We start from the raw sequence: 261,519 nt of genomic DNA on the forward strand, positions 1-261,519 counted from the left end.
TAAATGACTTCTTCATTTAGAAACCGAGTGTCAGCGCTTATCCTTATAGTTATGTTTAAAGATCTTATAAGAACTACACTCTCGTCAACGGGATTTTTTAAACTAGAGTTCCAAGTAGACGTCATATTTTTACATAAATTCAACAGCAGCTCTGACAATGAGGCGAATAGCAAATGGTGGACTTTTAATTCTTTAAAATATAAATATATTTTAGCTGGGTTTGGTGGCACATGCCTTTAGTCTTAACACATGTGAGAGGCACAGACAGGATCCCTGGGACTTCAAGGCCAGCCTGGTCTACAAAACCAGTTTTAGGCTAGCTAGAGATACATAGCAAGAGCCTGTACCAAGATGACGACTGGGGTGGGGGTGGGGGGAGGAAGGGGGAGGAGGAGGAGGAAGAGGAGGAGGAGGGGAAGGAAAAAGGAGTAGTAGTAGTTGTTTTTTCTACCTACAAGTTGTTTTGAAAAACCTATCAAAATTGGAGTGAAGTGATTATATACCTTTGGGTCTCCCTACTTTTTTTTTAAGTGGACATTATTTAGGTCGGTTTTTATTTGAAAGCTTTCACGGGGGCACTAATATGTGGGAAATACAGGGACATCAAAGTCACTATTATGTTTTGTACACAGAGTTAAACAATGCAGATAGAAATAAAATTGACTGTCAGTCAAAGCTGTTTGTTTCTCACTCAGAACACCAAAGGAGACAGTTACATGTTGGTTTTAAGTACTTAAACTCCTAAGTCAGGACAGTGTTTTCCGTGTTGGGCCGCGATCAGAACCATAGCACCGTTCAAGCCGTGGAACTCCCAGGATCTCCTGTTCCTCGGTTTTACCTTTTAACGTTGTCCAGGGAAATCGAGTGCTGTGCTTTCTCTTTCTTAAAAACAACAAATTAATAAAGGAGAACGATATGTTAACCTCTTTTGAATATGCAATACTTCAAAGAATTGACAGTACAGTCTACAGATACATGTGCCAGGGACTATGAGAAAGGAGACAATTTGGGGGGGATCACATTACAAAAAGTATTATACAAATAAATTATACAGCATATGCCCACAGACCTGAAAACTTTGTAAAGGGAAGAAAACTTTCTCTGGGCACAAAGATTCAACTGGGTTTGCCACATATGTTCATGCCATCCACAATATGTTTTTTTAACTGCTAAGTTGTATCCTCAAAAAAAAAGAGAGAGCAAGAAAGAGAAAGAAAGGAAGGAAGGAAGGAAGGAAGGAAGGAAGGAAGGAAGGAAAGGAAAGGAAGGAAGGAGGAAGGAAGGAAGGAAGGAAGGAAGGAAGGAAGGAAGGAAGGAAGGAAGGAAGGAAGGAAAGGAAGGAAGGAAGGAAGGAAGGAAGGAAGGAAGGAAGAAAAGATCACTGGAGGTCCTAAGGTGTTTCCAGTCAACATCAGTAGCATGGTGACTTTAGCGATGACTGTGGGCTGTGCTTGGTAATCTCATCTGGAGCTCACTCGCAACTGGTGAATGATGACGCTTTCTACAAAGAGAAGAAAGATACAGCATTTTCAATTAAACTCAAGTAAGTAGTTGACATGAAAACCAGTACCACACCATTTCAATAAGACTGTAAATGTTAAAGGACAAAACAAAAACAGGGACATGGGGCCAGTAACCACAGCTATGCAGACTTTGCTGGGGGTGGGGTTGGGGCGGGTAAGTTCTTTATCTTTGCAGGTGTGCTCTACTTCCAAAATCATTAAATCCCTTCAGAAACTATGTCTAATATTTGTGTAATATTAGGTAGATATTGCTCGATGAACGAACTGAACACAACTCTGATAATTGCTATATACAAGTCACGTGATGGGAATCCTGAAGCTGTTCTCCAGCCAAACGCTCTCGGTTCTGAACCATGTCCGCACACCTGTTGCTTCTTTCCGGGCATGTGCATTGGACCGCTAGTAAGGACTTGGTCCCTTTGCCTTCCGAAGAAGTTGAGAAAGAGTTTGCTCTTTGACTACTGCTTTTTGCATGACTGGTTAATGTTCTTACACCCAGACTCATTCTTTTGGGTTAATTACATTTATCTATTTGAGTGTGTGCTGTGCGGTATGCATGTTCTGCAGCACATCTGTAGGGTTCAGAGGACAATTTGTAAGACTTGGCTACCTCCCTTCACCAAGTAGGTCCCTTGTTGTCAGGCTAGGCAGCAGACATCCCTCCTCACTGAGCCACTTCCCTGGCTCTATAAATTATAAATTCATTCATGGTTTTCTTTTCCTTTTTTTTTTTTTTTTTTTTTTTGGTTTTTCGAGACAGGGTTTCTCTGTATAGCTCTGGCTGTCCCGCAATTCACTCTGTAGACCAGGCTGGCCTCGAACTCAGAAATCCACCTGCCTCTGCCTCCCGAGTGTTGGGATTAAAGGCGTGTGCCACCACGCCGGGCCATTCATGTTTTTCTTAAACATTTTTTTTTTTTACATTCGTTTATTTTGTGTGTGTAGGCAGGTGTGCATGTTGAGGTCGGAAGACAGCTTGTGGGCATTGGTTCTCACCTTACACTATGTGGATCCCAGGGATGGCCCTCAGGCTTGGCAACACGCGCACGTTGACCCACTCAGCCATCCCACCTGCCTCCTAACCCAGCCTTATAATAAATTTCAAAGCCGACTCAGTAATTAAAGCAATCCAGCCACATTTGAACATTTAGTATCACTGTTTGATTAGTTTTCCTTTTATATGAGCCTTTATGCCCTCATGAACTTGGAGCATCACATTTTTCATCCAGTCATTTAGAAACCAAAGTAAGGAGGTGGTATCCTGTGGCTTCATACCCTGCAGCGAGCAGAGAGCTAGCTTGGTGAGAAAACAAAGTTCTATAGTCACTGAGCGTATGCAAAGCAGAAGAAAGAAACTCATGTCAGTGTCTGTAAAAACACGAAGGTCAGCTGTTGGGTAGCTAGGCTGTAGCGCGCTTGTCTAGCACTGGAAAGACTCTGAGCTCCTTCCTCAATAAATCTCCCCCAGCCCAGCACGCCCCCTACACCCGCAAAAAATAAATAGCATTTCCACGTGTTATTTTGACTTTAATTACAAGTGCATACTATCTGAACTTTATTTTTCTCATGTCATTATCAACTAAATTGCATCTCACCATAGACACACAGTTCATGCTAACTGCATGGTATGATCCTCTACAGAAAACGCGTTTGGATTTTGGTTCTATTAATTACCACATGGAGCCACTAGGTGGAGATGTTTTCATTCCCTTTCTCATCCTTTTGGCTTGAGTTTGGCTTTAGACGAAACAGTTTTTATAAAGAACAACAACAAAATCTTATACTTAAGACTGTTTACCAATGAAGGTTTCCCACAGCTTAAATAATATAGGTACTAAAAAGTAAAAAAACTATGTATACAATTTTCTCCAGACACTTTTTAAGAAAACCTCTAAAAATATACCTATCTTCAAGCCTGAAAAGTAAAGGCACTTACTATCATGAAAAAGCCATCATCTAAGATGAAAAATGTTATTTCCTGGTCACTGCTTTTAAAAATTATATAATATGCATCAAAGAATCCAAAGAATCCTCAAGAGAGCTGTGTCGCAAATCTCCTCCACAGGATGTAAGTCTCTTCCCATTTCCTCCCTTAAGGAATCATAGAAACAAACGTCAGGGAGGAATCCAGAGCCATTCCTAGTGTGATGTAACTCCTAATGCTTGTCCTCATCCTGGCTCAGCAGGAGAGGTTCCAGCAATCACCTTAAGCTCCCTTCAGGGCTAGCTTTATTTATTTATTTTTTTCTGGTTTTAAAACAACTTCCTGAGTACATGCCTCTTCGTTCCCGGTGACTCTTTCTCTTAACTTCAGTGCTGTGCAGTCCAACAGCACTCTCCTTAGAATTCATACTTGGCAAAGTATCGGGCAGAGGGCTTACACAAAGGAAACAATATCACGGTCTCACTATGTGTCTTCATTAGCATATGTAAACTAGCAAAGTAGCAATCAATGTGTAAATGTGCATATTTATAATAGACTATCAGGAATACTCAACACTTCCAAACAGGTAATTATATACAAACTGTACCTTCATAATTAAAAATGTCTAATATCTGTAACTTCTTATGATCTCTTTCCCCCCAATATCAAATGAACTCACATAAGAATCATTCATCTAATACCTGAAATTGTGAGAAAGTCAACATTGTGCAGCATAAGGTTTTGAAAATGTTCATTAAATAGGTTTTTTTTTTTTAAATCGTTGAGAGACCAGAAAGATTGTTCAGTGAGATAAATCAAGCTTAATGGCTTGAGTTTGATCTCCAGGACCCAGGACCGATCTAGGAGATAAAATGGTCTCTCATAAGTTGTCCTGTGACCAATTTATATGTTCTATTGCACACCTACAGGAACATGCACACACCCACACATGAGCACGTGTACACACACACTCACACAGAGGTGGGGAGAGAAATAAATAAATACATAAGTAATGTAATTTTTTAAAACTTATTTCAATTTTGTTGTTGATGGTAACAAACTTGGCAAATATTTTCCATCTCTTTCATTTTGTCTGAGAAAAAGGACCCAATTCATAGTCACTCGGGGTCTCTGAGGAGAGGTTATTATGACCAGGCACAATTCTGTAAGAAGTTTCTCTACCTATAAATACATCTTTAGATTATTTATAATTTGTTAAGTATTCAATAGACACTAAAGACCAATAGATAGTCATAGTGAATTACCACCTATCAGCGAACTCAAAATAACAAAAATACTTAAACTTGAGGCCTTCTGATACCCAGGCACTTACCAACATAATTTTCTCTTTTTCTAATTGAAAGAAAAAACTCTTTAAATTTTGAATATCACATGCATGTAGACGACACTGGATTTTTAATACACTTTTGACGATTTACCAAAATATAAACATGTTCCTTTTCTCCCATTTGTTATCTTGCAGTTTTCTTCTTAGGAAACTTGGGGTAACATAGCAAGGCCATTATTTGCTATTCCGACATTGCTGTGACAAGGTACTGACTAACCCAGTCTTTGATAACGCTGACTGTTAGATAAGTTCCGCACAAAGGAAGTTTAACATATCATCGATTCTGAATTTCGCTTGACTGCTGACCTTACTTAGAATCCAACCTCTTGGGAGTGGCGTCACAGAACGTCTAGGCACCCAGATGGCGTGGGCTCCAAAGCCACGTGAATGGGGTGGGGTTTGGGGAGAAATTCAGGGGCGCATCCCCTTGAACGCTGGAATGGGACAACTTAACAGCATGTTGGGATTCTGCTTCCTCCCGGGAGAGGCTTTGGCTACAAAGTGAGAAAGATATACTCCCTCAAAAGGCATGATCTCCCTCCCGGGCAGGGTGTGTGTTTACTCTGCCAAAATCTCTGCGAGGAACACTTTAAAGGGCCCCCTCTAGTCAGTCCCATCAAAGCAGTGTAATGGCTGCCTGCTAGGTTCACATACTGAAGGCAAATCACGGTAGCACCTCACCTTGTAGCGGGGTTTTACACCTAGTGAGGAGGACGGCTTTGTTCATAGAAAATTTTACATCAACTTAGAGTGCATGTTTTTGTGACTCCTGCCCCTATCCCCAGCCTGTCCCCATGTTCAATGACTTCCCCTACCAGGGACTCTATGAAGGACCCATTCCAGCTTAGTTCTTCACCTTCCCAAGCTTCTAAATGTCAGCTTTGAACTTGCTACCCTCCAGGTAACTGCAGAAATGCCCTACAAATATCCTGTGTGTCGTTTAGAAGGGAGAACACCTAGCTATTGTTTGTCTTTTTGGCATTTCTGAGTTCCATGAACTACACTGGGATACAATCCTATTATCACATTCAGAGCCCCTGACAGAACATCTGTTTTAAATAGGAAGTTCAATAAACTTCCTCTGTTGGCTTGGACTTGTACGCCTTCTTTTGGATTCAGCTCAGCTAATTAAAAGTACTTCCGATAATCAGTTCTGTCATTTGTTCCAGAAAACTTTTGAACCAGATGATATAATCTCTCTTGGGATTTCATAACCATCGGACCCTTTATCTGATTCCTTCCTCCTCTGCCGTCAGCTCACCATCTCTCCAGGTTCTAGGAGTCGCCAATAATTATGCCTAATAATTTATTTCTCAGGCGAGCCAATCCCAGAACAAGCAAATTTGAACTGCTTCTCTCAGATATAACATCCTCTATAAACAAAAGATGAATGATGGGAAACATGTAAATTTTAAGCCCATGATGCCCAGTTTTTATTATTTCAGGCACATAGGCTAAAAGCTTAAATCTGCCTTTAGATTTAGGAGTGTTTGGGTGGAGGCTCTGGAGAGATGGTTCAGCAGTTAAGGGGGCTTGCTGCTCTTGTAGAATACCTGGGTGCAATTCCCAGCATTCACACTGCAGCTCTTAACTTCACATTACTCCTCTTCTAGGGTAGCAGTTCTCAAGCAATGGGTCAAAACTCCTTTGGCGGGGGGGGGGGGTGGGGGGGGTGAGCGGCGAGGGAAGATCGAAGAACACTGTCACAGGGGCTGTATAACAGATAATTACATTATGATTCACAACAGTAGCAAAATTACAGTTGTGAAGTAGCAATGAAAATAATATGTGGTTGGGGGGGCACTACTACACGAGGAACCATATGAAAGGGTTACAGCATTAGGAAGGCTAAGAAGCCTTCTAAGGAGTCTGATATGTTCTTGTGATCTCCGTGTGCTCCTGCATGCATGTGGTACATGTACATACAACCCTAAAATACGTTTTAGAACTGGGGGCTGGGAAGACAGCCCAGTCCGTGCAGCACTGCCTGGGCGAACATGAGGATCTGAGCTTGATCCCTGGAGTGCATATCCAATGTCGGATGTGATGATGATGTGCTTCTAGTCCCGGCACTAGAGAGGCAAGGAAGGTGACTAGATCTCAGGTGCTCACTCTAGCACCATCAGTGAGCACCAGTCCAATGAGATAACTTGTCTCTAACAGCAGCAGCAGCAACAACCACAACAACCACAAACAATGTGGGGGGCTGGATATGGCTCTGCAGCACTGGCTGCTCCTCCAGAGGACTATGGTTCATTTCCTGAGCAACCATATGGTGACTCATAACCGTGTATAACTTAGCTACAGCTTAGTTCCTCTTTGGCCTCCATTGGCACCAGGTATTATAGTGCACAGTCACACATGCAAACAAAACACCTATACACAAAATAAAGATTTTTAGTTATATTAGAGAGACAAGAAATTCCAGGGTGGGGGGCACTGATCTAGGACATCCTGGCTGTGGGCACAGCAATGGGCAGCACAGGAAAGTTGGCACATGGGAACAGTGAGATACGTCTTGTCTCCCTAGTTTTAGAACCTGCTTCAGGGAAGGTACAAGGCCTCTTTCTATAGAATCGATGGGAAAGTGAATTTTAAAACACAGGACATGGGTTTATTGGTACAGAGACATGAAAGATAAGGAATAAAAAAAAAAAAAAAAAAAAAAAAAGCGGGGGAGGGAGGGCCCAGGTCCTGGGAGAGAAAAACAAGTAAAAACAGTTGAAGCATAAGTCTGCAGGTTAGAGTTAGGTCCCTGGAGCCTGTGGTGGAAAGAGCATCAACTCCTGAAAGCTGTCCTCTGACCTCTTCTTGTGGAGGTAGGGGAGAGGAGATGGGAGGGGAGAGGAGATGGGAGGGGAGGGGAGGGGAGGGGAATGGGAGGGGAAGGAATCTGAGGAGAGGTGAGGCTGGATTCCATTCAGGCAAAAGGACACCAGCTGGGCAGAAGTCTTGGAGGACAACCCGTCCAGCTTGGAGGACAACCCGTCCAGCTTGAGGGAAGCAGGGGCCGCACCAGGAGGGCCTCTGGGAGGAAATAGAAAACTGCTGTGTTTAAGTGTCAGAAAAATCACTGATCGGTGTTTGGCAGATCAAACGGAGTGTTTGGGAAAACTAAAATAGATACATAAAAAAACCAAACAGATGAAAGATTAAAGCAATTATTCCCTGGAAGAAGTGTCGAGGGGAAGAGAACGGGCTGCTAGTGTACAACTGGACTCGGCAGGGAACCATACTCAAATTTTCACTGTACACATTGTATAAACACTTAAACTTCTATCTCCTATATCCAAAAGATGATGTGGTATGGCCATATTGAGAGGTTAAAAGGGGAAGGCTAGAAACCTAAATGGGCACCACCAAGACCATAATAGAAAGACAATACACCTAAAAATCTAGAAATAAGAGGCTCGAATACAAAGCCATTCTTTACAAATATGGAGAAAAATGTTTGATGAAGTGGGTAAGAGTTGGAGAAAACTGTCCCCAAGGAAAACTTAGGGTCAAAAGGAACAAGTAAAGAATGACTATTTTATAGCCTTCTACCATGGACTTGGTACTTAAACAACAAAGACAATGTGCATGAATTGACTTTTTTAAAAAGAAAAATTTGAGGCTGGAAAGATGGCTTAGCAGAGGGCTGAAGGTCAATTAATACACAGCACTTAAGCTGGCAGCTCATAAGTGCTTTTAGCTCCATCTTGGAGAGATCCAACGTCTCTGGCCCATGAAGGGCACCTGCTTTCAAGTGCTCTTACCCACACACGTGCACACAATTAAAAACTATAAAATCCTCTTCCTCCTCTTCCTCCTCTCCCCCCTTTGTGTCTGTGTCTGTGTCTGTGTCTGTGTCTGTGTCTGTGTCTGTGTCTGTGTCTGTGTCTGTGTCTGTGTCTGTGTCTGTGTCTGTGTCTGTCTCTGTCTCTGTCTCTGTCTCTGTCTCTGTCTGCCTCTTTCTCTCTCTGATCTTCAGCCTCTGACACACACCTCTTCCTCTTTTTTATTGCTTCATAGCACACTAGGGCATTACACCGTTCTCCAAGTGCCCAACACAGGACCCCCTCAGCAGCCCCGTGTGCTCCTCTCACCGAGAGTTCCACGGTTTTCTCACCACAGAAGCCCCATTCTTCCCTCTGAATTCCTGAGAAATCCAAGTCTGCTTTACAGCTCGTACTCCTGGGCATGTTTCACCGTCGAAATTACACTCTCCTTAGACTACACCTGAATGCTGGGTCTTGATTTCATTCTTGCAAACAACCAAGTAAGGGATCTGCTAGCACCCTTGATGAATATGCTAGCATCTCAAGAGAGAGACCCCACTGCCACCCATTAGTTTGTCCTCCTGCAAACCTGATAGGAAGCCAGTGAACCCACAGCATCGATGTGACAAGGATGCTGCACAGCGGCTCATAGCAGAGCACACTGGGACCATGTGTGGCAGGTAGTCGCCACCATGATACCCCGATATAGTCAATATAGTCAGTTGATTCACAGGTGTGGAAGATTAGGATCTCCTCTGTAGCTGTGTGGGTTGTACTGGCACATCCCTAGAAAGCATTATCACAGCAAACTCTGTGGAAATGACGTGTGTGAACCACCTCTTAGAGTTTCTCACTGCAGGATCCAAACAGCAGTTGTACATATCAGCCAGCCATCATGAGGCTGCTCTTATTTTAGCATATACAGTAAAGTTACCAACATGGAAAAGAGACTAACATTTTAGCCCATTTGCTCCTATAAAAGCACATTAGGTAGTATCTTAAAAACATTTACCAATGGGATGATGGAGTCAGGCTGCCTTTAATCCTTCAGAAAGAAAGAAAGAAAGAAAGAAAGAAAGAAAGAAAGAAAGAAAGGAAGGAAGGAAGGAAGGAAGGAAGGAAGGAAGAAAGGAGGAAAGGAAGAAAGAAAGGAAGAAAGGAAGAAAGAAAGGAAGAAAGAAAGTAACAGAACTATCCAATACATGTACAGCTGCTTCTAGAATTACAAAGAGAAACTTCCTGGCAGTTACCTTTCGTCATTTCTGAAGTGACTGTGTATTGTTCTGCCAAGTTTTCTTAGCAGTTGTGCTTTAGGCATGGTTCTAGGCCAGACCTACACACATAAACACCCTGCACATTCACTGTTAAGGCTTCCCGAACTCTCTCTCAGGGGTGACGTGAACTTCCAGGAAGAAGTGACACAGCCGTGGTGTGGGGAGTCAGCGAGGGCAAGGGGATCAGCGAGTGATGCTGAGATTGTAAGTCATCTAAAGGAGGGCAGGCAGAGTTGCAAGGAACACAGTGGTTGACACTGTCGTTGCTCCAACAAAGTGTGCCATAGAACAGCAACACTGAAACGCCTCACGAACACGGGATAGATACTAGTAGAACCATGACTGTCCTGTCTTTGAAAGGATGGCTGTCCATTGATGAGAGTGGAGAAAGATCCCTTAAGAAACACAAGTTCTAACTGGCAAACCGTCTTGTTTAAATTTATCCAAAGATCATACATACACCTTAGCTTATCTCTATTTTTCTTTGACCTTCCAGACTCAGCATCCTGGATATGTTGTTAACATATGTTGCTACACGTATTTAACATAAACACCGAGAACCAGTGAGCAGCAGGTGACAGATTTACCTAACGTGTGCAGATGATTGGAGGCAGAGACAGCTGCCATCGTACATACAATTCAATCCATGTTCTGCAGGATGTAAGGCATTTGGTGCAGAAAGGAGGTGCTTCTTCATCAAGAGACACACTGGTTCACTCTGAAAACTAAGCACACATCTTCTTTTTCCAATTTGCCTTGCTAAAACACCCACAGTGTGTGCTATCCCTCGTGATTTGGGAAATGTAAGAATTCAGAAATGGAAATGTACGAATCTGCAAGTCTGTAGTTGCTCTAATTTTATAAAGTTCACCTATGTGGCTCAGATATTTTGGCATTGGCATGGCCTGCATGAGACAGTGGTATGCTAAGCTGTAGTTTACTAGCCTTGAGCTCATTTGTAGTTATATGGCCGTGAAACGCAAACTCTGCTGTTTCAAGGTTAATGTCACAGACATACGGCACTCTGCATTTACAGTCTGTTCCATGCTTATTAGAGCATGCGTAAAAATTAAAGCAAATTATTCAAACATGAGTAAAACTGGCAGTCATAATAAAGCCCTTCCCCACACCTCACATAGCGACAGGCACACACACGCACCCCAAATCATGATCTGTTCTACATCTGCAAACAGAATCCACACTTAGCTGAGGAAAACATTAAATTCAGTCAAGCTATGGATGACGTCACTCTTTCCTTGGCATCAGAATGTCCACATTTGCTTTTTGCTATGCTTTTATTCATCACTATTTCTGTTGAGCTTTTAAAAGGCCACTTGGCAGCTCTATTCAACAGCTCTACCATTTTAACTAACTGCACACTTGAGGATAGCATAATTCTGATTCTAGTGGTTCAAAGTTATTGTCTAGGAGATGGCTGGGAGCAGTCTGAGGTGGTCACAACTTTTAGAGTACACACAAATGCACACAAATAAATCAAACTCTCTTTTTCAGATTCCACAGTTCATTTCCACTTTATTGCATGTTCAAATTGTTTCCTGAAGTCATATTAGGGGCTTTTGTCTTTCCAAAAAAGACCTTGTGATAGCTTTGAACTATTTTTTCTTATATCACATATACCAAGCTCATGATTTGATTGTGTACAATGACAATTATTAAACTCTGTCTTATTTCAAAATATTTTTTCTTGGAAAAAAATCGTAGAACTAAGTCTATTAAACTTGGCTTACAATTAGAAGAACTGGGAGCCAGTCTTTGGAAGCATGGAACGTGGTCCCCAAATCTCTCTCATGAAGATACTGAGGGCTTCATAACTCGTGAGCTACATTGGCTGGGGCCACATGCTAGAAGTAAAACTGAACTGGAGGCCAGAACCTGTCTCAGGACCAACATCTTCAACAAAACTTTCAGCAAACAGCAATTTTGCTAATTAATTCTATTCCTCTGCATTGAAACAAATGCACAAAATAGAGAGGAAAGCCGCAAGGCTATTAGATGGTTATTTTATAAACAAGTTATTTAAAACTTAAATTAGTAGTACATGTAAAGGGTTGGCACAAACAGAGGAAGGTTTGTTTCCACAGCAGCAGTAGCATCCTTACAACATACCCCCTTAGCCACTGCCCTCAGCCCTTCCCCCCTCCAAGAGAGGCAGTGCTGCTGGCTGCAGATTTCTTCAGCTCTATTTTCATAGACTGAGTCTCAGCTCGAGGCTGGAATTTGGTCAGATTTCCTGCTCCTGGGGCTGCCACTACTGGCTTTCCTGCTTTCATACCTTTTGACATGGGGATGCGGGTGGGTGTAGGCCGCTGAGATGACCCATCTTGTCCTGACTGGAAGAGAAAACACAGACAAAGGGGACATGTTGGTGAGTTTGCCCAGTTTTGTCCTAAACCTTGTGCATTAGCCTAATTCCTGCCACAAAGGGGCATTTCACAACAACCCATCCTAGGGAAAAGGGTTGAGAAAGCCGCAGTCTGCATCTAACCGCTCTTATTCCTTCGGCTTTCTTGAAACATCTGTGCTGAGCTTCCCTCTCAAACCTTAGTTCGTCAACTCTATCCTGACAGAGGATGGCCTCAATGCCTAGACATACCACTGTCTTCCAATCTACCCTTTCAAAGGAAGTGGCTCTAGTCATCTGTTGGCGACCTCAGACTTCCGTTTAAATCGGCACTCTGACTACACCCACCCTCTAACAGTGTTCCTCACCGAGTACTCTGCTTCGGTCTCTGTATGAGTCTCACCAATGCTTCCAAGCTCTGAGGACACTTTTCTTTCTCTTGATGGTTCCTTTGACCCTGCCTGCCTTGTAGATGCGTCACCACGCTCCAGTCTCAGCCTTTTAATGAAGTGTCCACCTTTAGCCTGAGAAGCCCCTTGCTTGTGTTCCATGCATCCAAGTCCTAGAGTCTTTAGCTGCCAATCCCTTCTGAAGTCCAGATCTGATTTCCAACTACTCAACAAACATGGGCAGCATCACACTGCTTACTGTCATGCCCCGCACATCTTCTTACATTTCTTAAAGCCCCAGTTACACAGCAAAGACTGGACCCCGAGCCACCGTCTGCATGTAGTCTATTGTGACATCTTTAAATGCTTCCTTCCCCTTTTCCTTTAGAGGCATGCTTCTGCTCTGTAGTCTAGGCTAGGCTGAAACCTGCAACCTTCTTGCCCATTTCCTCAGTGCTAGAATAACGAGCATATACCGCCACACCTGATTCTCAGTTCTATTTTCAGTATGGTCCTGTTTGCACATTCACCTGCTCTCTGCAAGATGTTAAATAAAATACAGATTTTGGACATACAGAGTTACTTTTTGTTGAAAAGATTTTAATATGAAAATCTTGCAGTCTTAATTTTGGGATGGAGAGGAGTTGTGGCCATACCTAATCACCCACTGAACACTTACACTAGAAACACAACTGGAAGCAGTTTTAACTCTGCTTTGGACTGCTTTTTTTTTAATATTTTGAACATTAAAAAATTCACATTTTAAACCTTATGATTCTTCTATAGCACCTTTTCAAAGAGATTGTCTTTGCGAGTATATTATGGAGTCTCTATAAATTTCTGTGAATAAATGAAATGCTTTCTTAAAATTGGTTCGATTTGGGCTGGCCAGATGGCTCTGTGGGTAAGAGCACTGACCGCTCTTCCAAAGGTCCTGAGTTCAAATCCCAGCAACCACATGGTGGCTCACAACCAACCATAATGAGATCTGATGCCCCCTTCTGGTCTGAAGACAGCTATAGTGTACTTTGGGCCAGAGCCAGCAGGGACTGAGCAAAAGGGGCAGACCAGAGCAATTGGGGTTGACCAGAGTGATCCGGGTTGACCGGAGTGAGCAGAGGTCCTAATTTCAATTCCCAATAACCAGATAAAGGCTCGCAACCATCTGTACAGCTATAGTGTGTACTCATATAGATAAAATAAATAAATCTCTAAAAGAATTGGCTCAATTTATCAAAATGTGCATTTTCACTTCTAGGTAAGATCCTTTTTTCTTATTTTATTTTTAATTTTTTTTTATTTTTGGTTTTTCGAGACAGGGTTTCTCTGTATATATAGCCCTGGCTGTCCTGGAACTTACTTTGTAGACCAGGCTGGCCTCGAACTCAGAAATCTGCCTGCCTCTGTCTCCTGAGTGCTGGGATTAAAGGTGCGCGCCACCATGCCTGGCTCCTAAGATCCTTATTATTTCTGAATAGGCAACTGGCGGGGGAGCGTCTGGATGCTGGCAGAGGCAGGGGTTTCCCTCCTGTGCAGGAGCTGGCTGGTCTCTCCAGCCCCTTCCCTGCTTGCCCTCTGTTCTGGGTTCTGCTCTACTCACCACTGATTGGGTTCCTCGTGTGGATGACGTTGTGACCGGGGTTATGGTTATAGTGCTGGTCACTTTGTTAGCACCAGGTCTTGAAGAGAGGTGGTTCCTGGGAGAGCGAAGGACTGTGCCCGTAGAAACCTCCTTCTCGGCTGTTACGTTGACAGGCCGGACCGTGATAACTGGACTCACGCCTTCCGCTGCTGCAGGCCCGGGAGATCGCTTAAACTGAGAACCCAGGTGAATGTGAATTTTATTGTCTTCCGTGGTGATGATATTCGCATTGGCATTGTACTTCCGCATGGGGGTTGGAACAGTTTGTTTTTCCGGGGTAACTTTGAGGATAGTCCTTCCCATAGGCACTTCCTGAGAGTCAGGAGAGACAGCGATTTCAGGGGGCGCTGCAGACGTTGACACCGTCATTATCTGGATGGGGGATGCAGGCCTGTCTGCAAACGCGCCCCTTCCACCTTCTGGGCTCTTCTCTCTGGAAATTGTAGTAATCGTGACAGGGGACATGGCTCGTTCTGGGCCGAGAGTAGGATCTGCACTTTTGGGCTTTTGCGACATGACATTGGGTGATGGAATTATGGTGATCCGTGGTTTCTGGTTGCCTAAGGTAGGAATGACGGTGGTACTCGAGAAAAACTCTTCAGATGTGGGGCTTGTGATCTCCAGGGTGGCAGTGCTGTTCTCGTGATCAGGTGTCACACGGATGTGCAAGGGCTGGCCCTGCTTGGGTGCTAGGACCAGCTCGCCAGGGTGCCCTGTACCCTGGTTTGGCCTGGGCCCTTTCTCCTGGGGAGCTGAGGGTCCGTTTTCTCTTTTTCTCATCCAAGGAATCCAAGACTTCCTCATGGTGAGTTCATTGGCGGCTGGGGGATACCTGTCGAGGACCGAGGACCGTTCCATGGGTTTCTTCAGGCCTACCTGTCGAAGATTACTCATGATGTGATTTTCTTCCTGGAAGGATTTGCGGATGAACACAGCCGGGGTCTCCTCCTCCGCAGCATCCCCGCACACCGCCTCGGTCTGCACCCCAGTGGAGGCCACGGGTACGTCCACCATCCTTCGGCCATTTCCACTCGGCCTGAGAGCTCGGCTGTAGCGCTTGGAAAGCTCCAGCTCTTTGGTCAGGTTGAGGACCTCCCTCCCCATGTTCTTGTTCTTAGTTTCTTCTTCCATAAACCTTTGCTGAAGGACCGAATAGTCGACCTGGAGCTGAGAGAGCTGATCTTCCTTGTTCATCAGCTCGTGGATCTTCTCTTTAAGAGCCTGCACCTCAGCCTGTAAGTCACGACTTTTAGCCTCCTCCATCCGGAACCTGTGTCGCAGCTCGGCTTCCTGGCTCACAGCCTCCCCTTTCTCTATGGCTTTGTTCTTGGCCATTTGGTGCTTAATTTCCTCGAGCTGCTGGGAGAGGAAATTTGCCTTATCCTGCTCGGTTCTGAATTTCTGCTCCAACTGGTCGTATTCGTCCTCGGTCTTCATCAAGTCCCCCTCCACCACCTCCAGCTGCTGGAGCCGCTTCTTCAGTCTCTCGATTTCAAGCGTCAGTTCCCTGATTTTATTGTCTTCCGGGCAGGTGAACTCAGACCCCTTGCACAGCCTGCCTCGGTTGATTTCCCTCTCCACCTCCTCTATGCCATCAAGCCGCTTCTTTAGCAAGTCAACGCTGCAGCTCAGTTCACAGGACCTTTCTTCTTCGCTTCTCAGTTTACCCATCAGCTCATCCCTCTCCTTGGTCAGACTATACACCTTTTCCTCCATTTCAGACTTGAGTTTTAAAAGCTTCTTGCTTTCCTCGATTAGCTTCTCCGTCACATCCATCACCTTCCCCTGCTCCACCTTGAAGTTTTTATTCAACCCATCCACCTTCCTCTCTTCTTGCTTTATTTTCTCCATCATGTTTTTCCTCTCGTCCACCAGCATCACAGTGAAGGACTTCAGCTTCGTGAGGTCGTCTTTGAGGCTTAACTCAACCTTCTCCAGTCTGCTCTCCGAGCACTCGAGTTCTTTAACCCGACTCTTGACCACCTCCAGCTCGTTCAGCAGGTCTTTGGTTAGGTTCTTCTCCTTCTCCAGGTTCAAATGGAGCTGGGTGCATTCCGACTTGCTGCGGCTGAAGGCCTCCTCCAGCTTCTCCAGTTCAGACATCCTCTTCTGCAGCTTCTCCACTTCTAGTCTAAGTTCCTTGCTGTGGTGTTCTTCCTCTTGGAGCTTCTTCTTCAGCTCCCGGCACTGGGCCTCGGTCTTAGTGATCTCTTCATCCTTGCCCTCCATCTCAAGCACGCGCTTGCGCAGACTTTCCACTTCCGCCATGAGACTGGAGTTTCCACATTCCCCTTTGGCAATTTTATCTCTCAGCTCCTGAAGCTCTTCCTCGGCCTTCTGAAGACTTTTATTGGTCTCTTCCAGTTCCTCGATCCTTTGCGATAAGCCAACCAGTTTGAGTCTAAGCTGCCTGTTGTGAGACTCTTGGTTAGCCAACTTGGCGTTCATCTCTTCGTGCTCCTGGGAAAACCTCGAGGCCTTGTGTTCGAAGTCCACTTCCAACTTGAGCAGTTTCTGGCGGTCTTCCTTGGACTTGTAAGTGATGGCTTTGAGTTTTTCTTCCTCCTCTCTCAGTTTCTGAGTGAGGTCCTGGACTTTCTGACTCTGCAGGCCCAGCTGCTCGATGTGCATCTGCCTCTCATCCACCAGCATGAGTGCGAAGGACTTGAGTTTCACAAGCTCATCCCGAAGTTTGTTGAGCCGCTTGGCGTTTTCCTTTTCTTTGCGGGCTTGGTAAGCCTTTTCTTGCTCAAGGAGCTTTTTCAACCTAAACAAACAAACAAACAAACAAACACCACAAGAATGTAAGCTCTATGTTAGGAGAGTAATCAGCAAATAGAAATACAATCATATATATAAATATATATTATATTTATATGATATAAAATTATATGTATATATATATATATATACATATATATATAATGCTACACCAAGGTCCCTTTTTAACTTCAGAATAGTACGGTTTGCCAATGGCTATCAGCAAAACAAATGAGAAGTCAGGATAGCAGTTCCCCCTTGAAGAGGCACAGGAACTAGTCCTCAGAGAAGGACTCAGAGGGCACTAGTTTCTGTTTTATGATTTGCTTGCTGAATTGTTTAATTTATGACATTCATAAGTTGAACATGTGACATAGTACCTTAACTTGTGCAACAAGAAGGACTTTAGATACTGTGTTTTGTATTCCGGGAACTCGTGTACTTTATCCTAACCAGAAGCCTATGAAAAAACTATTGCTACTTCACCTTCATGTGGTGGGTGGGACATGGGAGCACATGTAACCTGTCACATACACACAGAGTAAGCAGCAGTGCTGGCATACAGCTCAGCCAGCAAGCAGGCCTCCGGAATTCTTCCTTATCACCTCCACACTGTCCAACTTCACGAGGGAAAGCTACTTAAATAAAGGAGAGACCAGAGCGGAGCGTACAGGTCTTTTTATTTTGAACCTTTGAAAGAAGCTAGGCAAGTCAGGTGTGGTGGCACATGTCTTTAACCACTGCCCTTGGGTGGCAGAGGCAGGTGGATTTCTCAGTCTGAGGTCAGCCTAGTCAAGAGAGGGAGTTTCAGGACAACCAGGGCTACACAGAGAAACAGAAACCCGGTCTCAAGAAACAAACAAATCCAAAAGAAACCATGCAACTGTCACCTGATAGGGAGGAGGCAAAGTATGCTTTCTGCTATACAAAAGCTCTCTGCGCAAGCATTTCCACTCACATAAAAACTGGCAAAGGTTTGATCACTTTTGCAATTTAAACATTCTTTTTAAATTGATGATTAAGTAGAGAAGAAATTTAAATGAAGACCAAAGCAAAAGATAAAAATAAATAAATAAATAAAAGTGGTAGCCATAGGAATTATCATTTTGTAGGCATGAAATATGCTTTCTCCATGTTGTTTATATATAGCCCTAAGAAGGAAGAGGGATATATCATTCTCATATTGGTCAGTTAACATAGAAATTCTTAAAAATGTGTGTGTGTGCATGTGTGTTTGTGAATGTGTAAACATGTGCACAGAGGCACCAGACTCCTCGGAGCTGTGGTTAACAAACACTGGTTAGGCCCCAGCTTGTGGTGTGGGTGCTGGATCTGAACTTCAGTCTTTATGGCTGCACAAAAAAGTGCTCTAAACCACTGAACCATCATCTCTGGGCTTTAACATATTGCTAATGGACATCTCTGAGTACCCATATAGCAGAGTCAAAATAAAATCATTTACCATAAATCAGTGTAGGAATACTCTTCAGAAACTATTATTTTTATAAGAGGTGCAAGTTACAAAAACCACTAGTATGTGTTTGAGTACATTTTATTCTTTCAGTATTATTTTACAGCCTTATTATTTAGAATGGTTTATTTCATGCTCATGTTAAGGCCAACTGCTAAGTGTACAGAAAATGCCCCTTGCTGCCTTGTGCAGTGAATGTTTGGGCATATTATAAAACTATTTAAAATAATTGTCATATGATTACTATAGAAATTTTTATGGTTCTGTCTAAGTGTTTTTAAATGGAACTTATTGAGTGTATTGTTCTGTTTAAGACAAAACAAAACAAAACAAAACAAAACACCTGCTTTTAAGCCCCACAGACTGCCATGAGGGACAATCCAGCAGCTTCGCTGAATGTCTCTTGGCATGAGTAGAAGGGCATTTTGTTGGTCGTTTACTCTTATTGGGCTAACAGAATGATTTAAGTGTGATAAAAAAAACAAACCTGCTTAGTAACCTAACGCATAAGCAGGAGAAGCAGGGGAACCCAGAATGGAGAAAGATGAAGAAAGGGGCACTGACATTCCCCAATGCAGCTGAGGCCAGTGCTGACAAAAAAAAAAAAAAAAAAAAAGACTTCTAGGGACATAATGTTTGAGGGTCTCGAGAACTGCTACGTCTTAAAACATATCAGAAGTTCACTAATGCTTGCAACAATTTCTACCTTTGGCAATAGTTAACTCAATACAGAAAGGTGGATGGATGGATGGATGGATGGATGGATGGATGAAAGATAGATAGATAAACAGACAGATAGATGGTTCATCTGTAATTTAGAAGGTATACCAAATGTTTGCTGCCAATCCTGATGACCTGAGTTCAATCCTCAGAATCTACAACGTAGAAGAAAACAAAAAACAAAACCAAAAAATCTGCTAAAATTTTCCTTTGCCCTCTACACGCATGTTGTGCAGATGAACGGGTACAAGTGTACATACAAATAAATAATGTAATGAAAAAACATACAATATAGATGCTGTATAGTTAACTATACTATAGGGTATAGCTAGATAAAGCATAGATAAAGGTTTCAAGTGCAGTGTGTTGAAATGCTTTTTTATTTTACTTAATTCTCATTTTGAATGTGATCATACCATTTTTATAAATAAGAGAAATTATTGAACTTAATCAAAGGCACATAATCAGGAAGGGCAGGTCGGGATCTTAACTAGATCTGTTTGAGCAAACATTGTATTTTAATAGCAATACTATTCCTTAAAGAGATACTGACTGGACAGATCAAATTTACAAGACGTGGTTTAGGTTAACTTTATCCTGAACGAGTCAATCTATCCTGCCATTGTCAAGACCCCTTTTGGATTGTTTTCTTCAGCCAGTGCTTAAGCTTATATCTTGCATTGTGTCAATGAAAAAATGACCCCAATCACTAATACAAAGTCAGGTCAATGCACAAGGCCTGCCAACTGCTCTCAGGCTCTCCCTCCTGCTGGCAGCCATCCATTCACTAGCATGGACACTGTCATTCAATTAGCTGCTGTATCCACTGGACTGTTCATTCTTTGTCTCCTCGGAGCTTACGCTCTTCCCCTAATGAATATCCCACTTGTCAATCTTTTCAGATATTTAGGCCCAAAACTTAAAGGTACTTTGTATTCCTCTCTCTCTCTCTCTCTCCCCTTCTATTTTCACATTCATTTTCTTGGTAAGTCTTATCATCTCCATCTTCAAAATAAGTTCCAAACCCAATTACTTCCCATATCTGCCATTCCTTAGATGGACTGTTGCAAATTCCTCTGATCTGACTCCAAGTTTACACTCTTGCCCACCCTTAATCTCTTCTATTTCCAAAAATCTGGATGATTTAAAAGGGGTCGGGGGAGAGGGACAGGGACAGGGACAGGGAGAAGGAGAGGGAGGGCGAGAGAGGGAGGGAGAGAGAGAGAGAGAGAGAGAGAGAGAGAGAGAGAGAGAGAGAGACTAGATTTTACCACTCAGAGAAATGAGAGAAAAAAGGAAGTGAAAACATGTATAACAAGATCAAATATAGATGATATAGATACATACATATTTGTGTGTATGTGTGAGAGAGCACCTAACAGTCTCCTTCCATTTAAAGCTTTTTGTTTTCTTTCAGAGCAGTAGTCCAGTTGATAAAAGACTCAATGATAGCAGGCCATTATTAATAAATAATGACCTGACACACAACTATAATCACTGTTGAAATAATGGATATAGATAACTCTTATCAATGTCCCTCAGAAGGGAAACTGCAAGACATTATATACATACATGTATATCATCATGGAATATTCTTACTGAGAAAGTAGAGCCTGGATTGTATCAGGCTCCTATAACTAACTAGTAGGCAACCAGAAAGATCAGAGCAAGAAACTGCTAAATGACATCATGATGGTGAATCTAAGACATGGGCAGTTTATGCAAAAAGGAACCTAGTTTCTTCAACAAATAAATTTTAATATAAAGAACACATGAGAATCACGTACAAATTAAACTAAAATTAAAAGCATATAAATTATCAATGGTTATCTATAGATTCCAATAAATTTAGAAGGTATACCAATATAATCTTTCAGACTCATATTTAAACTTGATGAATGAGGCAATTGGAAAATTTGTGTTGTTGAGAAATTAGCAAATTTGAGATTTGACTGTAGGTTTTGAATAATATTTTTTAAAACCAGTATCTTTTAGAAATACATATTGAAGTATTTATAAATGAATACTTAAATGAATGTGAGATTCTGAAACATTCTGACAGGAGGAGTAGATAGAAGCAGGCTGGTGGGGAACAACTCAGTGTTGAAGCCAAACAGTGGGTACATAGAGGTTCAGCACACTAGTCACCTTACCTTTGAAAATGCTTGAAACTTTTCATATGAAAGGTTTTAATTCTCCTTTGAATTTTTAACTACTGCCCGTCTCCCCCAGTTTTGCTTCCCTTCATCACTGACATTTTAACCATCCTTAGAGCATCATGGTAATCTGTTGTCTATGGTTATCATTTTTTAAGTTTTATTTGATATAGTTTAATTTATGCTTTAAAAATATTCCTTATGTTTTAATCTCCATGTATTTGTGAATTTATCTTCCCTCCTTTTTGCAAAGGATATACTCTTCCAAAGAATAATGGAGAGGTGAGGGCCAATTGAGTCTTAACAGACATCCATTTTTGAAGCGGTTATGAGTCTGTTTTCCTTCTGATGTAGGGAACTGTATTCATCCTCACTCGCCTTGAAAATATATGGCATGAGATTTTGTGGGTCTTCAACCATTTTCCCAAGCACCAATTGTCTCCTGGCATTTGTAAGATTTGTCTCTTACCAGTGTCCCCATTGTGAACTGCCAGTGTCACTGAAATCACCCCGGGCTTGTTCTCCACCACATCATCTTAATTCCCACTCTTCTCAGCTTGATATTTTTGTGCACCGTCCCCTACTCCCCACTCTCCTGTTATGTCTGTCTCTTCAAAGGAGACAGCAGGTTCAAACTAGCAGGGGCATGATCGTAATTAAAGATGAATGAACCTCAAAGGAGTCAAGCTTGCGTGCAATCTGAACTCTTTAATCACAATGCATTTTTCCCCCAACTGGAGAATAGTCCAGAGCTAAGCAGCTTGTTCACATGATGGGGCACGGCTTTATCAAATGACTGAGGAAGAAGAGCCTCTTTTAATAAATTACCCTAGTTCTTCAAGTCAGCGACTAATACGATTATCCAGAAATAACCCAATATCGTCAATGTGCTGCATAGGGGTGAGATGAGGCTCGGTTACTCAGCTTCAGAGGTAGATCCACCTCTACCTGCAACGTTAACACTTTCTCCATCACGGATGTGTGTTTCTAAAATGTATATCTTGATTCCAGATATTCTGGAAACTTCTTGATGTTTCCAATAACATGAGCATCCCATTTGTCTCTCCCTAGTCCTGGCTCTGACAACTGGGAGCTAGAGAGCCATTTTTGTATACTTAAAGAAATGGTGTATCTATCACCATAGGACACATGCTTTTGACCTTTATAGGTTTAACTAAAATTACATTTTTCCGATTTTTTATGAATGTGTGGGGGTGGTAGGTAGGGGTGCAGACATGGCGTGTAATGGAGGTCAGAGGACAGTGTGGGGTTGGTTCTCTCTTGCCACCATGTAGGTCACAAGGATCAAACTCAAGTCATCAGGCATGGCAGCAAGTGGCTTTACCAGCTGACCCTGTCCCACCAGACTCGTGTCCTTTGTGTTTGTTTTGTCTTTGCTTGGTAGTGAGGATGTATTTCTAACACCATTATACACTTTTCCTTTCCCCCTTCATGTGAAGACCACTATACTTTAAAACTATCTTCTCTAAATCTGTTACCCTAGGCCACAAATAAAGAGCTAAAGAATTTAGTGACATAAAACCAAAAGAGAAAAAAAACTTTAAAGTCAGCTTCTTGCTGGCAGGTTTTGTTAGTTCCTCTTCCTTCATTATGGACAATCTGTAGTCAATCATAATTTTATATTGTAAAACCACAGCTTATGAACTGAAAAATAATGAGCAATGTTATTACCTATAATTTGATGGTATAATCTAAGTAATTTAAGTCATGATCCACAGATCATAGCAGAGCACCTTGAGCTTCCACTCCCTAAGAGTTTGCGGAGTTGTACATAATTCTGCTCTAGAATAGACATATAAGTGATGTGTCTTAAGGTCTAGTTACTAAAAATTTATAAAAATAGCACGTGATGAATAGTATTGGTTGTCAACTTGACTACATCTAGAATTAACTAAAACTCAAAAAATGGAGGGGCACAGCCGTGAAGGGCTTCTACTTAACTTAAAGTAGGAAGACCCAGATTTTGAACAGGAAGATACACCTTTAATTGAGATCATTTGAGCTGGGAAAAAAACCACCTCTACTCTGGGCCTCACGTTCTGCTGGAAGTCAATAAAATGGCATGGGAGAAAGAAGCTTTAACATCTTTGCCTGCTTGCTCTTGCCTTGCTAGCAAATACATTCCTCCACTGGCATAACAGCCTACTTCCTTGAGATTCCAGCATGGACTGAAGAACAGCTGAGACATCCAGCCTCCGTGGATTGAGCAACTACTGGATTCTTGGGCTTGCCATTCATAGCCAGCCTTTGTTGGATTAGCTGGAACACAGCTTGTATGTCATTCTAATAAATCCCCTTTTGTAAACACACACACACACACACACACTCACACACACACACACACACAGAGAGAGAGAGAGAGAGAGAGAGAGAGAGAGGGAGGGAGAGGGAGAGGGAGAGGGAGAGGGAGAGAGAGAGAGAGAGAGAGAGAGAGAGAGAGAGAGAGAAAAGAGACAGACAGAGAGAAAGAGATGGGGGAGGGGAATTTATTCTATAAGTTCTGTTATTCTAGGGAATGCTGACTAATTAATACAAAGGAAATGCATTTTGGATTCTCTGTGAACAGCTCGAAACAAGCTAAAGAGATTAGGAAGTTAAGCCCATAGTACTTTATCTTTAAAATGTACAGGTGACATCAACTTACACACACACACACACACACACACACACACACACATTATCCTTCATAAAGATTATGGGATTTATTACTTGCTGCTAAGCACCTATCTATATTTATGCACCAATGCAAAACATAAATTTATTCTAAATCAACAAGGATGGTTGAATGTCCTCTACCTAATATCACACAGCACACTATGTTCTACTAATAATTTTTCAAGTCAGTTTTAGGCAGCAGGGAAAGTGCTGTTAATACTTTAAGTCTAGGCCAAGAGACAGTCAAGGATGGGGTTATGGAGAGTGAACTGCTTGCTTACACTTTTGTCATTGTCCCTAATACTCTTCCTTCTGATGTCAGAGGTACAAACCATATGGTATCTCTGTGAGAATCAGATTAAGGTCCCCCACCCCGACCCCCAGCCAACTAGTCCCAGTGTACAATGGCTGGTTTGCCTTGTTGAATGGATGCCGGGTCTCATCTTTTATGGTCAACTACACTGGCAAACCGAAACCTGTAAAAATGTAATGGATTACAAGTTTGTAGTCTTGAAAACTCTAACCTCTAGTTCACTAGCCTTTAGGAAGTGGATTTGGTTGAGATGAAGAACTGGTTGAGATGAAGAAAGCAGGCACTAGTCTCTGTTTTTTGAGGACATTTCCAAAGAATTGAGTAAATACACTAATTTAACAAAGAAGAGAAAAAGCCATGTACCATAGAAATTTGCCACCCTGATGCATCCATCCCCTTGGGCTCTCCTTCCCAGGTGTCACTTTCACCTCGGTCCCTCTACCAAAGATCATCACCATATTCCATCCCCCCAAAATATGTTGCCCAAGTTTATCACACCTAATTATGAGATGCTCCATCTACGGGATGTTGGCTATCCCACTAGGCTCCTCTCAACAGCTACTTAGCAACAGCTTGCATCTCTGCCACCTAGGTGCAAGCCAACCTGGCCTATAAGAGGGACTGCCTGGCTACACCAGCTCTTTCTGGCTCTGGCTCTGTCCCTGTTTTGTTTCTTCTTCTTCTTCTTCTTCTTCTTCTTCTTCTTCTTCTTCTTCTTCTTCTTCTTCTTCTTCTTCTTCTTCTTCTTCTTCTTCTTCTTCTTCTTCCTCTTCCTCTTCCTCTTCCTCTTCTTCTTCTCCTCCTCCTCCTCCTTCTCCTCCTCCTTCTTTTCTTCCTCCTCCTCTCTCTCTCTCTCTCTCTCTCTCTCTCTCTCTCTCTTCCTCACATGTTCTCAGCCAGCCTCTTCCTCTCTTCCTCTCTCTTTCTACCCTTTCCTGTCCCCTTCTTTCTCTGCCTCTACCTTTTCTTCAGGTCCCCTTCCCTTCCTACTAATAAACTCTCTTCATAGTAGGTCTGTTACATGGCTTGATTGTTCAGGGAGACACCTTGGCCAGGCCCACTAAGGTACCCCCTTCTGCTGCATTACAGTGTGTTTTATAAAACACAACAGGCAGCACATGTGCGTCACAGTCACAGGACACTCTCCCTTACCATGTAAGTTCCACAAGAGGTTTCCTTAGGGATGCCAGCAACAGGAAAGGCTATGAAGATGCATGGAAGTGTCTAGCTTCTGAGATCACATGGGAAGATATCTTTCCTCCTGTTACTCTGGGCCCTCTCTCCCAAAGGCTCTGCTATGAGGGTAGGGGGACTTCCCAGGAATATTCAGACAAACGAAGGAAGGTGATTATCAAAGGTACCTGTTACCTCATTTTACTGGGCACACACACGCATAGAAGAAAGCACAAAAGTCAGGTTTTTTAACTTACTCATTTGGGGATGTTCCCAAAATAAAAACACTGTAAAGCCTTTCGTTAAGGTATCACAATCAAATTTGTTGAGGGTAAACTCATTTTCATATGATTTGTTTAAAATAAAGTGGACATAAATTAAGAATCAAATTTAGTAATTGCATAAATCATTCACAGTAGTGCATGTCTATGCATATATTAACACAGAAGAGCAACCCTCCTCCCCCCTTCAGAACATATGGTCTTTATGTTTAAAGGTCTTTTTTAAAGCTCTAAAATATATGCTTATGTGAAGGTTCATTAAATATTTTTATAAGCGTGTTAAGATTTACCCAATCATTATTTTAGCCAATCTTGGGACAACTTTAAAGCCAACGAGAGAGAAAAAAAATCTAAAAATCAAATCTTTTAGCCCAGAGACAAAATATACTAACAATGTAGTTACACAAATTCAATCTGACAGTGCAGACCGCGCCATTCACCCTTACGCTCAAACTTCTTCAAAACAAGCCATGTGCATCTGAAATAATACTGTGAAAACTAGACTCTTTTTCTGAAACGCGGCACCATCCAGCACCACTGACCACTGACTATAAACTGATTCTTTTCATAAGCTTTGCTGAACCCAATGTTCCCCAGCATTTTAAAAAAACTGCTAAAGCCGAACGCTTTCCACGATTGTTTAATACAGCCCGGACTTCACCCGCCAGACCCACTTTGAAATCAAATCTCTTTGCTTAAGTCTCTGTTATCATCACCACTCCAAAGTGTTTCAGAACAAACAAGGCTTTCTCTAAAGCCCAGTGTCCGGATCACTGCCAACTTTTACAAGACTCCACCCGGCAGAGGGAACGATCCGACGCACATACACACGAGTAGAACAGCAAAGACGCTGAAAGCAACACTGAACCTTGTTAGCATTGTTTGTCTTGTCTTTGCTTATCAAGAATTATAAACCAGGAACTACACACAGCCTTTCTACAAAGGCATCCTGTTAAAAGCATTCAAACATCCAAAGCACAGCAGTTGAACTAAGGCTAAACGATAAAGCCCCATGGTTTCTGCAGAATGGGATTTCCCCCTCCATCAGAAAATCAGGATTCATCATACCACAACAAGGTGCATCCTGGCTGGTTCCCGTGAAAGGTTCTGAAGCATCAGGGACAATCACAATAAACGGGATTTTCGAGGGTTGTCACCATCCACGTGAGGAAAACCTGTAGCGGGGATCTGAAAGCCTGTGGTCCCTACAGTCCTTGTCAGCTAGTCAAGACATTACAGATGTCCAAACCCAGCCTCTTGGAATTCAGAGGCTCTGTAGTAACTAAAGAAAAAGAGTTCACTGCCAAGGAAGTGAACATAACAAATGAAAAGCTCGTGGGCTGAAGCACCAGTGCTTAAGTCACAGCAGATCTGGCTTCCTTACCTTTTGTTTCTGTGCCTTTTTTTTTTTTTTTTAAATGAGGAGGTACTGAAGTTTGCTCAACAGCAGCAGGCCCTGCTCAGCCTCTTACTCCAGAGGGAATTAACGGGGCACATCCAGCCCCTGTCATCTGAACAAAGCAAGGTGGATGTTGTGTAAAGCAGCTTGGGACCACAGAGTGGTGATGTCATCCCCTCCTTAGCCGGTTCATTATTGTGCAGATGTACTGTGGACTGTGAGAAGAAGGGGTGGAGCTGCCCTGGGCTGGAAAGGCGGGCCCCTCTTAGGATGCGAAGGATAACACTAGTATGAGCCATAGAATGGCAAGTCCTTTTTAGTTTACAGATGATTTCTGTCTTCAGAAAAAGTGAATGTGTCTGTATACATTGTATGAATGTGTCTGTATACATTGTATGTATGTGTCTATATACATGACTGGATATGCAGACACAGATGTATAAAGTACGTGTGCATCTATGCACATGTATTGTGGAGACTCAGTTAACTTAAAGTGGCTTCCTTAATTATTCTCCACTTGATATATTGAGTCAGCATCTTTCACTGGATGTGGAGCTCAGCCTTTAGGCTAGTCTATGTAACTGTCTTGCTCTGGGATCCCATCTCTACCCAGTATGCACAGGTTGGCCATTATACCCACTTGGCTTTGATGTGAGTTCTGGGGGGTGCTAACTCTAGTCCTTGTTAGGTCTCAGACCTAGACAAAGGGCCAAGATGCCTCTTAACATATCAAAGTGTGTGTTAGCCACCAGGGTCTCTCAGCATCCCTCAGTCCTGGCCTTTTACAAGGTCCTCCAGGCTAGTATACCCTACCCACTACCCTGAATTCTCCAGCCCAATCCTTGGGCTGGGCTGCCCTTCCTCAAGCTGCCCTTCCCCATATAACCCATAGTCCCTTTTTGACCTTTTAGTCTCTTGCACTTCAGACTTTTGACCCATATTCTCTCGCTCCTTCCCCCTCTCCCCAGTATGACCTGGTCCAGTTTGCCAGTCCTGTCCACTCTGGACTCTCCCAGAGGTCTCAGCCTGTATATTCTCCCATATAGCTATAATAAAAATTTCAACCTCTGAGGAGCAGGTACACACTCTCTTTTCATTCTGCCCCCACGGTTGCTGTGTAAACATTTTATCTGCTGAGCCATCTTCCTAGCTCTGTCTCTACGAGTATTTTCAGCTGATTTTTCTCCTTAAAAGTAATTTTAGATAAAACAAAACAAAACACCAACCAACTACTATCCACACAGATGTGAATCCAGCCAGCCAAACTAAGAGTGCCCCATCACCTTCGCCAGAAAATGCTTACTGTTGCATGGCAGCACAAAACATCTTCTATCTTCAGGCAATTTTTCTCACACCTCAAAGAGGAAAGATTTTAACATCTCTGGGAAATCTATTTTTCTATTTTGTGTGCATGGGTGTTTTATCTGCATGTACACTGTGTGTGTGTGTGTGTGTGTGTGTGTGTGTGTGTGTGTGTGTGTGCCCTTAGAGGCTGGAAGAAGACATCAGATTCCCTGACACCCACATTATAGACAGTTGCAAACCACTGTGTGGATGTTGAGAATCAAACCCTGTCCTCTGGAAGAGCAGCCATTGCTCCAATATCTTGGTTCTCTTCTTCCTTTCTTTCCTGGTGTGTCCTTCCTTCCTTCCTTCCTTCCTTCCTTCCTTCCTTCCTTCCTTCCTTCCTTTCTCATGGTGAGTTCAAATGCTGCAGTGTGCCTTTTGTTTGTTTGGGTTTCTTTTTTAGCACAAATACAGGGGCTCGTGGTATGAAATTACACAGTAAAACCACAACACTAGATAATTTCATCAGATTAACTTCAAAGTGAATTAAATTAAATGTTGGAAGAGTAGGCTAAGGCTTTCAGATATACTCTAGATTACACCAGTGTAAGCCACTATGCTAAAACATAGAAGAGAAGATGAGGAGGAGGAAGAAGAAAAAGAGGAGAAGGAGAAGGGGAAGGAGAGAAAGACGAGGAAGAGGAAGAAGAAGGAGGAGGAGAAGGAGGAGGAGGAGGAGGAGGAGGAAGGAGAAGAGGAGGAAGAAGAAGAAATCCCTACCCATCATGTTCACTCACAGCTTTACTTTCAGAATATGTCTAACTTCTTGATGATACAGACTGAGTATAATTGTTACTGCATGTGTTACGGTTACAATATTATAAATAAATAAATGACTGAATAAATAAATAAGGTTTTCTGGTATTGAATTACTTTGGTTAAAGTTACCTAGAGCAACATTTATTGTTAAAGAAAAATGACAGATAGTAACATCAATGTTAATATAGATGGGGAAATGAAATTTAAGAAGGAAAGAAATGAGGGCAGCTGCTTGTGGCTGGATTGCTGGGTGGGAGGAACATCTTGATTGACTGGCTGAGTCTGGACTTGGCAGTATTCGGTGGGTAGCTGGTAATATGTGTTCTGACACCTTTGGCTTCATCCTCTTACCAGATAAGGATATGGATTTTGACTTGCAAGGCTATTATGAGAATTAAAGAAAATATGTATGTTGAAACCTATAAATCTGACATACTGTGGGCCCACAGTAAATAATTAATAATATGCTCACTCATTTTTAAAATAATTCCTTTATCAAACATAAATTGTCTAATTTTGACACAGATGCCATAAACCTCTGTGGTAAAAAGGAACCAATGGGTCAAGGTTACTTGTTCCTTGGTGGCATTTGGCACTCGCTAAGGTTCTGGAGATTCAAATAGGAGTTAACAATTCCCAGGGAGACACTGATTATGCTCAAAACCATAAAACTCTTGATTAAGAGTTACTACTCAGCTATTAAAAAGAATGAATTTATGAAATTCCTAGGCAAATGGATGGACCTGGAGGGCATCATCCTGACTGCGGTAACACAGTCACAAAGGAACTCACACAATATGTACTCACTGATAAGTGGATATTAGCCCAGAAACTTATTATACCCGAGATATAAGATACAATTTGTAAAACACATGAAACTCAAGAAGAACAAAGACCAAAGTGTGGATACTTTGCCCCTTCTTAGAATTGGGAACAAAACACCCATGGAAGGAGTTACAGAGACAGTTTGGAGCTGAGACGAAAGGATGGACCATCTGGAGACTGCCATACCTAGGGATCCATCCCATAATCAGGCTCCAAATGCTGACACCATTGCATACACTAACAAGATTTTGATGAAAGGACCCTGATATAGCTGTCTCTTGTGAGATTATGCCGGGGCCTAGCAAACACAGAAGTGGATGCTCACAGTCAGCTATTGGATGGATCACAGGGCCCCCAATGGAGGAGCTAGAGAAAGTAACCAAGGAGCTAAAGGGATCTGCAACCCTATAGGTGGAACAACAATATGAACTAACCAGTACCCCCCCAGAGCTCATGTCTCTAGCTGCATATGTATCAGAAGATGGCCTAGTCGGCCATCAGTGGAAAGAGAAGCCCATTGGTCATGCAAACTTTAGTATATAAAGTACAGGGGAACGCCAGGGTCAAGAAGTGGGAGTGGGTGGGTGGGTGGGTGGGTGAGTGGGTGGGGGAGGGTGTGGGGGACTTTTGGGATAGCATTGGAAATGTAAATGAAATAAATACCTAATTTAAAAAAAGAGTTAGAAACAAATGATAACAGCCAGAGGAAAAATTTTAATATCTCTGGGAAATCTTGTAAAATACTATGACTTTCAATCGCAGGCATGTGTTTCTTTTTTAATGCCACTAAATGACTGCATTCAAGATTGATTTAATACCCCATTGCTAAGATTCATTAAAATGGATATTTATGATAATTAATTAATGGTTTCTCAATAGATGATAGTATAGTAGTTATCAGGAGCCTCTTGTAGCTAAAGGAAATGTTTAAGTGGTGACATAACTCCTTAGACTGTGTCTAGAAATGATCCACTATCAGATCCTGAGAAGCAAAAACTACTTTTTTCTGAGTGGCTCTGCTTTAAGAAAGAATCTTATATTCACTCTCACAATAAATACCTAACCTACATGAACAGATCAGTCATTGTGTTGGACAGGGGAACACAGTCTCTATCTTGGGAGAGCCACCCTGTAATGCTAAGTGCCCCAAGGAAGAGGGATCAGAGTTGTTCATAGGATGTAACAGTGACGCTCACTCTGTAAAGGCCTTCCCTCAGGAGTAGCATTTGAGGTTGAAGGGTTAGAGGAAACTGGCCATGCAAAGCGCAGAGCTCAGGGACTCCAGTCAAGTTACAGCAATGTAACACCTTAAAACGAGGATGAGTACAGGTGGCTCCAGGTTTGAACCACAGTGTGGCAAGCGCAAGGAGAGAAAACAGGGCAGATGCCAGGTCTATTTGAGTTATCGGTAGGACATTTTCACCAGGGATAAAGGCTCCAGAGATAGCTCTGATAGGACACAGGCTTCACTATGCAGTAGAAGGTCTTCTAGTTGGCAAAAATATGTTACAAATCGTGTGTGTGTATGTGTGTGTGTGTGTGTGTGTGTGTGTGTGTGTGTGTGTGTGTGTGTGTGTGTGTGTGTGTATGTGTGTGTGTGCATGCATATGGAGACCAGAAGTGGACATTGGGTGTCTTCCTTCATGTTCTCTATTTTATTTACTGATTTGGCTAGTTTAGATAGCCAGCTTCCCTTGTGATCTCATCTCTCTACCTTGGAAGTGCTAGGATTATAGGTTGGTAATCAGTCACCCAGCATGTACATTGTACATGGATATTGGGTATCTAAACTCTGACCTTCACATATGTATAACAAGTATTTTATCCACTAAGCCATTTCCCCAGCTTTTTATTCATTCTCATTCTCTCTCTCTCTCTCTCCTTCCCTCCCTCCCTCCCTCCATCTATCTATCTACCTATAAGTAATTTATTTTTATTTATTTATTTTTACTGGTGAAAGAGTGATTGATACAGGATAGATGGCCCATCCACTTCTCTGCAAATAAGGTGTATTTAAGACCAAGTTTGTACTGCAGCCTGATGTTCTTAGGAGTATTGTTCTAGGTTCAGGTTAAATTGACCTTGTCTCTTCAAACTTAGGAGAGAATTCTACCACTTCTCTAGAAAAAAATCATCAAATTCTGGAGTTGCAAATATAGTTCACAAATATTAAATGAAAACTATAGGCATAAAAATCTCCTGCTTTAAATAATCTTTGTTATGGTTTAGTGTTAAACTTGTCATATTTTGTTCTTAGTTATTGTTAATATCTCACTCTTCCCATAACTCTGTCAAATATATATATGTGTACAAGAAGAAAAGTGTTTATATTATGATCAATATTGTCTGGGGTTTTGTGCAACTAGGGGCAGTCTTGAACTGTGTGCTTTGAGCACAAAGGAAGACCTCTGTCTATTGCTGCCTGGTTGAACATTTTTTGCATGGGGAATTTATGGACATAGCCTCAAGGTGGAGGACTGGAATGTCATCAACTTGGAAGTTCTACTTTCTGTTCATTGTATATGCTGCAAAACACAGTCTGAAATTTGCTTTTGCTGTGACATATCCTTAGTCATGACTTACCAGTCAGTATCTGTAAAAAGATCAATAGAAAAGAATCAAGTTGACAAGACCCAATTTGCTGTCTGGTCATAAAGACTTAGACTTGATACTGATAGCTCTGATGCACACAAACTGCACATAAGAGTTTACTAGAAGCAAAGAGCATATAGGTAGAGCAAGCCATCTAAAAGAAGCAGTTGCAACCTCCCAGCTCAGCACTGGGTTGGCAGCGTAGACAAGATTTCATTTTGGGATAGGGCAGTGGCAGGGTTCTGGAAGACAATGACCACATTCCAAATTTTAATTTGAAAGCTCAACCAACACAACACATTGGTGTTTGCATTTGAGAGGCTGAAAGATAAGGAATAATAAGGATTGTTATTTGAGTGATTAGAATAAGGTCCTAACAGAAATAGCCACTCCAGGAGAAATGGAGTTTAGTAAGTAGGCAAGAGTTCTGTTTAGAACATTTTGTTGGGAAGGCATATTTAATATTCAAAAGGGCTAGCAGAATAGACAATATGGATGCTTACCCAATCATCACTTACTTAATGAATTAAATAAACATTGTTTCATTTAAAGACAGTTCTTTCACTTAAAGATGAGGGTTTTTTTTTTCTATAAATAGCAGCCTTTCTCAAACTTTTAAGTACAAATTAACTGAAATGTATACTGCAGTATTCTATAATGTACTTGTTAAGAACCAAGGGATTTAGTTTCCCCAGGCTGAGTCTTAAGTGGGCCAAGGATAGTCAGAACTTTTCAGAGTACTGAATTTGAGGCCGAGCATCATCTGGCTGCCCCTGGGCCTTGTGACTGAAAAGAGGGCTCCAAGCCAAGTCTTCATAGGATTGTTCTGATTCAAACTGATCACAAAGGCAGATGATAACAAGGACAGGATCCCTGAGCACTTGTGAGAAGGACTTAGCTTAGAGCCAGCAGGGAGTTAGTGTGTCACTTGCCAGCATAGTGTGCACTCATTTCATGTTCTGCTCCATACGTGGAGTGGATGCAGAGAGGAGCAAAGTAGAGAGAGCAGACCAGAATTCGATCACAAGATGAAAGCCTGGAGCCTGAGTTCTAGAGTTGAAGTCTTCTCCCAGGATCTCCTCCTGGAGGCCTAGAGATGTTGCTTGTATTCTATTTAAGTGTAGTCCTACATGCAACTGTGCCTCTTTCTTTGAGACAACTATAACCCCAAATTCTCAGGAGTTACAAGACAAACCTGAAAACAGTGGAGAACTGAGAAAATCAGAAAGTACTGGAGGGAGGGATGGGGACATAATTCAGGGCATGGAGTAAGAGCATTTAGAATACAGGATTTCTTGACATGGGAAGAAATGATGAAGGCTAAGCATAAGAAAATATTGCCCCCTTTTACTCACATACTGGATGTGGAAGAGCCGAAGCCCATCCTGTTCAGTTTCCTTTTATTTCAGGTCAGATCAGTGTGTTTTCTTACTCACCTAAGGGAAGGCTGAAGCTGAGTGCAGTACATACTTGGGAAGTGAGAGTTACAGGGAACAGAAAGGATGGGTAAGGATAGTCACCCTCTATATTCTTGTTGAGGTTTTGTTTTGCTTTTTTAAGCAGATCTTGCCTGAGTTTATTTGTAAAAACAGCATAGGACACTGGTCATCTGCAAATAGTATGTGGGTAGGTGTGTCACAGCAGTCCATCTGTCTTCACACTGGCAGGAGCCTTTTCTGTGGGGCCTTCCCAGGGCCTGGGCACCTTTAGGAGCCTGAGCTGAGCAGAAGCCTGGGCCTTAGCTTGGAGCTTTGGCCTCTGCCTTGGTTTGAACCATAGGCTTTGGTTGGCAGAGCCTACGACCGTTGGCCGTGTAGCTTCAGATCTGTTTCCCAAGCTTGGGATGAGCAATGAAAGTCAGACAGCTGAGTTTGCCTTTGGCATCTTGGGCTTGATGGCCTGAGGCTTCACAAGGGCCTCGATGGCCTCTGCGCGTGCACTCAATGCCTTTACATTGTTGGCCTGCACCTTCTTTTTTTTTTTAATTAGGTATTGATTTAATTTACATTTTCAATGCTATCCCAAAAGTCCCCCACACCCTCCCCCCCCACTCCCATACCCACCCATTCCCACTTTTTGGCCCTGGTGTTCCCCTGTACTGGGGCATATAAAGTTTGCATGTCCAATGGGCCTCTCTTTCCAGTGATGGCCGACTAGGCCATCTTTTGATACATATGCAGCTAGAAACAAGAGCTCCGGGGTACTGGTTATTTCATAATATTGTTCCACCTATAGGGTTGCAGATCTCTTTAGCTCCTTAGATACTTTCTCTGGCTCCTCCATTGGGGGCCCTGTGATCCATCCAATAGCTGACTGTGAGCATCCACTTCTGTGTTTGCTAGGCCCCGGCATAGTCTCACAAGAGACAACTATATCAGGGTCCTTTCAGCAAAATCTTGCTAGTGTATGCAATGGTGTCAGCGTTTGGAGGCTGATTATGGGATGGATCCCTAGATATGGCAGTCTCTAGATGGTCCATCCTTTCATCTCAGCTCCAAACTTTGTCTCTGTAACTCCTTCTATGGGTGTTTTGTTCCCAATTCTAAGAAGGGGCAAAGTGTCCACACTTTGGTCTTCATTCTTCTTCAGTTTCATGTGTTTTGCAAATTGTATCTTATATCTCGGGTATAATAAGTTTCTGGGCTAATATCCACTTATCAGTGAGTACATATCATTTGAGTTCTTTTGTGATTGTGTTACCTCACTCAGTATGATGCCCTCCAGGTCCTTCCATTTGCCTAGGAATTTCATAAATTCATTCCTTTTAATAGCTGAGTAGTACTCCATTGTGTAAATGTACCACTTTTTTGTATCCATTTCTCTGTTGAGGGGCATCTGGGTTCTTTCCAGCTTCTGGCTATTATAAATAAGGCTGCTATGAACATAGTGGAGCATGTGTCCTTCTTACTAGTTAGAACATCTTCTGGATATATGTCCAGGAGAGGTATTGCAGGATCCTCCGATAGTACTATGTCCAATTTTCTTAGGAACCGCCATACTGATTTCCAGAGTGGTCGTACAAGCTTGCAATCCCACCAACAATGAAGGAGTGTTCCTCTTTCTCCACATCCTCGCCAGCATCTGCTGTCACCTGAATTTTTGATCTTAGCCATTCTGACTGGTGTGAGATGGAATCTCAGGGTTGTTTTGATTTGCATTTCTCTGATGATTAAGGATGCTGAACATTTTTTCAGGTGCTTCTCAGCCATTCGGTATTCCTCTGGTGAGAATTCTTTCTTTAGCTCTGAGCCACATTTTTAATGGGGTTATTTGATTTTCTGGAGTCCACCTTCTTGAGTTCTTTATATATATTGGATATTAGTCCCCTATCTGATTTAGGATAGGTAAAGATCCTTTCCCAATCTGTCTGTGGCCTTTTTATCTTATTGACAGTGTCTTTTGCCTTACAGAAGCTTTGGAGTTTCATGAGGTCCCATTTGTCAATTCTCGATCTTACAGTACAAGCCATTGCTGTTCTAATCAGGAATTTTTCCCCTGTGCCCATATCTTCGAGGCCTTTCCCCACTTTCTCCTCTATAAGTTTCAGTGTCTCTGGTTTTATTTGGAGTTCCTTGATCCACTTAGATTTGACCTTAGTACAAGGAGATAAGAATGGATCAATTCGAATTCTTCTACATGGTAACCGCCAGTTGTGCCAGCACCATTTGTTAAAAATGCTGTCTTTTTTCCACTGGATGGTTTTAGCTCCCTTGTCGAAGACCAAGTGACCATAGGTGTGTGGGTTCATCTCTGGGTCTTCAATTCTGTTCCACTGGTCTACTTGTCTGTCACTATACCAGTACCATGCAGTTTTTTATCACAATTGTTCTGTAGTAAAGTTTTAGATCAGGCAAGGTGATTCCACCAGAGGTTCTTTTATCCTTGAGAAGAGTTTTTGGTATCCTAGGTTTTTTGTTATTCCAGATGAATTTGCACATTGCCCTTTTTAATTCGTCAAAGAATTGAGTTGGAATTTTGATGGGGATTGTATTGAATCTGTAGATTGCTTTTGGCAAGATAGCCATTTTTACAATGTTGATCCTGCCGATTCATGAGCATGGGAGATCTTTCCATCTTCTGAGCTCTTCTTTAATTTCTTTCTTCAGAGACTTGGAGTTCTTATACAGATCTTTCACTTCCTTAGTTAGAGTCATGCCAAGATATTTTATATTATTTGTGACTATGGAGAAGGGTGTTGTTTCCCTAATTTCTTTCTCAGCCTGTTTATTCTTTGTGTAGAGAAAGGCCATTGACTTGTTTGAGTTAATTTTATATCCAGTTACTTCACCTAAGCTGTTTATCAGGTTTAGGAGTTCTCTGGTGGAATTTTTAGGGTCACTTATATATACTATCATATCATCTGCAAAACGTGATATTTTGACTTCTTCTTTTCCAATTTGTATCCCCTTGATCTCCTTTTGTTGTTGAACTGCTCTGGCTAGGACTTCAAGTACTATGTTGAATAGGTAGGGAGAAAGTGGGCAGCCTTGTCTAGTCCCTGATTTTAGTGGGATTGCTTCAAGCTTCTCACCATTTACTTTGATGTTGGCTACTGGTTTGCTGTAGATTGCTTTTATCATGTTTATGTATGGGCCTTGAATTCCTGATCTTTCCAAGACTTTTATCATGAATGGGTGTTGGATCTTGTCAAATGCTTTTCCCGAGTCTAAGGAGATGATCATGTGGTTTTTGTCTTTGAGTTTGTTTATGTAATGGATTACGTTGATGGATTTCCGTATATTAAACCATCCCTGCATCCCTGGAATGAAACCTACGTGGTCAGGATGGATGATTGTTTTAATGTGTTCTTGGATTCAGTTAGCGAGAATTTTATTGAGTATTTTTGCATCGATATTCATAAGGGAAATTGGTCTGAAGTTCTCTATCTTTGTTGGATCTTTCTTTGGTTTAGGTATCAGAGTAATTGTGGCTTCATAGAATGAGTTGGATAGAGTACCTTCTACTTCTATTTTGTGGAATAGTTTGTGAAGAACTGGAGTTAGATCTTCTTTGAAGGTCTGATAGAAGTCTGCACTAAACCCATCTGGTCCTGGGTTTTTTTTTTTTTTTGGCTGGGAGACTATTAATGACTGCTTCTATTTCTTTAGGTGATATGGGACTGTTTAGCTCATTAACTTGATCCTGATTTAACTTTGTGACCGGGGTTTCTTGATGCCATTTCTGTGCCATTTGTGGGACTCGATGTGTGTGGTGTGGTTCTTGGACTTGGCCATGTCTGCAAGGTAAGCTGCGGTTCCCCGACAAGTATCTATTTTAATGATAAGTGCAGACAGAATCTGGAGTCTACACTAACCCCTAGGACCTGCCCCAAATTAATTCTGATTGGTAAATAAAGATGCCAACAGCCAATAGCTGGGAGAAGGCTTGAGAACGTGGCCCAGAGGACTGCCTGATTGGAGTTAAGAGCAGCCCAGATGGAACATAGAAAATAGTAAGTGATCGTTTGGGGTTATGGATGAGAAGGTAAATTCTAACAACATGGAGGGTAGGTAGCTGCCCAGCTGTTGTTCTGTTTAAGACATACTAAAGTATAAAGACTGTGTATGTGTGTGTGTGTCTTTCATCTGGGACCATAAATGGTTTAAGGCAGGTAGAAACCCAATACCAGGATTTTTAAAAATATTATTTTTAGTACATATTCTAGAGCACACTTACACTTCATGCTGTAGAAAGGAATCTGCAGGTCACACAACTAACATTGCTGTTCTGAGTTACCATTTAGCAGAGATGTGCCACAGTGGGAACAGAAGCTCAGGAGCCTTGGGAATAAGTAACCATAGTAACCATAGTGTGTAGAGGAGGTAGCAAGGGGGAAAGTGCAGGCAGCAACATGGCCAGAAGCACCAACATCAAAAACTCAGACAAGTTTGATTGACAGGCCAGGGAGACAAGACTAAACTGTGGAATGCCAACTGCCCTTGTGAAGTGCACTAGTTAGAGATTTAGGGATGTTAGTCTTCTCTCTTCTCAGATTGCCAGCTCTCTCAATAAAGCATAGCTTTGTTCAATTCAGTCTCTAGTCATTGGTCTGTGGTGACAGGCAAGACAGACTCCTGTATTCCAGTCACGGGGCGGGATAAACAGGAGCTTGGGGTCATCCTTGGCTCCGTTGAGTTCAAAGGCAGCTTAGGCTACACGAGACCCTGTCCCACAAATCAGAAAAAAAAAGTCTAGCAGGGCATGGTGGAGCATGCTTGCAATCTTCCAACTTAGGAGGCAAAAGCAAGAGGGTCATCAGAAGTTCAAGTCCATTCTCACCTACGTAACAAACTTTATGCCTAGGCTGGGTTATGTGAGACCTTATCTCAAAATAGCCACTCATGTAAACAACAAAGAAAAACCCCAACTGTTTAGGGAACTCTCACGCTTCAGGAGCCATACCGAAATAGGAAGAAAATCCTTGTGGCACAGTGTTTCTGGACAGATGTGAGAGGAATCAGTTGAGACTAAGCTGACCTTTAGTTTAGTTGCAGCTGGAGCTCAGATTCATCGCCTGAATATTATTTAACTAGTTTCCTGGCGAAGAGCTTCCATCCAAGAACTAAACATGTTCTGCGCTGAGCATGAAAGACCCAACCTTTGATTAATCTTTCCTGTTCAAACTTTTCACCACTGCGGAGCACTTCCCAAACACAAGGGTTCTTGGAAAAGAGACTGCACACTTGGTTAAGGAGCCAGAGAGGAGCAAACTGCAAATGCTTGAAACAGCACCACCCAAGTCCCAGCTCCCTCTCAGACTCCAGGATTTGGAATGCTAATCTGAGGACCTCCTTCCACCATGGATGACAGGCAGAAACAGAAACCTAATACAGTCACTCACTGAGGTAGTAGGACACAGCATGGTTTTTTTTTTTTTTCCCAGCACTTTCCTTAACTCTTTATTGGTGTATGGACTATAAATAAACTGACTGGATGTTTTAATAATGGCCAATTTAGAGCAGCACTCCAGAGTTTGTCATCCTACAGAGCAATCTAACATCACTGTTCAATACCTAATTTTACCCACAGTGCCAAAAAGAAACATTCACTCAAAATGCAGTGTAAGGAACAATGTCTGTGGTCAGGTGCTACAATTTGCAGCTTTTAAATTGGTTGTTTTTGGAGGATGAATCCCCCCCCCCCCCTGAAACTTAGATATCTCGCTAATGCTTCAGTTAATTTAAAAACTGAAAACTGTTTTTACATATTCTGAAATAAAGCTTGTCAGAAAAGATAGATCATTACATCCAACCTGACATCTGCCTGTAGTGCAAACAATAGAATCAATGTATCAATAGACAGAGCATCAAAAAACAAGTCAGTAGAAAGTGGTATTGGTGGTTGGCATTCTGACAAGTGGGTAGCCACCAAGGCTGTAATTACTGAAGGAAACTGTAGAATCTCACCTAACTAGAACATTTGTTATGCCACGTGTAGGATAACTATGAAACCTCATCTGCTCCAGCTCCCATGGCCTCTCCCTGATTCACCAAGAAAATAAACTTCTGTTTTTATTTGCATATTTTACTATAACATTCAGATCAACTTTTGAATCTAGACATTATCAATTCAGTCCATTCTAGACTTTGTAAATAAGTGATTTTATAACTGAGTTCTAGAATGTAATACACAACTCTGTGGAAAACGTGGGCATTATTGCTACAGCTAACACCTGGGATTTTTTTTTCTTCTTCTTCTTCATTTCTTTTTCACCATTTAAAGCAGTATTTGGGGCAGCTGTTGGGGGAAAAGGTTATTGTAATAGTCAGACCAAGTTGTGTTTATCTCTGACTCTTTTCAGGATTTAAAGAATCACTTGTTGGTCTGGCCCTTTTAGAGCTCATCTCCCTCCAGATCTATACCTCCACCTGAACTCAAGGCAGATCAACAAGCACATTCCCCAATCCCCACCCCACAGTGCCCACCAACTCTCTCCCAGGAGGGTTGTCCTAAGTAGGGACACAGGAAGTCTGCTCTAACCAGAGATACAGTTCTGCCTGCCTCCCAGGAGACCTGCTCTAAGCCAGAACACACAGCTCTACTTGCTTCCTGGGAGGCCTTCTCCAATCCAGGACACCCAGGCCAGCTAACACCAGAGATAACCAGATGGCAAAAGGCAAGCACAAGAACATAACCAACAGAAACCAATGCAATATGGCACCCAGCTCTCCTGCTACAGCAAGCCCTGAATTCTGAAGTTAAATCCTGTCTCATGAGGATGATAGAGACCATTAAAAAGATATAAATAATTCCCTTAAAAAGTATAGGAAAACACAGCCAAATAGGTAGAAGCCCTTAAAGAGGAAACAATTAAAACCCTTAAAGAAAGCCGGGCGGTGGTGGTGCATGCCTTTAATCTCAGCACTTGGGAGGCAGAGGCAGGCGAATTTCTGAGTTCGAGGCCAGCCTGGTCTACAAAGTGAGCTCCAGGACAGCCAGGGCTATACAGAGAAGCCCTGTCTCAAAAACAAAAACAAAAACAAAACAAACAAAAAAAACCTTAAAGAAATACAGGAAAATACAATCAAACAGATGAAGAACATGAACAAAGCAGCCCAAGACCAAAATATGGGAAAAGAAGCAATAAAGAAAACACAAATAGAAGCAACCCTAGAGATGGAAAACCTAGGCGGGGGGGGGGGGGGGACAGGAACTACAGACACAAGCATCACCAAATATATAAGAGATGGTGTAGAAGAATTGATGCATTGGCCAAAGAAAATGCCAAGTGTAAAAATTTCCTAACCCAAAACATCCAGGAAATTTGGGACACAATAAAAAGACTAAACCTAAAAATAATGGGGAGAGAAGGGGTGAAGATTCCAAATTCAAAGAGCCAGAAAGGTATCTTCAACAAAATCATAGAAGAAAACTTTTCTAACCTAAAGAAAGAGGTAGCCATAAACATACAAGAAATCTACAGAACTACAAATAGATTTGACCAGAAAAGAAAATCTGCCTGCCACATAATAATCAAAACACTAAGTATACAGAACAAAGAATATTAAAAGATATAAGGGAAAAAGGATAAGTGACATATAAAGTCAGACCTATCAGAATTGTACCAGACTTCTCAACAGAGATGATAAAAGACAGACAATCTTGGACAGATGTCATGCAGTCTCTAAGAGAATGAGAACACAAATGCCAGCCAAGGCTACTATACCCAGCAAAACTCTCAACCACCATACATGGAGAAACCAGATTTTCCATGACAAGACCAAATTTAAACAATATCTTTCCACTAATTCAGCCCTACAGAGGATACTGGAACAAAGTCTCCAACACAAAGATGGAAACTATATCTAAGAAAACACAAGAAATTAATCATCTTGCAACAAACCCAAAAGAAGAGAATCACACTCACACACATAGTACTACCTGCAACAACAAAATAACAGGAACTAACAAACATTGGTCATTAATATCTCTCAACATCAGTAGACTCATTCACCAATAAGACTACTCAGGCTAACAGACTGGATATGTAAATAGGAGCCATCATTCTCCTGTACAGAAAGAACATACCTCAACAACAAAGATACACATTACCTCAGAGTGAAGGGCTAGACAAAGGTTTTTCAAACAAACGGTCCCAAGAAAGAAACTGAAGTAGTCATTCTAATATCTAATAAAATTGTCTTCCAACCAAAAGTAATCAAAAAAGATAGGGAAAGACACATTATGCTCATCAAAAGATGAAATCTCAGTTATGAACATCTATGCCCCAAATGAAACAGCACCCACATTTGTAAAAGAAACTTTACTAAAGTTCAAAACACACATTGAACCCCACACAATAATAGTGGGAGACTTTAACACCCCACTCTCATCAATGGACAGGTCATTGAAACAGAGACACAATGAAACTAACAGAGGTTATGAACCAAATGGATGTTACAGATATCTACAGAACATTTCACCCAAAACCAAAACAATATACCTTCTTCTCAGCACCTCACAGAACCTTTACCAAAACTGACTGTATAATCAGACAGAAAGCAAGCTCAATAGACACAAGAAGATTGAAATAATCCCTTGCAGATCACCACGAAGTAAGACTGGACTTCAACAACAACAGAAACAACAAAAAGTCCACATACTCATGGAAACTGAACAACTCTCCGCTCAATGATAACTTGGTCAGGGAAGAAATAAAGAAATGAAAGACTTTCTAGAAATCAATGAAAATGAAAGCACAGCATACCCAAACTTTGAACACATTGAAAACAGTGTTAAGAGGAACAGTCATAGCACTAAGTGCCTTCATAAAGAAATTGGAGAGATCCTCACCAGCAACTTAAGAGCACACTCCCAGGCCACACCAACCATTCTTTATGGGTTGGTCATTAAACTTCAGAATTCTAATTTTTCTCCATTTTTAAAAGATGCCTGTTGCCAACCCATGAATGGTGGCCCACTCCTTTATTCCTAGCACCCAGGAGTCAGAGACAAGTAGATGAATGTCAGTTCAAAGCCAGCCAAGTCTACAGAGTGACTTTCAGAACAACCTTCCAGGTGACATCATGGGAGCCCGTCTCAGAAACAAAGAAACAACAAATAACAACAACAACAACACAAACACACACACAAACACACCACACATACACCAAAACAAATTAAACAACAAAACTGTAGAAATTTTCTTGGTCAGCAGAATAAAAATAGTAAGTAGTAAGTCTCCTTGTTAAGCTTAAACTCTATGAAGTCAATGTCTGACCACTTTTCCAAGTCATCTATTTCTTCCTCCTCCATACATTTGGAGGAGGGAAGTGTTCTTTTATTCAGAAGGTAAGAGAGAAGATACAGGAAAAAATTGTTTTTCTAACCTGATTCTGCCAGTTATCTGTTGGAAAAGGGAACTTGTTAGCAGGAACTTAATCTGCTTCCCCATTTGTCAATGGAGACAAGAATCAACAGTACAGTTTTATAAGAAGAAAACAAGGTGGTGTGTTTGTCTATTTCATCAGAATGGTTGAACTACCAGCTGTTAGTCAAATGCTAAGCTTAGAGAAGAGGGCTCAGATGGTTTCTGATTTAAAACACTCCCAACAATTCCAGTGCACTAGAGCAATTTCTCAGGCATAGTAGTGTGGAGAGCCGTGCCGTGAGCAATCGCCATTATAAGATGGCGCTGGCTTCCACTGTGTCTAACTAGTAAACAAGCCTTATGCACAAGTGCAAGAGTGAATTCACGCCCAGTCACTGCCCATCTCCGGGCATAGTAATGGGGTGATGGGCGAGCAACTAATCAGGTGCTGTCACGCCACATCAGGTGCTGAAATGTCACGCTGCAGGCTATATAAACAGCGCCATTTTCCGGGTTCGGGGTCTTCCTTATGTTGAAGCAATAAAAGCTTTGCTGTAGAAGGATCCAGTTGTCCGAGTGAATTCTTGCCGGCGAGATACTAGCTCGGGCAAGATAGTAGGTCTTGGTTGTGGCTGTAGAGATAGCTCAGCAGTTAAAAGCTCTTGCAGAGGTCCTGGTTTGATTCTCAGCACTCATGTGGTGGCTTTTGAGCAACTGTAATTCCAATTTCATGGAATCTGGTGTCCCTTTCTGGCCTTTGTGGCTACTGTATATATGTGATGTGCAGATATATGCAGGCAAACATTTATTCATATAAGGTAAATCTCTCTTTTTTAAATTAGTAAATAAATAGTGGGTTTTGAGCAGCCATTTCCTAATTGAGCAAATAGAATATCACAGACTACCCTATAGATCTGCAGGCAAATGCCCACCTTCACATTGATTTAAAGGGGTTTCTTCTCCACTCAGGTCCTTAGAAACTATGCTCTCTACTGAAAAGGCAAAAGAGTTTCTCCTGAGATGCTGATTTATATAGTTCTCAAAAAATGTAATCCAAAGCCTTGACACAATGTTATATCATGTTATTTATGTTATTCCCAGCCAAGCTTATAAAACCCAAAAGCTTTACAACCTGTGTAAACTGTATTTACAATGGTAGATTTAGACAGCACACACAGACACACACACACACACACTTCTTTTTTATGTATCTGTGATCTAGTCCAGCATTCTTAGAGCAGCCCTAGTGAAGCTAAGGATTAAAATAACAAGACATGCAGCTCAGACAGAGAGAATAAAGTACACACTCTGGATGTGATCTCCCCTGCTCAGAATTATGCCTTCGAAGATCAAGGCCAATAGAAAGGTGGACCAAACAGAATGTATCATATTATTTAATCAAGGAAGCTTCCTTTATCCAATCTTAGTGCCACAAGATATTTTCATCTTTATTATTAAAATTTCAAGTTAAACCGATACCCTTTTCATGGTGTTTTCTCTTTCCAACTTGGAACTCTATGTGTAGAGGGAGACGTGTAGTATATGGTGATAAATTATGGCCAGTCTGTTAGCACGACACAGAAAGCAGAGAACAACTTAATTCTGATTTGTAATGTTTAATCTGTAGAACTCCTGTACCAGATGAACTGAAGAACCCTTGAAAGGTGAAAAACCATTTCTGCATGGATTGTCTTTACACCCAAAGGGAAATAACAAGGGAATAGATAAGGAGGGTTTATTTATCCCTGCCAGACACATCACTGGCTTCACTATATAATCACCTCCAGCAAAATGCATCATAAGAAAAAATGCTGGATATGCTGTTCCAAATCTGCTTCAAAACGAGTTCTGGGGCCTCTCTGGCAATCAACTGCTCTACAGCAGATGCTGCCTTGATAGCCCTGAGATGCCATTGATGATATCTCTCTTTATATTTTTCTACAACCACAACTCTGCTTTTTAAGTTTCTGTGATCTACTTTGAACAAAAACACCTGGATGGTAGAGAGAACCCCCTTTCCCAGGATAACAAACCATTTGGCACAAGGTCTCAATTTACAGGAATCCAGCCTACCACCCTAGATAGGAGCTGATCTCAGAAGTTTTGGGCAATGGCCAAAGCCTGGGTTTGTGTGTTCACTAAATGTCTAGATGTGGACTCTCAGCAATACCTGCTGCTGAGCCGTATTCATAGGTCCATTTTTGTTAACTTAAACCATTTTCCAGAAAAAGGAGGAGTCCCTGGTGGAGAAGTACGAGTATAGAGAATAAAGTTTAGATGCTGCAGGTGCAGGAGAGAGTCCCCTCTCCTGTCTGTGTATAGGGGGCACCAGTGGGGAGGCAGGGTGTGTGTGTGTGACAATGGCACCTTACCCTTGCACACTCAGTGGGACAAGCTTAGTGAACATGGACAAAGTCCCTGGGATGTCATACCACTTCCCTTTTTGCTCATTTTCAGAATAGACACAGAGGCACCTGAAGGGGCATTCTTGGCCATTTGTTTATTACTAACAAAAAGGCTTTGGGGGCATGAACTAGCTGGTTTTGCGTGCCAACTTGACTTAAGCTAGAGTCATCCAAGAGAAAGGAGCCTTAGTTAAGGAAATGCTTCCATGAGAGGCACCTATAGGGTGATTTCTCAATTACTGATCACGGGGGAAGGGCCCAGCCTATTGTGGGTGGTGCCATTGCTGGGCTGGTGTCTCAGGTTCTATAAGAAAGCAAGTTGGGCAAGCCATGAGAAGCAGGACAGTAAACTTGTCATTTATGGTGTTCTGTTGAACTCTATGATGGGGAAGAAGAGAGGGGAAAGGAAAGATGTGAACAAAGATTTGGCGTGGTCCAGTAGGACTCCAGTTTTGGTCTGAAATGTGCCTTCCCAGTAGGGAGGTGAGAGGAAGAGGCACCAGGAGAGGGAGCATGGGGATCAGGAAGAGGGAGGAGGGAGAGTGATGCTAGGGAGTCAGGAGAGGGAGGATGGAAATTCAGACAGAGGGAGGCTGAAGATCAAGAAGAAGGAGTCCAGAGATGGGGAGAGAAGTGCCAGAGAGCCAGAAGACAGAGGCTAGGAAGCCACAGTGTGGGCAACCCAGTGTCCTGCCAGCTCCTAAAATATCTAAACACAAATGCTCACTTCCAAAGCAGGACCAACCCAGAGCACTTGAGTGGGGTAGTTTCCAAACTCCCTGGGAATGGTCTTACAGATGGTTGTGAGCCACCACACATGTTCTGAGAACAGAGCTGGGGTCCTCTGCAAAACCTGTAAGCACTCTTAATCTTCGAAGCATCTCTCCAGTCCCTGGGTTTTTAAGGTAGTAGCTCAGATAGCCCGGCATGTCCTCTAACTCACTATATAGCCAAGGCTAACCTGGCATTCCCAACCCTCCTATTTCTACTTCCCAAATGCTGGGAGGCCAGGGAGCTGGGAAAGGAAGGTCTAATTGCCCTAGCAGGGCTTCCTGTCATGCTCTGGATATGCCAGGCTTTGGTTGCTGGACCTGTAGTTTAAGATTGGATAGTTCTCTGACTGAGGGTAGGGGCTTATTCTCCCTGGTTACCCAGAAATGCCAAACCAGCTCATCTGTTCAAACACAAAGCCAGCTGGCCTTGGCTGACTGCAGCTTAAAAGAAACACAAAGAAACTGTAATTTAGGAACGTAGGATATACAACTTCATTACTTTCATTTCTCCCCCTAAACCCAGTAAGAGGTAACATTACCACCGATCTAACTTTTTAAACTTTAGAGATGCAACCTGTTAACCCAATCACAAAAAAGTCATTAGATATGCACTCACTGATAAGTGGATATTAGCCCAGAAACATAGAATACCCAAGATACAATTTGCAAAACACAAAAAAATCAAGAAGAGGGAAGACCAATGGGTGGATACTCCATTCCTCCTTAGAATAGGGAACAAAATACCCATGAAAGGCGTTACAGAGACAAAGTTTGGAGCTAAGACAAAAGGATGGACTATCCAGAGACTACCCCACCCGGGGATCCATCCCATAATCAGCCACCAAACCCAGACACTATTGCATATGCCAGAAAGATTTTGCTGAAGGGACCCTGTTATAGCTGTCTCATGAGGCTATGCCAGTGCCTGGCAAATACAGAAGTGGATGCTCACAGTCATCTATAAGATGGAGCACAGGGCCCCCAATGGAGAAGCTAGAGAAAGCACCCAAGGAGCTGAAGGGGTCTGCAACCCTATAGGTGGAACAACAATATGAACTAACCAGTACCCCCAGAGCTCGTATCTCTAGCTGCCTATGTAGCAGAAGATGGCCTAGTCGGCCTTCACTGGGAATAGAGGCCCCTTGGTATTACAAACTTTATATGTCCCAGTACAGGGGAATGCCAGGGCCAAGAAGTGGGAGTGGGTGGGTAGGGGAGCAGGGCGGAGAGAGGGTATAGGGAACTTTCGGGATAGCATTTGAAATGTATATAAAGAAAATATCTAATAAAAATAAATAAATTAATGCAAAAAGAAGAAAGAGAGAGAGAGAGAGAGAGAGAAAGAAAGAAAGGAAGGAAGGAAGGAAGGAAGGAAGGAAGGAAGGAAGGAAGGAAGGAAGGAAGGAAGGAAGGAAGAAAGAAAGGCAACCTGTTCTGCATCTTGTGTTGGTTTCGGTTTGTTGTTTGTTTTTGTTGTTGTTTTGGTTTTTTGAGGCAAGTTTTCATGTAGCACAGCCTGACCTTGAACTTGTTGTATTGCTAAGGCTGGCCCTGATTCTTCTGCCTCCACTTCCCAAAGGGTGAGGATTATGGGCAGTTCAATGTCAGTGGTTTCAAACATGGGAGGAGTCAAAGACATAACCATTTAGCTGAAGGACAGGAGAAAAATAAAAGAGTGAGTCCAGCAGCTACGTAGAAAACTTTACAGCCTGGTATGTGTGTGTGTGTGTGTGGAGGGGGGGGGGTCTCTGCTGCTGGTGGCAATCTGTAGTTTACAGAAACACCGTGCTACAAGAATGGATGTGTAGGGTGAACACTAGGGCGCAGAGGATGCCCTGAATGAGTGAAGTCTTTAGTGAGTTTGGATGGTTGACACGGGGACAGCCATGTCTGGGACTCTAATAGCTCAGTCCCAAAGGATGGTCAAAACCTTTCCCAGGTGAGCTCAGAGGGACGACAAAGCCTTCCTCCTGGGCAGTGCAAACCATTGACCAGTTTGCACCACAACATGCACCTGCAGCTTCCCCTCGGATGTTCACAGTGTGAGACTTCCCATAGAGACTTTCTGCAGCAACTAGCTGCCCCTCCCCCTCCCTAAGCATGCTAAAATCAGAGTGCATACACTCAACCAGACCACAGTTTGTCTGTACGTGTGTCTGTGTGTCTGTCATTTCTTCAACACCTCACAGCCCTTAGTCAGGGCGCCAAGACCCACGGCTGGTGGATCAGGTAACACACTTTTTGTTTTTGTTTCCTAAAATTTTAAAATGTGCGACCTAGGGCTGTAGAGACGGCTCAGCAGTTAAGAGCTCTTGTAGTGGATGTGGATTTGGTTTCCATCTCCCACGAGGTAGCTCACAATCCTTTACAAGTTCAGTTCCAGGGGTTTGAGGCCCTCATCTGACATCCCTGGGCACCAGATACGCATGTGGCATGTGATACATTCACATACATGTAGGCAAAACACTGGACACATACAGGGTTTTAAAAACCTTTTAAAAATTAAAAAGGGATATATATATGTATGTATCCAACAGTGGAACTGTCTACTTTGGAATTAATGGGGAAGCTTCACTTATAATTAAGTGTAGGAATTTACCTTTCTGAAAATTGGATTTCATTCCCAAAGAGAAAAATTGCATTATTTCAAATCATAGGCAGTATGTAAGATGGTTTTTGAATGTAGGGGCTTTACTGATCAAATTAATATACAAAACTCTGAGGTTTCTTTCCAGCTTTATGGTTTTCTGACTCTAAACCTCTTGGTGAGGACCTGGCACCTTACTTATGTGCACACCAAACAATTATGTGATAATCTCATATCAAAGTCTTCCCCACCTCTCAATCTCCCCACACTCACTAAAACCATTGAGAAACCAGAATAAGACCCTGGGTATCTGTCACATGACCATTTCAAAAGCCTTTGACAGAATCCACCTTGTCTTCAATTACTTCAACATAATAAACGTTATATAAGAGAAACCCTCAGCCATCATCATCATAAATGGAGAAAAAGTTGAAGCTCTCCCATTGAAGTCAGACACAAGGCTGTCCACTCTCCCGCTCCTTTTCAATAGCGGTGTGTGACTTCTTTTCCTTTGTGTTTCCCTGTAATTCTCTTCTCTTGCCTTACTGCTACAGCTAGTGCTTTGAGCCTGGCCTCTGCTATGGGTCAGCAGGGAAATGGGGACCCAGATGTGCTGGTGCCTGCGTGCACATTACCTCTCTCGCTCCTGCTCCAGCAGGTTGGTGAAGTCGTCGCTCTTGTTCATGTAGTCGGTGTGCTTGTGCTTCTCGTTTTCCAGCTCGTACACGGTGCGCCTGTGACACTTCTCAGCCAACAGCAGCTGCTCCAGCATGCGGCGGTATGTCTCCTTCTGCTTTTCCTCCAGTCTGTCCAGCTGAGAGAGCAAAGCCAGGAAAGAGTTTAAGCATCTGACTGCATTGGCAGTGACTGTAAGGTGCTAACACTGGCCTAGAGGATTATGACCTGATGGAGAGCATTGCAGGGGAGACTGTGTGCCACCACCTTCTGCTATTTTCTCCATGCCAATTGGCTTTATAGACTAGCAGTAATAGCCTGGCATTGTGCCTTTAATTGCAGCACTCTGGGGGCAGAGGCAGGCAGATCTTGGAGTTTGAGACCCTCCTGGTCTACTAGGTGAGTTCCAGGTTGGCCAGAGCTACACAGAAAAACCCTGCTTCAAACAAAATATAACAACAACAACAAAACGAGCCATAATAATTCGTAAGCTTTTGGCTTGTTGTTTGAGACTCAGTCTTGTTATGCAGCAAAGGCTGGCCTCTAGCTTAAAACTCCTTGTCTCAGCCTCCTGCATGCTGGAATTACAGGTGTGTGCTGTGATACCCAGTTCACAATGCTATGATTTACCTGCCAGCCTTTAAGAGTGAACTCACTAAACTTCAGGAGAATACATAATTTCTCAGAAAGTGGATAACACCTTCCTCATATCAGAAAAGCTTAAGATCTCACCATGCACATGTATATATCAGAGTTCTGGGAAGTCTTTATCGCTGTCCTAATACAGGGCTTGTAATTATCTGAAATTCTAGGGGAAGTATAGGAAAGGTCCACAGTCCTGTTTTTGCTGTATTTTGTTTTCAGTTTTCATTTTCGTCTTTTCCTTCAAAACATGCTACATGTAGGGAGGGTTTTGTTTTGTTTGTTTGTTTGTTTGTTTGTTTGTTTTTAAAGAACATTTAAAGAGTACATTTCTCTAAACGAGGTCTTACAAATCTAACTCAGGGCTGCTGTTTCTCTGTGGCCAGAGTATCCTATCTTCATGAGATCATTGCCTCATGAGTCCTTCAGCTCTGACTATGTCCCCTATGCCTGCACAAAGCATGTTTAGTAATTGCCGGTTCAGGAGGACCAAATCTTACAGTTTTGACCCCTCCTATCCCACTCATGACCCTTTCTCTCAAACTCCAGCATGGGCCTTTCGCTCTGGCGCTGCTGCTGAGCTGAGGTGGCCCCCCGTGGGGCTGTGCATGTGGGACTGGTCAGCAGAACCCTGCCCCTCTACCCTCCCATGCAGCAAGGGATGCTAGCAGCATCTTTCTGACCAGATGCCTCCAGCACCATCTCCAGCTGGGATGAGTTAATGACCAGACCTTGTTCCATGTTTGCTAAAAATAAGAATTCCTCTCTTTCTCCCTGACCCCTTCCGAGCACACTATTCCAGGCAGAGCAGACATAATACCAAAATCCATTCTCAGTCTCATTAACCCAGGCCTCCTGGGGAGCCGGTCTGCAGGGAATGTCAACAGCAAAGCTGTTCTCTCTGCCTGTGCCATCTTAGCCCTCAGCTAAGGAAGGGGCCATGCTAATTTGAAGGCTCTGTTTGGAATACAGAGCCAAGTATGTAAGGGTCATTGACTTTTCATTTACTTTGTGTCTTGTGCATGCCATAGCATGATACATTGAGCTCTGAAGGCCCAGACTCCACCGTGATCTCAATCTCTCCAAATAACTGTATGGGGAAGATGCTGATGTTATGACCTGGATGGTAGATGGAGAAATCCTGAGAGATAGGGATTGTATGGACATCTGTAGAGAGTAATAGCACATAGAAATAGCAAATGTTTTGGTGTAGCCTCAGCACAAACTAGGCCTTGGCCTTGACCACATGGGCCTTCAGGCAGCAGTAGACTTGGGCTGGATCACTGGAGTGGGCTACTGGAATTGCTGTGGATAACATCCACCTCAACACATCTCATTCGGTTTGCTGTAATCATGGTTACATTATGAGGAAGACAGTCTTCTGGGTTCAGTACATAAGGCTGGGACATTCCTGCACAGTATGGCAAATTCCGTTTAAAAGCATTAGTGTGGGCTCTAGCTTTCAATCTTAAATTCCTGACAGATCTCTCTCCTCTCTCTCTCTCTCTCTCTCTCTCTCTCTCTCTCTCTCTTTCTCTGTAATAATATCAGGGATTGAGAGCGGCTGTTCTCTTGTCTCTATAGAACTTGTGCAGTGACTGAAGATTGACTCCCTTAGCAATATACCCTGCAGGTCATACTCTGTGCATTGGCTTGGGGTTTTGGGTTTTAAGACGTGGCTCAGCACAGATGGAAGGCTGTCACTACAGTACAGTGCAACTACAGTGGGAATATATTATTGTAGACATATAACTTCCATTTGGCTAGAGGGGAAGCAAACTGGAAAGGCCAAGAATTTTCTAAGGAAAGAAAGAATGCACTTAGAAGTCTTTTTTTTTTTTGGTTTTGGTTTTGTGTTTTGCTTTTTGTTTTTCAAGTCAGGGTTTCTCTGTGTAGCCCTGGCTGCCCTGGACCTCACTGTGTAGACCAGGCCAGTCTTGAAGTTAAGAGATCTGCTCTGCTTCCCAAGGGAAAGGCGTACACCACCAAGCACATCTTTAGTTAAGTGTGTGTGTGTGTGTGTGTGTGTTTTCCCATGAGGGTGCCAATGCTGGGGTACTAGTGTGGAGATCAGAGGACCTCTTGCACACATCAGTCCTCTCCTTTTACCTTGGTTCTCAGGGATGGAACTCAAGATGTCCAGCTTGGTGGCAAGCACCTTTACCTGTGGGACCATCTTACCCCAGGAGTAGGCAGACTTGAGAAAGGGAGCAACAATTTCAGCACGTTATATGTCAAAGATAGATTGGGAGACAGTTTTAGCTCTGATGTCTGCAGAGGGCTAATTCCAAAGCACTGAGGAATCTAGGAAGACAAAAAGCAACTGAAGGAAACATAAGGTCTTAGCAACAAAGCTGGCCCTCAGAGAAGGGAAATGGGTTTAGGTATACATAAGATGAGGCTACAAAAGAAGCATTTCAGTCATTGTTGAATCAAAATTGGGGACTGGTTAAGTCAAGAAATCCCCAAAGCAGAGGAAGGTGACTCTTGTACACAGAGGGTATTAGGACCCAGGACACAACTGAGGAACTGCTATAAATCTTCAAGCGGTCCCATAAGATCACCTATAGCCCTTCTCTTGGGGATGCAACAGATTTTCAAGGTAATTGAATGAAGTCCACAAAGACTAGAGAATTAGATTTGGGAGAAGCAAGACAAATTATCAGAAGGACTACTTGGTGACAGACTAATTGCTGACATTGCTTGGACTGACTAAATATGCCCCACATTTTGCGATCTTGGTTTGCATCAAAAGAAAAAGAAGACAAACTAAAGGGGATCCAGCAGAACAGCACCGGCTCAGGCCACACCCAGCTCAGAAGTAATGGGGAAGATTTCCTACTGAGGATTTTCCAACTCCATGACAGGAAACCCGAAAAGTTCCATGTTAAACTCACAGTCTCGAAGACTCTCAAGGCTTGGTTTTCTGTCTTTCCCTGGAGAAAAGATTGTAAGTATAGCCCAGATTGGTCTTGAACTACTTATTGTCCTGCCTCAGCCACTTGAAGGGGCCAATAATTGAAAATTCTAAAAATAAAGAAAAATAACTTGGCTGAGCTTTTCTAAATGGGAAAAAAATAAATAGCAGAAGGTATTTATTGATTCAGTAGGACAAGTTCCCTATTAGTACTTGTAATAGAAGAGAAGGCTTAATTCTGGGGATGAACAGTACCCAATAGGTTCAAGTCACACAGGCCTCAGAAGGGATGGAGACCAGGCTACAGGAGCTGAGAAAATAGTCAGAGTTGGGCTGTGGCTCAGTGATGGAGCTGGTACCCTGCATGTGTGAGGCCAGAGGTCTGATCCTTTGCAATGCAAAATAAATAAATATCTGTACAAACCAAACCCCACTGGCTTATCCAATAGGGTTCACTGAAGACTTAGTGAGTCCAACACAACAGACTGTTTTCCGTTACAAAGTCTTTGGCGAGGAATTAAACAGCAAATATTAAGTCCCTGGAAATCTCCAATAAATGATTCCAAAATATCAAAATCCAAACTATTAAAGGAAAACTCTAAGAAAACGTGAGGGTGTAGCTTCTTTCTTTTTAATTTCTTCCTCTGTTCAGTGGGAGGAGCACAACTCAGAATCCCTGAGAGCCCAGGAAAGTGCCCTGATTTTAGTAGCATTGCAGTCTTGCTAATACATCCCCAAACCCACCTGTTCTCCTTTTTCAACAACTTCAAGGGTTTATTAGGATATGCACAATTATCCTAATATTCATTTCACACTTACTGACTTAAAGAGTATCTTTAGGGGAGGGAGAGATGGCTCAGAGGTTAAGAGCACACACTGCTCTTGCAGAGAAATGGCCTGATTTCTGCTCCTACTCTCCATGTTGGGGAGTTCACACCTGTTTGTAAGTTCAGCTCCAGGGGAGACCAAGAGAATCAAACACTCTGATCTCTGTAATCACCTGTACACAAGTGCACATTACACACACACACACACACACACACACACACACACACACACACTGAAACAAAATGACACGAAACAACAAAACCAAATAAACATGTCTTTTAACAAAACCAAATAAACATGTCTTTTAACGCCCTATCTCTGTTTTTGTTTGTTTTCATGGTAGTGAGAATTGAACCCATATGAAGGGCTGGAGTAAGGGGCCAAACAGAAAGATTTTTCTTCTTTTAGAATTCTGTATCTTTCACAAATCTATGTATCTCTATCTATCTATCTATCTATCTATCTATCTATCTATCTATCTACCTCCATCTCTCTTGACTCTATCCTCCTTCCCTACCTCTCTGTCTTTGTCTCTCATTTCTCCACTAGGGAGATTACTGAGAAGAGAAAGAAACAAAAAGCAGGCCCAGCACCACCAATCCCAGGACAGCACATAGCTGAGTGATTCTGCCCGGCCTACCTCTCCCATGGGGCTAGGGCCTCAAGTCCTAACCTTCAGAGAAAAGCATTAGGAAGCCTAAACCGAGTTTAGTAATCCTAGTTTTCACTGTTGTCACCATCGTCGTCACCATCATCACCATCACACGGATGTTTTTTACTTTTATATACCTATTATTCTGCCAGCCCAGCCCACATGTGGAAGACCTTAAGGAAATGAGTACTTATCATCCTCAAATCCACACCCACACCGATGGCTAGTAGTACCTGAGTACCTAGCATGGGTCAGATGCAATGCTAAGCTTTCTAGGCACTGATCCATTTAATCCTCACAACACCATGTGAGGTGTTTGCTGTGGTCGTTCCCCCACCCCACAGATGAGGAGCCAGGGTTTAATGAACGGAGGTGGGCTCTGCAAAACCATACACAGCTGGATCTCAAACACTGAAATGTGAAATGGATCCAGGCTGTTACCTGAATCCTGCCCTACAAACACTCTCCCTCCACCCCCTCCCTTTTAGGGAAAGCTAAGGGAAGGGATCTGCTTCAATTGGGGAACTATGGAGCTGTCAATCTCCTTTGAATACTATCTAAATCAGATCTGGCCACCAACCTAGGTTAAATGTTAAATTTAAAATTTTTTTCAGACTTTTAATTTCTATATTTTTAATTTGTCCTACTAATTGTAAAGCCATGAATTGCTTACCTAAATTTTGAGAAATCAGTGTGGCTACATCCATTAAAGGAGCACCCTAATTTGACACTGAACTTCCACTATAGCATGGGGGAATTATTAAACTGTCATGTCATAGGTAATAACAGTAGCCATAATTCCTAATATAATCTTGCATAATATGATTCAGTATAGCCCTAATGATATTATTTCACCTTAAAAATTACTTTAAATACTGCATTTGGATTTTCACATAAGACCTTTTAAATTATGATACTCTAAGATACTTTTAGAGCAATGGTATTAAACCATAACTATCAATAATGAACCAAACCTAAGGTTAGGTTATCAATTTTATAATAATTCTGAAAACTCCATGTGAGAACTAGCAAGCACCTCAAATTCTTAAATATGCTATTTCTTAGAGGAGTAAAATAATAATGTACTTCAAGAGCACATAACTTTGTTAATCATATGGAAATAATATATTTCAAATCTGAAGCATTTTTTAACATTGAAATTCCTATCAGAACATATCTAGTCCAGATCACTAATTACTTAATCATACTTATTACTACATTGGGGCATTTTAACAATTTTGCACTTGGAAGAAAACATCAAAGCATACAAAGGAAGAGGGGAGCGCTTTCTCTCCCTCTATCCCTCTCCCTCTCTCCCTGTCTTTCTCCCCTCGCCCCTGCAGTTTCTTTCTAGGGAGGTGTGCTGATGTCCAGCTTACCTCTGAGATGGGTTTCTCATAGACATCTTCTCCTATGGACTTCTCCTGAGCAAGGATGGCATCGCGGTGCAGGACTCGAAGCACTTTCTCTGGTTCTGCAGATCCATAATGCGCCTCCAGAACCTCGGGCTTGGTCTTCTCCGTCTTCAGCATGTGGATGACATCTTCTCGAGCCTGTGATGGGAAGCACAGCCAGGTCAGAGGGCCGACGCTCCCAGATTCACAAAGTCAGCAGGGAGCTTACTGGACTTACCCCTACTGCTTCAGGTCCACTGAAGACTCACTGGGGGTTTTCTTAAAAATTTTTTTTTAATCCAACAATAGATTGGCAAGCAGATTCTCTGCTTCGGTTGCTAGGAAGCAAGGGAGCAGAAAAAGAATTTGTGCTAATATTAACCACATACTAATTGCTTTAGTTAAATGGTACTAATATGAGAGAGGAGGCAAGGGATGGCTGATCCTGGAAAGCCTGTTTTAGGGTACACAAGGCCAGCAATGATCAAAGTTTTCTATTTATGCTCTCGATACAGTATTCAAATGTACTCTAAAGGGAAGCCCCACTCCCTTTAGTCTACAACCATGTTCACTGTAGTTCTAACTCCACATGCAGTTAATGAATAGTCATTCTTACTGATTTAGTGTCTCCTAAGCAATCTGCTTCATACAGAAGCACACGGCTAGAACTCACACTGTGCTGTGCTGAGCTTTTAAACTAAGTACTTCCCATCAAATTCTACCCTTTGAACACCCAGACAGTCACCAGACAAGGCAACTTGGTAGTCTTTTGGTGATTTTCCTCAACATTTTATTGACACTCTCAAGAAAACCACAGATGTAGATGGCATCGTCTTGGGTTCCCATCATACAATGCTTGCACCTCTGAGGGCTTTTTCTGTTGACATACTGTGATACAGCTGACATTTGCTGAGTATATGTGTTCCCTTCTAGGCTTGGAGCTGCTTTACCAGAAGGCTAAAAGATAAACCAGTGTGACTTTAACAGCTGGTTGGGCACAGATTTCAGTCCATAACAGTACAACAGTTTTCTCCAGCACCACCGTAAGCCATGAGTTCAAAACTACAAACTTAGTCATTGATGCATGTTTTAACAGGAGGGCTAACTAGTTGAACGAAAGTACTGAATTCATAACCTGACCATTTCTTAAGCCTTCTCACTTGGTTGTGTCTGTGTGTGTGTGTGTGTGTGTGTGTGTGTGTGTGTGTGTGTGTGTGTGTTTTCAGTCTCCAAATTAATCTCATCCAGATGGATAAAGACAAATTCACTAGTGGGCCAACAGTGAATTAGAGTTTGCATAGTACAAGTGTTGCTAATGTAGATACACATACTCATTTCAAGATGAAATGTAAAATACTGATTTCTGAAGCACATACTAATTAGAAATGTTAATGAGATGGTCAAGGCTGAAAAAACAGGCTAATGAAGAAGTAGTTCATCACCAGGGGGTGGGAGGTGGATAGGAGGGACCCACAAAAGCACAGTGCAAAGTCATGCTAGCAGGGGACCATGTCTGAACAGGAGTCAGTGGCCTGGAGCTAGCAAGATGGCTTCTTTGGGAGAGTGCTTGCATGGCAAGACTGAGGACCCATGTGTGGCTTTTCAGAAGCCATGTAAGAAGCAGACACTCTGGTGCGTATCTGTAGTCCCACTGATGGAGACATAAACAGTCGTTTTTTTTTAATGGAGATGTCCAGTGAACCAACCTACATTACCACCATTTGTCTTCCTCCTTCACATATGATTCCAAATTTGCTGTTCTTGTTCACAAGCCCTTACAGTCAGTTTCTTCTTCCAAGATGACACTTTCATCTTTAGTCAATGCAAAAAGTTGACCCCAGATATGAGAGTGGCTAAAGGGAAAAGTATTGTCATCCAATTGTTATTTCAATTGGCTCATGGAGGACAGGTGGGCAAACCGGCTTGTTGGGCACAGGCTGTGACCGGACTTCTGGTAACAACATATATGCTCACATGAACGAGATAAGTGTAGGAGCCCTTCCTTTTGTAGACCAATATCCGTTGATGTACAGGAAGCTCCTGTGCTACAGCGCCGCCATAGATACGAATTTATGCTTTGTCCAATGTTACTTGACAGATAGAATAAACAGGAGCCCAGTCATCTCTCACTAGATAAACTGCACCCCAATTAAAGGCTGCATCTCCTAGATAAAACAGGCATGTTTCCCCCTTCCTCCTCCTCCTAGTATGTGTACATGTGTGCATACATATGTATGTACTCATGTGTGAGAATATGTTTGTGGAGACCAGGAGTTGATACCACATCTTCCTTATTCACTCTCAGCTTTACATGTTCAGAGACAGGTTTCTCATTAAATTTAGCAACAGCAATTTTGAAGTAAAACGGGAAAAGAAAGAAAAAAAAACACATTATCCATGCTTCTCATAATAGATACACAAAGGCAAATAAAATAGAATTAGAATTTCTAAACTAGAATAAAGTGCTTCCATAAAGGGAAAAAATCTAAACTAGAAAGTTCCCTGTTTTCTTCCTAGAAGCTTGTCCTGAGCAAGCTTCCTTCATTCGGGCTATGGATGACCCTGTGCACAGTGTTCCTGGAATCTAAACTCAACACGAAGACTGTGCTACACCCACTTGTTGGCATGGTCAGAATTCCTTTTAGACTATTCAAGCACGGCTGTGAACCTGAGGACAGAAAGGCACTGAGCAGGTTGTACTGGGAGGCACATCAAGAACACAGGTTCACAGCTCGCTTGTTCTGCTACTGCCACATTCCTATTCGACAGGGACCACCATGAGAGAGCCATCTACACACTTCCTCCACAAACCACATTCTGAAGACGACTTATTCCTCACTGCAGATAAAAGTCAGCTTTCAAACATAAACTGATGTAACGCTCTTGACAGCATGGCTTTCACGGTTAACTCACACTAGTATAGGTGACCTAAGCCTAAAGGAAATTAAATACATTCTAAAGCAGTAAGACAAACAAGAACGTAAAACAAGCAAAATGATCTGAAGTGTGGTACGGTGGGATGAGCCCAGTTTTTAAAAGTCTCAGAATTATTTTCTGGCCCTAGAAGTGAAAAAAAAAAGAAAGTCTGGTCCTGGGTGATCTATGAATGTTGCTCTAAGTTAACTTTATCATCTATGGAACAAAACCATAACAACTTCATAAGAATGTTGCCAGGATGGAATTATATACATTCATGGAGTGACTAATGTTGAACTTGGCCCAGAATAGGTCTTAAGTCAATAGAGATGTTTGCTATAATTTTTGTTAGATGGCCTCTTCTTGTGGAGAATTTTTAATATAAAACTCCACTGGAGTACATTTTTTGTACATAGTGATGGGTGTCATGGATAATTTTTGTACAATTATATCATGTACTTCACTATAACTGGTCAATCTCTTTGCCTTTCTTCTCTTTCCTGCCCCTGTCTCACACCCACTTCCATGTCTATGGATTATGCATCTATACAAAATCTAGGATTCACAGGTGAGAGAACATGCAATATTCATTTACCTGAGTCTGGTGTACTTAGCTTAATGATGGTCCCCATTGGCACCTATTTTCCTGTTACTATATTTTTGTTCAACTTTATAATGGAGTAAAACTCTATTGTGTGTATACCATTCTTCTTTCTGCATCTGTTGACAGATGTCTAGCGTGATTCATAACTTGACTATTGTGAATAGTGCTGCAGTAAAGATAAAAGTGCAAGTATCATGGCTGGAAGGATGGCTCAGTGATTGAGAGCATGTGTTCTGGCCCAGGCCCTAGTTCCCAGCACCCATGACTGGCAGCTCGGAACTGCCTGTAACTTCAGTTCCAGAGGATCTGACTCCTTCTTTTGGCCTCTGCAGGCCTCTGCATCCACATGGTGCACATAAACGTATGCAGGTAAACACATATAAATGTACATAAAAATAAATAATTTTTAATGTAAAATGTTCAAGTATCCCTGTGCTGTATTGACTTAAAGTCCTTTGAGACTATACCCAAGAGTAATATAGTAGGATCATAGGTTACATAAACTTTTAGTTTATTAAGGAACTTCTATGGTGATTTCCATAGTAGTTGGCCTAATTTACACTTCTACCAACAGTGTATTAGCTCTCCCTCCTTGAGTCTTTGCCAGCATGTTGTTTCCTTTATGATAGCCATTCTGACAGGCAGTAAATGGAATCTCAATATTGTTTTAATTTTCATTTTCTTGATGAATTATACTGAACATCTTTTTACATATTTATTGGCCATTTGTATCTCACCTTCTGAGAGCTGTGTGTTCGTGTCATTAACCCATTTACTGAGTAGTTTGTTACTTTGCTGTTTAGGTCTTTGAATTTTTAAATAAATTCTAGATACTAACCCTCTTTCAGATGTGTGAAAGATTTCTGTCGTTTTCTGTGGGCTCCCTATTCACTTACTTTCTTTAGGAGCCTTTGGGTTTCATGCAACCCCACCAGTCAATTCTCAGTATTATTCCCAAGCTGCCAGCATCCCTTTCAAATAGTCTTTGCCTATTCCTATACCTCTCAGTTGAAGTGTTTTCGGTTCAGGGTTTGGAGTCATATATCAAGACCTTTGATTCAGGTTGACTGACCTTTGTACAGGATGAGCAATTTGAAACTAGTTTCACTCTTTTACATGTGGATATCTAGTTCCCCACCGTCATTTGGTAGGGAAACTGCCTTTTCTCCAACGAGTGTATTTGGCATCTTTGTCAAATACCAGGTTGCTGTAGCTGTATGGATTTATGCATATGTCTTCTGTTCCACTGGTCTATGTGTCTGCTTTGGTGCCAGTACTATGCAGTTTTGTTACTATGGCTCTACAATATATATTGAAGCTGGGGATGGTGACGCTTCTAGCACTGTTTTTGTTGTGTTCTTGCTGCTGCTGAAGAATCCTTTGGCTGTTTGGGCTTTTAGTACTTCCATATGAGAAAAGGAAATACCTGTTTATTTTACTAAAAAAAAATCACTTATTCTTGCACTTAGTCATAATATGACATCACGTGTTACACACTTCATCTTCATTTAATTATCCTAGATACGAATTACCAAATAAGAGAGCTACAGTGTATCCAGAGCTGCCCTATCCATCAGGAACTTACTAGGGGGTCCCTGTAACTGGTGCAGAGCTAACTCTGGAAAGATTAACCATGTTGTTTCTATGATATTATGACTTAAGATAAATTTTTATCACATCTGTTTTATTTACTCATTATTTGTTTGTGTTTTGTGTGTGCATGCAAAATGCTACCGCGTGCACATGGAAGTCAGAGGACAATTTGTAGGAACTGGTTCTCTCCTGCCATGAGTGTTCCAAGGCTCAAAGTCAGGTCATCAGCTGCCCCAAGCATCTTTATGTACTGAGCCACCTCAGCTGGCCTTGGGATAGCTTTTCCCCCTTTGAGACAGGGACTCTCCACATAGCTCTGTTTGGCCTGAAATTCACTATGTAGACCAGGCTGGTCTCAAAGTCACAGACATTCACCTGTCTCTGCCTCCATGAAATTAAAGTTATGTACTACCACACACCCAGCCTGTGTAATATCTTTCAAATTGGCAGATTAGTGATGACCATGCAATCACAGTAAATTTGTTCATGAGTTCAAATACATGATTCAATGTACAGAAAAGATCCTGCACCTTGGGATAAAACCACTCTACAGCTCCACTTTTAGGGATGTGTTAATTTTTGTGAAAAGGGATAAAATTAATGTCAGAAAACTTCTTCCTTTGAACATTACTTGCACAGAGCAGATGAACCAGAAACAAGTGGTTAAGGTCTTAGGACTCCAGGAAGCACCTCAATAGACCTTAAGAATGTAAATGGACCAGAGAGAAGAATGCTTTGAAGACAGCTCTCAAATGAGCTTCCTTCTTCTCTATGAGAAGAGAAAGGGGATTAGAGAAGAAAGAGTCAGTGATGTTCAAGTTACTTACAAACAAATATGAGCTTCAGGCACAGAAAGAAGCACAGGAGTCTCACATCTCTGCCACGGAGCCTACCTCCTCTCTGTGCTCATGGTAACACTAGAGAGCAAGGAGTGTAGTCTCAGTTGATTGCAGAGGGAGCGGAATCAAAACATGTGGGGGCAGCAAAGAGTCACTCCACTGCTGCCTGGGCCACAGGTAAGCATGAGTCAGGAAGTCAAAGGACTTATTAGGGGCTTTGCCAGGCAACCAGAGTCAGAGACACGATAAAATGAAACAGGCTCAAAACCAGAGCTAAATCAATCATTCATTAAACACGCTCGGAACATTCACATTGGGCGATGCATTGCATTCAGTGTTACGGAAAGAATTACCTCCTGTCAGTTTGAAGGGATGCTGAAATGGAAAGTAACTTATAATATGGTAATATGGTAGAAAAACCATGTGCTGGAGAAGGCATAGGGAGTAATGATCAATCAATCGATCTATTGATTTCTTTCTCTCTCTCTCTCTCTCTCTCTCTCTCTCTCTCTCTATCTCCCTCTCTGTCTCTCTGTCTCTCTGTCTCTCTGTCTCTCTTTCTTTCTTTCTTTCTTTTTTTTTTTTTTTTTTTTTTTTGGTTTTTCCGAGACACGGTTTCTCTGTGTAGCCCTGGCTGTCCTGGAACTCACTATGTAGACCAGGCTGACCTCGAACTCAGAGTGCTGGGATTAAAGGTGTGCGCCACCACTGCCCAGCTCTTTCTTTCTTTTCACTACAGGGTTTCACTGTATAGCCTTGGCTGTAGATCAGGCTATTGTCAAGCCCATAGAGCAGCTCCTGCCTCTGCCTCCCGAGTGTTGGGATTAAAGGCGTACACTACCACCACCAGCACCACCTGGCTGGGAGTGATGTTTACCTAAAATATCTGACTTGAATCTGCGCTAATAGAGGAGGCCTCTAGGAGCATGTGATCTGAAATGCCACCATGAATAAAAATGGAGACAGGTTAGACTGCTCCAGGTTCCAAGTTCAAGGCTGAAAAAAAAAAATGGTTCAATGATTAAGAGCATTGGTTCTTGCAGAGAGCCCAGGGTTCAATTTTCAGCACCCACATGTTGGCTAACAACAATTGGTAACTCCAATTATAGGTGATCCAATGTCTTCTTCTCAGAGGGCACCAGGCACATATGTGGTTAACACACACACACACACACACACACACACAGCAAAACAGCCATTTAAAATTTTTTTCTTTTAATCTTAAAGAGAAAGAAAAAGACTATGAAAAGAACAAACAGATGTTGTAGCACAAGAGTAGTGATGTCCTCACATAAAGCCCTGTAAGGCCCACACTGAGTCACAGAGTAGCAAGAAGCTTTGGATATTTTAATCCACAGGTCAGTGACACTGTCAGATATGTATGGTATAAAGACCCAGAAGGGGCCCAAGAAGATGACTCAGTGGGCAAGCCTAGTGACCTGAGTTTGAGCTTCAGGACTTATATAAAGTGCAAGGTGAGAACCAACTATACACAGTTGTTATCTAACCTCATTCCCTCCCTTCTGCTCTTCCCTCCCATCCCCTCCTCTACTCTCCCCTTCCTCATTCCCTCCCTTCCGCTCTTCCCTCCCCTCCCAAGCCCCCCTCCCCATCGATATGGGAACTTTGCTTGCTTACTCTCTCTTAAACTTTGACCTATAATAAAACGTCTTTTCTGCAACTCATTCTTCCATTGTCTGCGAAAGTCATTCTTTGAGTTCACCAGACAAAATACCTGGAAGCCACTGGACTGCGGAGGTTCGAGGACTTCTGATTATTTGACCCCAGGTCCATGAGCCATGCTCACTGGAAGCAAGAAAGCCTCCTTTGCACAGCTGCCTTTCCCTTATCAGTGTGTTTTAGAACAGCTCTGCAAATGATTCTGCAACACAGGTACATTTTGAAGCCACTGCTCTGCGACAGACACACGGCTACTCAGCACCAAAGAGAGACTGCTGTGTGTCCTGTCCTAAGCCCCCCTGCCCCCAGCTACTCTATAATCCACACGAGTTGTTCACCTGAGCTCTCTAGCGCTGCCATCTTACTCCCCCCTGCCCTACTCTCTTGCACTGGCCTGAGCTGAGCTCTCTTGGGTTCTCACCATGCTCTCTGTCCGTTGCTATCTCCACTAATCTCTCCCACTCCCTTGCTTCCTTGTAGCCCAGGGCCATGTCCAGTTTACATTCTCTTTTTTCTCTGCTCTGGACTCTCCCAGATGCCTCTGTCTGTATCTTTTCTCTCTCTCTCTCACTCTCAATAAAAACCTTCCTCCCAATGTTGGCCCTCTCGGCTACACTGTGATGTTCCTTGATTTCCAGCCGTCCCTTCATTTCCAGGGACTTTTCCATGATCTGTTGGAGTTGTAAGTCCAACTGACTTTTCTTCACCAAGGAATCGTGGTCCCCCCAGATCAAGAGGGTCCCTGGAAACTGAGATGTGTTTACTGGTTCTCGACAAATCAGGCTCACCAACTATGCTGCTGGTTTGCTTGCAAGTAAGCCTTAGTTACTAAGGGAAACAGAATCCTAGAAAGCTAGACTGTGTCAAACCCGACCAGATCCAGGCAAACAGGCGCACGTCATCCATACTATGGAAGACGCCAGGGAGGACGCTGGGGATTCCAGAACATTCCACATGCAGCAGAGCAGTGTAGCTGGCCTGACAGAGCTCGGAAGCTGAACCTGAGAACAGCTTCCTTTAAAGGCAAACTGCTGCTATGGATCATTATACCTGGTATCGATTTTGACTGTGTTTAAACTTCCTGGATTATGAAGTCTTTGAAACAAGCAAAGCTATAATGGGTGCGGGGGTGGTGGGTGAGGGGTGGGGGGGGGGAAGCTTAGCTCTGCCCTCTGTCTGCATTTTTGAAATGGGGACACATGTCACCTTGGGAGCACAATGAGGGTGACAATGACCCTCTGCCCTTCAGGTAAACAGTGCAGTCTCCCATGCCAGTCAGCTCAGGGGAAGACTTGGGGCGACACTTTATAACTTGTTTCACAATGTTAGTGTAATTTATTTTATTTGACCCATAGAAAGTGTACACACCTATGAGGATCCGTGCCAAGCTTGATATACTAATGTGAAAGTTCAAGACAGGGTGAATATTTACCACTTCTTTGTGGTAAAACCATTCAAAATCCTCTTGGGCACCTAATCCCTACACATGAACAACAGAACAGCAGATCTGTTTCATATTCCTGCCTCACTAAGGTAGGCAGCTTGCTGCAGACTCTTGGGATGCCACCCTGGCCCCGTCTCGGTGTCCCTTGACTTGGCTGAGAGGAGGTATATGCATTGGGAAGTGTAGGATCCTACCCCTAGAAGAGGATCTAGCATCATCTAGTTTTAAACAGGGCATCCCTGCCAGGAGCTGCTGACTTTCAACAACGGATATATTTGAGATAAAAATAAATCTGTCTTTGCTTATGGAAGACCCAGAATGATGCTATTCCCAAACTCTACCACTCCTTTGTATGATTTAGTTAACTGCTTAAATATAACTCCATCACAGCAGCAGGGAGGTCGGGACACGGCCATACTGTGAGCGCTTCCCATTCTGGGAACTCGAATGTTCTGTATCTATTTACATAAGGTAATTTATTAGTTTGCTTGTCTATTTCCTTCTGGGGTGGTGAGCCACTGTGAGGACAGAGGCTGTGTCTACTCTCCCTCACAGAGTGCCTGCCATGTGATAGGCACTCAGTAAATATTTGCTGAAATCAAGAAGAGTAAATTTATGTGACATGAGAAGGTCTGCAGAGCTGGGCCTGAATCCCTGAGGACAACCCTGACTACGTACCCTTGTTCAAAAGATCTAAACAGTTTCATTTTGTCAGTCCCCTTAGTCTTTCATCTGACAGCTTTGTCTATAATTCAGGAGTCACTTTGTTCCTTATAGTTTATTCCAAAGGAAAATATGTAAACGGAATAAGAAAAAAAAAAAAAACTCAGCACATTCCACCCGAGTGTTGCAAAAGAAAATGTGTTATCTTTAAATCTCATACAAATTAAATTACATGTTTATCCATCTTAAGTAAATACTAATGTTATAAGTGGATTAAAAGCAAAAAAAGAGATGTAATTTATAATGTTATTAGTTATTATTATAGAAATTGAACCCAGGTTTTCCTGGATTTTAAAAGGCAATGCTAATGTGATTAGTAATACAACATACCAGGAGAACATTCAGACATGGTTGGCTTCAAAGGCCACTTGGAGCTTAAAATATTACCTTTAAGATTCTCTGGAAGAATTTTCCTCTACAACTACATGGCCCACAGCAGCCTAAAGTTCTCTGGAGAGCTTACCCACCATAGAGTAGCATTCAAACCCCACACCAAGAGGAATCTTTCATTAGAATATTGAAAAGAGATGTAATCTATCAGATTAAAATTTACTCTTTTATTCAAGTTAGGAGTTTGATATTTCAAAAATAAGATATTCAAAATTGAAATTTTTTGTAGACATGGGAAAAGTCATGTTAATATTCATGTTTTAAGAGGTCTGTAACAACCAATGCAGCTTCAAAGAAGAATGGAGTTAGAAGTCACATGCTTTCTGACTTCAAAACTACTTACAAGACAACACTAATCAGCATGGTGTGGCACTGATGTAAAGACAAAGATGGAGATCAACAGAATGGAAAAACCCATAAATAAAGCCAGTCAAAAGATTTCCTACAAAGATGCCAAGATTGTTTAATGGGGGAGGGGAGAGTATTGGCAATAGTATTGGGAAACCTGAATATCCGCATATTTAGTAAAATTTAACCCTTACCTTTAAGCAATTACTAAAATTAGCTCAAAAGCAATCAAAATATAAAATCAATGAAAAGCACAAGAAAATTATTTTATAATCATTAATTTGGCAGTTGTTTCTGTTTTTTTATTATTTTTTGCTTCTAAATAGTATATTTTGAACAGTGGTAACTGAGCTGGTAACTGCTCACAAGAGTACAGTGTTTGTCTCCCAATTCTAGGGCTATGGGCATATGCATTCATACCAGTCTTTTTACATAGGTGTTCAGGATTTGAACTCAGGCCTTCATACTTGCAAAGCATCTACCTATCTGTCATCTCCCAGTCTATGTTTCTAAAAGAAAAGCACTTTTCCTCTAACAGACTCATGAACTGTCAAAATTGTTACCAGTTTTGCTTTCTGTTTTTCTTCTCTTCTCTTCTTCTCTTTCTCTTTCTTTTCTCTTTCTTTTCTCTTTCTTTTCTCTTCTCTCCCTCTCCTCTCCCTCTCCTCTCCCTCTCCTCTCCCCCTCCTCTCCCCCTCCTCTCCCTCTCCTCTCCCATCCTCAAGTGACTGTCCCCAGATGATAGATGAACTAAATGTAGTAGACCCATCCAGTGCAATGTGGCTCAGCTTTCAAAGGAGGGAAATTCTGACATATACTACAACATCAACCAAACCCAAAGCTGGTATGCTAAGGGTTATAAGTCAGTTATAAACGGGCAAATGCTGTGTGATTCACTTATATGAGAGACTTAGAGCCTTCCCATTCATAGAGACAAAGCAGACAGTGATTGCCAGGAACAGAGGAGCTAAGAGGAAAGCAATTACTTTGTAATAGGTACAGGGTTTCCAGCTTACAATAAAAACACTTCTTGAGCTCTCTGTTGGTAACAGTTGCCCGGAAGGTCAACATATTTAATGCTACTGAATTATACAATTGGAAATAGTCACAACAGCCACCTTTAACCTAAGTATTCAGGAGTCAAAGGTAGGCAGATCTCTTTGAGTTTGAGGCCAGCTTAGTCTGTAAGAGTTCTAAGCCAGCCAGGGCTACAAAGAGAGAACTTGTCTCAAAAACAAAAGAAAGAAAGAGAAAGGAAGGAAGGAAGGAAGGAAGGAAGGAAGGAAGGAAGGAAGGAAGGAAGGAAAGAAAGAAAGAAAGAAAGAAAGAAAGAAAGAAAGAAAGAAAGAAAGAAAGAAAGAAAGAGTCCTAACAGTTACTTTTATAGGATTGTCCATTTCACCAAATTTTAAAAATTCAAATAAGGAAAATAAAATCACTACCTAGAGACTTTCAATTTCTAAGAAAGGCTAAAATTCTATGCAGTATGTTTTAAAAGCATAGTCAATTTTTCTTATGATTAGACACGCGAATAGCAATATCACCCATGAATTTAAACACATTTTTTAAAAAAACGTAGGTAGTTTTCTTCTCTTTTCTTTTTTGCACACATTGGGATATTAATAGTGAGGCAGCTGCTAGGTTCTGGATTAGAAATTAGATAAGGTTCCCTAATGCAGTGTTCTGATAATTCCCGAAATTCCGAAAGACTTTGGGGCCTGATCTTAAGCTGCCCACCTCTTTGTGTGTAGTCAGTTGTATCTGTGACTCCAGTGAGAAGCTGAGTTCTCTGAGACATGGGAAGCGTGCGCAGATATTTTATAGCTCTATTTCTCTAGCATCCTCGGTAAATGCAATGCTGTCGCCAAAAGCCAGCTAGACAGGACTCAGAGCACATGAAGCATCTCTGCCATTGTTCTGTAAACCAGGTGGAAGCTTCCTCGCTTACATTTCCCCAGGATTGCCTCCCATCCAGTTGGCATATCAGGTTCATCCCTGGTGAAATGCACTAATGCAGTTTCCTCAAAACTAGATGGCAGGCTGGCCTTGCCACAGAGTTCTCTGCATAAGCAAAGCTCTTCATGGGAAAGGACTCATCCCAGGGGAGGAAAGGAACCGTTTGGGTTATAGAACAATGGAGCAGGTCAGAGGGGAAGGGTGAGACTGAGTGCAGACCAGGGTCTCTGGTCCAGCCCAGTGCACCCCCTCCTTCCTATTCCTTCCTGAGATCCATTGTAAGGGATGGGCAACAAAAGACCTAAATAAAAACTAGAAGAAACAGTAAATTGGAATTCAAGGCGTTGCAGCTTCAGCAAGAGGTGGGGGTGGGGTGGGGAAAAGACACTTGCTATCCCAAGTGGAGTTCAGGCCAGGCTTTAGGGGAGCTCCCTCCAAATGGAACCTGGCTGACACCTACAGAGGAGCAACATGGGCTGTCCTTCAGCAAGGAGCAACCCAGGAATGCACAGGATCTTCAGACGCAGAGAAAAGAAAAGGCAAATGCCAATGTTAACCTAGAGGAGTGTGAGGAGTGTATGTCTGCCATTCTCTGGAGTCAGGAAGAAACTGGGATGCCTATTAAGCAGGGCCTGGACAGAGGCAGGAGAGGGAAAAGCCTTCCATCTTATCTTTATACTGATGTGAATTCGAGCTGAGGAATATAGACACTGCGTTTTCAAAGGAGAAAGTATTAAAATGAAAAACATGGTAACACTAGACTGCCGTGAAACTATACTGTCTGGATATAACTTATGCCTGAGATTTATTGGAATCACACAGCCTTGAGCTCCCTGGGAGGTGACTGAGTATTTTATTCATTTCAATTCCCACCTAAGCAAATTCTCTATTTATATCATACAAGTGACCAGCTGGCAAAACTATACTTTAATTTCTTTAAAAACAAAATTCAAAAGAATCAAAAAGCCTCAGTCATCCTGAACCTGCAGAGAATGTTACACTGGCTACTTGCTAGGAGGAAAATGGGGAAGGACTGTACAGGAAGAGGAGAGAGGAGAGGACAGGAGGGGGGGGGAGGGAAGGGAAGAGGAGGTGGAAATTATCAAGACTTAGCCCTTCAACAGATGCAATGTGGTAGAAAAGACAGCATGCCCCTGAGAATCTATGCTAAAAACATGCACAACCATGTGTGACCTTGACCTGAGTCTGCCTATGAACTCAGTCTCTATCTGTAAAATGGGCACAGCAACAGCAATGCCACAGATTGTACTTGACCTAAAGTATGCAAGGTATGTGATAAATCAATGATTCCCCCCCCCCCAGCGTGCGCGCCTTGAGAAACCCACCTGTGGCTCTGCTATGCACTGTAGCAGTATGACTTAGGTTGGTTGGCTCTGTAACGAAGTACATGAAGTCACTAGTGTAAGTGGATATCTAATGAAAGTCGTTTCCTCTTTTCATTCTTTTATCACAGTGAATTGGCTGATATGGAACATCTGGGTCAGTTGAGCAATATTATACAGTTATTATAATATTAATATTATAATATAATATTATAATATTACATTAACAAAATTATACAATATTATATACCCTTTCTACAGGCTAATTCAATAGGTCGAAGCTATGGAATTTTTTTTTCTTCTCATTCCTGTTGCTCTCAATACCCTGTTAAAGCACTCATAACCATACCTCCGATTCCTATGTTGTGAGCCTAGCAGGATGATGGCAGCCCAGACCAGTGTGACCACCTTCTCTGAGCCTCTTGAACCATTTTTTTTTTAATTTTACTTTATATGTATGAGTGTTTTGCCTGAATGTATATATACACGCATCATACATGTGCCTGGTACCCAATGGGTCCAAAGAGGGAGTTGGTTCCCCTGGACCTGGGGTTATGCCATCTGAGTTCTGGGAACAGCCTGGGCCTTCTGCAAGAGCAGCAATTGCTCTTTACTCCCAAGCCACCTCTCCTGTCCCTTGATCCAGTTTTTAAAATGTGATTGAAAATTGGAATATACTGTCAGAATCTGCAGTTCACTGCCTGTTAAAAGAGCACAGCACAGCAGAAGTGGCATTAGTTTTCTATACTTTTTTTTTTTTGGCATTCTCTAAAGCAGCATCAATAAGAAGGTGTGTCAGGAGCACATTTTGTAGTGATGCTCATGCCAAAAGCAGGCTGTCTAATCTAAGTCCTTTCATATAGAAAAAACAACAACAACAATAAATTAATAAGCACAAAAATTGTTGATTTAAAAACTCTTAAACATTTTACAATGTACTTTTAACATTCCTACTTGATTTGGAATGTCCCCTTATAAATGAAGGCAATTTCTTATGGAACGCTCCCCCACCCACCCTCTCCCACTTCTCAGCCCTGGCATTCCCCTGTACTGAGGCATATAAAGTTTGCACAACCAATGGGCCTCTCTTTCCACTGATGGCCGACGAGGCCATCTTCTGATACATATGCAGCTAGAGTCAAGAGCTCCGGGGTACTGGTTAGTTCATAGAGAATGCACCTTCTAAATAACATAAATATAACTTACTTTACTTAGCCAATTATATAAAATATTTTAAAGTAAGTTTTGGAACAGGTCATTTCAGATCAAAGGAATATTTATGTCTCTGATAGTCAGATGTGTGACACCTGAAATTTTGAAACTTTTCTATTAATATGCTTTAAATTGGTGACGTAAGTAAAAAAATGTTTCAGCCAAGAAAGCCTAGCTCTAAACAGCTAACATGAAACTAACATATTTTTCAGGGAAGGACAGAGTTGAGTTTAGCAATAACCCATACATAGCTCGAGGCAACCTAGCACGGACAATACTCTTAATTGGGAACATTAACGTGATTCTCTTAACTCCACTGTACGAGAGAAAGACTAAAGCTTTGAGCTATTTCTCGGAGCTGTGTGCTCTCGTTGTTCCATGATGCGGTGTGTGCCGGTGACAGTCGTTGTGGGAGCGAGGCTGAAGATGAAGCAAAGGGAGGCCTGAAGGAGAGGCCGGGTATCGTTTCCCAGACTGACCTCATCCGCAGCGGAAGCCTCCGCATCTGCATCTGCATCTGCATCTGCTGCGATTTCCTCACACTACATCACTTGATTGGCTTGCTGCTCTCGCCAAAACTTTTGAGCTTTGTCATCTTTTTAGTATCTTTCCTAAGAACAGCACACTCAGATCAGGCCACAGCTTGTGAGTCTGGCAGCCCAGCCCCAAGCCTTCCTCTCTGCTGCCCAGAGGCCCCTGCCAGGCCGTGGCTGCTGGAAGTCAGCCCCACAGAACATCTTCTCACAGTGCACTTTGAAGTGGATAAAATATGCACTCGCGGACACTCGTCTGTTATTTCCTGTGCTCGCTCGCAGCTTTGTTCTTCTTTATTGCCAGAGAATTCTACGGGTGATGTCACTTTTCTCCGAAGAGAACGGGCCATCACAGCTTTTTACTGACATAATTAATTATCTGGAACTTGATTCTGGGCCAGAAAATTCTCAAGGCACAGCCCCTGAAGAATTAACTCTGCTGTGTTCCCCATCCTTCAACTTTTAAAGAGACAGGATACCATGTCTTTTCCTTTCTCGGACACTGATAATGGTATTTTTGTTCGGTGATATCAAGTCACAGCAAGTGAACTGGGGCACCATTCTGTGATTTCACAAGGAAGACCTTCCGTTCAATGGGCCACAAACTCCAAAGGTCAGAGTAGATCAGGGACACAAAGCACAGCGTTTAGGGCTCAGTCTCAAGTGCTACAGGAATGCATCTCAATGACTGAATAGATTCTGGGGGAAACTCATGAATCCCCAGCCAGAAGAATGAGATCCACACCAAAGCTAACGAAGTTAACCATCCATAAGGTGAAAGGTTGGTTTATCAGCCACAAAAGCAGAAAGCATTAGCAGTTTAAACCACACACAAGATGAGAAAGTACCAGGGCAATGATGGTTGTACTATGAGAATTTTCACATATGTTTTTATATAGATCCAAATGAACGCATGCGATATTCATTAGAAAAATTGCCCTGCTATTGAGATTTGAGATTATGTAAATGAGCTGCCACCTGTCTCTGCAACAGGGGTGGGGGTGGGGGGGTGGGGTGGGGCTCTGTGGGGAGCAGAGGGTACTGTAAATGGCCAGAAACCAGGTGAGAGGATTTTGATGGAATCTGGGAATGTGGTCCAGTTCTAGCTTTCTCTTCAGAGGTAGAAGATAGGGGTCCCATCTTTCTCAACGATGATGGGAATAATGATACCAAACTTCTACACAACTCAAAAGGGTTGACTTAGAACATAGCTTTTGGAACCACATTAAAATGTTGTCCCGCACCAAAAGAAATCAACATTGATTCATTTGAATCGTGCTTTAGACATTTAGATGTGTGACTGACATTTTTTCCCCCTTTGTGGCAAAACCTCTTTAATCTCAACACCAGGGAGACAAACAGGCAGATCTTTTGAGTTTGAGGTCTACAGAGTTCCAGGACAACCAGGATTCCACAGAGAAAGTGTTGAGAAAGGGGTGAGATGGGCTCAAGTAAAGCAGAAACATTGATGAATAACCACCAGCTACCCTTAAATAATCTAGGGTCAGTTCAGCACTGTGTCCTAGGACTGCAGATAGCAGGGTATCCCCAATTTACCGTGGCTCAGTGAGGCATGACTGTAATCCTGGTCTTGGCAGGTGTGCTGATGTGTATGAGACTGGCTCCCATATATATAAATACTTTGGTCCCCAGTTGGAGCTCTCTCTGCCTCCGGCTTGTGGATCAGATGTAAGCTGCCAGACCTGCCTGCCTACTGTCAAGCTCTGCAGGATGGTTGCGGACTGACTCTTTATGTCTCCTTTAAACTACTGGCACGTAACCAAGCTGGGTTCAGGAGAGATGGCTCAGACATTCAGAGCACTGGCTGAGGATGTGGGTTCAGCTTCCAGCTCCCACATCGAGGCTCACAAACAAATGTAGAGTGACTCCAGTTGCAGGGACCAACAGACAGGTAGGCACGCAAATACACATAGACCTCTCGGAAGCCTTTAAAAGAACCTGTGAGGAGCTGTGAAAGGGCCAGACCTCTCATGGTAAGAAGAGGAATCAAAGGGACAAGCTGCCCCTCACAGATTTGAGTGTCTTACAGCCACTTACCAGGAGAAAAACTGCAGCAGAGCAGTGCTGTACCACTGGTTACTTACTGGCTTGGGCTGCTCTCAAAGCTCCCTTTGGGTTGAGAAAATTAACATCTGAATCAAAAGGGCTAACCTACAAATGAACTAAGCTTGGCAGGAAGGCATCTCATGTGAGCACCAATAATTTATTTTGGTGTAAAGGGGGGAAGCTGGAAAATACACTGTATTTATTTTTAAAGATTTAATGTTATGATGTATAGCGTGTAACTGAAATCAACAATATAGATGCGCTTAAAGAAAAAGAGAAAGATCTATAAAATGCATCCTCCAAATCTGCTCCCAAGGGAAAACTCTATTAACAACTTGGGGTGAATGATTCCAGGAACGGCTTGTTCCTATAGAAACGTAATTAGAGCAGCCTGTCTCCTCCCCACCACTTCCTAATATTAAACACTAGGACGTGTGCACAATATTTTGCAAATGTCATCTCACTGAAACCACATAGTTAAATCACATCAGATAAATACCACTATGGGCATCACTATGTAGATGCTGGGTCTGAGGCTATTACAGGAAAGGTTGGTAATTTGCCCAAAGTCACACAACTGATAAATGGTGGCTGCAGGATACAAATCTAGGCAATCTAACTTTCGAGCTGAAACTCTTAATATCAAACCTTATGGGTTCTCTATATGCATGTAGCCATTGGACCTTCTCAAACAACTATCCATCTATCTATCTATCTATCTATCTATCTATCTATCTATCTATCTATCTATCTACCTACCTACCTACATACCTATCTATAATACTAGGCATTGGATTTATGTTTTCAAGCATGCTTTGCAAGTACACTACCACCAAACTATTGCCCAAGAGCTACCATTGCTTTTAATGTGTGTGTGTGTGTGTGTGTGTGTGTGTGTGTGTGTGTGTGTCCAACAGAGTCTAATCCCTTGGACCTGGAGTTAGTTGTAGGTGGTTTGAGCTACCCCATGTGAATGCTAGGAACAAAACTCCAGTCCTCTGTAAGAGCAGCAAGCGCCTCACGAGCATCTCTTCAGCCTCCTCATTTTAATTTATTTTTTATTTAACAGTAAGTGGAGGGGCCAAGAAGGCTGAGATTCCATGAACACCAATAGTCATTTTGCCATAATGATTTTTTTTAAAAAGGTTTTATTTATTTTATAATATATGATGAGTATGCTGTCTCTGTCTTCAGACACGCCAGAAGAGGGCATCAGATCTCGTTACAGATGGTTGTGAGTCACCATGTGGTTGCTGGGAATTGAACTCAGGACCTCTGGAAGAGCACTCAGTACTCTTAACTGCTGAGCCATCTCTCCAGCCCCATACTGATTTTTTTTAAACACTCTGTTTTTACATACCTCTTTCTCAAACGAATTTCTTTTCAGTTCTCTCAATTTATTTTCTTACCTGAACCTATGAACCAAAATTTAGATCAAAATATACTACAATTTTTCCCCAAGAGAAGAATCAGCTACATGGCTAAGTTGATCTTGAGTTCTACACAGCAGGCGTGATTGAAATAAAGATCTTCACTGCAATTTGGGTGTAGCAATGAAATCATTTTCTACCTTTCTGTAATTTGTCCCAAAATGTGAAATGTACAATTTTTGTTAAATCAACATTTTATACATTTGAATGCTATTAGGTACACCAGAAAAAAAGGTTGCATACAGGTTATGGCAATGTATGCTGTAAAGCCAACACCATCAAAAATTAGCTGGCATTTCACTAAAGTGTCACAGTGTATTCAAATACATTATTTGCTCATTAGCAATGGAAACATAGTCAACGGACTCAATTCATCATTTGTACTTTAATTTTCAGGTGAGTGCATGTATAAAATATTATTTCTAGCATGCTTTCTCCCTGTGTGTACTTCCAACAGTCAGCCAAGAACTGACCGGTAGGTTTGATGATCTTCCTGAAGGAATATGTTGGAGAACTTGATGTTTTTAAACAAGCTTGTGAGCATCTATTCCCATCATCATTCATCCAAAATGAGAGCAGTCAGACGAAGCATGTTAAGTGCTATGGCTTCATGTCTTCTACCTTACGGTATTTTTTTTCCATAATAAGTTAAACTTAGCGGTATGGACAGCATGACACTAATTCTGAGGTTGGAAATATCGGTCACACTAGCTACTCTAATATTGCCAATGCATCTTATCTTTACAAAAATAAATGACCAAGAACAACTTGCCAAATTCTATATTAATAGCTAAAACACCCAGGGAAAGAACATTCTAGATTATGATGGAACTGACAGAATGATCCAAAGTCCCTCTGGTTTATTTCAAGCTCCCTACTGTTTATCTGCACTCCCTGAGGCAAACGTTAGTGCCTCAGACAATTGATAGGCGCTGACCTCTGCTGAGATTTTGTGGTCAGGAGTCTTATCTGAGCTGTCATCATATCAGTTTGTCATCCATAAGTAAATGGTCAGATCAAAGTGTGGTAACGATGACTAAATAGAAGAGGCAGGTGGATGAGGTCAGTCGGCCGTCACTGCCAGATTTCTCAGCTCTGAACTTATCGTTTCGTGTTTAACAGTGGCCAGTCTGCTTGATAATGGTATGAGAATGTCCCCAAATGCTTTTCACATTTCTCCATGACCTTAAATGCTAAAAGTATGGAGTATAAATGTCCTCTTTCTGCCAATACCTTTTATACATAATCCCAAGGGCTATTCTTTCTAAAGAGGACCAAACGACATGGACTTGTTCTAGCCAAAGTGCTAGTGGCATGATGTCACATTCACAGGGATCAATTCTGAAGGTTCTAAGATGACTGAACCTTAGAAGATCATTTGAAACCAGCTCTTCATCAGGGGTCTGGCACTGCTCTTCTAGCTCTATCTCCAGAGAACTGACCAAAGCATCATATGAGTGAAAGAAATATGTACATCCTTTGATGCTGCGGCTGCCAGAGAGGATAGGCTGTTGATATTTGAATAACTACTAATAAAACAGAAAGCTCACTCTCAAATTCAAATCGTCCCATGTCTCTCCCCATCATCTCATTTCTGCTCATGAATATTTCCTATCATAAACTTTTCAACAGTGTGCTCTGAAACTCACAGTCAACTACAAGCAAATTCTCATATACTTATCAACTCTTCTGAGAACGTCCCTTTCACTTGGTCTAAGGTAGTGATTCAAATTTCATAGCACCAATTTTTAAAATTACATACATGCACGCATGTGAGTGAAGATGCTTGGCACTTGTATCCAGAAGTTATTAAATTGCTAAGCATGAGAACCACTGCCTAAAAGGAACACACTAATTGCATTCCACCTGCCCGAACTGGGTAATTTTTCTCCACTGTCTTTGTTCCAATGGGCTTGCATGTGATAAAAAATTAACCTCTTGCTCCAAATCACTCTCTCATACCTGAAGTAGCCTATTCTCATCAAGGTCATCAAATAAGACTAAGTAATTTCCTTCCTCCTTGCTGCATCAGTCTCTGCTTGGTTATTCAGTCTCCTTCCTTGGTGCTGTAGCCTTTGGATCACTGTCAAGTTTCTGGAGGAATCTGTAATTCCCTCTCATAATCATTCTGATACTCTCATCACCAGAATTATTAGGGTCAGAGCCTATGCTCTAGCTGCCCTAACAAGCCAAGCTCCATCACGCATTCCTAATAAAGCAATTAAAAGAGCCAAATTAATAGTGAAAGGCAGGAAAGGGAGGTTTATTCAATGTGGCCACTTAGGAAAGGACAAAGGAATTCAGTGACATTCCTCCCCTCAGCTCCATCTGCAACATTTTGGCATGAGGTTTAGATTCTATAAGTAGAGGGCCAGAGTAACACATAGCTAACAAGTATGGCCAACGTGTGGTCCCACCCATCGCTTTCCCATCATTATTTAGGTTTCAATCTCTTCTGCAAGGTAGTATGACAGGTAATAAATCCCTTTCTTGCTCCAGACTTACTTAGCCATTTCCTTCTCCCAAAATGAGATGCCAAGGAAATTACTATTTCTCTGGGTACACTGTCCAAAACGAGAGATACGGCATCATTTAGAACCCTCTGGTCCTTGAACACTCTGTTCTAATGATGTCTTTAAACTATCTCAGCCAGCAACTTCTATGTTATAATCTAGCCCTCTCGTATTCTAAAAACTGTAACTAACTATAATTTCAACTATTTGCCATCTCAGATAGTTGGCGTTAATTATCTCTAGAATCTTAAATCTAACAATCTTTGGTGATGGCAGAGCCTATAAACCATTGACTTTCTGATCCTTTCACTGGCTTTCATGTTCCCTTTCCCAGGGGAGATGTTGGTTTGTTGCTATGAATTGTAAGACTAAATACTGGCCCCAAGATCTGGTTGCTCCTTAACCTTCAGGGTTTAGAAAAATCTTCACCTACACCAAATGATGCTATGTAACCTTGCTCCTTATAAAACTATTAGTTCAATAAAGGTGCCTACAGCCTGTAGCTGGGCAGAGGTAGGTGGGGTTTTTGTTGGGGTCTGAGTAAAGACATTGAGGGGGAGAGCAAAGAGGTGGGGAGAGGAGAAGACACTATGGGGTAGGTGAATCATGAAAACATGGTCATGAAGGTAGGCCAGTTGGAGTAAGAGAGGACCAGGTGGAACACACCAAGTTATAACTCAGGGTTATTGACAAGGAAGTAGAGACAATAGCTTAGAGGGTCGATATATGCCCAGCTCTAGTGCTTTAAGGCTTGTTATAAATATAAAGGTTTAATGTCTTTTACTTAGGAACTGAATGATCAAAGGTGGGGTAGAAACCCCCAATTTATATTTACCACAACAATGCTCATTTTCCCTCACTTTCCACTGCATCTTCACTTACTCCTCCTTCCTCGCTTAACGGTGCTCTCTAGGTCAAACTGCAAACAGCCTTGTTTCACTCTAAGTCCTCATCCCTAATGCTCAAATCTACATCTACAGCAAAAACCACATCACACCAACAGATCTCATGTTACAGTCATGATCCTTGGCCTTTACTGGCCAGCTGTTGGTACCAACAAATCATTACCGCTGTTCTCTCCCCATTCTCACAAATCTTTTCTGTCCCAATGTCTCCCTTATCAAATCATCCATGAATACTTCCCCTACTTCCCAGCTTACCACGAAAAGTAAAACAACTGGGAATAAACTTGTACAGTCTCCTATCACCTCATATTCTACTGTATCTTAGACCTTAAAGCTCATGGCCCATATGAAGAACTGAGCTGTCAGGGATAGCTTCCCACCTTGTCCACTGGGTTCTGTCCGCTATCAACTACCAGCCCATCACTAGCATCAGTGCCCGTTCTGTTCTAGCTCATTCTTGTCGGCTTAGGTGTAAGCCAGCTTTATCTTGCTGTGACAGAACACTGGAGAAAGTTAGCATGAAGGAGGAGACATTTGTTTTGGCTCAGGGTTTCAGAAGCTCATGGTCTTGGCTCAATAGCCTTTATTCCTATGGTGAGGCTATACATCTTGGCAGAAGCACGTAGCAGCCAAGAAATAAAGGAGGATGGTCTAGACACCATTATCCCTTTCAAGGGCTGTATCTCTCAGAAATCTGTTTCTTCAACTGGGCCACACCTCTCAAAGTTTCCACTATTTCCCAATAACCTCACTGGCTGAGAATGAAAACATTTTTGTTGTAAATGTATTTCACTGAACTAGAATTACATCACTCCCCACAGTCAGCCCCCCTCCAACCCCTCTCATTTTGCCTTCACTCTCAAGTTGATAGCTTCTTTTTCTTTGATTATTATTATTATTACGTGTGTGTGTACACAGACACATAAATACAACAGATATTTATGTTGTGAGTCTGCTCTTGCTGTGTGTGTGTGTGTGTGTGTGTGTGTGTGTGTGTGTGTGTTCGGGGATGACCACTCTGTCAATAAGGAAGCTCATCCATGGGAAATGCTATTTCTCCTTTTCCAGCACTCCTTGGTTGCCTGTAGGTCCTTGTCTAGACTATGTGAAAATTTCTCCCATCAACTTCATATGCCCACTGATATTGCCATTGTTTTAGTCTTGTTTTCATAGTCACGGTATTCTAGCTCTTACAATCCTCTGGCCTCTCTTCTGTGATACTCTCATTCCCTAAGCCGTAGATGTAGGAGCTGTGATATAAATGTTTCCACTGGGGCTGTGATCCGTTAATCTCTGTATGGTGTCTAGTTGTGGTTTTCGGTGATGGTCTCCATTTGCCGAGCTAGACTCTTCTTTGATAAGGCCTACATCTTTAACACGTCTATCTTTGAACTACAAAAGCATACAAAGATGCAGCTGGTTTTCCATCGTTAAAACAAGACCCTCTTGTGACTCTACTTCCCCCATAGACCTCACTTCATCTTTCTCCTTTCCTTTACAAGAAGCTCGCTCCAGGACTCGCTCCTTACAATGAGTGGGAATTGTTTGAACTTTTTCTCATCAAGATCACAACTCCCCTAAGATGAATTGTGATGTCTCTGTTGCTAACTGCAACGGTCCATCCTCATCCTCCATTTTCCTTGCTCTGGCATGACACTTTTGATCCTTCTCTCCTTGGTGAAAACTCAGTCTTTGGAACCATACACTAACTCTATCCTGATGTCCTGAGCCACTCATTCCCAGTCTCCTGACTCTACCTCATCTCTCCACCATTCAATGCCAAAATTCTCTTCTTACCTCCTATCTCTATCTGAGTATGTCTTCTTCATGATCTCACTCAGCTTCTCCTAAGCCCACGAGCTTCCGTCTGGTTCCCTCAGACAGAAGTTCTTTACTGTCTTTACCAGTGCCCTTCTATTTCACTATATAGTGAGCTTTCTATTTTCCCGACAAGCCCCTAACTGCTGTAATAGCGATGCACAGGAGAGTGGAGCAGTGTGCTTTGGCCTAAGATGAGTCCTAGAGGGATTAAATACGTATGCAGGAAAAGTACAAGGAAGTGTTAATACTAGGAGTAAAATTTGAAAACAATTATTTTCATTATCTGGGAGAGGGAGTCTACTTTGATCCTTATCAGAGCTATAAGTGGAGAAATATTGATGTCTGACTAACAGTTGTTATAAACTCCACACAGTAAAAAACTGTTCCAAAGGCAAAACAAAATTTGCACAAAGAAAACATTTGACTTACTGTCTGTGTCAAAAAGAACTAACCGATATAAAGAACACTTATTAATGCAAATAACCCAAATTTCAAAAGAACAAAGAGAGTAAACAGACTAGCCAAGTAAATAGAAAGAACATTTGAAAAGATGCTCAATTCATTCATAAGATAAATGTAAACTGAAACTATGAGGAGACAGCCACACCATCTACCAAAATCTGGCAAAGGAAACAAAAACACCCAACTGATAAAGCAATAGGCAATAGTTTTTGTTGGCAAAAGGGTGAACAAATAGAGCTATTCAAGGCAAATGAGCAAGGACTACACACTTACATCCCTTAGAGCTGTCAGTTCACTGAGGATTTAACCAACAAAGATTGATTTGTGCATATGATAAGACAAACATATAATGTATAAATGCATCATTAATATGGTAACCCAAACTCACGTATACACACATAATAATAATAATAATAATAATAATAATAATTATAGTAATAATAATAAATTTTAGGTAATCCTCATAGGACTGTGGACTAACAAATGGGCTCTCCTAATTGCTGATTCTGAGATGCAGGGAGGGGGGGAAGACACAGGGTCTGCTATAATTAGTACACATTGTTTCATGTTTCCCTTCAGGCCTTTGATCAGGAAATGTTTAACATCAGAGCAAGCCTTTCTAGAGATTAGCAGCTGCCTTCTGAAAAGGATGTAGAAATCCTGAAGGCAAACACATGCATTGTTGGTATGCAGGTCTGGTCTGCAGACAGAATGACATGCGAGCTGGGAAGACCAGATGACAAGTGTTCTTTAAAAAAAAAGATTTTTTTTGGATATTTTATATGTATGTATTCATGTATAGCCTGTGCATGCAGGTGCCCCAAGAGGCCAGCAGAGGGTGGTGGATCCCCCAAACTGGTGGCCATGAGTCACTGGATGTGGGTGCTGACAATGACACACCTGGGTCCTCGGTAAGAGCAGCAAGCCCCCCTTAACTTCTGAGCTTGTCTCTAGCCTCACAACAGTCCTTTTAACTCAAAATTTATGCCCTTCCTTTTTATTATACACAAATATCCTGTTGGAATTATTTCAACTATTCTTGTCAGGGCCCTGCTTTTCCTCTTAAACATTCACAAGCTGAACAAAAATATTTCCTGCTGCCAGCCACGGCATGCGTCACTTTGAATTGTTCACAGCTTCAAGGCTGGTCCGTTACTGGTTGACATGGTGCTTGGGAAGTTCAGTTTTAATCCTAGAGGGCCTTGTTGGTTCTGCACAAACAAAAGTATAATAGTGTATGCGCTGGTTTTCCCTCGCCCGCCCTGGTACCCGGAGAGGACTTCTGCAGATCAACGGGATGGGAAACAGGAGAGAAGGCAGTACAGAATGCATGGTACTTTATCTACTGTCCTTTACACAGTGGTTTCCAAGGAAACAGAAGTGAATAAGAGACATTAAGGGCTAGTGCAGACATCCATATACAATGTCCAGGTTTTACACATAGGTGGTGCCAATGTAGTGGTACCATCACTTTACTACACTCTAGACATCCTGGCCTGCACCCCATTTTCTTTTTTCCTTTTTGATGGTGCATAGATCAAAGCCAGGGTCTTAAACTATCTAAGTGCCTGGTCTACCACTGAGCTATATCCCTAATCTATACATTGTATTCTGTTTTTAAAGTCAACAAATTTCATTAAAAATATTTTTATTAACAATTAAGAAACTACAGAATGCTTAGCCCTAAAGGGAGCATATATATTTCCACGCCCCTCCCAAGACTCATCCCAAGGGATGAGATGGAGGTGGGGGGAGGGGGGGCGTCATTGTGAAAGAAGGGGCAAAGGGAGTGTAAGTGTCAGAGACTGCAAGGCGCCCTTACCTTCCAGAGAGAGAAGAGCAGCAGCAGGTGTGAGTTCACAATGGCGTGAGAACATGCGTGTAAGCCCGATAGAACAAATCCCAGCAGTCAGAGGGGAGTTAGGCACCTGATCCCTCCCCAAGCTAGGATGCTATGGCCAATTCTTAGCTTCTGGGAGAGGAGACAGTTTCCTCTAAGAGCGCAGCCCTAGGTAAGTCTACCACTTGCCAGTGGGTGACCACACATCCAAGAAAATCTGGGCAGCACAAGGTGATCTTGATACAACGTTGAGTAAGTAGGGGAGGAGGGTGAATCCTGGAAGAGTTGGGCAGCCTGAGTATGATGAAGGCATATTGTATGAAACTCTCAAAGAACTAATAGTTCTTTGAAAGAAAAAAATTATTACATTTATTTTCTTGTGTGGGTCTTGTGTGTGTGTGTGTGTGTGTGTGTGTGTGTGTGTGTGTTAGAACTCAAACTCAAGCTATCAGGTTTGGCAGCAAAGCTCTCCTCTCCCCTGAGCCACCTCCAAGCCTGACAAATTCCATTTTTAACATTAAGTAGCATCACACAGTAACCCTATAAGTTAATAAATCTCACTGTGGCATTTCTGAACTTGCACACAGCATGCTTTAACCACACCTGCCTTCTACCTTCTCCTGTCCTCCTGATTCCCTGATTAGAAACATTGTATATGATGATATAATGATGCAAACTAGAAAAATGCACCTGACAGAAACACACCTCTTACCTTTAATGTTTTAAATCACCAACTATAAACCCACACCCATGCACTGGTGATTAAACTCCTGTTGTTGAGAAACAGGAGAAGAAGAGGAAGAAGAAGAAGAAGAAGAAGAAGAAGAAGAAGAAGAAGAAGAAGAAGAAGAAGAAGAAGAAGAGGAAGAGGAAGAGGAAGAGGAAGAGGAAGAGGAAGAGGAAGAGGAAGAGGAAGAGGAAGAGGAAGAGGAAGAAGAAGGAGGAGGAGGAGGAGGAGGAGAAATCAAGTTACAGGTGAGATACAGATGAAGGCATCTACAGCCCCAGCTCAAAATATGAACTAGAGGCCAAAAATGTCAACCCAGGAATTGTTTTATATGGAAAAAGAAATCCTGTTGCTAGATAATGTGTGCCTCTTCCCTTTATCTATAGAACAAGGTTCTTTTCCTAGTGCTTGCTTTTCAACTTGGACTGCTAGCACGACAGTGATATGTTGATTTCTTTAGCATGTAACTTGGTGACTCAGTGTAATTTAAAATCATTAGCCATCAGTATTTAATAAAAAGTAGAAACTCTTTTGAACTTTTTATTGGTTCTTCCTGAATTTCACATCAAGCACTCCAATCCCACCCATCTCCCTCTCCCCTCATACCCATCCCTCCACCCTTGCTTCCTCCCCACCAACAGAGGGGGAGAAATCTGGTTGTGTAATCTGTAGTGTGTCAGTGTATCCCACAGTATATACCCTTTTGTCTATACTTCTTTGCATATGCATGTTAATTGTAATGGCTCATTGATCTGGTACAGGCTCCTGGCTTCTGATGCTCTATCTGAGGTTCCAGTACTGGAACATCACTGGCTATCCTCTGGGATACCCTGTTGTTGCCCTGTGTCATGGAGATCCTGCAGCTTTGGTTCTGTAGGACCAGCTCTTTCATGTATTCCAGCAGTTCATTGGAGGGGTAGATGTTGGGATGGGACAATTCAAAGCCCTGGATGTGGGCCTGAGAAGTACCTGAGCTGGTCAGCCCACCAGCTCACCTCCACTCACACCACCACACCACTGAAGAGTCACTATGGCTGGTCCATGCCCATCCAGTGCCACTGCCAGTGAGAGGCAGAGGGATAGAGCCAGCTCTACCACTCTCACAACCTTGATACTGTCCTGTGCTGCCCAGTCGAGGTGCAGGGCTGGGGTGTTGAGCCTGCTCTCCCAAGTGCTGTAGCTGGTGAGGGGCAGGGCCAGGTCTCAAGATCCAAGGGCCAGGTCTCCAACCTGCCACAGGTGATGAGGGGCATGTGGGGAGAAGAGCATCTCTCCCTCACCCTTGTCACTCTACAGGAGACAAATGGCAGATCCAGCTCTCCCACACTTCTACCCTTTGGTCAGCTCACTAACAATCCCTGCAACCAGGACCAGGTCTACTGTTCTTCCTGGGCAATGTGCAGGGCTGCTCTCTAGAGCACTGCAACTAACTGGCTAGAGGGTAGATCAGTTCTCATCTCATGCCTCCAGTCCAGGTGAGGGGTGGGGCAGTTCTGCACAGCCCTAAGACATCAACATAGCCCAGGGCAGCAGCTCAGACCAGGGACCTCTGCCTGACCTTTGGTCTTCTGAAGTTGTCTCCTCCCTTGAATCCATGACACACCAGGTTCTTCTTTGTACCCAGGACTCTAATCTCTCTCTAGTCAGGACTTTCCCCTCTGCCCTAGGTTCAGTATCAGCTAAGGGCCTGCCAAGCATGGATGCCGTGGCACCAGCCCTGTGCTACATACATGTGGCTGCTTAATGTCAGATTAATTAGCAACTGAAACTGGAGAGATGACTCAAAGTGAGAGCACGCACTGCTCTTCCAGAGGACCGGAGTTCAAGTCCCACAGTCATCATGAGCAGCTAAGGAGCACCTATAACTCTAGCTCCAGGGCAGCCGATGCCCTCTTCTGGCTTCCACAGGCACTGTATGCATGCGCACAAACTCACACAGAAACACGTGTATTCATTCACACAGTATAAAACAAATAAGACAACATATTTTTTTTAAATTAGCATTAAACAAAAGTCAAAATACAACTTCTCAGCTTAATTAGCTACATTTCAAGTAACTACAAAACTGCATGTGGCTAGTGATTACCATACAGGTGGGGGCAAGTATAAAATATTGCTGTCTTCATCCGAAGTTCCAGTGTGTAGCACAGGTCTAGCTCTTGGCTGAGCTGAAGTATAACAGGGCCCCAGACCTTGGCAAGCTGACTCCACAATAGAAGTACCATCCATTTAAACTTTAAGACTCAGCACCACCATAGACAGCACCACTAGCCAAAACAAAAACCTGAGAAAGTCTCTAAATGTACCAACCTTGCTTTTTTGATTTCTATAGTTCCCCTTCTGGCAAACTGTTCTTGTTAACTGAAGTTTATCAACCAGAATATGTTTTGTTTTGTTTTGTTTTGTTTTGTTTTGTTTTGTTTTATGCTTAAAAGCTCACCCTGAGAAAGGCTCACAGCTATACTAGAATCTCAAGCACCCAGTGTAGTAGCTAGCTGACTAATAAAGACTATTATTGGCTTAAATCCATATCCAAGCAGTCTTCTCTAGTGGATACCCAACAAAAGCACACATGGGAGTGCAGATGTGTACTTGATGTCTCCCTGGAAGCCATTCTAAAGTCGGGAGCCTGTTATATTCCAAGTCTATTTAATATGCTCCTTCCAACAGCTGCACATACCCTGATTTTACTTAAAATTGGCTCCATACAACAAATACACACACACACACACACACACACACACACACACACACACACATATATATATATATATTCAACATAATGGGGGATTTTTACATAGATAATTAGAATATTTAGATAGAGTTTGCTCATTGGAATAACTGAGTTCATTTTCACTGATAGAAAGGTGGGTCACAGAAGAAAGGAACCTCCCCCTCCCCCCGAGTGTTTTCTCCTGTCCAGATCCTACCAAACAACACGAGCATTTTTGCGAGATTTTCTTCATTAATAATGCTTTCCCCCACACTTCACAATTAAACCAAAGTTCTGCCCTGTACTGACAGTGAATATATTGTCCTCCCTGCAGACTCTGATCATATTAGGAACGCCGAACATATTCTACCACAAAAAGGGAAAAGCAGACAGAAGAGCTCTTTGTCAAAATGCAGACAATACCGCCACGAGATTCTGAGGCTTTGTAGCCAACAAAAGGTCAGATGTGGTCTTGGTTTTAATTAGAAGGCAGCCTGCCTTTCTGCCTCCTGAACCCAGCAAAGACATGCCTTTCTCAGCACACTGATCATGTCAGTGGTGTGAGATTTCACTGGGTCCCTTGCTCAAGATGACCTCAGCCTGAGATGCAAAAGATGAAGCAGACTGAGAGCATGTGAGTCATGGAGTTAAGAAGCCAGAAAGGCTAACTGAAGTCCAGCACTTTAGAGGCACAGAGATTCTATAGGAGGCCACACCTTGTGACAAATGGAGCTCATTTAGGAAAAGAAAAGCTATTGCCAAAGAGAAAGGTGATATATAGCATCCCTGTGAGAAGAGCCTGTTGTGCCTGGCTGCACTAAGTGATTCCATCTCAGTGGACTACCCTCATCTACAGTGAAGTATGTCAGCTCTTTTTAAAGACGACCAAAATGGGGTTTGGAGGACTGGGTGAGCAGTCACCGGTGCACAGTGCTGCAGGGGACCTGAATCCATTTCTCAGTATCCTCGTGGCCTCAGGTGCCTCCCAGAGGCCTGAAACGCTAGCTACACAGGACCCAAGGCCTCAGACACCTGCACAGATATGCTTGCATACAAACACATACATGTAATTAAAGACTGCTCCTTCCCCCAAAAATATAATCAAAACCAACAACAAACCAACCAACCAAGCAAACAAACAAACAAAACAACCCTGAGCATGTGTGGTTAGAAATAACATTGCATATTTATGACCATTACCAGGAATGGAAAAATTGCATGATTTTGTAAATGATGCTGTTCTTTATATTATTCAAGTTCTTTGAAGACACTAAAACATCAATCTTGGGCTGGAAAGTACAGCTCTCCTGGTAAAATTCTTCCATGAGCATAAACACACATGTGTGTACACACACAACACACAAACATTTATCCATGCATACACTACATACATACACTAAAAGTTGATCTTATAAATACATCACAAGGTGTATAAAATTAGAACAATTTGAGACTACCAATAACCAATAGATTATCAATGATGGTATATGACCAACCCCTTTCTAGTCCCTCTGTCCTTTAAAGATTTTTTTGTTGTTGTGTTTTGGTTTGGTTTTTTTTTTTTTTTTTTTTTTTGGCAACACAATGTAAGTCTATAAGACATACAGAATGTGTATAGATGAGATTCTATGATTCACACGTATCAAAATCATGACGGATTCCTTAGCAGAACAGAGGCAGGTGTTGGAGAGTAAGGGATTATAAAAGACTTAACAACGAAGGTAAGCCTCTGCTAGTCACTAAATAAATATAAGCTGGCTTTAAAAAGCGCAGGATAATACACCACAATTTCCCCAAAGACCAAGTTTCCTGCAAGTATTCTCAGTATGAGAGAAAAAGATAAATTCCCCCTTCCGATGGTGATAGTGTTTGAGTTTGTATCGATAAGTGTGGGTCAATGATGTGAAAGAGTGTACAGCCTGCATATCTGGATAGGAATGGCTCTTTCCAGGAACACTCAGAATGCCTTTTCATAGCTAAGGATTAGATAGTTAACAGATTGTACCAACCAGCCTAAGCAATTTCAGTTTCGATCTAATAAAGTCTAATAAAGGCTGTCACACAAATTCTTAAGCAACAGAATGACATAATCAAGACAAATACTTTGGCCAGTCTGTGCAGTCATCTGCTGACCTGCTGTCCCCAGCTTTCATTTTTGACCAATGATACAGACTTGTTCTCTGTTCCAAATCTGCCCTCCTCCTGGGTTTCAACATTCAATGGAAGGCTTAGTCAACATCCTAACTTCACCTTTCCTTAATGCCAGTGACTCCAACTACCTTCACTGCTGCTTCCAAGACCACACTCAATACCCTGTGTTGGTTATGTCAGCTTCACATCAAAGCCTATGGACCAAGAGTCCATAGATCTCCAGTCTCTCCAGCCCTTTCTTAAACATTCTCTGTTGGCCCAATAATTCAGCCCAATAGCTCTTCCCAGCTGGCTGTTCCTCACCACACCGTCTGCTTCCTGACCTTGTCTGTTCACTGTAGCCACTCAGACCTTTAACCCTCAATTCAACACCATGCACTGTGTCTCCTTTTAAAAAGGCCAGTTATGACTGCAAATGCAGCCTCACTTTCTGTACATACGTGGCCACATTATCCATGACAATCTTCCTCTAACACACTGGTTCTCAACCTTCTTAATGCTGTGACCCTTTAAGACAGATCTTCATGTTGTTGTTACCCCCAACAGTAAAAGTATTTCATTGCTACTGTAGGTGATCCCCATAAAAAAATTCTTTTTGCTACTTCATAACTGTAATTTTACTACCGTTATGAATTCTAATGTAAGTATCTGATATGCAGGATATCTGATAATCTGCTATCTGATAACACCTGGCCGCCACCTTGGGCAGTGATTCAGTGCGTGCTGGATTCTCTTAGCGACCATTGATTAGCTCTCAGCACCTGTCAGTGGACGGGACGTCACTTCGCTTGAATGAGAAAAGCAAACTTGTCAGAGAGCTCTTTCAACTGTCTTCCCCTGAGATGTAAATCTTTCATACTCTTGTCACACAGAAGATGAGGGGTTTCCCTCCATTTGAAGGCCAGGATCCAGGTCAACTCCCAAATTATGACTTTGGTTCCCTTTCTTCTGTCTCCTCCAAGATTCTGTCACCAGCGATCCTTCTCTGCCTGTGTTCTTGGCATTGCTCCTTTCTGGTTCTGTAACCTCTTAACCTGTCAATAACATGAAGTCCTTTAATCACTGAACACCTTCCCTGCCATATCTCCCCTCTAACTGTTATTCTTTCTCTGCTTTCCTCCCTCAAACTTATGCAAGTCACTTTATTAGCCAAGTTTACTGACAACAGTCACACTAGAAGGTAGGAAATCCGCCTTCATACACTGGGGACTGAACAGAGGTCTAGACTTAACATTCGAGGGCCAAATAGCAAACCTTTGAAAACTTCTACCGAACTTCTCCATAGGATTTAGCATTCAAGTCACACTGTCTCTTAAAGAAAGCTCAAAGTGGAGAAAAGTGATGTGGTGGTTTCAATGAAAGAGGTTAAGGTGTGTTCTAAGGGTCTTCATTGTGTGAAACATGTTTTGCTGCTCAGCTAAAGAGGAAAGATTTTAGCCCCGCCACCAGCACCACAATGTCTGTGTGTATATATCAGATTTAAATGACGCTTAACCATTTTTTTCCAAATTCCTAGATTTCCCAGAGACACCACTCTATTTCTTTACCTCCCCTCCCTGCCTCTCCTCACTGATAGTGGGCTTAGAATTGTGGGGGATCATTCTGAAAGCATTTCCAATGATTCCATTCATAAAGACAGCTTCAGTCTTCTCCCATCAGAGTTCCTTGTCATCTGACTGACAGACTCTCCGTTCTTTGACACCTCAGGCTGAGATAAGGAGGGTGTAAGTCTGAAACACCCTGGGCGTTTGCACCTCCCCCATAACAGTGTTCCTCAAGTTCTGCAAGTCAGTCTCTAGCACTTAAGTTCTAAGGATGGCGAACCGCCTTGGTGAGGAAGAAGTGCAGAGAGCATGCTCCCTCCAGGAGATGTACAAGTAGAGATGAGCTAGTGAACAATATTAAAGAAAATGGCCAGACATTCCAAAAGAGCAGAGCTAAAGTCCTGATGTCTATTTTGTTGTTTCATAAACCACATTTGAGATACATCACCTTCTGCCAGTGGCCAAAGGCTTGATTTTTCTCAGTGTGCCACTGCCTGTGTGACTTAGCCAGCAAAACACAAAAGCCAATGGTATTCTGACACATGATCTAATTGTATGTTATCTACTTTTCTCCCTATCTCTGTATATGCAGGGAGGAAATAATGAGATACAATCTGAGGGCAGTCCTCCCCAAATGTATTGAAATAGATATGCTGCCAAGAGAATTTACAATGTAAAATGCTTTTTTGAGTGAAGAAAAATAATTTATCCATGTCCTGGCTTTGACTTACTTTATAAGAATGCCCTTTTGCCAAGTCTTTTGTAGTGTGGTTTTTAAGATGAGAGTACTGCTTCCTTTGAAGTTTTGTTGGGTTTAATACAGCCAAGTTGACTGGATTCTTAAAGTACAATTTTAGAATAAATACAAGGAGAAATGAATCATGGTACCCAAGCCACGGGCTGGGTGTACAGTTTCATTACTTTCAGTTCGGTCTGGGAAAAATGTAACTAGTTTTTCACCCAGAGAGAGAAAAAAAAATGTTCCAATTTATTAGAAAGCACGTGTTGCTGGAACAGTCAAGGATAGAACTGTAGTAACGGAAACCAGCCCAGAGCCCTGATGCCAGGATTTGGTGCTGAGACAGCAGCTTACAACCCCTTAAGTGCGGCAGTGAAAAATCTGAAAGATTCTCTTCTCTAACAGACCTCATCATTGTCTTCTTCCCTAGACTCTGCAAGCCCATTTTTCTGTATATCACCCTACTTCCTTTGACCTATCGACCTGGTTTCCACCCCCACCCCCACCCCAAGGCCTCCTGGTTACACCACTTCATTGAATGAACACCAGCCAGTGCGCAGCAAATACAACCCTCCACCCCCACCCCAGATTTACATAGTACCCAGGATGTGGCTTCTTCACTGGCCCCCACTTTTAATATTTGCAACACACCAAACCTTGGGCTCTGAACTCATTCTGTCCCCCTGATGAAAAGGAATTCTTCAGTTTTTCTTGCTGAAAAAAAGGATCTTTCCAGGCTGGAGAAGATGGCTCAGTGGTTAAGAGCACTGCCTGCTCTTCCGAAGGTTCTGAGTTCAAATCCCAGCAACCACATAGTGGCTCACAACCATCCGTAATGAGATCTGATGCCCTCTTCTATTATGTCTGAAGACAGCTACAGTGTACTTAGATATAATAGTAAATCTTTGGGAAAAAAGTATCTTTCCACATAATGTCTTTGATTTATGGGTTTACATATGAATTTACATGGAGGAAATTCTGGAGATCAAGGGTAAATATGAAGATCCCAAAATTCAAATGTGAACTTTCCTCAGGGTGCAAGTGATAAGACAGGCAGGATGTTGGACTGCATGTGAGACAAGGAATTTAGATCTATGTGACTAGAGGGTTGACCCTCCTGGGGCCTGGGGCATTACTGTTTGTGCTATAAAGAAGAAGGAATAAGGCATCCCTAGTTTGCATTAAAGTCCCAATATTACATAGAACCTCCGGAGGTCATCTGTGGAGTAAGGGCATTGGACTCAGACGACCAGCCCATAGTCAAACTGGTGGCCAATGGAAATTTGAGAAACAACACACTAATTAATTGCTCCTTGAATGTTGAGCCATCCCTACAGTACTTCCCAACGCACATTTGTGTAGGCATATTGTTATTGTGTGCAATATAAAGAGTGTCCTCTTACTATTCAAATGCTGATCTCTCTATTGCTCTATCTGATTTTAATCCAGGATGTGGTGTTGTAATGCTTATGTCAAGAATCTCCTGTCTTGACTTTGTATAAACAATGCTCACCATTTATTTTCTGCCATGTCAATAAAATCTGGAAAAGCCAATAACTAGACAATAAAAGAGGGTGGGACATCCGGCGAGGGGAGTGGGAATCTGGGAGAGAACAAGGCGGGGAAGATTCTGCCAGGAGGAAGGAGGAAGGATACATCACAAGAGTTCAGCGGGAGCATGGAAGACCCCAAATGCAGGAATTATGGCTGGGGGAGGTGATAGTGCTAAGAAAGGACAAATGTCTACTACAAGAATGTGTCTAGTCTCTAAATACAAGACCACTCTCCTCTTAAACAAATGAAACCTTGCAAAATGTCCATTTACAAATACCTTCATAGGTGCCTTTGCATGGGTGAGTCTGATGGTTTGCTTGTGATTTAAATCACCTTGGAACTCTGTGAAATACTGGGCCTTTCATTTCCCCTTCCCTTCCCTCCTCTCCCAGCAGCTGAATGACACTGTACACATTTTACTTTTTTTCTTTTTCATAACTGCCTAGGAATTCATGTAAGGGAAGTATCCATGATAAGGATTCATAACTCAAAGAGATAAATGAAAACACCTGTCTTTGGGACATTTGTCTACTTCCTTCATGTTCCCTGGAGTGTGAGTGTATCTTTTACATAGCCATCTAGAATGACACTTAGCACCACTATGTCCCTAAAAGCCACAGGAGTGGCCTTACAGAGTCCACCATGATGTGACAGCCTTCTATAGAGAGAAGCGTCCGCAGGAGCCACAGATTCATAGTAGCCAGTGTGAGTGAAATGAGGCAAGAAGATGCTGTTGCTCCAACAGGCACACACACTCTCACTGTACTCAGGCATCAGGTACCACTGGGCACAGCTGGGGTCATCACTCAACTCTATCCAATAAATGCTACTCAACGAAACAAGAACCACTTCTATCCAGGAGTGGTGACGTTATGTTTAGTAATGGTTGTGTCTGGGAAGCTTTCCTTTTGCCATGAAACTTAAATATAATTTTGTTCAGCAGTATTTGTAGTTTTGAAACTTTAGTTATGTATGATTTATATTTCTCTCTACCCCAGAGACTCTCTTATCTTAACATTCACACACAGATGGGAAGAGGAATGTAGAAGCCACACTAGTTAGGGGAAGGCTGCAAGTTTCCCTTGAACTACTAACAGCAGCTGTATAGCAATGGAGGTTCACTTCATAGAGTTGCTAGTATTTCCTTGGAGGCTTCTGCATGCTAACAAAACTAACAAAAGCTGAAAACAGTAACTCCATTCTTAAGTCATCCTGTCCTTGGGGGAAAAGTCACTCTTCCCCTTACTGTCAGAAATACAATTGTGTTAAGCTCAAAAATTCAAGAAAACTTGCACTGTTTCCTGCGTCTTCCAAAACACACACTTACTGGAAGAGTCCAGGTTGATGAAAGCCAGAAAAAAATGCCGTGGATGAGCAGAAAGATTGCTGAACCAAGAGCTGAGATGAGATCTGGACAAGCCGGATCAAGGCTCCTAACCTCAGCTTCTTCATTTACCCAACACTTAACAACTATTCCTCCAAGTTACCAACATCAAATGAAGTAACAGACTTGAAAATGCTTTGGGAAACCATTCGGGTACTTCACGGTGTGCTGTTCTAGTCACTGTGCCTTGACTCCTGTGGCATGTCAGAACACTTTCTGAGTTACAAAGAAATGAAACCAGATAATAGCAGAAAGGCTGGCTTCTACAAAGCTCCACTTCTGTTGCCCACTGTCACTCCCTCCTAGAAGAAGCACACAAGTACTTATTGCAGCACGCCATTTTTCTGTCTCTAACATTTCTACATCTTTCCATCAGAGCCCTGTCCAAATCAGATAGCCTCTTTCTAGAATCGGTATTAAATGATTGCTGAATTATATCACGACGAAACCTTATGCTTCCAGAGAAGCTGGAAGATGGAATTAGCACTTGGTCATTTGTTGTTCTTTAAACAGATGCTTATTCAGTGAGAACCTGTGCCAACACTAGGCTTTAGACATAACTGAGGATGGTAAGCCCCCTTCCCCGGTGGTGCTCTCAGTCCAGCGAGGGACAGGTTGATATTCCTTTCTCTCTAGGTTGGGAACAGGCAGCACAGGAACTGACTCTACCTGCAGCTCCCCTTCCATGATGCTCAGGAGCTGGATGAGGTCCTCCTTGGATAACTCCAGAGGCTTCTTAGTCTTTTTCTCACTCTCTCCTGATGGCTTGAGGTGGCGTTTGACGGTTCCGGAAGCCATGACATCATCCTCCCCCTTCCGATTTGCCTTGTTCTTTTTTGCATCTTCTGAGGGTCCCTTACCACCATCACTGCTGATGATGGAGGGCTTGGGGCAGGAGACATGCCCATTAGATGAACTTTCTCCACCTTGATTTCGAGATCTCATTCCCACCTGCAACACACGAGGAGAGACGTTCTTTATCACCACTGGAAATATTTTTGTCTAAACACTTAGAAACTTAGCTTTACAACTTGACCAATCAAGAGTGAAAGAGCATCCCCCATTAGCTCCCTGCTTGCCTTGGTCAATACAGTTTAAAATTCCAAGAAAATGCTTGGTTGGTCTTCAGGGAGAAGTAAAAGACACCTCAAGCCAAGATCAAGAGAGGCATCAACTGTTCTCAGTGACACGGATTGTGTCAGATACAGCGAGATAGACTGGCAATGTACCTTGAGATCTTGCAAGGCACTTTATGAACAGGGTAAGCACAGGTGTGATTTCTCAAAAACCCCAGCCAGTAATCATTCCAATGATGAAAGTTATCAGAAGCAATAAAATTTGTTGCAGCCCAGGCAAATACATGTGACCACGGCTTCTAGGATAGGATGCTAGAAACCAAGGCACAGCAAAGAGAAGAGAGGATGTCTGAGCAAACTATAGATGGTAGTCAGCCACAAGACATATATCCTGCTCACTACTGCAGCAGCACTGCATATTCACCACGATATCAGCAATGGAGAAAATGACGTGGGTTATACAGGAACTAACCACATCATTGGAATAAAGCCAAGAGTCTACATAAAACCACTTACTAGAAGATTCAAACTTGAAACATCACCAGGGGTGAACATCACAGAAAATTCTAGAGAGGACAGTGCACAGGACAGGGAATTTTATTTTTCCTTAGCTTCTTTTTTCCAAGGTGAGCTCTCTGTCTCAGTAACTAGCAGTGATAAGAGAGCAACAAACTTGGAGAAAAGGATCGATTTCAAAATAAAAATTTAGATAATGTTCTCTGGAGAAGGAGAAAGCCATAGGTAAGATGTGCACCCACCACATGGCGAGAGCATTCCCATCATTATATGAAGAATGTTTTAATGCTGCCCCCCTGGGACAATAGAACGGGAGCAACCGAGATGCTGCATACCAACACACCCAGCTCAAAGGCTGGAACTGAAGTCACAGAAGAAAGCACCAATACCCTGGGGTCGTGCTACAAACGTTGCCTAAAACATAAAATTCATTGCCAGCAGAGTCTTGCCCAACACCCGCAAGGGCCCACACGGGACTCCCCACGGGACCCTAAGACCTCTGGTGAGTGGAACACAGCGCCTGCCCCAATCCAATCGCGCGGAACCTAAGACTGCAGTACATAGGGAAGCAGGCTACCCGGGCCTGATCTGGGGCACAAGTCCCTTCCGCTCGACTCGAGCCCCGGGCTTCCTTGCCAGCAGAGTCTTGCCCAACACCCGCAAGGGCCCACACGGGACTCCCCACGGGATCCTAAGACCTCTGGTGAGTGGAACACAGCGCCTGCCCCAATCCAATCGCGCGGAACTTGAGACTGCAGTACATAGGGAAGCAGGCTACCCGGGCCTGATCTGGGGAACAAGTCCCTTCCGCTCGAGCCCCGGGCTTCCATGCCAGCAGAGTCTTGCCCAACACCCGCAAGGGCCCACACGGGACTCCCCACGGGATCCTAAGACCTCTGGTGAGTGGAACACAGCGCCTGCCCCAATCCAATCGCGCAGAACTTGAGACTGCGGTACATAGGGAAGCAGGCTACCCGGGCCTGATCTGGGGCACAAGTCCCTTCCGCTCGACTCGAGACTCGAGCCCCGGGCTACCTTGCCAGCAGAGTCTTGCCCAACACCCGCAAGGGCCCACACGGGACTCCCCACGGGACCCTGAGACCTCTGGTGAGTGGAACACAGCGCCTGCCCCAATCCAATCGCGCAGAACTTGAGACTGCGGTAATAGGGAAGCAGGCTACCCGGGCCTGATCTGGGGCACAAGTCCCTTCCGCTCGACTCGAGCCCCGGGCTTCCTTGCCAGCAGAGTCTTGCCCAACACCCGCAAGGGCCCACACGGGACTCCCCACGGGACCCTAAGACCTCTGGTGAGTGGAACACAGCGCCTGCCCCAATCCAATCGCGCGGAACCTAAGACTGCGGTACATAGGGAAGCAGGCTACCCGGGCCTGATCTGGGGCACAAGTCCCTTCCGCTCGACTCGAGCCCCGGGCTTCCTTGCCAGCAGAGTCTTGCCCAACACCCGCAAGGGCCCACACGGGACTCCCCACGGGACCCTGAGACCTCTGGTGAGTGGAACACAGCGCCTGCCCCAATCCAATCGCGCGGAACTTGAGACTGCGGTACATAGGGAAGCAGGCTACCCGGGCTTGATCTGGGGCACAAGTCCCTTCCGCTCGACTCGAGACTCGAGCCCCGGGCTACCTTGCCAGCAGAGTCTTGCCCAACACCCGCAAGGGCCCACACGGGACTCCCCACGGGACCCTAAGAGATCTGGTGAGTGGAACACAGCGCCTGCCCCAATCCAATCGCACAGAACTTGAGACTGCGGTACATAGGGAAGCAGGCTAACCGGGCCTGATCTGGGGCACAAGTCCCTTCCGCTCGACTCGAGCCCCGGGCTTCCTTGCCAGCAGAGTCTTGCCCAACACCCGCAAGGGCCCACACGGGACTCCCCACGGGACCCTGAGTCCTCTGGTGAGTGGAACACAGCGCCTGCCCCAATCCAATCGCGCGGAACTTGAGACTGCGGTACATAGGGAAGCAGGCTACCCGGGCTTGATCTGGGGCACAAGTCCCTTCCGCTCGACTCGAGACTCGAGCCCCGGGCTACCTTGCCAGCAGAGTCTTGCCCAACACCCGCAAGGGCCCACACGGGACTCCCCACGGGACCCTGAGACCTCTGGTGAGTGGAACACAGCGCCTGCCCCAATCCAATCGCGCGGAACCTAAGACTGCAGTACATAGGGAAGCAGGCTACCCGGGCCTGATCTGGGGCACAAGTCCCTTCCGCTCGACTCGAGCTCCGGGCTTCCTTGCCAGCAGAGTCTTGCCCAACACCCGCAAGGGCCCACACGGGACTCCCCACGGGACCCTAAGACCTCTGGTGAGTGGAACACAGCGCCTGCCCCAATCCAATCGCGCGGAACTTGAGACTGCAGTACATAGGGAGCAGGCTACCCGGGCCTGATCTGGGGCACAAGTCCCTTCCGCTCGAGCCCCGGGCTTCCATGCCAGCAGAGTCTTGCCCAACACCCGCAAGGGCCCACACGGGACTCCCCACGGGATCCTAAGACCTCTGGTGAGTGGAACACAGCGCCTGCCCCAATCCAATCGCGCGGAACTTGAGACTGCAGTACATAGGGAAGCAGGCTACCCGGGCCTGATCTGGGGCACAAGTCCCTTCCGCTCGAGCCCCGGGCTTCCATGCCAGCAGAGTCTTGCCCAACACCCGCAAGGGCCCACACGGGACTCCCCACGGGACCCTGAGACCTCTGGTGAGTGGAACACAGCGCCTGCCCCAATCCAATCGCGCAGAACTTGAGACTGCGGTACACAGGGAAGCAGGCTACCCGGGCCTGATGTGGGGCACAAGTCCCGTCCGCTCGACTCGAGCCCCGGGCTTCCTTGCCAGCAGAGTCTTGCCCAACACCCGCAAGGGCCCACACGGGACTCCCCACGGGACCCTAAGACCTCTGGTGAATGGAACACAGCGCCTGCCCCAATCCAATCGCGCGGAACCTAAGACTGCGGTACATAGGGAAGCAGGCTACCCGGGCCTGATCTGGGGCACAAGTCCCTTCCGCTCGACTCGAGCCCCGGGCTTCCTTGCCAGCAGAGTCTTGCCCAACACCCGCAAGGGCCCACACGGGACTCCCCACGGGACCCTGAGACCTCTGGTGAGTGGAACACAGCGCCTGCCCCAATCCAATCGCGCGGAACTTGAGACTGCGGTACATAGGGAAGCAGGCTACCCGGGCTTGATCTGGGGCACAAGTCCCTTCCGCTCGACTCGAGACTCGAGCCCCGGGCTACCTTGCCAGCAGAGTCTTGCCCAACACCCGCAAGGGCCCACACGGGACTCCCCACGGGACCCTGAGACCTCTGGTGAGTGGAACACAGCGCCTGCCCCAATCCAATCGCGCAGAACTTGAGACTGCGGTACATAGGGAAGCAGGCTAACCGGGCCTGATCTGGGGCACAAGTCCCTTCCGCTCGACTCGAGCCCCGGGCTTCCTTGCCAGCAGAGTCTTGCCCAACACCCGCAAGGGCCCATTGGGACTCCCCACGGGACCCTAAGACCTCTGGTGAGTGGAACACAGCGCCTGCCCCAATCCAATCGCGCGGAACCTAAGACTGCGGTACATAGGGAAGCAGGCTACCCGGGCCTGATCTGGGGCACAAGTCCCTTCCGCTCGACTCGAGCCCCGGGCTTCCTTGCCAGCAGAGTCTTGCCCAACACCCGCAAGGGCCCACACGGGACTCCCCACGGGACCCTGAGACCTCTGGTGAGTGGAACACAGCGCCTGCCCCAATCCAATCGCGCGGAACTTGAGACTGCGGTACATAGGGAAGCAGGCTACCCGGGCTTGATCTGGGGCACAAGTCCCTTCCGCTCGACTCGAGACTCGAGCCCTGGGCTACCTTGCCAGCAGAGTCTTGCCCAACACCCGCAAGGGCCCACACGGGACTCCCCACGGGACCCTGAGACCTCTGGTGAGTGGAACACAGCGCCTGCCCCAATCCAATCGCGCAGAACTTGAGACTGCGGTACATAGGGAAGCAGGCTACCCGGGCCTGATCTGGGGCACAAGTCCCTTCCGCTCGACTCGAGCCCCGGGCTTCCTTGCCAGCAGAGTCTTGCCCAACACCCGCAAGGGCCCACACGGGACTCCCCACGGGACCCTGAGACCTCTGGTGAGTGGAACACAGCGCCTGCCCCAATCCAATCGCGCGGAACTTGAGACTGCGGTACATAGGGAAGCAGGCTACCCGGGCTTGATCTGGGGCACAAGTCCCTTCCGCTCGACTCGAGACTCGAGCCCCGGGCTACCTTGCCAGCAGAGTCTTGCCCAACACCCGCAAGGGCCCACACGGGACTCCCCACGGGACCCTGAGACCTCTGGTGAGTGGAACACAGCGCCTGCCCCAATCCAATCGCGCGGAACCTAAGACTGCAGTACATAGGGAAGCAGGCTACCCGGGCCTGATCTGGGGCACAAGTCCCATCCGCTCGACTCGAGCCCCGGGCTTCCTTGCCAGCAGAGTCTTGCCCAACACCCGCAAGGGCCCACACAGGACTCCTCACGGGATCCTAAGACCTCTGGTGAGTGGAACACAGCGCCTTCCCCAATCCAATCGCGCGGAACTTGAGACTGCAGTACATAGGGAAGCAGGCTACCCGGGCCTGATCTGGGGCACAAGTCCCTTCCGCTCGAGCCCCGGGCTTCCATGCCAGCAGAGTCTTGCCCAACACCCGCCAGGGCCCACACGGGACTCCCCACGGGATCCTAAGACCTCTGGTGAGTGGAACACAGCGCCTGCCCCAATCCAATCGCGCGGAACTTGAGACTGCGGTACATAGGGAAGCAGGCTACCCGGGCCTGATCTGGGGCACAAGTCCCTTCCGCTCGACTCGAGACTCGAGCCCCGGGCTACCTTGCCAGCAGAGTCTTGCCCAACACCCGCAAGGGCCCACACAGGATTCCACACGTGATCCTAAGACCTCTAGTGAGTGGAACACAACTTCTGCCAGGAGTCTGGTTCGAACACCAGATATCTGGGTACCTGCCTTGCAAGAAGAGAGCTTGCCTGCAGAGAATACTCTGCCCACTGAAACTAAGGAGAGTGCTACCCTCCAGGTCTGCTCATAGAGGCTAAAAGAGTCACCTGAAGAACAAGCTCTTAACAGTGACAACTAAAACAGCTAGCTTCAGAGATTACCAGATGGCGAAAGGCAAACGTAAGAATCCTACTAACAGAAATCAAGACCACTCACCATCATCAGAACGCAGCACTCCCACCCCACCTAGTCCTGGGCACCCCAACACAACCGAAAATCTAGACCCAGATTTAAAAACATTTCTCATGATGATGATGGAGGACATCAAGAAGGACTTTCATAAGTCACTTAAAGAATTACAGGAGAGCACTGCTAAAGAGTTACAGGCCCTTAAAGAAAAGCAGGAAAACACAGCCAAACAGGTAGAAATCATTAAAGAAAAACAGGAAAACACATCCAAACAGGTGATGGAAATGAACAAAACCATACTAGAACTAAAAGGGGAAGTAGACACAATAAAGAAAACCCAAAGCGAGGCAACGCTGGAGATAGAAACCCTAGGAAAGAGATCTGGAACCATAGATGCGAGCATCAGCAACAGAATACAAGAAATGGAAGAGAGAATCTCAGGTGCAGAAGACTCCATAGAGAACATCGACACAACAGTCAAAGAAAATACAAAATGCAAAAGGATCCTAACTCAAAACATCCAGGTAATCCAGGACACAATGAGAAGACCAAACCTACGGATAATAGGAATTGATGAGAATGAAGATTTTCAACTTAAAGGGCCAGCTAATATCTTCAACAAAATAATAGAAGAAAACTTCCCAAACATAAAAAAAGAGATGCCCATGATCATACAAGAAGCCTACAGAACTCCAAATAGACTGGACCAGAAAAGAAATTCCTCCCGACACATAATAATCAGAACAACAAATGCACTAAATAAAGATAGAATATTAAAAGCAGTAAGGGAGAAAGGTCAAGTAACATATAAAGGAAGGCCTATCAGAATTACACCAGACTTTTCACCAGAGACTATGAAAGCCAGAAGAGCCTGGACAGATGTTATACAGACACTAAGAGAACACAAATGCCAGCCCAGGCTACTATACCCGGCCAAACTCTCAATTACCATAGATGGAGAAACCAAAGTATTCCACGACAAAACCAAATTCACACAATATCTTTCCACGAATCCAGCCCTTCAAAGGATAATAACAGAAAAGAAGCAATACAAGGACGGAAATCATGCCCTAGAACAACTAAGAAAGTAATCATTCAACAAACCAAAAAGAAGACAGCCACAAGAACAGAATGCCAACTCTAACAACAAAAATAAAAGGAAGCAACAATTACTTTTCCTTAATATCTCTTAATATCAATGGACTCAATTCCCCAATAAAAAGACATAGACTAACAGACTGGCTACACAAACAGGACCCAACATTCTGCTGCTTACAGGAAACCCATCTCAGGGAAAAAGACAGACACTACCTCAGAGTGAAAGGCTGGAAAACAATTTTCCAAGCAAATGGACTGAAGAAACAAGCTGGAGTAGCCATTTTAATATCGGATAAAATCGACTTCCAACCCAAAGTTATCAAAAAAGACAAGGAGGGACACTTCATACTCATCAAAGGTAAAATCCTCCAAGAGGAACTCTCAATTCTGAATATCTACGCACCAAATGCAAGGGCAGCCACATTCATTAGAGACACTTTAGTAAAGCTCAAAGCATACATTGCACCTCACACAATAATAGTGGGAGACTTCAACACACCACTTTCTTCAAAGGACAGATCGTGGAAACAGAAACTAAACAGGGACACAGTGAAACTAACAGAAGTTATGAAACAAATGGACCTGACAGATATCTACAGAACATTTTATCCTAAAACAAAAGGATATACCTTCTTCTCAGCACCTCACGGGACCTTCTCCAAAATTGACCATATAATTGGTCACAAAACAGGCCTCAATAGATACAAAAATATTGAAATTGTCCCATGTATCCTATCAGACCACCATGGCCTAAGACTGATCTTCAATAACAACATAAATAATGGAAAGCCAACATTCACGTGGAAACTGAATAACACTCTTCTCAATGACACCTTGGTCAAGGAAGGAATAAAGAAAGAAATTAAAGACTTTTTAGAGTTTAATGAAAATGAAGCCACAACGTACCCAAACCTATGGGACACAATGAAAGCATTTCTAAGAGGGAAACTCATAGCTCTGAGTGCCTCCAAGAAGAAAGGGGAGACAGCACATACTAGCAGCTTGACAACACATCTAAAAGCCCTAGAAAAAAAGGAAGCAAATTCACCCAAGAGGAGTAGACGGCAGGAAATAATCAAACTCAGGGGTGAAATCAACCAAGTGGAAACAAGAAGAACTATTCAAAGAATTAACCAAACGAGGAGTTGGTTCTTTGAGAAAATCAACAAGATAGATAAACCCTTAGCTAGACTCACTAAAGGGCACAGGGACAAAATCCTAATTAACAAAATCAGAAATGAAAAGGGAGACATAACAACAGATCCTGAAGAAATCCAAAACACCATCAGATCCTTCTACAAAAGGCTATACTCAACAAAACTGGAAAACCTGGATGAAATGGACAAATTTCTGGACAGATAACAGGTACCAAAGTTGAATCAGGATCAAGTTGACCATCTAAACAGTCCCATATCACCTAAAGAAATAGAAGCAGTTATTAATAGTCTCCCAACCAAAAAAAGCCCAGGACCAGATGGGTTTAGTGCAGAGTTCTATCAGACCTTCAAAGAAGATCTAATTCCAATTCTGCACAAACTATTTCACAAAATAGAAGTAGAAGGTACTCTACCCAACTCATTTTATGAAGCCACTATTACTCTGATACCTAAACCACAGAAAGATCCAACAAAGATAGAGAACTTCAGACCAATTTCTCTTATGAATATCGATGCAAAAATCCTCAATAAAATTCTCGCTAACCGAATCCAAGAACACATTAAAGCAATCATCCATCCTGACCAAGTAGGTTTTATTCCAGGGATGCAGGGATGGTTTAATATAGGAAAATCCATCAATGTAATCCATTATATAAACAAACTCAAAGACAAAAACCACATGATCATCTCGTTAGATGCAGAAAAAGCATTTGACAAGATCCAACACCCATTCATGATAAAAGTTTTGGAAAGATCAGGAATTCAAGGCCCATACCTAAACATGATAAAAGCAATCTACAGCAAACCAGTAGCCAACATCAAAGTAAATGGAGAGAAGCTGGAAGCAATCCCACTAAAATCAGGGACTAGACAAGGCTGCCCACTTTCTCCCTACCTTTTCAACATAGTACTTGAAGTATTAGCCAGAGCAATTCGACAACAAAAGGAGATCAAGGGGATACAAATTGGAAAAGAGGAAGTCAAAATATCACTTTTTGCAGATGATATGATAGTATATATAAGTGACCCTAAAAATTCTACCAGAGAACTCCTAAACCTGATAAACAGCTTCGGTGAAGTAGCTGGATATAAAATAAACTCAAACAAGTCAATGGCCTTTCTCTATACAAAGAATAAACAGGCTGAGAAAGAAATTAGGGAAACAACACCCTTCTCAATAGTCACAAATAATATAAAATATCTTGGCGTGACTCTAACTAAGGAAGTGAAAGATCTGTATGATAAAAACTTCAAATCTCTGAAGAAAGAAATTAAGGAAGATCTCAGAAGATGGAAAGATCTCCCATGCTCATGGATTGGCAGGATCAACATTGTAAAAATGGCTATCTTGCCAAAAGCAATCTACAGATTCAATGCAATCCCCATCAAAATTCCAACTCAATTCTTCAACGAATTGGAAGGAGCAATTTGCAAATTTGTCTGGAATAACAAAAAACCTAGGATAGCAAAAAGTCTTCTCAAGGATAAAAGAACTTCTGGCGGAATCACCATGCCAGACCTAAAGCTTTACTACAGAGCAATTGTGATAAAAACTGCCTGCATGGTACTGGTATAGAGACAGACAAGTAGACCAATGGAATAGAATTGAAGACCCAGAAATGAACCCACACACCTATGGTTACTTGATCTTCGACAAGGGAGCTAAAACCATCCAGTGGAAGAAAGACAGCATTTTCAACAATTGGTGCTGGCACAACTGGTTGTTATCGTGTAGAAGAATGCGAATCGATCCATACTTATCTCCTTGTACTAAGGTCAAATCTAAGTGGATCAAGGAACTTCACATAAAACCAGAGACACTGAAACTTATAGAGGAGAAAGTGGGGAAAAGCCTTGAAGATATGGGCACAGGGGAAAAATTCCTGAACAGAACAGCAATGGCTTGTGCTGTAAGATCGAGAATTGACAAATGGGACCTAATGAAACTCCAAAGTTTCTGCAAGGCAAAAGACACCGTCAATAAGACAAAAAGACCACCAACAGATTGGGAAAGGATATTTACCTATCCTAAATCAGATAGGGGACTAATATCCAACATATATAAAGAACTCAAGAAGGTGGACTTCAGAAAATCAAATAACCCCATTAAAAAATGGGGCTCAGAACTGAACAAAGAATTCTCACCTGAGGAATACCGAATGTCAGAGAAGCACTTGAAAAAATGTTCAACATCCTTAATCATCAGGGAAATGCAAATCAAAACAACCCTGAGATTCCACCTCACACCAGTCAGAATGGCTAAGATCAAAAATTCAGGTGACAGCAGATGCTGGCGTGGATGTGGAGAAAGAGGAACACTCCTCCATTGTTGGTGGGAGTGCAGGCTTGTACAACCACTCTGGAAATCAGTCTGGCGGTTCCTCAGAAAACTGGACATAGTACTACCGGAGGATCCAGCAATACCTCTCCTGGGCATATATCCAGAAGATGCCCCAACAGGTAAGAAGGACACATGCTCCACTATGTTCATAGCAGCCTTATTTATAATAGTCAGAAGCTGGAAAGAACCTAGATGCCCCTCAACTGAGGAATGGATACAGAAAATGTGGTACATCTACACAATGGAGTACTACTCAGCTATTAAAAAGAATGAATTTATGAAGTTCCTAGCCAAATGGATGGACCTGGAGGGCATCATCCTGAGTGAGGTAACACATTCACAAAGAAACTCACACAATATGTATTCACTGATAAGTGGATATTAGCCCCAAACCTAGGATACCCAAGATATAAGATATAATTTGTTAAACACATGAAACTCAAGAAGAATGAAGACTGAAGTGTGGACACTATGCCCCTCCTTAGATTTGGGAACAAAACACCCATGGAAGGAGTTACAGAGCCAAAGTTTGGAGCTGAGATGAAAGGATGGACCATGTAGAGACTGCCATATCCAGGGATCCACCCCATAATCAGCATCCAAACGCTGACACCATTGCATACACTAGCAAGATTTTATTGAAAGGACCCAGATGTAGCTGTCTCTTGTGAGACTATGCCGGGGCCTAGCAAACACAGAAGTGGATGCTCACAGTCAGCTAATGGATGGATCATAGGGCTCCCAATGGAGGAGCTAGAGAAAGTAGCCAAGGAGCTAAAGGGATCTGCAACCCTATAGGTGGAACAACATTATGAACTAACCAGTACCCCGGAGCTCTTGACTCTAGCTGCATATATATCAAAAGATGGCCTAGTCGGCCATCACTGGAAAGAGAGGCCCATTGGACTTGCAAACTTTATATGCCCCAGTACAGGGGAACACCAGGGCCAAAAAGGGGGAGTGGGTGGGCAGGGGAGTGGGGGTGGGTGGATATGGGGGACGTTTGGTATAGCATTGGAAATGTAAATGAGTTAAATACCTAATAAAAAATGGAAAAAAAAAAAGAAAAAGAAATGGGGAAATAAATAAATAAATAAATAAATAAAATTCTAAAAAGAAAAAAAAAGAAAAAAAAAACATAAAATTCAGTGTGCAGGAGGTGGTCTGTGGTTGTTTGAATGACAATGGTCCCCAAAGGCTCATAATTTTGAGTCCCCAACTGGTAGCTGGATTTCTGGCTACTTTATGGGTTTCTATTTCCACCACCCTTATCCCTTCCAATTCCAACACTAGGTAGGAAAGGAAGAAGTCTAGAGGGGGCAGAGGGAGTCAATATCCTTAGATTACTTCTTGCCAATTAGGGGTACTGAGTTCCTTGGGGTAAATTTAATCTCAGTCACTGGGATATCTCCAACCAGCAACGGCAGGAGTAACAGTGGCTGCAGCCCCTCTTGGGAGTCTAGCATTTTTATACGCACTCAAGAGTCCCAAGAATTCCAAATGTCACACATTCGCAAAATCATACCCCTGCCAGAGCACAAGACAAACCACAGTCAGCTGCTGTGGATAATCTGAAGTAGACCCACACCTGGGATTAAAACAAAAACATATTCCCATAACATTTTTATGTTTTTAAGGAAACCAAAATTCTCACTATCCCAGTTGGTGGAACTGTTTGGGAAGGGTTAAGAGGTGTGGGCTTCTTGGAAGAGGTGTGTTATGAGGGTGGACCTGAGGTTTCAACACTCCATGCCATTCCCAGTGTGTTCTCTCTACCTCGTGGATCTAGACGTAACTCTTAGCTCCTGCTGCAGCACCATGTCTGCCCACCCACGTCCATGCTCCCCATCAGGACAGATGTGAGCCGTCTGAACTGTGAGCCTCAGATAAACTCTTCTGCAAGTTGCCTTTTTCATAGTGTGTTAGCACAGCAATGGAAAGTCACCAAGATGTGGCCTTATTTTAAATTCTCAGTATAAAAAGTGTTCTCCAGAAACAGATAACCAATGAGATTATCATTATTTATTCCAATGACTTTTTTATTGGAACATAAATTCGCTTTATGAACCTAATCATATTTCAGGAACTAAGGAAAGCTATTTAAAACAGATTTTTGTAAATATATAAACATGGTATGATATCTCCTTCACATGAATATTGAAATCAACAGCTTGTGTCCCTTTTTAAAAGAACTCTTACAATGAAATGGACTCTTTTATGGATGGCAGCACTCTATAAGTGTAAATAATACGAACTGAAACAGTATTCCTTGACACTGGCACACAGTTTTCTGATTGACTCAGTGATTACTTCTCAATTTTAGAGTCTTTTGTACTTCTCTGGTAAACAACAACAAAATGATGTTACTTTATAGCAGAAACCAAGGCCCTTTGGAACATATCTATTATACATTAGCACACCTTATTTGTGAGCTAACCGAAGCTTCAAGATGGCTTTAGAGAAGAAAGGGGGTGGGGCTGCAGAGATGGCTCAGCACATGCTACCCATGCAAGAGGACCAGGGTTCTGCTCCCAGCACCCACATGGGAGCTCAGGACTATCTGCAACTCCTGTTTCAGGGAGTCCAATACTCCCTTCTACACAGACAACAGGCATGCATATGATGCACAGACATATCCAGGCTATACAGCCATATGTAGTTTAATTTGGAAATGTAAAAAGCAGAGGCTCTTAAAAATGAAAATGGAAGGAAGAGGAGGAAAAAGCAGTGAGGGAAGGTAAAGAAAGGAGGAAAAGAAAGACAAACGAATAGTGGAAAGAGGCTCAGGTTAAACTCACAACTCGGCACACAGCACATCCACCCAACGTGGGCTTCCCAAATAACAACTCAGCAACTCCATGACTGGCTGTTATCTGAAGTAACAACCATCTCTGTAAAGTCTTAAAGCTGTTTGGGATGGTCGATTAAATATTAATTTAAGAGCTTTGATTTAGAGCAGGCATTAACAGAATTTCTAGGTAATAGTTGCCAAAGCATGGGATGTAGGGTGGTTATTTAAACTGCCTCAGCTCTGTAATCAAAACGCAGGACTTGTTCCTGACCGTCTTACGTGTCTGTGTTTATCTATGTCACAGTGTTTATGCTAATCACAGTTGTATTTGCAAAAATACAGAAAGTAGGGCCAACTTATTATCAAGTGTCTTTATATTTGGTTCTTTCTAAACATTTCCACCTAAAGTTAATGTTCCCAGGTAAGTTTTTTAATGGTCCAACACGATTCTAGAATTATCCAGCAGTTGTACATCATTTTAGTTTGAAAGCTTAAGCTCTGGTGCCCAGCCATGTGGATTCCTTGATGTTCGTTTGGCCTATGCAAATACTGTTTTATTGGTGTTGCTGAACTTGGGCAGAAGTTAATTTCCTTTTCCTTTCTTAGTAAGCCAGATACAGTCTTCTATGTTTGTTTCCATAACAACATCTGCCCCGGCACCTGCTCTATCATTGGAATGTGAAATTCATCAGGGATAACACTCTAGTCAAGACAGTTCAGGAAGAAATTAGACAGAGCCTGGGAGGAGAGAATACAATTTTCAATAGCATAACCAACTGTGTTACCCCTAAGAATTACTTTAAGCCACTTTATTATGTCTTGTAGGGACGAATGTTTTGGCAAGGTACCTCCTGCTATGTCAGTGAGAGAGATCCATCCCTGTCTCATTTCCAACAGCTCCCGATCCCTCTTACCTACAAGGCCTGAAGCACTTTACACACAGCCTAACATCTGACACTACACCCACCTCCAAGAGCAGGTGCTGCTATTCTGAGACTTTCAGATGAGAGCAAGAGGTGTAAAGATATAAACTATCGTTCCCTTGTTCACATGGCTGAGAAGAGCTAGGGTCTGAGTCCATCTCTGATGGTGGAGATCAGAGGATGAAGAAAACACCACAAGTGCTCATGTTTTCTTGCGATGCTCAGTGGAACTGGAGAAGTGTGTACGTATGTTCTCCTCCACAGGCACATACAGAATTCCTATAATAACTGAAATTAGGTTACCAAGGGAAAAACCAAAAACATCCATTTTTAAACCAATGTACTGTGGAGCTTGTGAAATGATGAATTTCTCAAGACCCTTCCTGAGAAACAATGTGGTGTCCTGTTCTAATGAAAACAGGACACAAAGTCTGAACAGGAATGGCCATGACTGTTCTAAAGGCCCCATATCCAAGCAATAGCAAAGGTTTAATGCAAAATCCAGTCCATTGTGCTTGCAAGGAGAACAGGCAGATGGCAGGGCATGCAGGGCCCACCGGCCTTCAGGAGCCCACCGCAAGGCAAGGCTGCAAGTTAGAAAACCAATGATAAACTCCTGGAAGGAATTCAGACGCCTTCACAACCCTCCACGGCACATTCCTCAAAAAAGGTTTTCTCCAGAAAACAGGTAAGATACACTGAAGACCCACATCAAGTTTTGCAGACGGTTTTTGAAAATTGGTATTGTGTGGGCACAAATTATTCTATTTGGTATACTAACATAGTTCATTAAATACCTTATTTTTCCTTCCATAGCAACCTGACAGCAGCAACACGGAGCATGGAATTTGCTGTGTAGAGTGGGAAGAAAGGAGGGCTGAATAGCATCCTGAGACTCCTTCTCTTATCTAGGACTCTCCCTCCTCTTCATTCCTGCTGCCTTCTACACTGGGCAGTACCCTGTGTTGTGCCAGATGGGTGAGAGCAAATGAATTACAAAATATAAATACAAATCCGTGGTGTCATTTCTACTGAAATTACAAGCCTTTCCACAGCATTTGAAGAAAGGCTGGAGAGATAGTCCAGACCTAAATAGTATTTGCTCTTTCAGAACACAGGCAGGTTCCTAGTACCTGCGCCCTGAACCTCACAACTGTCCCCAACTCTAGTGCTGCCTTCTTATGGCTTTTACAGTCACCCTAGCCCCCACCCCTACCCCATGCCCCCCCCCATCCCCACCCTCACACAGTGCACACACTAAAATAAATTCTCTTTAAAAATAAAGAAGAGGAAAAAGAGGATATGCCTTTAGCAGTTAAATGTCCATTCTCATTCCCAGCTTCCTTGGCCCCTCCAGACCTTAATGGTGAATTTGCCCTGGTACACCCATGCTTGCCCTTGGTCCATATCAGGCACTCCTCCTCCTGTTGCGATACAACTCTGCTCAACACACTCCCTCTCCTCACCACCAACAAAAACTTCTTTTCTGCCCAAGCTTAGCTCTTTCTTATGCTCATTAGCATCTCAAAGCATCCAACCCCTGTCTCTTTTTGTTTTTTTCTATTCATAGTTTTAAGAGTCTACCTGGCACATAAGATATCATATAGATGTATAATACTTTACAGGATTATAAGAAAAAAAGCCTACCACATAGAAAAAGGAAGCCCCATCACTGCAGGAAGGGTTATGTTTTACAGTGTGGCCTTATAAAGGGGAGTAGGGTCAGGGGAGTTCAGGACTTCATCACACACCATCCTCATTCTTTCAAACAGAAAAGACAAAAACCCCAGCGTGCCTAAAGCCAGAGGCAAAGGAAATCATTGGTTCTAGTTTTGTGTCCTCAGTGTATTTTAACACGTAAAAAACCAACCAAACCACCTACCTCCTCCTCTGCACCACCAGGTTACTTCCTCTGTGCATCACGGGCACTCTGTCAAGTCTGTTTATAAATATCCCAGCCCATGAAACGTTTGAGCATCTCAGAAAGATTTCCATCTTAGCAGTGCTCACTGTTCAGAAAGGCTCCTGGGAAGACCCTAAATGTTACAACTTTCTCCCAGGTTGTCCTACCTGTTACCATGGTTTCTTTCTTTAACCCTTCACACTCTGTACCACAAGACCTGGAAAGTGAACGTTTTGCCTCTCGTCCACATTTTTTAAACCTTTGCAATAACCAGATTTTTAAATTTTAAAAATGTTTTTCTCCTGCTAAGCCAGATCTAGCCAATATAGTTAAATATTCCATTAGTCTCATGAAGCATAAGAATTTGGAGGATTGGGGAGTGGGGGTGGGTGGGTATGGGGGACTTTTGGTATAGCATTGGAAATGTAAATGAGCTAAATACCTAATAAAAAATGGAAAAAAAAAAGAATTTGGAGGATTTTCTGAGCCTCTGCAGTCATGTAGTAACAACAACAACAACAACAACAAAAACAAAAATACCACACAAACTGGGGCAAATCAGAAAAATATTATTCTACCCTAGCCTAGAACTGTGCTGAAATGCTTTATGAATTCTGTTTAATGTGACTCAAGGATGATAGCAGCAGACCTATAAAAGTTTTCTAGGAAAAAAATTCCAAAATCTAGCAAGAGACTAGGCTAGTCCACTAGGCTGTGGACGCTGGAGAGATGGCTCAGTGGGTAAGAGCACCGACTGTTCTTCCAGAGGTACTGAGTTCAATTCCCGGCAACCACATGGTGGCTCACAGCCATCTGTGATGGGATCGGATGCCCTCTTCTGGTGTGTCTGAAGACAGCTACAGTGTAGTCACATAAATAAGTATTTTTTAAAAATTAAAGAAAGGAGAAGTGCTGTGGAGTGAAACGTGGGAGTGGAAGAAAGCACAAAGTGAGCTATGCAGCGGAGTGGGAGTGATGACAGACAGCGACCTTTCCCAAATACTTTAAGTCTTTGTCACAGAGTCTTCTGTGCTGCCTGGCCTTTCCACCAGCCAGTGCCCAAGATCCTCCACCAGAAAATTTGAACTTCCTGTCTCATCTCCCATACATTTCCTATGTTTATTTGTATGTAGATTTGTATCTCTCTACAAATCATAGCAGGTACATTTTATTTCTACATAACTGCTATGGGTCTAGAGAAGGCTCGGCAGTTAAGAGCACTGGTGGCTCTTTCGGAGGACCAGTTACTGATTCCCAGAACGCACAGGCAGCTCACAACATCTGTAACTCCAGGTCTGGGGAACTCTTTCACCTTCTTCTGGCTTCTAAGGACACTGCATGCACACAGCGCTTGGACGCACATGAAGGCAAAATACCCAAACAACAAAAGATGCCCATGAGTACTTTCACAAGATAATCTAGTCCAACAATAGAGAAAGGGGCAAAAGGGGTCGTATGAGGAGGAACACGAGGAAGAATATGCAACGTAAAATACATATTTTAAAGAAACCTTTTTAAAAATAGGTGTATATGCCGGGCATGGTGACGTATGCCTTTAATCCCAGCACTCGGGAGGCAGAGGCAGGCGGATTTCTGAGTTCGAGGCCAGCCTGGTCTACAAAGTGAGTTCCAGCACAGCCAGGGCTACACAGAGAAACCCTGTCTCAAAAAAAAAAAAAAAAAAAACCAAAAAAAAAAATAGGTGTATAAGAAATTACTAATTTGCAATATTGTTTTAAAATAAAGGTTAAAAATGCAAAGAGACTACCCTCATCTTGTAAATTGTTTTATGTTGATGTGTGCGTATATTTGTACACACACGTGTGGGTAACACACATGTGCCCACATGTCTGGGGCTATATGAGTGGTATGATGTGGGTGGGTCACTGAGGACAATTTTGGGAGTTGTTTTTCATTTTCTACCATGTGAGTCCCAGGGAATTAACTCAGGTCACTAGGCTTAGTGGCAAGTGTTTGCCCAATGAACAATTTCACTGCTTTACCCTCGTGCTTTTTAAATCTCCTCTGACAAGTAACAAGAAGTGGTACTTGTTGCACAACATCATTCGTGTGTGCTGTATACACCTGGTCATGTAGGCAGGTGGTAGATGACAGGTGTGTGCACATGCCTGTGGAGGCCAGATGTGAGCATCAGGTGTCTTCTTCATTCTCCACCTTAGTTTTTGAATCAGGGCCTCTCACTGTGGCTCAGTGATGCAGCTAGATGGGCTGACGAGTGAGCTTTGGGGTTCTGTCCGTCTCCACACATCCCTTAGGGGTCCTTATTTCCTATGAACAGAATATACCACAAAGGCCTGTGACACTGCAGCCTGGGTATCATTGCGCCTCTTGTGTTTATTTACAGCATCTATAACAGGGATGGGGGGGGGGTTCTTCCTTCTTTAACATAAGCAATGTTATTATCAAGATATAAAAAAGAAATGCACTTATGTATTTAGTTATAAGACAGATATGTACAATAATGATGGAATAACCTCTGACATGGTTTTCATATATTTCCAACATCAATTATTAATTCTTGACCTTTAAATACATTTTGAAATATATTTACTATATATGTAATAATGTGTGCTTTTGGTAGGTTCCTTATTTGTTTGTTTGTTTGAAACAGGGACTGCTTCAAGCTGATCAGGCTGGCTTAGAATTCCCTATGTAGTCCAGGAGGGCTTCAGATACTAAAGAATCCTCCTGGCTTAGCTTGCTGGGTACTAGGATTACAAGTGTGTGTGTTAGGCCAGCTTATAGGGTGACATTATTGTAAATCTGAAGTCATTGTTTCATTAGGCATAGTATAGAATCAATAACAACTATTTGATTACATACAAAGGGCAAGGCTCTCAAATGTATGTGATTATTGAGCCTTTAAGTTTTTCTGGTGAATTTGATTATTTTCCCTACTTGAAAAAAAATCAAGATAAGCAAAATGAGGACTAGTTATTTGCACATATATAGGTCAGTACCCGGGAAAGCCTTAACTATTACACAGGGCAAGCTGGATTCTCCAGTCTGAGCAGCACCTTTTATCTCTAGGTCAGAAACGATGAGACAAAGGAAATCCCAGCCATCCTCCCAGGGGCTGAAATACAATTGCAGGCTATGCAAGCTCCACAGCCCCTCAAAACAAACTGATGTAAAACCCAGAACATAAGAGACATTTTCTCCAACCTCGATTCATGTGACAACGTTGTTCTTCTAAGCCCACACTTACCTTCCCTTCTCTCAGACTGCCTCTGTATTCCATAGTGTGTGCGTCCCCAACCTGGGTGGTGGGTGAGTGCTCAGACACAGGGAGGCCAGAGGCTAAGATCAAGTGTCTTCCTCAATCATACTCCACCATGTTTTGACACAGACTCTGTCACTGAACCTGAAGCTCAGTGACTAAGCTAAAGAGCATAGTCACTGCACCCCAGGGATCGGCATGCCTCTGCCTCCCCCAGAGAGGGATCACAGGCACGTGCTGCCAAGCCTGGCCTTTAATATGGATGTTGGAGGCTGAACTCAGGTTCTCATGCTTGCAGGACAAGAGCTCTACTGAGGGAACTCTCTCCAGCCCCTGCACGATTCTTTCATTCTCAATGGACCTAAAGGGGAACTTTGCTAACACAGTCTTTACGTTTAGCTTTTTAAATCATGAAAGTCACTGGCATACCACAGACATAACATCTATGACAACTGAATATGAGTTGGACCAATCTTTCAGTTAGCAAGAGGAAGAAAGAGAGAGAGAGAGAGAAAGAAAGAAAGAGAGAGAAAGAGAGAGAGAGAGAAAGAGTTCCAGTTTCCAGATGTGCTAATTATTCCATTAAAATAACTGCAAAATTTCACGTTATAAAAATGTTTGTCTTTTATGGAAAACATTCTTGAACAATTTTATTACGTTTTCAAGAAAAATGAGGCAAATCCCGTTTGATAGCCAGCATTAGCCTTGGTTAGTGGAAGGAAGGATGATGTCATTGCTCCATGCTGACAGGGGAGGAAAATGAGAAACTGAAGTGACTCCCCCATGTGTGCGTGTTGACAATGACTCCATGTACTCTAACTGCCTGCCACATGTCAGGTGTGTTCCCTTGTCCTTAAAGAAGTCTTGCCTTTCAAATCCTTTTTTTTTCTTTTTAACATGAAAGGGGTAACTTCAAGACTTTTGTAATGGAAGGAGTAAGGGTATGTCTATTTTAAACTTCCAGGCTCTGTCTTTTCTAATTGTCCTTTAACATTCCTTATTAGAGATTAAATAAAAGACTGAGGTGTCCAAATGTAAGGCCAAAAAGAACAGAGCCAACTTACAAACCAAGGAGAACAAGAAGTAAAAACTCACTCCCGTTAATATGTGTGCTGGGAGGGTAACCGTAGCAACGCCATCGTCTTAGCTATTGACGGTGTTTACCCTCACACTAGACAGAGTGCCTGGCTTCTTTGTCTGTCAACCAATCATCATAAACTTGATTGGTAGGAGAGTGCAAATAAAGGCCATAAAGTTGGAGGACTCTGCGATCAACTAGTTAAGGCACTTAAGACTTAATCATGTGCAAAATGCCATATCACATGACAAGTGTCAGATCCAGCATGTGTCCTGGAAGTATGTAGGTGCCACCACCTTTGCAATGGTTTTGACAAAGGCATTATGACCACTGGCCACCATTCTTCCCTACCTCGAAGCCACCACACCTCAGCCCACCAACCAACCCTACGAACTTATGCATCAACAGTCATAGAATTGTGTTCCTACCTGCCTACGCCTCTTTACCATTAACTCTGTGACACCATGAGGGCTGCTGCCCTTAACCCGGCATATGTCACTCCTCCCCCTACCCCCAAGCCACAATTTCCTCATCCGTTAAGAGAGGATGATAAAGTTCAGACACATTACCCACTGGATGGCGTGAAGCCACAAGCCACAAACTTGTGTGTGTGACGGTCCTTCCCAGTAGTGTTATGGCAGGAATCCCTGCCCTGTGACAGCTTAACAGCTAAGGTTTCAGGCACTGCCATATAGTTAAGCAGGAGGGACAGGGTCACTTTATGTTCTGTGAACATCTAGGACTGGGGTTGACAAGCTGTGTCTGTCGACAGTAAGCATGTTGCACTTTGCAGCACTATCTGGCTTCTGGTATTTCTACTCAGCTCCATGCAACAGGAAATCACAGACAGCAGAGAAGTCGTCCGATGTGACTCTGTCTGATCTTTAGCCCTTAGTTTATCAACCTGGATCTAAGCTGTAACAAACTTGCTTAATGGGTACATCTAAGCTGGACAGTCTCTACCCGTTTTCATTCTGTCCCCAGCTCGCTGTAATTTGAAAATAAGAACAGACTGAGAGAAAAGATAGGGCGGCAGTGACGTCCTCTGTCCCTCCCTACCTCCTCTCTCAGATACACTGCTAAAGAAATGAACATAAAAGGAAAGGAATTCCCACGAAGTTTTATGGCTAAAACTCAAGAGGATTCCCACTGGCACTAGCCCATGTCCTGAGATATGCAAATGTATACTCCAGATTTAGCAGTGTGTGCCTCAAGCACCTACTAGGATTTTCTGAGAGACAGAGACGTGGCCAAAAGCCCAGTACAGCAGGACAACAGACTGGAGAGGCAGCCTGTGTGCTAACGCATGAATCATTGGTACAGGGGGCTTTCAAGGTAGAGCACCAAGACTGGAGTTGAAGTGGAAGGTGCAGGGTGTCTGTGCAGATTAGGATGGAGTTCAGAGATGTCATGGGAGCAGAGCTATTTCGCCAGAGAGTAGTGGGGTTATTTCATCGGGAGTCAGCCTGGGAGAGGACAGCAGTGGGTGCAGGTAGAGTGGGCTCCACTGTTGTGTGAGCTGAGCAGTCATACAGGCCACTGCTTGTTCTGTGCTCTTCCTTGAAATGTTTCACCCCCTTCCCTCCCCACCTTTTTTTTTTTTTGCTTTGTTTTTGTTTTTTGTTTTTGACCTGTATCCCATGGCCTCATTGTCATCATGCAGCCAAAAATCTTTGGCCTCCTGATCCTCTTGTTTTGCCATAAAAGAAAGGCCCAAGATTATAAGCCTGTGCTACCAGCCCAACTTGAGATTCTTAATTATCCTTGGACACCTACCCACATCCCACATTTTCATTTTTCACTGGGCTTTTTAATTAGATAGGCAGTCCTGACAACAGCCTCTTGGAAGCAGCGGCCACTGTAAAGCAGACAAAAGCCAGACTCCTGGGTACTTCCCCCAGATCTCTTTTCACTACCACCAATGTGCAGGGCTCAGCTACACTCCAAAATGTGAAGGGGGGTTGGGAGAGCAGACAGGAAGACTGAAATGGATTAATTTCAACTAGGACGAACTCAGCCAATATCAGCGAGTTTACCAGGAAATGTTCAGGTTAACGTTCCTGCCTACGGAGACATGTGGAGAAAGGAGTTTAAGAGAACTAAAGAGCAGAGTTGAAAATAGTCATGAAGAAAGCAAGTAGGCCAGGAGGATGGGTCAGGGGATAAAGGGCATCCCAGGAACCTGGTGGTCTGAACTCTCAATCTCTGGTCCCTAAGGTAGAAGGAGCAAACTGACTCCTCACAGCTGTCATCTGATTTACACACATGGATATATGTCATATATTCTAATGATAATAATAACTGATTTTAAAAACAAGGAAAGAAGTCATGTAGTAGAATTGTGCCATATGCATTGGGGGGATTAACTTTGATGAGTTGTTGTTGCTGTTATTATTATTATTGTTGTTGTTGTTGTTGTTGTTGTTACTACTATTGGTTTTTATTATTAAAAGTGGTTATCTTTTTGAAAACTTTTAAGTATAGAAGGATGTTCAGGTCATGGATATAAAGTCTTCTTTTAAATATCATCATACTCGGGAAGTCTGGAGCAGAGCTGCTCCAGCTCCGAGGCCATCAGATTCCCAGAGGAGTTGTGTGCACGGACGGCCACCATCAGTAAACTCATTGTAAACAAATGCAGTAGGCACTCATGCCTCAGTGCCTCTCTGCCTCTCATGTAACTAACTACTCACCAAACAGAAATTTTGATCTATTTTTTTTCTTTTAAATAAAGGAAGTGTGGGGCACTCTTTAGTAATAGTCTCCTATCTGAGAATTCAGTAAATTTGATGTGGCACTGCTCCTGAGATGTAATAAATCAGAAAAACATGCAAAGACAGAAAGCTGAAGACCTGGGCAAAGGGGAAAGCTTTGAAAAATGATGTTTGTTGGTGATATTGTTTGTTTTCTAAGGCTGGTATTGAGTCGAAAACCAATGTAGCTTTTGCATCTTAGACAAGTCCTCTGCAGATGCAGCTACATTCCTACCCAGGACAGTTTTGAGTGCTCGTACTCAGCTGATCCCTAGGGAATGAACAAGCTTCTTCCAGCTGAAACAGAGAGACTCAGGTGCCTGATGCCTGAGGAGGAACTACAAAGAGAAAGTCAAAACCGAGGACAGGCACAGAAAAGTCACAAGCTGTGACAGGATCACAGTATGTTAACCAGTTGCACACCATAAGACAACACTCCGAGTTTGCATTTCCAGGCTGTCTAGGGCCCTGCCATCCTGTCATGTCAAGAAAAAAAATAGCTTTGTTAGGAGCCATGGTAACTAAATACTGGGGGAGGGGGTGGAGGAAGGTCAAGGAATGTTCTATAGTTACGCATCAAGAAAGTACAAAACACAGGTTATTTTTAAATTTGGCTGCACGCCAACAGTTTTAACGTCTAAAAATTAAGATGCACATAAATAGCAGAGTCTGTTTCTCATGTAGCCATGAGAAAAAATACTTTCCCAGTAATTCAATACTACCTTATTTTCATCAGCTGCCATTCAAGCCAACAAAAATGCCCAAAGTGAGCATTTTCCAAATTTGTCACCGGGAGGGCATCCTTCCCCTGCTCCCTCACTCGCTGCCACCTCTGGTCTGCTCCGCAGGCATGACTCACTGGCCACAGGATGCAAAGGGGGCTGCTCTTCTAGGACTGCGGAGCTGTTTGCCATCAGTGCCCACTTTCTCTCTCCTAATAACACTTGTGGCCACCAACGAAGATTTACCTGACAGCTGTCAACCAGAACCAAGGTGTGGCATGCTTGCACACAGAGTCTCCCCCACCGCACAGCCCACCGTCCTAGGCAGGCAAATCTGCCTACAGGTTGGGGCCCATAGGCCAGCTGAGGTAATGGCCAAAATGCCTCTCTGTCCTCTCTGGTGCTTCGGGACTGTATCCAGTGACGGACAGGAGTCCGGACAAGAGGAATTATAAGAAACAAGCTCCCCAAATCAAAACCTCAGGAGAGAAATTCTCTATGGAAAAAAAATCTCTTAAATTATTCTAAATGAGTGACTATAACATATATGTGAGATGTGTAGAGGTAGAGTTTTAAAAAATATTATAAATAGACTTTTGCTTGATCTAAAGTTCTAATTCCAAGACTGAGAATTAGGGTTTTCCATTTATTGATAAATTTTACCTAAACTGTGAATGTATTACACATATGCTTGGAACATTGCTTAGACTTGCCCAAATAATCACACTGTTCCTTCTGAGTTCCTTCAACTGTAAATTAATTTTTTTATTATTTACTTAATGTGCATTGGTGTTTTGCCTGCATGTATGTCTGTGTGAGGGTGTCCAATCTGCTAGACCTGGAGTTCCAGAGCTGCCATGTGGTTTCCGGGAATTGAACCCTGGTCCTCTGGAAGAGCAGCCAGTGCTCTTAACTGCTGAGCCCTCTCTCCAGCCTCTCATCTGTATACTTAAAAGCACCAAAACCCTATGTGTGCATGTATTGCTGAAAGGAAAAACTTACAACAGCTGTTTTGCCACTTTAAAACTGGTTGCTAAAGAACAAGTCCGCAGACAGAATGGATGGCGATCACACAGATACCATTCCTTGTGTGAGCAAATGTCAGGGTCCTCTTTACTAGGTTGATTAAGTGATCTGAGAGTGCCAGGGACTTGGTAGCAAAAGGAAGTCCAGCTGGTTATTGTCAGCAGGCACATCACAGTGAAACTGATTCAGAAGGGGAGCCACAGGCTGAGCTGGAAAAAACCTCGAAGACCTTTTGCTAAATGAGTTATTTCCAGGTCAACTTTTATCTTAGTTTACTGTAAAAATGAGTTCATATTACTATCATTGCAAGCCAACCCTTTGAAAAAAATTACAGAGTACCCTCCTTGTGCAGGGCACTGTAAGTTTTCCCCACAGGATTTTGTTTTTTAATGTAATCAATTAAAAATTAAAAATGTACTCTGTAGCCATACGGTGGTCAGACACCAAGCTGGAATCCTTTTTTTTAAAATATTTTTTATTACATATTTTCCTCAATTACATTTCCAATGCTATCCCAAAAGTCCCCCATACCCTCCCCCACACACTTCCCTACCCACTCATTCTCATTTTTTTTTTTTTTTTTTTTTTTGGCCCTGGCGTTCCCCTGCACTGGGGCATATACAGTTTGCGTGTCCAATGGGCCTCTCTTTCCAGTGATGGCCGACTAGGCCATCTTTTGATACATATGCAGCTAGAGTCAAGAGCTCCGGGGTACTGCTTAGTTCATATTGTTGTTCCACCTATAGGGTTCAAGCTGGAATCCTAATGCAGCGGTGACCAGGAGATCCAAAGAAAGTTTTGCTCACTTTTCTTCAAAGGCAGATTCTCTTTCATTTTCATCTTGGAATATGAACGACTGAATTATTGTTGAGGCTTAATTAATTAAGTCATGACTGCCAGGAATTACACCTGTATTGTCAGCACTCAAAGGCTGAGGCAAGAGAGTCACAAGTCTAAAATTAGCTTGGGCTACAAAATACATTCTAAGCTAGCCTGGGCTACATTAGTGATACTCTGTTTCAATTTTTTAAAAAAAAGTAAATGCTGTGTGATTCAACAGATTCCACAGTGTTTGCCTCTTAGTTTCACAGAATAAGATTTAAAACCAGATCTCTGGATTATAATAACCTGGGTGTAAAATTTTGACCTCTCACACGCCACTTCCACTATGACTAGGGACTTCCAGGACTCAGAAACCCTTATTAGGACATTTCTAGAAGTCTTCAGGAGGAAAATGAGGAGCTGTGTTCCTAATGCTGTCCTGACAGCTAGAGAGACATGTTTTCATTTCCTGGTCTATATTTCTACCACATGGTCTTCCTATCATCATTGAGGTGGCTAAGATACTATCTGTGGAGCCAGGTGGTGGTGGCACACACCTTTAATCCCAGTACTTCAGAGGCAGAGGCAAGTGGACCTCTATGAGTTCAAGGCCAGCCTGGTCTACAGATTGAGTTCCAGGACAGCAGGGTTGCAAAGAGAAACCCTGTCTTGAAAAAAATAAACAAAAGGAGGGGGGGAAAGGAGAAAAGAAGGATGCCATCAGTGGTATCAAGGAAGAAAGGCTCAGAAACCCCAGTGATTAATTCTAATGCACCCACACTTCCTTTGTACCAAGAACAATGGTAGAGCCAGGATCTGAGCACTCAGGTTCCTGGGATCCATAAGAATCATAGAGTGACCACAGTTCCCCTGAGGATCTCAGAGGTAGCAACAGGAGCCACCTCTGAGCTGATGGGATAGAAAATCCAGCTATAGAAAGTACTTCCTTGTCACACACTGGGATTTATTTAGTGGCACTGTAAAGGATTGTTCGTGGATATTATGAGACAGAGACTACCTATAAATTGCCTTTTAGTGTTGACACAGGATCTTCCTAACACATCGTGAGTTACCAAATTGTGCTGACGGCCGGGCATCGTGGCACACGCCTTTAATCCCAGCACTTGGTAGGCAGAGGCAGAGGCAGAGGCAGAGGCAGAGGCAGAGGCAGAGGCAGAGGCAGAGGCAGAGGCAGAGGCAGAGGCAGAGGCAGAGGCAGAGGCAGAGGCAGAGGCAGAGGCAGAGGCAGAGGCAGAGGCAGAGGCAGAGGCAGAGGCAGAGGCAGAGGCAGAGGCAGAGGCAGAGGCAGAGGCAGAGGCAGAGGCAGAGGCAGGTAGATTTCTGAGTTCGAGGCCAGCCTGCTCTACAGAGTGAGTTCCAGGACAGTCAAGAATACACAGAGAAACCCTGTCTCAAAAAACCAACCAACCAAACAAACAAACAAAAAACAAAAAACAAAAAAAACCATATTGTGCTGACGACATGTGAGAAGTTTGATGAAGTTTAATTGGACACATCCTTTGAGTATAGGTTAGGGAGGAATAAGACAAGGAGGGAGGGAAGAAAAGAGGAAGGAAGGAAGGAAGGAAGGAAGGAAGGAAGGAAGGAAGGAAGGAAGGAAGGACGGACTAAGACCAACCCCCTACACGCGCGCGCGCGCGCGCACACACACACACACACACACACACACACACACACACACCCTGCCTTGATTGGCAGCATTTGCCGATCTTTGTGGTGTAAAAACTTCACCACAGCTTATTTCTAGCTACCACCACTCAGAGATGGTAAAGATGAACCCATTCAGCCTGAGGCCATGGTCACCTAGCTATAGCCTTTCCCTGAGAAAAGGCTCAGTGTTCTTTCTTGTTCTTTCTTCCCCATGAGTCCTGAATCATAACAGAGGGATGCCCGCACATCACCAAGTAAGGCATTATGAAGGCAGTACTAAAAAGACAGACAGGTTGGCATGGCCCCCGCTTCCTCCACTTACTCTCCAGCTGGGATAAGAACAGCTCACCCTGAGCAGCCAAGCCTCTGAATATAATCCCATGTATCAGAGTTATTTCAAGTCATATTTCTGTTCCAAAACAATAGAAAAGCACTGGGAGGGGGCAGGGGTAACAAGGAAATCGTTCTTTTAAAAGTATGGCACAATAAAAGCTAGGACGAGAAATGCTTGATTGTGCTCAGTCAAACGTAAAACAAATGGCCTCTGTAAAGAAGAGAGGCTGGAGTTTGAGGTGAAGTCAGAGTCTTGTTCTTGTTTCCTTTCCTTTTACTAGAAATAACGCTCAGTTCATAAGGATACTGATTTGCTCGTCTTCCTCACAGCCTTCGCCTTGGCAGCCCTCTTGGCCAGAGACTCCTCACATGAGAGCCTAGGCCTGTGATATTTCTGTAACAGTTACTGCTGCATTGATGTAGTCAGGGATCGCTCTGTGCTCACGATGAGGTAATGGCCTCATGGACAGTCCATAGAGATGATGTCAAAGATATATATACAAACAAACAGTGACCTTGAAACTTGCAGTGCGCCTAACAGAGCTGTGCTCACTGGTCAGGGTTCTTCTTGATTTGTGAAGAACATATTTGAGCCAGGGGGAAAAAAAACTGTTGTCAAGACCAGGAATTAGTCATCGGTAATGTTGGCTAAGAGACCACACAAGCATTCCAAAGAAATTAACTGCTAACTGAACATCTCAAAGAAGTTAACTGCTGATTTTTTTCCCTCAATTTCTATACAAAACCCCCAATTTGTTTTCTTTCATGGGGCTAACTGATGAGCTTCGTGAATAAACTTACCAAAGACAAAGATTTTAGAGAGGGCCCCCTCCACATCACGACTGCATTAACCATGTATAGTAATACATGCTGTAACAATTCCTGCACTGTTAGGTTCTGTTACTGTGGTATAGTGACTGCCAAAAGACAGCCATCATGACTGTCAGGAATTACGGATTATTTGTTTTTCAGCTGAGTTTACTCATATGCCTTCTAGGGGAGCTTTCTGGGCAGGAGATAGTTGTCAAAGGCAGTCAGTGCTTCCTCAGAGTGTATGGACAAGCACGAAGCTAAAAGAGCTTGGCGCCATGACGGCATCACCCACCCAGCTGTGGTGGGAATTCAGCATCTGGCCCGTGTCGTTTGCAGCACACCTACTCAACACCACAGAAAAGTGCATTCAGCTGCGCATTTTGCTTCTTCCCTTTTCGTCCTCCATTATTCTACACGGCACAGTGATTTGGAAAGCGTAAGATAAATGGAAGCGAAGTAAAGTGTAAAAATGGAAACAGAAATTATACTAATTTTGTATGACAGCTTCGCGGCACTTACCAGTTCTTTCAGCCCACAAGCTCATAAACTGCTTGTAGGCAAAAGCTGTCTGAGTCACTTTTGTGATGACTGAACAGTTAGCACGGGACTCAGAATGCACAAGTGCTGTGTCTCTGTGTACTTGAACTTGGTGAGGGAAGACAGAAGCGAGAGCATGGGAAGACACGGCAAGCATGGTCCCATGCACGCGTGCAAGTTACTCAGACTCCTGACAGATGAGTCTTTCCAGGATTAAATACTAATGCTTTGGAAGATGTGATACCATCTCTCAAAAGTCCTTAGAGTCATAACGACCCTATGGGGATGAGAAGCTACGGAATCTTCAGGAAGAGGAGGGAAAGGAGGAGAACGTGTGTGGTTAAACGGCTCCACAGAGGGTAAGTCACTTACCCATTGACTATGGAAGCCTGACAACCTGAGCTCAGTCCTTGGACTTATACACACACACACACACACACACACACACACACTCATACACACACAGATACACACACTCACACACACACTCACACACACACAGATACACACACACACACACACACTCACACTCACACTCACACTATAACCCAGTCACCTGCTACAGATCACACACATACATATACAATAATAACAAGTAAGAATTTTAAATGGAACAGAAGATGAAGAATTTATAAGATTTGCCAGAAATTATAGGAAAACCCAAAAGGCAAAGAGAAGGTTAATAACGAACTAGATAAATTCTGAACGAGTTCATTGTGAAAGCTGGAGCTGATTCTCCTTGGGTGGTGAGCAGGCAGCTGACCAACTTGTCCGGCCAATCTTACCTTCTCCCCAAATAACCTCTGACAAATGCCTCCAACTCTCTGAATTCTCCCCCACAGCATGGGTACAGATTTTATAATAAAATAGGACCTTAAAAATAGTTGGAAGTATTAGGTATGACACTGGCCTTCAAATACAATGTAGAGAGAAACTGTAAAATTCCACTGTTGGAGCTGGGACTGAAACTTGGTAGTTCAGGCCAGGCTGCTTTCGTGTGATGCCCTGTGCTCAATCCCCAGAGCCACACTTAAAAGAAGTCTTTAAATTTTAGCATCTATACATTTAAACAAGCGTGTGGTGTATTCTTCCCAATACCAAAATATAAATCAAGTAGTGACCGAGATATATCTCTCGAAGGTACCCTAAGTGGGTGGGTCATGCTGTTCTCAGAAGACATACGTTATTAAATGAAACAGTGCCAGGTGTGGGGATACCACCCTCCAACTCACGTTCAGGGAAATCACAGAGGCCACAACATAATGCAAGCTCCTGCCATCGCTCTTGGTTGCCCACCAGAACTAGATGATAACATCCAATCGGAAGATGCCACACGATTTTGTTGCAGGACATGGAGAAATCAAGCTAGAACTGGCCTGGAAACTTTCTCCCTGTCAGCTAGCTCTGTAGTGGTAGTAGGTTCGGTGGAGGCTTCAGGAGAAAGAAAGGTTATCAATGGTCTTACCTAGCTGGGAATGCTATGAGCTGCCATAGAAGGCTTGACTCTCAACGGTGGGTCACCAGCCACTTTCAGATTGGACTGGAGGCCCACTCCATGGAAGGGAATTCACATCTGGTACTATAACCCTGATCAAGGGCTCACAACTAGGAAGCTCAAAGGCCCCAGGAGGGAAGCTGTTATTGTTGATTTGCTAAATGCACATAATATCAACCTGCCTTCTATCTATCTTCTTTTCTATCTTCTATTCTATCTATTCTATCTATCTTCTATTCTATCTATCTATCTATTCTATTCTATCTGTCTTCTACTCTATCTATCTTCTATCTATGTTCTATCTATCTATGTTCTATCTATCTTCTATCTATCTATGTTCTATCTATCTTCTATCTATTTATTTAACCTACAAGTTACTGCTGCGTTCAGCTTTAGAGAAGCCTCTTTTGCAGTGAGTGATGATTAATGCAGAGACTCATAACTGCAAATAAGTGACTGCTATGCCCGCCCCCCAAATAGGACATTCATGTCCCTTAGACTCCAAGGCTCAGGGAACCTGGAGAAGAATGGCAGAAAGAATGTAAGTGCTAAAATATGGCGAGGAATGTTTGGAAAAGCTGCTTTCTGAAATAACATGGCTACTGCACCCTGATGACAAGCTGTCATAGTTACTTGCACAAGACTGGGCCCATGAACATGACATCATGGTTATGAGAAGTGCTCATTAAGCCCCCATCTTTCACTGAGGAACAACAGGCAAGCTAATGGTTCCTGGGTAGGGGTCATGTTTCTCGGTGGTGCATTCCCTAGTAAATTGTCCTTCTTCGAGTGAATAGTCCCCTGTACACATTCACACAAGAGATCCTAATTATTGCAATAGGGGTAGTTGTGCACATGTACACACCCCGTAGACTGAGGTGGAGGGGGAGAAGAGAGGAGAGGAGAGGAGAGGAGAGGAGAGGAGAGGAGAGGAGAGGAGAGGAGAGGAGAGGAGAGGAGAGGAGAGGAGAGGAGAGGAGGAGGTACTTCGGGAAGGCAGAAGGCACAGCCCTATGAAGATGGTGGGAGCTATGGTGGGCTGACTTCTGGGCTTCCTCAGATGGCTGGCTTCTTCCAGCAGTTATACTTGGGGAGCAAGAAGCAATAGAAAGCACACACAGCATTCATCCTGTGCCACCTATCAGACTATACAACCCATCTTGTGAGTCAGCTGTAGCCTGGACCGGCTATTGTCCCTTTCCATGGCCTGGGCCAACTACCGCTTCCTGAGTCACAGTTATGATGTCACTTTCCAGGCCAGGTGATGGGAATAGCTGATGGGATTGAAGCGATCTACTATCGTTTTCTCCCAAAAGGGAATTAATAAAGAAAGCACCAATATCTCTCATGCTTCTACCTGGTAACAGACTGAGGAAGGAGGTTAGGGCAAAGGGCCTGAATCTTGATGGATCTTGAGAGTCCCTTTGTTACAAAGGCAACTAGAATGAAAAGGAATCCTTTTCTTTTCCAGTAGCCATTACTATAAAAATATGTATGAGTGTTTACTTATTTAAGAACCATGGATTCTTAAGATAATTTTATCAGCATCATCCAAGAAGCCAAACTTTGTTTGAGATGTCTTTTGTGTAGACATAATAATGAAAGGTGATGAATTTTATAGTTCAGATATTTCAACAGTGCTTTCAAATGTGATTCTAGTTCCTCATTACTCCAACCCCCTTTTGTTCCACAAGCCAGATGTTTATTTCCTTATTTCTATCTGAAAATATTCTATACTTATATTTCAATGCTGGTTATCAAATAACAACAGTGTACTAACTGGAGCACCCCTACTGCTGGACATATTTATCTTTGTAGGAAATGAGAATTGTACCATAGACCTAAGATACCTATGCATTAGGGCATAGAAAGGAGAAGCTTGAAAAAAAGCATCTGGCCTTATTTTAAAATTCGTGTAGGACCAGGAAGTTAATTGAGTGATAGAACACTTGCTTAGCATGCTTGAGGTTCTACATTTGATTCATAGTCCTGCAGAGAGAGGAGAGAAAAATAGTTGGCTCGTTAAAGAAAACTCATTATTGAGGACATTGCATAGCGAGCTGATTTCTAGATTCTCCAGCCTTCCCAGGCTGCTGATGAAAACCCACACTCTCTGTTTCTAGATAGCATCTGAACTAGGGGCTTTCAGACTTGAAGAGCTGCCTTGCAAATTACCTCAGGAAACTGGCTGTGCAATTCTGCTTTGCTCTGTGATGGTAGGTTGATTAGCCTCCCTACTACCAACATATCTGCTCTGGACCCAGTTTTTGCACCTTTTGCTTAGCCTCACCATTAGTGAGGCACTGAAACATTCCAGTACAGCAGGACTCCCCACTGGCAGGCCCATTACAGCCAGTGGAATGATAGAGCCTGCCTTAGCTTAATATACTGAATACAGGAAACTGAACAAGCAGACACTGGGACCTGTCATGCCCAGGGACAGAATAGGGAGACAATATTCCTGCTTGTAACTTCAGATGCATCTTTGTGCAGCTTCACGCTCTGGTCTGCTGTGACCAGGACAGACCAAGATTTGGGATTTGCAAGCCTCTACTCTGAGAAATGAAGCTCACATCTACTGTTACAGAGGGCTACTGTGAGGTGGAAATGTTAGAAACCCAGTCACTGTACTCAGTGAGACTTCACCTTGTCTTTGCCTCAGACCCAGCCTAGCTTTCTTCCACTCTGATCATTTGTGTAAGTTTGTAACACACATGATGTGAAAAAAAAAACTGATTAATCACTTTAAAATACTCTTTCCAGGAACTGGGTGGAGGGGAGGTGTCACATGGGTCTCCCAGGGAGAGAAGGAGAAATAGAATAGATCTTATGGGTGGACAAGAGCCAGGGTGGAGGGGAGGGGATGAGAACGGGAGGAACAGGTGGGACAGAAGAGGGAGATGAGAGTGAGAGAAGAAATGAGGGGAGAGACAGCTGGAATTGAGGGGCATTTGAGGGGTGGTGAGGAACCCTAGCCCAGGGAAGCCTTCCTATAGTATATGAAGTCGAACTTAGTGCGGTCTCCATGAGGAGGAAGATGGAACTCCAACTGGCCACCTCTTGTCAGAACGTTTTCAGTACCAGGACGGGGTGCCCTACAATTGAGTTGTTGGAATCCAGATGGATCCTGTGGAAATCTCTAAATAGCCCAGGCTGTTGCCAAGACAATAGGTTGCCTTCCACAAACTGACAGAAGGCTCCACTGCTGAAGACAACACCCATGCAACTCACTGAACATGGAGAAGTCGAGCTGGTGGCTACACAGGACCTTTATCCCATGGTCTAGTGTATTCGACGTGGAAAGGCACTCTGCAGGCTACCAACAAGAGAAACGTAAACACCAACTCAACCACAAAACGTGATCTACAATCTGTCCTGTCTGCAAAAGACACTAGAGCAATGGTGACACAAACCTTGTGGGTGTGACCAACCAAATATCTGATTTGATTTAAGGCCCAGTTCATGAGCTGGAACCTGACACCGCTCAGGTGACCAAGAATCAGAATCTAGATAGCCCAGAGACTGAGGGTAAAACCAAGCACTACTGTTCTAAAATGAATGAACAAAATACACTTTATATTGATTTCCTGGAGATGTAGTGGAATTTATTTTCTGTATATATTCTCCAATAAATGATTGTTTTTTGTTGTGCCCTCTTCCTCCCACCTCTTCAACCTTCAAGAGCACTCTAGTCCCAGTGAAGACTCCAACTCTTCAGAGTTCTCACAGTAATCTTTCTCGCACAAGTTCCTCTGTGCTCATTCTCTGCCACTTCCCTAAAAAAGCTCTACAGTCCCCCATGGCCAACTGGTCGACTTAGTCTCTGTTCTATTGCTGTGATAAGGTGGCATGACCACGGGAACTCATAAAAGAAAGCATTTAATTGGGGCTGGCTCACAGTTCAGAGGTTTAGTCCATTGTCATCATGGCAGGGAAAATGTCGGCACAAATACGGACATGGTGCTGGAGAAGTATCTGAGAGTTCTATAATTGGATATACAGGTAGCAGGAAGGGAGAGAGATACTGGTTCTGGTTTGGGCTTTCAGGGACTCAAAACCTAGTGACACACTTCCTCCAGCAAGGCCACACCTCCTATTTCTTCTCAAGTAATGTCATTGCTGATGACTAAGCATTCAAATATGACTAAGGCCATTCCCAAGGCCTATAGGAGCCATTCTTTTTTTTTATTTTATTTTATTTTATTTTTATTAGGTATTTAGCTCATTTACATTTCCAATGCTATACCAAAAGTCCCCCATACCCACCCACCCCCACTCCCCTGCCCACCCACTCCCCCTTTTTGGCCCTGGCGTTCCCCTGTACTGGGGCATATAAAGTTTGCGTGTCCAATGGGCCTCTCTTTCCAGTGATGGCCGACTAGGCCATCTTTTGATACATATGCAGCTAGAGTCAAGAGCTCCGGGGTACTGGTTAGTTCATAATGTTGTTCCACCTATAGGGTTGCAGATCCCTTTAGCTCCTTGGGTACTTTCTCTAGCTCCTCCATTGTCTTTTTTTATTATTATTATTTTATTACGTATTTTCCTCAATTACATTTCCAATGCTATCCCAAAAGTCCCCCACACCCTCCCCCCCAACTCCCCTACCCACTCATTCCCATTTTTTGGCCCTGGCGTTCCCCTGTACTGGGGCATATAAAGTTTGCCTGTCCAATGGGCCTCTTTTTCCAGTGATGGCTGACTAGGCCATCTTTTGATATATATGCAGCTAGAGTCAAGAGCTCCAGGGTACAGGAGCCATTCTTATTCAAAGCACCCCACTGGGAAAATGGTCAACATTCTCTTGTCACTTTCCCCATAGAAGCCAAGATCTTAACTATGCTGACTGCTTTCATTCCCTGAAAACATCTTCCTCTATCTGGTCCTTTAGATCTCAGCCTTCCTCCTCTCCACTGTAATCCGTCCACTAAATATCACCCAAGGTACTGCTCTCTGAGCTGGCTTCCTAACTTAGCTGTTGCTTTCCTTATTCACGGGGACGTTATTCACTTGTAACTGTGGCTGCTGGATGTTTATTTGCCTAGTTGGAGCTTCTTGAAAGCAGGACTTCACTTTTAAATTATTTCATTCCTAGCACCCAACACAGTGCTGGCACACGCTGTCGGCCATTGACTAAATGGAACTGCTGAGCTCCTGTGCCCAAGACATTTGCAAACTCTATTCTACAAAGTCCCAAGACTCTTCTTACCACCCTACAGTTAATGAAAGATGTATTTTCACACATCGTTCTGTTCAAAACATCTGTTTTCTTCATTTATGCCTTTGAATCAGTCTGTGTTTTGTATCTACCAACAACAACAAATGGATCTGATCCCAGCAAGCTCAGGGGATCATTGCGTTACTGAGTTCTACAAATTGGAAATATCTCAAATATCACAGAGCATTTGTTGTCAATGTTGGTGGGTGATCAAACAACAGAGTCCTTTAAGGACTCATTTCTAAATGTGTAATTTTGACTTCAAATCACAACCCACAACTATTTATAATTAAGCAATTTTTTTTTTCAAATCACAAAATTTTCAGCTTCTAAAGCGACTGATGTAGCTACATTCTTAAGAGAATAAATCTGCCTCTTGTTCTATTCACTCTTCAAATCCTTCTCTTCACAGTTATGGCATCTCTGCTAACCACGACGGGAGGTAATGTCTGAAACTCCAATCATTATGAAATATGACAAGCTTTTCTATTAAACGAGGCGAAGCCCAAATTCTCCACAGTGGTCTGACTGTGCTGCTTATGAACTGAAAGCTGTGGATGTAACCACTGCCCATCTGAGGAACGTCTCCCTCTTGCATGCTTCGTCCAGAATGTCAATGATCTAACCTGCATTGCAGCCATTTACAGAGACAGTGCTGTCTTCAGGGACACGGCCCTGGTAGTTCGAGATGGGCCTTGGTCGTTTCAAACCCACCATGGCTTCTTCAGCGGTGAACATTTAGTTTACCTGGGCTCACACCCCTTAACTTGTACTTGGACAGACCTGAGAGCTCAGTAAGTCAGAACTGCCAACTTTTGCATGGTTTCTTCCCATAACCATCAATCCCCCTGGCAAGGGGGGACTAAACCTTGCTTTGCCCCGTGTCACCCACAAAGATGATGAATCTTTCACTGCACTGTGGCCAAGGATGACGTCCCTCAGCAAATGTAAACCCAGTGGCAGCTTTCTGCCAGCTGTAATTTGGAGGATCACATTCTTTTCACCAGTATGGCACATTTCCTCCATTGGCTGCTTGAGCCAGTAGCTTCTAAAACATCTGATGCCAAGAGCCTGCTCCGTCAGTAAAAACGCCTTTCTTTCTGGTTTTCCAATGCCCACTCTTCCTTGCCTTGGTCGGCATTGGTACCATATCAATAAAGTCATCAAGCCTCGGGGAGGAGGAGACAACTTGCCTCCCAAAAAGCAGCATGTTTTTCTGAAGAGATGTTCAGCTGAAACCAAAGGAGAGATCATAAAAACACAGTCGGTGTGAACAAGCCAATAAACTTGAGTGCTTCTAAGAGCTATGAATACTTCTAGCTGAAAGGAAGCTTGGACAGAGTTGAGAAGATATAAAACATAGCTGTATGTATTTAAAAATCTTTTTTAAGAGGGTTTTGTTGTTGTTGTTGTTGTTAAGAAATTGTTCCCTTTAAGAAACTCTAGTAATGACTTAGAACTCTGGTCCCTGAAAGTCAGTTATAATAAACTTTTACTTTCTTGACTTAATTAGCAGGAAACATTTTCAGTGAACACGGTATTTCACCATCTGTAAAAAAAAAAACTAATTTCTAATAATTAGTTCAATTATTAGTTAATAATTAGCTCTGGTTATTATTAATTCATAATTAGCTCTAGTTATTATTAGTCATAAGTAATTATTACTTAATAATTAGTTTTAATAAATAACTAATTTTTCTCACTTCAGAATTTTAGATAAAGTCAAGGTCACCTAAACTATATGGTGCGTCTGGTATCCAACGGCCACCACTGGTGAGGAGAGACAGCACTGTCCACTAGGGTGTTTATACACAGGAGATTTACTTTCCAAGCTGAGAGAGTTTTAAATGCTATGTGACGCGATGAAAGACATCAGCTAATTGTCCAAGGAGTAATGAAGACTAGCTCTTGAAGATTAATGGTGAGGACAGGAAGAGCTGAAGTTCTGTCTGTATCCCAGGCACCAGTTTGATCAGGGAAACTGAAAACATTGTTTCTTTTCACACACACACACACACACACACACACACACACACACACACACACACCCAATCCCCAGCTCCATAGTATGATCTCATCAGAATACCTAAGAGAGGCTCCACCAGGAAAAACTGTATCTTTAAACCTAAACAAGATGTACCTCCTCTCCTATTCTTTGAAGATTAAGCCATTGAAAAAACAAACCGGGTGTCAACACCAGGGAAATGGAACTTCCTCTGCATTTCTCAGAGCATTGTTTCAAGCAGAAGTGTTCTTAAAGACGGCATCAAACCATGACTGCAGACAGTGTAACACCCTCTACACAGACAAAAGAAAACACCTGGAATTGTACTTCAAAGACAGCATGCCAGGCACTAAGTCACTTTGAACTATCTATTTGTAACTCAACTTTCAGAGAATTTAAATCTCCATTTACCTGGCTGGTGGGCGCATAGCACAGATGGTGTCTCCTTCTAGGTCTCTGGCTAGTGTGGCTTTCTTTGGCTTTTAAATCCTATGCGTCCCCCGAATCCCTCTCAACAGCAGTTCAACCACCGCTACAACAGATCGCGTTTCCACACACAGATTGGCATTTCTGCTATCAATTCTTTTAGAATGAAGCACGATTATGGGCTTGCACAGTATAAATGAGATAACAAACAGATCTCTTCAAGATAAATGCTCAGAGCAACCAAGATGACTTCGTGGGTAAGGACACTTGTCACCAAGCCTGACAATCTGCTCTGATCGCAGGATCTACGTGATTGAAGAGAACCAACTCATGCCAAGTTATCCCTGACCTCCACATGTGTGGCCCTACCACAACAAATAGACACAAATTAATAATTAAATCAATGTTGGATCTTGGGTACAGCTCAGTGGTAGAGCATGTACAAGGCTCTGGGTTCTTTTCACAGCTGGTAGAAAAGGTAACAATGTTACAGTGTGTGGTTATCATGGGAAAGATTCTGAGTTCTATTCCCAGTACCAAGAGTAAACCAGTCAATGAAATACTGGAAGTCTGGATAGATATAGTTAATTAAGTTCAAAAATGGGTAGAATATTATATCAACAAAGTTTGGAAAATAATAATTTATTTGCAGTGGAAGAGATTCTGAGACTTACTCCCATTTTGTAATTTAAATGCTAAAGTCACTAGCATGTACAGCTTCCTTGACATGATCAGTGCGACCTGATCATTCCTTCAGTTGCATGATAAGACATTAGAAACCATTACTCCATGCTAAAATAAATTCCTGTGAATTATTTTTTTCCACAGAGCATGGTAACACAGGCCTTTACTCTCAGTACTTGGGGAACAGAGACAGGAGGCTCTGTGAGTTCAAGGCCAGCCTAGTCTAGAGAGTTTAAGGACAGTTAGTTATTCCTTCTATTTTTGTTAGGTCTACTAATTTACTCTCAGCTTTGTCCTAACTTAAGTCAGACACCGAAAACCCCCAAAGCAGGAGACATTGGTTTGAGGGGGAAGGAGAATATTTGCACATTACCTCATAATGCCCCCAAATATGCAACTTCCCCACAGGACAGCTCAGATCCTGCCATGAACAGAAACAGCAGCTGGGAGGTGCGCACATCAGAAACAGCCACCTGGCCTTCACAGCATGGAAAGAACAGAGTGGTCAAAGAATGACCCCGGAGCAGCACAAATAGACTTTGAAAAGATTGCGGAGGGGGACAATGCCAAGCTGAAATGACAGCCAACGGTTTCAGTGTTTCTGTAGTGCCGTATTCATCTGAGGAGGTAAGAGAAACACATCCACACTGGATCCCAGACAGAAGGGAGCCCAGGTTTACGTGCCCCTCTCTGCCAAGGACAGTAGGCTCTTTCTCGCCCATAAATCAAACAGCTGTCAGGCCTACTGACAACATCACAGCTTGAGGAGTGAAGAAAAAAATCAAATTGTAGAAGGTTTTGTTTGTTTCGTAGTAGAAAATATATTCAAAGCTTATCCATTGCAATGTCTGAGGATGAGTGCTGTTTGCAAAGAAAAAATATATGTAAAGAAAAAAACTGTTATGTCCACGATAATGAATTTGGCGGCAATCAAATTAGAAAATGCAGGCAGAGGTGCTTGGCAAATTGTGAAGCAAAAGAGATTTCCATGGTGGCTGCTATTAGAATCCGCAGTCTCATGCTTCTGTCTTGCCTGTAGGAAAACCAGTCTGAGGACAGCTTGTCTTTCTCAAGATCAAGAAGTCCCTTGCTCATAAAGCTCAGAAGGCTCGACTCTGCCTGCCAAAGAAACTGGTTTCACCTTTTGGACTTTCTTTCAAAGACTTCCCATTTTGACACGTTTGCCTTTCAAATCCTATCAACTCTTAATTACCGGGCAGCCACAGAGGTCAAGACAGTACAGTCAGGGTTGATGACGACAGAGGTCTGTTCTGAGAAACGTGCAGTTGGGTGACTCCTCACTGTACTCACAGCATACAGTGGACTCATCCATTGAACGGCAGAGGTCAACCCCTTGAGCTGGCCTCTGGATTCAGACACAGAAAACAAGACGTCTAGAGGGCTGATACCGCACAATGCATGCTAGCCTAATCATTTCTCTAAGTAGGAAAATGCTCTGAAATAATGGCAAATGATATAGTAGACACAGTTACCATCATTTTCAAGGATTGTGACCAAATACCTTAGCATGCTACACCTTTTTCAACGGTGTGGGTGCTATGGGGGTTTGTATCAGCTTTGCCCCAAACACATGAGTAAAATATTCACTGTGCTATGTACTATGTACGCAGCACTGCCAGCTCTATCATCTGTGGACCTTCATGTTTGTGACTCACAGTTATTAAGAGGGTGTGAAGCATGTGACTCCAGGGCTTGGGGCACAGGCATAATCATAAAATGATCTAATTCTTAAAGAACTTCACAATCTACCAACGTTTTATATGAACATCAGTACACACTTAAACATATTGCCCTGTGGTACCCTAAACTTAGGCACCACTTTTCTGCTTCAGCATCCTTTTTATTCCTCTTCCCTTACCTGACACACCTCCCACCATCACTGCCTTTGTCTTTAGAAGTCTTACTCACTATGGTGGTTTGAAAGAAAATGCCCCCCCCCCCAGGACTTACAGGGAGCGGCACAATTAGGAGGTGTGGCCTTGCTGGAGTAGATATGGCTTTGTTGGAGAAGGTGTGACCCTAGGGGCAGGCTTTGAGGTCTCAGATGGTCAAGCCAGGCCAGTGGCTCATAGGCTCTTCCTGGTGCTTGCCAATCTGGATGTAGAACTCTCAGCACCTTCTCCAGCAGCATGCCTGCTACCTGCTGCCATGTTTCCCACCATGACGATAATGCACTAAACCTCTGAACTGTAAGCCAGCCCCAAGTAAATGTTTTCCCTTACAAGAGTTACTGTGCTCATGGTGACTCTTCACAGCAATAAAACTCCAACTGAAACACTGACCCTTCCACAACCAAATCAAATACATTTTATCGTCCTCTCCATCTCTGCCCCCTCTCCCTCCCTAGCTCTACTGCATTGCATTGTACTACGCTGTGTTGTGTTGTATTTTTGCAGAGTTGGGGATTCAACTCTGAGACTTGTGAACATATAAACACTACCACTGAGAACCCACAAACCCTTTTACAGAAATCTCTCCACATACTACTAGACCTGCAGTTCTCTGCCAGGGACATTTTTCTTCCAGATTCCTGTCTTTGGTGTCTAGAGGCACTTTTGATTTTAACAAAGAAAACTGAGTATTTGTGGTGATTACTATTAATTGTAGTGTGACAGAATCCAAAGGCCTCAAGGCATCAATTGATGTGGGAAGAGCAACCTTAACTATGGGTGTGGCCATTCTCTGGGCTGGGGACCTGGACTGCATAAATAGAGAAAATGAACTAAAAAGCAGTTTCCACTCTTCCCTCTCTGTTTCCCAATTGTGTGTTTTGAGTGCTTCAACCTCCTGCTACCTTGGCTTCCCAGCATGGAAGACTGTACCTTGAACTGTGAACTAAACAAACCCTTTCTCCCTAAAGTTGCCTTTGTCACGTTATTGTTGTTGTTGTTGTTTTTACAGCAACAAGAAAATAGATCACAACGGTCCTATTGGTGTGTATGAATGAACCAGAGACGCTGGGGTTGAAGAGATAGCACAATAGTTAAAAGCACTTGTTCTTGCAAAGGGTCTGGATTTGACTCCCAGCACCTACAAAGAGGCTCATCACGTCCTTATGTACCACACTGCATGTACCTAATACACACACACACACACAAACACACATACACATAACAAATAAAGAAAAAAAACAAAACAGAAATGTTACTAAGCTCCTACAATACACAAACCACCACAATAAGGAATATACAGGCCAAATGTCAGTGTCTATGTGTGTGTGCTCTCTCCCTCCTTCTCCCCCTCCCCCTCGGTGTGTGTGTGTGTTTGTGTGTGTGTGTGTGTGTGTGTGTGTGTGTCGCTGGTGGCTAAACTGTGGCTCAGGCACGCTAAGCACAGACTCGACTACTGACAGCCGTCAGAACAAAGGTTCATGGGGCCTCACAGGCCAACAACGCTCAGACTGAGACTCTCTGTACAAGAAACAAGATGCCCTCTGAACTCACAGAAAACCAAACATGAATTATCTTTTAGCATATAGTTTATTTGATGTATTTACAAAATACACACACTAAATACTCAGTTAAATCAAAATTTCCAATGAAGGCCAAGTAAAATTTACTATAAATATGTCTCAATCAGTATTTCAGATTTTTGTTTTTTAATACTCATGATTCTGACATGTTCTTTCCCATTTCCTTCCTGACTTTCTGTATTCTTTCTCTAAAAGATTTGGAAACATTAAAAGGCAAAAAGGATTTTAAACTGTTCAGCCTATAGCAAGAAATAAACAAAAACCAAAATTAAAAAAAATTCTTTTCCTAATGGCCATAGTAAAGTATTTTTCTGTTCTGTAGCACATGTGCACTTCAGGCTTGCGAATTTTCAACCTTATAAATTCTAACATTCTTGAAATCCTGTCTTCAAATTCTCTGCTCTCATGGAGATAGGAAATTTAATTTTAAAAATGCCAGATTATAGATAAAATGAGGTGAGTTTAAGTTAAAAAAAAAAGTTTGGCCCAATACAAGACACAAAGGTAAAACATCTCCTCTTGATCATTTCCTGTACACACCTGCTTGCTTGTTTGAGGCAGGAATCTAATGGCGGAGTTCAGGTTTGCCTGAAATTTGTAACCTTCAGCCTATCGAGTACTAAGATTACAGGCATAAATGAACGACCAAACAATCAAATCCACATCAACTTCTTTAAAAGCTCCTCTCTTGGAACACAAAATCTGACCTGAGACCAACATGGCTGAACCCTGGATCCACAAGACCAAGAGGGTGTAACACTGTACAAGCCAGAGGAACATGATGGATCTATATCGAAAGGCGTCCAAGATCCTCCCTGCAGACTCAAGCTGAAACAAAAGGAGCTGTGGTTCATTCAGCACATGCTGGACCAGAGCAGGAGGTACTGTGGGCAGGACTGCACCATACCACCCAACTCACCATCCTGGCCTACCAACACCACGTGACTCACAGAGGCCAATAGAAAGGCCGCTGGGCCAGGCACGGTCCCAAGAACTTGATTGAGTCCTTGCCCAGCAAAGAGGACCACTGCAGGCCCTGTGGTCTGCTGTGATCTGTGTCTAGAGCTCCTGCCCTCCTCGGAAGTAAAGACCGAGACTGTGCAAAGCTTCCGATCTTTACTCCAACCTCTGAGCCCCAAAGCGAAGATGACATGGCAGACAAGGAACCAGGTCCTGAGGTGGTTCTAACTCATGAGGATGTCCTATAAACTCTTCACCATCTTAACAGCCAGGTCAGAGCTTACTTCCTCTGTGCGTGCTGACCTTCCCATAAACTGGAGCCTGGGCATTGCTCTTTTCTTTGACTTTATGACCCCTGAGAGGGAACTTGTAGACCTGTCTAGCCACGAACTCCATAAGTAACAGAGAATGAACTTGAACCTGCACCCCCCCCCCCCCCAGCGTGCTGCGATTACCAGAGCTGCCTACCACATTCCTCATCTCTTTGTTTTGTTTTTGGTTTTGTTTTTTTGCTACAGGGTCTCACTGTATAGCCAGGGCTGGCCTGGAATTTAGAGTGTCCATTCTATGTCAGCCTCCCTGGAGCTAAGATTAATTAACCTGCCTTTCTTATGATATTCCTTAAGGTTCACACTGTGGGGCAGGGGAAGGAGTTCCTTGGAGGTGGGAGGTGGTGTTGTGATTTATGAGTTTGGGTTGTTATTTTGAGATTTATTTCTCACCACTCCTGGGTGTTATTATCATTATTTTTTTTTCTGTTAGTGCTTTTCAAATGACCCGTTTGAATTTTTGGATCTATGAATGACAAATTGATAATAAAATGAAATTAGTGATTATCAAGTGGTTATGCAATATTAAATGGTCATCCCTGAAAACACATATAGTGGTAACATTATACAGGCTAATCAAGTTATATTTAGGAATATACATATGTGCATATAACAACAATAATTTTTAAAAGACCACGAATGTGAAAGAAAGCAAAGAGGATTATATGGGACATTTGGAAGGAGAAAGGAGGAGGGAGAAATATGATTGTATTATAACTTCAAAAGTAAAAGACATCATTTTTTAAATGAAACTACTAATAAAAACTCTTTTTACATGTAAATTCTGGAGAGCTTACAGCAGAAGAGTCAGCTTGTAACTCATTAGCTAATGGTCCCTCTACTTTCTGAAATGACTGGTAGAAGTAAAAAATCCTAAACTCGGGGCAGGGTTAAAAGCAGTTTGGTTCCCAACACCCCCTGTGCTATAACTCCAGGTGATCCAATAGCCTCTTCTGGATTCCTGAGTACCTGACACACAAGTTTAAATACACACACACACACACACACACACACACACACACCAAGGGCGAGGGGGAGAAGGAGGGAGAGAGAATTAAATATAAATCTAAAAAAAACTCCAAAACTTAAAAAAAAAAAAATCTAGGAAGATTATCAAGATTATCCCTACCCTACTCCCATTTGCCATTCACAATTATTTTCTTCCATAGTCCTCCAAAGTGTGTGTGCATGTGTGTGTATGTGTATGTACACATACACACACAGGCACACACATGCGCACATACACACACACTATATATATATATATATAAGCAAAATTGAGAAATCTCAGTCCAGGATGACCTTTGAGAACATCTAATCTCTGCTCCATTTTGTGGGGAAGGATGCTATCGATTGAACCCAGGTCCTCACACAGGCTAAGCAGAGATTCTGCTGCTAAGTCTCAGGGAATTAGTGGCTAGCTGTAAGCCCTGCAGCTAATGACCTGCAAAGCTGGTCATCTTGGAGGCAAAAACCAGAAAGCTGCTTCCATTTCTGTGTGGCCCGGAAATCTCACCACTGAAGGAGATGCACTTCAGCTACCCAAGAGTGGATGCCTTCAGGAGTCTTCAAGAGAGCATCAGTTAAGTCTCTGGGTGGCCTCTGACTAGGAAAAAAGGAGCCATTATGGGTTTGGGATACAATTCTCCTCCAAATATTTTTCTAAATCTTATTTCCCCACTAATAATTTTATTAAGGAAAGAAGGGGGGAGGGAAAACACTGGTTTGGAGTGAGCAGTGATTATCTCTACCCTCAGGTCTCACTTTTTCTTTGCCCTACAAAGACTCATTGTTCTGGTCTTTGAGAGAGATTGACTTTTCTTTTCCAAGGCCCTAGTTCCTCCTAGATGTGGAGAAGTGACTTAAATAGAAAGCACCATAAGAAGTTAGTAAGTATCACAAAAGGAAAGGGAAGGGAGGCATTGATGGAGCCTACCAGCATCTGTTCTGGGGGAAGGCCAAATGTCAGAGGCCTATGAAATAACACAGAGTGGTGTACTGGAAACGTAGTCGTACGTCAATTCTTGCCACATACGGTTTGCTTGGAGGCCCAAAGCAAGCAGCGTGGCTCATCTAAGTAAAGAGGCAGCCAAGATAATCTAATGACCTAAGACCTAACGGCACTGCATGCTGTCTCTGATCCGGCTTGCTTTTATATTAACAGACGGAATTTTATTGCTTCTCTTCTGCAAGTGTCCGGGATGATCCCTTGCCACCGCTTTTAGAAATATTTTAAAGTAGGAGCTGAATTTCCTTAAAGGTGGCGCTTGAGTTTTATGTTCAGTGTGTTGGTTACTGGTATTATTTTTGTGTGTCGGGGATGAATTTAGGAGAATAATTGCTTGAACCACAGTATTTAAAGAAGCACTCCCTGTATGAAAAGAAATTTTACATGAGACAAAAAACAAACAAAAAAAAAAACCCAACAACAGCAAAAAAGAATTTTAAGACATATTCTGTGTGGAAGATGTTGAGAAATACTCACTGCTTTCTCAGACCCCCGACTTCATCATTCAAACTTCACCCGGCCATCGCCCTCCCTGAAGCCCTGCCTCGACTCTGAGTAATGCTTTCTAATTTTTCCTTGGAGCATCTACCCTGTCCTTATCGTTCACAATGTCCACACTCCCTCATGGGCATATCTTTTTTTTTTCTTTTTCTTTTTTGCTGGTGGTGCTTTATGGTCCACTGATTTAGCAGAGATGCACTTCATTTTCAGGCTTACCAACTGTCAAAAAGTTCCTGCTTCCACATTCGGTTTACCCACACACTCTGCATTCGTAAGAGAGTTACAAGATAATCCTCAGAATTTCAAACCGCTATGTGTTTCCGGGGAGTCCGCTTTCCCAAATATTTACATTAGTCCCTTGCAAGTATGTTAAGTAATTGTAAGTAATTCAAGGCAGTGTTATTTTGAGAAAGGATATGCTACTGAACCCTGGCTCTGAGTTTCAAAAGTACTTAGAGCCTACCACAGCCAACAGCCAGCAATGACTAGCAGTCCTCCCGAAGCCCTGCAGTGTTCCTGCCATTGCTCTAGTCTTTTGTCATCATCAGACTTCACACATAAGGAGTCTGAGGTATAGAGAAAAAAATGACTTTCTTACTGGAATTTGAATCCAAACAAGTTGAACTCCAGAACACCCATTTTATTACTTCTCATGACACTGAAGGAGAATATTTATTGGCTCGGACATAGAATTTTTCCATTCTCTAAAATTATGTCAGTATATTTTTAAAGCAGGATCGTATATGTATTTTCACTTAGCATAATATTATGAATATTTTTCTACGTGTTTAGAGAATAAAGAAAAAAAGTTAAATGAATTAGGCTCAAAGTACAGAGACAAATTTCAAGTTTGTCCTCATCATGTAATAATCCTCACGGGAAACTCGGAGCTAGGGACCAGAGTGTAGTCACGGGGATGTGGACGTGTCAATGATGCAGTGTCGTTAGGCTTCCTTTGTTCTCTCTTAGGCAAAATGAAGGTGCTTATATCAAAATGAAGGTGCTTATATGATGTCATCTCCATTTGCAGGAGCCTAGAGACATGCATTAGAGAACAGTCAAGGACTCCTCTTGAGGGCAAGGTTGAAGTGTGTCCCTGTGGCAAAGGACTCAGGAGAAGAGAGTTCAATGTGGATGCTCAAGTGGAGCAACAGGAAGCATTCTCTCAAAGCCACCTACAAGAACTCTCAGGTAGGCATAGAGGGCTGCTGTACACTTTGACAATCCAGCAGTATCTGTGTGCTTTCATAGTACCCTTCCGTGGAGGGAGCCATTAGCTCTGACCCTACCTTTCAGTTTCCTATGTAGTCTGTTTCCACAATTACCCCCTTGCCCTTTCTCCCTCTTTTTCTCTTTCTCCTCCCCTTCTCCATCCTTGCCTGCAACAAAGGTGAAATCTACAGGCATCTGTTCCCCTCTTACCTTCTCTCCCTCCTCCCCCACCCCATCCCCACTTCTACCAAAGGTGAAGTCTACAGGCATCTGCCCTTTCTGCATATTGACACCTTTAGGGGCCAGCTTTGGCTGCACCACACCGAGACATAATAGTTTAAATACCACCAGTCAGGTCTACATGACAGCTGCGGAGTGACGTGAGCTCCTGAGTCCCCATGTAGCACAAATTTGAACATTTTAGTTTCAGGATTTGTGCACATGGGGCAAAGAATACTAGAAAAAGAGCACAGCTATGTGAGTCACCAACCTAACAGACGGGACACTGGCCCAATCAAGACAATAAATGGCACACAACTAGCTTGCCCTTCTTTTTTTTTTAACATAAAAATTCTTTTAATAATCTTAAAGAGATTTTCTTTTTCCATATAGATATTGATTGTACTCCTCCCAATTTTCCTAATATATTATAGAATTAATCTTAATACAGGAAATTAAATAATTATTCAGCTGTGACCTAATTAAGTATTCCTACTATAGTTTGAACCTGACAAATAAAAGTAAATATTCCTTATTTGAAATCATGAAATCTGAAAATTACCAAATAATTTCGATGAGCAATGACTTTACAAAATACATTGTATAGGTGTAGAGGTACAAAGAGGATGATCAATATTCTCTATAACCATATTTGATTTAAAATTCTCATAATGCAGGTAATGTTAAAAATAATTTAAATTTAATTTTATCAAATTTAATTTTAATTTTATTAAATTAGTCTTTTGTATTCTTTTTTTTTTTAATTAGGTATTTTCCTCGTTTACATTTTCGATGCTATCCCAAAGGTCCCCCATACCCACCCCCCCAATCCCCTACCCACCCACTCCCCCTCTTTGGCCCTGGCGTTCCCCTGTACTGGGGCATATAAAGTTTGCAAGTCCAATGGGCCTCTCTTTGCAGTGATGGCCGACTAGGCCATCTTTAGCTTCTGAGGCGGCGCCATTTTCGGCTCCAGGCTAGCTTGCCCTTCTTGGCAGATTACTATACATCCTGAAGGTCAGGGATTAAAAAAAAGAGTAAGTTGACCAGGTGTAGAAGCACTGGCCTATAATCCCAGCACCTGGGAAGCCAATGTAGGAGGGTCACTGTGAGTTTGAGGCCAGTCTGTTCTACATAGTTTCAGGCCAACCAAGAGTTACATAGTGAGTCTTTCTATCATAGGAGGAGGAGGAGGAGAAGGAGGAGGAGGGAGAGGAAGAGAAGGGAAGAGAGGGAGAAAAGGAGAAGAATAAGAGGAAGATCTTACAAAATATTTTCATCTGAGTCACATAGAAGTGCATCAGTGTGTATGTGCATGTACAGAGAAGGTGGGAAGGAGCCGTGAAGAATAAGCTTTGCACCGCTATTGCTAAAGGAAATCTCCTTTCTCCCTGACTCTAAACTCTAATACCATTTTCTTTCAAATTCAAACCAAGCCTCTTACCCAGTGTGTGCTATTACTCAGAGACTATACACAGAAGGGTAATTCCACACCACTGCTTCAGCCTTACTCAGACAGAGAAGTCACCTTTCTTGCACTCCCTCCTCTGCCTTGCCCACTGTAACAACAGTCACTCAAGAACAGCGGTGGAGGGAAGATCAGGGTGACGAGTGAGAGGGAGGGGCCACATTCTCAGATGCTTATTTTGGTTTTGTTGTCAATGATGTCATTTGTACTTGAGAACTTGACAGTTATATTGGAATAAAAACAAAAATGAAACCAGGCATGACAGCACATCCCTTTAAATCCAGCAGTTGGAAAGCAGAGGCAGGTGAATTTCTGAGCTTTTTGGAGCTGACCTAGTCTACCTAGTGAGCTCTAAGCCAGCCAGTGCTTCAGAGTCAGACCCTGTCTCAAAACAAAAACCACAATAGAAAACCAGAACAACAGCAGCAACAACAACAAAAAACAAAAAAAAAAACTAGAAGACTGAATGTGGAAAAAAATGTGAAGTTGAAATATTTATCTCTTGGCCCAGAGTAGACAAATTGTATTGATGAGAAAGAGATATGCCTGTGACCCAAGAGCTTTAAGGCCAGGGGTGGGGCATGCCTTCTCAACACCTCCTCCCAGGGCACTGCTGCCGGAGTGCACCTCCCATGCTCACCACTGTCTCCCATGTTATCTCAACTACAGTCACGTGAAGAAAGGAATGTACTGTGGTCTTTTATAGATAACTTCTTGGCATTTAATATCCAGTACACAAAAAGGTGGGTGATGAAATCCCTGAGACTATCTTCAAGGGAAAGATGAGGTAGCCTACAGAAGGTAAAATGTTACCAACTATATACTGGACAGAATTAGTATATAGACTCTAGAGTCTACAAAGAACTCCCAAAGTTAAACAGAGAGAGAAAGAGACAGACAGACACATACACACACACACAGAGAGAGAGAGAGAGAGAGAGAGAGAGAGAGAGAGAGGAAAGCCATCCTTATGGACTGGACAGATGGCACAGTGATTAAGAGCACTGGCTGCTCTTCCACAAGACCCGAGCTCAATTCCTAGAACCCCCGTGATGGCTTTTAATCATCTGTAAGTGCAGTTCTAGGGGATCTTACACTATCTTCTCAAAACACAAACACAAGGCATACATGTGGTACATAGACACACATGCAGGCAACACATAAAATGATAATAATGAATTAACAAATAGTTATTAAGAATTGCAGATGGGCAATATAGATATTCAAAACTGTTCAGCATCCTCAGCCAGAGAGGAGATACAAAATGAAAACTGATTTGCGATTCTATATCACCCCAGTCAGAATGGCTATCATTGGGGGAAAAATATGACAAATGCTGTCAAAAATACAAGGAAAGAGGAGCTCTTATTCACTGCTGATGGACAATAAACTGGAGCAGCACCGTAAAGGTTTCTGGAGTTCTTTAAAAACTAAAAATGGAATTACTATAATGAGCTGTGCACATCACTCCTGAGCATCTATTCCAAATCAGCCTACCAAGAAGATGCTTGCATTTCTGTGTTTACTGAAGCACTACTCACTGTAGCCAAGGTACGGAATCCTCTACATGCTCGCCAACAAGTGAATGTGCACAGAAAGGAGTCTCATCCACCTCGAAAGAACTGCGGAATTATATATTATTTGCAAGAAAATGGGTAGTCCCAGAGATGGTCACATTAAATGTTTTTTAAATATTTATAAATAAATAAATATTATGTTTTTCTCTTATGTCAAATATACACTTAAGTGTGTGTGTGTGTGTGTGTGTGTGTGTGAGATAAAAATCGAAAGGGAACTGTAGGGGTGAGTGGAGGGGGAGGGAGAACATCGTATATCTTCTCTGATATGTGGGATCACACACGTGTGCACATCATTTGGCACACTAAAAATTTTAATAAAATGTCATTGAAGTCAGTGAAATATCCTGTTCTGTCATAAGTGTATTAGCTGCATACAGTGGCTGGGGTGAGACTAAAGAAAATGAGAAGCACCTGGTCCTTCCCAAGGGAAAACATGGCACAACATCTTTTTCTCACATAAATACATAATTTGGGGTTGCTCAATTAAAACAGCTAAAAATTGGCAATGTACGTAAGTTTCCAGTGTCAACCCACGTGATTCCCCTGAAGCTGTGTTTTTGGGAACCCTATAGTAACCTGAGCCACTGTAACACATTCAACCCAGAAAAGACACTCTTAACTAGAGGAAATAAAGGAATGAATTATAACATAAGCCATTGGATATGTCTTATCTAAGTTTACCTGTATAATTTCGTTATATTTGTAGCCTTAGCCATGAGTTGGACTAGTGTTTTTATATCACCTTATTTTCTTATTCAGAAATGCATATAGATGTTCTGAAAGAAAATCATAATTGAATTGTTCACATTAAGTGTTAACTGAGAATAAGACAAAAAAAATGATGCAGAGAAAGAAGGAGACAGCTGAGAAAAAAAGAAAAAAAAAACCAACCCTGTCATGCTCCTGTGGCTTTGAAAAAAACAACCATATTTTATGAATTAAAACCATGGAAAACTATCATGATGACTAAATATTTAAAGGGAAATATGACACTTCATAGAGGTCATTCTGGCAGAGAGGTTGGGCTGTTCCCTGTCTGCTCTTAAGAATCCAAGACATCGGACCTTGATGTCATCCTTGGGATTACAGAGTTCCACACCTGCTTAACTTATTTCCTGAGACGCTGGCCTGATGCCCCGGTGCTTACCGTTGAAGAGTTATTCTTTCACATAGAAATTCCTCCCAGTGCAGCACTGATACTAACAAAAGACCAAAGTGCTTGCTATGAGAATTAGGAAGTCCTGCACACCAAGCCTCCGTGCCTTGAGGAAACACTGCTTTTTCTTAATGTCAAAGTTAATACCTGACTATTTTGTGGCGACTTGTGAAGCCGAATTTATACACAGTTCTCCTCGTTCCTGCGAAGAACAAAACGGTATTTTTATCCCACCTCACAGCTAGCTGAATCGCACCTTCTGACGTACAAAGACTTGCAGTTCATTAATGGAGAGTGTGTTTGCTCACCTGTCAATAACACTCCTTCCATTCTGGACGCTTCTCACTGTGTTTTGCATATGCAGCCATCTAGTCAGCATCTTTACTTCTGTGTTTAAATAGGCATCTGCAAGTTCAACGTGCGCAAATGCAATCTCTCTCTGGTCCTACTCCTGCAACTATCCCCACTCCATTGGTCACCACCCCGTAGGTCACTCCATTCTTCAGGCTGCTGTGTGAGACTCAGAGTCCTTCCTTTATCTCTCACTCACATCCCCATATCCTAGAACGCCATCTTTGCGTTGCTTATGTTGCTTCCACTCCAGATCCAGCTGCATCTTCTGCCAGGATATTGCCACACAACAGTACCCCTGTCATCCTGGTCTTGGACTTGTAGATTTCTGCTCTTGGGCTGCTTGACTGAGTTCTGGGATCATAGGCATGGATCACCATACCCATTGACAACATACCCATTGACCACACCCATTGACAACACCCTTCAGATTTGTTTCTTCTGTTGGTTTTTATTGTTTGTTGTTTCATGTGGTGGTTTTGAGACAGAATCTCATTTTGTAGTGAAGACTGACCTTGAATTCTTCTGTAGCCCAGGCTAGCCTGAAATTCATGTCAGTTCTTTTATCTCAGGTGCTGGAATTGCAGGCCTCCATGGCTAGTTTGCACTGTCACTGTAATCCAGGAGTGATACAAAAAGCCTCTGAGTTATATAAAATGTAAACGTTAAGTCAGATTAAGCTCTTTCTCTGCCCCAAACCCTTTTCAAGGAACAGGCAAAATTCTTATCATGGCCTAAAACTGATGTCTTAGTTAGGATTTCTATTGCTGTGATAAACAGCATGGTCAAAAGCAAGTCGGCGAGGAAAGGCTTATGATTCCACATTATAGTCCATCAGTGAAGAAAACCAGAACAGGAAGTGAAACAGGGCAGGAACCTGGAGGCAAGAGCTGATGCAGAGGCCATGGGTGGTGGTAGTGGTGGGTGCTGCTTACTGGTTCCTACTTTCTTAAAGGATGCAGGACCACCAGCCCAGGGGTGGCACCACCCACAATAAGCTCAGCCCTCCTGCATCATGCACCAATCAAGACTTCACTTTCAGTTCGGTAAGGTGCGGAGCAGAGAAGAAAAACACATAATCCGACTTAACATTGAAATAGCATAAGCCTGACAACCTGAGTTGGAGCCTCTGAACCCAAGGAGAAGGAGAGAACCAACTCCCAAAGAGATGTCTTCTGACCTAATGTAGTGTGACACCCCATGACCACACAGCCATACCACAAACACAAAAATAATAATACATATAGTAAATATGTCAGTAAAGATTTTTAAAAGCTTTCCCCAGTGGTAAGAAATGATTGAAAGAAAATCCCGAGGAATAAGCATGACTCTGGAATTGGAAACCTGTGTGAAATGAAGTCTAAAAAGCATTAGCCATTTAAAACCGAGGAATGCGGGAAGTCCCAGGCAGGGGCCACAGTGTACCTCACTGTGAAGTGTCCGGCATGAGCGCGTGTGTCTGAGCACTTGCTCCCGGTGGGTGGTGCTGCTTATGGAAGCTATGGAACTCTGAGCCGGTGAAGCCTTGCTGGACCAAGTGTATCCCTGGAGGCAGGTTTTGAGGTTTTATTTATAGCCTGGCCCCACTTCCTGTTCCTGCTCTGCTTCTGAACTGCCAAAGTGGTGTGGCAGCCCGCCCCAGGCTCCTGCCTCCCTCTGTGCCTTCCTAGGCATGATGAACTAGATGCTGCCATGATCTGTGAGCCAAGTAAACCATTTCTCCCCTAAGTTGCTTTGGGGGGGAGGAAGGAAACTCACCCAAGGGATAGGACACGACATTCCAACCTGAGTAACAATAGAAGATTGCATTCAAGCCATGTAAGGAGAGAAAAATTCAACTGAAAACAGAGGTACGAATATGAACCAGCAGCTCATAGAAGATCTTTTTAAAAAATAGTCGAGATTTACATAAACTGGCTCTCAACCCTGATGGGGGAGTTGAGATTCACTAAGCATGTTCTCACACAACTGGAGAAAACAGAGGTGCAAGCAAAACCAGTAGGAGGTGAGCTGTAGCCCTGATTACATTGGAATTCTGCTCATGCCCTCCCCCCTTAACCATGCTCCCCAAGAGGCAAGTGTGTGGATCTTTACCTCAATGATATCTGTGACTGTGAAAAAATAAGTACAGCCTATGTGTTTATAAAAACAGGAATGGCTAAATAAGTAGCTGCATTCCTTCTATGGAAGACCAGGTTGCAACTGTCTAAACTCCGGTGAACCGACTGGAACTGACAGGAAGGATTATATAAGACATACTGTTAGGTGCAATAAGAGAGACTTTATTTTGTTTCTGTTTCGTTGTTGTTGTGAAACAGGGTCTCACACATCCCAGGCTTGCTTCAAACGTTCTGGGTAACTGAGGAGGACCTTGAACTTCTGACTCTCCTGTGTGTTCCTCCCAAGTACTGGGACTTCAAGCAGTGCAACCATAACTGTTTCTATGTGGTTTGAGGATCCTAACCAAGGGCTTCCAGCCTATTAGGCAGGCATTCTACCAACTACACTATACTCCCAGCTCCTGCATTATTCATTTAACACACATGCACGTGCCTGCACACACACACACACACACACACACACACACACACACACACACACACCTTCTTTTCTATAAGTAACTATGGAAAAGTCTAGACGTATATACATCACATCAATAGTGGTAAAGAGTTCGAAAGAGATAACTAAGCATTAGAAGGAGAGATATTCAAAGGATATATACTCTAGTATAACTTGTAAAATTAGAACTTTTAATATGGAGAATCTGGCACAATGGTGATTTAAATTCAATGTTTAAATCATTTTATGCCATCAATGTAAAACAAAAGAAAATGAAGTTATAATAAATGTAGTACACTAGTTACTTTCCCTGTTGCTGTGAGCAACTACCTGCCAGAAACAACTGAAAGGAGGAAAGATATATTCCAGATCACAATTTGGGATGGTGAGTGGGGGGGGCTGGCAAGATGGCTCAGCAGGTAACAACACTGATTGCTCTTCCAAACGTCCTGAGTTCAAATCCCAGCAACCACATGGTGGCTCACAACCACCCTTAATGAGATCTGATGCCCTCTCTTCTGGTGTGTCTGAAGGCAGCTACAGTGTACTTATGTATAATAATAAATAAATCTTTGAGCTGGAGTGAGCAGGGACTGAGCAAGGAGAGTTGACTGGATTGAGCAGGGGAGAGCGGAGCGAGCAGAAGTCCTAAAAATTCAATTCCCAACAACCACATGAAGGCTCACAACCATCTGTACAGCTACAGTGTACTCATATACATTAAATAAATAAATAAATAAATAAAATAATCTTGAGAGAGAGAGAGAATGGTGTTTGGGCAGAATGCCATGCTCACATGCCATCATACTATGAATCCATCAAGAGATCAACACACTGATCAGGTCAGAGCCTTCCTGATTTAGTTGTCTCTGGAAACACTATCACAGACACACCTAGAAGTGAGCATCTCTAAGTCCCTAGGTGCTTCTTAATCCAGGCAATTGACAATGAAGATTAACCATCACACTAGCTGAGAAAAGCAGTTTTAAACTCAATGTTAAAGTCAATGAAACAATAGTCTTTGTAAAATCTAAGCTATTCTTCCTTTCATTCATAGGCTTGGGGAATCCAAAGATGCTACCATCACACCCTGGCCCTATCATCTTTTTCTCATTTGGATTATAAAGATGGCAGATATCTTGAGTGTTCTACTTTTGTGTCTGGTTTTCAGGTGAAGTTTGAATTATCCACCCAGCCTGCCATGATAAATATTCTCTAATTTCTGATGTGACTACTTGGAAGGGGAATAAATCCTCTTAGTTTAAGTATATTAACATGTTCATCAAAGGAAAACTCTTGTTCAAGTCTTAGTACCATATCCATTGGCAGCACAAACTTACAATCTCAGAATTAACCTTTTTTCAAAATTTTAATTTGCACATTAAGTGTTTTTGTGTTACCAGGCTAATTGAATTTGGCTCTCACTGTGAAATGTAAGACTGAAGGCCAAACATATAAACATTTATTCTTGATAACCACAAATGGCCTACGGTTAAGATAGAACCTGATAATTTAAGGAAAATTAACTTGTCTAAAGTGAGAACAGAGAATGATTCATGAATGGACTCATTTTTCTTTCTTGTTGCACATTGGTCGTTAGCTGTGACATGCTCAGACCAGAGTGAAAACATTAGCTATGGTTAATGGACTGAATAGATTTATTTAAGGAGAAATATTTAAAGCCCTGAAAACATCAGCTTATGTCCATGTTTATTGGCCACAGAGACTTGATGTACAATGTGTGGCAAATTTTACATCTTCCTAAACTCCATGTGGAGCCCAAGAAAAGTGAAAAAAAAAAGCAGCATATATCTACATTTCAAAGTCTTTTGGCCACATTTTTACTTTTCTTTTCTCAATGTTTATTTCAGTGTTTTCATGTCTTCCACACTTGAAGGAAGCCTGGGGTGTGGTGGGTACATGCTTTTTCAGGCAATCGGGTCTGGGTGTGAAGTCAAATCTGGCTACTTTCCAACTCACTATACTGGAGAAAGTCCTGCGATGCTTTGGATTTCAGAGATAATCTACGAAGAGTGATCACGGCTTTGACATCCCCAAAGTGCCTATTTATGATGTGAGACTGCTGTGGGCCCTTAAGATATGCCAAATAAAGAATATTTACTAAGTATTCCACAGACAATTTAAGAGAAAAGAGACGTCATCAGTCACGGAAAAGTAATAAATAAAAAAAACTGATTTTTAAAAATTGAAATGAACTTTATATGCCCCAGTACAGGGGAACGCCAGGGCCAAAAAGTGGGAGTGGGTGGGTAGGGGAGTGGGGGGTGGGGGTGGGTATGGGGGACTTTTGGGATAGCATTGGAAATGTAAATGAGGAAAATACCTAATAAAAATTTTAAAAAATAATAAAAATAAATAAAAATTGAAATGGAAGAACCGAGTTGATGATAGTGTGTTAAATGAAAAAGAACAGTCTCTCTTAAAGCCACTTTCTAAGAGAAAAGAGTCACATGATAAGTGTAGGACCTATATAAGTGTTTTCCCTGCCTTTACAAAAGTTTTCAGGAAAAATTCTATCACTCGGAGTCTCTAAATGGGAAAGTAGTAACAGTGGGGAGATCTCAGGAAGTACAAGAAAAGATTCAAAAACCTTTCACTCCCTTTTTGAGGGATTCTGAGACAACAAGGAAGGCAGAGCATCATAATTCCTCCCAGAGCCTCTCTGACACCCTGGATTTTTCTCTCTAGCCCCACAAGGGTCATTCAAGATGTCCCTACTTGCTAGCTTGAAGGCAAGTGTGGCAGCCATCTGCCCTATAGTAAGATATTTAGCTCTCCCTCCCAGCACAAGCAGCTGAATCGAGCCACACCCCATGATCACTGAATGTCTGCTACTGATGTCTTACTCATCTTCCATGCTTGTCGGGAATAAAGAGTTACATACATCTCTCATTCTGAAAGACTTTGCAACTCGATAGGAATACAGAATAGTGGGGTAAAAGTGAGCAAGGGTTCAAAAGGTATAAAACCAAGCATGTATAAGGACAGAGTAATTGCTTGCCAAAACGTGTAAAGCAAACCAGTGTTCTTAAAGGTATGAAAATAATGATAGAATTAGAAACATCTATTATAGAGTAAAGTGTAGGAACTGTTGGTTTGGGGGGGGGGGTTGTTTCCTAGTAAGTTCTGAATGATTAACATCATCAAAAAATTGTCTGCCCATGGTGATAATTGCTGGGAAATGGACATTAAAATTTAAACCGGGCAAATTTCTTATCCAGAATGTGAACAATATTTAGTATTTGAAGATGCTGTTGATAAATGCAGTAAACTGAAATATAATATAATATAATATAAAATAATATGACATAATGTATTTTCAGTTAAACAGTGATGGAACCAAAGTAGAAAAATGTTTGTCTCAACTATTCTCTTTCAGTCTCGTAAAAGACTTACAGGCCACCAGGGTTCAAGTCAGAGGTCCAAGTGAGGGAATGCAGTAGTTTTCACCCACGAGGGTAGTATTACCCTTGGGATGTAGGCAATGTCTAAAGACATAGTTGGTTGTAGTTAGTAAAGGGTGAATGGACTTGTCCCTCATGGATTTAAGTCAAAGATGCTGATCGACACCCCATTGTGCTCAGGACCGGTCCCTACAGCGTTCATTCACACAGTCCAAAAGTCAGCTGTGTGGAGATTATGAAGCCCCGTGCTACACCATCACAACAGCATGACTGTCTACCACAGTTTACGCCTCGTAACATGCTGAGTCAAGGTCTAAAAAAAAGTGTTAACATTATCAAGGATGGAGTCTCACAGAATCTATATGGAATAACGTGACCTTCTTGTTGCAATAAAATTATATTTCTAGTATCAAAACGGAAACCTGGCATTTAGCACAAGGCAAATGCTTCACCGAAGATGAGAGCACTAAGTCTAAACACAAACCATCACTGGAAAGTACCCCGAGTGAAGGTCATTCTACAAAACAAGTGACCCGTAGTCTTTAGAAATGTCAGCAAAGGACTGAGGAAATGTCGCAGGCTGAAATAAATTAAAGAGAGGCAACCCAACACAAGAGTCTGGCATAGGACATCTTGATGTAGAAGACACAGAAACTAGAAGAGGTGAGGCTTACACCGCAGAGAGGTGTCCCTGTTAGGTCAGTAATCTTGTGTGTACTGTAGCAAGCAGAAGCATACCACATGTGTTGTTGGTAACACATCCTGAAGAAATGATGAGAAGGCCGAACAGAAGCTTATATCAGCCATCAGGAGGAAATGGTACTTGTAACTTTTTCATGAATTTTAAGGTTTTTTTAAAAAGAAAAAAAAAAACCACACATTTTTGTGACAGGAATGATTCCTGGAACCCATATTAATGTGGAGGGAGAGAACTGACTCAAGTTGTCCTTTGACCTCCACATGCACTCACACCCATCACAGATACACACACACACACACACACACACACACACACACACACACACACACACACAGAGAGAGAGAGAGAGGATGATGATGGTGGTGGTGGTGGTGATGGTGGTGGTGGTAATAAATTATTTTTAAAGAATTTAAAGAACCCTTTCTATAGAGTATCTATTTGTTTACCATTGCCTTTCTTATTAACTATTTATTTCTTCTCTCAAATGTGTCTATGAAGATGACAATTGCATGGATTACTAAAAGCAACACAAACCGTACCTTTGTTCAGCTAGCAGTTTCCTCTGACTAAATGTGTTTGTTTATACTTTCTGACCATAACAAAGAAGGGCCAAGTGAAGGGGGAAATAAGTAGCCATGTCAAATGTAACACCTTTATGCTTTCAATAATAACTAGTAAACCACAGTCACTACAATAGAATAGAAGACCCAGGGACAAATCCCATCATTATGGCTGGGGAGAAAGTGTACGAGGTAAATACAGATCCTTCAACAAATGATGCCGAGAAAAGGGGCGTTCACAAGCAGGAAGATGAAACTAGACTCATACCTCTTACCCTATACCCAAATCAACTCAAAATAGATCAAAGGCCTTAGAAAGACCAGAAACTCTGAAGCTACCAGGAGGAAACCCCTTCAAAACATAGGCATAGTCGAAAGAACTCCAGTACCATAGGAAAAAACAATTCCAACAATCAAGAAATGAAATAGCATGAAACGCAAAGGCTTCTGAAAAGCAAAAAAGAAGAAAGATACCAACAGAGTGAAGAGATGACCTCCAGACTGGGAGAGCATCCTTGCAATGGAACGGTTGATGGGGAGTTAGATATCTAGAATCTACATAGAAAGCCAAACACCAAAAAATATACCATCAGTAAATGAGCAAATGAACTGAACATGGCCAGTGAATATTTGCAAAAGTTTTTATCATTCTCAGCCCTCAGAGAAAGGCATAGTAAAACTACACTGGGAACACGTCTCATTCCAGTGACAACAGCTGTCATCAAGAACACACCAAAATGCTGGCGAGGCTGTGGGGGAAGGGATTCCTTACTCATCACTGATTAGATCTATGCTGCTGCAGCTACTGTGGAGAGCCATAAAAAAGTTGTTCAGAAAATTCACAGCACAGCTATCATAGAAGTTATCTGCACTGCTCCTGGGTATATATCCGAAGGAATATAAATCAGCACAGCACAGAAATACTTGAGTACCAGAGTTTACTCAGGCAGTATTCATAAAAACCAAGACACAGACTCAGCCAAGATGTTCATCAAAAGAATAAAGCAAATTTTATATTTCTGTATACATTCTGCTCAGCCACAGAGGTGGATGAAATTATGTCAATTATAGAAAAACAGATGAAAGTGGAGACCATGTTAAGTGTAATTGGTCACAAAGAGAGAGATGTTTATTGTTCCCTGTGGAAACTGGATGCAAATATTTAAATGTATAAGATGTGAAAGCAAAGTTGGGGAGGCACTGAGAGAGGAGGAAGTAGTCTAAAGGAAGCAGAATATTAGAGGGTAATGGGAAAGGAGAATGACAAAGGAATGCATGCTTTCTCTACTGTAGAACCTAGGCTTAACTGCAACACACATCCACACCCACATTCGAATGTATGACAACACGAACAGAAGCAAAAGTGTTTGGGTAGAGGAACCAGCAAGAGAAAGGAGGAAAGACAGGAGCATAGTAAGGACAAACACAAGCAAAGTGTAGTCATATATATGATATCAACATGAGGGTCTACGGAGATGGCTCAGTGGTTAAGGGCACTGGTCCCTCTTCCAGAGGTCCTGAGTTCAATTCCCAGCAACCACACGGTGGCTCACAACCATCTATAATAAGATCTGCTGCTTTCTTCTAGCCTGCAGGTGTACATACAGATCCAGCATTTATGTATATTAAATAATAAATATTTTTTAAATATCAACATGAAACCTGTCTTTTTATACTAGCTTAATTCAGTATTAGTAGGATTAGTACTAGTAATAGTATTAGTATTAGTATTATTGTAGTCAATGAACTTAGAAGCAAAAAAGTTACAACTTCTTTATACCTCTTGAGTCCTACTGAAACACCAGGTCTTTTCTTCCAGGCAACGTTTGCTCCAGAGGTTTGCTCTACAACTAAACTGTATCTATCTCCAGCTGTATATACTTTAAATACCCTATTTGCAAAACTCCTTTCAAAAGCAAGCCATTGTTCTAATCTGTTTATTTTTGTTTATTTATTTACTTTGCTTTGCTGGAGGGTGAACCCAATGCCTTGTGCAGGCTAGTGCAAGTGGAACCTCCTACACAACATACTTAAGAATTTTCTACAATGTAGGTGAAGGCCTCATGTAACCAAGATTCTGCCTCTTTCTTAATACAATTAAACACTTTCGTAATCATTATACATATAGCATGCTGACCCCGTTCCTTAGTGTAGCAGATGCAATTCTAGAATGAAGAAACAAATGTTAAAACCCAGGAAAGTTGATTCTGGCCATCCTGTTGTTCCCAGGTTTCTGGTCTGGCCCCCACATTGACTGGTAATTTATTCTTCATAGTCAATTGTACAAGAATCCAGAAGAAGCCGCAGGTCCCTTTTGCAGGGAAAACACTTCTCAGAGAATCACTAGGATTACAACTAGACATTTATAGCAAATCTTGACGTTTAAAGGTTCATTGTTGTTAACTAAAGAGATGGTCCAGCCGTTAAGAGCATGAGCCTGTCTTTGAGAGAAGCATGGTTTGTTTCACAACACCCTTATGGCTCTCACAGTGGCTAGTAACTCCAGGTATGGGGAATCCAACACCTTCCTCTGGCCTCTGCACAACTGAGCACTCGTGTGCACAGACTCCACACCCCCAACACACTATTTTTTAAAAAAATATATATTTTTTACGTCCATATATTAACAAATACATTCTGATTTGTGCAGTTTTCATATATATTAATGGTAAAGGATGTTCTGAGATTAACTGAAAACAACAGGAAGCAGACCTGGAAAAGAGGAAATAAGGCACAAGCAGAGGATTGCATGGAAGATGGCCCTGACAGCCTGACCGAGAAGGGGAAGAAGACTTGCACATGGATCCGGTGTGACACATCACTAAGGGCAGCATACCAGAAGGCGACCAGTGGTTCAAGTCAATGTCTGACTCTATAGTGAGGGCGAGGATGCAAGAAACTCAGCCCGAAACAAAACAATTCCCATCCCACACATCACAATGTGATTGTATACAGGAGACACTGGAAGATAATACAAAACACAGACACGAGAATATCATAGATAAACTATTTAAAGAAAGGAGACAGAGAAATGAAATCAATGGCTAATGTGTTGCTAGTTAAATTGGAACAATCACTGTAGAAAGAAAGGACAGGTTATAATTCTAACAGTAGATACCTGAAACTGCTGATCTCACCACACAAACCCTACTGACCCTGCCTGACCTTTTTGCATGCTTAGGATAAAGCTTATTTTGTAAATTAGATACCTACCAGAGTTAATAACAAAATGGACTAAGTATAACAATATATTATAACAAAATTCATGTCAACTTGTTCCTTGTCTCTCTCTGTCTTTGTCTGTGTGTCTCTCCCCTTTGAGAAGCACTTGGAAACTCATCTCTGCCCTTCACCAGTCCTGTATTTTGGGAGCATTGCTAAGAAACGAACAGTTACCTGAACACAGCACCAGGTACCAAACAGTTAATCTTATAACAGAGGTGGCTACTGATGATGACCTGGCAGGAAGTGTATCCAGCCTGGTCGATCCACATCCCCAGGCAGGACAGAGCTGGGAGGTTCAGGAGGTCACACCACTCAGAACATGTACTGCACATTTAACACATAGGAATGTACACTGCTGAAACTCTCTAAGTCATATTTTCAGGTAGCATCGTATGAGGTACCGAGTGCTTCAAAGCTGAAAAAGCCAAATGGTACCTGCCGTGCACAACTGTGCTTCATCCAGCAGTCACCAGGCAGAAAAGCACAGCCATGACCACTGTTCAGACTCCCATTGTCGTTCACAGAATTGTGGGTAATAGTTGAATTCGGTCTTCATGTGTGAGTATGAGAAAGGTAAAAAGATAACAGGCTGGCAAGATGGCTCAGAGAGCTACTCAAGTTCCGTTTCTGGATTCCACAGGAAGGTGGGAGGGAAGAACTAAGTTCTCAAAGTTTTCCTTTGACCTGCACAGTCCTGTGCACGCACACACACACACACACACACACACACACACACACACACACAGAGTCTGGCGTGCACACATAATAGTAAACCAGTATGTGAAAAAGCACATTTGGAAAGACAAAGCCAGCACGCACCGCTACTCATCTCGGCCACAGGATCAAACAGCAAACGGCAGGCTTGTCATGAGGTCTAGCTGCAGGGCAGGCTTTGCTCAAAACAGGGCTCTCCCAGAGGGAAGCAGGATGTGAGCACACGGGACTCGGGGGAGATGCTACTTCCATCTCTGCTCTGCACCAGCCCACTCAGTGTCAAGCATCCGGGGATCGCGTACCTCCCTGTGGGCGGGGCTCCCCTTGTGGAGCACATCCACCCCACATGACACTCCATGATGTGGGCTGTCAGCTTATGCTTGGACCATAGCATCACTCAGGAAACAAGACGCTACAAAGATGCGCTTACTACTTCAGCCTGATAAGCCTGCTTCAAAACTCCAGTCTAGTAAATGTCCCTAGTAAATCTACCAAACTACTGATAGAGAACTATGCTGGCTGTTTTTGAAAATAAAAGTCTTTAGGTCTGCCAGATTTGAGAACAATAGGAGGAAAAGAAAACAATGTGCTCTCAGAAGCATCCCCTGTGTGTGTGTGTGTGTGTGTGTGTGTGTGTGTGTGTGTGTGCTTGTGTGTGTTTGTGTGTGCACGTGTGTGTGTGTGTGTGTGTGTGTGTGCTTGTGTGTGTTTGTGTGTGCACGTGTGTGTGTGTGTGTGTGTGTGTGTGTGTGTGTGTGTGTGCAGTCTTATTTTTCAGAATGGAAATGCACTTATTTTCCTTCTGATTATAAGCATATTGTCACATAATATTGAATCATTTTTCAGGAAGCCTGTCCCAGTTGAATTTCCCACCAGCATATATAGTGTCCATTTCCTACTTCCACTAATGTCGGAATGCTTTAGTCCTTTGTTAATGTGCTGGCTGAGATCATATCAAATTCTTTTAATTTGAAGTTTTAATTCCCAGAAAGGTTGAACAGTCCTCCAAGGGCTTATTAGAACTATTTATGTCATTTATCCATTTCTTTATAATGGCATTTTAAAAGAGATCCTTATTTTAAAGATATTGGTCTTGGTCTTCATTACTAAATCACAAATTGCTATTTAAATTTTAACTTTGTTCATGAAGGTTCTTTGTAATTTTTGTTTCATCTGTTTTGAACAAGACAGGGTCGTAAGGAGCCTAAGCTGGCCTTGAACTCAGTAAGTAGCTAAGACTGGCCTTGAAGTCCTGATCCTCTGACTTCTCTCCCAGCATCGGGCTTCTGGGCATCTGCACCCTGGCCTGTTCTGTTGGTGGTTTTGTTGTTTGTTTTTACTTTCCTGTTTAAGAGTCTTCTCCAACTTTTACAGAGTCAAATTTACTTGACTATTTGGTTTCGCTGAGTTTTTAAAACCTTTGGCGTGTATTGGTGTGTATTGGCATGTGTACATGTGCCACAGAGCATACTGGAGGTTAGAGGTCACCATGGAGGACTTGGTTCTGTCCTTCCACCATGACTGGATCCTACTCAGTTCATCAGGATTCGCAGCAATCCCCTTTGTCCACTGAGCCATGGTCACTGGCCCCACCTCCTGGAGTGTTCGCTCTTGATTAAGAAGGTCTCCCACACTCAGCTATCTACCTACTTCTATGTACATATTTGAGGAACTTAAAATCTTGTTCTATTTTTTTAACTTAAATTTCTGGTCCCTCTGCTATGTATTTGAGTATGATGGAGAAACTATTTCTCTTCTCCAGAGTCAATTCAAGCCTATTGGTTAAATGATGCTGCCACCTCGGGTTTGATGTGTCTCTGCTCTCCAACACTAAAACTGTATATGGCCAGGTTGGGGTTTTTTGTTTTTTGTTTTTTGGTTTTTTTTTGGTTTGGTTCTTACTTTCTTTCTTTCTTTCTCCCCCTTAATCTCTTCATCTCATGTAAACAGATTTTGATGCCACTATGAAAGTGTTTCTAACTTATGTAGTTCCAATTTGTTTAAGATTTATTTTATGAATTCTCTTATGTGTATGTCTATGTATGAACATGGACGCAGGTACACACAGTGGCCAGAAGAGGGTATTGGATCAGCGCCTCAACTTTTCTTTTCATACGTGGTAAGGCAACACTTTCCACTTGTGCTTCGAAACTTCCCTGGCTGCTGGTGGGGTTTATTGGCTCAACAGCCATTGGACACTTGGAGGATTCAACAGATTAAGTATTTTGTCAAAGTGCACAAACTTATAAAAGGCCCAAAGCAAACACTTGTGTAGGATGCCTTCAGCATCCCTTCTCAAACGTGGTGAGAGTGTTCACTGTTCTCAAAGAATACTAGCAGTGTGCGTGGTATGGGTCAGGAATTTTCCAGTCCACAAATGCATATTTTCTGGGCTCATTAAACCCACTACAGTTTAAAGTGTGATGAAATGTGTGTATATAGCAGACTTTCATCATGATATTTTTATGACATTAAAATTATCACATAGAGGAAAAACGACAACTTCCTAGCTCCACATTTATAGTGCTATGCAGACTTGTCCCAACATCTCTGATAGCGGCGACTTTCAGTCCCATTCATTTCTGCTTTGTTCCCTTAGATCTTGTTTGCCCGGCCCTATTTCCCTTTCAACTTCAGCATTCCTGATTGACCAGAGCAAGAACCAACTTACCACCTGTATCCCTGACACCCCTAAGTGTAAGTGGTCCTGGTCATGTGGTAGTGAGGCTGTGTTGCTTTCAGCTGTGTCCTTGTGAGAGTCCAGATGGTGGGTGCAATATTGACATAGCACCTCAACCTTGGCCCCTGCAGGCTGGTGTGTTTGGATGCATGTTTGTCACCTCGACTGCTGCTTGGAAAGGCTATAGAACACTTAGGTGGTAGTTCCTCGCTGACGTGGATATGAGGGCAGACCGTTAGCCCCACTTCCCCACACGTCCAGCTTCCTGAGTGTAGACGTGAGGGAAGAGTCAGGCTCCTGCTCCTACTGCCGTGCCTTCCCTATCTGCTGCCATAGCCACCAGCCATGATGGACTTTGCTTCCTAAAACTAAAGCTAAAATGAACCCTTCCTCTCTTAAGTCGCCATTGTCAGGGTGTTTCGTCCCAGCCCATGAGCCTTAACAGATATTACCTAATGACTGAGTGAGGCCCACGGAATGCCCAGCAGGAGACACTAAGACCTCCCATTCTCTGCTTGGGACTTGGTATAACCTAGTTGCTTTGACACTGCATGGAAGTTGTGGCACTTTACAGATTCCAGGGGTGCCTCTTCTCCACCTCAGTCCAACCTCCAAATCCTCCTTCTTTCTCTGACATGCTTTCTCACGTGGTAGAAGAATTCAGCTGTGTCATGTGAGACCTACAAAGGCCAGCTGCTACCCGAGACCACTGTTTGCCATCCAGTGCCATGCCACTTGGATCCTGTGTTCTATCGGTCAGACTCCCAGCTCAGCATCAGCCTAGCCTCCTCTCTGGGTATAAGAACTCGACTGGGTCCCAGGACATGTCCTTCAGCATAAGCAAATGGAGAGACCTCCCTCTAGGGTCACTGGCTTCCACATAGCCCAAGTCCTTTGAAATCTCATGCAGTAACCGAGACAGCACTGTGGAGAGTGTCTAGAAACAGAAATTGAAACGGTAATGTATTCCAGCCAGGCATCCAACTGTAGGATCCCCGTCTTTCATTAGCACTATGTGGGAAACAAGAGCTCTGTTTTTGTCTAATTTTGTCCAATTTGACAAAATTCTTCACTTCTTGAGAAACCACAAGCCACTTTCATCTGGCTGCTCCCTGCCCTTGTCCTCTCTGCTCTTTGAGCTCAGAGTTCCACGTGCTCGTCTTGGAAAGAGTCCATCCCAGTACATCACCAGGAACACATGCACGCACTGGGACATTATTCCCCGGGAACCGGGAATCTTGATGCACATTCCGGCATTGCTAAAATCTGGAGGAAGTAATGCAAGAAAAAAAAAAAAAAAGCTGTGGCAAAGAGGGTGAAATCAAACAAGTCCACTCAACATGTCCTCCGGGAGCGACACAGGGAGCATCCACACGGGTGGGGAAACGGCGGTGTTCATCAGCTGGAACTGTCAGCAAGGACATTCATTAAATGGCAGCTGTTGCTTCACCACTTGTAGGGGAGTGGAGCAATCCTAACTCCAAAATAGATTTCTGCGGATGAGACCGTTTCCAGCTAATGACTGCAGGAGAAGCCTGGTTGTGAGAATTTTTTTTTCATGAGCTTGTGGGAAAAGAATGGGGAGCAAACAGTTGTCATTCAGCCTGGAGATGGCTGAATCTTGGACTGTGGTATGCAGGTATGCCAAATAGCATTCTAGCTTGCTACCACAAAGGGAGTCTGAGTGACAGTCCACCCCCACTCACCTGGGAACACCAGCTGCTCGGGGAGTGTTGGTTTATTTTAGACTACTGTTTAGAAAAAGCATTGCTATGGTTTTTGGTTTTTTGTTTGTTTGTTTGTTTGTTTTGTTTTGCTATTACTTTCCTGTTGTGGGGTAGTAAAGATGTGGAGCCAATCAATAATCAAAACAGATTGAGAAATGTTTACTTTCTCAAGTTCCTAGGATTTAATGAGTTCAATTTAACAAACATTGTTCAGAACTTGTAGATGATTCTAAAGGCAGTTTCAGGTCATAATTGAGGCTATTTTATGACACTGTTTTAGTTTGCATGTATTTATTAGAAAGTAGTCACAATAATCTCCCATTTCCTATTTAGTTTCTATTGTTTAAAGAAATTTATAGCACAGTGTGGTGTGTCATTGATTTTTATCTTAAAAAAAAAAAGGTTCACTTAACTGGGTAATGATGATAAATTCCCTTACAGGTATTCAAAGGCCGGTTCTGTGGAACTTGAAAGTTACAGAATGCATCACATACAGAATTCTATATATAGAATAAATAATAGAATATATAGAGAATAAATATAGACTTTTAAAGGTTCTTCAGACTGCACTCAGCCACTGACCTGCCAATCTCACATGACAGAGCACCTTGCTTCCGCTGTGCCTGCCGTATAATAGAACTGATGCATCCCTTCCCGTTGCTGTGGACCTCGTTTGCGAAGCTGGGGTGTGGCGTGAAAGCATAGACCAAGGACTCACAGGAAGGATGAAAGGGAAATGCCGGACTTACAAGGCAAAGAAAGGTCAAGGGAATCTAAACAGGAGTGAAGTTTGTGGTTAGAATGACTGGAGCAGTAAAAAGAACCCACACCCAGCAGAAAGGCATAAGGTATTATGCAGACCTCAAGGGAAGAAAAGGCTGGACCTAAGGAGCAGAGTCACTGCGGAAAGTCTTGACCAAAATAGGGTCCCTCAAACCAGATTACTCACTGGTAAAAGAGAAGCCAAGGCACAGGCCTAGTCCCTAGTCAAGCAAAACCCCAAGAGTGAGCACTAGCCACACCAAAGCCAGCTGCCACCAGACTCTGATGCCGAAACAAGGAGCAGCTGCTGTTCAACACCTTATACCCTCAGACCAGCTCCAAAATAGCAGAGTGATTAAGAGCGGATGAGCACAGGCTGGGGAGCGCTGAACTCATTTCAGACCTGCCACCTGCTTGCTGTGGGGAGGGAGGGAGGCAGCCTCAATTTCCTCGGCCTCCCTATCTGGCAGATCATTGGATACAAGTAACTCTCTCATGCATCTATTTCACACAAGATGTCAATAATTGCTAGCGGCTGTGACGTTTATTAGACCTGTGTGATAGAGATTTAGTACACAAGGACTGGAGGCCTTAAGTTCAGGTCCTTACTCTGGTCCTAGTTTACCTCTGTGCCACTTCTATGGAACCAGAGTGCAATCTCAAAAACGAACCAGGAAGCAGTTGCTGATCCTGAGTCGAGACACTAAAGGCTAAGTCCATCTATGATCCTGGGGTCCATTGACCTAAGACAGGAATGCAGTCGCTAGGAGGTATGGGAAGAGCCCACTACCAAGCACTGGGCAGGCACTGTGTCCCAACCCAGTGCTACCTTCAGGAGACTTGGAAACAATCTGTGAATACCAATTATAGCCATGCGAAAGCCCCCACATAGGCCAACTTGGATGAGAATCTCTGGAGCTATAAACATTGACATGTTTACTTCTCCCACGAGAATTAGATTCATAAGATTCCATTACCATTGCATAACATATAGAATGTGACCTGTAAAATGTCCTACATGGACACTCGTGTTTGAACACTTAGTCTTCAGATGGTAGTGTTGTCTTGGGAGACTGGAGCCTTTGGGGTTGTGACCTTACAGGCAGCAGCGGGTTGCTGGGACTGGACTCTGGAAGGTGGTTTCCAGGCTGAGGGCTCAGCTGCCTGATCTACCATGTTAAACGCTCTCCATGCCACAGGCCAAGCCTCTATGGCTACCATGCCTTCCTGGCCATGATGACCATTCCTTCAGAAACTATGAACCAGAGAAAAATCTCTCCTCTCAAGTTGCTTCTGCGGGTATTTCCTCATAGTGCTAGAAGCACTGCTGATGCCTGAGTGTTAAGACCCCCACACACACTGGATGGTGGGATGGTTCCCACTTGAAGTGAGTCTACAGCTATCCAATCTCCTCTGCATCCCACAGAGGCAGCCCCAGAACCAAATCTACAAGACCATTAGCGGCATAAAACCCAGAGCCCCCATTCCTGCTTGCTATCAGACTAGGCACACAAGTACCAAGAGAATTAGCAGATCTTACAGAGGTCTCGGTAACTCTTAAGTATGATAAATTGTTAATATCTTCCACTTAAGAGGCATTCACTAAAGACCAGTGTGGAAAGTATCAGTCAGTTTTGTTGCCAAGAGGACTTTAGGATAATTGAATGAGGTGGGGAGAAGATTCCGGAAGCCAACCAGTCAAGCCCCTTATCTCCAAAGGAGAGAATGCTTAAGTATTTTCCTCCTTTGACAGTGTTGCCATTTAACTCAAAAGCAGGGGAGGAAAGGGGGGTTAATTCTGAATTTGTTACAAGTGGATCTACAAATGAAGCAGAAAGCCTTGATGACAAAAAAGAAAATCACATCTCTGCCTTTAATTTTTTTTCCCCCATCATCTTGTATGAAACAAGTCTATGCCACAAAGGAAACAGAATCTTTGCTTCAGGAAGATGTTCAACCTGTAAGGCACAGTGCAAGTCCTGTGCATTAGCTAAGAGCACAACAGTGAGTGGATGCAGGGAAAAGGCAGTAGGCTGTGCTAACATAGCGGCCAAGACACTGCTTTCAACCTACAGCATTTCTCCGAAGGCAGAACTTAGTTCTATTCTGCATCTTCAGTCTATGTGAAACATTCTCTTTGGGGAGAATTATTTGATTCACTGGGAAAACAAAGTATTTACAAACTCTGTCATGAGAAAAAGCAAAGCCCTATATATGCTCCATCAAATGTTTATTGGCAACATGGAGAGAGGGCTCAGTGGTTAGGAGCCCTTGCTGCTCTTACAGAGGATCTAAATTTAGTCCTCAGCACACACACATATTGGGCTGCTCACAACTGTCTGTACCTCCAGCTCCTGAGATTCCAACCACTTTGGCTTCCACGGGCACCTGCAGTCACATGAGCATACCTACACATGGGTATATACATATATACATAAACCAAAATAATAAAAATAAATATTATATGAAAACTTCCCCCCTTTCAAATTGTTTTCCTTTTATTTCAGACAATCCAGAAGTTAAATGCCAACAGACGAACAGAAACTAGAAATTTCTCAATTATTTCTGAACAGCCGGATATTTAGCATCAATGAAACTCTTGAATTAAGAAGATAAAAGATTGGAAAAAGTACCCAGTAAAATGTCTGCAGTGGCCATGTGCCGGCTGCAGAGTGTCAGGTAGCTAGGTATGTGGGTCACACCTTTAATGTCAGAATTCAGGAAGCTGAGACGGGAGAATCATTAACTCTAGGCCAGCCTGGGCTGCATTGTGAGACCTTGTCTCAAATAACACAGATTTTGAAAACTTTCAGGCAGTTGTTCTTAAACAGGCTCTCTGATCCATTCTGCTTGCTTTTGATGGGACAGCTTCTTGCCAGTTAACAGTACCCACACTGTCTTGGGAGAGAAAAATCAGTGACTAAGACTTGCTTCTGTACTCTGTGCCCGGGTCTTCTACCTCTTCCTGGCTTATTAAACTCCGTGAGCCTTTGGAGCTTTTGGTTCTGCTCGGGGAGCTCTGGCAAAGGGCCCTCTGTCTGTCTATTCTTTGCCCTTGGTGAACCTTCTGCAACCATAGCGGCAGTAAAGCCCTTCAGTGTTGAATTCTATACTCTCCCTAAAACACAGCTCAGGCACCGGACCTGGGGATTACTCCTTGAGACACAGCCTACATTTCAAAAAGATGCTTGAACCAAGGCATAAAAATGGACAAATTATCTGAGTTTGAATTTTATATCTACCACTGGGCAAGTTCCTTAGTATGTATGAACTTCATTTCCCTAATCTATGAGATAAGGATAAGAATGATAGATCATTTTACCAGTATGTTTGAGGCCCTGAGTTCAAATTTCAACACCTAAAAAAAATTGAAGGTGGAATCATAGAACTTCTGTGAGAAGCAAATAAAACCATTCACATGCTATGCGTGGTGTGATGCCAAGCACAGAGTGTTCTTGAGTGCATGCTGGCTGTTATTATCATTATTTGCCTATATTACACATGGTGACATGTAAATGGTAGTACATAGAGCCACTGCTATCACTATATTATGTATCAGATCGGTCTGCAAAACTTGGGGCTTGAGTGCCCAGAAACTGGTAAAACACCTGGTACGCTGGGAGTCTGTTGACTGGGCAGAGTTTTGAAGGTGAGAATGTCTTACTAAAGTCGGGGCATCCCCTGAGGAGTTAACACCATGAACCCAGCTTAAGAGCAGAGCAAGCAGCAGGCTGCGAGTAAAACATCTGGTTTGGTGGTTCCCAACACGGCAGATAAGGTCCAAAAGGGCAGTGTGTGAAAACCAAGCTTCCGTGATCCAAATACCAGCTTGCCCTTCATGACTGATCCTTCCTGAACAGTCAAGGAAGCACAGAGAGCCTTGAACACCTCCCGTGTCAGTTCTCAAGACTTATAGGATAGTTAGGAGAACTCTGAGCTGGCACAGCTTGCTGCCTCTCCCCAGTGAGCCGACCATCTTTGTTTTCATTTTCATTTTATTGTTGTCACAGTAACTACAGGCTCCAGACACAGGCCCGTGGTGTCATTTCCTCGTGTGCCTCTACCGCCACACTGAAATAGCATTATGAACCCAGCAATGCCTCTTCCCTTCCTGTTGTTCCATAGCACTCCAGCCCAGGCAGAAAGCTCTAAAATGAGTTACTCGAGACGTAAGTATATTAAAGAAAAAGAAAGTTAATTTATCCCTATTACTGTGTTGCCTGTGACTCATGTGTGTCTGTGGGGGGAATTAGTTTTGCAAAACTCTTACAGACAAACAAGACAAGTTGGCAGTAACTTGATTGTCTTGGTGATGTCAGAAGTCTACTGTTTTCAATCAAACCATCTTCTGGTCTCCGATCTTTAGAAAGAAAAATGTTTTAAGTTTGCATTTGACTGACCCTCCTATGTCCATCTTGTGGCTTCCCTATACATTTTCTTTATGAAAGTAAGGAATAGATCGTTCATTTACTGAGGTACCTGGGAGGACTGCAGCTACAACGATGGCAGAAGAAAAAGAGCTATTCCTAAATGCAGACACTCAAGGTCCTTGGCCACAGCGCAGCAAGCATTGCTTGCCCCCTGTTTAAGATAAAGCAATAGGTAGTGGCATTTAAGCAAGAAACTCGAACTGGAAAGATCTTTAAACTTTAAATGCTCAATTCAAGTCAAATTACTTGAGATAAATTCTGTCCTAGCTTTAAAATATCCTTTGGTTTGTCCTCCACAGGCCCCCAGAAACGCATAAATCACCCAGTATTACACACTGACACCATTTCCCAAAAAAGGACAAGCACACAAACTTACACCATGCTTCGGTGTCGCTGTGGCTTAAACGAAGCCCGCAGGGGTGGGGAACACGGGGCACTAGCAAAGTCTCATGACTTCATTTCTCTGCCCAGAGTTTCTCAAGTTGTCCATCAGATGTTTAACAGTGAAACACTACTCAATTCAGGGTTGACTTTCCTCCTGAGTTCTGTCACAACAGGATGCCTGGCCTTTGAAATGAAACTGCTCTGGCTACTACCAGAGAAACTTGTATTCTGCCAACTGACTTTCCCTTTGCTTGTTAGGGAAAGAGTGAGATTGGCCATTTAAGGAAAAATAATATAACTCAGTTTGCTTTCCTTAATCCTTAGAATCTCTGCAGTGTATTTGCAAAAACCAAGAATGGGGCTTTCTCCCCCAATCCCACCCCACCTTTCCATATCTATGTCTTTCTCCCTGCTTCTCCTTCTTCATATCACGTTTTCACTGGAGAACAATAATTCCCAATCCCAGCTTGCTACATCTTCATTACAATCTCTTCTTGCCAACTCAGGAGCTGGAATAGAACTGGCAAGTCTAAACCATGGCCATCCCTCACAAAGTTTAGTACTACTCTCTCAACTTAGAAGCAGGACCCTGGTAAGAGTGCTTTGTGTATTTTTGTTTAATTAGGTGCATACAGCGGACCACATATGCATAAGCATCTTTGTAACAAAACACCACTTCTGTTTGTCTGGTGGTAGACTTTGTTGCCATTTTTAAGACTGACAAGAGTGAAGAGCAATGAATGACAAGGATTCATCTCGACATGGTAAGGTTGAAGTTAGCCTGAGGTAACCTTTTTTGTTTTTTGTTTTTCAGTTTATCTGTTACTAGGTTAGTGAAACAAAAGAAAACATCTAAGGGAAGAAATAAAAAGTAATAAATGTAATACCATCCCCTCCATAGTCTTCACTGTTATGCGTTACCCAGTGTAGCTGGATGTGGAAGGGACAGCCAAGTACTAAGTATAAAGACATTTTATCTCCAAGTGCAAATATAGAAACAAGAACAGTCTATCCTGTGGGTGATTTCTTAACCTTTTTAGTAATGCTTCTAGAAGACACAAGACTGCTGAGTGATAACGGCGGATTGGGAGGGGGGGTTGCAGCATAAATTCCATCTGGAATTATTGGCCGCTCTTCAAATTGTGTCTGCTTAGGGCGCCCAGGAGCAGAGAATGTCCCAACCCAGATTCCAATGTAAAGAATGAGTTCTCCTGCCTTTCTTACCATGGGGAGCTTCAGTTTACAAGCAATCCAAGAACTTCGTGTGCAGCTAGGATTAAAATAATTAAACTTAAAACGTGGCAGGGAAGGTGAGACTAGATTTATTGGACAACCTATCAGACACATACCTATGGTATTAGCTGTTCAATCTTCACACACCTCTATGAGGACAAAACACTGTAAACCTCAGGTAAGGAAACCGAAGCCCAGGGAGTCTGTCTAAGGCCAAAGGGAACTGAAATCTGAGCCCAGGCCACCAGGCTCAGATTTGCCTGTCACTTGTTGTTCCTGACTCCTCTTCCATGACTGGGTCCTTACTCTTAGACCTCTTATCGGACTCAAGGAAGCATAATTTATTTCATTGGCTTATCTTTTATTCCATTGGCATGTATTAAAATATTGCATAAATTAATTTATAGTGTAAGTTTAATATCACTTTTCTAAATTGTTACCAATAATTTTCTTTTAACCATTCTTGTTAAAGTAGATCTTAACCTAAGCTTGCCTAGTAGACCCATAGCTTTTTATTTAAAAACATAAAGTGTGGATTAAACTCTATAATACTCTAAAGTGGAGGCATATGCCATCCTATTGTTAGCTCTTTTTTTAATGCTCATCTGTCGGCTGGAGAGAAGGCCCTGTGGCTAAGAATACTCCCTGACTTTGCAGAGTTCAGTTCCCGGCACTCAATGGTGATGATCTGAAGCTCAGGGTCCCAGGGAATTAAGTGCCCTCTTCTGGTTTCTTCAGGCATCATCACCCATACGGCATACATTCACACAGATGCAAGCTCATGAACCTAATTAAAAATAAGTCTTGGGTGGGGGTGGTGCGTGCGTATCGGGCACATATTTGTCTTGCAAAGGATATGAGTTCAATTCTAAGCACCTATGTCAGGCAGCTCATAATGGCCTACAACTCCAGCTCCTGCAAGCTCCCGCACCTCTGGCCTCACCAGGCACCTGCGTGTACACACACACGTGAACACACACACACACTAAAAATAATAATAAAGGTATTTTAAAGAGAAATGCTCATTAAAACACAAATAGAGTATAACACAAAGTACACTACTTAGAATGCATAAACCCCAACATCTCACTCCTAAAGAATAACTAAAAACTATAAACCAGGCAGAGACTACTGCTTAATGAATATATTCACTATTTCACAAATCTAAGGTAGAAAACTACCTTAGAATATGAAGAGAATCTGTTTGTTGTGGCGAATACAGAGCAAATAGCTTCAAAAGCTAATCTTGTTCTCTCGCAGCAATGCTGCAAGTTTCATGAACGATTGAAAGTAGTACCAAGAAACATCTGTGTTTTAAATACGTAAGAAGAAAATATTTTAAATGACCATGATATTTAAATGTTTTGTTGTTCATGGCCAGAGTTTAATCCATGACTCATAGAGTCATGATTTAAGTGAATTGACCAAAGGTAACCATACACAAAATCTGGCCTTAAAAGATGACTTTTAAAAATAAGAGCTACAGAATTTAGAGGTTTAGCAAGTCTGGGTTCATATACAGAATGTAGGTAAATAGATGTCCTTTTGGTATCATTTGTGAGGCGTGCAATATCATTCTCACTGTCAGATTCATAAACACTGTTGAGCTTGGCAAAACTATGAAGATTTTTTTCAGTGAGAAAAATATTAGGTAAGACACTTTTAGCCATACTTCTAATTGGTTTTCTTGATTTTATACTTTCTCACATGGTCATCAGTAGAAATCTGGAACCTAGGAAGTTAATAGATCATCCACTGTGTACATGGGGCCAAGACACTCCAGAGCTATCAAGATTTCACAAAACAGTCCCAGCCTGAATGAGGCCAAGCCTACAATGAAGGATGCTAATTCAAACAGGGTCCAAGTGTCCAAACTAAGGAGTCACTTCCAAAATCACTGTGAAGATGGGAGGTAATGGTCTGAGTCTGAAAAGATGAACAAGGTCTCTACTGGAGCAGAGTAAGTGTGTCCCAGGCAAGGCAAGTGGCAAGAGAAAGAGCAAAGTCTTCAAATGTCCACCTTGCCTGGGTTTGAAAAATGGTCCATAACCTGAAGTCCCTGAAGCCAGGGGACCTTGCTGCTGAGTAGTGAGAATGAAACTGGAAAAGTTAAGTGGGTGTCAGGTGATGATAGGTTTTCAAAATCTCCAGCTTTGGTGTTTGGCAGCAACAAGGAGTTGGTTGTCCACTGAATGCCCAATGCATAGACAGACAAGCACAGCAAAGTGGAGAGATACCCCCCCCCCAGTCACCAGCAGCATGGTTTCCATGGTAATGAGGCTGAACATGGGCAGCAGTAACAGAGCTAGGCTAAGGAGAACAACAGTGGAGTACGACCGCTCTTGTGAGGGAAGGGAAGAGAGGACACTCCAAAACAGCACACAAACATGCACTCAAATGAATCAGAGGATGTATGCCTTACTCACAGACCTTGATGTTTTGTTCAGACCGTGGAGGAAACCACGTGGTTGAAAACCTTAGCATTTCTTAATTCTCACGAGGAAACTTAGAACCTTCAAAACAATTAATGATACTCAAGACTCCACTTCAGCAGACATGGCTTTCATGCAGGGTGGAGCTCTGTGCTGGTATCTAAAAGGTGTCTCACTGATGCCAGAGAGTCCTAAGTGCCTCAAACTGATGTAGATTCCAACCTTCCACAGGCAGGTGGAAGCCAGGAATGTAACCCTTCCTAAGATTAAGAGCATCTACTTCTGACTTCATATAAATCTCTCAAGACAAAGATATCTCATCTCCAGCAAAAGTTTCCTCTCCAACCTGGAGGTTACCAGCACGCCCACTCACTATCATGTGCGTGTTGGTGACATAGGGTTAACTTCATTCAACTAAGCACATAATCAGAACTATGTAGCATGATACACATTGAAATGACAACATTGTTTCTTTTCCCTAACACACACTCTTTAATCATCACTTGACTATAGGAACATCTGCTTAAAAGGCTCACATATTATCATTTGTCAAAAAGATTCTTTTCCAAACTGGTTTATGGAGGCTCAGAGTTTTTAAAATGATTTTTTTTTAATTTTATTTTATGTGCATTGGTGTTTTGCCTACATGTATGTCAATGTGAGGGTATTGGATCCTCCTGGAAATGGAGGTAGAGACAGTTGTGAGCTACCATGGGGGTGCTGGGAATTGGGAAGAGTGCTCAACTGCTAAGCCATCTCTCCAGCCACTGGAAATTCTTTTTTTTTTTTTTTTTAGATTGACAAAATAGACACAAATAAGTTTTTTTGTTTTGTTTGGTCTTTAAAGGCAGTGTTACTCTGTAGCCAGGCTAGACTAAAATTTACTATGTAGCTACTATTTCACTCAGGTTAGCTTTGAACTCACAGCAATCTTCCTGCCTCAGTCTTTCCATTACTGGATCACACGCATGAGCTTCCAAGTCCAGTGTACAATTAATTTAAAAAAAAGAATGTTCTTCAGTATTTTCTTTGATCTTATTCTTGGGTTTATTCATCCAAACTCTCTGAATTATTTAAAGAAATAATCCATCCTCTTATGCAAATTTGGCCCCAACTACCCACCACCAGGAATCAATACTGACAGTATCAGTGGTTTATAGCCACAAGCTGGGAGACTAACATGAAATTGTTCTGTGTAAGCAATTCTGATTAAAGTGCATGTCACCTTCTGGAAGGGGAGACAATATACCCTCAGAGAATGCCAGAACTTCCTTCACACAACTGGAAATACACTCTTACTCACACCCACACAGCTTATGAAAAGATTGAGGTTTTTTTTTCCTTAAAAAAAAATTCTAAGTTTCTTAAAGCAGAATCTATTATCTGCACAAAGGCAATCACTCAATTTAATTAGTTTAAGTACCACAACATTCTCAGTGAATCAGCAGCAGGCATATTTTGCGCGAGTCAGATGCATTTGGGCAACTGCAGGCAAATGAGGTCAGAACCAGCACAAGGTGTCCCGGTGCAATCAGAGAACCCAGCAAACCGAGCCCACAAAGAAGCGGGTCAACAGCACAGCAACGTGGGACAGCATACAGGACTTTCCTCAGTTACCTCACAAGCAGCTTAGCTAGTTTCAGTAAATAATAGCTATTTTGTCCCTGGGAAAATGTCCCTTCCATGCCTTAGCTAGCGACCCTGGTTGTACTTTCGTCATATTTCTATCACCTGCACGAACATGAATAACTCAGCAGGGCTAGCTTGATGACTATGAAGATATCACAAAATGTTGTCTTTAAAAGGGAATCGGTATGACTCTGAGAAAGAGAAAAAGGTTTTGATTTTTTTTTTTTTTAATAATTCACACTGATTCTAATAATTCCTACACGTGCAGAGACCAAGCAAGAGACAAAGCAGAATTGGAGCGAACCTTCTTCTTGTGGAAAGAAATTTCTTAACAGTAAGTAGCTACTTGGGGGGCAAGGGAGGGGGGACTTACCTGTTGTCGTCTCCTTTAACCAAAGGTGTGTTCTTTCTCCGCTGGTTTATCCCTTGAAGAACCCAGTGGCTTGTCCCACAGTCCAAGACTGAGTCCTGAAAAACTAGCCAGCCCAAAAGAAGACTGAGGGGGAAAAAAAACCGCTTTTCCCACTCTGCTGGGACTAGCCAGTAGCTGAAGTCATACAGGAAACGGACAGAGTAGCTGCAGCTTCTCCTTCAGTCAGGATCAGCAGGAATTGGAAGTCGCCTATCTCCCACCCGGACTTTTGTTTCAAAGTTTTTTCAACTGTTGCTAGGTGTTGTTGGGTTCTGAGATTAGGTTTCTCCTCTGCTGTTCCCCGCACACTGTCAGCGCAGTGACTTTGTTGGGGCGCTGAGCTGCGCGTGCTATATTTAACCAGTGTTCTCAGCGAGGCCAGCCTGTCAACAGCTGAGAAGTTTGCAGCCGGCCCTGCTCAGTTCCTAGGCAGCTGGGTTATCAGCCCCACATCCCCGCTCACCCCGCAAAGATCCCGGGGAAGCCGGCAGACCCTTTTAAGGACCTCTGCTCATTTCACAGAGGTAATTACTGTTTGCAGACTGCGAAGTGGGACTTGGCTTTTTAAATCTGAGAAGAAACAGAGCGGCAGTTGTCTTGGGCAGAGCAATTTCCCAAGGCAATAGTCTTCTCAGACTCTTAGATAAGTGTTGTTTTTTTTTTTTTAATGCATTAATAGTGTGCTGCAACGGTTGAGAAAAATCACAGTAAGAGATCATTTCCAAACAGCTTTCATCATTGGAGAGTTATATTTATAGCTTGATCCCTTACTCTTAAAAGATGTGTCCTGCTGTATATATGAGTGTTTTTCAAATAAGGCTACCGTACAGGAATGTCGACAGCGCTAGGAATATGAAAGTCAAGGCAGGAAGGAAACTCTTACTATTTCCACTCAAGCCATTCATTCAAAGCAGCACATGGCAAACACCCCAGAAACACCAGGACTGGAGACCTCTCACTAGTGGTTGACAAGCCTGAGTCACCATTAACCCTCCATCTTCCAAAGCCAGTGAGCAAACACCGCCAACCTGAACTTCAAGTCTCAAGATGTTTCTGCTACTTCATTCTGTAGCATAGAAAAGTACGAGCCTCCCAGGTTTAAGATCTATAAAATATGTGTGCTTAATGCTCTGATTTACTATGTACACACAGGAAATTAATAGTGTTCAGGGCTGCCTCAGAACCTTCCTCGAATATTGCCCTGACAAAGCTCTCAACAATATCCTTTTTAAATTTTACATGTTCAGGCTCAGTTTTTCTAGGTCTGAAGTAACCGTTAAGTAAAGGGGAGGGAGAAGGAAGGAGAAGTGGGGGAGGGAGCACGCACACGGGTGAGATGGCTCAACAGGTAAACCATGAACGCTGGACGGGTAACCACAGAAAGATGGCAGGAATATACAAAGTTGCCCTCTGACCTCTACATTTGTGCCCTGGCACACACGCCCACATAGCATATACATACATTGACAATAAATAAATAAAATGTTTAAAGGGAGAAACTGCAGTTAAGCTTTTGTGTGAAAGTAGCTGTATCTTCTAGAACAATAATCGATACTTCATTCACAGTCCCTACAATGGATTGCCTATTCACAGTCCCTACAATGGATTGCCTATTCACGGTCCCTAAAAGTAAATTCTGATATAGGTGGGAATTATGAGACCAGGCTATAGATGATTCAGAACCATCAGGAGAGCAATGGTTGTTGTTGTTGTTGTTGTGTGCCTTCCTGTAAGAGCCTAGAACATTCCAGCGAAAGAATAATGGGGCTATTTCCTCCACAAATATCCATAAAGAGCTTTTGGATTTGTTTCGTTTTGTAGTATGGAAAGCGAATCCCCTGCTGTTATTATTTACCTTAGTTTTTGGATTAACTGACCACTATTGCTATTAGTGCTAAACAATGTGGCAGTAAGCCAAAGCATGCAGGATGTGACTTATAATCAGATACTGTTGCCACCTTCAAACTATGTTCTTTTGTTTTTTTCTCCTGAGACAGGCAGGGTCTTTGTAGTGCTGACTGTCCTGGATGTGTAGACCAGGATGGTCTCTGACTCACAGAGCTCTGCCTGCCTCTGCCTCCTGAGCTCCTGTGTGCTGGAGGGAGAAGTGAGCCACCACACCCAGCTGACTAAACTTAATTACACTAGGCACACAAGCACAACTGATTAGTATTCTGCATACAGTACATGCTCATAGGCTCTCTCTCTCTCTGTGTGTGTGTGTGTGTGTGTGTGTGTGTGTGTGTGTGTGTGTGTACCATTAATTCATTTTGAAGACTTTCCCCTCAGGAACAATTATTCAGACTAAAGTATTTCCTACATAACCCACAGAGGGAGCAGTGCCATTAAAAAATACTAGAAATTTGTGATTTGTGCACAGTCGATGAGGACCTGACTTTCGGCACACAGTGCTCATACGTGACTGCTCAGCTGCATCCTTTCCCACAGTCTTAAGTGGGAGCACTCTGGGAACCTCTTGAAGAGTGAGCTTAATTTCCCAACTTCGAGAATGAGTCACGAGGAAGACGTTTTTCGCAGATTGCTATCATTTGGAGAAAAAGCAAGTAAATGAAGGAGCTGTCAGCAGACTATCTCTAGATCCATTTCTAAGACCCAATCTCCCCCCTTGTTTATTTTAAAAATCATAGTGATTCAGTGATTTTCAAACATGAAATTTTTTTATGTTCTCCAATACACTGGTGACTAACTGATATGTTTACCTTGACAACATACAGGACTAGAGAGGTTTCATTCATGTTCAGTTTTCCATACAGATTCTACCCTGTTGATATTTAGTGTCCAACTCTGAGTTTGAGTATAAGCCTATCAGTAGCAGAAAATATCTCTTCTTGTTCCTTGCTGAATATCCAATAATATCTGAATATCCAATAATATCTGAATATCCAATAATATCTGAATATCCAATAATATCAGGGAATTCACTTTCTATAATACAAAACAAATCCAAAAACTCGTTATTTGTGGAAGAAATGGCCCTATTATTCTTTGGCTGGAATGTTCTAGGCTCTTACAGGACACTGGGTTGTTTCCACTCTTCTTTGCTACATTGTGGAGCCCATCCATAAACCAAGTCTACAGAGGTGACATGATACATTCCCAGGGTTCTCTTTGGCAGTGTTCAGCTTGGAACTGTTGTGTGTGGTATGGATATTGGGAATGTGTATATTTTTCAAAGCGATCTCTGCCTTTGTAAAACAAACAAACAAACAAACAAACAAACAAACAAATCAGTGCACTCCTGATGGTTCTGGAAAGATTTTTCAAAGAAAAAGGAAAGTTTAGAGCATATGAAAGTGCTTCCAGGCTCTGTACACACAACCAGATCATCATTAGGCACAAATGTGCATGATGGGAGGAAAGGAAAGTGTTCTGCCACAGGCCTGTCCTCCCAACACTTGGGAGGCTAAGGCAGTGGGATCAGCAATTCAAAACCAACCTTAGTTTGAGGTCAGCCATGGCCACCTGAGACTTGTCTCAAAACTACCACAAAATAATAACAATAGAAATAATAAATAAAATGATAAAAAGAGACTCTCAGATTATGAATTAAACATTTTAATGTTACTTAAATTCCCTGCAAAAACAATAGATTTCAGGATTAAAAACAAACAAACACCTTTAAGTCACCACGATGGTCATTTTTAATTGTCAGCATGACCCAGTCTAGAGTCACCTGGAAAGAGAATCTCAGCGAAGGACTGTCTAGACAAAGTTGCCCTGCAAGTGTGTATGTGGAGCAGGGCATGGTGGTGCACGCCTTTAATCCCAGCACTTGGGAGGCAGAGGCAGACAGATTTCTGAGTTCGAGGCCAGCCTGGTCTACAAAGAGAGTTCCAGGACAGCCAGGGCTATACAGAGAAACCCTGTCTCGAAAAAACAAACAAACAAAAAGTGTGTATGCACCTGAGGAAGGTGCTACCCCTGGACCAGGTTGTATAAGGAAGGTAGCCAGTCAACTTATCCCTCCATGCTCTCTGCTTCAGTTCCTGTCTCCAGGTTCCTGCCTTGAGTTCTGTGCTAACTTCATGATACACTATAAGCTAATCACAGAAATAAACCTTTCTTCCTCACCTTACTTTTGGTCATGGTGTTTTATCACAGCAATAGAAAGCAAACTAAGACAGCCACAGAAGATGGGGTGGGAAGTACATGAGTGTAGTATGTCTCCCCACCCCCATGGCTCTCCCCAAGCTGCAGTCTGCCCAGTTTCCTGAGGTTCACAGCTGCCTGCAGAACATCTTGCAGTTAGTTGCCTTCGGGCAACTAACCTGCAGAGACTGGCTACCACTGGCTCTAAACCCCTGGCCCCATAAAATGAACTCCAGAGGTTTGTTACTTATCAGCCAGACTTATAACAGTAAATCCTCAACCTCCAAAATGCCTACACAAAGAACTCTAAACTCAATTATATTGATACAAACTGCACACCTAGATTGGACAAATGTGCCCTACATTATTCAATCATCTATCTGTGAAATCCCCAATTACTTATGGTTCCTAGGACTACATAGTTCCGGCTCATCATCCTCTCCTATAGGTTCCATCTTGTCTCATCTTTGTCTCAGTCTCTGACTCTCTCCCATTCCCTCTTTAAAACTTTCTGCTCCACCTTCTTTTTCCACTGCCCAATCACAGACCTTATCTGACTAATTAAGATTTCACCTGGCCTCACCTGCTTACAGACAGCAATCCAAACATGAGAGCTGAAAGACTGGTAACAGGCTGTGAAGCACCACTCTATAGTCTTGATACAACCATTATAATCATTAGTTCCCATGAACTGTAGCTACCTACACTGAGCCCCCACAATGCCAGCCCCACTAACAATCAATCAGTTAAAGACCAGCGAAGGGCTCTTGAACCATAGAATATCTGTGGATTCTGGGAGGCAGAAGAACCCCGGCCTTTAGTTGCTTATCTTCTTCTGAGTCAACCAGTTTTCGATATAAAGCTCTGAAATCCTGGTCACACAGACATATGGGCCTGGTTAATCTTCGTAGATCAAAAAAAAAAAAACAGACAGACAGGCATGTACTTAAGAGAGGGAGAGTAATTCATGAGCAAGGAAGGGTGAATTGGGTAGTAGGGGAGTAGGAAATGAGAGTGGTCTGAATGCAAAGTGTACTTACATGAAATTATAAAAATATGCATGTAAAATTAAATATATATCCTGGAGTTGGGCATGGAGGTATACAACTTTAATCCCAGCGTGTGGAAAGCAGCAGAGGTGTGTGTGTGGGGGGGGGTCTCTATGAGTTTGAGTCCAGCCTGGTCTACATCGTGAGTTCTATCAAGGACAGGCAAGTTATACTGTGAAAGCCTGTCAAAAAATATATCCTAGGCTGAAGAGGTGGCAGCAGGTATAGATGCTTATCATGGAGACTGACGATCTGTGTTAGGCTCCTGGAACCCACCACATGCTTAAAGGAGAGAACTGGCTCTAGCAAGTCATCCTCTGACCTCTCACCTGCTCTGTGGCATAAACGCACATGCGTAGATAAATAAACAATGTTTTTTCTTAAAGTCTCGAGGATAGAGATAATTTCAAAGTTAAGAGCACATGCTACTGTTTCAGAGGACCAGAGCCTGGTTCCCAGTGTCAGGCATCTCACCTGGAGAACTCTAGCTCCAAGAGATCAAACCCCCCACTTCTGCCCTCCAAGGGCACACACACATGCATATGTGCACACACACACACATGCACACGCATGTGTACACATAAATATAAGTAAAAGTTTCAAAATCGAGAAAGTTTTATTTCTAAAAACAAAAAAGAAAGAAGAAAACGATCATCTTTGGAATGCTTGCTGAAGCTGAGCGGAGTTCTGAGCACTTGACATGTACTGACTCGCTTAGGTCTTACGGCAATCTTACAATGTAGGAATGATTGCCTGCATGTGGTAGGCAATGAAACCTAGGCGCAGGGACACAAAGCAAGGGAGCCGAGGTCACAAACCGGTCGTTAAGTAGTAGAACCAGTACTTACGTCAGAGAATATGGCTCTGAAAATATGTGGTTTGAACCTCTTGGTTCCCTCCTGTATTCAGTAATTATAGTAACTACAGTCATTAAGTACATGATCTCTGACAGCCAAACCCTATGGACTTTACTATCTCTGAATGCATATACTTTTAACAACAACGACAACCAAAAAGAAAAATGTTTTGTTTTGTGGTACTGGTGTTTGAATCCAAGGGCACAAGTGTTAAGCAAGTGTTCTATCCTCAGCTATGTTGCAAGCCTTAAAGAAGGACATTCAAAACCCCACAGCTTGGGAGACAGAAATCGAGATAATTTCATTAAAAGCATAGTTTAAAAAAAAAATTAAAAGCCTCACTGTGTCCCTAGTCCTGTTGAAGACCAAAGAAGAGAAACTGGACTAAAGCACTGAAGCACTTGCCTTAGTTAAAAAAAAAAAAAAAAGCGTGCATATGAGCTGTTTATTTAGCACCTTCTTGTAAAAGAGCAATTCTGAATGGCTGGGGGATGAGCCTGTTTACTGCTCAGGGAAATTCTAAAAATGTCTTTTAAAAATTCACTTTGGAGCCGGGCGTGGTGGCACACGCCTTTAATCCCAGCACTCGGGAGGCAGAGGCAGGCAGATTTCTGAGTTTGAGGCTAGCCTGGTCTACAAAGTGAGTTCCAGGACAGCCAGGGCTACACAGAGAAACCCTGTCTCGAAAAACAAAACAAAAACAAAAAAAGCAAACAAACAAAAAACAAAAAAAATTCACTTTGGGTCTGTGGTTCGATAAAAATTTAAAACTGTTTGTGAGCTCTGTGTTCATAAGCAAAACCTCACAAAGACACAAGCAACAACAAGAAAAAACAAAGAGGCCTTGGAGAGAAATTCACATTTGGTTATTTGGTGTCAGAACAATGCTGGGTTGTTTTGTTTTGTTTTGTTTTGTTTTCCCCTGGATATAATCAGGTTTCCCATTTTCTGTTAATCTGGTTATTGTCCTATTAAGACTTTACAGAACTTGGGGCTGGAGCAATGGCTCAGAGGTTAGGAGCAAGGCTGCTTGTCCAGAGGACCAGGTTTCATGGCAATTATCATCTGTCACTCCAGTTACAGTGGATCTGACTTCCTTTTCTGGTTTCTATGGGCACCAGGAACACATGGGGTGCACATACATGCATGCAACCAAAACACTCATACACATAAAAAATAATTAAGATGATTTTTAAAGAGGTTACAGAGAGATGGCTCAGGGGCAAAGGCACTTGATGTCAAGCCTGGAAACCTGAACTTGATTCCCTAGACCCACATAATGGACAGAAAGAACCAAATAGAACCCTGGTTGGCCTCAAATCCTTTTGTTCTCCTACCTTAGTCTCCCAAGTTTAAAAAAAGAAAAAAGTGGGGAAGAGGGCAAGAATACAAGCAAACAAGAAAGCCGTGCTGGAGAGACAGCTCAAGAGCCAAGGGCACTGGCTGCCCTTGCAGAAGACCCAGGTTCAGTTCCCAGCACCACGTGGTGGCTCTCAACTCTCCTTAAGTCCAATTCCAAGATGTCTGATTCCCTCTTCTGTCCTCTGTAGCATGTGCCACGCACACACAGTACACATACATTCAGGCATATATACACTCATATACATACAGCATATATCATTTAAAAGAAAGAAAGAAAGATGCACAAGAGCAAGAAAGGGAGGAGCATGAATGCTGTGATAGGATCATAGTCTGCAGTCACAGATGCCAGCATCCCACTGTCAAGGAGAGAGGACAATGTTCTCCAACCTATGCTTCCGCTCCCTCTCCTTACACCACAGCCACACCCCTGTCTTATTCAACACTCTTAACTGTAATGGTTTGCAGTTGCTATTGCTCCCAATTTTCTGAGGCAAGATCTCACTATATATCTCAGACAGGCCTCTGTCCATCCTCCAATCTCCTGAGTGTTAAGACTGCAAGTGAGCACTACTGTACCTTATTCAATGTTTTTCAAAAGAAAATGGAATTTGTAGCCAGACTTTTGCTACTTTGTGAAATCCTCTTTCTTCTACCCTTCTCCACCTTTTTAACTTCCAACACTAGGAGAAAAAAAGGATGGGGGGGGGGGGCGAAGGAGAGGGTAACATTATCTTTAGACTACTTGCTGCTGATTAGAGGTCTTAAGTTCCTTGGTGCAAATTTGATCTTTGCAGTCAAAATGTCTAACTTATACCTACTTAACAAACCACAATCAACAGCAACCAACCAACAGGAACCAACAACAACCAATTACAAACATCCACTCCCCAAGCCTTCCTGGGTCCTAGCATTTATATGCCCTCTGAAAAGTCCCAAGAATTCCAAACGTCAAACAATCACAGAAACTATCTGCAGCTGACAAAATCACACCCCTGCTAGAGCATGAGGCAAATCATAGTCAGCTGCTGTGGACAGTCGGAAGCAGCCCCATATCCCACACATGGGATTAAAATGAAAACACATTCTTATAATACTTCTCTCTCTCTCTCTCTCTCTCTCTCTCTCTCTCTCTCTCTCTCTCTCTCTCTCTCTCTTTCTCTCTCTCTCTCTCTGTGTGTGTGTGTGTGTGTGTGTGTGTGTGTGTGTGTTTAAAGAAACCAAAATTACACAATTGTATGGGCACGCTCTAGGAAACAGACAAATCTGAAAACTGGGAACTGGGTATACAACTCCACAAAATGATCAATAATTTTTCTCCACAGAACACATAGGTTTATATCAGAATGCTATGTAGATACCTAGATAAACTCAAACAAATAAACAAAACCAGTTTTGGCTTGGGTGAAGGTAGAGCCATTAATATTTCTGATTCTGGAGTCAGGCAAAGCTAGTTTGAATGTTCAAACTTTACTACTTGTGGTCTGCATGAATTTAGCAAATTATTTTCTCCTAAGCTTTATTTGCATATCCTCTTAGATGAATAAAGGAACTTAAGGTCGTGCACTAGGATGCTATCAGGAAGAGGTAGGTTAGGACAGTGGCAAAATTGCATACTCTGTAGCTTTGAGAATGATATTTATCTACATGGTTACAATAGCCGTGTAGATAAAATCTCTCAAACAAAATGTTGTGAAAGAATTCAGACTCAAAAAGTACGCTGTGTGACTCCATCCACATCAAGCTCACAGCCAGACCATGAGAATCTGCAGCATGGGAGCAAGGATGCATAGGGCCATTGGAAGGCAGAACACTGCTGGAACTGGCCAGGAGGAAGGCTCACATGGAAGGCTCACTTCTTACATGTTGCAACCACTAAGATTAATCAAAATAATTCATGCATTTTTCTATTTACAGGCTTTAATTCAGTGAAAAAAAAAAACTCAGACACATGAATACCTGTGGATACTTCCCCTCTAAAAAACTCACAGAGGAAACAAGATTTTTGTCTGAGATTTGCTTCTAACTGTTTTATTTTGGGAAGAGGAAACAAAATGGCCACAGATGCAGAAGGGAAGAAGCAGCTACCCAAGATGCTGCTCAATGGGCTCTCATGGGAACTTTAGGTTTTCTCTGATATAATTCAACACTGTTGGCACAAAAGTACACAGTCAACAAATGTTACTTAAGTATAACATCATTATGAACATCAGAGCTGGGTGTGGTAGTGCACAATTTTAATCCCTGCACTCGGGAGCTGATGATGGGAAGACCAGGGGGGTCATTCAAGGCAATGGAGTGTAAAGCCAGTTAGTCTCAAAATACCTGATACCACATATATGTGTATATGTGGGATGGATGGATAGATAGTAGATTAAAAACATTTATGAGCTGAACTCTGTATCTAACAGAATCCTTCCACAGAAGACATGTGAAATTTCACTAGTGTCTTGAGAACACTAAAAGAGAATTGGATTAGTACACTACTAATAATTGAGATTTAAAAAGAGAGAGAACTAAAAGGGAACTGGAGAGGCCTGCCTGAAACAGTTAGTTTACAAGTTACTGGAAAAGTTGCCTTTCCTATTATTACAAAACTCATGAGCAAATGGTCTGCCTGTTTGAAACTACAAAGAACACTGTCAAGGGACTTAGGAAGCAGGGGGGGGCGGGGGGTAGGGGGGGTAGGGTGGCGGTGAAAGCTGCTGCAACCCTGCTTGTGTATCAGCACTGTGGCCACAAGATCAGACATTCAAGTGAAAACAGGGGAGATGTCATCTGAACATTTGAATCTAGCATTCCTCTTAGAGCTGAGCAAGCCTTCTTGAGCTCAATATTTGCATTTATCTTATTTCCTTTCACCTTAGTTAGGGTTTTACTGCTGTCATCAAATACCATGACCAAGACAAGTCTTACAAAGAACAACATTTAATTGGGGCTGGCTTACAGGTTCAGAGGTTCAGTCCACTATCATCAAGGTGGGAGTATGGCAGCGTCCAGGCAGGCATGGTGCAGGAAGAGCTGAGAGTTCTACATCTTCATCTGGAGGATGCTAGCAAAATACTGGTTTGCAGGCAGCTAGGAGGAGGGTCTTAAACCCCACACCAACAGTGACACACCTATTCCAACAAGGCCACACCTACTCCAACAGGGCCACACCTTCTAATAGTGCTACTCCCTGGTTCAAGTATATACAAACCATCACACCTTTTTTCTGAAAATGGGGTAGCAAGTCACCTTCTGATGGAAATGAAACCAATAATCAGGAATAGAAGCATGTTTCTAAATGATCAGAGAACTTTGTAGCTCTGATGTTTTCCTATTGGTAACCTGTCTTAAGGACTACAAGGCAAGTCCACAATGTATTGGAAGAGAAGGTTCTCTTAAAGCCTTGTGCTAACTAAGTATAATACAAACAGACACATGGAAGTTATAATCACTCGGTAGAGTGAGGCAATAAAAAAGTAAATAGAAACTACAGAACAGTAAACATTTTAAAACAAAGTTGGTCTCTATAATCATGAGTTTCCAGGTGCTTCTTTAAAAAAAAAAAACAGTACAGGCTGAGGATGTAGCTTAATGTGCAGTCTCACACACACACACACACACACACACACACACACCTGTGCTACATACCTTTAATCCCAGCATTTAGGAGATACAGGCAGAAATAATTGAAGGTCAACATCATCCTAGGCTAAATAGTGAGTTCCAAGCCAGCCTGGGATACATGAGACCCTATCTCAAAAATATGACGTTTTTAGGGCTGGAGAGATAGCTCGAATTGTAAAATGTTTTTTGTGCAAACATGAAGACTTGAGTTTGATACCCAGAATCCACATGGTGCAAAAAGTCAACAGGCTTCTGCAAGTTATACTCTGAACCCACACACATACACACACAAATGTGTGCATGCCCAATGCGCACATGTGCGTGCATGCATTAACACATAAAATTAAAATAACAATACAGGAGATTATTGAGTTATTTAGTGAATTGGAAAAAACTTCACTGAAAGGTGGGTGAGAGTGGCGGGTAAGAAAACACAGTCAAACAGGTGACTGTGGCATCCATGAGGAGTTAGGCACAAACATATATGCTTTCTCTGTGTGTGCACAGTGTTTCTATAGAAGTCCCTGAAAGTGCTGGGGTGGGGTGGTATATATCTGAAGTACACGTACCATAACAAGAACAGAAGATGAATATCTCTCCAGGGCTCTCTAAGCTTCTAAACTCCATATATTCACTATACTTCATGATGAGAGAAAAGATCACTTATTTCTCACTGGGGAATTTGTCAGTATTTAACATAAAGGTTCATACTTAGGCCAGGTGTGGCTCTTGTCTGTTATTCCCACACCCAGGAGGATAAAGCACAATTCCAGCTCCAGGCCAGCCTGAACCACATAAGGTGAACCCGTCTCTAAAAAGCAAGGACTCACACAACATGGCTTACCTTTCTTGTTACTACTCAGGATTTCAATGAGTTTGCCTCTGAATAATGCAATTAAAAAAATGAATATCAATATTTTTCCCTGGTGTGGGTCTGAATTCAAGTTCACTAACTTATCCCTCTCATTGGCTACTTCTGTTGTCTGAGGTAATCTTGCTGTGTTCCTCTGGCTAGTCTTTGCCTCCCACGTACAGGAATTATCAGCTGGCACCGGGAAGCCAGGTTTATCCTCCCAACCATTTGCTCGCAGAAAAAAAAAAAAAAAAAAAAACGAAAAGGTTATCTTATAGTTTTTGAGTTTTTTTTTCTTTCAACAAACTAAGCTTCCTTAGATGGCCACAGAGTGTAGGTTTTCTGCTCTTTTATCTCCAATGTCTTAATTCTCACCTCCCCTGTGCATTTCTGCCATGGCTCCTACTGTGACATTTTCTTCTAAGCCATGAGCCATGTTTGGGATCTACACAGAAATTGTGCATGGTGTGGGAGGGCATATTTTCTCCTTTGGGGTTTACCTAAGGAAAGGGTGTGGTCATTCTGCTGCAGTTGACCTTGGGAGGATGAGACATTTCTTTCCTTTTCTCACTAAGAGCTAGAACATGACATCACTATATGAATATGTCATGTGGTTACAAAGACCCCACTAGTGCGATGATATTTCCCCAGTATGGTGGAGTTTTACCTCTGGGGCTCTCTCCCCTCCTCTCACAGCCTCTGCTTCTAGTTGTGTTCTTGTGGGTGACAGGACACCAGTGCCCTGAGCTTAAGGAAGCAGCAGGAGAGGGCCACGTGGACAGCGACCTATAGATTCAGGCCAGCCAATTTTCATTACCTAAAATGTGTTACTTGTTATAAACTTTGTTTTTAACATAAACATCTTTCTTTGCAAAACATGTTTCACTGCTTAGGTTTTTCTACATAATTCTAAACTGTTGAAAACACTGTCAAATACACGAATATAAGAAAGGACAAATGTTTCTTTTTTTAAAAGTCTCTGACTTAATTATCTGTAGCTTTGCTAAAGAAGAAAAGTATGTTACAGTTTCAGGGCCAAATTTTTCTTGTTTATTCCTCCTCCTCCCTCTTAAAAAAAAAATACTATTTGATTCTTTTGTGTCTCTGAATGCTTGCCAATCCAGTCATCTGTAAAACAAGTGCATCCGAGTGTAAATTGACCCACGACGTGTGTCAGAAAATGAACCTACACATTATGGAAGTGAGGAGGCTTTATCCGCACATGGACACTGTACAGCTCCCGATACTTAAATAAGTGGATGAGAACAAGAGAACCGAGAGGAGAGGCTCACAGTGAGTGGAGTCAGGAACACAGCTCATCTCAGTGTCAGCCCAGACTCGCTGACAGGACAAGCCCAACACCGGATCAGCTTCCGCTAAACAACGAAAATCCCACATTGTCTTTTTTCGAGATTCAACTAAAATCTGCCTTAGAAAATCCGTCATAAATAGGTGTGAACACTAACTTACTGCAAGGCTCTCAGATGCAGTGCTTCTGAGTCGAGAGAAGCTTCACCACCCACAAGCTACTTGGCAATGTCCAGAAGCATATTCCAGTTTCACATGGAGGGGTGGGTTGGCATCCAGTGCTAGGTCGGCCCCCAGAGAGGAATTACGCTGCCCAAAATATCAGTAGTGTGTGGGCTGACGAACTTTGCACTAGAGGACTAAAGTAGTAATAATAATAATCAGACAAAATGACCAACAAGAGTTTGGAGTCTGACAGCGATAATGAAACAGAGACATAAAAACTAGGGAAAGCACAAAGAGCCACAAGATATACAAATAGGAGGTTGCAGCTAGGACTTGAAGGTAGAGAGAGGTAAGACCTCATACACATACAGGTGCACATTCACACACACACTCACTAACACACATGTGCACATACACTCACACACACATGTACGCATATACACACATGTGCACACACACTCACACACATATACACACACATGCACTGACTTACACTCACACCCCACACATACATGTGCACATATACACACACACATAAGCAATCACACACACACATGCACACTTATACAACACATACATGCATACTTACACACACATGTGCACATACACTCACACATGTGCACATGCACACACATACACACATGTGCACACACACATATACACACACATGCACTGACTTACACTCACACCCCACACATACATGTGCACATATACACACACACATAAGCACTCATACACACATGCATACTTACACACACCCACACACAGGTGCACACTCACACACACTAACACACATGTACACATACACACACATGTGCACATACAGTCACACACACATGTACTGATTCACACTCATACTCCTACACACACATGTGCACACACACTCACTCACACGTGCACTGACTTATACTCACACCCCACACACACATGTGCACATATACACACACACACATAAGCACTCATACACACATGCATACTTACACACACACACACACACAGGTGCACACTCACACACACTAACCCACATGTGCACATACACACACATGTGCACATACAGTCACACACACATGTACTGACTCACACTCATACTCCTACACACACATGTGCACACACACTCACTCACACGTGCACTGACTTATACTCACACCCCACACACACATGTGCACATACACACACAGGTGCACACTCACACACACACTCACTAACACATATGTGCACATACACTCACACACACATGTACTGACTCACACTCACACACATAAACACAAGTATTCACACACACATGCATGCTTACATACACCCACACACATGTGCATACTCACACACACTCACATGTGCGCACACACACACAAGATTCGAATCTCAAGCTCAAATCTCTGGATAGCATTGGGATCTTTGTACTAAAGGAAAAATTACAATGATGAAGACAAGAGACCAAGAAGGACGCCTGCCGACCTTGCTTTAGTTTTTATGGGCTGGGTAACACTAGCATCCCTTCTCACAGCCAGATTTCAGCAAGTTTGGTGAGCACATAAGCATCACCGTGCTCCCCGTGCAAGACACTGTTGTAGGGAATTCCTCCTTGGTAAGTGGTCAGAACACCTAGTAGAAGACAAAGAAATGTTGGCTTTCGTTTTGGTTTCTTTTTTAAATTTTACTTATTTTTGAGCATGTCATACTGGTAGAAAGCGAGACACGATCTGTCTACACTCATCTCCTTATCCAGTTTCCCCGCATCGTCCCACCTCTCCCCCTCTGCAGTGCTGGATTTTTGTCTGTCCGTCTGTCTGCTTTCGAGACAGACTTTGTCAATATCTTGACTCTGGATCCTCCTGCGGTCACTACATGCAGGCAGATGAAAATATCTTTCAGATGCTCAGAACCGTGTAAGAGGTGTGTCTCTTCATGGATGATTCTGGAGGATGTCGCACGACAGGGCGCCCACCCTCCATCCTTCTGCACTTCCTTGGTGTCTCAGGTCTTTCTGTCCTGAGATTACATTTCCCAGATAACAGCTGATATTAAATAACCATCACTGGCTTGGTTCAGCCCTTGCTCACTAGGGTACCTGAGTGCTAGTTGAAGACATCTGCAAGAGAAAGTCTACTTTAATTTCTGTCATTGCACAGAAATAGGAAAACCGCTATGCAAATTGCAGATGGACAGAGGAATTCTGGCTGAAGCAATAATCTGCCAATGGGCTGCACCGTGGGAGAGCACAGAACCTTCAGGAAACAGCAAAGATGGCAATGGAGTCCGAAGTGCTGGAGAGGTTCGGAAAGCTTGAGCCCAGTGATGCAGAATAGTCTTAGACCTTGATCTGACCCACAGCCCTCTGTATTTTGTAAAGTTTCTCTATTTTGGCTGAATTTCGACATTAAGTTGGTTTACACAACTAAAGTAGCTTGTTTGTCTCCATGCTTGCCCTCCCCAGCCTCATAGCTGATTCAGACATAGCCTGACTCATCAGTCACAGGGCTTGAAATGTGACCCTTCGCTGACCCCCTAGAGAAAGAGACTCACACATACATTGTACCACATACCTGAACTCCACTCAGAGCCAATGCCATACTGCTGTTCATTGTCTGTGGTGATATTAACTCTTCCAGTAAATACCCTACCCCGAGAGACAATTCACCTCTGTTTTCCCCTTGAATCCCAAACTCACAACCTTTCCCAGCAGAACAGCGTCCAGTGGGAATAGAGAACAGGACCACTGAACTCAGCTAGCAACTGCTCGGTTGCAAGTTCCCCTCCAGAAAATTTGAGAATGCCTGGGTCCTTTTTAAGATGCAGGGATAAGGAGAAATCCAATACAGAAAGTTAATCCTTGAGAATACCTCCTGGTCACAATGCATCGTCCAGGTCACTTTGTTATGAATAAAGCCTGGATTGTTTGGGGGGGGGGGGTCACCCAATCTTTCTCATACAAAATCAAGCTGCTCTTGCCGCTCAGGCCAATGCCCAGACAGGAAATTTTCTAAGAGCCAGAGGAAAGGCAGTGCCCCCTCTTCCCTATGGGAGAGTTCCAGCTTTGAGAAAGGTCCCCAGACTTTCCCTTTGACAAAGAAAATCCACATCAAAGGAGGTGGAGACAATGGTCCTGTTCCCTCAAAGCCAGGCTTTCAATCTTGTTGCCTTGCTAAAGAGACTCATGGTCTTCCTTCCTGTTCTTGAACCATATATCCTTCAAGACTCACTGCAAAAATCTGTTGGGGAGTATGGTGCCCATCCCTGTAATCCCAGCACTTGAGACAGGAGGGCTGTAGAAATCTGCCGGGCAGCCTACAAGGAATGTATAAATGAGAAGCAATGCAAAGGAGAGGGATGGGAATAGATCACGTGTTTCTGTCAACATATCAGAAGCTATCCATCCTTACTCATATTCTGTCAACAGGAAAATAATATTCAAAACTAATATCTTTGACAGAGTCTTTTTTGTTCTTTGTTTGGTTGGTTTCAGATGCTATCTTACTCTGTGGCCAAGACAAGCCTAGCTAGAACTTTTGTTTGGGGATAACCTCAAACTCACAGCAAGTGCTGAGATTTACAGTTATCTGCCACCAGGCCCAGCTTCTATGTGGTGTCTTTTAAAAACAGATGTAGTTTTCATGATATTTAAGTATGCGCGTCTGTGGAGAGGTATATGCACAGAGTGCAGGTTCCTCCAGATGCCCAAGGCTGCAAATCCTCCTGGAGCTATAGGTGGTTCTGAACTTCCAACAGGAGCGCTGGCGACCAGACCTGGGTTCTCTGCAAAAGCAGTAAGTGCTCTCAGTCACTGAGCCAGGCGGGTCCTCTGCCCTTCTGTGACCTCAGAAACTTGTTGTCCTTAGGGTGAAGTAGCTAGAGATGTTTTATAGAACTAGCTGTACTCCTGTGCAATTTCCTTTTGTTAAGTCCCATCGAAGCTGAATGTGTAGTAGCAGCTGTATTTCTGGGAATATGCAATTGTGTAACACAAATTCCCGAGAAGTTATCTTGGAAACTCTGGGATTCACATTTAAAGAGAATAGCTTAATGGATAAATAGAAATGTTTGTAGCATGTTGAACTTAGTCTTTTATTTCTTTCTGAATAACATGGGTACGTGTGTGGGATGGGGTGATGAGATTTGCCCTCTCCATCCCCTATGCGATCCTACTTGTAGATATTTGCTAGTCTTTGAAAGGCAGTTGTCCTCCAATTGTTCATTATGAACATTTCAGAGAAGCTTCTGACATTTGCTTTCAGTTTATTAATCATAAAAGTGAAATAAACCTTTCCAGGGAAACTTCACCTGGCTTTTTCTTGGTATCTGCACGGCCTGAACTCTCAGCATTTGTACGCTTGTTCGCTACTGTTTGGAAACTGCACATTGCTGTATAGAAGTTCTGGTTAGACTTACTCAAAAGCAGAGTAACAATATACATTTTGTTGCTATTGCCTAGCACCATTAAATATAATAAATCCAATGGCACGCCCATTAGAATGCATCAGGAACTTGACAATCCCTGCTGGCTATTGGAAAAAGCATTTCATACCACTCTAAAACATTAAGACTCACAGCTCAGTTTGAGGAACTCTAAAGAGCAATCAAAGCCCTAAGTGGAAATATGATAGATAATAGTTTTTGGCCTCTCAGTTAAAAAAGAAATCACAGAACCATACAACACTGAGACCAAGGTTTTTAGAGCTGTAGAAGTTGACCTTCAGTTTCTGAAGTCTAACGATTCTGACTGTCTTATGAAGGGCAGCTGTTGATTCGGCTTACCCAGAACGTGTAGGTCATATATAGTGAATCAGTTCAAAGTCATCCTTGGCTAGATAGAGAGAGATAAAGGCCAGACTGAGCTACATAGACCTTGTCTTTAAAGAAAAAAGCCACAGAAATAAAAGAATAAATCATTAGTATCATGCAGTCCTTGTGCACCGCATGATCAAGGCTTTTTCTTGGGCATGAGAAGAATTATGTTGAAATATCATCTAGTGGATTTGACAAACATAATCAGGATTTAGCCAAATGGTAATTAGAGCAAAATAAAATAATGTAATGATGAAGAACCAGGAGCACTTGTATTCAATGCAGGAGCTTTTAAGGCAGAGAATCCTTCTCTGAAGGGTCTGGATAAATCAGTGATGCAGACAAAGAATATATGACATACATAAAATGGAAACTAGCCAGTTTTCAATTATGCACGATTATAACAACAGAAAATATATAGTGACTAATACACATCAAGAAAATATTCAAATATATATTATACATTAAAATCTCAACCATCCCAAACTTTTATACATCACGTATTAACCGAAGACAAAGGACCTAAAACAACATCTTATAAGTCACTTGACTAAAAATCATTTGGTTGCTCACAAGGTGGTGCCACATACAAACTGTTGTCTAAACAAGAGGGTCTGTCCTCCATCAGAACAGCAAGCCGTGAACCACACATTCCTCTATGGCTGTAGACTGCAGGTCTATCACTAGTATTCCATAACTGATAAAAAAATCACAATCCTGAAATACAATTCTAAAGAAAATTAGAGCCAATTACATAAACCAGTTACATAAGATGAGATAGGTAGATAGATAGATAGGTAGATAGATAGGTAGATAGATAGATAGATAGATAGATAGATAGATAGATAGATAGATAGACAGATAAATAGATGGACGATAGGCAGATAGTAGATTCTTCATAGGTGAGAGAAGGGAATGAAGACATTACTATGAAAATTGGTCCACATAATTATAGAAGCAGGGACATCTCTGATTTGCTGACTGAGGTAGAGAACTGGAAAAGATGGGAATGTAATTCAGTCCCTATCTAAGAGATAAATAGTGGGAAAGAAATACTGTAAGCCTAGCCCAGGTCCAAATTCTGAGAGCTAGGAGCATTTTCTGGAAGGGAAAGATGGACGCTCTAGTTGAGGGGAGGGGCTTCCCCTGAGCTTTGTCTCTACAGGGGCCTCATTATATGAGATGGTGCCCACCCACTCGGGCTGAGGAAGATCTCCTTTACATTTTACTGACTCAAATGCTAATCTCTTCCAGAAACAGCCTCACAAAGACAATGAGAAATAATGTTTTCCAGATATCTGAATATCCTTTAGCCTTGCAGTTCACATGACTCCTCCTCTCCTGGGAAATGTAAGAACCCCATCAAACCTATAATGTTCTATTGGAGGCCCACGTTCTTGAAGATCTTTATTCACCATCTCGTTTACTTAAATATAGGGTGGGCAAGCAGTATCTGATTAAAGTATATATTTAGGTAATATATTAGGGGTTATAGCTCTAAAAAATAGACTATGTGCATATATTGAAGACCTTCAAACATTGAAGTTTCTGTTCTTGTGTTTCGAGGAAAAAATCTTATGATACCAGCAAGGCTGTCCTGGGACTCACGAAGCTGGCTTCTGATTCCTGGTCCTCTTCACCCTTCCTGGCAGGTCAGGTTCTGACTTAATGAGATTACTGTGTGTGGAAGCATGGGACACCCTACAGTGGCTTCACTCTTGGTGCACCTCTTTTTTTTTTTTTCAATGAAACAACAGAAGCTATTCTTTTGAGTAGAGGAAGGGGGAAATTAGGCAAGCCTCCATCTGAATACTTACTATAACCACTTAAACCGTTACGACATACAAATACACAAAAATATGTGTGGAGTAGTTACATTTCTTGGCAAGAATGTGGTTGGGTGAGGACGAAAGAGGAGTAGAAGCCTAGAGTGTCCACGAGTACATAAGTAGCTATGGACCTTGACTTTAGTGGGAGGATGCCGGGGAAGGTGACAGGTTCATACTGCCCTCTTTCTGGGGTAAGATTTATAAGAACCTGATCCAAGCCTGAAGTAGATGCTACAGAACAACATACAACGAAGTGGTTCAGAGTGACCGTTGTTTGCCCAAAGCCTAGCTCAGTTTTGTTACGCATTCCGTTGCCTAGCTAACTAATACTCCCCAAATTCATCGCAATTGCACACAGCTCTGTGACTATGATCTGTCCTTCTAAAGAGAAGTCTTTTTCTTTCTCTTTCTCTTTTTCTCTTTCTCTTTCTCTTTCTCCTCCTCCTCCTCTTTCTCTTCCTCCTCCTCCTCCTCCTCCTCCTCCTCCTCCTCCTCCTCCTCCTCCTCCGCCTCCGCCTCCGCCTCCGCCTCCTCCTCCTTCTCCTCTTTCTTCTTCTTTTGGTTTTTTGAGACAGGGTTTCTCTGTGTAGTCCTGGCTGTCCTGGAACTCACTCTGTAGACCAGGCTGGCCTCGAACTCAGAGATCCACCTGCCTCTAGAAGTCTTGTGTGCCACTCGGGATCTAAGCTTGAGATAACAAGAACAGGTTCCTCTCTGTTCTCTTCTCCTTCCCACTGACGGAATCTTCCATATGGGACATTGTATCTGTCCCAGTAATACACAAACATTGTCCTGGTAGATGCAGCAAGGTAGACGGAACCCAGGTCTCTGAATCGCCATGTGGAGCTGGTCTGCCCTGCAGATCCAGACCATTGTATCCAGACCTTTTATTCTTTCACCACTATACACAGGGCGTTAGGTACAGTGGCTTAGCCTTAGAACGACAAACTTGAAAGAGGAAACATGTTATGAAGGAAAAGTTATGTCTTTCTTTAAAGGTTTTTTTTTTTTTAATGCAGGTTGGTTATCTCTACTCTAAAATGCTGTGACTAAAGATTTCAGGGTTTTCTTTTTTATTCTTGAAATATTCATATATATGTAATGAGATATTTGGAGGGCAGAACCCAAGCCTACATATAAAATTAATTTGTTTCATGGGCTTCTTAGACCTTAGCCTGAAGGTGATTTTATTCAGTGATTTTTTTTTGTTTTGTTTTGTTTTGTTTTTTTTTTGAATGTCTGTTTTAACTTGCCACACGGGCAGATATGGTAGCCTGTCTGGTGTTTGCACACCTGGTGCCAGCTGGTGGTGAAGTTTGGGGGACTTAAGGAACCTTTAAGAGGTAGTGGAGCTTTCCTGAAGGAAGTATGTGGCTGAGGGTGAGCTCAAAGGCTTTAGAGCCCAGCGTATTTGCTTTCCTCTCTGATCCTCATGTTTGGATGCAGGATGCTCAAGCTTCTATGTGCTCAGCCAGCTTCTATGTGCTCAGCCAGCTTCTATGTGCTCAGCCAGCCTCTGTGTGCTCAGCCAGCCTCTGATTCCTGCCTTCTCTGCCTGTTGCCAGAATGGACTCCTCTATCCCTGTGGACGTCAAACCAAGCCTTTTCTCCCCTAAATTGATTCTTCTCAGGGTAATCTGAGCATCACAGGCAGACACTGGAAAAACACAAATCTTAATTTTCTTTAGCTCCTTTATATTCACCGTCCCAGCCTAAATCAAGTCTCCATAGCCACCATTATGGATAATACTAGCTAATACCATGAGTGGACAAATTTAATTTCTAAGTTAATTAACTTGACAGGACTTCGAGTCAGAATGAGAAACAATGCCAGTGACTCCCAGAAGTTTCTACACCCCCCAAAACAAGTGGCCATCCCCCCAAAAGTAGGTGCTTTCCATTTTCTATGGCAGCAACTCTGTCAGTGGTGATACTGGCAGTTTCATAGGAAATTAGACAAAAATGACTGTGTCAGCCTAGATACATTGCACTAAATAAAACTTCTCTGATCAAGTTTTGTTTAGCAGAACTTTTTTTTAAGCCTGGAAGTGGGAAAGAGGCATAGTCAGGACATTTGCTAACACGACTTTATTTTACATTGTTTAGTCAGTCAGCTCTTGGCCAGGACTAACTCTGTTGAATAAACCTACTTAAGATGATCCACATCCCTTCTCCAGACAGGATCCTGGCTCTATGCACTTCCTGTTGCGATTGTGGAGAGAATAGAACAGGTAACTAACTATACGTGGAGATGTTAGTAATCCATAATAAGGCATTAAGGGCACAGCTTCATATATGCATTTGAACAAAGAATTTAGACTGGGTCTATGGAAGGCTGAGAATTTTCATTTTAGAATTTTAGTGATTAGTGAGCAAATAAAATTTAAAGAGACTTCTTAAAGAGATAAAGTTACCTATCTTGTGCTTTTTGGTTTTATATTTTTAAAAGCACGTATTCTGAGAGGACAAGAAAAATCTTTATCCATACTGCAGTAACAGTTTCATCTATACAACACTTCATATTTTAAGGTAATAACTTGGCTGGGAAAACCTGTGAACCTGTCACACCTGGGGAATACTCTGTGTTAAAATAATGACCACAGAGCCAGGAGAGATTGCTCAGGGGTTGAGAATTCCTATTGTCCTTCCAGATGACCCTAGCTCTGCTCCAAGCACCCACACTGTGGCTCAGAACTACCTGTAACTCTAGCCCAGGGGATCCAACACCCTCTTCTGACTTCCATGGGTACCAGGTACTCGTGCGATATACATACCTTCAGACAAAACACACATACACATCAAAAGATGATTTCATAAACAGCATGAAAGCATGTCAACATCTTAGCAGGGTGGGAGACAGCTTTCTGTTTATGCCTTAGCATCTTCTTTTTTTTTTTTCCATTTTTTATTAGGTATTTAGCTCATTTACATTTCCAATGCTATAGCAAAAGTCCCCCATATCCACCCACCCCCACTCCCCTGCCCACCCACTCCCCCTTTTTGGCCCTGGTGTTCCCCTGTACTGGGGCATATAAAGTTTGCCTTAGCATCTTCTAATAGAATTTAAAGACCATGTTCCCAAGAAAACACTCAGTGTCACTCACATTCAGCCCTAGAAACTGAATTCCTCCTGCGATCAGCTCAACTGTGTAATGAGATCTTAAGCTTTGGCTCTTTGAGGTAAAGGACTCTCGTGATCATGTCGGCTTCAGCTGAGTCTGATGGGCATGGGGAGGCTAACACCCAATTGTCTTTAGCCGTGTCCTACGTGGTTCCCAGCCTCACTGATGGCAGATTTTTGTAAGGAACACTGCATCATGCTAAGTCTGAACATGGATGAAGACCAGAGAGTCAGAGAAGCCGGGCATCCGAATGTCTTAAATAGACACACAGTTTAGCTAATATAGTTATAGTCAAATGACGCCTATTTACATAGACTCCTACTAAAACACGGTGTGCAGGTTAGAACTACACACTCACTCAACTAACAAGCAGAAGTAATGACGATGGAACACACTCACCTAACTTAAAGTAGTATACATGCAAATTTCACATGATTGAAAGGACCTAGTCAGTCTCCAGAAACACATCATGATTTTCATCTGTCCAATGAGATATATAAAGATACTTAAACTTTAGTTAAATAATGAATATTTACATACTAAAAAAGCTTTCGCCTTTAAAGTCTGCCTATTCAGCCCTCCATTTAACCTTCTGCAGCATATTCTTATTTAAAATTTTCAAGATTAAGCGCTTTTCCTTGAGGACGGCCACCTGCCCAGCTGAGCCTTAACACCGGTGCTCATTCTGCAGTGATAGCCCAGGAACACATGGGGGAGGGGAGAGCCGAAGTTCTCCGTCTGCTCCACACACTTGATATTTACAAGCAAATGATAGGTCCTGCTGGATTTTCAGGAAAAAAAGAAAAATCCAAAATACTCTGAATACTTCTGGAAAATTAAGGTTATAAGTCATAGAATAGTAACACAGAATTTTTATATCAACAAAGCTGGCTGACGCTCGTGTGTTCCCTCTTCTTCAGCGTGTATGTGAGATACACTATAATAGAGATATAGTTTAATATAAGCAAAAATTATATTTTAATTTTATGCTTTAAAATGATCATCTCAGCTATTTTGTGGTATTATTAATTCAACGTAAGTCTAAAAGATTTTAACTGCCTTAATGAAATTGCAAATTTTCCTTCAATGTATGAAGAAGGTATCTTAAAGTGTGTATTAAAGATTAGGGCCTGTGAGTCTGCTTACTGGGCAAAGGCACCTATGTGCAAACTTGGTGACCTGAGATTGACCCGCAGAATCCACACAAAGGAGAGATGGGCTCCACAGGGCTCTCCTCTGAACTCCACCAAGTGTTCTCCTCCCCGCTGCCCCTCCACTCTCCAAATAAAAAATTGTGTGAGAATAAAAACAATTTTCTTAGAAAACTGGTGTATTCTCATGTTCACAAATTCTCCATATTTTGCAAGGTTGCTGGCTTCTTTGTTGTTTTCTGATTTTTGTTTGTTTGTTTGTTTGTTTGTTTGTTTTCGGGAGGGGTTGTTTTGTTTTGATGCAAGGTTTCTCTATGTTGTCCTGTGTAGTCTGGGATTCCTCCTTCTACTGCCTCCTCAGTACTGGGATTAAGGTATGTTATACCATGTCCAGCTACAATGGTTACTTTTTCATTACACTATTCTTTCACAGTTATTGTCATTCTTCTATCAAGAAGAGGTTTTTCCTTCCTCCTCTTTCCCTTTCTTTTGCTTTTCTTCATTCTTAAAAACAGGATCAATTCAAACTCTCCTCAAATTCCCAACTCTCCGGCCTCAGGCTTCTAAGTACTGAGCTTGCAGGTGGGCCTGTGCCACCTCACCGAGCCTTTCCTTTTGAGTACCACTCTGGTGCCTTTGTGTCTGAAGGGCTATGGTTCTTTGGTATTTGTAGGTTTTGTCCCCCGCCCCTTTTGGAGGGTCTTGCTGTGTAGCACTGGATGATCTACAACTCAGTACGAATACCAGGCTGGCTTCGGATTTGTGGCGATCTTCCTGCCTATGCGTCCGGAGACTGGAATTATAGGCAAGAACCACCAGCCTAGTTTCCCACACTTTAGCCAGCCTCTGTGAAGAAGAAGCCCCCCAGGGACACTTCCAGGGGAGGCGCATCTCAGCCGCACAGCAGTCCTGTCCTCAGTTGCTCTCTGCATGGGGGAGTTCTGACCACTACTGACAGCAGGTCTTAGGCACCGCTTACTGTTATGTTTTCAAGTATCTAGTCTACCATTGCATAATCCCCTTCCCATCCCATTTTCTGCCTGAAAGAGGGCAAAAAGCACGACAGACAACTGATGAAATTTTATTTTCACTTAGATACATTTTAATAATGGATTTTTTCTATATTCGCGTTCATCCACATATGGTTAAAAATTAAGGACTTTTCCAAAAGGAAAAAAAAAAAATAGATTTTTACACCAATGCACACTAGTGCTCTAACCTGAATACATTTGTCCATCCGTGGCTGGTGCTTGCACGCCATCTGGTGGCTACCTTGCTCTCTGCAGCATAGGATTTTATCAGCTATGTCAATGGCCCATCAGCCTGACATAACAAATACCCAATAGAACACCTGCTTAGAGGCTATAGAATGCCAAAACACACAACGTTATTACATGCACAACACATGCTTTGAAATGCATAGATGGTTCCTTTCTACTGTGCTCAATTACTCTCTAATAATGAAAACATTGAAAGTAAAAAATTAAAAAAAAAAAAAAAATCCAGGGGCTGGCGAGATAGCTCAGTTGTTAAGAGCACTGGCTGTTCTTCCAGAGGACCTGGGTTCAGTTCCCAGCACCCTCATGGCAGTCTCACCCAGACATGCAGGCAAAACATCAATGCACATAAAAAACAAATAAAACTTTTAAAAAATAATAACTTTTTTTTTTTTAAAGAAAATCCAAAATGTGGCTATAGCTCAGTTGGTAGCATGCTTGACTATCGTGCATGAAACTCTAGACTTCAATACACAGTAATAACTAAAATGGGACATGGTGGCACACATCAGTAATTCCAGCACTCCAGATTATAAGGATTGTAAATTCAACGTCATGCTGGCTACCTAATGAGTTTGAGGCTGCCGTAGGCAACATGAGACCTGTGTCAAAAAAGAAGAGTCTGGTAGTCCTTGACTAATTTTTAAAAGTTAAGACAGAAACAAATTTCTTCAGGCATTTTCATCGAAATTTTGTTCTTATGTGTGCCCGTCCCACCGCTCTTCCCTGCCCCCACCCCACTCCCTCCCTCCTTTCTTTTGCTAATCTCTCTCCTTTACCCACAGTCTCCTTTCTGCTTTCATGCCACATGCATTCTATTATTCTTTTACCCCCTCCAACCTCCCTTAAGATCTCATCTTCCAGTCGGAGGGCGGCGGGGTTAGCGGGCAGGGGGGTGGCGGGTGCCAGACTGTGGTTGCAGCTCACCTCTGGCTGCTGTGCAAAGGCCTCGTCCTCACCCTCCAGTCCTCACTGTAGCCTACAGGGTCCCGGAGTGGTCCCACTGCTCCAGCACCCCAGGCTCAGTGCCCGCAGACAGCGGGAACCTCAGCAAACACATGTGGACTTGTTACCAGGACATGTCTAGGCTTGGTGCATGACATTCTGCCCCGAAGTCTGCAGCCTCCTTAACCCAGCAGCCATCTACGCCAACCGTGACATCAGTCAGAGTAACTTTGAAGTCTGTGACTCTGACTATGACTGCACACTGACGCAATATGCGGATGTGGTTCACCCTGAGGTCGTCAGTGTCTCCCGGAACATCCTGATAGATCCCCTGCGAGGATCCGGAAGAATGACAAGGACCCCAGCTTTGACATCCTTGGCCTTTCCACTTTGACACTCAGAAGAGTTCTCTGATGAAAATTGATGCTTTTCATTATGTACAATTGGAAAGAGCCTATAGGGACCTCCATCCTGAGCTGGATGAAGTGACTGACCTTAGACGGTGGCACCCAGCATTTGCCACTATAACAGATGCGCGGCTTTACGGCAAGGGCCCATCCATCAAGCAACTCATGGACATCTCACTACCAGAGATGCCACTGCTGTCCTGTATGGTAAACTACTTTCTGAGCCACGGCCTGGAGTTTGACCAAATTCACCTGCCTCTACAAGAATGTGAGAGATGGCACCCAGAATGTGCAAGGTCTTCTGTACCCACGGATTGAGCGAGGCACGGCAAAGTACATCCTGAGAGGGGATGAAACATTTGCAGATCTGAGCTGCATGGTAGCCGTGTAAAAACAGCTGTTCCTCATCACGAAAAGTCCCTTCAACTTTGTAGACAACGGCACGCGGTACTTGCTAGGTCCCGATTGGCCCCAACTCTTCGATGTAGTCATCATGCAGGCAGACAAGCCCAGCTTTTTCGCTGACTGGCAGAATATTTTTGGAAAGCCTTATGAGAAGGGATCCCTCCCCTGGGACTGTGTCATTTGCCTGGAAAAGGGCAACATCTATCTTCAGGGAAACCTTTTGACTTTCTTTGTCTGACAGAACGGCAAGTGCTGCGTGTGTTCAAGTTTGATGACTACCTCTACAGTAACATAGCAGATCTCACGCTGCGACCTGGCAGGCACCCAGGAGCCTTCATCTCTGAGGTAGAGCGTGAGATCTGCATCATCAACACACAACAGTACGTGCACTTGTTGGCCACAGGTGCTCACTGGATAACCAGAGCTGGTGCAAACTTGCAGGATGCGGAGTCAGTCGCGGCAGGTTCTGGCTGTCTGGATGAAGGAGCCGCAAGAATCAAGATGCATCACCCTATTCAACGCTCGGTTTGTGAGCGTCTCCCGCACCTTCCATAACCCACTTCTCCAGGAACCACGTATGCTTCTCTGACCCGCGCATGGCCTCCCTCAGCTGTTTGCTCACTACCGTGTGTTCACTTTCTGCCCATGCCGCATATCCCTACAGCCTGAGGCGCGCCTCTAGATGGACCAGCTCTGCATTGGCTACATGAAGACACCCATTCTTGATGGAAAACGGTCCACATCCACTGTCTTGGACAGATCATTCCTTTTAGCCTCAGCCGCCTTGACAAGCATCAAAAGTAGTCTCTTAAAAAAAAATCTCATTTTCCTCTCCCATGGTCCACTTCAAGTTTCATATCTCTCTGTCTCTGTCTCTCTCTCTTTCCCTCTCCCTCTCTTTCTCTTTCTCTCTCTCTGTGTGAGTGTGTGTGTGCCTCTTTCTCCATATAAGACACACCCACTTCACAGAAAATGTATTTATTACTCTGAGTGTTAGCTCATTGCACTTAACATGATGATTTCCAGTTGTGTCAATGAATTTCATGTCAGAGGACAACTTTGTAGTGTCTATTAGCTTCCTCTGGAAATTCTCCATCAAGCACCTCTACCTAGCAAGCCATCTTGCCCAATTTACATTTTCTTTACATTTGAGTAAAATTCCATTGTGCTTGTACCAGATTTTCCTCATTTATCTGTGAATAGTGCAGCAGTATTAAATGATAGGCAAATATCTCTGAGGTAGGACTTAAGAGTTCCTTGGGATATACCCAGGAGACCTGCAGCTAGGCTGTGTGGTCTATCTTGATTTCCACAGTGGCTGCTCTAGTCTGTAAGGACACTGCTGTCACCACATCCTCATTGACATTTCAAACATTTGTTACCATTTGTTTTCTTGATAGTAGCAATTCGAACTGGGTGAGATGTCATCATAGAGCAATTTTAACATGCACTTCTCTGATGACTAAGAATGACAAACTTTTTTTTTCAAATATTTACTAGCCATTTGTAGTTCTCTTAAAAGTGTCTGATAAGTTCATTGGCCCATTTATAGATTGGATTACTTATATTTATATCATTGCTTATATTGTGGTTTTTTTTTTTAGATTTATTATGCATAGTGCTCTGCCTGCATGAATGCCTGTACACCGTTAGAGGGCACCAGATCTCATTACAGATGGTTGTGAGCCACTATGTGGTTGCTGAGAATTGAACTCAGGACCTCTGGAAGAACAGCCAATGCTCTTAACCTCTGAGCCATCTCGCCAGGCCTGGTGTTTAAGTTTTGTTGTTCTTTACATATTTTGGATAATACCTCCCTGTCCAGTGTATAGTTGGACTGTCTCTTCACTCTGTTCACTTTGCCTTAAATGCAGAAGCTCTGTGTGATTTGAACTCAGGACCTTCGGAAGAGCAGTCAGTGCTGTTACCTGCTGAGCCATCTTGCCAGCCCTCCGAGTGGCTTTAAATAGCTGTAATATCATATAGGGATAGAATAATTGAGATAACTCGTCTAATCTAGGTAGGCAGCTTGGATCATTATCAATTGGCTCTGAAATTATTATGTGGGCATTTTGTGAATTGAGAATTTATTGGTATATTAATCTGACTGGTTAATTATAAGCTTCAAGAGTTTTGTTTTACTGGGTTACTGAAATTTGGGAGCACTGACCACAGGGGGTTTATGGCTGAGAAGGTACAGGTGGCTAGAAGACAAGCGAACTGGAGCTGGGAAGACCATGATTGGTCGCTGCTGAGGCTAGCCTAGAGGCAGAGGCAGCGGGATGACCTCAGGGACAGAGAGTAGCTGGGTGAAGCATGGGAACTTATGGTTCTTTTTTATTAATTCCCGCAACAGTCTCCTCTTAGAAATAATTTGGTATCTCCTTTCCCTATTTCTTTCCTACCTGTGCCTTTTCTATTGATATGGCCTGTGATTATTTCTGCTGTTTATGTGCTAGGTTATACTTGATTTATTTGTATATGTTGAACCAACACTGGAAGGCGGGGATTGATGTTAGCTCTTAAAGGTTTAATAGAATTCAGTACTGAGTCCATTCTGTCCTGTGTTACCACTCAGGCAATTACACTAGGTTCCTCTCAGGAACCTAGCAACTACTTAGGAAATTAATTACTTGCCAGAGCCACATGTGCCAGCAGCCGGGTGTGGGGCTACATATAAAAAGACTACCTGCTACCCCAGCTCACTCTCTCTCTCTCTCCCTCTCTCTCATTCTCTCTCTCATTCTCTCTCTCTCTTTCTCACTTGCTCGCTCTCCCCCAGTGTTCTCTCTCTGTGCACCCCCCACTGCCCACCTCCCCACCCCACTCCCAACCCCTGATTCTCTGCCCTCATGACTCCATTCTATCTGCCTCTACCCCTTCTCCAGGTCCTCACTACCCCTTTATACCAGACCTGTTACATGACACAATTTCTTAGGGGCACACTTTGGCATGGGCCTGCCCAGTACCCCCTCACTCCACTATATTTCACAACATGCTACATGTGTCTGGGTGACTCCAGAGGCCAGAAGATGGTGTTGGATCCCCTAGAGCTAGAGTTATGGGCAGTTATGAGCCATGTGAGTGGGTACCTGGAACAGAACTCTGGTCCTCTGTAAGAGCAGCAAGCTCTCTTCACTGCTGAGTCATCTCTCCAGCCGCCATTCACTCTTTAGATGAGTGTGGAAATTTGTTTCTTCTTTGCATGGATGAAGTTTTCCTCAATACTCACTTTGTTTTCTCAATTCCTTTTTATGTCCTCAAACTGATAGGTAAGAAAGTTAAGACAAACATGCAAGAAGGAGTCCATGTTCAATTTGGTTTTCCCAAGTGAAGTACCACATCAATTCCACAAACTCTGTGATCCCAGTGTTATCCTGATACCAAAACTGAGTAAGCACAAAAAACAACACAAAGAAAACCATAGACCAATTTCCCACAATGAATACGCGTAAAAATTGTCAATAATGTAAGGGTCAATAGCCGAAGAATGACACTCCGGACTCAAATAATATATAGACACAAAGAGTGTTTATTATGCAGAAGCCCAGCGTGCTGGGGTCTCCTCGTTACCAATATAGAGAGACAAGCAGGTGAACTGGAAGGCTCAAAGGCTCGATTTAAAGCACACTGGAATTCTGGGGCTTTACCTAACTCTCTCTAGGCATCCTGAACCCATTATCAAGGTGTGAAGGCTGGAAATTGTTGTGGAATTCCAGGGTAGGTGGCCTTGTCTTGCTCTATCTCCTAAGGACATCCAGAACTATTACTGGGGTGTGAAGGCTGGAGCCTGGGGTTTTTCCTATTAGTAACTGACTTAGTCTCCTCAACTGCCAATTTGAAGTCTGTCATGGAATCGGTCTAGCCTTCTCAATAACACTGTGAGCAACACTGGGCAACAGGGCAACATGAGGTTCTGACTCTAAGCAACAAGAGCTAGCAAAGTCCAGATCTAGTGATTTGTAAATTTCTTTCCACTGAGCATTGGGCTCTGTTCTTCTGTCATTTGAAAATCAGAAATGAACTGTGGCTTTGGGGGCATGGGAACTGCTGTTTCCAAAAGTACACAGTTTCCATTTGTCCATCAAGTGAACAAAATTCCCTATTATTCTAACAGCATGGGGTGCTTTTCTGCCCCACTGTCCCCACAGACTCTGAGTCGTGTGTGTCACCCACAGCTCAGTTGTTCTTGTCCAGTTCTTCATCACTACCAAAACCATTCCATCATTGGTTCCCCTATCCAGTTCAATTGGGTAATGAACACACTCACATATTTTCTAGGTAAATACTTTACCACTGATAAGTTCCCAGCCTTTTAAATCTTTTTTTGAGTCAAGATCTAATGGAAACCACTGCAGAAAACCACACTGTTCAAAGTGCATAGATTTATTGATTGTGAGTGCCCAGCCCCAGCAGATACACCTACAACAGAACTCCTGTACCTAAGGCTGTAGAAGAGGGCAGCAGAAAGATTGTAAGAGGCAGAGGACCAGGAATTCTGCTGTGAGACTGTATCTCCTAGACTACACACATGCTACCTCAACAATGCCAATACCAGTAGACATGCTAATGGAAGGAGGAAATCTCAAAGACCTACAAGGAAGTGATGACTGTGAAGAAAGAGAGGATTATCTCTTCTGAGGGATGCGCCCCCTGATTGCTTACTCAATATGTAGTGGTCAGCCTGAAATCGTACACATGCAAGCAACACTAAATGGATTTGGCCGGTTGCATTTATATATGTATGTGCATATTCATATATAACAATAATAAAGAAAATAAGGTCATCCATTTGAGAGGGAATGAGAAAGTTAGGGAAGGAAAACAAAGGGGAGAGATTATTTAATTAACTGTATTTTAATTGCAAATTTAAAAAATAATAATTTTTATTCCCTTATGTCAGCCTCCTGTAGCAGAGATTACAGGCCTGTGCCTCCTACATGTCAAGTTCAAGGCTAGCCTGGGGCACACACACACACACACACACAACATACAAAAGCTAATGTTTCCAAAACAAAGTTGCTTTGGAAGCATGAATATCTGAATTCCATCTCCTGAATTCACATTTAAAAAAAAAAAAAACAAAGCAAATCACTGAGCAGCTGATGCACATTTATGATCACTGAGCGGCCGGTCACAGTGATGCACACTTGTGACCACTAAGGGGCGGGTCACAGTGATGCACACTTATGACCCCTGCACTGGAGAAACTCTGTTTCAAAAGGTAAGGGGCAGACTGGAGAGATGGGTCAGAGATTAGAGCCATTTGCTGCTCTAGTCGACCAAGGTTCAGTTCCCAGCCCCTAAATAATGGCCCACAACTGTCCTTAACTCCAGTTTCAGGCAACCTGCTGCCCTTTGTCGCCTCTGTAGGTAGCAGACACACATGCTCTGCACTTACATACATTAAAGCATAAATGTTCATACACATAAAATATAAATAAATTAATTAGCATTTAAAAATAAAGTGAATTCGCGCCTGAGATTTTCTTCCTGCCTCTACGGCAGAGCATGTCCTTATACGTGCATCTGCAGAGAGCACAAAAACTTAATTATTCTGCTCTTGATGCTGTATTTCCTAGAAACATCTTAAATGCAAATATTATAGAATAGAAAATTTCAAACATTATAAAAGTGGTTTGGAACTCCTGGGCATGTACCCAGAAGATGCTCCAACATGTAATAAGGACACATGCTCCAGTATGTTCATAGCAGCCTTATTTATAATAGCCAGAAGCTGAAAAGAACCCAGATGTCCCTCAACAGAGGAGTGGATACAGAAAATGTGGTACATTTACACAATGGAGTACTACTCAGCAATTAAAAACAATGAATTCATAAAAATTCTTAGGCAAATGGATGGATCTGGAGGATATCATCCTGAGTGAGGTAACCCAATCACAAAAGAATACACATGATATGCACTCACTGATAAGTGGATATTAGCCCAGAAGCTCAGAATACCCAAGATACAATTCACAGACCACATGAAGCTCAAGAAGAAGGAAGACCAAAGTATGGATACTTTGGTCTTCCTTAGAAGTGGGAACAAAATCCCATCAGAGAAGATACAGAGACAAAATGTAGAGCAGAGACTGAAGGAAAAACCATCCAGAGACTGCCCCACCTGGGGATCCATCCCATATTCAATCACCAAACCCAGACACTATTGTGGATGCCAACAAGAGCTTACTGACAGGAACCTGATATAGCTGTCTCCTGAGAGGCTCTATCACTGTCTGACAAATACAGAGATGGATGCTCTCAGCCAACCTTTGGATGGCACACAGGGTCCCCAATGGAGGAACTAGAGAAAGAAACCAAGGAGCTGAAGGAGTTTGCAACCCCATAGGAGGAACAACAATATGAACCAACCAGTACCCCCAGAGCTCCCAGGGACTAAACCACCAACCAAAGAGTACACATGGAGGGACCCATAGCTCCAACTGCATATGTAGCAGAGGATGGCCTTGTTGGTCATCAATGAGAGGAGAGGCCCTTGGTCCTGTGAAGGCTCTATGCCCCAGTATAGGGGAATGCCAGGGCCAGGAAGCAGGAGTGAGTGGGTTAGTAAGCAGGGGGAGGGGAGAGCTGGTTTTTGGAGGAGAAACCAGGAAAGGGGATAATATTTGAAATGTAAATAAAGAAAATATCTAGGGGGCCGGAGAGATGGCTCAGTGGTTAAGAGCACTGACTGCTCTTCTGAAGGTCCTGAGTTCAAATCCCAGCAACCACATGGTGGATAACAACCATCCATAATGAGATCTGATGCCCTCTTCTGGGGTGTCTGAAGACAGCTACAGTGTGCTCACATATAATAAATAAATAAAACTTTATTTAAAAAAAAGAAAATATCTAATAAAAAAATTGGTTTGCGGGAGATTGCGGGTCTACTTAGTAGAATAGCACATAGTTATTAAAATGTTTATGAACACAAAGCTGAGCATAGAGGCCCACAACCATAATATCAGCACTCAGGGTCAGACACAAGAAGATTGTCACAAGTTCAAGGCCAGCCTGGTCTGTAAAGCAAGTTCCAGGCCAGGTAAGTAAGGGAGTAAAAACCAAACACAAGTTATCAATACACATGGACAAAACCTAAAAAAGGTCATGCATGCAAGAAGAGAAAGGCTGACTTGTGGTGGTGCTTGGGTGCCATTAAGTTGAAGTTGTTGTTCAACAAGAAATGAAGCAGGGTTTCACGAAGCCAGGGCTGACTTCAGACTCATTACGGAGCCGAGGCCGGTCTTGACTCCTTATCCTCTGGCTCAGGAGCACTGGGGTTGCTGGTGTACTCCACCACGCCTGGCTCCAGGACTCGGGTAAGCACCAGCGTTACCGGGTACCACCCCTGGCTCCAGGACTCGGGTAAGCACCAGTGTTACCAGGTACCATTTGTGAGGCCTTCCATTCCCCTCTCCTTGCAGGCTGTTCCCTCGGGGTACAATGAGAATAAGCAACTGCTTTCTATGCTGCTGCTGCGGGAAGTGAGCAGAGCATTTGACACGGTGCCTGGCGCTGAAGAACAGCCGAGAACGCATGTAGGATTCCAGATGTTAGTCTCTGTATTTTTAAACTGTTTCTGCCTTGTTAGCACTAATTCTAGCCACATGTTCAGGATGAAGGCATGCAATCTCATGTTATCATCACGATCCGAAAGATCTGAAAAGACATCTCAGTTCTGAGGTGAATGGTTTGAGGAATGATGAATGCACAGGTTGCATCTCTTCATTTTCTTTTAACCAAGGCATACATCTAACTGCAAAACCAAGTAATCTCATTCAAACCTCTGATAGTCAACTTCCAAATCCCAAACTGAGCTGCATTCACACAATGCATGTGTATCAGGGGTCACTAATGAACCAACGGCAACAACACGTTAGAGAAGCGATGTGATGTGAAGGCGTGGAGACTCACCACAGCCACTGTCACTGCCTTCCAGAAGCTTCTGGGCATTGTAGTTTGCGAAAGAATTCGAAGACGGAAAATTGAAGACGTTGTTTCTCTATTTTCAGGTCTGTGGCTGAAAATTGTTTTCAAACGTTTCTCTTTGGTTAGCTCAGAGGCAAAATAAAAAACGGAAGTATGCAAACATCTCCCTCACATTGGCGGTGTCTCATTATACATTAAACCTATCTCAAAATGCCTCTCTAATTATATATCTGTGGGGGAAGGACCGTCATCCAACAAGGCATGCTCTTTATTTGGTCAGACAGGAGATGGGGGGAGGGGTGCTTTGGGAAGGACTAGAAAGGCAATTTTTGTTTTCCTAGTAGTGGGAGTCAAGTACGCACTGAGGAAATATTTGTCATGCCTGCCACATTTTTGTCATAGCCTTGTCTAACAGAACCAGGGGCCAGCGTAGATGAGAGAAGAATGGCTGCTGTGTATGGCAGCAGGAAGTCGCCCCTGCTGCCTGACTCTCCTCCTTCAGGATTGCCAGGACAATCTTTGTAAACACAGCTTTGTAATCCTGAGTGTAACTCAGGATTTCTTTTCTGCTTGTTTGCTTGATGTTTATTTTGTCGTTCGTTCTTGATTTTCTCTATTTTTGAGACAAGGTCTCTTGAGGTAGCCGAGACTGTCCTCAAACTTAAGAACCTCTTGAGTGCTAGGTATACAAGTGTGTACCACCATACCTAAACTTCACATTTCCGTGAAGTCTTTGTATACTGCTTTGCACTCATCCTTTCCAGCCAGCCTCCAGGTTTCTCCTCCCCAAAGCTCCTGTCTTAGTTAAGGTTTTACTGATGTGAACAGACACCATGACCAAGGCATCTCTTACAAGGACAACATTATTCAATTGGGGCTGGCTTACAGATTCAGAGATTCAGTCCATTATCATCAAGGTGAGAACATGGCAACATACAGGCAGGCATGGTGCAGGGTGGGCTGAGGTTTGACATCTTCTTCTGAAGGCTGCTACAAGAAGACTGGCTTCTAGACAAGTAGGACAAGAGTATTAAAGCCCATGCCCACAGTGACACACCTACTCTAACAAAGCCACACCTCCTAATAGTACCATTCCCTGGGCCTAGCATATGCAAACCATCACATTCTACTCCCTGGCCCCCATAGGCTTGTTCAGACACATGAGTCTATAGAGGCCAATATATATAGTAGAAAAAAGTAAATTTATTCCAACTTCCAAGGTCCCCATAGTCTATAGCAGTCTCAACAACGTTAAAAGTCCAAAATTCAAAGTCTCTTCTGAGATTCATCCAATCACTTAACTGTAATCCCAAAGCAAGGCAGGAAACCTGCTGGGCAAACTCCAAACTCTGTATCTCCATATCTTATGTCAAAGTGGTCTTCATGTCTCCACTCCTTTTTCATCTTTGTTGACTGCAACAAACTTGTTTATCCTGGGCTGGTTCCACTTCCTGTTAGCAGCTTTTCTCAGCAGATAGGCCATGTTTCTGATATCTTTAACATCTTGGGGCCTCCAAGTCAACTTCAACTTCACAGCTTCTTGTTTCAATGTCTGGGATCCACACATGATCTTCTGGGCTCCTCTACAGGACTTGGGTCACATCTCCAGCTCTGCCCTGTGTAGCACTCTAGGCTCTGGTTGACTCACTCCACCTCTGCTGCTGTTCTTGGTGAACTTCCCATAGTGTTGGCATCTCCAATATATTGGGGTCTTCGGCTACAACTAGGCTTCACCAATAGCCTCTCACAGGCTCCCTTCATAGTGCTAAGTCTCAGCTTCTTTACAATGACCCCTTCAATCCTTGGCCATTAACTGCAACTGAGGCTGCACCTTCACCATGGCCTCTCACAGTGCTCTCCATGACCCCTTCATACCTTCAAAACCAGTACCACCTGGGTGATTCTTACGCATTACTAAGTCCAGCCTCAGCTGTCTCTGGAACACAGCTCCTTTGTGCTCTCAGAAAACACTTCCCAGAAGAATAATGCTGGTCTCTCCTTAATCACCACTAATTTTTTAGCTCCAACTAACCAGTATCAGTTGCCCCAATAGTCCCTCCTATTCTTGACTCTAAAGCCACAGCTACATGGCTGAAGCTGTGGAGTTCTGCTGCTTGCTGGGATTGGAACATGCTCTCCCCTCTTATTCTATTACTAGCTTTCTGTTTTCCCACTTTCTCACTTCATAAGTTTGGCTGTCCTGGAACTTGCTCTGTACATTATCTTGAACTTAGAGATCTGCATGGCCCTGTCTCCTGGGAGTAAAGGTACGTACCACCATGCCTGGACTTAAGCTTTTCTTCACCTAGAACTTGGCTTTGTCTCCTGGGATTAAAGGTATGTTTGTATCCATGCCTGGATCTAAACTTAGCTGGCTAGGATCTTGCCCCCAAATCACACTCCCTAATCTGTTAATTCCTATAACATAGGATTCAGCTCCATCCTACTTCCTGGAGCCCTTTATTACTTGGACCATATATTTTATATTTTTCCTTTCTAAGCTTGCTGCATTTGTTTAAATGTTCTTCATGAGACTTAACCAGAGAACAAAGTCTGTGATGGTCTTTTTTTTTTTTTTTGAGACTTCCTCTATCAATGCAATTAATATAAATCTCTTTACCTTAGCCTCAGGTAGACTCTTCAGACAAGGGCAAAAAGCAGCCACATTCCTCATCAAAATACCATAAAAACAGTCTCTAGGACACATACTGAAATTCTTCTCTACTGAAACCTCTTGAGCATGGTCTCCTGAAAGTTTAAATCACTCTCAGCAACAAAGTCTTCCATATTCCTCCTAGGATCGCTCATTAAGCCTCACTTAACCCATTCCCCCACTTTCCAAATCCAAAGTCCCAAACGAAACCATGGTCAGGCCTATCACAGCAAAAACCCAGTCCCTGGTACTAACTTCCCACACCCACAGTGACACATCTATTCCAACAAGACCACACCTACTCCAACAGGGCCACACCTCCTAATAGTACCACTCCCTGGGCCAAGCATATACAAATCATCATGGCACCCCAATAACAGGGCCAGACTAGCTCAATCAGACTAGTCCAATCCTGTCCTTTTTGTACCTTGGCACTGCTTACAGTTTACCTACATCTTCATTGTCTCTCAACATACAACATGTGGTCGTCTGAGTGAGAATTGTCTCCCATAGGCTCAGGTACTTGAGCATTTGGTTCTCGGTTGGTTGGTGATGCTGTTTTCTGGAGGAAGTCCATCACTGAATGTGGGATTTGAGAGATCACAGTCTTACTTCAGGTTCACTGTCTGCTTTGTGTCTAGTGTTAAAAATGTGATCTCTGGGCTTTCTGCTGTGGCTCCTGCTGCCATGCCTCCCCTGCCTTACTGGACTCTCCCTCTGGAGACAGAAGCCAAAATAAACTGTTTCTCCCATAAGTTGGTTTTGGTCATGGTGCTTTACTTACGTGAAAAAAAAAAAAGTGATGGGCACACAGCACAAGCAGTTCCTCATTTGTGAAAACTTCCAGACACACTTTCCATAATCTCTGCATGCACCCAACTCTTGCCTGAAGAGTTAGCTTAGTCAATACTCCTTTGTACTTCTGACATTTCAAGTCTTAAAGATAAGGATGCAGTCAGTGGTAGAGCACTTGTCTAATATGTCCATTTTGACCAAGCAAGCTCAGTCAGTCAACAGGATCTCCAGCACAGGAGCAAAGATTAAAAAGAAAAAAAGACAATTAGACAACATTGTAGCATGACCCCAGCCAGTTCTGAGACTGAAGGCAGGTTTATTTTTTTCCCAATCTGCTTTTATACCATTTTAATTACATGCAAGTATTAAGGTCAGTTCTAGGTTGAGGAACAAGCAATACATTCGGCACAAATAGGCAAGGAACAAGCAAGGCAATAAACAAAGCCCTGTGATCACTCCCATAATCACGGTTTCTAAGGGCTTATCAGGATGACCAAGATATCTGAGCCTACTTCCCTGTCGTAGCCCAAAGTCATATTCTTGCCCAAAGTCTATTTCTTTGTTTTAGCCTAAAATTAGATTCCTGCCTGAACTTACTTCCTTGTCATGGCCAATATCAGATTCCTGCCTGAAGCCCATTTCCTTGTCCTGACCGAATGTCAGATTCCTGCCAAGAGCCCCCAAAAGCTCCCCACAGCCCATGCTTCTGTTTCCACCCTTATGTGCTAGAAGACAATTAGCTATGTCTTTTTCATGCTACATCTCTTCTGGTTGCTAGAGATAACAGCCATTGTATCTCATAGGAACAACAATTATGAGTACCACTGTTGTATATTGTTTTACTATTTGCAATTAGCCATTTCTTCCCCCTGGCAAATATATTTACAAATCCCCATTGACTTTGGTCTTGAATACATTACTTTACACATGGGATATCCACTATGTATCATTTCTAAACAGAAGCTGTTAGACACATGCGAAGATTCACAGAGTCCTCTAATTCCTGTACACTCTACCATAAGAAAAACACGAAAAGGACCAAGAGTGTAGTTCAATGGCAGAACATTGCTTAGCGTGTGCAAGATCCTAGATGTTCTTCAATGCTAGAGGGGGAAGGGAAAGGGAAATGAAGAAGGGAAACCTTGAACTGAACCCTGAAATAAAGTCTCATATATAAGCAGTTTAGAATGTCTGATGGGCCTGGAGAGAGGGCTCAGCTGTTAAAAACTCACTATTCTTCCAGAGGACCTAAACACAGCTTCCAGCACTGTGTCAGGCAGTTCACAACTTCCTGTAACTCCAGATACGGAGCATCTAAAGCCCTCTTCTGGCCAGCAGCTACCTGCAATCACAGGCACTCATGCCAACTCACAGACACACACTTATATACATATATAAAAATAAATCTTAAGGAATCCTGGTGAAGTAATGAGACAAGGAATAAGAAAAGCCAATGGAGTAATCACGTTCCAACTGGGAAACAGGTTCAACTGCACTAAGATAGCATCTGGAAAAGCCTAAGTAAGATCTTATGAGGCCTAACCCTTTCTCAAATAAGAAGTCATAGTTCTTACAAGCTCTAAACAAAACAATAAACGATGAAAACAAGTAAAAGCAGTGACCTGAAGTCACTGCAAAGTGAGCATAAAGCATAAATACTCTAAACAACTTACATCTAAAGACCAGAAGAAGGTGAGTTTTTCCCAGCTCTAGGTTTTAATCTGAAGCTCAAGTGTAAGCAGCCCCATCCCATTTAACTGAAACTAATGGAACTCATTTTTTTTTCTGCTTAAGAGAATGAAGTTCAGACCAGCTACAGACCCTGGAAAGCGTCAAAAGAGTCAAAGAGGAATCCAGGAAGGGAGATGCCTGAACTGTGTTTATAAATCTACCCAAGTCACTGTCCTGCACAGGAAGAAAGCCAACTAGCATCTCTCCCCTAAAGACCAAAAGAATGGATGGGCATCTGAACTGTGGCCGGAGAGAGTTCACCTAGGCAATGTTCATTTCTCACCTTTAAAAACAAACAAACAACAAACAAACAATCTTTGGAGAAACAGAACCTAGGCTTTTAACTACATAACATTCAACAGCACCCAGGATGTGAGCACAATTGCTCCACCTGTGAGAACCCAGAAAATGTGGCAATTTTCAAGAGACAAGACCAGTAGCCAAGACCAACTCTCAAATAATCCAAAAAAAAAAAAAAAAAAAAAAAAAAGATATTTGTAGGCATGGATCTATCTATCTATCTATCTATCTATCTATCTATCTATCTATCTTCCACGCAGAAAGATCAAACCCAGGGCTTTGCACTTGCTAAACAAGGGCTCTGTTATCAAGTACATCCAGCAGACATCAATTTTCAAACTCTGCTCAGTATAATAAAAGGAGATATGATTCTATTGATGAGAACATAGAGTAATCTTAGTAAAATATTGAAACCATAAAATCAAGAGAAAGTTTTGGGGGTTTTGTTGAAGCAGGCTTTCACTTTGTAACCAGGGTATTTTAAAATCCACTGTATAGCCCAGGCTTGCCTCCCGCACACACGTCTGCCTTGGCTGCATAAGTGCTGGAACGGCAGGTGTGAGCTGCAGTGTTTGGTTCAAAAAGAAACTCCTAAACAATAAAAAAAAAAAAAGCACATTTGAAAATAAAACACGTTGGGACTTAACAGCAAATTAGCACTATTTAAAAGAACTCACAAGTTTAAATAATGATAAAAATTAAGTGAAAAGACAAACAGGAGTTGGTAGAAACTATCTGATCTGGTAGGCAGGTTGTTGTTGGGTTTTTTTTTTTTTTTAGATTTTGAAATATCATTAAATTGGTGGAAGAATAACAGAAGGTGCTATTATACATGTACTTAGAGGGAGACTAAGGACAAAAATATTTAAGATATCATCAAAAAAATAAAATTTAGTGGGAAATAATGTGTAGATAAAGTCAGGATGTTTGAAGATACATACAAAGGAAGCTATACTTGGATACAAAGCATTTCGGCTGATAAAAGTAAGTTCTTAAAAGCATCCAGAGGGCTGTAGAGATGGCTCAGCGGGTAAGAGCACTTACTGTTCTTCTAAAGGTGCTGAGTTCAAATCCTAGCAACTACATGGTGGCTTACAACCATCTGTAATGAGATCTGACGCCCTCTTCCAGTGTGTCTGAAGGCAGCAACAGTGTACTTATTTATAATAATGAATAAAACTTAAAAAAAAAAAAAGAAAAAGCATCCAGAGAAAAATACTGCATTGTGTGTGTATTCAGATACAGATTTCTCATCCAAAACTATGGCCATCGAAGCTAATGAGCTACGAAAATGGGCTAGAGAGATGACTCAGCACTTAGGAGCCCTGGCTGCTTTCGAAGAGGAGCTGCCTTTGGTTCCAGCACCCAACCACCTGGAATTTTATCCCCAAGGGATCTGATACCCTTTTTGGCATCTTCAGGTTCATGCACACATATGGATACATTTAAGACCACTCTAGCACATACATATAAAAAGTTAAAAAGTTAATAAATGCATAAATATCTTAAAGAAAAATAAATGTATCTCTGTAGTTCTTGGGAGAGAAAGATGTCAACTCAGAATTCTGCATTAAGAAAGGATTCTCTCATAAGCCTAGAGCTGTGGTTCATGCCTGAGTCCTAGAACTTGGAAGCAGTAGAAGGAGAAGTAGGAGATTAAGGTCATCCTTGGCTATGTAGCATGTTCTAGGCCAGTCTGGGTTGCATTGGACCCTATCTCAAAACAATCAACAAAAAAATTATAGTATTGCAATCAGGATATTAAAAAACAAACCAACTTAAGTGTCAATCAAACGATCTGAATCTATGGGTGTGATGAAGGGAGTCTGCGGGTGGACAGGAATAGACCTGGAAACTCAGCTGACCCCGGCTCTTTTGTTACTCATAAAGGAATTCGGTCCCAAAGCTCTGCGTCTGCAAAGATGGAGAATCTTACTTCTTATTCATTGTCCAGGGCCCTATTGATAAGAAAGAGATTCTGTGTTCTAACATTTTAGTTAGTTAACAGCTGTTAGACTATAAAGACGGATCTCAGGTAACAGAAGGTAGGAGTTGTGAAGGCTCGCTGCTGTCTGTCCATGCGTCTTGGCTGGGTTTGTGTCAGTCTGATCTTCCTCCCTGTCTTTCAAATCCCTTCTATTGGCCTTTGCCATAAAGATCTTTTGCAAAGCAAAGCATACACAAACTTATGTTTTTAATTGTTCCTTCTCCAGCAAACAGGGAAGCTTTGCTTTTCCTTATGGTTTTTTTTTTTTCCATACTTGAACAGAAGTACTGGGCATGACTCTAATCAGTGCAAATGAGATGGTGTGTCCATTGCTAAGCCAATTACTTAGGAAATCTAATATTCTGATTTTCCAGTTAAATCATATTCCCATCCTGGAACACAAAGTAAAATCAATATCACTAAGCTCCAGAAACAGACTCTGGTCCCTGTGCTACAAGTCCTCCTGCCATCTCTGCCCTGCTGCTGCTGTGGCAGGGTAATCTGTGTATGCTGAGCCTATCCCACTCAGCCACTCTGGGAAGGCGATTCTCATCCCAGGACGCTTCTCTAGCTCTCTGCTTTCTGTCTGCAGACAGGCATGCTTCTGCTCCACCACACCCTTCCATCATGGTGTTCTGCCTCACACAGTCCCAGACCCACAATAAAACCAGCAACTGTGGGCTGACACGGTGAGTGGAAATAAATATTTCCTCCTGTAAACTGCACCTGCAGTATTTTGTCAGAGGGGAGGAATCTGACTAGAATACCCAGATAAGCCCTCCTCTGGTTAAAAACATCTCCCGTGGAATTAGCACGCTGAGAAAGGGTAAAGGATCCAATGGTTTTATATATACTGCTTTAAAAGGAAGAAGAATCAGGGGCTGGAGAGATGGCTCAGTGGTTAAGGGTGCACACAGCTCTTACAAAAGGACCCAGGTTTGGCTCCCCAAACTGGCTTCTGGTTGTTCATAATTGCCTCTAACTCCAGATACGGGGAATCTCCCACTCTCTTCTGGACTCTACATGCACTCCATTCATGGTCACAACCCTACCACAGACACAGAGGTATACTTCATTATAAATAAAAAATCTTTTGAAAAAAGTTGATGGCACACGCCTTTCAACCCAGCATTTGGGAGGCACATGCAGATGGAGCTTTATGAGTTCCAGGCCAGGAAGGGATGCATAAGGAGGCCCTGCCTTTAAAAGAAAAAAAAAGCACAAAAGAATCAAATCAAGTAGTGATATTCATCATAGTCATCTAAATTGAAAAATTAATCTATTCAAGAAAAGTTAGTGATTATACTAAATGTGTTATTTTTACTCAGCTATTTCATTGTCTTCACACTCTGTGAAAATAAATGAAACATACCTCCCCCATACGTCCTTGGTATTATTCATACTAAGCAAGCTTTGCTGCACTCCCACAGGCCTGGGAGTGCTGGACAGCAGGTAACACTTATGGGACACTGGCCACTTTAAGTGCCCATCCCCACCTGACACAGCAAAGGCATGGAGCCCTTCAACACTCAGATTAGCTTAAGCTCACCCACTGTGATGATCCCCTTTCTCTCACATCATCAGTCTCCATTCTTAGCTGCCCAGATCTGTCCACCATGCTTCAGGTGCAGCTTCTATGCCCACACTTCTTCAGGAATCATCCCCCCACCCCACCCCCACCCCCGACAGCTTGCACTCCAGGAAGCATTTGGCATGCCTTCTACCACTGATGATTCAGCATCTCTGGGCTCTGGGTGTGGGTGTGGGCTGTTGAGAGGCCTGCAGAAACTGCAAGTGCCCAAATCTAATTATTTCTTGTTTTTTTCTTTTTGGTTTTTTGGGTTTTTTTTGTTTGGTTGGGGTTGTTTGTTTGTTTGTTTTGTTTTGTTTGAGACAGAGTTTCTCTGTATATCCCTGGCTATCCTGGAACTCACTTTGTAGACCAGGCTGGCCTCAAACTAAGAAATCCGTCTGCCTCTGCCTCCCAAATGCTGGGATTAAAGGTATGTGCCACCATCATCCGGCTCTAATTATTTCTGAAAACTTTAATTAATATAACTGAAAGAATAAATCTTGGGACTTTATCTGGGAACCTTCAAGTCTAGTATATAGTAGCCTCAAAGAGACGCTAGAATTTATCTTTCTGCGTAGTACAGTGTGCATGTGGACATCCATGCATGTGACTGCAGGTGTGTGAGCACCACGGTGTGCAGTGGAGTTCAGAGGACAGACTCTCTTTGCTCTTCTGCTGCAGGCTGGCTTGTGAGCTTCCAGGATTCTCTTGTGTCTATCCCCCCAGTTCATCACATGAGCACAGAAATTACAGCGTCAGGCCATTGTACTTGGCTTTGCATGGACCTGGGAACTTGAACTCTGGCCCTAATGCTTGCTCAGAAAGCACTTTACCCACTATGCCATCTCCTTAGCCCGATAATTTTGTTTTTCTTTTATTGAGCAAAAGTCAATAGATGTCAGGAAAAGTCTGGGTTCTTGGTTAGGACTGAATAACAGCAGAGCAGGGAGCACAAGAAGCTGCAAGTCAATGCTTGGCCGGCTATTTAATCAATGACAGTGAAGAATTTTAAAATAGACACCAAATAACATGACCGTACCAAAGCTTCCCCTCTTAGTAAATGAAGAGTGTGGTTTTCTATTTTTAAAAGGACATATAAAATCAATATAAATTACAGAAAACTAGAAAAAGAATCTGTAAAAACTTAGAAGCTGGGCATAGTGGCACTCACAGATCTACAGTCCCAGCACGCGGGAGGAAGATCAGTTCAAGGTCACCTCTGTTACATGGTGAGTCCGAGCCAGCCTAGGCCACAAGGGCATAGCTGGGAGGTCTGGCTGTTTAGAGTGTGTCTGTCTCCAGGCCCTTCGTCTCCCTCTCACCCTATTCTCACCGTCCAGGAGGGGCAGCTTGGCTGGCCACAGCCAGCAGGCCAGCTTTGCTCTGCACTCTGCATTGCAAGGACACACACAGCCAAAATAAAGCACAGATGATGACTCTGGGAAAACAGAGATCGCGAGATAAAGGGAGAAAGTCTGCTCTCCAGGCAGATTGCACAGAACAGAAGGATAAAGCGCTGTCATTATTTTTCAGTGCTGGGGGTTGTGCCCAGGGCTTTGCACATATTATACAAGCTAGGCAAGCACATGCTCTGCCCTTTTGTGTTTTGTTGTTATTGCTAGTATCTTGCTTAGAATAGTCTTGAATTCATGATATAGCTCTGGTCTGTCTTACTTTTGATTCTCTTGTTTCGGCCCCCTAAGCTTCCGTTATTAAGCATGTTCCTGGATGTAACACTTCATAAGGTAGATGAAGGCTCCAATCAGCAAGTCAGTGGGGTTGGGGGCTGGGGGTTGGGTAAGTCCATCAAAACTCAGCAGTCTGCCAATGTGTTAAACTGTTGTGTGCATTCTTTCCAGATTGGTGTGCCAGAACCAAATCCACTCCCAAAGTTCCGCATCCTAGAATAAACACTTCAGAATTGGTTGCCTTTTATACTCCCGCTCTTCAGAAATTTGTGATGAAATTCTTAGGCCCTTCATGGTATGTAGTACTATATAAATTCAGACAGTAGTTTGACACTAAAGCTCTAGGTTCAGTTATTTGTTTGTTTTACCAAAATATAAGAGATTTACAAAGCTTTAAAGCAAGCAGTTCACATAGTATTTTTTTGACATGGGCTCGCCCTGGGTCCCTGGCTGGCTCAGAACTGATGATGTAACCAGGCTATCCCTGCACTCAGAGAGACCTCCACCTGAGCTTCCCCAGCACTGGGATTAAAGACATGCGCCACGATTCCCAATACATTTCACATAATTTTAATGTTTTCATTATTTTACTGCGTGGGGTCTGGACAGGGGCTTCACATACATGCTACAGTGAGTATGTGAAGGTCAGGTGTCCACTTTTAGAAATTGGTTCTCTCTTTCCACAGTGGCTTCCAGGAACTGAACTGTAGTTGTCAGATTTGTTGCAGCAAGCATGGGGTTTTTTTTGTTGTTTTTGTTTGGTTTGGGTTGTTTTTGGTTTTGTTTGTTTGTTTTAACCTATTGAGCCATCCAATAGTGTGTGTGTGTGTGTGTGTGTGTGTGTATATATATATATATATATATATATATATATATATATATATATATATAGTTATATAGTTATATAATTACATAGTTACATAGTTATATAGTTATATCGTGTTATATATAATTATATATATATATATCCAAAAGTATTATATATTTTAATATAATTAATTTTATTAAATATGTTACAATCAGTTCATCATTGCTACTTCACAAAAGAATCCATTGATTTTCATCTGCAATACAATAAATGTTGCTCAACAAGACCTTTGTAAACAAGAGCTCTTCAGTTACCCTTCGATGTTTTGTGATGTAGCTGGCTGTGGTGGCACATGCCTACAATCACCACACTCAGGTGGTGGAGGCAAAGTTCAATGCTGTCCTTGCTACATAGGAAGTTTACACCAGTAGAGGCAATGTGAAACTCTGCTTTAAGGAATAAAACAATATGACCATCTGGATGGTACATGCAATCACTTTCTAGACAGAGAGAGACAGGTGCCAGCCTGAGGTATCATAGTGAATTCCTTTTTCAAAAAATATTTTTTTCTAGGCAATAAAGGGATGCTAAGACCAAAGGACTTGAGAATATCTACAATGCAATAAACTAGTACCTAGCTTCAGCAAATAAATAAACACAACAATTCCACTTCTCTGCCACCTATATCCACAGGACAGCCTCATTCACCTACATTATTACTTTTAGTTACTTTTAATCAAAGTAGTCAACATCTGCTTCACATAGAAGGTAGAGAAGAGAAAAGTGCTTACCAAAGGGCAGACTAGCAAAGCCCAAAGGTGCACACTGCATAATCCCTCACAACTATACACATCCCTCTCACATCCTGGAATGGCAAAAATATAAATATGATGTAAAATGATCAAGATCACAGCTCTTCTATATCACATGCTAAACATAAGAAGAGCACAGAAATGCAATATTTAGAAATCAAATCGCAGGATTGATTATTCATATACTAAGAATTAATTAAAGACCTCTGTGCTATGGTTAATATCATCAACTATAGGATTTTGAATCGCCATGAACATAAACTTCTGGGCAGCTCTGTGAGGATTATCTAGATTGATTAACTGACAAGATAATGAAATACTGATTAGACATATACACACAAAACAAAAACAAGAACAAAGCCAGAAAATACTTACGGAGGGAAGTGGAAAGATCTCTAAGACTATTCGGTTGGAGGAGTAAGAAGCAGAGATGGCCACATACAGATAAGGCTCAGTGTGCTAGTATAGAACACACGTGTGTTGCTGTCCATATGAACAGTCTGTTTTTACATTTTAAAATTCATTTACATTGCTTCTTCAATATTTTTTGGGGGCCAGGGAGGGGGCTGGAGAGATGGCTCAGCGGTTAAGAGTACCGACTGCTCTTCCAGAGGTCCTGAGTTCAATTCCCAGCAACCACATGGTGGCTCACAACCATCTGTAATAGGATCTGATGCCCTCTTGTGGTGTGTCTGAAGACAGAGACAGTGTACTTACATACATAACACAAATAAGTCTTTATAAAAAATATTTTTAATTTTTTTGCTTTTGTATGTTTGTTTGAGACAGGGTCTCCTATAGCCCCACTGGTCACAAATGCACTACATCCTGGGATCACGGACATGTGCCCATATGCCAACATGGGTATCCTGCCCAGGCACCTGGGACCAAGCAACCATGGAGAGAGTTTTCTGAGACCAGGAACAAAGTGAATCCTCCTTTGATAGCTCTGGCAGGTATGTGGTCACAGTAAGAGAACTAACTGACTCATCTTCCAGGCTGGTGGCAAATACAGTTAACCTGAACATATCAGAGAAAAGAAAATATCCCTTCTGATTAATCTCACATACATGTTCTCAAAAGCCTTTAAACAGAAAACAAAGTCCTTAAAACTCAAAATGAACTCTACAAGATCTCCTGAATTAACTAAGGTAGTCATTCATGCAGCACAACTCTGACACCTAGTGGTGAAAGTTGGATAAACACACTGATGGAACCGGCACTGGGGTCATGTTTCTAGGGCAAGTCTGACAGACACTCGCAGCCTCAGTCCCTGTGATCTTATCCTTAAAGCCAACCCAATGACTTGGTGTGAATGTTCAGGCAATTTGACTGGTGGAATTCATCTTTCAGTAAGACTCACTGACTTTCAAAGTAACATCAACCCAAGATTAATCCCAATAGTATATCAAGTAATATCAAGAGTTTCCTTGTTTTTAATTTACAATTTTGAGACAGGGTTTAATGAGCCTCAGGCTAGCCTCAAACTCTATAGAGTGAAGGATAACCTTGAACTTGTAACCCTTCTATTTCTTGCTTCTATGCTGGAATTGCATGTGAATGACACCACACCTGGCTTACTATCAGGTTTTTTTTTAAATACCTCAAATGCCCCCCAGTAGGAGCGCTTAGTAAACTATGGAACTTTCCTATAAAGTACAGTGAGGCGGCAGGAAAAGTGTAAGCTCCACTCCCATGGAGAGCAGAGCATCTCACACACAGCGGCTAAATGAATACATTCCCAAGAGGAAGGAAGGACAAAAGAGAAGGGGTGGGGACTGGTTCCGTGTTCTCTTTAAGATAAACATTGCTAAATGGAAAAGATACAGAATCCTAGTCCAGTGTGCTGTCTAAAGGTTAGCAGAGCAAAATTCTTTGTTCTGCACGTGACCTCTGGAAAGTCATGTAAAATCTGATAGCCGTGACTGCATGAAGGAGGGAACTTGGGAAGTCAGGCAGAGGAATGTAGCTCTAGCATAAAAAGCAACATTGGTATGAAGAATGTCACCCTGACATTTCTGACTGTGAGGTAAGGAAGGCCATAAAGCCATTTGGAGTGGGAAGCAGAACTTGATGAACCGTATCTGTAGTCTTAGCGTGTAAAAAGAAAAGGCAAGAGGATTCTGAATTCGAGACTACCAGGGCTTCTTGAGACTGTCTCAACAAAACTAGACAGGGAAGGAGACATTCTCGCAGAAGAGGAGGTGTTTTAGTTTTCTTTTTATTACTATGGAAAAAACCACTGGCTGAAGTGTAGCCAGTGTAGACTTTTGGTCATTTTGTGGGTCCTCTTTTTTTCCCCACCCTTCCAATCCCCTTACACTAGATAGGAGAGAAGAAAGGATAGAAGGGAGGGGGGCAGCGTTATTTTTAGACTACTTCCTGCTGCTTAGGGGCATCAAGTTCCTTGAGACAAGCTGGATCTTTGCTGTCAAAATATTTAATTTCTTTTTATTTCTTCTTTGCATATAACTACGTAACAAACAGCAATTGACCAACAACACACACAGCCTCTCAAGGCCCTGGCAATTATGTATGTACCCTCTGAAAAGTTCCAGAATTCCAAATACGACACACCTGCCAAAACTATCTCCAACTAGAGCATGAGGTAAATCATAGTCAGCTGCTGTGGACAGTCTAAAGCAGCCCCGTATCCCACACCTAGATATGTTTTGTTTAAAACAAAAGCATATTCCCATAATGTTTTTTTTAAAGAAACCAAATTTCTCACTACACCAAAGAAACATAGGTGGAAAGGGTTTATTTGACTTATATATCCTGGGTCATAGTCCACTGAGGGACACCAAAGCAATGACTCCTTCAGAACAGGATCTGGAATCGAGAACTGAGCCCATGGAGGGATGCTGCTTACTCACAGATTCATCATGGCTTGCTCAGCCTACTTTATGTCACCCAAGACTGCCTTCCCAGGTGGCACTGCCCTAGTGACCCTTCCATGTCAACCACTAATCAAGAAACTACAGACTTGCCTACAGGCAACTCCAATAGGAACATTTTCTCAATTGTGGTTCTTCTTTCTGGAGGAATTCTAGCTTACAAAAAAAAAAAAAAAAAACCAGGACAGGACGCAAATATATAAAAATAAAAAAATCAAGATGACTAATTGTACTGGCTAGTTTTGTGTCAATTTGATACAGGCTGGAGTTATCACAGAGAAAGGAGCTTCAGTTGGGGAAATGCCTCCACGAGATCCAACTGTAAAGCATTTTCTCAATTAGTGATCAAGGGGGGAGATCCCCTTGTGGGTGGTGCCATCTCTGGGCTGGTAGTCTTGGCTCTATAAGAGAGCAGGCTGAGCAAACCAGTGGAAGCAAGCCAGTAAAAAACATCCCTCCATGGCCTCTGCATCAGCTCCTGCTTTCAGACCTGCTTGAATTTCAGTCCTGACTTCCTTGGTGATGAACAGCAGTATGGAAGTGTAAGCCAAATAAACCCTTTCCTCCCCAACTTGCTTCTTGGTCATGATGTTTGTGCAGGAATAGAAATCCTGACTAAGACACTAATGATTGTTCATCTTACATTATTGAGTTAATTTATATCTCAGTCTTAAATTCAACCAAACCTATGAACTATTATGGAGGTTTAAAAAAATGTTTTCAAGCCGGGCGTGGTGGCGCACACCTTTAATCCCAGCACTTGGGAGTCAGAGGCAGGCGGATTTCTGAGTTCGAGGCCAGCCTGGTCTACAGAGTGAGTTCCAGGACAGCCAGGGCTATACAGAGAAACCCTGTCTCAAAAAACCAAAAAAATATATATTTTTTTTTTCAGATATTTAAGGACTCTGTATATTGTGTGGTGCTGTATAATAATTTTTCCTAACACCTAGCATTTTATTTTTTATTTTTTGCAAGTTTGTTTTGTTTTAGTTGACCCGTCCAGCCGGTCCAGTTATTTGAGGGTCTCGAGGGGACCTTCTCCTAAGAACCAAATGGGGGGAGGGAGAGACGAGAACCAAGTGCAATGAACGACACACGGAAGCAATCTGATTAGCATCAAGGACTCACTGTATTGAGCAAGGCTCAAGGCTTAAATGCACAAGCAAAAGGGGAAGTACTTCTCAGCAGGAGGAATGGGGCAATGGAAATGCACAAGCAAAGGAGGAAGTACATGTACTTCTCAGCAGGAGGGATGGGGCAGTGAAAATTTTTTCTTTTGGCAGCTACACGGGGAAGCAGGAACTTGGTGGTATCAGGGTGTGGTCAGGACATCTGGCGCTGACTTAGGGCTGGAACATTCTGTGGTTGTTCTCGGAACGGTGCATTGGTGGCTGCTTTTGACCCCCTTTTCTTCTCGGGGGGGGAGAGGCCCAATTCAGAGATCAGGACAATTGTGTTGTCTTAATAGCTCCCAACATTTAGTCATAGAATCTTTTAAAAATCATATTGTTTTGTAATGCATGCACATATCCAGGCTATTCCTGGATGTCATCTTGACTATATCTGTAATGAACTACAATCCAGAATTGGAGGGCTCATCTTGATCCAGATCCAAGTTTCTGACCTGGATCTTGGCATGGAGATCTTGAGGCATAGTGGCCATGAAAAGCTTAGGCCCAGGCAAGGTAGTACACACCTTTAATATTAGGAGACCGAGGCAAGATCTCAGACTTCAAGGTCATCCTGAGACAAAGCAAGTCCCGGATGCAGGTGTGGTGGTACACACCTTTAACCTGGGCCACACTGTCTGCTGTAGATCTACATAAGAACATTGAAAGAAGGAAGAGTCCCTCTTCTTTGCCTGCTTGCCTTTACTTGCCAGCACATCTGTTGGAACCCACTTCTACACAAGACCAGCTGAAACAGCTCTCCTGAAGGAACTGAGCAACTACTAGATTCTTGGACTTCCCATCCACAGCTGTCCATTGTTGGGTTAGTTGGACTACAGACTGTAAGTCATCACAATAAATTGCCTCAATATAGAGAGACATTCCATAAGTTCTGTGACTCTAGAGAGCCATGACTAATACAATGGTTTGCTTGTTTGTTTGTTTGTTGTTTGTTTTTATCAAATCCACCCTTCATTTCTTACCCTCCAATTTCTCCCCATCATATAGCTGCAGCATCTTACACTGTAACCCTAGCTGGCTTTGGAATTCAGCACCCTCATTCCATGATTCTTTGTAGTTGGAGATACAGTTCGATTCTAATATGTACAAGGCCCTGCTATGTGACTGCATGCCTATAATCCCAGCACTCCAGAGGTAGAAGCAAAAGTATCAGGAGTTCAGGGCCATTCCCTACTACAGAGTAAAGGTGGGCCAGTTAAAAAGGGGGACTCTAACCATCCTATCTCATAGTTTCAAATCAGTAGGAAGTATCAATTTAGGCTGGCAAGATGGCTCAGCAGGTAAGAGCACTGACTGCCCTTCTAAAGGTCCTGAGTTCAGATCCCAGCAACCACGTGGTGGTTCACAACCACCCATAATGAGACCTGACACCCTCTTCTGGTGTGTCAGAAGTCAGCTACAATGTACTTATGTATAATAAAAAAATTAATCTTTGGGCCGGAGCAAGTAGGGACTGAGCAAGCGGGGCTGACCAGAGCGAGCAGAGGTCCTAAAAATTCAGTCCCCAACAAACACATGAAGGCTCACAACCATCTGTACAGCTCTACGGTGTATTCACATACATAAAATAAATAAGTGCATCATTTTTAAAAGGAGTATCAATTTAAGCTTTAATGAAAGTATATGTAGAATATTCACATATATAGTAGCATATGTCAGCTAAAGACCTAGAAGATTTGAACATGTCTTAGGAAATCTTGGGTAGAAAAAGTGGCAAAAGAGCAGGCTGATGGTTTTCTTGTAGTTTATGGAACTATTTGATCTTATTAGTTACTATGTATATGAAAGAACCTAGTGGGGAAACCCCCACTCAATTATTGGGCATGCACCCAATAATCATGAACAGACGACCATCTTGATGTAAAAACACAAGGTAGTTTAATGGCAGAGCTCCGGTTCGAAAAGTATCTCATGTAGGAAACAGTGGTTTGGACTATGAGGCTTGGAAGCTAGGAGTTTTTAAAGAAAAGGGGTGGGGCTGGGGGGAGGAATTGGCGTGGTTTCACATGATTGGTTCATTTAAACATCAGCAGAATGTATATGCAGATAACATTTAACTTAGGTCAGAAGGGCGGGAGATAGGGAGGTACCAGGCCAGTCCGGCATGTCATTCTCTTTATCTCTCTTTACCTTTATGGCCAAGTAGCCTCAGGAATGTCTTAATGGCGGGCCTGCCAGGGCATGTCCTGGCCTGTTCTGCTATGTTCTCAGCCCCAGGTTTCAAAGCTCACAAACAACTCTTTGGGCTACTTGACATAAATTACATGAATCACAGGTCTCAAGTTTTTACTTTCTTTCATATATTGGTGATTTAGTTATTTAAAAAGACTTATTTATTCTTATTCCATATGCTTGAGTCTCCTGCTGGCATGTGTGTCTGTGTTCCACGTAAGGACAGTGACTGAGAAAGGCAGAGCAAGGCATCATCCCCTGACACTAGGGTTACAGGTGGTTCTTAGATGCTGTGTGGGTGCTGGGAACTGAGCCTGGGTCCTCTTCAAGATCAGTAAGTGTTCTTAACTTCTGAGACATCTTTCCAACCACTATGATTTAGATTTTCAAAATAATTTTATTTTATTGTTAAATACAATTTTAGATTCAATTCAATTTTACATTCAACATCAATTAAGTAGAACATATGTTTTCTGATAATTTTGTCCCATTGTAGAGATTATAGACTTTTCCACCTCTCTCCCTCCCTCCCTCCCTCCCTTGCTTTCCTGTTTTCTACCTTTCTTATTTCTTTCTTTCAACAGAGCCTTATATTGCCCCGGCTGGCTTCAAACTATATAGTCTAAAAAGGCATTTAATTAAATGTAATGAAATATGGTATCCAATGGAAAATTAGCTTTCTTCCTTTTTTTAAAACAATAGGGTCTCACTATGCAGTCATGGTTAGCCTATTACTTGCTATGCAGGCCAGGCTGGCATAACACTAAGATCTGCCTCTCTCTCTCTCTCTCTCTCTCTCTCTCTCTCTCTCTCTCTCTCTCTCTCTCTCTCCCTCTCCCAGGTGCTAAGATTAAAGGTCAGTGACATCATGCTGGAGCTGGGAAATTATCTTAAGCTACATTGTATTATTTGAAATAAATTCCAAATGTGATATGAAGTAAATCCCAAGTTTAATATGATCAAAGGTTTCTGGTTTGGAGTTCAGGAGGGACAATGCAGCAGGTTATTCCTTGGGGTAAGAGACTTTTCTAAGAGTTATTAATTCTGTCATGGTTCAAACAAAATAAAGGAACTTTTAATTCTATCCCTGACTTTTAATTCTATTTGGTGAAGGAGACGTGGATATCCCTCTCACAGCACTTTCCTACTGGACCATGGTAGCGTCATCAGGAGGCAGTTTCGGGTAGAAATTTTTGAGAATACTACAATATGTCTTTTGGCAGTGTCCTGGAAAAAAAAAAAAAAGGTTAGTCTCTGGGAAACAAGGCTGACTAGGCAGTAAAAAAGATAAGGCTTAAAAGTTGAGCCATTTAAGTACTTAAGTTAGGGTCCAAGTCCATATATAGGTTCAGTAGAGGAAGTCAGCCAACAGCTACATGGCAATCAAGCAGTCATGTGGCAGAAAGCAGGGGGACCTCAGAGAATGAGTGAGAAGGCCCAGAGAGAGGGCCAGGGAAAACATGCAGAATTCACAAGAGAAGGATCTCTTACACGCGTTCGCGAGACCGGCCAGGAAGAACGCAGCAAACCGGAATCTTCTGCGGCAAAACTTTATTGCTTACATCTTCAGGAGCAAGAGTGCAAGCCCCAAGCCCCAAAACGAAAGCGAAACCCCGTCCCTCTTAAGGAGAGTTATCCTTCGCCTAGGACGTATCACTCCCTGATTGGCTGCAGCCCATGGCCGAGTTGTAGTCACGGGGAAGGCAGAGCACATGGGGTGGAGAACTACCCTTGGCACATGCGCAGATTATTTGTTTACCACTTAGAACACAGCTGTCAGCGCCATCTTGTAACGGCGAATGTGGGGGCGGCTTCCCACAGTTCCCCCTTTTCTATTAATAAAAGCAATAGGCCACCCATATTAATGAGAGTGGAGATAGAGGTCAAATCCCCAGTGTGCAGGTAAAGGAGCCGTACACATAACCTCCTTCCAGGCTCATCACCTAGAGGGGTCCTGGTCTGGTCCCGTGTTGTTTTTCCTGGAGGAAGGACACTTGAACACTCAACCTTCTTGAAAAATGACATGTCTCCCTAGAATAGGCTCATATATGCCACAGAGCCCTTCTACTGCAGTGCTTAGCCGTGCAACTCTCTCGGGCTGCTGAAGCACACTCACTCTATCCCGTGCAATGAGACTAGCCTCGTGGGGTGCAAGAGCTGAATGGCCAGCGACCTATTGCCTAAGCATAGATAACCATATATCAGGGGAAGCACCATGTTCTAGTGCTGCAAGCGCCTGGGCAATAACCACCTTGTCTCTCCTAGTTTGGGCCTTAAGCTTACAGACCAACCAAAGAAGCAACACTAATCCACAGCAAAGTATATCTCCAAATAATCCCACCCATACCCATTCTTTAAAGAAGGAAAATGCTGAGGAGATCCAATTGGGTAATCCTTTGGTCAGGGACAGGTCCAAGCGCGTGGAGTTGATCTGAATGATGGCAAGTCTCAATTCCCGAAGGGTCTGTTCAAATTCAGCCATCCAATTCTGTAACATATACTGAGAAAGACTTTTTGACAAATTAGCTGCCCTAGTAAATTTCTCATACTGAATGGAAGTAACACACAATCCCGGAAACTTTTGTTCACATCCCAGCTGAGCTATTTGCCATAATACATCTAGTTGTTCCTGGACAAGATCTATGCGTTGATTAATTTCTGCCCATGGAGCATTTTTGGGATCGGAGGATGGCGGCCGCTAAGCCTACATTGGTGAGAGGTCCCCCGAGCTCCCAACAAACCCTGAGCCAGTCTTGTAAGCCTTTGTTCTTTCTTGGGGCTATGGCCGCTCTGCATTCCTGTGTGGCTTGCTCATAAATGAGCTGTTCTACCAGAGGTGCGGCTTGCTCTGAATCTGCAAAAATACGCTCTGCTGCCTCTGTCATTCTGGCCACAAAATCTGAGAAGGACTCCTGAGGTCCCTGGACGATCTTTGTTAGTTGTCCAGTGGCTTCACCTGCTCGGGAGAGCGCCTTCCAGGCCCTAATAGCCATTTCATCTGATTCAGAACTACTAAGAACTGGCTCCTTGAGCTCATCTAGTAATGAGTATAGGCTCCTTCTCCTAGAAACCTCCGCTAATTGATCTTTTTTCTTTTCTTTTTCCTTCTCCTTCCTTCCAATCTCTCCCCAGGTATTCTTACCTGACCTTAACTTTTCCTCGGGTTCAAGACCCTTGGAAAGGCCTGTATACTTAGTTTGTGTACCATATTTCCTCTTTGCTCCTACTCTCTCTCCCCGCTTTACTTCTGATAGACTGCCCTGAATTTCATCCAGAATTTTCAGCCCTGCCTTAACCACTTGATAACATGTGAAAAGGAACAAAAGGGCTCCTAACACTAGAAAAAGTTCAAGGTCAAACATACCTTGTAAAGCTATTTCCCACTTTACTTCTGATAGACTGTCTTGAATTTCGTTAGAAAGTTCAAGGCCAGGCTTACCTTGTAAAGCTATTTCCCACTTTACTTCTGATAGACTGTCTTGAATTTCGTTAGAAAGTTCAAGACCAGACTTACCTTGTAAAGCTGTACTCACTGGTACCCCTGTTCCCCAGCTGAAGAGTTCTGAATTCATGCAGTTGAATCCTTCTCAACAGTCTGTTTTGTGGGAACACTTCATTACCACCATTCCCCAGCTGAAGAGTTCTGAATCCACGCTGGATCCTTCTCAACAGTCTGTTTTACGGGAACCTTTATGACCGTGACCCGCAGTTCTGGTTCCGGAATGAGGAATCTTCCTTGCGCCGGTGATGGTTAACTCCCGTCCCGAGTTTTCTTGTCCCGGGTTTTTTCGTCCCGGGTTCTTTCTTCCCGGGTTTCCGGCACCAACTCTTACACGCGTTCGCGAGACCGGCCAGGAAGAACGCAGCAAACCGGAATCTTCTGCGGCAAAACTTTATTGCTTACATCTTCAGGAGCAAGAGTGCAAGCCCCAAGCCCCAAAACGAAAGCGAAACCCCGTCCCTCTTAAGGAGAGTTATCCTTCGCCTAGGACGTATCACTCCCTGATTGGCTGCAGCCCATGGCCGAGTTGTAGTCACGGGGAAGGCAGAGCACATGGGGTGGAGAACTACCCTTGGCACATGCGCAGATTATTTGTTTACCACTTAGAACACAGCTGTCAGTGCCATCTTGTAACGGCGAATGTGGGGGCGGCTTCCCACAAGGATCATTCCTTAATGGCCTCCGAGCCTACTAATATCTGTGTGGCTACCTAACAATTTTCCCTTAGGAGTTGATACCCTAAAATTATTTTGCAAATGGATGGCAAATCATGCCAGCTGCTTCTGCCTGAAACCTGGCACAGAAAGGTTTCAGATGATCAATCCAACCAAGGTAGATGGAGTTGGGACGTTAGAGGATCATCCGAGCCTCGACCAACTGTAAATGAGATCAGATAAAATTAAGACAGCAGTTGAGCACACAATGTCCTGAGATTAACAGCATGACTACTAAGGTTATAATAGGCACAGTCCATTTTTACTATGAAGGTCTAAAGATCCAATTTCAAACATGTTGAAATGTATTTGGCATAGTCCCAGTCTTATGTTGACCTTTTAAAGCAAAGGAGGATTATCAGGAATATACAAATAGTATTTCATTTACAGTAGGAAAAGCATGGGAGTCTAACCTGATCACAGATGGGGAGACTAATTACTCTACTTGACATGCCAATACTCAGGGCTAAAGTAATGGAGAAGCCTTCATGGCCTAGGTCAACTGTACTTTTAAAATCTAGTTTAGTTTTGTTGCTGTTTGTCTTATATCATCAATGTTTTAATCTTAGGTTGTACTTCCCTTCTGAGCGTTTACAACCTCGTGGGCAAATGGAAGTGCTTCATGAAGTGGTAGCAACCATCACACACACACACACACACACACACACACACACACACACACACAGTCTTTAAAAGTGATTATTCTGAGGGGTGGAGAGACAGCTGAGAGGTTAAGAGGACTTGAGTTCAGTTCCAAGCACCCAAATCAGGTGACTCACAATTACATGCAACAACAACTCTAAGGGATTTGATAGTCTTTTCTGTCCTCTGGGGACAACTATACCCATGTTGTTCTCTCTCTCTCTCTCTCTCTCTCTCTCTCTCTCTCTCTCTCTCTCTCTCTCTGTTCTCACACACACAAACACACACACACATACACTTGTAAAATTTTGTATTAAATCTTCAAAAATGTTTAACAATATGAACATAGTTGGCTCAGAGGATTTGCTCTTGTTACTGATACACAAGCCAAGCTTTAAACTCTTTCCTAAGTGAAGGCTCAGTTAGGAAAATAACATCGAATAGTTCTTCCCTCGAGTGTTGATCTGTGTGGTGAGGCATTCAGTGGGTCTGTTTCTTTTCAGCTGCTTGGCTGCCAAAGCTGGGAGCAGGGTCAGCCCAGCGGCTCTATAAGTACGATAACCAATGTGTAATACATCTGCTTCAGGGAGCTTTGAATGTCACATCTCCTTTTTCTTCATCTTGTAGTTGACACCTTTCACCTGTTTGTGAATGGAAAATCTTTGTTTTCCTCAACTTTTTCCAGGCCTAACAACAAAATGCACAGACCAGGGACTGCCCAGCACTTCCAGAAATACGCTTCAGGGAGCCAGCTGTCAGAGCTGAGAACAGAATGACTCTGTCTTTGTAGGTTTTTTTACTTGGCCTGGTGCAGTGACAGGTGTGAGCACTGTGACCTCCACACAGCCTGAAGCTGGCTGAACCAGACCTTGACTTTGCTGCCACTAAGGAGATTACCTAGGGTGGAGCCTGCCTCCCTTGATCACTCTATTGTTCAGCCACTGTCCTTGCTACCTGCTGGGAAGCCGCCTAGCTATTCTGGACACTACACCCTGCAGGTGGTCACCTGCAGTTGGGCTCCAAGGATGAATTGGTGGGAATGGGCCTCCCCCTTCCTTTATAAAGTGCATCCGCCATTAAACATTTGAACTTTGAACAGACTAGCATGTCTTGGTTCCATTATTTCTCAACCTGCCTAGGTTCCCTCTTTTCTTTCAGCTCCAGTTTGCCTCCCAGGCTCGAACCCAGACATGAAAGCCGCAGGCCGGCCCCAACAGAGCACCAGCCTTCTTCCCCCTTTTATAATACATCTAAGGTTGTTCCCGCTGCCTTGAAATAGTCACACTCTTTGCTCATCTTCCTGGAGGAGGATGCAAGGGGGGCCTGGCTGCAATATCTGTCACCTCATTGATCACCGGGGTTTGTTTAGATGTTCTAACTCAATAAGCAGTGACCCGTTCCTCCCTCACACGCTCTTGGCCAAAGAGGATGAAGAGCCCACAGAGATGAAGGTCTCAGTCAATCGTACACAAGTAGCTGTGTATCCCCAGTAGAACCTCCAAACGAGCTCTCATCTCCTTGGATGTAACAGAATCTTCCGTATATTTAGTGTGATAGTTTGAATAAGCAAAGTCCACTTGTGGGCTCATACTTTGAAAGCTCTGTAGCTTGTGGTACTGCTTGTGGAGATTGTGGAACCTTTAAGAGATGGAGGCTTGCTGAAGGAAGTATATCGTGGGGGGAGGAGCACACACTCTGAGAGTGCATAACCTCGCCCCACTTCTGCTTCATGCTCTGCTCTGTTGCTTGCCATTGAAGAAAGGATCTCAGCTTCAATCTCCTAGTCCACAGTGTGCTGCCTTGCCTCCCTTGCCACCATGAGCTCTTCCTGTGGAATCACAGGCCAAAATCCCACTCTCTTCACCAGTCGTTCTTGGTCATGATATTTTATCACAGTAAGAAAAAACTAGCAAATACATTTGGACATTGTCTTAATTACTGTTCTATTGCTGTGAGGAGACACCACAATCAAAGCAACACTTACAAGACAGTGTTTAACTGGGGAACAGCTTACAATTTCAGAGTATTAGTCTATGGCCATTGTAGTGTAGCTGGGAGCATGGTGAGGTGGCAGATAGCCAGGCACAGTGCTTGAGCAGTACTGGCAGCTCACTCCCCTCCCCTCCCCTCCCCTCCTCTCCCCTCCCCTCCCCTCTCCTCCCCTCCTCTTCTCTCTTTCTCTCTCTCTCTCTCTCTCTCTCTCTCAGATTTATTTATTTTATGTATATAAGTACACTGTTGCTATCTTCAGACACACCAGAAGAGGGCATCAGATCCCATTACAGATGGTTGTCAGCCACCATGTGGTTGCTGGGAATTGAATTCAAGAACTCTGAAAGAACAACCAGTGCTCTTAACAGCAGAGCCATCTCTTTAGTCTGAGAGCTCACTTCTGATCTGCAGAAACAGAGAAGAAGGGAGAGGAGAGGAGAGGAGAGGAGAGGAGAGGAGAGGAGAGGAGAGGAGAGGAGAGGAGAGGTGATAGGAGAGAGGAGAGGGGAAGGAGAGAGGGGGGAGAGATGGGGGGTGAGAGAGACAGACTGACTGACTGTCTATCTGGTATGAGCTTTTGAAACCTCAAAGCCTACCCTCAGGGACACATTTCCTCTAATAAGGTCACATCTACTCCACGAAGACCATACTACCTAATCCTTTCACCAACTGGGATCCAAGTATTCAAACATAGGAACCAATGGGGACCATTTTCATTCAAATCACCACAGTCGTATAGAATTTTTTTCTTCAAATAAAGTCTATACATAGAGAGATGGAGTATTTGGGGAGAGATAGAGAGAGAGAAAGACGGATACACAAAAGAGGAGAGTGGGAAGAGAGTAGGAGGGAGCATATTTCAGAGACTCCAAATGCTTGAGTGTAGGTCAATGCATTCCCAGACAAGGTTGACCAGGTCTCCCTGACAGCCTGTTTTAATCAAGCCTCAGTAAGTCAGAACTCAAGCAAAAACCACTAACCAGAATAAAAAACATACATAATATCTAAATGCTGCACTGGAACAATAGAAAACAGTTGTGTAAGCCATCAAATTATAGAGGCTAAGCTACTGGGGCTGGAGTTTGGCCCTGTTTAATGATCAGTTCACTCTGCCTATTGTTTCTTAAAAATTCAAATGAAGACCTTGAGTGCTTCTATCCTTCCCTCCTTTCCCTTCCTTCCTAGCTTTCAGGATACTGGGGTTTTGGAGGGAATGTAGACTAGGGTACCTGAGTAGGCCAGCTTCTGGGAGGGAGCCTGGAAAAGAAGGGCCAGCCAGGGGAAGTTGATCTGTGCGGCTAGCTGTCCCTGAATGAGAAGAATGCTGAGAGATGACATAAGGAGATAGGGGTCACTGGGGTGAGAAAACAAGGCATTCAGCTGAAATAATGAGTATTTCAATGGAAGCTGGTAAGAAGCAAATGGCTCGTTGCTGGTAAAGACACTCCCATGTACAGAGGGGGAAGCCTGGATATTCTGAATGGGTGGTCAATTCAGAGGCACTGTGTTGGGGTTTCCTTCCACACAGCTGTCATCAGGCTGTTCTTCTCAGGGAGACAGTTAGTGTTTAGGGCAATGGCTACAAATATCTTACAGTACAAGAGGGCTAACTCCCTCCCCTTTGCTCTTAAAGACCACAGAACAGAATACAAAATAGAAAGAGACTTTAAATAAAAAAACTTTTAAGAAGAAAAAAAAATCCAAAATGATTCCAATTTGTTCAATGCGTATATAATCATGTGTAGTACTTTTATGTCAGTTCAATATGTAATCATGTCTCAGTATTTCTCTCAGGCTATGGCAAATGTCATCTAAAATAGCCTGATTAATGCAGGGGAAAAAAACACTCAGTGGAAGTTGAAAGTAATATTCTGGCTGGAAGCAAAATTGCACAGCTGGCACCATTTGGGGGAAAAAAGGGAAAATATTTTTAAAGCCCAGTGATATTTTTAGACAGCTTTAAAAATCTAGTTTCTTTCTTTCTTTTTTTTTTTTTAATGTTAACTGGAAGCTTTCTTCCACAGGTTGAATAATTTCAATTTTCTAAGGTGAGTCTTACTTTAACTTTAAATAAAATAAAATGCTAAAATTCTGTAGTGTATACAAATAAGAAGAAACAGCAGTGGGGGAAGAAAAGCCAATGAATCAAATACATTATTTTAAAATTATAATCTGGGGATGGAGAAATGGCTCAGCAGTTAAAAAGACTGGCTGCTGTTGCAGAGGACTTGAGTTCAGGTTCTATTCGAAACATCCACAAGGCTCTCTGCCACCATGCTCTCTGCCATGATGATAATGGACCAAGCCTCTGAAACTGTAAGCAACTGTCTAGTTAAATGCTTTGCTCTATAAGACTTGCTGTGGTCACAGGCTTCTGTTCACAGCAATAGAACAGTGACTAATACAGTGGCATAAACCAGGGATGGTGGCTCATCCCTACAATCCCAGCCAAGAGAATCAGGAATTCAAGGTCACCCTCAACTACACTGAGTTTGAGGTTAGCATGGAAGAGATAGAGGAAGGAAGGAAAGGAGGGAGGAAGGAAGGGAGGCAGACAGGCAGCAACTGGGATATAGAAAAAGCTCAGTTGGTAAAGTATTTGCTATACAAGCTTGAGGACCTGAACTGGATCCTGAAAACTCATGTGAAAAGCTGGGTATGAACTAAATAGAGACATATGGAAACTAACAGAAGTTATGAAACAAATGGATTTAACAGATACAATTTGCAAAACACATGAAACTCAAGAAGAAGGAAGACCAAAGTGTGGATACTTTGCTCCTTCTTAGTGTGGAGAACAAAAATACCCATGGAAGGAGTTACAGAGACAAAGTTTGGAGCTGAGACCGAAAGAAGGACCATCCAGAGACTGCCCCATTCGGGGATCCATCCCATAAACAACCACCAAACCCAGACACTATTGCATATGCCAGCAAGATTTTGCTGACAGGACCCTGATATAGCTATCTCTTGTGAGGCTATGCTAGTGCCTGGCAAATAAAGAAGTGGATGCTCACAGTCGTTTATTGGATGGAACACAGGGTACCCAATGAAGGAGATAAAGTACCCAAGGAGCTAAAGGGGTCTGCAACCCTATAGGAGGAACAACAATATGAACTAACCAGTATCCTTCAGAGCTTGTGTCTCTAGTTGCATATGTAGCAGAGGATGGCCTAGTTGGCCATCAATGGGAGGAGAGGCCCTTGGTCTTGCGAAGATTCTATGCCCCAGTACAGAGGAATGCCAGGGCCAGGAAGCAGGAGTGGCTGGGTTGGGGAGCAGGGCGGGTGGAGGGTATAGGGAACTTTCGGGATAACATTTGAAATGTAAATGAAGAAAATACCTTACTATATCCTAGGTGTAGCATATAAAACAAGCATGATAACTATCTCTCTACATTAATGTGCATATGATATAATTTCTATAAATAAATATTACTGCACTATTATTACCTTCTAACTCATTAGTTGTAAAATTACTTATGAATCTGAAATATATATGCTCAAGGAAAATACTAGTTCTATTAATTATCAAGGGTTATTTCATAAATTGTTAGTATATTATTAAAGAAAAAACTCATCTTGTTTTATGATAATAAATGATACCAGGAGGAGTAGAATGATGGAATTGTCCTTCTGGGTAACCTGTGATTTCTCTCCTGGACAATGTGGAAATTAAACTTATTTGTTAGTGTCTTTTCCAGTTAAAATATTGTTTGTCACTGGGGCTATTAGGAACAGAAGAATTTTCCATATTTTGAAAGCTAAACAGTTTAAAAATATAAACTATAAATAAATTGTCTAAATCTATATTGGAATATATATATATTCCAAAGCATATATGCCCTAGGTAACTAATAATAACTTATATTTTGATATAAAAGTTATGGTGACCAAAAATATTCCTCTGACTCTTTAAATACTCAAATTATAATTTAGGAGACTTTTTTTAAGCTTTCTATTTCATGCATTTCATTTAGTCACTTTTTGTGGAGTCTGGTTAATTATTGCTTTATTTTACAAAAGTAGAATAGTGTACTGGCTGGTTTTGTATTAACTTGACACAGCTGGAGTTATCACAGAGAAAGGAGATTCAGTTGGGGAAATGCCACCATGAGATCCAGCTGTAAGGCATTTTCTCAATTAGTGATCAAGCAGGAAGGGCCCCTTGTGGGTGGTGCCATCTCTGGGCTGGTAGTATTGGGTTCTATAAGAGAGCAAGCTGAGCAAGCCAGGGGAAGCAAGCTGGTAAGGAACATGCCTCCATGGCCTCTGCATCAGCTCCTGCTTTCTGACCTGCCTGAGTTCCAGTCCTGACTTCCTTGGTGATGAACAGCGATGTGGAAGTATAAGCTGAATAAACCCTTTCCTTCCCAACTTGGAAAAAAAAAAAAAGAAAATATCTAATTTTTTTTAAAAAGAAAGAAATGGGGAAAACTGCACAGATAGTGTAGACCACTTTGCCTGGGGCTAGGCCCACAGCTGGTACCAAGAGTCAGTAATAGTACATGGAATAATAAATAACAAACACCAGCAAAAAAAAAAAAAAGCTGGGTATGGTGATGTGAACTTGTAAACCCAGTGCTTGAAAGAGAAGCCAATGGATCCTTAGGGCTAGCTCACCAGTCAACCAAAGAGAAAGCCTATCACCCCCCTGCTACAACACTTAAGATTGTTCTCCTTTGCACAGAGAGAGAGAGAGAGAGAGAGAGAGAGAGAGAGAGAGAGAGAGAGAGAGTGTTCTGGCTGGTTTTCTGCATCAACTTAACACAGCTAGAGTCATCAGTGACTAAAGAACCTCAGTTGAGAAAAATTTTCCATGAGATTCAGCTGTATTTCTCATTACATTTTTCTCATTACATTGAGGCAATTTTTCAATTAGTGACCAATGGGAGATGGTCCAGTCATGGTGGGTGGTGCCATCCCTGGGTTATATAAGAAACAGGCTGAGCAAGCCATGAGAAGCAAACCAGTAACCATTCTCTCTCTCTCTCTCTCTCTCTCTCTCTCTCTCTCTCTCTCTCTCTCTCTCTCTCTCTCTCGCAGTCTTTAATAAAAGTCCTGTATAAAATGCCTCTACTCCTGCATCTTCTCCATCTTGTTTCTTCCTTGTATTTGCCCTTCTCCTTCCTCCTTGTCAGCACTTGGCTTTCCTCTCCAGGATCTTATTGTGGTCCTGAAAGATCCTGACAGAATGTAAAAGGTCACAGAAGCCCTGAAATTGGCAAAATAGATTTCATCATTAGTAGAACTAGCTTCACTGATTTAGAAAAATAGAGGTGCACAATGCTCTGGCCGCTCCTTGAACCTGTGTGTCTGCCAATGTTCTGACCAGGTGTGTGCCCATTGCTGCACCTCACTGCCAGGTGTTTGTGATATTGGTTGCTGGGAAAGAGTGGGGAAATCTCCCCAGCAACCATAGTTGGGGCCAATCCGGAGTGCTGCACCTTCATTAGACTCTTTCCTTGTTTCCCTCCCATACCCATTTCTTGAGAATCAATCATTTTAAAATAGACATTGTTTAGATCTGGAAATCCCCTACTCCCCCCTTCTCCTTTCCCCCCTGAGGGCCTATAAAAACTGGGTCCTCTTTCCCCTCGAGGTCGACTCCTCTACCCCTGTGTGGGATATGAGTTGTCCCCAGAGCTCTGGCTTTCCCCGAATAAAGCCTCATGTGGTTTGCATCAAGCTCGGTCTATCGTGAGTTCTTGGGTGTCCGCTATTGTCCTGAGGCATGAGTGAAGGGCTCCTTTCGGAGTCTTTCAGTCCTTGCCCAGCTTTAGCCTGGTGATAACCACCTTGCTGGGGTGGATGTCCACATGAACAGTTGTGCCATTAGCCTTTTCTCACTGGACTTGTTTGATGTAGATGACGTAATTCTTCCTGAACACTTGGGCCACTTTGCCAATCTGCTGGCCTTTGTAGTGTCCTCGAACAACCTGCACTTCATCATCCTTTCAAATGTGCATAGACCAAACATTCTACTTGTCTCAGCTCTTTGGAAAGAGGGGACAATATGATCTTGTGCTGAATGTGAGGAGGTGCATTGAAATGCTATTTGCGATTCTTGCTTCTGTCAGAAGCCATGAAGGGATTGAATTTCATTTTGGTGGCTGAAATCCCTCCATGGTCTCGGCATCAGCTCCTGCCTCCACATTCCAGCCTTGTTTAAGTTACTGTCCAAACTTCCTCTAGTGATGGACTGTAACACCCCCAGCCTGAAGCAGGCTGATCCAGACCTTGACCTTGCTGCCACTAAGGAGATTACCTAGGGTGGAGCCTTCCTGCCTAGATGACTCTATTGTTCAGCCGCTGTTCTCCTTCAAGACACTGCTACCTGCTGAGAGGCCACTGAGCTATTCTGGAGACTATATCCTATCCTGCAAGTTGTCACCTGCAGCTGGTTCCAGGCTCCAAGAATGGATTAGTGAGGGATGGGCCTCCCCCCCCCCCTTTATAAGCACAGTTTTCTATTAAACATTCGAGCTTTGATCAGGAACCTTGACTTAGCTCCATTTTTCTTTCAACCGCCTAGTTCCCCTCTCTTTTCAGCCCCGGCTTGCCTCCCAGGTGAAACCTGGTTTATGTGAGCCTTGGGCCGGCTCTCAACAATGGACTATGTTCTGGTAGTGTAAATCAAATAAATCCTTTCCTTCCCAACTTCCTTTTTGATTATGTTTTATCATAGCAATAGAAATTGTAGAACAAGCCCGTTTAAATGTTTATCTCACCCTACTGCTTAATGTGCTGGGAAATAAATAAAATGCAAAGATGGAGGGCATTCCTGAGAAGGAGTTTTGCTTAATTTGAAGTAGGCAGATCTACATCTAATCTGAACCTTTGAGGTAGGAAGGCACACCTTTAATCTAGGCCACACTTTCTGCTGGAAGCCTTCATTAAGACATAGAAAAAGAAAGCTTTTGCTTTTTGCCTGCTTGCTCTCACCTTGCTAGCAAATCTATTCCTTCACTGCCATTAGAGCCTACTTTTTCAGGATTCCAGCCTATACTGAAGACCAGCTAAGACATTCAACCTAATGGACTGAGCAACTACTGGTTTCTTGCACTTTCTGTTCACTGGCAGCCATTATTGGATTAGCTTGTTTGAAGCCTGTAATCATTCTAACAAATCGCCTTTCTATATAAGAGAGCAATTCATTCTGTAAGTTTTGTTACTATTGAAAATTCTAATACAAAAATAAAAACCAAACATCAAATATTAAGGACTTCTTAGGATTTTAATGTCGTGAAGAGACACCATAACCAAGACAACTCTCATAAAGGCAAACATTTAATTGGGGCTGGCTTACAGAGATTCCATCCATTATCATCATGTTACAAAGTATGGCATCCTGAAGACAGACTTGATGCTGAAGGAGCTAAGAGTTCTACATCTTCATCTGAAGGCAGCCAGGAGACTGGATTTCCATACTGGGTGGAGTTTAAGCATAGGAGACCTCAAAGCCCACTCCCACAATGACACACTTCCTCCAACAAGGCCACACATACTTGAACAAGACCACACCTTGTCCTAATAGTGCCATTCCCTGTGGGCCAAGCATGAGTCTATAAGGGCCAAACCTATTCAAACCACCCCAAGGACCTTAAGATATCAAAACCAAAGGGGAAATAAAAAGTGAATGCTTGTCCAACATGTGATGAAACTTATTGATTATAACATTGATGGTAGGAGAATATTATACATATGTACCTAGAAAATGATATACAAGAAAGAAATGGTAGAACTCTAATGCTCTAGGTGAGAGGTGTGGAGCAAAGTGGGATATATGTCATGTAAAACAAGTGAATAATCTTGTTTTTGAGATTCCCCAAAAATATCAGAAAGGAAGGAGGGCCTATCTGAGTTCATACAAATTCTGGTTTTATACATGCTTAATGATATCTTTTTTTTTTTTTTTTGGTTTTTCAAGAAAGGGTTCCTCTGTGTAGCCCTGGCTGTCCTGGAACTCACTCTGTAGACCAGGCTGGCCTCGAACTCAGAAATCTGCCTGCCTCTGCCTCCTGAGTACTGGGATTAAAGGCGTGCACCACCACACCAAGGGTTATCTTAACATTTTTAATTGAAAATATTTTCTCTATGTTGGCAACCTTTGTAGTAATTTTAATAGAATTCTTGACTCGGCAGTTAAGAGGCTCCACCAGTTGCTACAGTGAGGGTCTCCTTTTCCTTCCACGCCTCCTAAGCTTTATAATCTTTTTAGTTTCCTTCAAATCTACCAACACAAATCCTGATGCTTTTTATGAGGATTAAGAAACCAGTGAGGAGTCTGGAGAGATGGCTCAGTGGGTAAGAGCACTTTCTGCTCTTGCAGGATCCAGGCTCAGTTTCTAGCACCCACATGGTGGCTCACAACTTCTAACTCTAATTCCAGGGGTCCAATGCCTTCCTCTGGCTGTTTGGGCACCAGGGACACATGTGGTGCACATACATATATGTAGGCAAAACACTCATTTACATTAAATAAATAAATAGATAAGAAAAAAAGGAAAGAAAAGTAATGAAACCACCCAAGCCCTAAGATACCTTCAATCCCAATTCTCAAGAGGTAGAGGTAGTAGGATCTCTGTGTGTTCAGGGCCAGCCAGGGCTACGTATTAATACCATCTCAACAAAAGCAGCAGCAGTAATAATAGTAATAAAAAAGACACACTAAAGGCTGAGGTTACAGTTCAGTGGTAGAGGGGTGCTTAGGAAACACAAGGCTCTAGTGTTTGGTTTCTGACCTGACAAGGGACTGAGGTGCATATCTTACATACCAAAGCAGACCTGGCTTCCAGGTCCTCCCAGCATCCTTCAGTTCCTACCTTGCATACCCTGCCCCCAACCTTGAAATTTAGTAGCTGGGCTGCTCTTCCCCCAGAGGCTCCTCCCTATACAATCCAGACATTTTGGTCACCCCGCTCTCTCATTCTCTCTACTCCTCATTCTTTCTATCTCTCTTCCCCATCACCTCGCTCTCCTTTCCCATGGTGACTCCCCTGGCCTTATGAGACCAGTGAACATGCTTCCCAAGAAACCTGCATCTCATCTCATCTCATCTCATCTCATCTCATCTCACCTCACCTCACCTCACCTCACCTCACCTCACCTCACCTCATCTCACCTCATCTCACCTCATATCATCTCATCTCATCTGGATTGCATTGGCTCATTTCACCCTGCATGGAGAAATGACTTATCAATACCCTTGTATGAAAATGTTTTTCTGAAGGCTGGAGAGATGGCTCAGGGGTTAAGAGCACTGACTGCTCTCTTCCAGAGGTCCTGAGTTCAATTCCCAGAAACCACATGGTGGCTCACAACCATCTGTAATGGGATCTGATGCCCTCTTCTGGTGTGTCTGAAGAGAGTAACAGTGTATTTGTATACATAAAATAAATATTTTTTTTTAAAGAAATTGTTCTTATGAAAGCCATCACTATGAACAATGAATACATGCCAATTAAAAGGGTATGGTGAGCTGGACTCATGGGTAAGGGTTCTTGCCAAGCAAGCCTGACAACCTGCATTCAATCCCCAGAACCGGGACGGAAAGCTAATGTGGTTCCATATATCTGCAACCCCATATTTCTTCTCTGAGATGGCAGACAATCACTCTGGAGCTCACAGGCCAGCTAGCCTGGAGTACTCTGAATAGAAATAAGAGAAAGTTCACCTCAGCAAGGTGAAAGAGAGAACTGACTCCTGTCCTCTAACAACCATTTATTCACTTTGGCCTACACACCCTACCTACCTACACACACACCCCATACACAGTAATAATAAAATTTCAAACTTGTTGTGTCCAGCCAGCAGATCACAGCCTGGGTTCTAGCCTGGAAAGGCATTTTGGAAACCTGGAAGAGAAGAGGGGCTAGGCGGGGAGAGAAAGAAATGCAGCTAAGACAGGCATTCTGATCAAAGCTCAATTTTACTGTTCCGCATGCAGTTATGAAGCAGGGGAAGGGGGCCCGGTTCCCGCCAAATAATCTCGGGGTCCAGTAGCAAAGCGGCAGGTTCCAGCAGTGGGCGTGGCAGAAAGATTGAGAGGGAAGCTCCATCCCTGAGCAAGCAGGTTTCAGGCTGGGGGAGGGGAGACTACATCTCCTCCCTGTTGTTAATAAAAATAAAAATAAAAGAAGAGGGCTGGCCTGAGGCAAAAAATTTATCTATGCTCAATAGTTCTGCCTGAATTCTTAGGGCTAAAGAAAAAGAACCTGTCGCCGTGGGATTCCCTAACTTTTCTTATGGTAAACAGTATCTGGATAAGACTGTCCTTTCTATCCTAGTAAACAACTAACAGAAAAGCCCTAAACAGTAGGCTCTGACTTTATAATGCTAATTAGTGCTGAATAGGTAACTTCCTAGTTGAATTTTAAGTAGGGCATTGGAACCCTGGCTAAGTTTGACTGAACAAATTTGAAATACACTTTATTAAGAATAACACTGAGTTGATATTCCTCTGCATTTTTGGATGACAGGTGGGAAACAGGGAGAAGGGGGTAAGGACTGGCTCCGTAGTACTAGGCCAATTGGCTTTTTTAGGGTGGGAGGCCGTGAAGGGCTTGCCCTTCCAACAGTACGGTCTCCAACCGCTCTCCCCCCTATTAATTAAGTTTAATAAGGCAACGCTTAACTGAGGTGATCAAATGATTTTCTCGTCCGTAGATGAGTGGGCTTTTAACCTTGGCTTGGGTGGACATGGACCCGATTCCTCCCTGCTGCTATCACAACCCACACCTGTGGCTCTGGGTATCTTTTGGGGAGGGGAGGCAGAGCCTTAGATATTTTTGGTTTTTAACTGTAAATAGATACCAACCTCCGTCAAACCGGGTATATCTCACAGAGAACTCAAAAATGGTCAGGCTGGACCTCCCCCTGCAGTAATTTTCTGCACCAAGCGATACCCATACTGTATTCATATGATCACAAACCAGTATGCACAGTTCTGAGTACTGTGCAGCTCCTAAAGGAGAATTGTCAACCTCAGATTTAGCAAGGCCTAGACAAGAATTATGTCATTAGTAACACCACGATTTGTGGCTGAAATAGGAGCTGGAAGTCATCCTCCTCATTCCTGTTATTCCAATAGCCTGAGGAACTAAGGGGGCCTTGCAGTAAAAGCAAGGGTGAAAAGCCAGAGGCCAGCTAAGGGACTAAGCCTGTCTATCAAAACAAAAAGCAATCTCTTTTAATATTTGAAATTTCTACTTTTCTATCCCTCTTGGTAAACCTAAATTTCAACTCAGACTGAAAGCCACGTGCTGGAATGTCCTTGGAATGAAGATAGTCGTTGCCACCTGTGTGCTCTTGGGGGCGTGGGGAGGGGAGGGGGATGCACGCCTGCTAGTCCGGCTGGAGAATGTTGATTAACCTGCTTGAAAAACAAAAGATCTAGACAATGGGAAAGTAGGAAAGCAAATCTTCTTTTGGGGAAGTCTAGGTACTTTATTCATTTGCAAATTAGCAAGGCACAAGCTCAGTCTCTGGGCTGGTTTTAGAGTAGTAAAAAGGCCAGAGACTCTCTGGAAGTGGGGGATGTGCTCTGAATTAACTTTGCTAGGTAGTTAAGAATATAGGAATCTCTAACATTGGACTGAATATTAGAACAGTCTAAGATTGAGTTAGAATGACTGGTCACACTGAAGAAAAGAGAAAAATCATTATGACTCTATTAAATGACTAATTTTACTAAGTCTGAATATAGTCTCTGATGTACTATTGCCATAAAGTTAAAAGGCTAGAAGCTAGTCTAAACTGGAAAAATGACAATCAAGGATGGATCTAAAACATGAATTTAATTTAGTTTTTTAGTCATTTCAATCACGACACTAAGTCAACTTACCTGCCAGCTTGTCACACGAATTAATATGCTTCTGCAGCGTTCTGTAGAGAGAACCTGTTTTTCCCTTTCCTAATAAGGTAGCTGTTTTAGGATCAATCTATAAGCCAATAAGTAGATCCTTTTAAGATACTATAAAGCATTTATTAAATTTTTGACATTTAAATTTCAAGTTTTGAAAATAAAGGTATGATTTAAATAGTGTGCATGGGAATGCACTAAATAGTATGTACGGGGATACAATTTCTCTCTTTTTTGTCTTTTAAGAAGTTAAAGTTTTAAAATTTCACAATATCTAACCTCTTGAATTAATAACTTGTTGACAAAATATTTTAAATACTTGGCTGTAAGGGGGCAGTGACTAATTGCACTTTCAATCGTTTTTCTTAAGGAGTGGTTGTAACTAGAAAGCTTGCAAAGTTATTAAGAGTCACATGTGCATAATTTATTTAACTAGAAATATGCATAAGCAATTGCAAATTTGAGAATTAATAGTATCTGAGGGATGAACAATTTTAAGCAATTGTGAGCTCAGAGATATGGCATTGACTATTAATATACAAATTAAGGTTTGATTGTTCAGCATTTTAAAACAACATCTACAGCACACAACTAGATTATTTGTGCTGGAACAGGGGAAACTGGGTGTCTTAAGACTCCGACCCACAGAAGTTAGTTGGGCCCATGTGGGCCAACGATCGGCTGGGAGGATGAGAAAAATGACTTTACAATAATGTTTTTTCTGGCCAAAGAATTGTCTTGGGCATAACTAATATTTAATTACCAATGAATATAATTAATAACAATTATAAAGGCTTCCTTTATTTTTTGTAAAACCTTTTGTAGTAAACTAAAACCCTAAGTAATAAAAGTATATTGTCTCTGAATTCTTTGGGTGAGAGCAAGGATTTAAGGTAAACTTCCTTTGAGAAGCATTAGTTAATAAAATACTTTCCACTTAGGAGACAATATACACTGAAAGATTAAAACTCTTGGCTTCTTGTATAGAAGCAGAAACAATAAAAATTTTTCTTACATAAGGTAAAGCTATATTAACCATACCTAGAGGCAAAATTTTCTAGTGATTACCAGTTCACCAGAAGCAAAACTCTTTGAATTTAAGCATTATTTTAAACATCTGCAACACTGTTACAAAGAAATTTTCTTGAACACAGGGAAACACTTTCTCAGGCACTGTTTGCAAAACACAAGAAGGCCACAAGCCGCTCTGGGGCTGCCCAGAGCCCTGTATTGACTCAAACGTAAAATATTTTTTAATCTGAGCATCCTGGCCCTCCTGTAATAAGGACTGATTCTAGAGGAACAATATAACTGTGTACGCCTCTAGCTTTTGATACTCTATCTTAAGATGACCTACAGTTAAAACGTTCTTCACAACTTTAGTGTTGTAAAAAACTTGCCCGTACTGCAGTTTCCTGCCAGGCAGCAACTATAGCCAAACTGATTGTTTGAGGGGCTAATCTATTCACAAAGACAAACTTAACTAGATAACTCTGTCACAGTTTTGTATGAAGTGAGCTGTATTAGCGCTCTCATAAGATGATTGCTCTTGTAATAATCTTAATTAACAAAATATGGGTGAGTAGAAAATCTTAAATTTGCAATCAAACTGCATGCTGCAGTCAGTGGAACACTGGCAATTTTAACCATAATTTTTAAGTTTTCGTTGCAATATTAGAATATATCTATAACTTTTGGAAAGCAAAACCCAAGTTTAAAAACAATTTATCATCTTTAAAATCAATATTAGAAGCATTACTATCATATTACGAAGTTTGGCTGCCAATTAATACCTATGAATACCTATTAAAGCAAGCTTTAATGCTTTAATAAAGAGGCATTGCTTTAAATCTTATCTTAAATTTTACTATTTAGGATAGGAACCACATTAATTATTATCTAAACTAGAAATATCTTTAGAGACCCAGCCTCTTGGCCTGCCTTATGCCACGTGTCGGAAGGACTCTAAACTTGAGTTATCAAATTTAACACTAACCATCTGTAGCAATGTAACAATCATTAATCTTAACCAACAGCTTATGAGTTCAATGTGAAAACATGCAGAGCACATTATCAATAAAAAAGGAACCAAATGAAGCAGTTACATTTAGATCAATCAGAGAGTGTTAATTTTTGTAGCTACAATCATAGAATAAAAGGCACTTTACCATTTGTCAAACACATTAGTCACAAACCATTTATCAGCTTTTTTACCCCGAAACTAAGAGGCTGTGCACTCGCCCTTTTTTCCTAAAAATGAACAGTTTTTCCAGCAGGGGCCCGCCTGCCATGTGTCTGATTCCTGGCTGAAACACGTGGCAGCTCTCGGCTTTGCAGATAAAGTTTTTTATACCATCTTTATTATCCAACATAAAACATAGAACATTCATTCATACAGACTGGACACGAACATACATGAATTGAACACGAGAACAGATTGGTGCACCAGACATTAGACAAGACACAAAAGGGGACACAGTACTACTTCTGTTATAATTCCCAGAGAGAACAAAGTATGGCACTCCTGAAATTTCTCTCTGCTTTTTGGGACAATTTCCTCCCTCATGATGCAATCCGCCTGATTATTAATTTCCTTTTAATAAACCCTTTCTTTTCTCACGCCTAAAAATGTAGCTTTGGAGAGCCACGGCCTACCGCCTGTTATAGTTCCCAGCTCCTCTTAAGCTTCACTGCTGAACCTAAGTGAACCAGCGCTCGGGTTTAACGCTGTTTCAGCTTAGCCCATACCTTCTCCGGTATGAATTTCCTTTATCCTTTAATTATTTTCTTCTTCCATGGAGCTCCAAACCTGCTAGCAGTGCCTCTTCCAAAAATCCTTTGCCGTTTCTCAGTCCTGCATTGGTTCGCCAAATGTTGTGTCCAGCCAGCAGATCACAGCCTGGGTTCTAGCCTGGAAAGGCATTTTGGAAACCTGGAAGAGAAGAGGGGCTAGGTGGCGAGAGAAAGAAATGCAGCTAATACAGGCATTCTGATCAAAGCTCAAGTTTATTGTTCCACACGCAGTTATGAAGCAGGGGAAGGGGGCCCAATTCCTGCCAAATAATCTCGGGGTCCAGTAGCAAAGCGGCAGGTTCCAGCAGTGGGCGTGGCAGAAAGATTGAGAGGGAAGCTCCACCCCTGAGCAAGCAGGTTTCAGGTTGGGGGAGGGGAGACTACACAAACTTTTAAAAGAAACAGCCAGGTGCAGAGGCCCACACTTGCAGCCCAGCACTAGAGAGACTAAAGCAGGATTACAGAAAATATGAAGCCAGCCTACATAGTGAGACTTTGTCACAAAAAAAAAAAAAAAAAGTCGGATAGATGGCTCAGTAGGTAAAGGTGCTGCTTTCAAATCTGACAACCTGGGTTCCATCCCTAGGACCTCCATGGCATAAAGAGAAATAACCCTCACAAGTTGTCTTCTGACCTCCACATGTATATGCACCACCAAATAAATTAAAATTTATTTTTAAAAGAAAAGGTGAAAAGAAACTATTGGGTATTGATATAAAATTCAGGAGACTGGGGCTGGAGAGATGGCTCAGCAAGCAGTTAAATGTACTTGTTGCTTTTGCAGAGGACCTACATTTTGAGCATCCACACGGTGGCTCACAATCATAAGTAACTAAAAAACTCGTGGTGGTTCTGTATCAAACTCCCAACCCCTCCTTCTTTAACCTCTGAGGTCTAGGATTACAGACTTCATTCACCATATTGGGGTTCTGGTTGACCTTTCTACTAGTTTGTTTTAATTGGTTTCTTTTCTTTGATTGGCCTTTTGAAATAGTCCTTTAGCTACACTTGATTTAAGCCTGCAATCCTTGACGTTCCGGATTCTGAGACTAGAGCATTGCCAATTCAAAATCTGCTTGGGCTATGACGAAATGAGTTCAAGTCCAGTACGGGCAACTTAGTGAGAACCTATGTCAATGTAAAATATCAAAGCCATTCCTGACTGGCAGGCCTGTAGTCTGAGCACTCTGGGAGTAAGGGCAGAAGGATCAGGAATTTGAGGGCAGCCTGGGCTACTTGAAACTGGGCCTCTAAAACAAAAGGGGAGCATGACTAAGCACATGGGTCAGTTAGTAAAGTTCTTGTCTTACATGTGTAAAGACCTGAATTCAGATCCTGCTAAGTCACTGTTCTATGCGGTGAAGAGATACCATGACCAAGACAACTCTTTTCAAAGAAAGCAATTAATTGGGGGTTTACTTATACTTTTAGGTTAATCTATGATTATCATGATAGGAAGCAGACATGGCAGTAAAGCAGTAACTGAGAGCTTTTCAACCTAACCCCACAGGTGGTAGATAGACAGGAGGGAGGGAGGGAAGGAGGGAGAGAGACAGACAGACAGACAGACAGACAGGCAGACAGGCTGGGCCTTGCTTGGGTTTTGAGACCTCAAATACCAGCCCTAGCAACGCCATGCCTCCTAATCTTTCCCAAACAGTTCCACTAATTGGAGAACTGGAGATTGGGCATTCTCATTCAAACTATCACAGATTCCCAGAATCAATGTTAAAACAAAACAAAACAAAACCAAGAACCCAAGCATGGTACATACCTTTAATCCTAGGGGTGGCAAACTGCAGGCTAGTCTAGCTGGCAAAGTTCCAGGTCAAATAAAGACCCTGTCTCGAATGGTAGAAGGCACTTGATGACCAGTATCTAGGTCCTCTGACCTCCACCATGTGCAGACCTGGAACCATATAAATTTTCTCCCATCCCAGACAGAAGAATAAAAACAAATAAAAACAAAGGAGGTATATCTGTGTTGTTAGAGTGTTCATCTAGCATTCAGGAAGCACTGGATTCCATCTCAAGAACTAATGAGACTCCATCTCCACACATCTGGGCAGGGAGGAGCACACAGGAGCACTAGTAGAGAATGATTAACACATACAGATCCACATTTAAAATAAAATAGCATCCTGGTTTCAGTACATGCGTCTCTTGAGAACACAGTTATCAATCTTGGTTGTTCGTTTTCATCTTCTTGAGACAGGCTTTCATTATTAGGATAGCCTGGAGTTCACTATGGAGAACTTCACCAGGAGTGGCCTTGAACCCCTGGGTGGCTCTCCCGCCTCTCTCTCCCAAGTGCTGGCATTATAGGACTGCCACACCATATCCAGCTTCACGTGTATGCTTCAACAATTTACATGGGCTACAAGCTATGCTTGCCACTTGTCTGCAACGTTCTGAAGTGTATGCTGTGAGAACTAACAGTAATGCTTTCTGATACAGAGCAGATATAATCTAATAGACTGTGGAGAGTGAGCATCTCTACTTTAAATCAGGATATTAAAACTGGAATGGGTATGTGTACAGGCAGACAACTCTGGTAAATTAAGGGAGTGCTCAGCTTGTGTTTTATTCTACAGTAAGCATTGAGGACCTCAGCTGGGAATGGTGAGAAAGGCTGAAAAGCACAGTCGTTCCACATATTAGGACTAGAGCCAGGCCTCAGATGGACTACACAAACACCTTATATACGGTTGAGCTCTATCCCCAGCCCCCAACATTTTCTCTAATGGAATAACTAAAATAAGTAAAACAAAACATCACATTATTTAATATCAATTGCCCACTCATATAAGCTAAAACAACCTTTTTTCCTTTTATATTTTATGCCAAAAGTAAAATTTCCTTAATAAGTTAGCTGATAGTTGGATGGCATCTATTAAATTTAAAAGATAAAAGATGGTAATAAAAACTTTTTAAATAAATGTATATTTTACTTTATCGTTTATTATTAGTGTGTATTTAATGTGTAGAGAAGGTCAAAGGGCAACTTTCAGAGATGGTTCCCTCCTTCCACTTTGTTGTAGGAGTGATGACATTGCATTTGGGCTTTTAAAAATATTTCAGGGGCTGGTGAGATGGCTCAGCGGTTAGGAGCACTGACTACTCTTCTGAAGGTCCTGAGTTCAAATCCCACAACCACATGGTGGCTCACAACCATCCATAATGAGATCTGACACCCTCCTCTGGAGAGTCTGAAGATAGCTACAGTGTACTTACATATAATAAATAAGTAAATCTTCAAAAAGAAATATTTCAGGTACTACCATTTTTCTCTGTGTGTCCATGAAATGAATGTGCATGTGGAAGTAAGAGAACTCACTTGCAGAGTCGGTGTCTCCTTCCCCCTTTACATGGCTGCCTAGGATCAAACTCAGGTCATCAGGCTTGTATAGCACATATCTAGCCATAGTCTACCCTTTGAGCTATATCAACGGCTCTGCCCTGGCTTTTTTATGTGCTCTTCCGGGATTGAATTCTGTTCACCAGGTTTGCCGAGCAAGTGACTTTTCCTGTTGAACAAACTTGCTAGCCCATGGCTAACATTAATCAAAACTAAATAACTAAGATAACTGGTTTTATTATTAGTCATTAATCCACAAACTTCAAAATGTATGCTTAAGGAAGGGCTAATTCAGAGATAAGGGTACACACCCTATGCCATCCAGCATCAAGGAGGCTGAGACAATAGGGACTTCAACTCTACAGGGAGGCTCTGCTTCAGAAAAGGGGAGAGGGGGCAGGAAGAAGAAGAGGAGGAGGAAGGAGGTCTGCCAACTCAGTATTTTTGTGAATATATTGAATATACAATTATAGGAGCATCTTCTAAATATAAAATTTTGTTAGGTCCCAAATGCTGGATAAACATGGTACTATTGATCTTAGTTGATTGGACTCATTAGGAGTAATGGTAAGTTTAGAGACTATCACTATATATATACCTGAATATGGAAACTGATCTCTTTCTTCCTTCCTTCCTTCCTTCCTTTCTTTCTTTCTTTCTTTCTTTCTTTCTTTCTTTCTTTCTTTCTTTCTTTCTTTCTTCCTTTCTTCCTTCCTTCCTTCCTTCCTTCCTTCCTTCCTTCCTTTCTCTCTTTCTTTCTTTTTCCGGTTTTTTGAGACAGGGTTTCTCTGTGTAGCCCTGGCTCTCCTGGAACTCACTTTGTAGACCAGGCTGGCCTCGAACTCAGAAATCCGCCTGCCTCTGCCTCCCGATTAAAGGCATGTGCCAACACGCCCGGCTGGGAAACTGATTTCTAATTGCAGGCTTGGTACGAGAATGATTGAACGAGAAAGGAACTTAAGAGACAGTTGAAATCTCATTATCAAAGAAGTAAAGCCTCCAGCCAGCAGCAACCATGTCCTGGGAACTTGTTAGAATTGCAGTCTCTCTAGTCTCACTTTGGGTGAACCAGTGTGTTGTAAGGAGCCTTCCGATGATGCTTTGATCTATGCTCCTGCTTTAAGGTTGGAATGACAGTGCTCCACAGACTAGCTGAAATTACTAACATTTAAAAGAAATGCAGGGTGTAGTTTTTTTTTTTTGTTTTTTTTTTTTTTTGTTTTTTTTTTGTCTAGCTTGGTCTACATTAAGGAGTTCCAGATCAGAGCTGGGTACACAGAGAGAACCTGTCTTTAAAAAAAAATAATAATAATGGAAGCAGTAGCCTTTGTCTGAGAAGACCGAATTCCATCCTCTTCTTCCCTCCTTCCTCTTCCTCCTCTTCTTCCTTCTCCTTCTTCCTCTCTCCCCCTCTCTCCCTCTTCCTCTCCTTTTCCCTTTCATCTCACAGGCCTTGCCTTTAACTCACAGTGATCTGCCTGCCTCTGCTTCCCCAGTGTTAGAATTAAAGGTGTGCACCACCGCACCTAGCTTAATTGAATTCTCTTAAAACTTCCTAGTTTCCCATGCTATGTATATTAATTTTCTGTTTTTGTTTTGAGGCAAAGTTTTACTGTACAACTCTAGCTGACCTGGAACTTCTTATGTATACCAGGCTGGCCCTCGAGCTCAGATAAAACTGCCTTCCACATACCAGGATTACAGGAATGAGTCACCATAGTGTGATAAATTACTATACCACCAAGCTGACAACTTACCACAAATTTATCACGCCACAGTTCTGTAAGGCCAGAAGTCAACATCTGTCTCACTGAACTAAAATCAAGGTTCTAAGTTCCTCTTTCTCTAGAATCAGTTTCTTTATCTTTGTCACCCTGAGAGCCCACCTGTATCTCTTGACTCCTAGGGCCTTCCTCCACAAAGCCAGTATGTCTATTTTTAAAACAAGAGGCATACTTTATATTTTGTGGGTCAGACCAATCACCCCACATCTACCTATTTATCTACATGCCTCAGTATTATACTAAGTCATTTGCACAGACTATGTCATTCATGCCCGTCCCCCAAGCCTTGAGTGGGCTGTATCAGACCTTATTTCTGCCACAGTTGGCTAGCCCACCTAGATAAAGTCTATTGTCTGCCACATCTGCAGCTTCCTGCAAGAAGCCACTACCTGCTGAGCAGCTGAGCTTGCTTTCCTGACAAGATCCTGACAAAGCTATGAGATCCTGTCATAGTAGGGGATGGGTTCCCCCCTTTAAAAATCAGACCCTAGAATTAAAGCTGAGCCTTGATCAGAGAACTTTGTCTTGGCTCATTATTTCTCTCGCAGTCCTTTCCATTCATCCCCAGCTTTCCTTTCAGGAACCCAGTAACCCATGGCCACTGGTGGCTATAGGTGACACCCAAATGAGGGACCTGAATATGGAAAGACCAACTGAGGGACACTGTCTTGGTAGAGTCCCACAGAAATCGTTAGAAGTTATGTATCCCGCAGGGTGGTAAGCAACATACAGCACTAATGTTAGCACTATAAATTTCATCTTTTGAAGGCTGTTGATTGCAAGGGTGCAAGAAGGATACAGGCTAGATTGAGTCAGTGTTGGGCCAACACCAATGATATCAGTTAGGGTTTGACAATGGAAAATGGGACTGGAAAATTTTAATCAGGCATTTGTCTGTAGTCAAGAACTGCATCAGGTGAGAGAAGTAGGGCTTGAAATAAAATAAAATAAAATAAGTAAAAAACAAAAAACAACAACAACTAAAAACAGGAGATGCTAGATATATAAGTAACGAGAGAGAGAGAGAGAGAGAGAGAGAGAGAGAGAGAGAGAGAGAGAGAGAATGGATTTCAGAGTTCTCCCAGGGACAAAAGGAAATTGGGAGACACATCCTGCTTCCTCTCTGGCCCCTACAGGAGACATTCTTAGTTCTGGTTACATCAAGTTCTCTACCCTCTCTGTATTGTCTGTGTTTGGTGCACCAATCTCTCCACATGTCAATTTGTGTCTGTTTTTGTTTCGTTGTCTGAATGACTATTCTGTGTTTTATGTTGAAAAGAAAAAGTGGTTAAAACTTTATCTGCTGGCTATCCATCTCTTGATCCAGTCTCAGTTTGCACGGCAAAGGCTGATTTAAGTTGCCCCATACCCTTCGCCAGGAGTCAAGCACAGCAGTAGAGGCCCTGCTGAAAAGCTGCTTTTAAGAGGGGTCAACAGCTTCTTAAATTCTAAGGCAAATAAGCTGAAAATTGCTTTTTTCTTTGAAAAATCTCTGCAATTGTGATTATTTGGTTCAGAAAATGACAAAGTGCTTTGTCTCTTGAAATTATAGCTAGAAAAAGTAAAAATTCCTTCTTTGGTCTAAATTTATAAGATTTGTGTAGCCACTTCATTTGGTTTCTGACTGGTCTTAAAGGTATAAATATGCTCTGTGGGTCTTGGTCATAGAGTATTGGCTTATAAGTTATTGGGTATGATTAAAAAGGTGTAACATTGGTGACAAGAAAATTAGCTTAAACCTGGTAACTCGGGGTTGGAGTCATTTTAAAGAACAACACAAAGCATGAACCAGCCCAGGAAACCAGGCTTCTAAAGACACTTCTAAATTGGGATAATATTTTATGTAATTCTTATCCTAGAAACTAGACTTATAAAGGATAAGATTTAAAACAATGTCTCTTTAATGAAGCATTAAAAAGTTGCACTGTCATGTATTCATATGTAAGAATTGGCAGCCAAACTTTGTAATGTGAAAGTGATGCTTTTGATACTGATTTTAAAGAGAATGGATTGTTTAAAATTGGGTTTTGCTTCCCAGAAGTTATGGTTATGCTCTAATATTGTAAAAAGAAACTTAAAAATTATGATTAAATTGCTAGTGTTCCGTTGGCTGCAGTTTGCAGTTTGATTGCAAGCTCAGGATTCTTAACTCACCCATATTTTATAATTTGGATGGTTGCAAGAGTAATAAAAGTTAAAAACAGCTGTGGCCAGTGTGGGCCGGCTGCCCCTTTTACACTAGCTTTATTGGATACAGTGGTAGAAGCAAAATTTAACCCTCCAAGATTAGACAGGAGATTTCAGTGAGAATTTATTTGGTATCAAACAGGCTCCTGATGAACTTTCAGGATTTTGTGGATAAGCTACTAAAAACAGCTGGTAAAACAGGGGTTCCTTTTGTTACACAATTGTCTTATGAGAATGCTAGTACAGCTCTTTGCGGCCATCAGGACATAAAAAACAAAGACAGACTTATCTGGATATATTACTCTTTGTGCAGAAATTGGACCTTGTATAAACAGGGTTTGGCTATGGTTGCTGCCTTGCAGGGGACTACAGTATGTACATGCAATGTTTTTACAACACCTAGGTTATGAGGAATGCTTTAAGTATAAATCATTTTAGGAAAGACTGTCCAAAATTTAGAGGCATAGACAGACAGTAGAATTGCTCCCCTGGCATCTGTCCTCACTTCAGGCGGGATAATCTTTGGGCCAGGACTCAGGCAGTATGCTCAGATTAAGAAATATTTACATTTGAGTTAATACAAAGCTCAGAGCAGCCTCAGTGAGCTTGTGTGGCATTTCTTTTGTTTTACAAACCTTGCCTATGGAAGTTTTGGGGGCCTTCCCTCTCCTCTCCTCCAGGAAATATTTTTAAGCCAAAACAGCATTACAGATTTATCCAGGTTGTAGTGGTTACTCCTGGTTGTCAACTTGACTATATCTGGAATGAACTACAATCCAGAATTGGAAGGCTCACTAGTGACCCTAATCTGGAGGCTGGGAGATAGAAGTTTCTGACCTAGATTATGGTATGGAGATCTTGAGGCATAGTGGCTATGGATTTCAGAAGACAGGGAGATCTCTGAGTTCAAGGTCATCTGGGATTAAAGATGTGGTGACACACACTTTTAATCTGGGCTACACCTTCTGCTGGAGACTATATAAGGACATTAGAAGAAGGAAGGCGCTCTCTCTCTCTCTCTCTCTCTCTCTCTCCCTCTCTCTCTCCCTCTCTCCCTCTCCCCACCCCCTTTGCCTGCTTGCCCTGTGGGACTGAGCAACTGCTAGATCCTTGAGTTTCCATTCACAGTTGCTACTGACCATTGTTGGGAGTTGGACTGCAGACTGTAAGTCATCAATAAATTCCTTTACTATATAGAGACTATCCATAGTTCTGTGACTCTAGAGAAGCCTGACTAATACACAGGTGTTGTTCAAAATAAAGTTTAAACTTAAGATTTATGAAAGGTCCGGTTGGAGAGATAGTTCAGAAGTTAAGAGCACTGACTGCTCTTCCAAAGGTCCTGAGTTCAAATACCAGCAACCACATGGTGGCTCACAACCATCTGTAATGGAATCTGATGCCCTCTTCTGGTGTGTCTGAAGATAGCTATAGTGTACTTACATATAATAAATAAATAAATCTTTTTTAAAAAGATTTATGAAAGGTCAATGAGGCTGTGGAACTTGTAGAGGTATTACAATCTGGCCTGCCTACTCCATATAGAATTATGGTGGATTTGGAAGGTTGTTTTGTTGTTGTTGTTTGTTTGTTTCTTGTTTTCATTTGTACCCTGATCATTGTAAAGGGTTTGCTTCTAGTGAGTTTGTAATCATTGAAAGGTTTTGCCTCTAGGAATGGCTAATTGCCTTACATTATGTAAAACAAACAAACAAACAAACAAACAACAACAAAACTCTGCGTCAGCCAGGCATGGTCTACAAAGTGAGTTCCAGGACAGCCAGGGCTTCAGAGAAACCCTCTTTTGAAAAACCAAACCAAACTAAAACAAAACAAAAACAACCAAAAAACAAAAACAAAACCAACCAAACAAACAACCCTCTGCTTCAATACAAGAAGCTAGGACTTTGAATCTTGAATCTTTCAGTGTATATTGTTTATTATATGGAGAGTATTTTATTAGCTGATCTTTCTGATGGAATTTTACTACAAACCTTTGCTCATATACAACAAGCTTTTTAAATTTTGGGGAGTAGTTGCTGCTTCAGAATAGATTCAGAGGCAATATCTTTTTCAATATTTGGGGCCTCAGTTATATCGCAGAAAAATTGTGGTACAGAAAATTGAAGAAAGAAAAGATGATTTGCTTCAAATTATTTTCAAAAGCTCCCAGGAGATGTTTATTGGCTAAGACCTCACCTTAAGCTCAACACAGGAGGACTTAAGTCTTTGTTGGATGTTATCAAGGAAGATCCAAATTAACTGGTGAGAGACAAATAGCTTTGCAGAAAGTAGAGGAAGCTTCTGTAATCAATTGTTAGCTGTTCATTTTAGTTGTTACTCAATGTGCCCAAAGTAATTCTTGGGCAAAAGAGAGCATTAATGTGGATTCATCTTTCTTCATCTCAAAGTAAAGTTATAAAATCCTATTATGAAGCTGTTGTGATATTAATAAAGAATTGTAGGATAGAATCATGAAAGTATTGTGGAAAGAATGTCTTAAAAATCTGATGAGACGGCCAGGCGTGTTGGTGCACGCCTTTGATCCCAGCACTCAGGAAGCAGAGGCAGGCAGATTTGTGCAGGAATAGAAAGCCTGACTAAGACACTTGCCTTGGTGTAGATAGGGTGGGGTTCTGAGTTACAGTCTTTTTTCTGGCTTCCTTTAGCCACTGCTTCCCATCTCGAAGGGTGTATCCCAAATAAGTAACTTCAGTCTCATACAGCTGAGCCTTTTTAGCTGAGGCTCGGTACCCCAACTCACCTAATTCTGTTAAGCACATTGGTCTTCTGTTGCCCAGGTTCCCTATGTCTAGGTCCTGTCTTTTTTCTATCTTACCACTGCAGCCAAGATTCTAGTCAAATTTCTCTCTTGTCCACGATCCCTCCTATTCTCTTTCTTCTGCCTCCCACCTCTCTCTCTCTCTCTCTCTCTCTCTCTCATAATACACCTTCTCTGCCTCTTTCACTAGATCACGTAACTGTCTCCCTCTTGTAATACACCTTCTCTTACCTTAGACAAATTAGTGGGCCATTTTGAGGCACCTCGGAGACCAGAGCCTGGTGATAGATTTCAAGCTCTCCCTACCTTTAGCCATGTTGTAGTCCCAACCGAGTCAAAGGGAATCCCATGTTGATCTCATTTTGTAGCTATGTAGGCCGTCTGTCGGCTCCCAGGATAATTTTCTAGCCTCTAACAGAATTCTCTCTCACTCCTTGGTTGTGAAGAATGCCTACAGCAGCTGTTGACAATCATCCCAAACAGGCTGATGAGAGAACATAAGGGACTCCACCAACCCTGTGGGGCGTTAGGGATCCTCTGAGAAAGGGGGGTGGTTAGTTTTCCAGTTATAAAGATCAGCAGAGGAAAATGGCCAGTACTGAAGGGGTTGAAGTTTGGGCGGGTCCACCAGAGTCTGTCTGGACTCTGTGCTCTCCAGCTCCATGTACCCTCAGCGGGTCCACCTCCCGCTGCCCCGAGGGGCTCAGGGTTCCCCAGCGGTGGGGGTTGGTTGAGGCTGTGAATAAGGGGAAGGTAGTGGACTAGGCCGCTCAGGAGGCTTCTCAATCTTGGGGTAGATTTTGGAGGAGCTGATGGACTAGCTGGTGGCTCCGATCAGGGAGAAGCCTTCACTTTCAATTTTTCTTGTAACACCAGAGCACAACCACAATTTTGGGAAGCAAAACCCAATTTTAACAGTGTAAACAATCCATTTTCTTTAAAAATCAACACCAAAAACATTACTTGCTACAAAGTTTGGCTGCCTGTTCCTGCACAAAAACACAAGAAGTTGCAGCCGCCAATACCTCAAAAAGACACTGCCCTAAATCCTATCTTTTATAAGTCTGGTTTCTAGGATAAGAATTACATAGAATATTAGGAGTATCTTTAGAGACCTGTTTCCATGGGTTGGCTCATGCCACATGTTCTGAATTACTCCAACCCAGAGTTACCAGTTTTAAGCCAACTTTCTGTTACCAATGTTACAAATTTTTGATCATAACCAATAACTTATGAGCCAATAATCTATAACCAAGACATATAAAACATATTTATACCTTTAAAACTATTCAGAAACAAAAATGAAATGGCTGCATACATTTGCTTATTTAAACCAAACAAACTTCTTAATTTTTTTGTTAGCTGTAATTTCAAGAGAGGAGCCCCTTGTTACCTGATGAATTCAATACTCACAAGCACAGAGATATTTGTAGGAAAAACAGTCATCAGTTTCCTTACAATAGAACTTGAGAAGCTGCTGGTCCCTTTAAGAGCAGCGTTTACAATCAGCTCCTAGCAGGGCTCCTCCAGTCACACTAGACTTCTAACTACAGGTGCAGGACTCCAAAGACCAATTGATCCTGTATATTTATTTTTTTCTTTTTCTCTTTCACCAAATTATCCCCAGATAGTCAGAGAGTACTGCTTTTCTCAAACCTGTTCTCTTATGTGTAAACTATCTCTAGTCAGGGTACAAAGCACCTATGAGCATTACCTTCGCTTCTCTAGATTTTCACATAGCTCTAAACACATACACAAAACCACACAAAACAGAAACCAACAGATCCAGACACACGTGACCCTTTCTTGTCCTCCGCAAGCAGGCAAAAGAATTAGACGATTTCAGAGAGGGAAGCTTCCACTTCAACAACAGAACTCGGTCCCTCTGACCAATCTCCAGAGACTACCAGGCATTCCTGGCTCTCCCCACTTTCCAGGGCATCCCCCAGGGCAGCAGCCTGTGGTCCTCCTAGCACGTCTGCCGATCACAGTCCTCCGGTCCTTATGGTCCGAGAGGACAGCTGCAAATACAAAGTGTGCGTTTCAGAAAACCCCATCATCCGCTTCCACTGGGACAACCAAAACCAGAGAAACCAAACTTAGGTGGATCCAAACTCAGGCTGATCAGTATAAACTCAGGCATATCAGCATCCAAAACTCAGGCTGATCAGTATAAACTCAGACGGATCCAAACTCAGGCTGCTCTGTGCTTCAGAAACAAAGGACGAGACACAGACAAACAAACCAACACAACAAGTGCACGTTTGTTTCAGAAAACAGAAAACAGACACTCAGAATAGAGACACCGGCCGGCACACACACATTCCAGGGGGGATCCCTATACCTCCAAGTCGGTT

The 261,519-nt window shown here is 42.7% G+C and overlaps 1 protein-coding gene, 1 long non-coding RNA gene and 2 pseudogenes across 7 annotated transcripts; 2 read left to right on the forward strand and 2 right to left on the reverse strand.

The window, feature by feature from the left end:
- Positions 1 to 1,301: 1,301 nt before the first annotated feature.
- Positions 1,302 to 209,135, reverse strand: Filip1 (filamin A interacting protein 1). Of its 6 annotated transcripts, XM_006511443.4 has the most exons (7): positions 173,740 to 174,184; positions 94,479 to 94,760; positions 56,364 to 56,537; positions 49,906 to 50,084; positions 14,182 to 16,990; positions 12,124 to 12,181; positions 1,302 to 1,501 (listed from the first exon to the last, which is right to left on the reverse strand). In XM_006511443.4, exons 2-7 carry the CDS (start codon positions 94,752 to 94,754, stop codon positions 1,461 to 1,463), a joined length of 3,537 nt encoding a protein of 1,178 aa, XP_006511506.1. In that variant the 5' UTR covers positions 94,755 to 94,760; positions 173,740 to 174,184; the 3' UTR covers positions 1,302 to 1,460. The 6 variants fall into 6 exon arrangements, with proteins under 6 accessions (XP_006511506.1, NP_001344281.1, NP_001074712.1 ...); NM_001357352.1 differs by lacking the exons at positions 1,302 to 1,501; positions 173,740 to 174,184 and adding an exon at positions 208,927 to 209,135 and having other exon boundaries at positions 11,335 to 12,181; NM_001081243.2 differs by lacking the exon at positions 1,302 to 1,501 and having other exon boundaries at positions 11,335 to 12,181; positions 173,740 to 174,166.
- Positions 123,852 to 132,023, forward strand: Gm35261. Its single transcript, XR_379651.4, has 2 exons — positions 123,852 to 124,160; positions 130,927 to 132,023. It is a non-coding gene; the product is annotated as a predicted gene, 35261 (long non-coding RNA).
- Positions 200,611 to 201,733, forward strand: Gm8131 (predicted gene 8131; annotated as a pseudogene).
- Positions 209,136 to 239,471: 30,336 nt separating the features above from the next.
- Gm46146 lies at positions 239,472 to 240,500 on the reverse strand (annotated as a pseudogene).
- Between the last annotated feature and the right edge of the window lie 21,019 nt (positions 240,501 to 261,519).

Source organism: Mus musculus, chromosome 9, assembly GCF_000001635.26.
Source record: "Mus musculus strain C57BL/6J chromosome 9, GRCm38.p6 C57BL/6J".
Lineage (NCBI taxonomy): Eukaryota > Metazoa > Chordata > Mammalia > Rodentia > Muridae > Mus > Mus musculus.

Excerpts from the sequence above, each read along its gene's own strand:
- Filip1 (NM_001357352.1), bottom strand. The coding sequence starts at position 208,965 with ATGCCCAGAAGCTTCTGGAAGGCAGTGACAGTGGCTGTG. Across the intron at positions 50,085-56,363 it reads ATGAGAAACCCATCTCAGAG|CTGGACAGACTGGAGGAAAA; the intron begins GTAAGCTGGACA and ends TTGCTCTCTCAG. Across the intron at positions 16,991-49,905 it reads CTGGAGCAGGAGCGAGAGAG|GTTGAAAAAGCTCCTTGAGC; the intron begins GTAATGTGCACG and ends TTGTTTGTTTAG.